The sequence below is a fragment of the Panthera pardus genome, unplaced genomic scaffold (assembly GCF_024362965.1).
Source record: "Panthera pardus isolate Hobbes unplaced genomic scaffold, ASM2436296v1 HiC_scaffold_13, whole genome shotgun sequence".
Classification (NCBI taxonomy): domain Eukaryota; kingdom Metazoa; phylum Chordata; class Mammalia; order Carnivora; family Felidae; genus Panthera; species Panthera pardus.
In genome coordinates, this window is record NW_026526688.1 from 104,215,590 (window position 1) to 104,441,596 (window position 226,007).

Below are 226,007 nucleotides of genomic sequence, written 5' to 3' on the forward strand. Positions count from 1 at the left end.
AATACTGTTGATTGGATATTCAAAATGCTCAGAATATGAACACTTCTTCTCGTCCTCACTGCTCAGTATTGAAGCCTCCACCCTCTGGACCCTGAATTACTGAAAAATCACTGGGGCACCTGGGTGGCTCAGTCAGTTAAGGGTCTGACTCTTGATTTCACCTCAGGTTATGATCTCATGGTTTGTGGGTTGAAGCCCTGCATCACTGACAGCATGGAGCCTGCTTGGGATTCTGTCTCTCCCTCTCTCTCTGTCCCTCCTCCACTTGCTAGAGGGTTTTGTTGTTGTTGTTGTTATTGTTGTTTTTAACTTGCCCTGGAAAAGCCCATTTTTGCCCTAAGGATGAAATGTGTATCTCTCTCTGTCTCTCTCTCTCTCTCAAAATAAATAAACTTTAAAAAAAAGAAAAAGAAAAAGAGCCTAACTAATTTTATTGCTTCTATTTTTACCTAACAGCACCACCACAACCACCCCCATACCCCTCTACTTATACACACAGAATCTACTCTCAACCCATGGGGTAGGGGGAAGAGCTAAAGGTAGAAGCAGTGAAATTAGGATGCTATTGCAATAATCCAGGTTAGAGATAATAATGCTGCTCCTACTCTCCCTTTCACTCAGTCTGCTTCAACCATAATGACCTCATTGCTGTTTTTGAACAAGGTAGATATTCTCTTACATTTCTCTTCTAAACAAGACTTATCCCGAGCATCCTCTTAAATATTGCAATGTGTTACCTATCTTCCCACCCGGAATTTCTAAGTCTTCTTAAACCAATTTCCCTTTTTCTTTGTTTTTAAATTGATGTATAATCAACATATAACATTATATGAGTTTCAGGTGTACAATGTAATGATTTGATATTTGCATATATTGTGATATGAAACAAAATATATAAAATATATAAATATAAATAATATAATAAAATATAAAAATTAAACATATATATAAAATATCATATATATTTAAAATTTTAAAATATGATATAGCAAATAAAATACATAAATATAAATAAGATATAAAATAAAAATATAAAAAATAAAACTACAGTAAGTCTAGTTAACATGCATCACCTAAGGACTTTCAAGATCTACTTTCTTGGGGCACCTCAGTGGCTCTGTCGGTTGAGCATACATGGTTGTAAGTTCAAGCCCCGTGTTGAGCTCTGTGCTGAGCATGGAGCTTCCTTAAAATTCTCTCTCCCTTTCCTCCCCCCTCCCCTGCTTGCACATGTGCTCTCTCCCTCTTTCACTCTCTCTCTCTCTCTCTCTCTCTCTCTCTCTCTCTCTGCTATTGAGTTGTGGAGGGCTTTTTAAAATACTTTTAACATATTAACCCCTTATCAATATATGATTTGCAAATATTTTCTCCTACTCAGTACATTGCCTTTTCACTTTGTTAGTGGTTTCCTTTGCTGTGTAGAAGCTTTCATAGCGATGTGGTCCCACTTGTTTATTTTTGCTTTTGTTTCCTTTGCTTTTGGTGTCAAATCTAAGAAATCATTGCTAATAATGTCAAAGAGTTTACCTGATTTTTCTTTTTTATGTAATATGTAATGCTTTCTAACATACTTTAAAAGTTGCATGAGTTTTATATTCATTGTTTGCCTCTCTTCCAGAATGTAAGCTCCACAAAAGCAGAGATTTCTCTTGTCATGTTTTCCCATTGCTGTCTTTCCAGTGCCTAGAAGAATACCTGGCACATAATAGACAATTTATAAATATTTATTGTACATTGATAGAATTTTTCTAGACATTAGCATATAATTTACAGTTGATGATCCTATAAGTTTTAAGCTTTTCTCAGTCACTACTACATGATAGAGAAGTTTAATCAAAATTCTTAGGACAAACATTGCTTACAGTGTGTTTGATGGAAAATTAATCTCACAAAATACTTTTGCAGATAAGTTTATAAAATATGGCATACCATACCTACTTGTTGGATTTGCAAAGTCTGTTACTATATTATAGTCTCTGAGATACTTTGCTGTACAAAAACCTGTTTGATCTAATCCAGCATTTCCTAAATTTACCTAATGTACCTCTTTTTTCCATAGGGCAGCTATTAGCATCCTATGGAGTTTTTGTTCCATGCTTACACTGGGGAAACATTGTTCTAGACCAGTGGTTTAAAAATAATAATATCCAAATGTGTTTTAACCCAGAAATACAGTTTGACTCAACACGTGAAAATCAATCATTGTAATATAGTATATTAAGTAGATAAAAGATAAAAACCACGTGATTATCTCAATAGATGCAGACAAACATTTGACAAAATTCAAATTTTTTTCATGATAAAAACACTTAACCAAATGAGGAGTAGAAGGGAATTTCTTCAACGTGAGAAAAATAAGAATAACAGCTTACATCATCAGTGGTGAAAAATTGAAAGTTTCCCCCCCTATGGTCAGGAGTCAGAAAATAATGTTCATTCTCACTATTTTTACAGAACATTAAACTGGAGATACTAGCCCAGGCAGTTAGACAAGAAAAAAGAAGTAGAAGCTTCCAGATTGGAAAGGAAGAAGTAAAAACATCTTTATTTATAGGCTACGTGATTTTTATGTTAAACACACACAAACTATTAGAGCTAATGAAATGAATTCAGCACTGCTGGATATAAAAACCAATGTGCAAAAATCAGTTATATTACTGTACTTTAAAAATGAGCAAACCAGAAAACAATTTCATTGATAATAGCATCAAAAAAGAATATAATACTAAGGAATAAATCTAACAAAAGAAGTGCAGTGTACGTATACTGAAAACTACAAAGCATCATTAAGATAAATCAATGAAGACTTACATAAATGGCAAGATATATTCATGGATGGAAAGAATCAATGTTGTTACGATGGAATTACTCTCTAGATTGATCTACAGACTTAACACAATCCCTATCAAAATATCTGTTGACATTTTTTTTTCAGAAATTGACAAGCTGATTTTAAAATCTTATGGAGATTCAAGGGACCCCCAAATAGAAAAACATTCTTGAAAAGGAACAAAGCTAGAAAACACACTTCCCTATTTCAATAGTACATGGTTATAATCAAGGGATATGGAACTAGCTAGCCTAAGGATAGACACATAGATTAAGGAAAATAGTTGAGAATTTTCACAACAAATTAATGATGGAGCTAGGATTCAAAAACAAATCAAACATGAAAATCTATGTTTTTCTTACTATCGCATAAGTTTTCTTGGTTGATTTTCCTGTCTATATTCTCCACAATCCCTACCCCAGGACCATGCACCTAATAAACACTCCATAGTAACCAATGAGTGAATAAATATGCTTCTGGTGATAATAGCTATCCTATGAGGGAGGCAGTGAGTGGCATATAAAGAAGGATAATTATATTTTTAAGCAGTAATTTTGCAGCCAAAGAAGGAAATTAAAAGCTGTAATTGTTTATGTTCTGAGTAAAAAGCACAGATGGAGTTTCTACACTCTAATATTCTTCACCTTTTAGAATGGATTGGTTAAGAATATGAGTTAAATATGAGTAAAATGAGAATATGAGTAAAAATGACCAGTCTGAAATATGACAGACACTACCAAACTTAAGACCAAAACTAAAATTAGAGTAATTAAGAGACATTCACCTCATAGTTCCCCTTTACCTGCCAACTTATCATTTTCAGTGAGATTAAGATAAGTGTTAGCTCTATGGGAGAAAAACTTTCACATAGATACTAATACACGTGACTTTTCCCTGGAAAAGGCCCTGTAACTTTTAAGATCCTTGGAGAATTTTAGTCTTGGAATAGATTCACAAAACAAATCAATCCTAAAGAGTTTAATGTCATCAGTGACTAAGGGGCACCGTCTCAAACTTACCTCCTCCGACACGGAGAAAACAATGCTGCCACAGTCAAGGTCAGAGGCAATAATGTTGGAGCACTAAGTGTCTTTCTAACAAATTTAGACTTGACAGTTATTGTGTCTTTCTCCTGTCCTAGTGGATCAGTCCACAGAAACATGGCACATTTACTGCAAGCTGAGGGAATACATACGAACCTATCTGCCTGCATTCTGGGATGGATGCCCTACACACCAGGTCGTACGGTATCCTTGTGACAGCTGTTTGGCAACACAGGGGAAGGATGTCCAGAGGAGATTGGGTGAATGCTAGGCCAGACCGCTCAACTTTCTATTAGTCTCCTTTTATAGCCTTGAGAGCTAACCACAAGCGGTTGCATGCTTTGATAAAAGTGGATCATAGAAATGGAAATAAATGCCATATCTGGCACGCCCTGTAGACTCGTTTCTTTGAACAGTTGTAAACAGTTGTCTTTTATGGGGTAGTAATGTCTAGCAGGTATTTTTAAAGGATTTATGTTTTATCTTATAATATAAAATTAAGTCATCTTAGGTAAAACAAGTAACATCTGAATATTGGTATTTCATTGTCACTAACCCATAAAATCATCTAGAATAACTTGCTTCATTTTTAGAACCTAAATTTTCCTGCTTATGAAGACAACAATAATAAAAGTCATCCTTTTGTTCCTGTGTTAACAGGAAAGCTATTGCACAGATAATGTAAAATATCACTTTGTTATGAATTTAGCCCTGAATGAATGATGTGGGCCTGGGCTGGAAGAGTACAGGACCTTATAGGGTGCCTTCTTGAGAGCTAAAATTAAAAGGCTAATTTATCTTCCTACCCTTGTTTATCTTTTGCTCTGATTTTAGTATTTAGCTCTCTTAACTTGTTATATTATATTTTATTATATATAATTACATATATGTTTTTTAAATATTATATATATAATAATAATAATTTTGTAAGATATCTGCCCAAAACCCTTTTAGAGAAAAAGTGAGGGTATAATTAATCCAATTTTACTGAAATTGTATAATCAGTTGGATTTTCTTGAGCACGCACAAGTTAGTCATGGGGATGATGAAACAAAGGAACGGTACGAAATCCTAATGCATTGCTTAGGAACACCAACTTGTTAGCCACTTAAAATGCATAAATCATATACAGATAAACAAGGCTCACCTTAACGTTTGGGAGAAACTTTGAAATAAAAAAGTGCTGAAAGTAGAATTAAATATTTATTAATACACTTTTATGCTACATTCTAGGTGCCAGACACTAGCCTGGTTGTTTCACACGTATGATGTGTGTTCTGTTGTTACCACAATCCTCATTTGAAAAACTGAGGATCAGAGTGGCTAAGTGCCTTGCCTAAATTCACATTGGTAAAAAGTGGCAGCCAGGATTTGAAGCCAGGCAGTCTAGCTGTAAGGTCTATTATGCCATTATGTGGCATTAGTTCTCAAGATAGCAGAAAACAATTGTGTGAATAGCTCTGTGATTACCAACCCTGGAAACTCAGTAGCATCGCCTTGGGGAGGGAATATGGGAGGCTAAAAACATATGTGGATGTCTGGGACCCACTCAAACTTCATCATGTATATTTTCTAAAAGACCCATAGGTGATTCTCTTCTTGCAACCCGGGTTAAGAACTACTGAAATGGATGAACCATCAACTTCACTTTATAAACTAAAGAGCAAGAAAGACCTTTTTATTTAATGTATTTAGCTTTGATAGAGAAAACATGAGTTGGAAAAGGGCAGATATAGATGGAGAATCCCAAGCAGGCTCCATGCTGTTAGCACAGAGCCCAATGCAGTGCTCAAACCAGGAACCCTGAGATCATGACCAGAGCTGAAGTCAGAAGTTGGATGCTTAACTGACTGAGCCACCCAGGTGCCCTGCAGCAAAAATTTTGAAGAGATAGTCTGTATTCTGAGCAGTCTCTTCAAAAAATTTGGAATAGAGGAAGGATTAAAACGAGCACAGTGTCATAGTGATAAAACAGTCATGAGAATAATCATGATTTCAAAAAACCAAGTCACATACAGACCCTAAGCTTGTCACTCGTCTTTCAACAAAAGACAACATTTGTAGCCGTGGGGAGTTATTTACCTATATTCAAGAGAATGCAGAAATATAAGTCCAGAAGGAATGAAGGCAGATACCGGTTACACTTTCCATTAACAGAGATGGGAAGAAATGCCATTGTAAAAATGCCACCCTTGCAGTTAAAAGTATAGCTGCCACCTACTCCATTTTCACTGCATAAAAAAGAATGTCCTTTGTAACCTACGCTTTGTGGCCAAAGCAATGCAAAATATCTTTAACAACTTTAGGTTTTGATAGAAGATCACAGAGATTGAAAGTTAATTTACTGTGTCCTCAAAAATGAGACTTTATTTGGAGGAGAGAGAACACGAAAAAAGGAGCAAGAAAAAGATTAAGTGAAAGAAGCTTAGTAAAGTATTACCAAACAATGAATTAAACGAACATGTATTTTTCTTGAGAGGTATTGATTTCACATGCAGACACATACATGATGCAGTGCTTTCGACCCTCCCTTTCAACCTTTTCAATTATTTTAGTTCCTGGAGTTTCCCAGATGGAAAAAGGATTTAGCAAATTACAAAAACCACATATGTGAATTGCTCACTGGATGCCTCATTGTATATCTCATTCACATCAACACTGCTGGGTACAGTCGTGTTAGGTTCCTGAAAAAAAAAAGCCAAGTTCCCCCCCCCCCAAAAAAAAGGTTGTCCATTTCCCAATAATGGTTCAGATGCCTCAGATCCTTTGTGGCAAGTGGATCTAACAAATTAAATTAATATCATACACCCTCAAAGCCTGCTTATGCTTATTCTTGCACTAACATCAAACTGATTTGCTAATGAAGTGACTTCATAAAGTAGTAGTTATAGTTCCTACTTATATTTCACTACCAGGTTCTTAACTTTAGGGAATAAACTGCTGTTTGTGTACAGAAACTCACTCTTTCACCTAATTTTTATCTTGACTGCCATATGGCATATAGTCCTTAGCCCCTGTGTGGCTTATTTTTTTCTATCTCTTTGGGCTTTGTAATTTTATGGAGCTTTTTTACAGTTTGAAACCGTAAAATAGCTCCTCAAGAATTTGGACAACTAACCCCACATGAATTTGAATAAGCAAAAAGGACATCATTCTGTATAGTCTTCTAAGGATTTTCATTTGTGAGATGTTATACTAAGTTGCTTGATGCTAAGGGGAAATCTACCAAACATTATGGAAAGTGATAACAAAAAAAGAATAATAATAATCTGGAATTACAATAATTTGGACAGGTTGTAAGTTGACATCTTCCCCAACATGACACAAGTAGTTCAAAAAAGCAGGCTAAACAAATTAATACTCTGCATAAGGTTACAGAGCAAATTTCTTTAAAATAAATATTTTTCGGCATTTTAAAAGCAGCTGCTGATCTACAGGGGATGCTGCTTTGAGGGAACTGAAGGGTGTGTCTGACAAAAGTCATGCAAAGAAGTCACCAGGGCTCAGCTTTCTCCCTTAAACTGCACTCTGTGGTGTCTGAGCTCGCCAGGCAGACCTGGGGCTGGCAGGTGTACATGGAGTCAGCTTTGCAGAGGGCTCCAAGGTCTCAATTTTGAGACACAGTTTCAGAACACTGCCATTTTAACCTCATTTCCAGTTGGCTTTTCTTTTTTTTTTTTAAGTTTTTTTTTTAATGTTTATTCATTTTTGAGAGAGAGAGAGAGAGAGAGAGAGAGAGAGAGAGAGCACGCGCACAAGCGGGGGAGGGGCAGAAAGACAGGGAGACACAGAACCCAAAGAAGGCTCCCTGCTCCAAGCTGACAGCAAGAGATCCCAATGAGGGACTGGAACCCACAAACCATGAGATCATGACCTGAGCCTAAGTCAGACACTTAACTGACTAAGCCACCCAGGAGCCCCTCCCAGTTGGATTTTCAAATCCAGCTTTACCAGCTATTAATACACTGACTCTCATCGTTTTGTTTTTTGTTTTTTGTTTTTTGTTTTCAGTATGTGTGTCCACTTTCTACCACTTAGAACTCAGAGAAGATTCATTGACTCCTAACTTTCAATGGTCACCTTAGGCAAACTGTTTTGCCTCCCTACATTTTCATATGTAAAATGAGAGATTGCTCAATACTAGAATCGCTTCCAGCTACTGCATTTACAACTTTCCTAGGTAACACATTTTTTAAAATCCAAATTCAACCGGTTATAATCAAAACTGGCCAAATGTGCATTGCTTTAAAAACAAACACTAAAAATGGGGCACCTGAGTGGCTCAGTCGGTTAAGCGTCCGACTTGGCTCAGGTCATGATCTCATGGTTGGTGAGTTCAAGCCCCATGTCAGGCTCTGTGCTGACAGCTCAGAGCCTAGAGCCTGCTTCAGATTCTATGTCTCCCTCTCTCTCTGCCCCCCACTCCCTCTCTATCTCTCTCTGTCTCTCAAAAATAAATAAACATTAAAAAAATTAAAAACAAAACCAAACACTAAAATTATATCCAGGTCTTCAACAGAGATTGTGCAAATTTGTGAGAATTTAAAACTGAGGTTAAAAATAAACTTCTCATTTATACTATTTCTCTCTTCTCCTTTAAGATAGATAGTAGATTGGGGCTCCTGGGTGACTCAATTGGTTTAACATCAGTTAAGCATCTGACTCTTGATATCAGCTCAGTTCATGATTTCACAGTCATGAGATTGAGCCCCGCATCAGGTTCTACACTGACAAGCACAGAGCCTGTTTGGGATTCTCTCTCTCTCTCCTTCTTTCTGTGCCCCTCCCCAACTCATGTGTGTGTGCATGTTCTCTCTCTCTCTCTCTCTCTCTCTCTCTCTCTTAAAATAAATAAATAAACTTAAAAGGAAAAAAATATTTTAAAAAGATAGTAGATCAAATATTTTCTTTCCATTAAAGGAATTTTACTAACATCATTATTACTTTATTATCCCATCTAGCTACAGATTCATCTGGAAAATTCAAAAGGGAAAATTCAAAAAAAGGCTGTATGAAAAGATATGTGGATCCAGTACGTATTCATGAAATAAAAATCCCACAGCCTGTCATGTCCAAAGCTGGATTGCTGTGAATAAAAAACTCAAATATAATTGTACACCCCACCCCAAAATAAAACAGTCTAGTTAAAAAATAGGCAGAATATGTGAACACAAATTTCTCCAAAGAAGACATCCACATGGCCAACAGACACATGAAAAGATGCTCAACATCACTCATTATGAGGGAAATGAAATGCAAACCAAAACCACAATGAAATATCACCTCATACCTGTCAGAATGGCTAAAATCAACAACACAAGAAACAAGTGTTGGTAAGGATGTAGAAAAAAAGGAGCCCTCATACACTGTTGGTGGGAATGCAAACTGGTGCAGCCACTCTGGAAAACAGCAGTGGAGATTCCTCAAAAACTTAAAAATAGAACTACCCTATGTTGTAGTAATTTCACTACTAGGTATTTATCCAAAGGATACAAAAATACTAATTCAAAGGGATACATGCAACCCAATGTTTATAGCAGCATTATCAATAATAGCTAAATTATGGAAGCAGCCCAAGCCCAAGTGTCTATCAACTGATGAATGGATAAAGATGTGGCATATATATATATATATATATATATATATATATATATAGTATATATATAAAATGTATATATAATGGAATATTACTCAGCCATAAAAAAGAATGAAATCTTGCCATTTGCAACAACATGGAGCTAGAGAGTATTATGCTAAGAGAAGTAAATCAGAAAAAGACAAATACCATATGATTTCACTCATGTGGAATTTAAGAAAAAAATGAACAAAAGAAAAAAGAGAGAAAGACAAATAAAGAAACAGACTCTTGACTATAGAGAACAGATCCCCAAGGAGAGGTGGGGGGAGGAGTGGGTGAGATAGGTGATAAGGATTAAAGACCACACTTACTTATCATGATGAGGACTGAGTAATGTATAGAATTGCTGAGTCACTATATTGCACACCTGAAAGTAATGTAACACTGTATGTAATTATACCGGAATTAAAACTTAAAAACTTAATAAACAACAGCAATTGCAACAATCGCAAACTATTCCAACAATATATTTTTGCATAAGAAAGGAAAAGGATATAAAAGAGAAAGTAGTTCATCTTTTGAACACCTAGAGGTGTTAAATATTATGGCAGAGACATTTATACATTCATGCAATTGAAATCCTTTCAACAGTTTTGTGATGTAGACTTTTTATACTCCCATTTTTATAGAGAAGTCACGGAGAGGCTGAATACGTGCTCAAGAATACACTGTTAGTTAAGATCTAGAGTTTGAATCCCGACCTGATGACCTTGGAACCCAAGTCTTTTCCAAACCATTCCTGCCATGTGCTGCCTTGGGCAGCAGTGGGTGGTGGTGGTGGACAGTGCATGATGCTGTCCCCTGCACAGTATGGTGGCGATTTTCCACTTCTGGCAGGATAAAGCGCCTTTATACTCTCATCCTCTGTACTCTTTTTAAAAAAACATCTATTTAGTCATAAGCCTCACATCCTCAGGAAGAAAGTATCCCATCATTCTTAGACTGTTGTTTCCTTAAATGTTAGGTGGAATGAGGTCACACATCAGGCCCATGGCAGCTGCTCTTTGTTTAATGTTTGATAATGCATTTGTCTTAAGGTCAAATGGAATTATTACCAGAACCCTGCTGAAATGTAAAAGACAAATGGAAAAGTGACAAAAATCAGAGGTTTGGGTCAGAACTAAATAATAATAATAATAATAATAATAATAATAATAATAATAATAAATAATACAGAATGGATTTGATGTAGAAAAGGCAAAACCTGTAGACAAAAAAAGCAGTATTAAATGTACAAGAGTCATAAAAATTTGTTTAAAATGGAGATTTCAGTCATGCAAGGCAAAGGAATCAAATTAAGAAAAACTTGTCTTCTTTGCTATAGAGGGAGAAAAACGAGTAAGAGATGACATTAAAAACACAGGGACTAAATAATTTTACTCCTTCGTACACTTTACTTCTTATCAAAAAAATAACATACATGTAGGAAAATATTGTTGAATCACATAATGTATACAACATGTATGCATTGCCCTACATATACATAAATACACATCTCAGTGTTTTTTCATAAACGGAACACACATAGGTAACCACCACCCAGGTCAAGAAATAGTACATCCAGAACTCTGGAGTTCATCTTCCTGCCCTGGCCACTTGCTTCTCCCTCCCCTCAAAAGTCCCCCTTCTAATACCATGTATCAGTTTTGCCTGTTTTTGATCTTCATGTAAACAGAATCATACAATGTGTCCTTGTGTCTTTGTTCAACATTATGTTTATAAGATTTCACCCATATTGTTGCAAGCGTCAATTATTTATTCATGTTCATTGCTAAATAGTATGTCATTGAATGAATAAAACACAATTTGTCTATCCATTTTATGTTTATAGATATTCGGATTGTTCCCAGTTTTGACCACTGGGAAAATGCATATTCATAAACATGACTTTCTGTTGCTTATATATCTGTTACATATATACCTAGAAGTAGAATTGCTTAATCATTGCCTGTGCATCGGCTCAGTTTTAATATTTGTTGCCAAAAGGTTGTCTAAAGTTGCTGTGTTAATTTACATTCCCATTAATAGTATATAAGAGTTCCAGTTGCTCTATGCTTTTTTTGAGTTTGGTATTGACTTTTTTTTTTTAATTTTAGATCTTCTAGAGGGTGTGGAGGTATCTTATTGTGCTTTTAATTTATTTAAATTGCAATTTAATTGTATTTCAAATGAGGTTGAGAACATTTTCATACGTGACTGGCAATTCGGATACACTTTTTTCCGAAGTGCTCTTGTAAGTCTTCTGCAACATTTTCTTATATGCTTTCCATCTGTTTCTTATGATTTATTGGAATGTTTTTGTGTATATTTTTATTCTGAGTCCTCTTTTGTGGCTTGCCTTTCTACTTCCTTAATATACTTTTAACAATGAAAGTGTTAATACAATATTATTTATCAGTAAGTTCCCTTATGATTAATGTTTTCTGTATCCTGCTTAAAAAGACTTTCCCAGGGAGTGCCTGGATGGCTCAGTTGGTTAAGTGCCCGACTTCAGCTCAGGTCATAATCTCACGGTTCCTGAGTTCAAGCCCTGTGTTGTGCTCTGTGCTGACAGCTCAGAGCCTGGAGGCTGCTTCAGATTCTGTGTCTCCCTCGCTCTTTGCCCCTTTTTCCCACTCATGCTCTGTCTCTCTCTTTCTCTCTCCCAAAAACAAATAATCATTAAAATATTAAAAAAAAAAAAAGACTTTCCCTACTCCAGGTTCATGGAGACATTCTCCTGGGTTATATATAAATTTTATTGTTACATCTTTCATTCACACTTAGATCTCAGTATCACTTCAAATTGATTTCTGTGTATGGTAGGAGTTTCCTTTGTCTTTTTTAAAAAAAAATATGAATTATTGTCAATTATCTAGCACAAGAGATAGAAAGATAGGAAATGGCACTAAAATGAGAAAATCTATTTAGTTGTAAAGCAGTCTCAGAATACGATAGACATTTGGAATGGTTGGATTTGAAGGTGGGATCCTTATTTATAAAACAGATTGGCAGCTGTCACTATGAAGTCAAAAGCTTTCTTCTGAAAGGATAAGAAAAAGAAATAGAGTGACTTTTTTTGGACACTCGAGAGTACAAAACCCCTGGTCATTCATAGTGCTGAGGGAGTAGGCACCTTCCTATTCAGAATAGCTCAGTAGCTTTAGCCAGGGCTTTGGAGTCAAAAAGGACTGGGCTTCCATTTCGGTTCTGCCATTACCTGCTGTCACTGCTCCAGGTATTTAACTCACTGTGTGTTCGCAGCTGCACAATTAGAATCACACCCATGCCACGGGCTTAAAGGGTGGAGGCAATTAGATACCATACATATTTCGTTCATCATTGTGTCTCAGCACATCCAACAGCTTGTATCATGTAGTAGGAACTTAATACTGCCTTCTCATCAGTCTTACGCTATCATTATTAGTTATTTACACTCTGATTAGAATAGATTTAGAAGCTTTGCTGAGGAGGAAGCGGCAAGAGATCACGAGGTAACTCGGAAAACCAGAGACTATCTACTTTACGATTTTGTCAAGACAAAATTAGATGAGACAGCTTAATGTTGACACCCAAGAAGAAGTAGAACATCATCATTTTGAAATGTCCTTGAAAGGCCAGAAATAGAGTAAATAGCATGCCTTTGTAAACTCAAATAGTGTTAGAAAGACCACTTTAATTTCCTGATATATGGCAAAGCAAGATTGATAAAGAGAAAACTGCACATTTAACCTCTTTAATCATCAGTGAGGGCTTTCATTTCATCTCACCAAACATTCCTGGGAATACACTAGATTCTTCTTCCTCAAAGTGCGGTTCTTGGCCCTGGACTGGCAGCAGTATCACCCAGGAGCTATTAGAAACAGACTTGGGCCCTTCCCCAGACCTACAGAGTCAGAACCTGCATTTTAGCAAAGTCTCCAGGAGATCCTTATGCATTTTAATTTTAAGAAGCACTGATACAGACAGTTAAAGTGCTTACTGATCTCATAACCCACATTTAAAACATAAATGTAGGAATGGAAGCGAGGAGAGAAAGGTTGGGGTTTGGGGAGTCAGACTGAAGAAATGGCAATCATCCTACATAAGGTTAAAGTTATTTGCTAAGGTCATTCTGACTGCGTATCTTGGGAACTAGGCACTGCGTGCTCTTAGCCAAGGTTATTTATCATTCCATTTATCCCAGTTTTTGTTTATTTTCTCCACTGTCTCAAATAAAAATCACAGTGATTGGATCCCACTTCTGCTTTTGATTTCAATCTTAGCGAAAAGAGAACTGCAGACCAAAGGAAGAAGGAAAGGGAGGAAAGGAGGGAGGCAAAGTGTTTAAAGGAAATCTCACCTGACATACAGTCTTGATTTCTCACTCTGCCACAAATTCAGCCAAAAGTCTTTCGCCTTTTCAGTTTCTGACTTAGAAACCTAAACTCTCTATCTATACTTTCTGTGTCCTCCCTTTGAAGAGAAAAACCAGCATGAATGGATTGGGCTGCTGAGTCTCTAAAAGACTGTGTTTTTTGTTTATTTGTTTTGTCAGTTGGTTTGTGGAAGTAAACTCTGGTGAGTTAAATAAATGGGATGGGTGGTTCTGATCACAGAAGTGATCTGTTAACCTAACAGTTTGGTAATTTCTAGATGGCTAAGTTTATTCTGTTAAGTGGGTATCCCAAAGACTTACCATTTATGATCAACTATCTTCAGTAGAAGATGGTTGTAAAATAATCATATTAGTAACAATCACTAATATGTATGGTTTGATTAATATATGCCAGGCACTGTGCTAAGTGTCTTAGATATATTCCTACATTTTTTTTTAAGTTTATTTATTTTTTTGAGAGAGATGGCAAGGGGAGGAGGGACAGAGAGAGGGCGAAAGAGAGACCAAATCCCAAGCAGGCCCCATGCTGTCAGTGCAGAGACGAATGTGGTGCTCAAACCCATGAACCATGAGATTATGACTTGAGCCGATACTAAGAGTGGAATGCTTAATCAACTGAGCCACTCAGGCACCCCCTACATTTAGATTTCTTAATGATATAATTAGATGAGTTAGGGGGCCCTTATATAAGTGTTCATTTATTGAGTCCAAATATTAAGAGAAAGTAAAAGTCACTATAGTACAAAATATTCACTAATTAGTTGACTACTTATAGAATGAATTGCACACAAATAAAATCATTTCCATTTAATGCCAGCATCCCTATACAAGAGCCAAAGTTTCTGTTCCTCAGTTTCTTGTTAACTATGTCAAACAACCAGAAACATAGTGAAAGCCAACAACAAAGCATAATTGTAAATTTTGGAAAAGATGCAGACTTCATGAAGTCGATAAAAAAATATGTTGGAACACTGAAAATACATTAACAAATGAGGACTTGGCAGAATTTAGAGTAGCTAACAACTGAAAAAGAAAATTAACAAACTGTTGGCAGGTTATGTTTTTATTTTTTTTATTATGAAATTTATTGTCAAATTGATTTCCATACAACACCCAGTGCTCATCCCAACAGGTGCCCTCCTCCATACCCATCACCCACCCACCCCTCCCTCCCACCCCCCATAAACCCTCAGTTTGTTCTCAGTTTTTAGGAGTCTCTTATGTTTTGGCTTCCTCCCTCTCTAACCATTTTTTTTCCTTCCCCTCCCCCATGGGTTTCTGTTAAGTTTCTCAGGATCCACATAGGAGTGAAAACATATGGAATCTGTCCTTCTCTGTATGACTTATTTCACTTAGCATAACACTCTCCAGTTCCATCCATGTTGCTACAAAAGGCCAGATTTCATTCTTTCTCATTGCCAAGTGGTTTTCCATTGTATATATAAACCACAACTTCCTTATCCATTCATCAGTTGATGGACATTTAGGCTCTTTCCATAATTTAGCTATTGTTGAAAGTGCTGCTATAAACATTGGGGTACAGGTGCCCCTATGCATCAGTACTCCTGTATCCCTTGGGTAAATTCTTAGCAGTGCTATTGCTGGGTCATAGGGTAGGTCTATATTTAATTTTTTGAGGAACATCCACACTGTTTTCCAGAGTGGCTGCACCAGTTTGCATTCCCACCAACAGTGCAAGAGGGTTCCCGTTTCTCCACATCCTCTCCAGCATCTATAGTCACCTGATTTGTTCATTTTAGCCACTCCGACTGGCATGAGGTGATATCTGAGTGTGGTTTTGATTTGTATTTCCCTGATGAGGAGGGGCATTGAGCATCTTTTCATGTGCCTGTTGGCCATCTGGATGTCTTCTTTAGAGAAGTGTCTATTCATGTTTTCTGCCCATTTCTTCACTGGATTATTTGTTTTTTGGGTGTGGAGTTTGGTGAGCTCTTTATAGATTTTGGATAGTAGCCCTTTGTCCGATATGTCATTTGCAAATATATTTTCCCATTCTGTCAGTTGCCTTTTAGTTTTGTTGATGTTTCCCTTGCAGTGCAGAAGCTTTTTATCTTCATGAGGTCCCAATAGTTCATTTTTGCTTTTAATTCCCTTGCCTTTGGAGATGTGGCAAGTAAGAAATTGCTGTGGCTGATGTCAGAGAGGTTTTTTTCCTGCTTTCTCCTCTAGGGTTTTGATGGTTTCCTGTCTCACATTCAGGTCATTTATCCATTTTGAGTTTATTTTTGTGAATGGTGTAAGAAAGCGGTCTAGTTTCATTCTTCTGCATGTTGCTGTCCAGTTCTCCCAGCACCATTTGTTAAAGAGACTGTCTTTTTTCCATTGGATATTCTTTCCTGCTTTGTCAAAGATTAGTTGGCCATATGTTTGTAGGTCTAGTTCTGGGGTTTCTATTCTATTCCATTGGTCTATGTGTCTGTTTTTGTGCCAATACCATGCTGTCTTGATGATGACAGCTTTGTAGTAGAGGCTAAAGTCTGGGATTGTGATGCCTCCTGCTTTGGTTCTTCTTCAAAATTACTTTGGCTATTCGGGGCCTTTTGTGGTTCCATATGAATTTTAGGATTGCTTGTTCTAGTTTCAAGAAGAATGCTGATGCAATTTTGATTGGGATTGCATTGAATGTGTAGATAGCTTTGGGTAGTGTTGACATTTTAACAATATTTATTCTTCCAATCCATGAGCATGGAATGTTTTTCCATTTCTTTATATCTTCTTCAATTTCCTTCATAAGCTTTCTATAGTTTTCAGCATACAGATCTTTTACATCTTTGGTTTATTCCTAGGTATTTTATGCTTCTTGGTGCAATTGTGAATGGGATCAGTTTCTTTATTTGTCTTCTGTTGCTTCATTATTAGTGTATAAGAATGCAACCGATTTCTGTACATTGATTTTATATCCTGCAACTTTGCTGAATTCATGTATCAGTTCTAGCAGACTTTTCATGGAGTCTACAGTGTTTTCCATGTATAATATCATGTTATCTGCAAAAAGTGAAAGCTTAACTTCATCTTTGCCAATTTTGATGCCTTTGATTTCCTTTTGTTGTCTGATTGCTGATGCTAGCACTTCCAACACTACGTTAAACCACAGCAGTGAGAGTGGACATCCCTGTCGTGTTCCTGATCTCAGGGAAAAAGCTCTCAGTTTTTCTCCATTGAGGATGATATTAACTGTGGGCCTTTCATAAATGGCTTTTATGATGTTTAAGTATGTTCCTTCTATCCTGACTTTCTCAAGGGTTTTATTAAGAAAGGATACTGAATTTTGTCAAATGCTTTTTCTGCATCGATTGACAGGATCATGTGGTTCTTATCTTTTCTTTTATTAATGTGATGCATCACATTGATTGATTTGCAAATGTTGAACCAGCCCTGCATCCCAGGAATGAATCCCACTTGATCATGGTGAATAATTCTTTTTATATGCTGTTGAATTCGATTTGCTAGTATCTTATTGAGAATTTTTGCATCCATATTCATCAGGGATATTGGCCTGTATTTCTCTTTTTTTACCTGGTCTCTGCCTGGTTTAGGAATCAAAGTGATACTGGCTTCATAGAATGAGTCTGGAAGTTTTCCTTCCCTTTCTATTTCTTGGAATAGCTTGAGAAGGATAGGTATTATCTCTGCTTTAAATGTCTGGTAGAATTCCCCTGGGAAGCCATCTGGTCCCGGACTCTTACTTGTTGGGAGATTTTTGATAACTGATTCAATTTCTTCACTGGTTATGGGTCTGTTCAAGCTTTCTATTTCCTCCTGTTTGAGTTTTGGGAGTGTGTGGGTGTTTAGGAATTTGTCCATTTCTTCCATGTTGTCCAGTTTGTTGGCATATAATTTTTCATAGTATTCCTTGATAATTGCTTGTATTTCTGAGGGATTGGTTGTAATAATTCCATTTTCATTCATGATTTTATCTATTTGCGTCATCTCCCTTTTCTTTTTGAGAAGCCTGGCTAGAGGTTTATCAATTTTGTTTATTTTTTCAAAAAACCAACTCTTGGTTTCATTGATCTGCTCTATAGTTTTTTTAGATTCTATATTGTTTATTTCTGCTCTGATCTTTATTATTTCTCTTCTTCTGCTGGGTTTGGGGTGTCTTTGCTGTTCTGCTTCTATTTCCTTTAGGTGTGCTGTTAGATTTTGTATTTGGGATTTTTCTTGTTTCTTGAGATAGGCCTGGATTGCAATGTATTTTCCTCTCAGGACTGCCTTCACTGCATCCCAAAGCATTTGGATTGTTGTATTTTCATTTTCGTTTGTTTCCATATATTTTTAAATTTCTTCTCTAATTGCCTGGTTGGCCCATTCATTCTTTAGTAGGGTGTTCTTTAAGCTCCATGCTTTTGGAGGTTTTCCAGACTTTTTCCTGTGGTTGATTTCAAGCTTCATAGCATTGTGGTCTGAAAGTATGCATGGTATAATTTCAATTCTTGTAAACTTATGAAGGGCTGTTTTGTGACCCAGTATGTGGTCTATCTTGGAGAAGGTTCCATGTGCACTCGAGAAGAAAGTATATTCTGTTGCTTTGGGATACAGAATTTTAAATATATCTGTCAAGTCCATATGATCCAGTGTATCATTCAGGGCCCTTGTTTCTTTATTGATCCTGTGTCTAGATAATCTATCCAATGTTGTAAGTGGAGTATTAAAGTCCCCCTATATATAGGCCTTCAATTACCACATGCTTATCAATAAGGTTGGTTATGTTTGTGAGTAGTTGTTTTATATATTTGGGGGATTCCATATTCAGTGCCTAGACATTTATAATTGTTAGCTCTTCCTGATGGATAGACCCTGTAATTATGATATAATGCCCTTCTTCATCTCTTGTTACAGCCTTTAATTTAAAGTCTAGTTTGTCTGATATAAGTATGGCTACTCCGGCTTTCTTTTGACTTCCCATAGCATGATAGACAGTTCTCCATCCCCTCACTTTCAATCTGAAGGTGTCCTCAGGTCTAAAATGAGTCTCTTGTATACAACAAATAGATGGATCTTGTTTTTTTACCTATTCTGATACCCTATGTCTTTTGGTTGGAGCATCTAGTCCATTTACATTCAGTGTTATTATTGAAAGATATGGGTTTAGAGTCATTGTGGTGTCTGTAGGTTTCATGCTTGCAGTGATGTCTCTGGTACTTTATCTCACAGGATCCCCCTTAGGATCTCTTGTAGGGCTGGTTTAGTGGTGATGAATTCCTTCAGTTTTTGTTTGTTTGGGAAGACCTTTATCTCTCCTTCTATTCTAAATGACAGATTTGCTGGATAAAGGATTCTCGGCTGCATTTTTTTTTTTCTGTTCATCACACTGAAGATTTCCTGCCATTCTTTTCTGGCCTGCCAAGTGTCAGTAGACAGATCCGTCATGAGTCTTATCGGTCTCCCTTTACATGTTAGAGCATGTTTAACCCTAGCTGCTTTCAGAATTTTCTCTTTATCCTTGTATTTTGCCAGTTTCACTACGATATGTCGTGCAGAAGATCGATTCAAGTTACGTCTAAAGGGAGTTTTCTGTGCCTCTTGGATTTCAATGCCTTCTTCCTTCTCCAGTTTAGGGAAGTTCTCAGTTATGATTTCTTCAAGTACACCTTCAGGACCTTTCCCTCTCTCTTCCTCCTCTGGAATCCCAATTATGCATATATTATTTCGTTTAATTATGTCACTTAGTTCTCTAAGTCTCCCCTCATACTCCTGGAATTTTTTTATCTCTCTTTTCCTCAGCTTCTTCTTTTTCCATAATTTTGTCTTCTAATTCACCTATTCTCTCCTCTGCCTCTTCAATCCGAGCTGTGGTTGCCTCCATTTTATTTTGCAGCTGATTTATAACATTTTTTTTAGCTCCTCCTGAATGTTTCTTAGTCCCTTGATCTCTGTAGTAATAGATTCTCTGCTGTCCTCTATACTTTTTTCAAGCCCAGTGATTAATTTTATGACTATTATTTTAAATTCATTTTCTGCTATATTGCTTAAATCGTTTTTGATCAGTTCACTAGCTGTCGCTACTTCCTGGAGTTTCTTTTGAGGAGAATTCTTCCATTTCGTCATTTTGGATAGTGCCTGGAGTGGGGGGAACTGCAGGGCTCTTTCTCTGTGCTGTCTGGAGTAACTTGCATTGGTGGGTGGGGCCTCAGTCAGACCTGATGTCTGCCCCCAGCCCACTGCTAGGTCCACAGCCAGACTGGTGTGTACCTTATCTTCCCCTCTCCCAGGGGCAGGACTCACTGTGGAGTGGTGTGGCCTCTGTCTGGGCTACTTGCACACTGCCAGTCTTGTGGTACAGCTTGGATGGGATCTGGCGTATTAGCCGGGGTGGACCCACAAGGTGCACAGGGGTGGGAGGGGCAGGCTCAGCTCACTTTGCCTTCGGTGGTCCACTTTGGGAGGGGCCCTGCAGCACCCGGAGGGAGGCAGACCCGTCAGAGGGATGGATTTGCAGAAGCACAGCATTGGGTGTTTGCTCTGTGCAAGCAATTTCAGTGATGGGAACTGGTTTCCTTTGGGATTTTGGCTGGGGGATGGGCGAGGGGGATGGGCAAGGGAGACAGAGCTTCCCAGCGCCTTTGTTCCCTGCCAAGCTGAGCTCTGTCCTCCGGGGCTCAACACCTTTCCCTCCTGTTGTCCTCTAGACTTCCCGCTCTGGGAGCAGAGCTGTTGACTTATAACATTCCAGATGTTAAGTCCTGCTGGCTGTCAGAACTCACACAGTCCGGCCCCTCCACTTTTGCAAGCCAGACTTAGGGGCTCTGCTTTGCGGGAGAGCCGCCCCTCCGCTCTGGCTCCCTCCCGCCTGTCCGTGGAGCGTGCACCACCTCTCTGCCCTTCCTAGCCTCTTCCGTGGGCCTCTTGTCTAATGCTTGGCTCCGGAGACTCCGTTCTGCTCCTCTTCTGGTGGTTTTCTGGGTAAATTAGGCAGATGTGGGTGGAATCTAAGCGATCAGCAGGGCTCAGTGAGCCCAGTGTCCTCCTACACCACCATCTTCCCAGGCACTCCCAGGTTATGTTTTTCAAAACAGAATGATTTAAATATCAAAACATGATTCTGTTTTAAAAGCCAAGTCTGAAGTGAAGATTGTCTATCATGCTATTATCATTTTATCCCTCCAAAATTGTGTCAAAAATTAATACGATTCATTTTTTATTTATGCTAAAAATACCGTATCTTTGCAATGTTAACTATGAATTCATTATCAGATAGTTTAGTTTGAATTTTTAAAGATGAATTTGCAAACTTCTTATAATTTGCTATAAAATTTATGGTATTTGAAGTATATTCATTTTAAGTAGGTTTTTCTTCCAATATCAATTCTGCTTGGGTAAGGAAGCTCTCCTATTTTTTTATAATCCATTTTATATATAGGAAAACTGAGGCTTTACATAACTCTGTAACTTGACCAGTAATGCACCCAAGCATCTAATGTGCAACATCCAGTGTCAGTCCTACAAAGTGTTGGTACTAAAACTAGCTTTCTAAAATCATTCCAGGAAGAAGAATATGACCAACAAAGTTAACAAAATGGAAGAGAGAAATTTTAAATCCTTGACTTTTAAGATTGTTGAAAGTAATGTGATGATAATATAGAATAGGACCCACTAGAATTCAATAAGAATTTATTATTTGGGGATCAAGATGCCTTTTCTTCCTTAGAGAAAATGGAGGCAACTGGCAATGAAAGAAAAAATTCTAAAAAAGATGGATGGATCATTTAGTTCAAAGCAAATTTGAAAGATTTGAAAACATCTGAAACCATAAAATCATGTCATCCAAGCTCAATGCTACACTTTATTCATATTTATGCACTGTGAATATGACTGATTGCACATTCAAATGGGAACAAATGATGTGGTACCTGTGGGAACTCCAGATACACCCTCCATTTACAGACATACCTGTAAGCCCTAGACTTTGCAGGTGCACAAGCTCATTATAGCAGTGATAAATTCCCTCATGATACAAACTTCATGATAAATGGGATATGTTCTGAGCTTCAACTTCTTTTAATTCCAGTTGCTAAAAACATGGCTTTGTCCATCCCTGCTCATGAATCTGCTTCAAATTTTTAGTTATATAAGCATTATATCCTTGGGGGAGGAGGAAGAGAGAACAATTTTTTATGGCCCATCTTCTGAGTTCCCAGTGGTACAGATTAAACGTAATTTTGTTATAGGCACAAACAATAAAAAAAAGAAATTTTACCAGTGAGAAAGATGTACTTGAATAGGGAAAGTGAGTCGCTTGCCAATATCAATCTTATCTTAAGAATCAATGAAAAATGATGGGGCACCTGAGTGACTCAGTCAGTTAAATGTTTGACTCTTGATTTCAGCTAAAGTCATGATTTCACAGTTTGTGGGATCGAGCCCCATGTTAAAGCCTGCGCTGACAGTGCAGACATTAAAAAAAAAAAAAGAATCGATGAAAAATGTTAACCCTCTTCTTAGGAAAAGTCAGTGTAACAAAGAAATTGAAAGACACAAAATAAAGCATTTGATATTCAAAATGCATTAGTAGGTAGAAATGAGACATGACCACCCATTATTGATGAGACATTATTTAAGGTAATGTAACTTTCAAGCATTTATCAGGTGAGAATTATTCTACATAATTTGCTTTGCTTCCTTTTTAAAATCAATGATATTAACAGAAATATGAATGCTTATTACTTTTGACTTCTAGTTTAAAATAAAATAAAGGATTTATACAATTGGTAAGATAAATTATATGGTGATTGATATTTGTTGTGCCTATTTGTGAGTGTGAAGTGATACTATTTAAGTTAAATATTCTGCCAAGCACTCACATGAGAGTGAAGTTAAAATATTTGATCTGGATATTTAAGGTAAGGTTATAAGAAATGGGTAGATGAGGTTATTCACAACCATATAAACACATGGTAGATCAAGAAAAAGTCAGAGAAGTCTTTGAGGAGGTAATGTTTTAGTGATAATATAATGAAAATCACACACTAAGGATCCAGGGTGAATGAATTGTGAATGAATGAAGAAAGCATTTACTCAATGACTAAGCTAAAAGCCTCCAAACAAAATTGAGAAATGCTTAAAGTCCATGAACCAAGATCATTGGATGAATATTTTTATAAGCATTGAAAAAAACAAAGCAACAACCCCATGAGAATATGTTTGGGACATGTCAACAGAAGTCTCTCAAAAGCACTAACACTGCAGAAAATGGCCTGCAGCATCTGGCCACATCTTATGAGCTTGGGAATCTATCTGGGCAAATCATTGTCACTATTTTTTGTATAGTCTCTCTTCAACTAGAGACTGGAATGCTGGCCATAATCACAGTCACCTCATTTGTAAGCCTCAACCAAAGGAATGTGTGTGTAAAGGTACAAACAGCCACTCTGACAAATGTCATTCCACCCCACTACATGTTCAAACAAATTACCTGACTTCTGAAACCCACTATCTATGCTGAATATCATGTTGTGTGGCAGAAAGGAAATTTATAGTACATTTATGAAAAATTTCAAACAATACTAAGTTGAATGGGTTAAATGTAGACAAAAACAAAGTAATTGTTATCCGAAAATCATCGTTAAGAGAAAAATAAGGGAAAAAAGTCTAAAGAGTCACAAGGGAGACATATTAACTGGGCTAAATTTTCAATATCCCTAATTGTCATATAATGCTTACACATAGGATAGATAGGAGCTAGAAAGTGTTTCCCCTCAAAATTAACATGAGTTAAATCTTAATTAACAACATTTGGGGGTCTTATATTGCCAAAAAAATGGCATATCTGCACAATGGAATATTATTCAGTCATGGAAGTATCTTAGGAATAATAAGAAAGAATTTAAAATATGCTAAGTCCTATGAAACATTTTAGGACATTTAAGAAAAATGAATAGTTCCATCTTCTGAGAGGATCACCTCCCATTTATTTCAGAGTAATATAAAATAAAATATTCGTTTATTGGTTTTAAATAGAATGGAAATCTAGATAACCCTTTTACGGGAGGCTGATATCAAACCCTGTATAACTACAATGAGATACCACTTCATATCCACCAAGAGGACTATAATCAAAAAAGATGAACAATGACAAGTGTTGGCAAGGCTGTAGAGAAATTAGAGCTCTTATACATAGCTAATGGGAATGTGAAATAGTACAGTCACTTTGGAAGACATTTTGGGAGTTCCTCAAAGAACATAGAATTATATGACCCAGTTATTCCATCTCTAACATTTACCCAAGAGAATTGAAAACATATGTCCATCCACACAAAAATTTGTACATTAATGTTCATAAAAGCATTATTCCTAATAGCCAAAAAGTAGAAAATCCAAATATCTATCAATCAAAGAATAGATAAACAAAATATGGCATATCTATACAATGGAATATTATTCAGTCATGAAAAGGAAGAAAACATGCTATAATGTATGTAGATGAACCTTAAAAACATTATGCTGCATGAAAGAAGCCAGGCATACAAAGCCACATATTAAATCATTCTATTTATATTAAATGCACAGAATAGGCAAACCTATAGAGGTGGAAAGCAGATTAGTTGGCCCAGAGAGGGAGTAGGGATGGGGAATAACTGCTAATGAGGGACAGAGTTTCTTTTGGGGAGAATGAAAAAGTTCTAGAATTGGGAATTTTCTGGAATCAGATAGTGGTGATAATTTTACAACTTTGTGAATATATTAAAAGCCACTGAATTGTAAACTCTAAAAGGGTGAATTTTGTGGTATGTGGGTTATATTTCAATATTTTTAAAAAACCCTATATGAGTAACTCATATTAGGAAAACAGTTGTTATGTTTTAGAAAAAAAAAGTCTGTCTTATAATGTAAACTTCTGCAGTTTATTCATTATATGAGAATGCGTATCAGCTCTTTCCTGTTTTTTGCAAACGATGAAACAAAAATTTAAAAATTGAAATTATAAGATTAATGATACATGGTCTCTGCCTGCATAGATTTCCCTGTCCATTGAAGTACACAGACATAGAAACAAATAATTACACTATATGAAATACATGGAAAAAATAAAGATATCTACATAAAGTATCATAACACGGAGGAGAGAAGGCCTAATTATGTGGTGTCGGGGCTTAAGGAGCTTCAAAGACAGTATAAGTTGATCTGAGTCTTGATGGAAGATGCATATTCACCAGACACACAGGGTGTGAAAATGTATGCAGAGACCAAAGGTCTAAAAGAGCACGTTCCGTTCATAGATCTGCAAGTCATTTTTGGGGGCCAGAACTTTTGAATTTTTGCAGAAAAGCTGAGGAGGTTCATATGTTTTGTTCTTACAAGGAATAATACTGTGAGCTCTGTTCCATGGGAGATGGAAAGCCATCAAAGATATTATTCGGAGCAGTGAAATATTCAGATTTCAATTTAGGTAGATCATGCTGGCAGCAATGTGGGGCAAGAATTGGAGAAATATAAGAACGGAGGCATAGGGATCCTTAAAGAAAAATGCTAATGGCACAAAGCACTATTAGTAGGAATAGAGATAAGGGGACCAGTTACAGAGATACTTAGAAAGTTACTGTGAGCTAAAGGAAGAAGAAAAATTGAGAATGAGTCATGTCTGACTTAGGTAGGAAGAACATCAGCATGTGTGTTGTTTGCATTTTCTTTAACGATTTTTTAAAAATGGGTTTTACTTATTTTGAGGCGGGGGGCGGGGCAGAGAGAAAGGGAGAGAGAATCCCAAGCAGGGTCCACACTGTCAGTGCAGAGACCGATGAAGTGTTCAATCCCACCAACTGTGAGATGATGACCTGAGCCCAATTAAGCAACTGAGCCACCGAGGCCCCCCTGTTGTTTGTTTGCATTTCTAACACAATTGCATTTAAACTGTATTGTTGAATTTGAAGTGTTTGTTCCAGATATAGAAATCTAGATTCTAGAATTTTGAGTTTGCAGCTTTAGGGAGAAAGTATTTGGGGGCCTGGGGACATGAGTTTGGAGGGGACTTAGAACATATCTGAAGGATGGGAAATGGATAAAATAGAGTAAGAAGGGAAAAAGAAGGCAAGGACCAGAAACCATTAGAAGCCTAGGTTATGGGTAAGTCAGCACAGAGTCTGGCACATGTTGCTCAATAGTATTTATCACATTAATGGACAAATGAACATCATATTTGATCCCAAAAGGTAGCAGGAGGAATGAGGGGACAAATACAGAATGAAGAAAGAGGAATGCCACAGAATCTTCTTTTCCAGTTGTATATCACAACTAGAAATAAAGGCAGTCTTTTTCTGCAGTGATGGGCATATAATTTTGGAAGTTTTCAGCTCAGAAATGAGATGGCTGAAGACAAGAGTGTGAATAAAATGGGGGCTGAAGACTGATTCTAGTTAGGAAGAGGAGGCAGATCCAACAGCTAAGAGAGACAAGCAAGCAGCCAGTAAGAGGGGGTAAGGGGAGATCAGACAGCTGTGTTGAAAACTCAATGAAGAAAATGGAGAAGGGAAGGTCACCTGTGCCAAATGCTGCTGGTAAGTCAGGTCGGATGAAGATTGAGAATTTTATACTGGATATAGCATAGAGGTCATTGGTGACCCCAACAAGCACTCTTTTCTTGAATCGAAACCGAGGAAAGCATAACTGAAATGAGTTCAAGAGACAGTGCCTTGGAAGAGTAAAAGAAGTGGATTTGGGTGAAAGATCCAAGTAGAGAGTGAGGAAATGAAGAAAACAAAAGCAGGGATGGAGCTCCACAAAAGGGAGTAGAGAAATGGACAGAACTACAGTGGGATGTGGAGTCAAGAGAGGGCTTTTTAAATAAAAGTAAGATGGAAGATATTACAGCATGCTTTTATGCTGATGGGAATAATTTCTTGCAGACGGAAAGATGATGCAGAAGAGAGAAAGGATCCACAGGGCCTCGTAGAAGTTAAAGAGGAATAAGATCTGGCACATAAGTGAAGGGGTTGGAGCCATCTTCCTGCAGGAAGAGCAGATGATGTGGGTCCAGATGTAGGAACATTGATAGATTAGGTGGAATTTAATTTAATTTAATTTCGCAGATAAGAGAAAAAGAGTAATAAATAACTTCCCAAGAACCAGGAAGCCAGCATAGTTAATTTAATTTCTGTCTAAAAGTTAATGTGACATGTTAAAGGTTGGCCTAAGTGGGATATAGCATCATTACTTAAAAATAATGCTATTATTTTTGTAAAGTAATTTGTCTCTTAGGAAGTGTAAGAATCAAATGGTATAAATGTTTGAATATAGTTTGTTTTTATATCCTAAATAATATGAAAGCAATTGCATTGGAATCTATGTAAAGGAAACCCTAACACAACCGGAAGACTTCTAGGGTCACTTGACTAGCTTAACATTAAACAGGAAGCCATCAATAGCAATATTTACTTTAGGAATACATATCCAAATCAAACAAGCTCAAAGGGGTACATTTCCTTGCAAAATAAACAGAAAATGAATGGCCTAGTAGCTGTCCTCCTGGTAATGGTATACTTTTCACAAAACACTTTTGAATAATTACAATTTATTTTACATAGGAGGCATTCAAAAATCTTTTGTCATTGAACACACAAATGGATGAACAAACCTTGAAGAAACAGTGAAGAGTTTTCTGGATCCCATGAATAGTTGAATTATTCTTCTGTACACGACTTAACATCCCCTTGCTAGAATATTGCCAGTGTGGGTCCTAAAGCAACAACAAAACAAAACAAAAAAAGTTTTATAAGCTATAAATCAATTAGCTTTTGCGCACACACACAAAAACAATATAAGGGATACATTTATCTGAATAGAGTCAGGTTTAATTAGATATTGTAGAAAGGCTTGAGCAGGCAAGGTTAGAGAGATTTCAAAAGGCATTAGGAAATAGTCTTTTCTAAATTTAACACTTAATGAATGTTTGAGATGATAATCATTATCACTATCCCTGGTTTTTAACTTGTTTTGCAACCAGATTTTTTTATAGTTAGTGATTAGATTTTCTTTACTGTAAATATAAGCAGTTGGGATACTTGTGTCCACCTCATGAGGTGATGATGCGACTGGATTTTTATGTGCAACAGGGAAAATAATAACATTTAAATATAGCACTTTGTACACAGTGGTCATCCATAGTCAATAAATACTAATTTGGCTTAAAGATTGTAACTATTTTATATGAAATAATAAAAATTCAACATAATAAGCTATCGATCCAAGAACCAGTCAGAAAATTGTAACCATAAGATTAATTGGGGACAATACTGTGTTTATATAGAAACAAATTCTGAACAACAAAGCAGATATCCTGCTACTTATTCAATTTTTAAAAAACAATAGAATCACTGTTTTTTTGAAAAATACATAAAGATAAAGCAAATGCAAAATACAAAGAAGAAATCTATCTGAGACTCCAAAAGTCAATCCTCTAGCTTACATAAGAGCTGGATTTGTTTTTACCACTTTACTCCAAATAAATGTGCCATATATACTACTTGGGAAGGTGTAAAACAAGCAAACTTAAAAAATAACTCTTTCATTACATAAAGAGTAAATTTTTTAAAGTTTATAATTTGATCTTAGGCCATAAATAATTACTTAACAAATAAAACCATTTAAATTTTTGTTTTATTTATTTATTTTAATTTTTTTTATTTGAGAGAGAGAGAGAGAGAGAGAGAGAGAGAGGATCTTAAGTAGTCTCAGGATGGAGCCTGACTCAGGGCTGGGTCCCATTACCCTGGGATCATGATTGAGCTGAAATCAAGAGCCAGGCACTCAACCAAATGAGACACCCAGGCACCCCAATCATTTAAAATTTCAAACTAGGGGCACCTGACTGCTAGGAATATGGAACCTGTCTCTCTCTCTCTCTGCTCTTCCACACTTACACTGTGTCTCTCAAAACTGAATAAAAGTTAAAAAAATTAAAATAAATAAAATAAAATAAAATTTCAAAGTAAATTTGGGCTTTATTTTATACTCAAGAGCTTACTTATTCAAGTCACAAACATACTTTTGAAATTTGAGTGTGACTAAAATGATCATTTATACGTTGCTAATTATTCTTTCCTTCTAGGTCTTTAAGCCAAATGGACACATTATTTTAGGTTAATTTTTTGACATAGTATCAGTTTGAAACCCTACATTGATAGTTCTGTGATAATTTAAATTCACAATGGTTCTTAAAACTTATTGGGACGCCTGGGTGGCTCAGTTGGTTAAGTGTCTGGCTTCAGCTCAGCTCATGATCTCCCGGTTGGTGAGTTTGAGCCCCATGTTGGGCTGTGTGCTGACAGCTCAGAGCCTGGAGCCTGCTTTGGACTGTGTGTGTGTGTGTGTGTGTCTCTCTCTCTCTCCTTCTCTCTCTCAAAAATAAATAAACATTAAAAAAAATTGAACTTAAGTATACTGCTATCATCTACTCAAGTGTCAAATGTTCTTTTTAAGATGTAAAGTACCATTACAAACTTGAAACAAATTGTAATGGCTCTTGATTTTAGTGCTTCTCTTTAAATGTGCCTAAAAATTATTTATGGCCTTTTCTTAATTTTTTTGAGTTTTAAAAGCTGTTAAGTTTCTTTTTTTTATTCTAATCAGTTCATGTGGTGTTAAAAATATGCTAAGTTTAGGGGCACCTGGGTGGCTCAGTCAGTTAAGCATCCAACTTCAGCTCAGGTCATGATCTCACGGTTTGTGGGTTTGAGCCCTGCATCAGGCCCTGTGCTGACAGCTGAGAGCCTGGAGCCTGCTTCAGATTCTGTGTCTCCTTCTCTCTCTGCCCCTCCCCCACTCTCACTCTGTCTCTCTCTCTCTCAAAAGTAAATAAATATTAAAAAATTAAAAATAAATAATAAAAATAAAAATATGCCAAGTTTCTACAGCAATCCACAACCACATTATGTACCCATCTTTACTCTTCATTTTTCTTGGCCAGGTAAATTATTATTTGGGTTTCTTGCTATCACAGGAAACATGTAATTTCACAAAACATGCAATGTACAATGTCAGAGAACTGAAACTTGATGACTTCAGATGAACGGGAATACTTGAACTGGCAAGTTTTTTAACTAATGTAGTGTTTAGAGAGTGTGTGTATGGCATGGCAGACCCCTAAGTATAGACCTCTGGGTTTGCGAGAGTCTCGTCATTTTGATCCCCTGAGCAAAGACTGTCTTTCGTACTTCTTCTATTGACTCAAAACCAGAATTTTATTTATAGCACAACTGTGGATTAGAATACAATGCTGATGGTGTATAGGTTCGAATACTTTCAACTATAAATGACAGAAAACTCAAACTAGCTTAAGCAATTAGATACTTATTGGCTCAATCAACTAGAAGAGAAAGAGGTGAGGCCTTCGAGGTGACAGTCCTGTCGCACTAGAGTTCTTTTCCTGGCTCTAAATTGAAGTTTCATCTTCAGAGTACTAGCACAGCAGCAAAATCGCCACAGAAGAATAATGGTAATGTCTGGAGGAGAGCCACTCTGAGCATCTCTCTCCTTGTGATGGTGGGTCTTTCTCTGATGCCCTTGGAGAGACTTTCCTCATGTTAATTGGACCACATGTCGTCTCCTGCACCCATCCCTTGCTCTAGGGACGGAATTAGCCTTAGATGTAACAGAGTCACCTCTGGAGTGAGTAGTGAGTTCAGATTTTCCTGAGGCCCATGTGAGATGTGAGGAAGGGGAAGACATTTGAGTAAGATCTGAGTACTACTGGAAAAAAGAGAAATGAATGCTTGTCAGCAGCAGAAATGTCCATTTCCAAGGGTGATTGGTGAAACACAGACTTCCAAAAATCAAAACCAAATAAAAACATTCAGAGGGCAATACTCTTTCAAATGGAGAGGACTTTTGTTTTGTAGCTTTAGGATTATTCAGTTGGGAGATTTTTTTATAATCCTGTCTTTCAAATTTACGGTATATTTTCAACCATTTTGCCAAAAGGAGTTATATACCAGGTTGGTCATTCTGTAGCCATTATTTTAAAAATCAGTCTGTAACTTTGGAAATTTCCTTTGCCTCTCTTATTTTTACTGTGCATTTCAGATGATGCTTTTGTCAACCTTCTACTCAACTAAACTTTGACGAGCACTTCCTGATTTAAAGTACAATGCTAGGTTCTCTTTATCCATCTTTTATAGGTTATTAGCATATGTATATTTCAGGTAATTGGTGAAAGAGATGAAGTTTAAGGGGGATATACTGGCTAGTTGCTGATGGGATTTGTTTGGAGTGATTAATTGAAACAAAATGCGAGATATGTAAACTTTGTTATATCACAGTTTATAATTTACATCTTGATTTTGTTGCTACACTAAATGTATTTAAGCAGTTTAGTAATATTCATGCCTCACTTGCCACTTGGTTTAGGTATGATCTTAATTAATGCTTATAGAACCATAATAATATGGTTAGACATCCATCTTTTATAACCAGCTAGAAGAAATTCCTAAACCCTATGAACACATTTCTTCATTTATAAAATAGAAAGAAAATCTACCTCACTGAACTGTGGGAAGATTTAAATGAGATGAGCTATATAAAATCATAATGTGTGATATAAAGTAGACCTTCCCCTAAAGGTTAAGCAACTTCTGGAAAATACTTGTGAGGAAGGCACCCAATTAAAGAAGCTGATTATAAGATGAGGCATATAAATGCAACTCCTATAATTTTATAGAATCATAAGATTATTCCATTTTTTTAAATGGAGAGCAAGAGTAAAGAATATAGAAACTGGGGGAAGAAAGAATATAAAAACTCATGTAGTTTAGTTTCAGATTCCCAAAAATACATAAGGAGGAAGCTAGAAATGCTTTTAGTTTTCTAACAGAACACAAACATGTATATCCAGTGTGACCTGCTCCACAAACCTAGAGAATAAAAATGTATGCATATCTGTTATTTTGTCCCAATTAATCCAGTCAAAATAAAACTTATTAGCGGAGAGCCCAGTATATTCCTTTAAACTCCATCCCCTTCTCCCCCACCATATTTACCAAGAACGTAATAGTGATTATTCAGTCCCTATCTGGTCAACCCTTGTATTCTTTCTTCTCTCGTTCTTTCTTTTCTTTCTTTTTTTTTTGTAATATTTGTTTACTTTTGAGAGAGAGAGAGAATGAGAGAGAGAGTGAGCAGGGGAGGGGCAGAGAGAGAGGGAGACACAGAATCTGAACCAGGCTCCAGGCTATGATCTGTCAGCACAGAGCCCGATGTGGGGCTTGAACCCACAAACTATGAGATCAGGACCTTAGCCGAAGTCAGACAGTTAACTGACTGAGCCAGGTGCCCCTGGACAATCCTTGTAGAGAGGCCAGATAGAGACAGAACAGAAGTCCAGTCAGCCTACCAATGTTTCTCACTGCCACACAATGTCACTGTTGAAACTTGGTCCCAAGAGTTCCTCAGATACTTTTTAAGCCTATGAGCTGGTCCAAGCCCATGTCCTGGCTTTAGGGATGCCTCTTACTTGGGTTCCTAGAGTAGAGTTCTCATTGTTTGTCCACAATGACATTGTTTGTCCTCATTGTTTGTCCTTACTCAGCCATTATTCCCTAAAAATGTGGCATCATGTCAGGGGAGCTGGGTCCTAAGGGTCTTATAGACTAAATCATGCCAAACCCATCCTCTCTGCAGTACTTAGGATTTTATGTTAAGTCTGGGTCAGCCAAGACCTTCCCACTTTCCTAAGGAAACTTTGTTTCCAGGCATCCCATTGCTCTTTTATGTGATTATGTCTTGCCCAATACCACCCTACTCTACCTTGACACATCACTCAAACTCCAAATTTCTGGGTGTACGTCTTGGTCCCAATCTCCCTGAGGCTTCTAGACTCTTCATGCAAATTTCATATCTGGGTTTTTAAGGAGTAACAATATGGAGCGCTGGATGCCTCCTCACCCTGTATTCACATAACTAAGGAAACCACTTTTATTAGTTTCCTATGGCTGCTGCAAAAAAATATGACAAATTTAGTGGCTTAAAGCAACACAATTTTATTCTTTTACAATTTTGGGGTTCAGAGGTCTAAATCAAGTCTTATGGGACTAAAATAAATGTGTCTGCAGGGCTGGTTCCTTTTGGAAGAGAATCTATTCCTTGCCTCTTCCAACTTCCAGAGGCTGCCAGCATTTCTTGGTTCATGGCCATATCCCTCCAATCTCTACTTCCATTGTTACATTGCCTTCTCTTAACTGTAAGTCTCTAGCCTTTCTCTTATAAGGGTTCTTGTGTTTACATTGGGTCCACCTGGATAATACAGGATAATCTCCTTATCTTAAATGCTTAAGTTAATCACATCTGGTAAGTCCCCTTTATCATGTAAGGCAACATTTTCACAGGTCTTAGGGATGGGCACCTTTGGGGACTCATTACTCTGTCTGCCATACCACGCAGTAATTGCTTAGACAACAGAGATCTGCTTTAGGGGCTCTTTCTGTTTCCTCTATGTTTAACAGAAGCAGCAAGATTTTTAAATATATATGTTTCAGTAGACATTCCTGGTTTTTTTTTTGTTTTTGTTTTTTTGTTTTTTTTTTTTTTTTAGAAAGAGAGCACAAGCCAGGGAGGAACAGAGAGAGAAAGGGAGACAGAGAATCTGAAGCAGGCTTGGAGCTGTCAGTGCAGAGCTGACACAGGGCTCAAACTCACAAACTGTGAGATCATGACCTAAGCTGAAGTTAGATGCTCAACTGACTGAGACACCCAGGAGGCCTCAGTAGACATTCCTTTCAAGATCCACATTAACCAGCATCTGACCCACATCTTTTTAGTTACATGGCAGTGAGAAAACATATCAAAACACCAGAGTTCCTTTATCCAATAAATTACTAAATAATATGTGATTAGAGGTCAGTATGGTCAAAAGCATGATTTGAAAATGAAACTCAAAACTTGCCATTCCCATGGTCTATCATGAGTTTCTTCTATTTACTGCTGGGCCTCCCTGAAATTCAGGCATCAGAATACCCTTCATAGTTCTCTGCTTGGTTCAAGGCTGTCTGCTACTGAAGGACAAACCACAAGGTAGGTTAAACTACTTCAGTTGGGCACTGAGGTAGAGACTGCCATGACCTATAGTAAGCAACATGCCTACCTCAAAAGTTTTGCTGACTTTATATTTTTATCTTGTCTTACCCCTGAACAACTAAAAAATGTTTGATGCAGTCCAATTAGAACACCTATTCCACTTAAGTTTTTAGGTAGTCCTAACTCAGAAAATAGCCAACAATAAAACAATGAGAAGCAACATTTTCAGTTATCTAATACGAGCATTTTTCCATTAGCAACTTTAACTGGAAAGTACCCAGAATATTGGGTTGAACTGTATGAAATTATCAAATTTTCCAGTTTTTTAACCTACAAAATGGTCATTTCAAACAATACAACATATTATAAAGTCTGTTAATGGTGACATTACAAATTCCAGCAGAATTCACCTCAGGCTCTATAAGGGACAACTGTTGACCTTCCAAAACACATGCATCACTCCCCACATACCAGGAGAAATATTTTGGTGTGTTGGGTATCTCCTGTTTGCCCTTCCAGGCCCATTCTCTACCTTTCTTACTGTCACTCTACTCTGTGGTCCTGAGGGGCTGACCTGTATGAACTGGTCTGGCCATATGTCATCCAGTGGGTTAGATAAGCAGGAGATCAGAGGGCAGGAGGACAATGACACAAAAGTATTTATTCACCCTCTTCCTACTCTACCAACTCATCCTTGGTTATCTGAATTCCTCCTTGAAGGCCACAGCTCTTGTCAGACACTCTACAAATAGCTACCCTCAGAGTTCTGGTAACTTCTCCCCTTCCTTCAGTCCTGGGAGAGATAATGGCTCTCTGCTGTTTCTAGTCCTGGGTTTCTACATAATCCCTTATTTTTTATTTCTTTAAACACTCCTCACACTTTTATAATAATCCTTTTACCCAGATCCAGCTTGCCCTCTGCTTTCTTCAGAAAGCCTGACTGAAACAAAAAATCATTTAAGCTAAGTTTTCCAAAATAGTAACTCCCACACATGAAACCGTATTTCATTTGTGGGTGGCATTTCCTCTAAGCACCCCTGGGACCAGATGGAAGATAATAGTATTCCAGACTGAATACTCAGCTAGGCCCATACAGGACTGAATAAGTCTTCAGATGAGACTCCATGTCTTCTACCTGAGACTCCAGATACAGTGGATTATACATGCTGTTGGACCCTCTCTGAATCCCTGACCTACACTAGCCATGAGACATAAAAACTTATCGTTGCTCTAAGCTACTACATTTTGAGGTAATTTGTTACACAGCAATGCATAACTATTACACTTGTCCTCTCTAGTGTTTATGCTCTCAGGAGCTTCCAACCTGTTTCTCTTTCTCATGCTCCGTCATCTCAGATGCCTTCAAGAAGAGAAGGCCCCCCGCAATCACTGACTGAATCACACGGTAGACCACCCAGTCAACTCATTTCTCCTGTTTTCTAAATCATTCCCGGCAAGACCTAACAGCGAAACACACTGGTAAAGACAGCACTCTGTAGCTGAACATTGTGGCTTCTAGTGCTAGTGCTTCCGCTTCCTAGCTGTGAGCCCTTAGGCCAGTTATGTAACTTCTACATACCTTGATTTCTTTGTCTGTAAAATGGTGATAATAACACAGGGCTGATAGGGTTATTAGGAGGATTAAATGAGTCATTCTGTGTAAAGGTCTTAGAAGAGTGCTGGAATATAGAAAGTATAATATATAATGACTGTTAAATAAAATAATGCAGTATGCTAGAGAATGGCCATTTCTCTCACAAACAAATTAAAAGGATGAGTAAGACTTACTGAATCCAGAAAACTTCAAGGATGGCCTTAAAAGCTTACTGTTTCCTAAAGTATTTCATTAATGGCAACACACTAATTACTTGATATAAGTACTTGATATAAGTATATAAACATACCATTTTGCTAGGCAAATTTTTCTGCAGCTATCTGAAGCATAATTCTGAACCTCTTTACACACTGTAGCTTTCTCCCCTGTTCTTCAATATGTCTTGAGACATGTGTATCAAGTCTGGCATATGAGCCAAGACCCCAAGGAATCCCAGATGACACTCTTAAACTGGGTAATTCAGGAGAGGTTAATTAAGGGACTGTTTTTAAAAGGTGGACAGGATTCAAGAAAGCCAATAACAATGACTAGTACAGCTAGCGAGGGCTGGGTGCCATTACCTCCTATAGGCTAGAAGGCATGAGTAGCTATATGGAGAGGGCTGTGATGAAGAGACTCCGGCAGCAGAACCCAGCCAACCAGAGATGACACAGCTGGGAGATTACCAGGTGTTTGATTATTTACTGCTGTGTAACGGCACACCCCCAAACGTACACAATTATTCTGTAAAACAATAAGTGTGTATTATGCTCACAATTTTGTGGGTCAGGAATCATGGCAGGGCATAGCAGAGATAGATTATTTTTAATGTTTATTTTTGAGAGAATAAACATTATGTTTAATGTTTATTTTTGAGAGAAAATATTTTTAATGTATTTTTGAGAGAAAGAGAGGCAGAGCATGCGTGGGAGAGGGGCAGAGAAAGAGAGGGAGACACAGAATTTGAAGCAGGCTCCAGACTCAGATGTCAGCACAGAGACCAATGTGGGGCTCGAACCCACGAACCATGAGATCATGAGCTGAGCCAAAGTCAGAGGCTTAACCAACTGAGATACCCAGGCACCCCAGAAATAGATTATTTTTACTTCACAAAGCCTGGAGTCTCAGCTGGAGTAGTTTGAACAGCTGGAAATGTCTCAGTTCTGCTATTGGCTGGGTTTCCTGATTCTTCACAATATATCTGCTGGGGTTCCAATGTACTCCAACTCTTCACTCACATATCTGCCTGGAAAAGCTGGAACAGCTGAGCAATGGTGGGCATTGCTCTCTTTCCATGGGATCTCTCCTGACAGCCACTCCAGCAGGGCAACATCAGGGTAATCAGATTTCTTATACATCTCAGACCTCCAAGACTGAGTGCTCCAAGAGACCTGGGCAGATGGGAGCTGCAAGATTTCTTGTAATGACCCAGCCTCAGAAGTCCCAAAATGTCAATTCTACTGCATTCAGTTCTTTAAGCAAATCGCTTAGGCCAGTCTGATGAAAAGGGAGAGAGGAATTAGACTCTGCCTTTCAATGGGAGAGGTCACAAAGAATTTGCCACCATGTTTAGCCCACTGTTTCAGGTTAGTAAAAAATTCTGAGCTCATTCCCCTCCTGCCCCATCATTTCTTACTGATGCAACCACTAGCCAGAGGGCAAAGATGCTTGTTGATGTAGTCTTTATAGGTCAGCCTGCTGGAGAACAGAGTCCCTGGAGGGACAAAGAGAAGATATTCAGCACGTTCAATGACTCTCCTAATCCTCACTGCTGATGTTAGGGTCTTAAGCACTGTGCCAGAGTTATGCAGGGGTATTGTTTTTGAGAACATAGGAACGACTATAAGGAGACAGAACTGTATAATTATCTATTAACTACATTTGTACCTCCCACTCTGGTACATTTTACAATTGTAGTTTTAATGAGTGTTCACAGAAAGTTTTCGCTTGGACCAAAATTTCATTTCCAGAATACACCCTCCATTTCTGGTACATCAATTTTTCAAAACCTATGGATAAAATAGCCTTACCTCTGGTTGGAATCTCCCCATTGAAATATTCTTGCAAGTGATTCTTACACTAAGGCAGCTAGCAACGAGCCAGTCTGTATGTGCTGGTATACTGAGGTTTGGGGTGCTGTGTGCTTGTACTCCAAGAGTCTAGCAACACTACATGCTGTGTTTGTCCTCTTCCAGGACAAAGCTTTGAGGTTTGCTTTTCAAAAAAATTTGAAGGTGGGGCGGTGTAGAGGGCAGAGAATGGTGGAGTCTCAGGTGAAGGCCTTAAAAATCTTACCCCAACATCCTCTTTAGTTTATCTTAGAAATTAAATAGTTAATACCTTCTTCACCAAATACTAGTAAAGTAGGATTTGTCTTATATTTCTTTCAGAATCTTCTGCTAACCAGTGAATATCTGTCCAAAGATTTTCAAACATTTTGTAGTCTCATTTTAAACTAAGTCTTATCACACTTTTCTGGTGATCAGAAATCAGAAAAAAGCTTGTTTCTCCTGAACTAGCTACATACTTCTGATGACAGGTAATTTAGGGCACATTCATGTCATAAGACTTCTGACCCTTCCTGTCCTGAGACCAGGTGATTCTGAAGAGTGAGTGTAAGTCACTTCTATAACAAGGCAGCTAGCAAAAACTTAATGATACACAGAATTGACTTTGACCTATCCCCCTTAAACCAAACTAAATGTTTCCCTAACTCAACTTCTCTTAGTTGGATCCCAGAAACGTCTTCAGCCACTCCAGTGATTTTACTGAAGAAGGCCAAGGAGGAGGTGTTGAGGTGGAAAGAGTCAGTTGTCACAATCATCAGTTAATATGTATGACCATGAGGACACATTGTTAGGAACCCACTCAGAGACTCAGAAAGGGCCCTTTAAATGAAGGATGCTGGAGCTATGTAACTTTGGGGTAAATTCACTTGCCTTTTGGCAGATGATTTTACCTTGAGGTGAGGGAGCTGTTGCTCTTGTCTGTCTCTGTGCCTAGATCAGGGACACCCCAATTCACCCTGACAGACTCGTGCCCACCACATGCTAAATCACAGGGAATAATGACACACATTTAAATTTTTCTCTTCCAGAAGTTCCAGACTCCTTCTGCAAATTCACTTAATTTCATCCTGGAGACATTTGTTTGCTCACAGGGGATCCAGGGGAATGGCAGTCTTTTGTTTCAACTATCATCTCCTGCTTCAAACGGGAAAAACCTTCTTATCCTACATTTACATAAATAAGGGCAGAACTTCACCTGATTCTTAGCAGAACAAAGATCTGCTTCAAAGAAACTTTCTGCCTCCTTTCCCAGAGGTTGGAGAGGCTCACTTAATTTTTAACCCCACCCCCTTCAGTGGGTACCTGTAAGTATCCTCTGCTTCAAGAAGTACCCTGTTACTCAAGCATAAAGTTAACCCCTTTGAAAAGATCCAAAAAAGTAGGTATAAGCTTTTTTAAGTGAGTACAAGCTTGATTTTTTGATTGATTGATTGATTGTAACGTTTTAGGTTAGATGATAGGGAGCATACACAACTTACTGTTCTCAAGGACCTTATAAGTTGGAATTCAATACTTTACTCAACATTAAGTACCCACTATGTGCCAGATGGGATGGTGGAAGCTGGGACTCAGTAATAAAAAACACAAATTCAACCTGATAGAGCTTATGGAGATCAAGTAAATAAATAATTAAATAATAAACATAGCATATAATGTCCAGAATTGACAAGTGCTATGAAGAAAAACAAAGATGTGTTTGCCAGTGAGATGAGTGTGTCCCATTTACTCAGGCGGTCTGAGAAAATCTCTCTGGAATATGTAATTGGAGACACATTAGGTGAAAGGATGAGCTATGTAACTATATGGGGAAAGATACAGGTTTTTCCAAGCAGAGAGGGTAGGCATGAACACCTAAATTTGGGAATTACAACACCAACTCCTAATAACAATAAAAGTTGTTAATGAGTCACAAGAACTCTAAATAAGGCATCAGAAATATCATTCATTCATTTATTCAATGAATAATTACTGAGTCCTGTTACGGTCTGAGGAATCTATGAACATGAGGTCCTAGGAGGGCACAACTAAGATTAGCAGGAATGACACAGTGTATGCCCTCCAAGGAGACATATTCTGATGTAGAAATAAATTTCAAAGAAAGGGGATTACAATACAGTGCAATGAGGGTACAGACACTGTAAATTTACTTAAGGGGGATACATAAATAAGCTGTGGGTAGCAGGTGGGGTTCACACGGGTGCCTGAGAATGTGAGCACTCGGGAGCACCTGATCTCTAAATTAAATCCAGAGGAAACAGTGGGAGTTACCCAAAAGCCAGAGTCACATAGCAAATTTCAGCCACATGCAAAGTCCTGGAAAAGCAAGAGCATGCTAGGTTAAAGAAATGTGGAATTGATGCCTTTGCAATAAACCAGGTTCAGATTGCAAATGGCCTTACAGGTTTTACCAAGATCATCCCATACCCAGACAACAATGGGAGAAGTGGCTCCCCTCAGCCTTATACTTTAGAGAGATCACTCTGCCTGCAACATGAAGGATTCACGGGTTCATGGACTGAAGACAAGAAGTAGGGTGAAGGAAAGGGGATGGATTTAAGAGTCATGATGTAAGGTCAATCTTCAGGACTCCATGACTGGTTGAAAAGAGAGAATTACAAATTAGTAACACTAAAGAGGGAGAGCTGACTTCAAAGGATAGATTTGCAGTAAGTTTGGATAATGTATTAGATTTGAAGAAAGGAGTTTGATGCAGAGTTGAGGCTAAGAGTCCCTTCACATAGCTATTCCTTCAGTAAGAATTATTGAGCTCTCTGTACCGGGCACTCTAATTACTACTGTACATTTATTATATCACTTAATAGTCACAACAAATCTATGTGGGCTATTGTCATTCCTGTTACAGATAAGGAAACTGAGGTATCGAGTAATTGAGTAAATTGTCTTTGGTCACATAGCTAGCAAATGTAAAGATAATACAAACTTCCAATCTAAAGAACAAATATCAGTCCCATTACTTTATAATCATTTCTCATTTTACAAAAAAAGAGAAAAATGTATTTCTCACAAGACCATAGGAGGAGTGACTTTTGGCCATTTGATTTTTTATTTAACATTTGTTCATTTTTGAGAGACAGAGAGGGACACAATGTGAGTGGGGGAGGGGCAGAGAAAGAGGGAGACACGGAATCCAAAGCAGGCTGCAGGCTCCAGGCTCTGAGCTGTCAGCACAGAGCCCAACACGTGGGGCTCGAACCCATACACTGTGAGATCATGACCTGAGTTGAAGTCAGAGGTTTAACCAAATGAGCCACCCAGGCGCCCAGACTTTTGGCTGTTTAAAATATACAAAGAAACTAACTTCCTCTCATCATAAAATAAACAAACCAAAATATTGTCACTAGTGAAGAGACACAAAATGACTAATGCTGGCTCTGAAAGCATTCCAAAGAGAAATTCACCAAAATGTTTTCAGCAATGGCAACACAGTTTATAAAAATATATAGCCTTCCAAGGAAACTATTGCAAAGAGAAAATCACTGGCATTGATAAATTCTTGAATTTTAAAACATTATCGAAATGCTTTTTAAGATTCATAGCCCTAACATAAGAAAGATTATGCAGGCCTTACTCTCAGGCTGGAATAGCTTGTGCAGTGCACAATTATAGAATTAGTAATTCTAATTGATGCACTCAGTGATTTAATCGGCAGAGAAGAACGAAAACAAATGAACTTGAAGAAATTGGGGCCTGTGCTATGGATGTAGTTCCTTCTTTCTATTGATTTATTGATTACACGTCTTGGGACTGCTATCATTTAAAGACAGCATTTTCTATGAGCATAGCTGGAAAATTTTATTCTGGAGCTTCTAAATTTGAATGGCTGCAAGTTAATTCCCTTTCAATATGTTGTTAATTTCCCTATAAGAAAGGAATGGGAAAATGGAATCACTGTGACTGTATCTGTACAGAATGAACTCCTAGTTTAGTCTAGATCTCTATACAACCTTTGTTCATTAAAAAAAATGTAGCATTTTCAAGGCATGGATCGAAGTTGAGTGAAAAATTTTGCACAATTTATACTATACCTAGTTTTGGAGGCTTGCATGAGTTTTGTTAAATTGATTTTATTAAATTGAAAATTTATTAAATTGATTAAAAAAAAAAAAAGAATTAGCTCAAAGACGTTTACCCAAACGCTACTCCTAAAAGATGAAAATTATCACCAGTCATGAGGCTCCTTCTTTTTCTCTGGCTTGATCATTAAATCACACTTTTTCTTAATACTTGGGAGGAGATGGGCTCCACAATGGTGTCTACAAAGATGTCTGAGATTCTTAAAATGAGACTCTCAGCATCGACAAAAAAAAATTTACCTGTAATTTATTTTAGAAAATGACAAGTGATTCTCTAGAAATTCAAGATCAATAAACCTGTTTCTCTAGATTTTCTTTTAAAAATACACGTTTTTGTTCCCTCAACCTTTAAAAAGTCTATTTTAAATGACCTACTTTTAAACTGGTTTTTTAGTTAAGTGTGTCATACCTGGATGTAGTTGACTTAAAAGTGTTTCACTCTTTGCTATTTCTTTCTAAACTAATTATTTTATTTTTAGTCATTCTGACTAGTGTGGGATATTTTCTCTAGAGAAAGGAATCTCTTTCAATAGGAAAGTGGATGGGAAGAGCATAGATTTGTTCTGGGCATGAGTGTTTTATGTTATATGCTCTGCGTCTGTGAGCAGTTAATATTATTTACCAATGAACACCACATAATTGCTCTGTTTAACGCACTGTCCATATGCAGGTGAAAGGGTGGTGAGGAACCGAAAGACCTCCTGAGGTCGATCTGTCTCTGATATAGGACTTCAAAGCATTATCAACAGGTGGTTGTCCACTCCTTTTGTAAAAGTCTCCAGGGAAAAATTCCACAGTTGTTTTTCATCATAAATCCATCTGTATTGCATCCCTCTGTCAGGAAAATGTGTCTAGTATCTGTCCAAAATCCCTCCGGTTTTGATGTAAGTCCATTTGCTCTATGTGTGACCTTCATTGATACAAAAACAAAAAAAACCAAAAAACAAAAAACAGCTGCTCACCATCTTGTATGTAATAATCTTTCCACATGGATCAGCCTTCGTATATCAAGCTAACTTCTTGGCTGCTACAAGAACCTTGGGTAGAAAACTGTATGTTTGATTTGGGAAAGAAAATTCTATGTACTGATTGGAGTGATTGCACTATTACACAGCTTTATTCTTCATAAGTTGGCTCTGTCTTTGAATTGGAGAATTATGATCTAATTTAAATTCACCCATTTAAGAGAATAGGCTGATCCCTGTTCGAGGCTGTGCAACAACTTGAAACATGTACTCCAAAACTGTCCTCAGAAAACTGCTATTTCACATGAGCCTAGCACTAAGAGTAAATGGTGATTTTACTCGGTATGAAAAGACTTCCAAAGACCACTAAAAGAAATAATCCTTATTCAAAGATCAGTTGCTAACATATTTACATACAATGCACAAAAGCGCAGCCAAAGAATTCTAACAAAACTTATTTTTTTCAAATTGCTCCCACAAATATCTACTGAATACATGCTATGTCACAGTCACTATGCTTTATTACACAGTATTATTCTAGAAGGATTCCTGCAGTAGCCTCCATGGATCTCCCTCCTGGTGTTCATACCCTGTTGTGATTCCCCTCCCCTTGTACAAAGGCAGAACCTTGACTTGGTCCCAACAAACAGAAGATGGCAAAAGTAATGGGGTGTATGTGATTATGTGTATGTGATTGTGTGATCACATACATAAGATTATAGTGCCCATCTTGCTAGAGTCTCTCCCTTGCTGGCTCTAGGAAGCAGGCAGGCATGTTGGATAATGAAAGCAAGGAAATGAAGGTGGCTTCTAGAGGCAGAGAGGGGCCTCCGGCCAAGAGCCTATAAGGGTCTCCAGCCAGAACTCAGCAAGAAAAAGAATCTCTCAGTTCTACAATCACAATGAACTGAATTCTGCCAAAGGCCTGAATGTACTTGGAAGCAGATCCTTCTCCTGTTGACCCTCAGACGAGAACGCAGCTCTGGCTGACACCTGATTGCCTGTGAGAACTCCCCTGAGCAGAAGACACGGTTTGGTGGAGCCTACACTCCTTATTCACAAAAACTGGGAGATAACAAATGTGTGTTGCTTCAAGCCACTAATGTTGTGGTAATATTGTTACAAAGTAACAAGTAACTAGGTCCTCTGTCTTTCTCTGTCTTTCTTGACCTTGAAAACTTGGGAGCATGCAGGCCAGTTATTTTGTAAAGTCCCTCAATCTGGGTATGTTTGTTTGGAAATCCCTCAATCTGATCCTCATGATTAGATTCAGATTCAGGAGTAACAGAAGTGATCTTGTATCCTTCTCAGCATATCCTATCAAAAGGTGTATATGCTTTATACATATAAGTGTATTATTGTATACATAAGTGATATTAAATTGATCACGTAGTTAGATCCACAAGTTTTTTCATTGTAAAGATACGATTTTCCCATGATAACTGATAAAAAAAAAAAAAACTTGTGAGGAGATACTTTAAGACTATGTAAACATCCCATTCATCATCAAACTCTCACTTATTAGTTTTAGCAACCACTGATGATTTTCTAACTACATAGTTCCTTTTGTATTTATTAGCTGGCATTCTCTTCTTTCTATTGACTTACTTATCTAGTGATTTATTTATATCAGAGTGAAATCACAGTTTCTTATTTTAGTCAGTGGTTACAATTTGCTATTACTTTATATTTTGATATTCAAATTGATCCAGATTTGTTCATTGGAAGCTCCCTTCAGTTACATCCTCTGTCCTTCTGATATGTTGCCATCATTTTAAGCCTTTCTAATTTTCTAGCACAAGATTTTCCAGGCATATCTTATACGTTTCCTGTCCTAGACCTGGAACTTTTTCTCCAAAGACTCTTGGTTCCTTTTAAAGTGGAGAATGGCATTTAGAAGCCAAAGTCTGGGTACTTAGTGTACTCATTGCTATTGAAATGTTATTGCTGCTAGTACCTCCCAGTGAGAAAGCTGAAGTAGATACAGAGATATATTTAACAAAATATGTGTAAGACCAATGCACTAAAAACTAGAAGATATTACCGGGAAAACTTTTAAAAGACCAGAATAAATGGATAAATATACTATATTCGTGGATTGTAGGACTCATTATTAAGATATCAATTATGAAGATGTCTTCTTAGCATATTAGAAGGTTGCAAGTCTATATATTGGCTGGAATTGTGGTCACATCTGAGGCTTGACTGGGGAAATATCTGCTTTTGTGCTCAAAAAGTTTGGTAGCAGAATTTTCTTTGTTGTATTGTGAAGACTGAGGGATTCATTTTTTTTTTTGCTGACTAGAGCTCCTTGTAGGCTGTCAGCTAGAGGATACCCACAGTTCTCAGAAACTGCCTGTACTTCTTCATCATGTGGGATTTCCCTGCATGATACACAACTACACCCCCCCCATATTTAATTTTTAACCTCCAATTCTATTTCAACACTACAATGTATGTTCTAGTCTTCCCCCTTCAATAGTTAGAAACTTAGATATCATTATAAGTGCAAATATATTAATTTTCTCAAGCCTGGAATATACAGGATTGCTGCAAGGAGACAGAATATACTGTGTGGCACTTGGGGGGGAAAAAGCAAAGCAGGAAAGTTTTTCATGACTTTTATAATTCATATTCTTTTTTTTTTTGAAAGGAACTTGATCATAGATTTATTTTTTTCTGGTTGTATGATCAAAACCTTCAACAGTAGAGGTAGGTAAAAGCCAAATCATGTTGAACTTTGTAAGCCACATTAGAGAGTTTGGGCTTCATTCCAGTATATTGGGAACTGGAGGGCTTTCCGTTAAATCATTGCACATTTATTTGTTGTGAATAACAGTAACAGCATTTTTGAAGTTATTTCCTGGTAATGTTTGTTATTTACTCAATCTTCAACTCATTCTAAAACAAGATTGGAGATGCTTAGTGCAGTCTGTACCAGTAAGTTAAAACATTAAATAATCTAGCAAATAGGGATAAAGAATAAAATGGAGCTGGGGAACAAGAGGTCAGGGTGAGGTCAATGCAAAATATGCTCCCCTTTAAGAACTTTACAATTATAGAGGTTTTGTTACAAATTTTATCTGAGATTTCTGGAGACTAGAACAGTCTGAAATACCTCATCTCCCAATCCCTTGTGATATGCTCACTTCATATAACAGGCCTTCACAGTAACCCCCAATCTACCATGTACATCACAGAGAATTCAGACCCACTGATGGGAGAATCCATAAACTGTTTTATTTTGTTTTGTTTTCAAGTAACTTTTCAGAAAACTTCCTGGTTTCTAATAATTTGACCCTTTCAGGTTAAAAGAAAAAATGGACATTTAGATAGTTTATTTAATCAAGACAACCAACAGAAGCAAATATTTCAAGCCAAAAATTCACTCCATCTTTTGTAGGTAAGCAGAATTTTAAATCATAATTGACCTCCTGTTAGGAGAAATGCGTGGATTTCTACAGGGAAAAACTGAGCACCGAGGGCAGTCTCTAGCTCATGAGCACTGTAATCACACATCAGGATCATAGTAACAAATTAGAGCTCACATTTTAAAATCTGATATAATTTATCATGCATTATGTCACATTCTACTGCTTTGCTTACTTTTTATTGGCTTGTGGTTACTTATATGCAACAGTGAAGTGTCAGAAACTGAAGTTACAGAAAGACAACTATTTAATGCAGGAAGGATAAACCATTGCATTGGGGGGATTGGAAGGCATTTTCTAAAGTTCTTACATTATCAATTTAATCATGCGTTTCTATGTAGTGAGTAATGTCTTACATTCTTGCCAAGAGTATTTTGAAAGGACTTTGTTAAAAGTATGTCAGCTCGATCACTTAGGGTATATCACTGATAATAGTGTCCTTCACACGTAGTGAAACATACAACTCCTGATTTAATTCTACCCCCAAATTAGGTCACTGCAAAATACCATATTAAAACTGCAAATTGCGGGACAAGAAGATGGAGATGAGAACAAAGCAAAAGGAAGACACCAACTTCCTTCTTGTAAAGCATGATTGGGACAGGGCAAAACAGAGTAGGAAGTCTGAGCCCTTTTAAACGGATACTTTTTTTTGTAGTGTGTGTGTGTGTGTGTGTGTGTGTGTGTGCGCGCGCGCGCGCGCGCGCCCGTGTTAATTCCTTTTAAATACGACGAATTAATTTAAACTTGGGCTAATCGGCTGCTGTGCACTGTACTCGCGTAGTGCCTGTGCTCTCAAGTTAACCTCATTGTACAGAGGTGCCCTTGTTCTCTGACTTCATACACAAACCATCATAATTATTTCAGTTTACCTTTTCCTTTTCCTAGGAAATCTTGTTCCAGCCATGAAAAGGGAATGTTTGATGCAGACCCCTAATTTGTAACTATTATTGTCGTTAATATTAACATTTTAAACACGGGAATGGCTTTGTTGGAAGTTACCCACCAGGACCCGCAAATCTGTGGCGCACGCCCCAGCTCTCCTTAACCCGCACGGTTGCTGGGGTGCTTCGAACCCCCGGGGCTGACTGGGCTCCGAGGAAGGTCGATGATCCCCGTTTCTCCCAGACCCAAGCCCTGGGTTGGAGGAAAGCGAGGCCAGACGGTCATTGTTCAGTCAGCCCAGAGGAAAAAGTGCCCAGGGTAGCAGCACCTCTTACTTTGCGTGGAAACTTCCCCTAGCTCCAGCTTTCGGGATTTAGGATGGGCGCACACATCGCCACTCTCCCTTTCTGACAGCGGGGCATCTGCGAACACACCCACAGTCACCTTTGCGCGCTCCCCTGGATCCCGCTCAGCACACAGCGCACCCCAGCGGTGGCGTGGCCTCCTTCCAGCCGTGGCCACTTAGCTTCCGGAGAGCTCGCCAGTTGCCTCCGCCGCCGCCTTGGAATCTGGGGACCTGAGACACTGCGAGACCCGGTTTCCACCAGACCCCAGGGAGGACGCGCGGCTGCAGCGCCTGCCCCACCCGCCACACCTGGGAGCGGTGAGGACCGGGAGAGGAGGGGCGCGGCAAGAGGCTGGCCAGGAGCCCGAGCAGCTTCGCCGAAAGCCAGCCGGACTGGAGCAAGGCGGAGGGGGAGGGTCTCGGGGCAGAGTCCTGCTCCTCCGAGGGAGGGACCCCAGCTGGGGTGGAAAACAGCACAAACCAGCTGCAGAGACTTGGGGCGCGGATCATGGAGCGGGCCAGCCCGGGCCCCGGGGGGTCGCAGTTGCAGCGGGACCAGGATTCGGTGGAAGCGTGGCTGGATGATCACTGGGACTTTACCTTCTCTTACTTTGTTAGGAAAGCCACCAGGTAAGAAGAGGACCCCCTGGAAGACTCAGTCGGGTCGCTGAGAGTGACCTGGGGGCACATCTCTCTCCCCTGTTGAATTTTCCCCTGCCTTCACCATTAAACAACCTCCGTTCCCAGGCCCTTGGCTTTTTAAGTAGGTCCTTGGTCCTGTTAGGGTATAGAGCCCTCGACTTTATGGCAAGTACAGTCGAAAAGCCCAAGCATGGGATTCGATCCAACTTGCTCACAAAGTTCAAATACAAAAATGTACATGGGCCCTCCCCCCCGCCCCCCAGACATACACCCCGGCTGCCCTGGTATTCCCTGAGAGCAAGATTATTTACATAGACCCGCGCTCATGGGCCTTCCTCCAGCCCTTCTCTAGCCTCCTGGTCCCCCAAATCTCCTTAGCGAAACCAAAACAGTTTTTGAGCCCCTTCCCTGCAGCTCCGGAAGCACCATTTCCAACTCGGTCCTAGCGGCTCCGCTCCTCCCCCGTCCCCCCTCGCCCCGGCCCTTGGCGGGGCGGGGAAGCCGGGGTAGGGGCGAGACCACGAGGAGCCCAAAGGCTGCAACATGCCGGAATCTTCCCAGAGTAAGTGCTGTCGCCTTTTGCCCCCTTCCAGTCCTTAGTTTGGCCCGCGCGTTTCCTTTCACTCTCTCCTGCTCCCAAGGCGGCGCCGCTGAAACCTCTCCGCAGAGGGGTTCGCGGCGCGCACACAAAGGGCGCGGGGGAGGCGCGGCGGGAGCGGACAGCTGGGGGCTGGCGGGTCCCGCGCGGCCCCAGCCGACCCCAGAGGCCAGCTCTTTCTGGTCGAGAGCCAAGCGCCGGGCGGCCGCTGCGGAGGGCTGGGAGGAGGGCGCCTGTCCTTTGGGAGGCGGCCGCCCGGGGGCCAGTTGGGCGCGCGTGGGAAACGCTCGCCTTGAGTTAGGAAGGCATTGGGGCTGAAGCCGAGGAAGGAGGAGGTGGAGAGGGGAGTGTGTGGCGGGCGGATCCCTCAAAGCCTGAGGAGTTGGTGGGAAGCCGACTCGGGCTGATTCCAGGACGCACCTCTTCGGAGAAGGGTCCCGTGTCCTCCGCCGCCACATCCAGGCAGCGGCCGTCGGGCAGCCGGCGCTGGCCGCCTCGGCCGCTAGGGAGACGCACTCGAGGCGGTGATGGTGGAGCGGCCAGCCGGGGCACGGCGCTGGGGTCCCACCCGCCCGCGCTCCGTCTCCGCTGTGCCGGGCGCTCCCCGCCAGGGGGCGGCGCAGCGCGGGACGAGCGGGCGGCGGCTGGCAGCGGTGCGGTGGCGGGGTCGGTAGGGGAGCGGGCTTGGAGTCACCGCCTCACCTGGGCACGTCGTCGCCCCCCGGCGCCTTCTGGAATCCAGGGTCTGCGGAGCCCGCATGGTCTGCACTTCGAACTTCCCATGTTTGATATGTTGCCCTTTGGAGACAAAACCAGGTAGTTCCTTCAGCATCCCCTCCCTTCCCACTTTCCCTGGGGGCGCGGGGCCGGGTGCTGGGGTGGTGGCGCCCGGGTCACACCAGCGGAGGAATCTTCATTGAAAATGGACTGTCTGACATTTTTGTTTTCCTTTATTCTCTTGCGGTGTATTACTTTGGTATCTTAGAAGGGACTCTTTTTTTAAGGCTGTTTCTCCTAACGAATTTGTATCGATTTCATTACTTTCGGGGTTTTTTGATAGAGGCTACTGCTTAGGGCAAATCTTAACTCTTCTGTTTAATTACTCCGCCCTCCTTTTAAAGTTGGCTTCCCCATTTTGGCCTTCTTCCTTCAGAATCTTAAATCTGGAGCAAGCGGAGGATAAACCCTGGAAAGAAAGTGGTTTCTTTTCAAAACACACTTTTCTGCGAGTGTAGGGTAAGGCACTAAGGCCATCTAGATCTGGAATTGCTGATTGCTGTGGCCGACAGTTTTCAGCGGTCACCTGCTACTCCGAGGCCATCTGCCCCTCGTTTCCTTTCCCCCTTGCACTCATCCACTGCCCTCGTTGAACGGGGAGTGAGCAGAACTGGGCTGATTTTTTTTTTAAGTGTGTCAAGGTGTTTTTGGGAGGTGGCGTATTATTAACAGTTGAAAGAAAAAAGTGATTTGTCTTATAAATCAACATAAATTGTCCTTTTCTTTTTTTCCCATCTCTCCCTTTAAAATCAGAAATTTGGGATTGTTTGGTGGTTCTTTTTAAGTAGTCATAGGTAAGAACACCTCACTCAGAGCCTGCCAAAACTTTGAAAAACATTTTACTGGAAAATAAATGGAAAGAATTAAATTTATTTTTCTTTTCACATTACTTCTTCTCCCAAGTAGCAAAAGATTAAAATCCCAATTTCTCAAAATTACACTGCTCTGTGTAAAATTTAGATCATCTGAGACTCTATATGAAGATTTTTTAAGTTAGTTTTTGTATTACAGTTTATATTGACATAGGCTGACCACTTTCTCTGATACGTGTGTGTTGTGTATATATATTCTTATGTATTTATAAGAGCTTATGTTGAATAGGAGTTGGAAAACGAAAGTATAAAATGTTTAAGAGTAGTACAGGCCCTCAGTTTTAAGAGTTATGAAGTGCTGAAAGTTGTCAGTTTAAAGAATATAATCTAAGAGCTTGTGTGTAGTCAGAGGTTCCAATTTGGTCTTATATTTGGTGGCATTAACTGGAGATTTAAGATTGCGAGATTAGACAGTAGTTGATTATAAAAATGCCAAACTTCTAAACCCAGTGTGAGTCTTATGGTTGTAGTAAAAATTTATTTGCAGACATTTTAACTTTACAGCTAAGATTTTTTTTTAACTAGAAGCTCACATTACTTTGCTTTTTTCCTTTTGTTACATTTTGTAAGTGTACAGTGAATACTGTCAGTGATTCAGAAAACCCATGAAACAGTTCTGTAGAAACATTTAACATGTTTTAAAATTTAAAAGAAATTTGGATACACTTAGATTGGCCATCTGTGAGTGTAGACAGGCATGTGAATGGAACTGTTTCTACATTATTTGATTTGATTGTTGTCATTTGACATTCATGCATGCCTCTTTATCCTATCTCCAGACTGAATGATCTGTACTCAATAGTAGTCGTCGAACAGAATGAAGGTTCTGGCATTCCTAAATTCTCATTTAAATACCCATGGGTTTGGTTGACCTCGAAAGCAATTCTGCCGCTGTATTAGATTGTTTCCTGTATCTTCAAATACAAAGCTAAGCACCCAGTTAAAAGCTAAAAGCTTGGAGCACAGATGCTTTTTAGTAATCACAGACGGTTGATGTGAATTTGAGAGTGTTGGTTGAACAATCCATAACATAATCTTTTGGCATAAAAAAATAATTTGAGATTAGTAAAAGTACAACATATGGAAAATTTCCACCCTCACTATTCTAGACAACTTCCTCAGTCCTACCTGCCTGAGATACTGTGTTAATCAAGGGCTCTAATCTTCATGTATTTGCAAATGAAGTCTTCTGGGTGCTAATGCCACTTAAACATCTGTTGTTATTCTTGACAGCATATTAAAATAATGTTACTTTTCATTAGTTACTAATCAGCTCTGCCATTGTGGGTGATGTTATAGTTTATTTAGCATGGTAGGGGTAACATGATTGACTTTACTGCTTTGTTTTGTACTAGGCTAAAGCTTGAGAATATTTGGCATATAATGAAAATAGGAGTTACTAAGTGAGGACAAGTTTTTATGATCGCTTGGATCAAAGTCCAGAAACAGAAGTTTTACACTCCCAAGTAGCTTTCTGCGATAGACCTTTTATTTGACACTGCAAAGCTGTGCTGAATTACTTGACATTTTTTTCTTCATAATTTTTTCTCATCTCTAAAAGCTTAACATTTTTATTTGCAAGATATTTATTTTAAAATCAGATGATGGATATAAAATACATATTGCTATCTACTTTTAAAAATTATTGTGTCTGTAATTATATAGGAATATAATTTTCAATTTTCAGACAACTGATTTGTTAAGCATATTTGATTAAGCTGTCGCTAGTGTTGAATATAATAAAACCCTGTGATTGTTGACTCAGTCTGACTTTAATATTATTTATAATATTTTTATGAAGGTAAATCTGATGCAATAACGGCCTTTTCTTTTTGTATTGTTTATAACCAGGGTTCATATAGCCAGCTCTAAACTGCTTTTTAGTGCCCTAAGAGTACTCATATGCATAGAATTCCTTTCTCCTAGAAGAAGCTGTAGGAGCCCCTGAAATGATGTTTCTCAAGGCCCCTTCTATCTCTAGTGTTCTCAAGGTTTCAAAATCAGACCCATTCTAGAGCCTGCAGTACAAGGTCATGATTCCTAAGAATGTGGTAGAATTAATGCAGTGGCAACTAGTCACAGATGGTATCTCAAAATAAATCTATCTGCTTAGCTAACAAAATCTGAAATAGGCATATAGTACAATTCAGTAGCTTTTTTTCAGATCTGTATTTTCCTAGGATCATGTTTTCAACATCTCAAGACGTGCAATATTTAACATTTTGAATATGTTGTGCAACAAAATTTTCTTTTTAAGTAATTCCACCTAAGTATTTAAATATTTAAAATATCTGAAACTGGCTTTCAAGTTGTACAGGTAAAGTTTCATCCTTATCTGATTACAGGGAATGTGTCTTAGTAATATGCTTCCTTTCCTTTAAATTTGAAAACACAAATTAACTTAGAATTTTGAACTTCCCAGTGCATTTTAATAATGCTCAGGAAAGATTTCTTCCGTCGTTGAAAAGGTTACGCAGAACTGGTTGATGTTTATTAGTTTATTCCCAAAACATTTTTCACATTAATAATTTATTAAACCTATAACTGTTAGGTTCAGTTAGATTTGCTCTTTGTTCTCAGAGTTGATTGTAGGATAAAAACCTCTTCCTAGGATGAAAGCCTTTGGTAAAGACTTAAGGGCAATTAAATAAATCACTGAGTTGATTGATAGTGGAGGGTTGAAAAATGACTAATTTCTGAATTTAGGATGCAGACTAGCTACTGACTTTGCAGGACTTCCTATGAAATTAGTTTAGCTGGACAGATGTAGATTCCATTGACCAGTGTTTACAGCTGATTGATGTGGTTTTGGAAATATCTGTTATATCAGGTTCTCAGCAAAAAGTGCCTGGTAGCTATATACCTAGGCATAAAAATTGAAGAAAGTCTTTCCACATGAGTCATTCATCTGATATTTAGCTCTGTAATCTTATTTACTGACTTGGTATTCTCATTTTGTTTGGAATTATATATATTTTTTCATGATGTAAATGTTGTATTCATTTTCTCTAACTGGTGGGAATTTATACTTACGGCCAACCAAATGTTTCAGGCAGGTAAAGCTAACTGAGTGTTAGGTTTTTAAGAATCATTTTGATAAGTATTCTAAAAAGCTTTTTGAGACACTTGGGACACTCAGCTGGTTAAGCATCCAATTCTTGATTTTGACTCAGGTCATGATCTCACAATTTGTGAGATCTAGCCCCGTGTCAGGCTCTGCACTGACAGCGTGGAGCCTACCTGGGATTCTCTCTCTCTCTCTCCCTCTCTGTCTGCCCCCGTTCCCCTCTCTCTCAAAAATAAATAAATAAAAACATTAAAAAAATAAAATAATTAAAAAGCTTTTAAAGATATTTATTTCTCTGGTTTATAGTTTGTACTAAGCATGCTTTTTAAAGTGTCATGTGCCATTATTAGCTTCTGTATCCTTCAAGACTTTCCCCTTGATTCTGAATTCTAAAATCAGCAAATTATATTCTGTGAATAATTTTATTAAATCTAAACTTGGGAGAAAAAAAGATCTCCATCTAATATATCCTTAGTGATAATTATAAAAAAAAATAGCAATCATTATTTCTACTCTCTGTTGAATACCTATGCTGAGGTTGAAAGAAGAGAAAAAAATCCTGACCCTTTAAGCTGATGAAATAATTAAAACACACACACATACACACACGCAGGATTTTTGAACTTTAGATTTAGAAAAGATCTTTAATCCAGTGTTTCTCAAACTTAAGTAATGTTCTCCTGATAAAAAAGACATTCTTATTGATCTGTGGTATGTTAGTTAGAAAACTTCTGGTCATAAGTAGCCCTACTTGAATTTATACAAAATTGTCTTACATAATTAAGTGCCTGGAAATAGATTTGTCTGTGAAATTCATCTGATCAAATATTGTCGGGATTCTGTTTGTATGTAAATCTATTTAATCTGTTTGTCCTTCCTTCAGCCCATCCATCCATCCATCTATCCATCCCATCCTGCCATCCATTTTTTGGCCCTATGCTGTGTTGGCTTTATTCTGTATGCTTTCTTTATGTGCTGGAAGCTTTTTCATGGCAACTTTCTGTGGGTCTTAAAATCCTGATGTTAGAGAACTACCGAGTCATCTGTGTCAGTCCTCTCAAACTTTCTCTGGCCTTGCTTGAGTCATGTGACTGCTCTGGTCCAGTCAATTGTATCCAGAAGAATAGGGTCGTCCGACTACTTTCTTGGGGCAGGTAACCCACAATGTGATATCCCATTGAAGGAGAGGGAATTCCTAAAAGAAAGTGATATAGGCATAGCCAGAAATTCTAGGTATCTACCATACCTAGTGTTGGACTTCCTTTTATTTAATGTTGGTTAAATATGGGATTCCTAAGAGTAGGTATAATTTAATCATAATTTCAGCATTTTTCCAATTGTAATACCAAAATAAATTTATAAGCTAACTATGAATAAAAATGGTAAAACTCCAGCCAGATGCAGATTGACAGTATTTATTACATCACCCTTGCAGACTGCATATGGCCCTGACTGCTCAGTAAAGAGTTTGGTGAGGTCAGTTCACCTTTGCTACAGTTGCCCTAATGATGATTCACTTCTCCCACTGGGTCCGAACAGTCATGAAGCTTTTATTGCTATAGCATAGCTTTTGTGTGGTGGTGGTGTTTTTTTTTTTTTTTTTTTTTTGCTTGGTTTGAAAGCACACTTACAGATTAAATTTGTCTCTTTTTTATTTTTTTCTTTATCCTAGAACAATTGAGCTGTTCGTATGGTTGTAAACACAGATATAAATCTGAGTGTTAAAATTGTAGGCTAGCACTTGGTTTGAAGGTGGTCATCCCAGTATTTTAAAGTGTACTTCTTGCACCTTTTTTAGGGGTTTTAATTGTCATCAGTGTGAAAACACAAAATTAGAACATTTTCATAGAAAAATTACAGATATTTAAAATGTACTTGTTTTGGATTCTCAGGCCTTCTCATACCTCAGATTGAAAAACGGCAATCTAGTGCAGTCTTTCCCATATGCAAAACAAATCAATTTACATATTTACAGCAGAGATGTCAGTTATGATGTGTTCTTTCAGATATAAGTAGGTTTTCCTTTAAGGAACGTTTTTCATACATGTGATTGCAAATGCATGGAAAATTACAAAACCTGTTTCTTTTAACTCTCCATCAAATGTGAATGTGAAACCATATGAAGCGATTCTGCATTTTATTTATATTTGGTCCCAGTCAACTTCTCAGATGTTTTCATAGCTGGAGAAAACTTGGAAATACTAAGTAACTTCAGGCAGAGCGTTCATTTCCTTTTCATACCAGATCCAAGAGAACTGATCACGGTAACATCACAGTAGACATTATGTGAGGATGTCACTTGGAGGTGCTCCAAATCTCCCCAGTTTCATTTAACAGCCTATTATTATAGTATATTCATCTTTTCTTCATCCGAGCCAGTGCTTCTCAAAAGGGATGCTATTGGCATTCAGTGGTGACCTTTTTTTGTTGTTGTGAGAGACTGTTCAACAAATTGCAGATTATTTAACATCCCTGGACCCCAGAAACTAAATGCCAGGAGCACTCCCATCATTGTGACCCACAGTTCCAAATGCCCCCAAGGACTGGTGCTATTACTTGGTTAGGAGCCACTGTTCTGAATTGTTTAGTATTGATTTTTACTGATGTTGGTTAAGGGCCCTAGGTAGGAGCAGTCTAAGCTTCAACCCTAGAACTTTTTCTTTCAAAGAGTATGAACTTAGGTGCTTTATTTGCCTTTTCTGTAAAATGGAAGCAGCATTTACTTCATAGAAATTTAAAGGAAATAATGCATATTTCCTTCCCTTTTGGAGAGTGAATTTCAGTAGTTTACCCTGAGAATCATATAATCACAAACTTTGATAGTCATTTCTTTATTCTGGTAAGTGGGAATTAGAACAATAAAACAGCGATTTTTATAGACTTTAAGAGTCCTTGGGGTGCCTGGGTGCCTCAGTTGGTTGAGTGTCCGAGTCCGACTTCGGCTCAGGTCATGATCTCACAGCTTGTGATTTTGAGCCCTATATCGGGCTCTGTGCTGACAGCTCAGAGCCTGGAGCCTGCTTTGGATTCTGTGTCCCTCTCTCGCTCTGCTCCTCCCCTGCCCATGCTCTGTCTCTCTCGCTCAAGAATAAATAAAATCTTAAAAAAAGTCCTTATATTTTACATGAATATTAATGATTTGAACAGAGCCATTTGTGGATTGTTGTGCTACTGGAAAGGTAATTGGACCGGGAGTCCAGACCTCCCGGGGTGGGTTGTCCCCAGCTTTGGGACTGGCTCAGGTTAATAACCCTGGGTTTTAAAGTGGGAGTGGAGGTGGGGTGGGGAGGAATCAAGGCAGAAAAATTCATTAATGAGCTGAAAAAGCTCTTTCAACCCTAAGCATTCTTTATTTTCACAAGGAGAGCAGATTATCAGATTCTCAGATTGAATAGTTTCCTTCTTTAAGTACTTTCCAGAAATGAGTAGTGGATCCAGGTCAAATTATGCAAACAGTGTAACTAAAACTGTATAAAATCAGGATCAAAGAGCAGGAAAAATATCTAACATTATACTTTATGTGAGTTACTTTTGTGTTTTTCCTATGGATAATTTTAGCAGATTTCCATATAAGTTATCAACCATCGCTTTCCAGACAGGAAATTAGTACACTCTTTGTAATTCTGGTTTTAAAGTGATTAATTCACATGACCTAAGAAATAAAAAAAGCACTGGAGAGAAAGAAAAAGGGATGATGTTTTAATAGTAAACTTAAAAGCATGGGAATGCATTGTTTTTTCTGGATCATTCGGGGCCTGCAGTTTTTTACCCTGTTTCGTTTGAGGCACCCTGCAAATCTCCCCAAATGTTACACTGCTCAAGGACTTGCTGCGTAGCTATGCTTGAGGCCCAGGCTTCAGCCTTCCAGACTTTCCTCAAGCGAGCCCCTTGGGTAGGAGCTAAAACAGACCAACTTTAGTCCCCAAATCTCTAGCAGAGTGTTAAAGCATTTTTTTTGTCTAGTATTAAAACCATTCTCCAGTTTAGAATTATGGTTACTATGAAATATTGCTATAATGTTCATTATAGGTAATTAGTTATGTTTTCTCACATGTGTTGTCAGTTTTATTTTATCTTTCAATTTTTTCAAAAAGAATCATCCCCAAATCTCTAACTTATTTTTGCAAAAAAAAATTTTTTTTAAGTAGTAATGGAGAAACAAACTATGTTCTTGCAATTATTTTTCTCAACTGTTAAGTTCTTTATTTTTATATGTTATTCAAAAAATTACATCATATGTAAGTGTAGTTATTTGTCTAGGGAGTCTTATGTTTTTTCAGTTATAATTTGAGAAAATACTAACATTAAAGCAACTTAATTTTTTTTCATGTGTTTCTGTAGAGATATTAGTGTTTTAAAACTAGGAGCTTCAGAAGAAGCAATGGCTAACATCTAGTTACTCTGTACAAGCCCACTGAATAAATTGTTTTTCCAAAAAAAAAAAAACCACTTTTGAAGATGTACTCCATTATTTAATAATGTTTGATTAACTTAAAAATAATAATTATTGTGTATTAAATACTGTATTAAACATAACATTTGTATGTCCCAGACTCTATGCTGTCACTTTATATGCATTATTTCCTTTAATTTTCTTAACAACCTGAGAAAGGTTATGTCATTATCTTCATTCATTTTATTGAGGGAGTGAATAATATACCTAAGGTTTCACCCTTAGAAAGAAATAGCTGTGGGGTTGAAGCTCAAGTCTGTCCCACTTAGGGCCCTTCCCCACCAGGCTTTACTGAAGTTTAGTGTCAGTGTTAAAGGAAGCAAGGCAAAGGCTCATAGATTTAATATCATGTGGAATCTAACTCAGGAAGAGGTTAAAGTTTCTCCTAGGGCCCCTTAACGTGCATACGCATTACTAAATGATTTGCTTAGAGACTTTGCCCAAGTGGGTTTAGTTTCCATCTATAATTTTAGAGTATTAAAAAGTGGGAACTCTCCAATGACATTTTAAAATAGAGTGGCTGAATATTTAGGTACTAGGCCATCACAATTATATTTTTAGTATTAGAACACAAATACCCTAAATACAATATATTTTCAAAAAATATTCATCCTTTGGTACATTTTTTTAGGCAAGAGTACAAAATGCATTGAACTAGTTGCTCTACAATTAGGTTTCATCTAATTGTATTTTTAACTCATGAGAATTACTGTGTTTATATCACAATTTTACTTTGCCTCGTAAATTTTCCTTTTTTTTCCCCTTAGGTTTCTAGATGCCAAGAAATATTCTATAAAACCCAGACAGAATATTTTAATCATTTTCCCTTTCAAGACATCTGGAATATTAAATATGCATTTTAAAGCATTTCTGTCTTTTTCAAGATTCATTTTGTAAGATGAGTGAGCACTTCAACTTTGGTGGAAAGTAAATATATTGCTGCATGGAGCCCTTATGGACATAGGCATCTGTGTGTGTGTGTGTGTGTGTGTGTGTGTGTGTGTGTGTGTGTCTTTTGCTAACCATATTTGAAATCTCTACAAGAGTTTACATCTGTCTGTCCTGTGAGTAGGTTTTGCATTTCCTATTTAATACTTTTAGATAGAAGGTATTTGGAAGAAGCTGTGTGTGACATGTCTAGATGAGTGGAAAATTTCTAGAACATAAGCTATAAATTGTAGTTTTCTTTTCTGTCATAGGTCTATAATAATCTTGTGTGAAAATGAGAAATTGAAAAAGGAGGAAAGTTTTGATTCCTAACAGAGTATATGCCTTAAGTTACCTTTCATTTTTTCAATGAGGATTGCTAATCAACTTGTAATATTTTTATAAAGAAGATGAGGTGTGCCTAATATATAAACTTAAACCTATTTAAATATCTATAAAAAAGGTATTACTAGATTTGAAACATTAAGTTAAATCATTAACTTAGTTGAGTCTATCATTTTAAGAAGTATACTTTTATCTACTTAAAAAAATAGAAGTACACAGGGTTCTGCCATGTGTATAATTTTGAGGAAATAAACTCTGTTACAACTATCATAAAAAAATGACCATTCATCTTCTATTCTTCCCCCCCCACCCTGAATTTTTTTTATCTTTTTTTTTATCATTCACAAATTAATTTGGTCATCCCTCTGTGTATTACTAAAAATGCAAAATGTTCAACACTGGAAATATGCAGCTCAGCCTTTTCCTGATGCAGCTGCTGGAACCTGGCTTCCTGGCCTTTTGAGTGCATGAACTCATTTAATTTTGTAGGGTGCTCCACCTACTTTGTAACACCATTTTGAAGGGTGTGGTGCTGTCAGTATTGTAAAGAACCCCAGTGAAATCAAAATGCATTAAACAATATTCTTCATGCCACTGATTTTTTATATCAAATTGCCATTGCATGAGCAGTTTGGGCTGCAAGAGTCTTCCCTAAAGTAGGATATGGAGACCGTAAACTCCTAATTGAATTCATTATTTAAAAAGGTTTGAAATTTAAAATTCAGGGCACATGTATGACAGCTCTTGGCAAGTTTTTGGCAGCTGCCATTTGGCTTTATTTCCTATTATCTAATTAATATCAGTCATTTGGGCTCTTTACATGCACAGTGGGGGAAAGGGTCCCTCTGTGCGCCTCAGCAGCATCTATGATGTATACAAGTTTGAAACCACAGATGGTGTTCACATTGTGTTACCTGAGAGGAATAGCTCCCAATGTTGATTTTGGTACCCTCCAGGATCTACTTATTTTAAGACATATTGTAAAAATTAAAAACAAACAAACACAAAATTAAATTTAATCTACCCATTTAAAAATGGTATATAATACAATTCATTTATGAAGTAAGAAATGTTTTGTGTCAAAATAAGGAAGGATATAAGTGACTGGAGGATAACAGATTTTGGTAAGGAGAGAGGGAATGATTTGGATGGGATGTTAAACATCAGGATCTTATCATCAAATATAAACTCTTGGCACCAATTTTCACTGCATTTCCCTGGGCTATGGCTTTACTTCAAGTTTCTGGGCCCTGTTAGCTTTCATTAACAGCCTTGTAAAGTGAAATCAACCAAAAGACTCTAAGAGGGCTGTCCTGCTTTTAAGTGCTCCCAGGTTTGCCAAGCAGTTAGCAAGGACATACTTATCCATGACAGCAAAGTCTCTAAGTTATTAGTGCTTGTAGCACGGGGTAAAACTTGTGGAACTTGTGGAACTTGTGTCTCTTTCCTTTTTGCTCAGATGGTTAGGATGCAACTTGCATAGAATTATGATGTAACTCTTATTCTTGGGGAGGAGGAGGAACTTCATGGGATTCTATAAAGAATGGCATTCTGCAGTATCTGCTTTGGCCAAGGACTTGAGGACTCAAGCAGTCGTCAGGATGCCAGTAGCCAGCCTGTTTCCAGACCCCATTTAGCCCACTTAGCCTTTGATGTTGTACACCAGAAACACCTTTCTCCCCTCATCCTTTTTCTGATTCTCTTGGAGGGACTTTATGAAGAAATGAACAGCCACTGCTCCTTAGCCCAAACCCTGTGTCTCCATTGGAATGAGCATGAAGGGTTCAGGAGATAGCAAAATCTTAAATATATGGAAGAGATTTTGAAATGCTCCTACAAGCATTTTCTAATTTGACTTATGTATCAGCCTTGTGTGGTGAGTGAAGGAGTCATGAGGTCATTCTCCTGTTTAAAAGAAGAGGAAGCTGAGGTGCAGAAAGACATTAAGTGAGTTGACTGACCTAATGATAACCTGTTGACCTGTTGATAAAGTCAGACTTTGTAGGGGGTCTTAGTGGCTTGTTAATACAGCTGCCCATGTTTACACCTGAAAAACTTGAACTCCAGAGAAGTTTTGACTGGTTTGGCATCATATCTGTGTAGTCTTATAGCTGGAACTAGCATTACCTTCTGATTGCCTGTTTGCTATTCTTGATTTCATACCTTGCTGAAGACAGCACCTTGCACTTCACATAAAGTAATCAGAACAGGTGGTGTTTCCCCTGGTTTATAGAAGATGAAATTAAAACTCAGAGGAAGAAAATTGTTTGTCACTGGTCATAAAACTCATTAGTAGCAAGTGCTTAGGTTAGAACTCAAGTCTCCTAAAAACATAGCCCCTTTATGCTTCATAGTCCCAAGAATTTTTAGCAACTAGTCAGTCTCTGTTTTATGAGTCAATTATAATTTGTTTTTTCTCTATGAAAAATACATGGTGTGGTTTTGAGAGTAAACTGAAAGAACTTAGTTTAAAGAGGAATTTTATACTACTAATTATTTATCTCTAAGCTTTCAAAAGGTTCAGTTATTATACGCAGGATCACAGTGCGGTCGTCCTTTGTGTTCTTTTGATGATAAAATTAGTGTTAGTAATTTGATAGTCTGGAGCTCATCAGTATGCTGTATAGAACCCACCTTTTCTTTGTTGTCTATCTGCCAACAATTTCAGTTGGGGAAAAAGAATATAGAGGACTGGCGTGACCACATAAACTACAGGATACTCAATTAAATTTGAATTTCAGATACTACTTACACTAAAAAATTATTCATTGTTTATCTGAAACTCAATTTTAACTGGGTGCTCTGTATTTTTATTTGCTAAATCTAGCAACCGTAAGAATGACTCTTCCCTTGAACACATTCATTATACGGTTTTTCAGTGCACTGTTTTAGATTTATAAAACATGACCTGGTTTCAGAGAAACAGACATGGGATTCAGGCAGATATTTTTCAGGACACTATCCTTAAGAATCTTTATTCTCTGAGTCATTTGAGACAGTTTTTGCCTCAGTGGCTTAATATGCCGTCCTTTTATGATCTGAGTGTAAAAAATTAAGTTAAAGAATGTGTTATCGTAAGTGATTTTTTTTAAGTTTATTTATTTTGAGAGAGAGAGTGCGCATGTGTGCACAAGCCAGGGAAGGACAGAGAATGAGGGAGAGAGAGAATTCTAAACAGGTTCCACACTGTCAGCACAGAGCCCGATTAGGGACGCAAACTCACGAACCATGAGATCATGACCTGAGTCAAAAATCGAGAGTTGGAAACCTAACCGACTGAGCCACGCAGGCACTCCAGTCTTATTCTCTCTATGCCTGTATGTGTGAATTTGAGTTTGACTTTCAAATGCAGCTAGAAGTTAGGGAGTGTTTCCTTCATGATAAGCATTGATGTTCTGGGAACTTTTTTCTTCTTACTGGCCATAAGACTTGGAAAAGGAGACCTGGATTTGACTCTAGATTTTGCCACCAAATAGAATGTCTTTGGTTCAGCCATTTAATTTAGCTTCATAATTTAGAAAGTAGGATTGTTAATGCCTGTCTCACCAGGTTTAAATAAACTGTTGCCCTTTTCATTATGTTTCATATAAATACTTTCAAAATCTTACAAAATCAAAGAAGAGACATGAACACAGAGATCCTATCGTAGGCCACAGAAGTGATTTGCCCAGTCAGAAGTACCATCTAGGTTTCTTGAATTCCATCTGGTACTTTTTACCCTTATATCTGACATATTTACAGGCATCTTTTCCATCTTTATTCATTTTATGCATTTGCATTTAACTTTATAGAACACAAAATCCAGTATGTACAGAAATAAACTCCTGAACACCATATAAACTTCAATTTTGGAGGAGTGGTCACTGAATGATATGTCTAGGGTTGTTCATTACTATATCTCTGGTGCCCGGCCTAGCTGGAATAGTGCCTGACACACTCAGATCTTTACCTTATGAGAATAATTCATTCTATAAAAGGACATGTAAACATGGATCCAATTAAAATGGGGAAATAAATCAGTGAAAAGGTTTTGATTGGAACTTTATCTTGAATATGGAACCACAGATTATAAAAGTAAATTAATCTTAGATTTAATAAAATGTAGATTATAATGAAAATTCCATGCTAAATTTTAGAATGGACTATTTTTGACAAAACTATTTTACAGCCAATTAACTTCACTTTTTCATGTTTGACTTTTACAACAGGAATATAGACTTTCTTTTCAAAAAAACACTTTTTGAAACCGTGAAGGTTTCATCATTTTTCCGAGGACGTTTCTTTTTTTATAATGTTTATTTTTTGTGGGGGGAGAGAGAAGGAGAGTGAGAGAGAGAGAGAGAGAGGTGGGGAGAAGGGCAGAGAGAGAGAGAGAGGGAGAAACAGAATCAGAATCAGAAGCAAGCTCCAGGCTCTGAGCTGTCAGCACAGAGCCTGACATGGGGCTTGAACTAACAGACTGCGAGATGATGACCTGAGCCAAAGTTGGACGCTTAACTGACTGAGCCACTCAGGCACCCTCCAAGGACCTTTCTTAATCTTGAATATAATTATTTAAATAAATTTCTCTTTTCAAGTATCTGTTATATCATTCCCCTTGTTGATTATTTGTTAGTTGGTCTTTAATTGGGCATAGCCCTTAACTGTCAGTGGCTTTGTATAACATTGTAATGGTTCTCCAACATTACTTTGATCTACTTGTAGATTTTCTGTATCTTATGTAAGAATTTTAATTTTGGGGGCACTTGGTGGCTCTGTCGGTTAAGCATCCGACTCCGGCTCAGGTCATTATCTCACGGTTCGGTTTGTGAGTACGCGTCCTGCATTGGGCTGTGTGCTGACAGCTCAGAGCCTGGAGCCTGCTTCGGATTCTATGTCTCCCTCTCTCTCTGCCCCCGCCCCTCATGCTCTGTCTCTCTCTCTCAAAAATAAACATTTAAAAAAATTTTAAAGAATTATCATTTTGATTTGCAGGTGATTTGTATTTGTATAAACTGAAATATTAAAAAATCATTGGGAAAGGATAGATGATTTCAAGAGGAAAGGCCCACTTCATATAGCCACATTGGTCATGCACTGCAGAACTTTAAGGGATGTCTGAAGAGAGAGAGGTGTGAGGAATGATTTAATTTTCTTTGTGGTTGGTTCTTAAGTGAGTGTTTGGATGTTATGATATGATATGATATGTTTTCCTACCTAAGCATATAACTACAGGGACTCAGATAATCAATAATGTGGTCATGAGAAACCCCTTCCCCATCACTCGTGGTTAATAAAAATTGTTGATTGAATGAGTGAATATACTGGATCTGCTTTTCCTGTATAATTTAATATTGTGTTCATCTCTCCAAGAAAATAACTAGAAATAAAACACGTGTGACAAATGTAGTATTAAAAAGCATATGAATAAAGAATTTTTAAGCGCTGACTCTATATGAGACATATCATAAGCCCTGCAGGGTATATGAGGATAACTTAACCATGATCAGTTATGAGGCTTATATCCAAGAGATCATAAATATTGATAGTTAAACCACAATGTTGATTTTCTGTAATGAATATACAAGCATTCAGATATTCAAAAGACTGTTGTCTCTCTTGATGTAGTTAATTTAGGAACCTTATTTATTGATTCATTCACTGCACTCAAGAATTATTTATTGTAGACACACTATGAGACGGGCATTTTCCAAGTATAGGGGATTTATTGAGGACAGAGTATGTAACAGGCATTTTCCGAGTACAGGAACAAGTTGGACAAGTAGTTCTCATGAAATTTACATCTGGTCGGAGGAGACAGACAACAAACAACAGATTAATAAACAAGAAAAATATCCGATAATAAGAATTCAGGTGCTGTGAGGTGAGAACATCATGTATCAGATGCCACTTTAGGTGGCAGATCAGTGAAGACCTGTCTGAGTGATCAGCCAGATGTAGGTGCCGGGAGAGCATTCCAGACTGGGGGCAGTTAGAGCTTGGTTGCTTGAGGAGCCCCAGGGAGGCCAGGTAGGGGATTAAAAGAGCTTGACTTTTATTCTCTATTCACTGAGAAGCCAAGTAGGATAATTAAGATGTTAAGATATACTTTGTTCAAAGATTGCTCAGGCTGCTCTGGGGAGAATGGATTTGAAAGGGGGCAAGTATAATATAGAAAGGCCAGTTAGGTGCAGGTGATCATAGTCCATAGTGAGAGATGGTGGAACTTGGACCAGGGCATAATGCAGGAGATAGAAATGAACAGATTGGGATACAAGATTTGGGAGTCACATTGACAGGACTCGGCCTGGATGTGAGATTTGAAGGAAACAGAAATTTCGAGAAATTCCTCGATGTTGGTTTGAGTTACTAGGGAGGTGATGGTGTTCTTTCTTAATATGAGGAAGACTGGCAGGGAGTGAGATTGGAGCAACACAACAGGTAGGGCGTTAGGAATTGTGTTTTCACCCATTGTAAGTTGTCTGTTTAGATATCCACCTCGAGTTGTCAAGTCAGTATTTTGAATTAAAAAAAAAAGCTGATCACCATTTTCCAGTGAGAAGGTAAGAAATAAATTGTACTAAATTTTAAGTTGGTAGCCGAAATAATTCAAATGCCTATTTTTATATTGATTTAACAATTTAAGTTACCTGTGCATATGTTTAAATCACATAAAATATGTTAATTTAGACATAGTGCTTTTTTTATCTACATTTTACAAAACAATTTTATTCAAAAGCTTCCTATACATTTTTGACAGCTTCACATGCATTTTTGACATCAGTTTCTTTGGCACAACTACTGCAATTCTGGGGGGTTATGTAAGTGTTTCTTCTTAAAGGGATCTTTGAAAGGCTTTTATAATAGTATCCAACACTTGAAATTCTGAGGTCATCCTAGTAATATCTGTGTTATTATTTTTCTTACCCATTCCATTCTAGACTGGCATATTTTACAATAATGTATATTTACCAAATAATACATTGTTGTTCAAAATAAAATAATTAAGGCAATATCTGATAAATGGAAAACAACACAGATTCAGAAATAAGGCAACCTTTTCTTTTTCCCTCCGTGTCCTTCTTTTTTCACTTAATAAATTGTGGAGATTATTCACAGCAGTACATATGACCATTTTTCAATGTCTGCCTAGTAATCCATTATATAAATGTATTTAAACAGCCTTCCAGTGGTGATATAGGTAGCTTATTATCTTTGCTACAACAAACAGTGCCATAGTGAATATGCTGGTACTTCTTTTGTGTAAAATCTCTGGAACAAAGGATAAATGCATTTTAAAATTTGTTAGATATTGCCTATTTACCTTCCAAGGAGGTGGAGGTAACAATCTTTCGACTGCCAAGAAGAATGAAGAGTATATACCAACACTCTCCAAAATAGTGCATTGTCAAACTTTTTTTTTGTCCTGGCCTTAGAGTGAAAATAATACGTCATTGTAGAGTAGGGATTGCATTGTTTTTATTATGGAAAATTCTTTTAAATATCCTCAGAGGTAGTAAGTTTTTGTCTTTTGACAGGGAATTTGAGTTTGGGAAAAGAAAGCCTTATGCGTAAGAGATATTAAGTTAGTTGTTACTTTAAGGTTTTGTTTGGTTTGGTTTTATTTTGTTGGTTTTTCTTCTATTTGTTAGTGTTGAGAAGAGGGCTTAGTGAAAAGCAAGATCTAACTTTTAGAGAAAATTAATATTCTTATTTATCTTATAAATTTTCTTAGAAGCTAAGTTTCAAAAGAAAAGCTCCAAAAATGTCTAAAGTAATGGCACTATCAAATGGTATAAGATTACGTTTTGCCAAGGGGAATCATTTGAATTGAACAATCATTTGGATGTATAGTGTGATCTGAAGTTTGTTTAAAAACAAATCGCCCACTGTGAAGCCTTTAGCTCAAATGGGGTTCTTTCACAGAAAGGTACGTTAAAAACAAATAATTTAAATTTTCATGGGCAGAATTTTTAAAATTAGGTCTTGCATACTTTTTAATTTTCTTCCTTTATACCAGAAGTAGATAATCTAGAAGAAGAGATCATTTTTACCATTGATGAACAAGCATTATTTGGATAATATTTACAGAAGTCTATAATTTTTCTACAAAGCAGGTCAAATTATTTATATTTTTCCCTTCTAAATCTAATCTGTATATAGCAATATGGATAAAATTACCTAAAATTAGACATATTAGCTAGCCAAATTTAGTTAAACATTTGTTTTAAATTTTAAAATGTTTCACTTCAGAACAAGTTATGTTTTAAACAGCGAACTGATTTTTGTACTTATGTTTTCCTCAGACTTTGTCAAATTTAGTGTCTTTTACTCTAACACAAACTGCTTTTGAGAGAAGCAGACTTGAAGCTTGATGCGTTATAAATCAGATATCTGAAAGTCTATGTATATAGGCATCAGACTTTATTAAAATGTTCATTGTGCCAATTGTTCTCTACAGTTTTTCAAAATGAAACTGTCTTAAACAAACCACGTTATTTTTATTTTCTGTGAAAAATTGAATTACTATCTGATCAGTTTGCTGTGAGAGAATTTTTAGCAGTTTTCAGGGATAGCACCTTTCTTTCTTAAATATGTAATATGTCTGCATTCTGTTCTGCAGAGAAATGGTCAATGCCTGGTTTGCTGAGAGAGTCCACACCATCCCTGTGTGCAAAGAAGGTATCAGAAGCCACACAGAATCTTGCTCTTGCCCCTCGCAGCAGAGTCCCCGTGCAGATAGCAGTGCACCTGGAACACCAACCAGGAAAATCTCTGCCTCCGAATTTGACCGGCCTCTCAGACCCATTGTTGTCAAGGATTCTGAGGGAACCGTGAGCTTCCTCTCTGACTCAGAAAAGAAGGAACAGATGCCTCTAACCCCCCCAAGGTTTGATAATGATGAAGGGGACCAGTGCTCAAGACTCTTGGAATTAGTGAAAGATATCTCTAGTCATTTGGATGTCACAGCCTTATGTCACAAAATTTTCTTGCATATTCATGGACTTATCTCTGCCGATCGCTATTCCCTGTTCCTTGTCTGTGAGGACAGCTCCAACGACAAGTTTCTTATCAGCCGCCTGTTTGATGTTGCAGAAGGTTCAACACTGGAAGAAGCTTCAAATAACTGTATCCGCTTAGAATGGAACAAAGGCATTGTGGGACACGTGGCAGCATTTGGTGAGCCCTTAAACATCAAAGATGCTTACGAGGTAAGTGGGGAATCATTGAGATGGGGTAGCAGGATGAGGAGAGGAACATGGATGGAACATTGGACAACTGCTGGGAATGGTAGGGATATTTCAAGCTGAGATGTAACAGGATTACTGAATGTAGTAATTTGCATACTTACTTAAAATTGGTACGTATGGTAAGAACTTTCCCATCTTTTTAAATGCCAGGGTTTCTTTATTTGTGGTTGAGTCGAGGATATGGGCCCTAGAGAAAGCTTGTCTTGTTTTCTTCTTGGTGATAATTTAACATAGCTCATCTCGTAGTTGTATTCTCTTTTTGACTATAATTATCCTTATCTATTTTATCTCCCAAGGATTTTACTGACAATCTAAAATGCTAGGTCCAAAACCTGTCAAAAAACGAAACCAGTAGTCTTTTTTCATTCATTTGTTCATTCATTTATCTATTTATTCGAATTAATTATATTCATTCATTTGAAGTCCCGTTGACACCAAAATCTGACTTTCTTTCTTTCCATATTTTCTTTCATTTATTTTATTAAACAAATGAATTTATGTCTTCAAAAAAATAGAAATTGTTGCTCTAAAATAGTTCAGCAGAAAGATTTGGTATTTCTTCTACTTTGCTTCAATTATATACAGGTCTTTAATTATGGTCTTAAAGATTACACTATATGATTCTTCAAATTTTTCATTTAAAATTATCTTTTTTATTAATAGAATTATGTTTTTTTAAAGATTTATTTATTTTTGAGAGAGAGAGCACAAGCAGGGAAGGGGCAGAGAGAGAAGGCGACAGACGATCTGAAGCAGGCTCCGCGCTGACAGCAGTGAGCCCGATGTGGGGCTTGCACTTACCAACCATGAGATTGTGACCTGAGCCAAAGTTGGACTCTCAATCAACTGAGCCACCCAGGTGCCCCAGAATTATGGTTTTTAAATAAAGCATCTTAGGGACACCCGGGTGGCTCAGTCGGTTAAGTGTCTGACTCTTGATCTTGGCTTAGGTCATAATCTCACAGTTTGTGAGATCCAGCCCCATGTGGGGCTCTGTGCTGACAGTGCAGAGCCTGCTTAGGATTCTCTCTCCTTCTCTGCCCCTCATCCAATTATGTGTGCGCGCTCTCTCTCTCTCTCTTTCTCTCAAAATAAAGAAACTTAAGTAAAAAATATAAATAAATAAAACATCTTAATTGAATGGCACTTTATCAGGTATTTTCAAGCACTGTAATAGAACAATTGTTCTAGCTACCTACCATGTGGTACACTAAATATTCCATGGCAATCCCGGTTTGCAATTCCTCTCTGTAATTTGAAGGGTCATTGCTTTTTTTATTCATCCCTGTATTCATGAGAGCTAATGCAATGCCTGGCACATAGTCAAGTCTTTTTTTTTAACATTTATTTATTTTCGACAGAGACAGAGCATGAGTAGGGGAGGGGCAGAGAGAAAGGAAGACCCAGAATCAGAAGTAAGCTGCAATCTCTGAGCTGTCAGCACAGAGCTAGATGGGGGGCTTGAATCCACCACCCGCGAGATCATGACCTGAGCTGAAGTCAGACGCTTAACTGACTGAGCCACTCAGGTGCCCCAGTAAAGTCTTTTTTTTCTCCAAAAATTTTTAATGTGTATTTATTTTAGAGACAGAGAGACAGAGCACAAGTGGGGGAGGGGCAGAGAGAGAGCCAGAGACAGAATCTGAAGCAGGCTGCAGGCTCTGAGCTGTCAGCACAGAGCCCGATGCGGGGCTCAAACCCACAAACCATGAGATCATGACCTGAGCCAAAGTCAGACACTTAACCGACTGAGCCACCCAGGCATCCTCCCAGTCAAGTCTTAATAAATATTTACTAAATTAAAATTATATAGTAGATAGGATAGGTAAGTAGAATAGAAAGGAGGTCATAATAGATGCCCAGGAAAATGTGGTAGGTTCAGGGAAGCAGGAGATATCATTAGTTGGGGAGATGAAGAAATGTTTCTTTGAGGAAGCACCGCTTGATATGGACCCTAGAAAACAGATAAGATTTGAATAGATTGGTTTGTGTACATGGTGAAATCCAGATGCAAAGAGAAGTTGAAAGAAGCAACAGGGCAGGTGCACCACATGTCATCGTATAGACGTGTGGGTAATAGTGTAGACATTGAGGAGCTATGGGAGCAGAGCCTGGAGATTACTGGGGTCTTGAATGCCAGGCTGAGGGGTGTGTATGTGGACTAGAACCACGAGGGATAATTAAAGGTGGTTTGAAAGGGGGATTGCTATGATTCATACTGTGCTTTAGCAGGATGAATTTTACAGTGGTCATAAAATGAATTAGAAAAATTCTAGAAACTGGGAGGACAGATCATTGAATAGTGTGAGGCAGTGAGTACCTGAACCAGGACACTAGCCTTATGAGTAAAAGAAAGGAGTGGATTTCCGATAAAGAAGTGGAATCCGTTGGAGTTGGTTGCTAATAGGAGTTGAAAGTGAGGGGAAAGGAGGAGTTAGGATGACTGAGGGTTTGAAGATGGGTGAGTAAATATGGTAGCCAGTGAGGAATATTGAGGGCAGGGATTTAGGGAAAGATGTGAAATCCTGAGGTATTTTCCAGAATCCATTCTATACAAGGAGTTTATTCAATTTTGATTCTTCTTGGAGCTCTCTCTGCAACTTCTATGAGCTCTGGAGCAACGTCACACCGTCGCAGACTACAAGCGGGGTATTAAGGACACAGCTGAAGGATTGCTGCCAAATTTGCAGAATTCCCTTCCTGTCTTAGGTGACAGCTGGGTTTCCACTTTTCAATGGCACTATAGTCCCAAGTACAGTAGGACCATAAATATGCTTCAGCTTTGCTGAGAAAGCCTTCATTTGTCTGCGTGGTTCTAAGTTTCTGCAGCCCTGAGAATTTCTTCACCTATATGCATTTTGTTTAATACGCTTACCATTTTTGACAGTGTCAGTTTTATTTTGCAGTTAGTAATGATTCAATTCTTGTACTGCTGTCTCAAAGGGGTCCATGTCCTTGATTTGCAGTGCTTCCAGGGTGAAGCGTCTTAGCCTGTGGATTCTTCATGTTGCTGCATCACCCTTGGCACCCTTGATCCGTGTTTATAGTGGCCCCGCAGAAGTTATTTGTGTCCCAAGGATTTCATTTAGAAGTTGTGGGGTTGATCTGTGACACACAGTTTACATTGCTGTTGACGGTAGAAGTCAGTTGGCTAATGGATAATTCATAATTCAGCCCCACCCATGATTTCTATCAAAATAGTGTCTCATAGCCTTTTGTGAAAGTAGTCAGAATGCATTCTGTTTTCTAAGTCCTACCTCTTTAAACATGCATCTGTGAAAATTACACCCTAAAAGCAGTATTTCTTAAAGCTTATTTGACCATAGAACCCTTGAAAAGTTGTGCAAAACCCCGAGGTGGCCATGAAACATAATCATACTCAGATTGAAGCTAAAAACAAAAAAATAGTCTCATGGATAAGTCCGTTATAAGAAGTGGTCAACATTTGATTCGTTTTTTAAAACTTTGTGACAGAATGATATAAATGTGAGAAGTCATCTTATTTTATTACTAATAAAATAACACATTCATTTATTTAAAATATAAAACAAGATCCATAACTTAAACCAGTGATTCTCAATCAGACCGCAAATACTAATGAGAGGGTATTTGCTGTCTATAGATAGATGTTTAATCACACATCATCTCCTTCTGCATCAGCCCATCATTCGTGTGACTTTCCTGAATGTGGCACAGCATTTATTGATAATAAGATATTAAAACGTAATCATCGGGGCGCCTGGGTGGCTCAGTCGGTTGAGTGGCCGACTTCGGCTCAGGTCATGATCTCGCGGTCTGTGAGTTTGAGCCCCGCGTCGGGCTCTGTGCTGACAGCTCAGAGCCTGGAGCCTGTTTCAGATTCTGTGTCTCCCTCTCTCTGACCCTCCCCCGTTCATGCTCTGTCTCTCTCTGTCTCAAAAATAAATAAACGTTAAAAATAAATAAATAAATAAATAAATAAAACGTAATCATCAGAACAACTCAGGACAACTGTATAAATGCGTTTGGTATTCTTCTATATGAAAACTAGGTATCATCTAGTATCTATATTAGATTGTGTATAGTGAGGGTTTTTCAGAGAAATTGACTCAATAGGATACACATATATATGAGAAGAAGTTTATTACAGAAATTAGCTTACTGGATTATAGAGGCATAGAATTTCCACAATCTGCCCACTGCCTGAAAGCTGGACAGGTAGGAAAGCCGGTGGTGTAATTCAGAGTCTGAAGGCCTGAGAATTGGGCAACCCGTAGTCTAAGTCTGTTGTGGGTTCGAATCCAAAAGCCTGGGAACCAGGAACTTCAGTGGAGAGCAGGTGGGCAGAAGAAGGTAGATGTTTCAACTTAAGTAGAAAGGATGAATTTGTCCTTCCTCTGCCTCTTTGTTCTATTCAGGCCCTCAATGATTTAAATGGTGCCAACCTGCATTGGTGAAGATCTTCTTTGCTCAGTTTATTGATTCAAATGCTAATCTCTTCTAGAGACATCCTTACAGACATATCCAAGAATAATGTTTTACCAGCTATTCGAGCATTCCTTAGCTGAGTCAAGCTGACACTTAAAATTGACCATCACAGATTGCATTGAACACCTAGTGTCATGCCCTACAGAACCCTCAAGATTCCCCAAGATTTCCTGTCAAAGGATTTGTATTGTCAAAACACTCCTTTTTCTCCTAAGTCAACCAGAATGCAAAACTTAGACTCTTCTCCTGTTTCCATAGGACAGCCACTCCAGGTATGCTATGATTTCTAGGAAGAAGACTTGGAGAGTTTTAGGGGAGGGTCTCATTGCCGTTCATATGGCCTTTACCATGTAGCTACTGTTCTTCCCCACCCCGATAACTTTATTCCTCCTTTTGCATTCCTTATCAAGATAAGTAAGTCTTTACCATCTCTCACTTTGCACATCTCACTTTATCAAGAAGTTTTCCTAAAGGGGCGCCTGGGTGGCGCAGTCGGTTAAGCGTCCGACTTCAGCCAGGTCACGATCTCGCGGTCCGTGAGTTCGAGCCCCGCGTCAGGCTCTGGGCTGATGGCTCGGAGCCTGGAGCCTGTTTCCGATTCTGTGTCTCCCTCTCTCTCTGCCCCTCCCCCATTCATGCTCTGTCTCTCTCTCTGTCCCAAAAAAATAAATAAAAAACGTTGGAAAAAAAAAAAAAAGAAGTTTTCCTAAAGAACTATGAGCCCTCTGGGGAGCCTGGGTGGCTCAGTCGGTTGGGCATCTGACTTCGACTCAGGTCATGATCTCACAGTCCGTGAGTTTGAGCCCCGCATCGAGCCCTGTGCTGTCAGTTCAGAGCCTGGAGCCTGCTTAGGATTCTGTGTCTCCCTCTCTCTCTGCCCCTCCCCCACTCATGCTCTGTCTCTCTCTATCAAAAAAATGAATAAACGTTAAAAAAATTTAAAAAAAAAAGAACTATGAGCTCTCTCAAAGAATTTCTAATGAGTAAAATGATTTCCAAAATGAATTTTAGAAGAAAGAAGTAACAATATCAACTGTTTTAATCTTGATAAATCTACCAATCTGTCATGATCTAATTGTACCCCAAGGAACATAGTGTGGGAACCACTATATCTGTCTTTGTTTAATGTTCTAATAAGTTTTAGACATTGTCTTAAAAATGCCACTCTGTAAGAGAAAAATAGCTTATAAATTGGCAAGTCTACTATGTTGTTTTCTGTTATTTTTACTTTTATGTAATTTCAAACTTAAGGGAAAGTTGTAAGTCTAGTAGAAGAAACTTCCATATACATACTACCCAAATTTTCCAGCTGCTTATGTTTTGCCACATTTACTTTATCATTTTTTTCTTTCATATATAATACATGTAAGTAATACGTGTATACTATTTTTCTGAACCACTTAAAAAGTTGGAAATATTTTTACTAAATTTTTCAGTGAATGTTTTCTAACTAGGATGTTCTTTTATATAATTTGAATACATTTGTCCAAATCAGGATTATGATACAATGCTATTACCTAATAGTCCATAGTTCAATTTAGTCTATTGTCCCATTAATGTTCTTCATAGCTATTTTTTCCTCTGATCAAGGGTCTGATCCAGAATTATATAATGAATATGCTTGTCATGTGTCTTTAGTCTTCTTTAAATCTGGAATAGATTCTCTGTTTCTTTATCTATCTGTACATATATTTTGAGAGTACAGGCTAATTATTTTGTCAAATTTTTGAGGAGACTCAAAGTAGGCATTTTGGACAGAACCACAGATATCAATGATGAGACCTTGTTTGGGCTTCCAAACAACAGTCAGTTCTTCACTTTTCCTATACCAGGTGGATATCCTACAACCCAATTCAATTCTGATGCTAACTGCTAGTAGTTAGCACTAACTACCACTCGTAACTAACTGCTGACACTATACTGCTACTAGTTAGCACAGACCCCACAGTCTAAAGACTCAATCCCACTAGATTGTCCACAGTTCCCAGTTCAGATACCAGCCACAAACAGGGCCCCCAAGCTACCCACATTTATGCCAACCTACAAATTAGGTGATTCCTCTTTCAGGTTCAATAATTTGCTGGAATGAATCACATAACTCAAGGAAGCACTATATTTACAATTATAGTTTTATTTTAATGTATACAATTCAGGAACAACTAAATGGAAGAGATGCATTAGGGCAAAGAATAGGAGGTGGGGGAACACAGAAATTCCATTCCTTTTCCAGGAGGTGCACCACAATCCTAGCACGTAGATATCTTCACCAACCTGGACACTCCTCCAAACTTCATTGTTTTGAGGTTTTTTTAAATCAAGGTTTCATTATGTAGGCATGACTGATTAAATCCATTGGCCATGAGATTGAATTCAATCTCCAGCTCCCTCTCCCTTCTCTGGAGGTCAGGGGTGGGGCTCAGAGTTCTAACCCTATAATAAGTTGATTGATTTTTCTGTAGCCAGTCCCCATCTGGAAGCTCTCTGGGGCCCACTCACTTATGACTCATCTCATTAGCATGAACACAGGTACAGTTGAAAGGGGCTTGTGTTGACTATCAAAAGACTTTCCTGTTACTCAGGGAATTACAGGGATTTTAGGAGCTCTGTGCCGGAACCTGGGACAAAGACTAAATATATATTTTATTAAATACCCACAGTCTTCTCAACATATGTTACCAGGAAGCATGTGATTTTGATTTATCCCAGTGTTGATGTTAATTTTGAAAACTTGGTTAGTGGTGTCTACTAGGTTTCTCCACTATAAAGGTACAGTTTTTCTATTGTAATTAATAAATCTTATGATGAAGTACCTTGATATTGTGTAAATATTCTATTCTTCATGAACCTACATGTGGTAATTTTAGTATCCATTGATTCGCTAACTCCATCATAACTTCTGTATTTTTTAGTTCTCATGTAACGAAGAGTTTGCCTTCTTTATTCATACATTCCTTTATTTATTTCACCATGGACTCACAGATTTTTGTTTTGTTTAATGAGTTATGATCTGTTATTATCTTTATTTATTCAAATTCTCAAATTATATCCAATTCGCCAGGCTCTGTATCTTTTTGTTATGTTGCCATCACTCTGGGTTTTCTTGCTTTCTTGTGGTCTGAAAGTTCTAATTGGCTTAACAATATGTTCCAGGCTTATCTTATACTTTCCCTGTCCTAGCCCTAGAATCATTCATTTCCCAAGGAGCTCTGATTCCTTTCATTGGAGGAAATAACCAAGATAGAAGCCAAGATGTGAGCACTAGATGTGTTCATTACTTCTGGTATGTGTTTGTTGCTACCAGTATGTCAGTAGACAGAGCTAGGAAAAAAATATGTAAATATACAACACATGCCTATATTTTATTTATTTTTATATCAAAGAATTCTTAGTGATACCTTCAACACCTCAAGGTGCATTTTGTTTCTCTTCCTCCTTTTTCTATTGGGTGTTTCCTTCTCAAAAAATGAAGACCCAGGCTTCCTTATCTTTACATATTTATGCATGTTCAAACCAAGTCCCAAGCTCTTTACTCCTTTCTGTAGAATCTGGTGTCTCTCCCTTTAGGCTGAACAATTTCCATTAGCACTTCTTATAGTAAAAGTCTGGTGGTGACAAATTGTCTCAGTTTTAGTTTATCTGAAAATGCCTTTATTTTGCCTGTATTCTTGAAAGATATTTTCACTGGATAGACAATACTCAGTTAATAATTATTTTTCTTTCAACATTTTAACAGAATTTTCCCATATTTTTGGTCTTCACTTTTCTCATGAGAAGTCAGCTATCCTTTGTATTTTCATCTTATGTTTCTTATGTATCATTTTCATAATATGTGTGTAAGTTTAAGATTTTCACTAACTTTGGAGAAATTTTGGTCTATGTCTTTAAGTATTTTTCCACTCCATCCTCTTTCTTCTCTTTGGGACTCCAATGATATATATGCTGGACCACTTGATGATGTCCCAGAAAACACCAAGGCTCTGTTAACTTTCTATAGGCTTTTCCCCTCTCAGTCCTTCTGATTGAGTACTTTCTGTTGATTTGTCTTCAGGTTCGCTGACCCTCTCTTATTTTGTTCTTCATCTGCTATTAAATGCATCGATGAACTTTTCATTTTAGACATTGTAGTTTTCAGCTCTAGAGTTTCCATTTGTTGTTTTTTTAAGTTTTTTTTTATAGTTTCCCATCTGTTCATTATTACCATGTTTTCCTTTAAGCCCTTAAGTACATTTATAATAGAAGCTTTTAAGTCCTTGTCTGTTAATTCTAACATCTGAATCATTTTTGAGTCATTGTCTATTGACTACTTTTTCTCCTCCTCACTATGGGTTGCAATTGCAAGTTTTCTTCACATGTGTTGCGATTTTTTATTGTATGCTGGATATTGTGGATGTTTTCTTGCAGGGCATTTGGATCATATCATCCTTCTTTAAAAGAGGGCTGATATTTGTTCTTGTAGGTGGTGAAATTACAAATGATCTTTTTGGTCCTGCCAGACTTGGTGTTATTGTTAAGGTAGATCTATTTTTGTTTGGAATACTGTCTCTACACCCCTTCCCAAATCAAGGGTATGGTCCTTACTCCTAGGGAGTAGCCTTTCTGTGTCTCAGCTGAATGCCTGAGGTGCTTAGTGAGGTCTCTCCTCTGTTTGAGCTGGAGCTCCAGTGCCTCCACATATTTACCTAATTGGTATCACCATTCTGCTTTCAGCCTTCAACACATAATTTTAGCTAGTTCTCTTAGAGCCTTGCTCTATACATGTCTGAAGTGAATAGCCACTCAGTCTTTTGCCACTCCTTTTACCCCTTCCCCTAATTCCCCAGCATAGCTCTCTTATTAGGTACTTTGCCTTGCAAATTTTAGCCACTTTAGAAGCCCTGAATTCCTTTCAATTCCATTTGGAACTGTTACTGCACTTGTGTACCACCTACCTTCTTGCCAGCAGGAAAATGCCCCTGGAAGAAAGCCAGAGTATTGCCTGGTTGTCATGTGTATTCCCCATTTTCATGGTCTGTAGTTTAGCTGTCTCATATATTTGTCTAGTCTTATATTTTTCAGTAGGAGGGCATGTCTGGTACCAGTTGCTTTATTTTAGCAAGTGGATATCCAAGGCTTATTTTTTTTTACACTGTTCTCATAAACAGTCAAAGGAATAATCATGATAATAGTACCGCTCCATTTTTTCTTTGGTGTTGGCTGGAGCTAGAGCAGTTAAAAGTTCTCTATGTGTATTGCCTTTGCCCTGAGTGCATTGTTAGGAAAATTCTTTGAGATGACCAAATTCACCTAAGATGATTTTGAAGCATACATTATTCCCACCTCCTTCAATGAAATGAAATTTAGGCTGCTGTTGATTTTAAGCTCTTAGTATGCCCCCAAAACTGTGAAAGTCCTATTGTCAGTCTGTCAAACTCTATTGCTTTGATTAGATAGTTGAGTTTGGTTCTCTTCTTTATAAATTGGTCTTGTAATTTAAATATTCATTAACAAAAATTGCTGAGGATGCATTTTATTCATATTTTGATTATTAGCTTGTAGAATAACCCACTACATAAGTTAATAATTTTTTACCTCTTTAATTCATCAATATCAGTATCCTGTCTGCCTTTTTAGATACATTCCAATATAGTATGTTATTTAAGAAAGATTTTTTTTAAATATTCAGCCAAAGTTTTCCCTGTGTCTCAGTATAACTTTGAGCATGTTTGCAAAAAAAGGCAAAAATGCAGTACTGTTTATTTATAATCTAAAATATTTATACTGATTTTCCACTATTTTATAACTTCTGTCTTGAAATTCTCTTTAATGTCAAGTTCGACTTTCTTGGGAAATTTGGCCTCATTTCTGACCCCAGTTGATGGAATCTAGTGTAATCATTTACTTCATTCACAGCTTTGGCTTTACATGACTTGACTAATTAAAAAAATAAATAAATGACTTTCAAAGATGAGGATTTTCCAGTGTGGCTATTCCATGTTCTCTGAAGGGAATTCCAAAAACAGAGCTTTTAGAGCAATGTTGCTATAATTAGGTTGAGCATGTAACTTCCCAAGACTATTGCTTTGAGGGGAACAACACTCATTCTGGTATGTTTGTTTCCATTCTAATCTTATCTCATATAGTAGTATCTGTCCATTTCACCTAGTGTGTTTTCCCCCTCACTTACAAGGTTTGTTTTAAACTATAATAACCTAAAAATGATCACATTTGATAACGGTGATATTATTTGTTAATTAAGTCCTTCATTTATTTACCAAATGCTTTGGACTTCTTTTGCTAGTGTTGGGAATACAGTGACAAACCCCCCCAAAAAAATCCCCTCATAGAGTTTATAGCCTAACTTTAATATTCCCAATCTAAAGTTCAACAAAAATAGCCTGTGCCCTTCTTTCATTGACCCACATTTAGAACTTTTACACCTCTCAGAAGTCCTTTGTGGTTATTGGATGTGTATGATGTAATTTGTAAGAAGAAAAAAAAATACAAAGATTAAGGAGTTGTTTACAGTCTGATTGAGGCCCTACAGCTTGTTTTACGTACACATACACATGAAAATATTTAAAATTCCTATGAACACCTGAGATAGAAGAACAGAATACTGAGGTAAAATATAAACACCATTATAGGGGAAGTAAAGTCAATATTAAGCTGGTCACTTTGGAGTTGGTAGGTTTTATAGGAAAAATTTCAGAGCAGAGATGCTTTTCTTTAGGATGGCACAGAAGAATCAGATAGCGAAATGGGAACAGGCAAATTGTATTACAGAGGTGGAGAGTTGCCGCTTTTTTGTGAGTCTAAGGAATGCTATCTAAATCAGTTAATATTTTGAATTTCCATTATTTCTGAACATTTGTTTGAGTCTGTATTTTTTTGGTTCTCATAAACACTAGCTACTAAAAAATATAAATTTATCTTTGTCAAAGATGATATGTACTTAGATGATTTGATGTCTTACCCAATGATAAAATTGTCATTCAGAGCAACAAGGTAAGTTGAAGGTTAGATTTTTCTAATCTTATAAATCAGAAAAATCAAATCTGTCCTTGAACAGGTCAGTCATTAAATTGAATTTCTTTTTCTTTACTAGGATCCTCGGTTCAATGCAGAAGTTGACCAAATTACAGGCTACAGGACACAAAGTATTCTTTGTATGCCGATTAAGAATCATAGGGAAGAGGTAAGCCAATTTTCCGTTTTGTAAAAGGTCATTTGGAAACACTTTTCTTTTTGAAAAAAACTTTTACTTTGCATGTTTATGAAATAATACTGTAGTGACAAGTTAATTACAAAGAGCTTAAATATTCTCCTAGATTTTTTTTATTTAGACTTTAGATAGGGCTGAATCTTGATAGAGACTTTACTTTGACTTAGAAATAGATTTCAGACTTTTTATTTCCTTACCTCACTACCCCACCACCACCCTAGGACCTTATTCTCTTTTACGATACATAATTGTGATTGTGGTTAGAATCAATTTATTTCATATTATATTGGAAGCATCTGAATAATGTTCATTTCATAAATGGTTATCCAATTGTAATGGTCATCAGCTGATTTTGTGGGGAGGCATTCAAAGTGAGGTTTTGAAAACATGAAAATTGTAGCTAATTCCAAGTACATTTCATTGTGAAATTATAACAAGCAAATGAAATGTTTTGGTTTATATTTCATCTGCCTAGAAGGTTTGGATTCTGTTAGCACTAAATTCCCTCTTCACCCATACTTATTTGAAAAAAAAAAGTTAATAAATTAACAGTCAAATTGTATGTTTCAGTTAAACGTTTTCAGTCCTGACTGCACATCACAATCAACTGAGGAACTCTAAAATACTACCAATTAAATCTGACTCTCTAAGGGCAGTGTATAGACACTGATATGTTTTTAAAGCTCTCCAAATCATTCTAAAGTGTTGCCAGGGTTGAAAATCACTACTCGAAGTGAAAACAAATAGATTGGAAGCACCCACACTGGGGCATCTTAAACTTGGCTGCACATTAGAATCACTTGGGAAATATTGAGAAACTTTAATGCCCAGGCTTCACCAGAAATCAGTCTCTGGAGTTGGGGCACAAGCATCAGTATTTTGACATTCCCAGGTGATTACAATATGCAGCTAGATTTGAGAACCACTACCAAAGATACTAAAAACACTTCGATGCTGCTGCTTGATATATATTCAAATTATGACATCTTTCCTTTCTCTCCTCCATCCGGTCCTTCACCAAGTTCCATTGATTTTCACTGTTGGAATTTTTCTCACTTCAGTTCCTTTCCTTTCATACCTATTGCCATAATTCAGATATTGAAGCAGTGCTTGAACTTTTAAAATATTCTCGTAAGAGGCTTCTGTACTTGCATTCAGTTTCCCTTCAGTCCTCCCTGCTATATGCCCTGGGAATTTTCCTAAAACACAGCATTCTAAACCAGTGCTTCTAAGACATGAATGTGCATATGAAATCACATAGGGATTTTGTTAAAATGCAGTTTCTGAATTCTGTAGGCCTAGGTGGGACCTGAGGTTCTTTTCTAATAGGCACCAAGTTGATGCAGACACCCCAAGTCTGCAGATCACAATTTGACTAACAGGATCCTAAACAAGGCTATTTTTCAGTAGTCTAAAATAAGTTCTCAGTGTCTTAGAGTTGCTACCTGGTTTTTTAAAGGGGATAGTTAGAGCCAAAGTCACTAAAAGTACTTGCAGTTAAACCATGAATGTGAAATTAATTAATTAACTACTCAATTGATTAATTAATTCGTTGGTTAATTAATTGGTTAATTATGTGGGTGAATAAATAAAATGGAAAATGCATGGACTAACGATGGGTTGCCATATATAGCAACTAAGAAGTATGTCCCTTGCAATATTTGTGATGTAGTTAAACTAAAAATTAGTTGTCGCTCATCTGAAATTAAATTTGACTAGCTTTCCTGTATTTTATCTGATAGCCGTAGTTGTAAACCAAGAGCTAGGATTCTGTGCGCTTGAGAAGACTGTATTCAGCTTCCAGTTAGTTAAGTATATGGGAAAATTGTGATCCAGAAAACAACTTTGTACTGGCCAAACACTCAGCCTGAATCATTCTCTGATTAACTTCTCTTTCTAAATAGTGTGAACAATCTCACCAACATTGGGGATTGGGGGAACCCATGAGAATGTGCAACAAAACCACCAGGGCAGAGTGAGTGGGACCACAGGATACATGTGTTTCTCTCTTTATGACTACCTGGGAAGATGACTTAAATTAAAACAAGCAAAAGGCTGTATTGAGGTATAATTTAACACAATAAAATTCATCCATTTTAAGTGTATGGCTTGATGAGTTTTGGCAAATGTGTATACAGACATGTAATCATCACTGCGATCCAGATACAGAACATTTCTGTCACCTCAGATATTTCCCTGTACCCCTTGCAGTTGATCCCATCCCCCTCCCTCCCTCAACCGCTAACCCCTAACAATCACTAGTCTGTTTCTTGTCACTATTGTCTTTGCCTTTTCTTAGAATGTCATATAAATGGATTCCTACAGTATATAGTCTTGTGTGCCTGGTTTCTTTCACTTAGTATAATGTTCGTGAGATTCATCCATGTTGTTGCAAGTATCAGTAATTTGTTCCATTTTATTTTATTTTATTTTATTTTATTTTATTTTATTTTATTTTATTTATTTTATTTTATTTTATTTTATTTTATTTTATTTTTTTAATGTTTATTCATGTGTTTTGAGACAGAGTGTGAGTCGGGGAGGGGCAGGGAGAGAGGGAGAGGGAATCCTCAGCAGGCTTTGTGCTCTGTCAGCGCCGAGCCTGACTGTGAGATCATGACCTGAGCCAAAGTCAAGAGTCCTGTGCTCAACTGACTGAGCCATCAAGGCATCCCAATTCCTTTTTATTGATGAGTGATTTATTCCATGGCGTGAATATACTAGTTTGATTATTCATTCATTGGTTGATAGACACTTGAATTGTTTCCAGTTTTATGAAAAAAGCCACTATTATGAAAGAAGCCACTGTGAGTGTTTGCATACAGGTCTTTGTGTGGACATAATGCTTTCATTTCTCCTTGGTAAATATATAGGAGGGGACTTGCTAGGTCATATGGTAGGTGTATGTTTAATTTTATAAGAAACTTCCAGACTCTTTCCCAAAGTGGCGCTACCACATGTGTTCTTACCAACAACATAAGAGTTCCAGCTGCTTCACCTCCTTGGCAACATGTGGTATTATCAGTTTTTAAAACTTAAGCTGTTTTAGTAAGGATGATTTGAATTTGATTACGTGAATATATATATATATATATATTCATATAATATATTCATATAATATATTCATATGATATATACATGAATATATTATATGAATATATATTATACATATATATTATATGAAAAAAAAAAATATATATATATATACATATATACATATATAACCCCACTTTCAACTAGGGCTGTCTGCTTACTTCCAGATCTGATTAAAGTGGGTCCAGCTACAGGTCCCAGATTGTGATTGTCCAGAGCTCTTCCTCAGATTCCTGCTAGGTTCCTGAGCAACCTTAGTCTGCCTGCCTCCATGTCCCTTCATCCTCTCCTGCTGTCTCTGCTTTACCCTGTAATGACTAGATAGGAAGCCAGGGCTCTTCACTGGTCTTCACAAAAGTTCACTCACACCAAGCATTTCATGGAACAAAGAAACCTTCAGTAACTTCACTAGAGACTTAGTAACATTATCAAAAGGAGGGTTTCCAAACACAGCTTTTAAAAGGTCTTGCTGACTGTCCCCACTCTCTACCTTCTCCCACCTGCTCCCTCTCTCCCATACTGGCACCATGCAGTTCAAAATTATTTCCTGTGAGAATCATTTCTTCAGAGAAAAAGGAATGAAGAGAAACAGAATAGAATCCTCTGCTATGCAAAAGAAAGAAAGAAAGAAAGAAAGAAAGAAAAAGAAATTTGGCTGACAGAACCAAGGCCAGTAAGAAGATGCAGTATATGACTTTCAGAATTATCTTCAAATTTATAGCTATGTAGACAAACTCAGGGCAATGTTATTTTTGTGTACATAAAGAAGTACTCTTTTTTCACAAAGTTTTTGAAGTTAAGGTGGAAGGCACAAGTAAAGCTTTTGGAGTAATTGCCTTTTTTTTTTTTTTAAGTTTATTTAGTTATTTTGAGAGAAAGAGTTCGAGAATGCGCCCGTGTGAGTGGGGGAGGGGCAGAGAGAGAGGGAGAGAGAGAATCCCAAGCAGACTGCATGCTGCCAGCACAGAGCCTCATGCAGGGCTCAATCTCATGAACCGTGAAATCGTGACAAGCAAAATCAAGAGTCGGTCCCTTATCCAACTGAGCCACCAAGGTGCTCCTGGGAGTAGTTGTTAAGACTGCTGGCTCTGGGCTTGAATCCCATTACCACTCACTTGATAAGTACCCAGGTTGCAATTAGTTAATCCCTTTGTTTTTCAGTTTTCTCATCTGCAAAATGGTGTTATAAAAGGACCTAACTCCTAGGGTTTCTGTGAAGAACAGATGGGTTCATGCATGCTAAGGGCTTACAGGCACACTGAAAGTGATCAATAAATGTTATGTTTTAAAAGGAGACCTAGAACTAACAGAACTTTTAGGAGAGATAAGGAATGATATAATTATATGAAGAGGTCATTAGCCACATGGTATAACCAGCCAGCTAGGACCAAGTGATAACCAGAGCAGTCCCTGCCTTAACCTGATCTGTTGCCCCCTAACTTTAAGCTTAAAAGAAAAATGCTTTTCACTGTTTGTGCTCATAAATAAGGTGAAATCAATTTGGTGTTTTCCCTTTTGTTAGTCCAACTGTATTGAGTAAGCCAATGCCAATTCCAACTAATTACCAGGGAACCTCAAATGAGGTGTGATTTTATAAACAGTCAGTAAATAGTTTATTTTACTGATTGTTCACAAAACGTCCTGGTACTTGTTAGTGACCAGTGTCTTAAGGCATAGACACTGACGCTGGAAAGCTGCTTGAATGGAGAAGCTGAATATTGAATACTAAAGTCTGAACTATAACAGAATGCAGAAAATTCAGAAAGAGTTTTATGATTCAGAAAAATATTTAATTTCCTTATTTGCCTTGTCTTCCTTTGAAATATTTCAACTAATTAAAAATTTTCTGGAGCTCTTTTCATTAATGATGTAATCTTAATGTGTGATAGAGCAATGCTTTTTTTAGAAATCAGGATCATAGATATTGCTAAACTTCTGTGACAGAAATTTTTGAAAAGAATTGTAGTGGGTAAGTTTTTGCAATCTTCCCCTGTCCTGCTCCCTTCTAAGAGAATGGGGTTAATGCACAAAGTGGCGGGGGGGGGGGGGGGGGGTGTTACTGAAGAAGCTTGAAGAGATTAAAACAATTTATTTTGGAAAGGTCAAAGAGCTGTTGGCTAGAGAAAATAAATGAAGATGAGAAGAGGAAGGGTCAAGGGAGAAAAGATAGCCAGCCCAGGCTGTATATTAGAGTGGTTTGAGGACTGTGGGGTAGGAACTTGGAAATAACTGCCTATCCTGTGGAAACTATTCTAAGGACCTGGCATATATTAATTCATTTAATCTTCCTAGCAGCCATAAAAGGTGGTCATTATTTGTTCCTACTTAACAGATGAGAAAACAGCCATGGAACATTTAGGGAACTTACCCAAAGTCACATAACTAAAAACTGGCAAAGCTGAGATTCAAATCTAGGCAATGTGTAAGTAAAGTAAGTCAGACAGAAAAAGGCAAATACCAGATGATTTCACTTATATGTGGAATCTAGAAAGCAAAATTAAACAAACAAATCAGAAATAGAATCATAAATACAGAGAACAAACTGGTTGTCACCAGAGGGGAGGAAGGTGAAACAGGGGATTAGGAGGTTACAAATCTCCAGTTTGAAAATAAAAAAGACATGGAGGTGAAAAGTATGGCTTAGGGAATATAGTCAGCAATATTGTAATAACTTTGTATGGTGGCAGATGGACTACACTTCTGTGGTCAGCATTTCATAATGTATGTAATTGTCGAATCACTATGCTGTGCACCTGAAACTAATATAATATTGTAAGTCAGCTATGTTGTTGACTGTTCAACAACAACACAAATAGACAATCTGGCTATAGAGTAATAACATGGGAAAGAGGGTTTCTTAAAATTCTGCTGTGAGAATGGGGCATACCTGGCTGGCTCAGTCAGTTAAGCATCCGTGTCTTAGTTTCCGCTTAGATACCGTCAGGATCTCACGGTTCCATGGGTTTGAGCCCTGCGTCAGGCTCTGCACTGGCAGGGTGGAGCCTGCTTGGGAATTTCTCTCTCTCCCCCCTCTCTCTGTCCCTCCCCTACTCACTCTGTCTCTCTCAAAATGAATAAACTTAAAAAAAATAATTCTGCTGTAAGTGATGACTGCATCCACTTTCTTCCACCGCAGTGAAAGGGCTAAGAGAGGGGGATGGGAGGTACACTGGTGTATTTAGTGTCGCTCATGCAGAGGCAGGACTTGAGGGTGAAAACAAGGAGATCTGGCTGTATTCTGATGACTTTTAATGTCAAGTGTTTAAACCACTCTGCAGACAGACTCCAGGAGGAAATTTTCTCCAGGGATAAAAGAGTTACGGGAGCATGTTTCATATTAATCTGGGCCAGCGTGCTCCAGCGGAGAACCATGATGTGCACATGAAGCATAATGAGAAAAATTGCAGCAAACATGAATTTTAAAGACTGCTGTCAGATTTCTTTCAGACGTACTGCAGGATTTTTTTGGACTTGGCACTTGGACCAGTTTTTATTTTTGTCGCTTGGCATTAGTCTTTTCTATGACCAGACAATTCTTTTATGTTTAGTAAAGAAGTGCAGGGGAAATTCAACTCTTTCTATCTCAGATGACCCATTTCTCAAATACTGCCCTTCCCTGAAGTATTGCTCGTTATGACATAGTAGAGATGTCATAGGCATTATGTATTTATACATAATGTATTTATAGGCATTATGGAAGTCATTGTTGTGAAATAATGCAAGTTCTTTGAAAATTTCCTACTGATCTGAGCTGGAGATTATATCCAATATTGTCTTTCAGGCTGGTCTGAAATACCTGTTTTCTCTGTCGACTGTAGTTACTAAATATAAATCTAATTTGGAATCACAAATTTTTTTTCCTCCTTTATTTTTATTTTAGCACACTGATTTTATTTTAACACACTTGATGACGTACTTACTACTCTTCGATGCAAATATAAGTTATGAGAAGATACATGGTAACTTTTTTCCAGTGTGGTAAAGGAACATTTTATTTTAGCTAACTATCTAAATTTATATCTTCTTTTAAAAAAAACTGAAAATTAAAAAAACCTTAATTTTTATGAATGTTTTTATGAGATAAATACTTTGATGAATCAAAGAAATTTCATGCCTGCAGAAATCACAAAATAAAGCATTAATGGAAACAGATGTGTATTCCTGCTGCAAACGTAAAGTTTTCTAGAATTTAGGTTCTATGATCTTATCTGCTTATTTTATTTTTTATTTAAAAAATTTTTTTTAATCTTTATTTATTTTTGAGAGAGAGACAGCGTGTGAGCAGGGGAGGAGCAGAGATAGAGGGAGACACAGAATCTGAAGCAGGCTCCAGGCTCCGAGCTGTCAGCACAGAGCCCGACGTGGGGCTCGAACCCATGAACTGTGAGATCATGACCTGAGCCGAAGTCAGATGCTCAATCAACTGAGCCACCCAGGCGCCCCCTTATCTGTTTATTTTAAAGTAATCTCATTTTTTTCCTCTGAATTATCTTGTTTGGACAAATAACTGTTGAATCCCTAAAATATGCAGAGCACTGGTCTAGGCAGTGAGGATATTTAAACAATGAAGCAAGGAAGGTACTTGCTGGAAATTTTTTTCAATTTCAAGATGTAGATCTTGTACACTAGACGTTGATGTAGATCTTGTACACTAGACGTTAACTATCAGTACGTGGTAACAAGACAGGTGTTAAATGAGTTCAGTATTCAACTCACTAGGTCACAGGAATGACTGAATTTTGAGACCTAGAGAAATTAAAGAGGAAAGAAGTAAGCTGTGGTCTCCTGCAGCAGATTCCTGCTGTTTATATCACAGCCTTACGAGAGAAGCACATACAAGCTTTACATGAGAGGGTGGAGGCAGGGGAGACGCTTGCCAGCCATCTCGTGCTTAGAGTGCCGACTGGGTCTTAAATTTGACAAGTAAGCTTGGAACAGATAAACATTATGGCTTTACGCATAATCCTTCAATTCTAAGTCAGGCTAGATGAAAATACAGCCACAAAAAAAAAGCAGAGTTTAATTGCAGACTGTCCGTTGATCTAGATCTATTTTAGTCTTAAAGAATTGGCTAGTTTTGTGGCCTTTTTAAAAAACGTATAAATTGTTTATTGCACTTGTTCCCCAGTGATACTCTTTCTCGTGGCCTTGCTTTTAGAAACAAAACAAAAGTACTCCACAAAGTTTCCGTTTGTTCTGGACTTGATGTCATGATGGTGATGATCTTTTCTCATTGCTTTTCCATATTGCCTTTTAAATAATAAGCAAGTGTATTTTACAGAGAAGATGGCAAACACTTTCCTAAAGAAAAAAACCACTTGTTAAGAGCAGCAGATGAAAAACACGGTGCTAATAGGTTAAATTCCTGAGGCTACACTGCTTACCCAGGAGAAGAAGAAAGGGTGAATGAAAGCTTGAGACTGATAGGCTGTCTTTCCCCAAATCTCATTTTTAATGCTCAGAAAATCTGGTTCAGACTGAAGACTATGTTTTATTCAATATGAAGTTTATCTTCATTAGTACTTTCAGGATACCCATTCCAGCACTTGTTCAAATGCATTACATTTTAATCTAATAGATCATTTACAAATTTAATTTTGAGAAGTTTTACATAGGCCCTGAAATAATGACTAGTAGAGGTCTGGAACATGTTGCAGATAAGCATAAACAATTCCTTTGTATAATATCTAACCCAGAACTACATAATTAGGATTTTTAATTATTAAATAATTTTCAGTTTTTCATGCACTCTTAACAGATTAAGGTGGTCGTCAATAATATTGCTACTCTCCATAGATATATGTGCAGACATCTGTATTCATTTAGTAAAAGCTACGATTACATAGGTAAAGTGCTTTATAAATTGTTAAATACTCTATATTCTTTCTTATTATACCTCATCTAAAAATCTCTACTTATTTCACTTCTACCAGAGTGGAAGTGAATAATACAGGCTTAAGAAAAAAATTTTTTAATATTTTTTAATATTTAAGATTTAAAAAACAAAGAGTGAGAGATAAAGATCTTTAAAAATTTTTGAACCATATTTTTCTATTTGCATCACTTCATGGTAGTGAAATAAAGTGAAAAGTAACCTGGATTTAGGATTCCAGATCTGTTTGATTATTACACATTATTTGATGGTCATAAGTACTGTATTCATGGTCTTTTTCAGTGTAACAAATTGCCCTAAGCTGAGTGATTTTGAACAACACACATAGATTATGTCACAGTTTCTGTGGTTCAGGGATTGTGGAGCAGCTTAGCAGGCTGAGTGGTTCTGGCCCAGGTTCCCTGCAGGGGGCTGCACTCAGGATACAGGCAGAGGTGTTTGGCTCATGCTTGAGGATCCACTTCCCAGAGAGCTCACTCACATGCTTGCTTGTTGGCAGGAGGCCTCAGTTCCTCACCAAGTGGGGCTGTCCGTAAGTTGCTCAGTTTCCTCACCATGTAGCAGAGGGTGGGCAAGAAGGAATCTCCAGAGCCCTGTCTGGCCGAGTCACCAGAGTTGTGCACCTTGGCTTCAAGGTATTCTCTTCTTTAGAAGCCCGGGCATCAAGTCCAGCCCAGACTCGAGGGGAGAGGAATTACGCTCCACGTCTTGAAGAGAGGCGTATTAAAGAATTTGAGGAGATGGAAACCACCGGAAGTACTAGATCTGCTTTGAGGCTTTTTCTCTTTCCTTAAAAATGGCCAGCTGATAAAAGAGGAATTTTGTTTGTCAGTTAAAATTATTTCTCACCCTTTCACGTACTAAACAATGACACAAATCACCAGAAGCAACATTTAAACAAAGGTGGAGGGTTGGTGTGTATGGCTCAGTTGGCATGGGGGAAAGAGAAAAGAGGAAGCAGAAAACTTAAAAAAAGGAAGACTGAGGAGAAACGAGGAAGATGTCTGCTTCTTCGGGCTGTGGCAAATGATTGAGGCATTAAGAGGCTTCTGAAATGTTATGTCACAAATGCTGGTCTATATGAGATCACTGTTTGCATGTAATGTAAATGTAATGTTCTGCTTCATAATATCCACAGGAAGTGCTCACTGGAATATCCTCGTTATCTCTCTGCACCATTGTTTTCTGCATCCGTTGATGAATCAAAAGCAGAGGGAATGTGTCTAGTCCTTTGGCACATTGTTTGCTTGAGTATAAACTGGAAGGAGGGAAGGGCACAAAGACAAGACTGTGTAGGCAGGCAGAGGCAAGATCATGAAGAGCCATCCAATGCCCTGCAGAGGGGGTGCTGATTTTTTTTTTTAAGGCGGGAAATATTTGCTATTACTTAAAGATCTGTATGGCCACAGCCTTAATGATGGACAGTTTCCTTGTTTAATATATAACCCAGAGCCACGTAAGTTGACGCTTGATAGATCTTGATAAGTAAATAATTTCCGTATTTGTTCATGTACGGATAAAGTTTTGTATCCAGAAGCAGGGAAGTTGGTAAGGAGGCTTTTGCAGTAATCCAAGCTAGAAGTGGACCCAGGCTGAGGCAGAGGAAGCAAGAAGTGGATTTGTTGCACTTCTGTTTGAGAGATAGAGGGATTGATAAAATGGAGGAACAAGCAGAAGAATCTATAATAGATTTAGGTTTTTTAGATAGGATGTAACAGAGGAGAGTTGTGATATTCCCTAAAGAAAAACATGTAACAGAAAGTATTGGTTTGTGGGGATCAAAACGATTAGCTCTCTTTTTTGGGATATGTTATTTTACTGTTGAATAGTTTCTTCTCTCTCCTTGAAACTCAAGGCTGCCTCCCCACCCCACTTTCGGCCGATGGCGTTGCTAAATATTTCAGTGAAAAAAAGCAATTAGAAGCATACTTCTATAAGAGAACTTATTCTGTCTCCCTTTCCCGCCCCTGCATCTGAGTCCACATACTCTGTTTTCCCTTTTACTTCTAGGGACAAACTGTGAAATAGCAAGGGTCAGTCTCACACGTGTGCACCAGATCTCTCTCCATATCGCCCGCTCAAGGACAAATCTTGGCAGTTTCCCCCTTCCCAGTGGCCCATGCCCAGAATCACCAGTTTTTCCCTCTCTACAAAACTGGTTTGTCAGTATGCATATATGCTGTTATTTCCCTCATCTTAAAAGCAAAGCACCTACTGGACATCTCCTTTCAGAGACCACCTCATTCCTCTGATCAGTGTCAGAGCAGGTCTTGGAAAGAGCTGCCCACAACCAGTTGCCATTTCCATTTCCTCCCATTCTCTCCTGAACATACTCCATCCATGCCTTTGCCGTCCCACTCTGTGAAAACCGTGCTTGGCAATGTCCTGTGACTTCCAGAGGGAGCCAGGGATCGTTCCTCAGTCCTCACCTGGCTGTGCCTATCTGCAACATGTGACATGTGACTGGGTGACCAGTCATTCCTCCAGGACAGATTGTTTTCACCTACTTTCTAGGACCTCAGAATCCCTAGTTTTCCTCCTGCCTCTGACTGCCTCTCTGCCCCCTTGGCTGGTGCCTGCTTATCACACTGCTGCTGCTCAGCTCAGCCCTAGACCCTAGTCTCTGCTCTAACTACATGCACTCCTGCAGTGATTTTATCTACGCTCATGGCTTTAAATACCATTTATATGCCAACCAAACAGATGCTGCAACTGTACAGTTTCTTCAGTTTAAATTCATATGTTCCGGTGCCTGCGTGGCTAAGGCGGTTAAGCATCCCACTCTTGGTTTTTCGTTTGGCTCAGGTCAAGATCTCACGGTTCATGACTTCAAGTGCCGCATCAGGCTCTGCATTGACAGCGCAGAGCCTGCTTGAAATTCTGTCTCCCTTTCTCTCTGCCCCTTCCCCACTTGCTCTCTCTCTCTCAAAATAAGTAAGTAAACTTAAAAAAACAATGAAATAAAGTTTTCTGTTCAACTGCTTACTTCTCTGCCTCTGCATGTCTAACAGGCATCTTGAACTTAACATATTGAACACCGAACTCGTGATCCCCCTTCCCACCAAACCTGCTCCATGATCATCCCCACCACACTTAACGACTTCTCTCATTCTGGCTAAATTCCTTGAAGCCATCTCTGCCCTCTTTCTTTCTCGCTCAGTAGACATCTAACTCACCAGTAAACACTGTCGGTTTTCCCTTCCATCACTGTTCTCCACCTGCACCTCCATCACCCTGGTTCAAGGCACTTGATATGTAAGCCCCTGAGTTACTACTGTAACTCCTTAACTAGTGTCCCTGCCTCAAGCCTTTGAGTCCTTACACTCAATTCTGAACACAAACTTTATAAAACTTGTTAGAGCCCATTACTCCCCTCATCAAAACTGTCTCATACCACCTTATCCCAGAAGAAAAGTTCCACATGCCCTGTCTCCTGATGCTCCTCTTATCTCCTCTCCTGTTATTCCACTTCCCATCCTCTCCAACACACTGGCAGTCTTGCTGTGTCTCAGTAATCAGGTAAGCTGCAGCCCCAGAGCCTTTGCACATACTGTTCCCTCTGTCTGGAAGTGTCTCCCCTAGTTGTCCTCATGGTTCACTCTCTCATCTCCTTTGGGCTTTTACTCAAATGACATCTCAGTGAGACTTTCCTTGTCCATCCTTATTGAATTTAAACCATTACTTCCATCCCTGTTCTGTTTTCTCCATAATACTTAAGCACTTAATCACTATCTGACACACTACATATTAACTTACTGGTGTGTTTCTGTTTCTCCTCACTAAACTGTACACTCCACCAGAGCAGGCTTCACAAAGGAGGTGATGTTTAAACTGCGTTTGTGGTATGCAGTAATCTGGTTTACCTAAGAACTTCTTTTGTAGAAGTTTTTCTCTGCTAGCTTGATGCATGGTATCCAAAACAGATTGACAAGTTAAAGGATGGCAAGTAGAAATTTAATCAAGTCTACGTGTTAAATGGCATTATGGCTGGGAGCTTCATGCTGACTCTTAAGAGCTCAGTAATAATACTTTTTGTTGATATTACCATCTCTATTTTAATTTTTTTTTTTTTTAATTTACGTCCAAGTTAGTTAGCATATAGTGCAACAATGATTTCAGGAGTAGATTCCTTAATGCCCCTTACCCATTTAGCCCATCCCCCCTCCCACAACCCCTCCAGCAACCCTCAGTTTGTTCTCCATATTTTTGAGTCTCTTCTGTTTTGTCCCCCTCCCTGTTTTTATATTCTTTTTGCTTCCCTTCCCTTATGTTCACCTGTTTTGTCTCTTAAAGTCCTCATATGAGTGAAGTCATATGATTTTTGTCTTTCTCTGACTAACCAATTTCACTTGCCTAATACCCTCCAGTTCCATCCGCATAGTTGCAAATGGCAAGATTTCATTCTTTTTGATTGCCGAGTAATACTGTATTGTGTATATATACCACATCATCTTTATCCATTCATCCATCGATCGACATTTGGGCTCTTTCCATGCTTTGGCTATTGTTGATAGTGCTGCTATAAACATGGGGGTGCATGTGTCCCTTCGAAACAGCACACCTGTATCCCTTGGATAAATGCGTAGTAGTGCAATTGCTGGGTCGTAGGGTAGTTCTATTTTTAGTTTTTTGAGGAACCTCCATACTGTTTTCCAGAGTGGCTGCACCAGCTTACATTCCCACCAACAATGCAAAAGAGATCCTCTTTCTCCACATCCTCGCCAACATATGTTGTTGCCTGAGTTGTTAATGTTAGCCATTCTGACAGGTGTAAGGTGGTATCTCATTGTGGTTTTGATTTGTATTTCCCTGATGTACCATCTCCATTTTAGATGAGGAAAGGTGGACTTGGTCAAATACAGGAAATTTCCCAATATTACGTGTCTTCTCTGTGGCAGAACTGGAATATAGACCCACATCATCTTTATTCTAAGGCTGCATTTTTCTTACCATGAAGTAATTACCTTCTTTCATCTTTATTAATGGTTGTACCTGAAAAGCTACCACCCAGCTCTTTTCCTATTTTAGTTTTTGAAAATGCAAATTACAGACTGGGATAATATAATAATAAAAGGCAGAGTTGCAAACAATGATTCCAAATACTGTGAACTTCTTTGTATATTATCTGGCACAGCTGTGTGGGGGAGGGCATGTCTTTTTTTGCCAGCAGCACCTACAATTAGGAGTTTTGCTAGTGAGACAGATGTCTGCATATGAACTTTCATGTATGATTACCTTCGCAGGCTCATCTTCCATGTGAAGGAAAAAACACCTAGAAATAAAATTATGTTTTGGCTATGGTGACATAACAGGCTATATTCTCTATGTGAAGGATTTGTTGAATGTAAAAAAAAAATAAAGATCATAAATATGCACATACATTCTTTTTGCCCTGGATCTGGATCTCTTAAGCTAAATGATACGGGTATCTAGCTTCTCATGGCCGGGAGCTGGTTAGCTGGACCGGTACAGATGAGAGCAGGGATGTGAATACTCAGTTCAGCTTTAACAAAGGAGATGGTCTCACAAAATCTTTGATGCCAGCTCTAGTCTATAAATGGGATCCAGCCTATTTTGTGTTTTGATGTATGAAACTTGCTTTTTTTTTTGCCACTTTTGCTGTGTTACTTCTCTTCTGTTTGTGTTTAGTGCACACTATGGGCACACCACTTTACTGTGTAATTATCAGGAAGGTTTATTAGTACAGCATCTTACCAGGCTGTAAAGACGTGGACCTCTTACAAGTGCAGGCAGTGGTGGAACAGACTTGACCCTGGTTTAACAGAGTCCAAATCCAACAACACCATCCAGAGGTAAGCCTGTGCTGTGCAGGCCAGCAGCTGGCAGATTGCAGATTACCACCCTGAAAATAAATCTTAGTTATCAAATAGATCCCAGGCTCTGAAGGCATTTTTGGCAATATCATGTATAAGGGTGGGCACAAACAGTGGTAAATTTATTCTGACACAAAGTACAGTTATATAATATACATCAAATATATAGTATTTTTTGTTATTTTGGACTTGTTCCCAATTAGGGAGAGAGAGTTTGAAAGAGAGAGCTCTGAATTTGTAGCAAAAATGATTTAGTCTTGAGTGCTGGCTTCTGATCAGTGATTCCTTGAGCAAGTTTCTTCACCTCTCTGTGCCTTAGGTGACGCATCTGTAAAGTTTCAACATGAAGTACAAACACAGAGGGTGGTTTTAAAGGTCCTAGTGAGACAAGGAATGTGACAGTGCCCACCACTGAGCTCTTCACCTAGTGAAGGTTCAGAAAAATGTCTGTTTCCTCCCTTTATGAAGGGTGGCCAGGCCAGACAAATGGGGGAATGGAAAGTTAAATAACGGTAAACACTGAACATACCCTGCCATGGGAAAGACGGCAGGCTCTTCTCTGCCATGTAACTTTCGTGTCTCTGGCAATTTTTAAAGGCATGTAAGGAGACTTTGCACAGTGGCCATGTGCTGCTCTGTCTCAGGATTAAGTCTCTGTATCCCAAGGGACAGAAAGGTCTAATAAGAAGGCAAAAGGCTCCTGTGGTTCTAGATTTAAGACTTTTACCTCATTGCTTAAAAGCTAGTGAGGCAGAGAGTTTAGTATTTGGCAGGGGAGAGGGATTTTTTGTGTAAAGGGATGAGAATAAACACTAGGATCAAGAATTATGCCCAGCATCCCCTTGTCTGGAAGGAACCCAGTCTTGGGTTGGCACCACTCCCACTTGATGTTCCTAGGGCAGGACAGCTACTGACCCCCAGAGGCCGGATTTGTTCTGGCCCTATCTGGGGAACATCCATCCTGCCTAATAACACAGAGCAAGTGGTCAGAACCTCTGTCTGCTTCACCATTACCAAGACAGCTGGGAACTCGGTTCAAGGACCATCACTTTCATATACCATCAGCAATTATAAATTTACTTTTAAGGGGCACATGGGTGGCTCAGTCTGTTGGGCTTCCAACTCTTGATTTTGGCTCAGGTCATCCCAAGGTCATGGGATCAAACCTTGCTCAGGCTCCATGCTGAGCATGAAGCCTGCTTAAGATTCTCTCTCTCTCTCTCTCTCTCTGCCCCTGTCCCCAGCTCATACTTTCTCTCTACAATTAAAAAAAATTACTTTAAGACTTTTGAAAACTGAGTTAAGTTTTATATACAGTGAAGTACACAGATCTTAGTGTACAATTTGATGAGTTTGACAAATGTGTATACATCTGTGAAGCTAACACCCCAATTAAGATATCTCACAAACTATGGACAACACTGTGCTGATTTCTGTTACCATAGATTAATTCTGGTTTTTCTTGAAGAATCTACTTATTTTTGAGAGTGTATTATATATCCCTGAAATACAGGACCTTTTTATGTTGCATAAGAGGTTCTTGGATATAAAGATATGACATAAGATTTATAATGGAAGTCAAAACAACTTTCGATTTGTCTGCCATTTTGGATCTTTGTTTCTTAAAGTTATAACTTTGAAATTGTTCCATTCCCTTTGGTGAAAATACACATTAACAAGATAAGCATATGTATAGGATTTGCAGATAGCAAATTTCCAAAATCCTTGGTCTTCACGATTCCTTTGAAGAATAGTACTTAAGAACCTGTATTTTATATTAGTGCAGGTTTCGCTTTCCCTTTGGGAGGAGTAGTAGAAAGAACTAGGTTTGGGATCACACCTGCAGAGCATCTGGGTCTGCACATTCTTGGACTCCTATTTAACTTTTCCGAACATCAGCTACCTCTGTGATAAAATGTGAATAATTGTGTCTACCTGAAAGAGTTGTGGCAAAGGTTAAATGAATTAACAGATACAAAGTGCCTGTCATATAGCAGGCCCTTCCTTCTCCCTTTTTCAAATAGCAGACTTTTTAGGATTATGAATTTTTTTGGCTGGGGATAGATTTATTAACTGTATTAGAGATATTGGCCATTAATCATGTATTTCTCATGTCAGTTATCCTAAGGGCATTGCTGTTTATATCTTGTAACTTTCTCAAAGTTTCTTTTCAACTTGGCTGCCTCTTCCTAGCCTCTCGGGCCGTGAGAATAAAGTAAAAGCGTCCACTTCTCCTGTATTCATACATGTGTTGTCTGCAACCCTGGAAGATCCATAAACGTATTCTTGAGAGAAACAGTAGGTGTAGTGGTGCTTATACGTATAAATGGATAACATGGATCACAAACAAATAAAGTCAGTCTTGCTAGTCATTTAAAAAAAATCAAACCTTGGTTCTCAAATTTATTAATAAAAGCCAAACAACAACAGAATGGTCACAATTCGCAAAATTACACATAGGCAACACAGGAGAGCCAATAGATAATAAAAATTTTAAAGCTGTTCATTCTCTCTAGTAATCAGGAAGATGCAAATTAAAGCAACAGTGAAACACATTTGTATAGCTGTCAGATGGCCAAAAATTTAAAAGCCTGGTAATACTAGGGGCTGGTTAGAATGTAAGGTTTACAAAAATTCTTAAGCATTGCTCGTAAAGGTATAACTTCTGTAATCCCTCTGAAGATTTCAACAAAGAAACTCTTAGGTATGTGCACAAGCAGACCCATATAGAGATGTTCACTGTAGATGTTTTTTAGAATTCTAATAGCAAAAAATTGGAAACAACCCAAACATCCATCATTTGGGGATTAGATGAATAAAATTTGGTATGGAATACAACATTATATATAAAATGAATGAACTAGATCTATATATGAACTGACTGAAAAACAACATTGAATATAATAATAGGTTGCAAAATTATGCATTTCTTATTATTTTATTTGAGTAACCTTTTTGAAAGATGAAAGTACTAGGTCTTGTTATAGATTCATATATTTCTTAGGAATGCAATGTTAGGGGTTGACTCTGGGAAGGAAAGACGGGAGAAAGAAGAATGGCCCTGGAAGGAGAAAGTCCAATTTAATTTTCTTAGATTAATTCAAAAAAGGAAACATCCTCAAATACTAACACCTCGTAGTTCTTTATCAGTGATTCTCAAAGTGTCTTTTATCTTTGGACCAGCAGCATGTGGCATCACCTGAGAGCTCTGAGAAATACAGATTCTCGAGCCCCAACCCAGATCTGCTAATCTGAACCTGTAGAGTGGGGCCCAGCAAGCTGTGTTTAACAAGCCCCACACTGCCTCTGTTCTAGGTGACAGAGATATGGATGTTTACTATCTTATTCTCTGTGATTTTCTGTATTTTTAAAATTAAGTGTTAAAACGAACAATCTTAAGCTTTTCTTTGCCACTCTCCCGAAGTCCTTCTAGGCCCTAAGTTCCTAAGGATTATTAAGAGCATAAACTTCTTACTGCCACATCAGTTCTCAGATGTGGAGAGATCATTTAATATCAAGCAAAAGGCAGAGAAAGAAAATGGGCAGATATAATTAACTATTATTCGAATGTGAATTGTTGAGTAAGTACATCACCCTAACAAGTATTTGATCCCTCTGACACTTTCCCATTATCGTCAACAGCAAATCTCCATCAAGCATTGAGTGCATTCGGGACAAAGCAAAGTACCGATGCTACAATAAGGCATAGATATAAATCATGTCCTTAGAAAACAATCTAGTTGGAGAGCAGGGATGAGAGGAGAGAAAACGAGGTTAAAAATGAGAATACCTCATTGTGAAATGTATGGCATACCCAGCTGCCACACAGAATTTCAAAAGGGTTTCAAGGGAAGCTTTCTGTAGACTCTGCCTCAGTAGAGAAAGGGGAAGGTAATATTTCAAGGAATGATGTGAACAAAGGTCATCATAGCATTCTAATTCAAAGACCCATTTAAGTGATCTTGTTTGAAGCTGAGGGTGTGGAATCCATCGTCAGTTTTCATCCTTTAGATGGATGGAACATTACAATGTTTTGAGTAAAAAGGTGATTTGTATGTGCAGAGCAGTGTCCCAAGAAGATAAATTTGGCATGAGTGTCAAAGGTCGACTAAAGGCAGAAAAACAATTAGCAATGATATGTCAGGGCTCTCAAAGAGAGTGAGGATTTAAATGGTGAAGCACAAGATACAGTATGGAGTGAGGGAAAGTGAAAAAGGAATGGAGAATGATTCTAATGGAATGTGTTAGTTTCTTATTGCCTCTGTAAAAAAAACTACCAGAAATTTAGTGGCTTAAAACAACACACAAGTGTATTATCATACAGTTTTGGATGTCTGAGTCTAAAACAGGTCGCACTGGGCTAACATCAAGGTGTCAGAGTATTGTGTTCCTGTGTGGAGTCTCTAGGGGAAGAATCTGTTCTCTTGCCTTTTCCAGCTTCTACAAGCTGCTTACATCCCTTGGCCTGTGGCCCTTTCTTCTGTCTTCAAAACCTGAAGCGAAGCATCTTCAAATCTCTGACTCCAACTCTTCTGCCTCCTGCTTTCCCTCATAAGGATGCTTGTGATTACAGTTGGAGGACCCACCCAGATGAGTCAGGATAATCTCTCCATCTCTAGATCCTTAAGTTAATTGCATCTGCAAAGTTCCTGTTTGCCATTTAAGGTAACATAATCACAGGTTCTGGGGATTAGAAGGAGAACATCTTTGGGGGACATTATTTTGCCTACCACATGGACTATGGCCATAATTTGATGATTGTCTAGAATTTGGAAGAGAGGTGAGAAAGCCCGGATTGGTCATACCAACTCTGTCACTTTCAGTTTGCTTACTTGTAAAACAGAAGGAGAAGGTGGTATATGGGTGAGATTCTCTTCCAAGCCTAATGCTCTAAGTAGAATGTCACCTCCATGAGGACATGGGTTTCTATCTGTCTTGTGCTCTGCTGGGTCTTCATTGCCCAGAACAATCACTGATATATGAGAGACTCAGAGATTATTTTTTGAATAAAAATATTTTTTGTTGGATGAATGACTGAGTCAAGTAAATTTTTGAAAAGAACACTGGGGAGACTCCTCCACTGGCTCCTGTATGTATTAAATTCGCATTTTCTTGGTGAAATAAGGTTTTGGCTCAGGTTATACCTGGTCTAGGGGCCCTGTCATTATGATAGTGGCATTCCATGGATGGGAGAGAAGGATAGCTAAAAATTGTAGAGTCTGCTCCTTTCTTCCCTTGCATTTTTAGCTTCCATCCTGAGTGTCCCCTGGAATTGAGAATAAGGAAGTGTATTGAGATTGATGTATGGCCTCAGTAAGTGTCTGGGGCAGCTGCTAATTGAAGAAGAAATTGCTCACTGTGGCAATGATCAGTTGCCCCTGAATTGACCAGCTGTCACATTCCACACTGTTCACTCAGTGAGAGTCAAGTCTTGCCCTTTGCATTCCTAAAAGAACACTTGACCCTGTGAGGACATAATATCCATTTATGCTGTGCAAAGTGCCAGTAAAATAGAAAACAGAAGTTTCTTTGTGCTTAAAAAAAAAATAGCATAGAGTACTGCCATTTGAGGATCCAGGTAGCCAGCAGGTAGGCAGAGTGATTGGGGTTTCTGATGTGGAAACTAATACTTTTAAGGGGCTTTGCCTCTCAGATATGAGGTCTGACACACACTTGCCATAAAGGCGATCGTTCGAAACTGACATTTAAAAAGCCTATGGTTAGCAGTTACTTGGCTTGAAGACAATGAGCTAATTTGTTTAAAGGGGCAGTAGATGACCGAAGAAGGAAATCAACACAAGGAGGGCAGAAGGTGCTAGTTTTGCTTAGGATCCTTGAAATTCAGAGAATTAAACTCTTTTTGGTCTTTTACTGAATTATGTGATCTTGGACAAATGCTATGCTTTTTCTCCTATTTTTACCTGTTTTTTTTTTTTTGTTTTTTTTTTTTATCAGTGCTGTTTTTAAAATGTCATCCATCTGGGGATGGAAGCACATGTATGTATTAGATATATGTTCTTGGTCTAATAACTCTTTGAAGAACATGCCTGTGTTTTTAATACAAGTTATATTTAATTAATTGTCTCTTAAATTAACCTTAATATCTGAATCTGTAAAATTATTAGTAAGAGAAGTAATTGGTTACCAGAAAGGTTGAAAAATTCATCATTGGAAATCCTCATTCCATGACATTGCCTAAAAGTAAATATCTTGTCTAATATTAGAGGGGGAAAAAATTGTGGGTCAGGGGAATTCAATATAGTAAAGATCTGGTGTTGAAGGAATACAAAGTAGGTTTTAAAGCCTATAAACAAGACTTCTGGTCTGTTGGTCAGACTGTACAGATGCAGAAGAATACCCCTCCACAATTCTGCAAACAAGTAGAAGATAAAATTTTACCAAAAACAAGTTTACAAATTACAGATGCACTCAAGAAAGGGAAAACCCACAGGTGTCAGACACAGAGGGGAACCCAAGATAAGAAACGTGAGCATGGAGTCCTGACCAGATGGGCTCACGAGGATCTGAGATTCAGGATAGTGACGAATGTCCAGGGGTAGCATCCGCAGGCTATGGAATGCATACACTCTGCAGGAATAGCATGGAAGGGCAGGGAGGGGAAGCCTAGATGAGTGATGGTTTCATTCATGAAAATGGGCCTGGCAAATTCCACCAGCAGACAGGAGAAGCCTCAAGGAAGCTTGTCTCCTGCCTGCTGCTCTGAGAGAAAGAAGAGGCACCTGTGAACCGTGAGAACATGAGCCTGTGCTCTACACAGGTATGGAGTTCACATTCACACTCCCAAGGCAGTGCCAAGACAAACAGGAAGTTACTGGGCACAGATGCTTCATGACTCAGGGAAGGTGGGACTCCTGTGGAAAACAGCCCTTGCTAAAGGTGAACTCTCAGGCAAAGAGATGAAGGACAGCAGGTATTAGTATTTATAAGAGAAGGAGGAGGAGGAGGAATAGACAGATTTGAAAAGTGAATCTGATAGAAATTCCAGCATGGAAAATAGTTATTGAACCGTGTGAACAGTCTTGTGTTGGTTGAAAATTGTGAATAATGACTGATAGTATGGTTTCAAGGACACTGTTGTTTTAACTACCGAGAAAACTTTTCAGCCCATGGTTAGAAAAATGTTTATCATATAAACAGTTCTGAGTATCAAATGTGCAGATTGAAACTGAGGTTGAAATTGGCATACAAATTTTAATACAGGAAGAGCTGAAGGGATCATCTCCAAGTGCACTGAAGAAGCCTTGTTTGAAGTTCTCTTCTACTTAAATGAAGTTGCCGCAGACACACTGGGAACAGGCCATGCTTTGATCCTGCTTCTCTGGTAGAGGTTGATGCTCACTGACCCAATTCGAAAGTATTTACCCCCTGCCCCTCCCAGCTCTCGCCTACTACCCCAGGTCAGTCTGCAGATCACTGACCAGGTTGAGGGTTATCTGTAGCCTGCAGCCTTGGACCATAGTGAGCTCATTAGCCCACACCGGCTTTGTTCTCATTCTCAAGAGACTCTAGTGATCTAAACTGACCAATGTTATCAATTTTACTGGTCTTGATTTCAGAAAATACATTATGCCACTGATTTGCCTCTTTTAAGACTAGGGAATTAACTGTTCTCTCACTGTCAATTTATGGTGACATCATGATCGACTAAAACGTTAATACAGTTTGGTGACCATTTAATAAACAACTAGCTTTTTGTGTCTTTCTATTTTTGAATGAGTGGGAACTTTACTTTCTAGCTTGAGTACATTGCCTCACACAGCTCCACATGCATGTAGTGCATTACTACATCCTTTTTTATACTGTGTAATCACCTGAGAAGGTTTGCCTAAGACTCTTTGTATCTGTTTGTAAACTTCCCTTCCTTAAAATGAAGATTTAAAATTTAAGTCTTTCTTTTATAAAGCCATTTACTAAAGACAAATGAAAACTCAGATGTTATCATGTCTGAGAAACTGCCTCTTTACCCATATTATGTGCCCCCTTCTGTACTCATAGCAGTCTGTGGGCATCTGTATCATTGAGCTGATCACACCGTCCTATGTGCTTTAAGTGTATATTTGTGCATCACCCGTTCTTGACCCAGAGCTCCTTCAGAGTAGTCTTTCTCCCCACTGTTGTCTCTCCTCAGTACAGAGTAGGCACCTCAGTATTTGAAATAACCAGGCTGTACTGATCGCACTGTGTATTAGACCCCAGTGACCCTCAAGTGGCTCCTGTCAGTTACACTCAGGTGAACATGCTAATCTGCAATCCAGACATTTTTGACCATAGACATAAGTTTTTGTATGCATTTAGTCATTGAGATTGGAGCATCTGAACATCTGTTAGCCATTTTCAAGAGCTAAAGGGTACACACAAAAAAAGGGAGAGTTGAACTAAGGACAACAAAAAGGTACAGGACAATTGGAGAATTCTGCTTTTTTTTTTTTTTTTTTTTTTTAACATCCCTTTACTCTGTCATGGGTCATGGAGGGAGGGTGTTGAGAAGATCGGAAAACTACATCAAATAAAAATGCATTTCCCCTTCCTTGTTCTGCTCTCCTAGCCAAGAGTTTTATATCGTTTTTTAGAGCTAAGGGACCAGAAGGAGCTGAGGAAAAAAGGGTGAGCCACACACACAAAACCAAGGGCTTTATATTCCTAAAGTATAACCATTTAGGGGATAATAGCTGTTCCACTGATATTAAATCACACAAGGAAGGAGAAAGTACAATTCATAAGAGGAAGGAGGAAAAAAACAAAAGGTAAGTTTTGAAGGTCTTTAAAAGACTAAAGCAATTATTCAGACTGAATTTGGAACTAAACAGGTAAGTAAAATACACTTTCAAGCAGAAGGAAGAGAAGGTTGCTACACCTTTTATGGAAACTTAAGACATATTCCCAGAGTTTGAGCTCAGTCTTCTTAAGATACAGTTTACCTTTGATTCATTGGAAGTAAGACTCAGCCTGTTAATTCCTGTGTTGGGTTTTCAAGAAAACCTCTTTTCCCAAAAATAAGCCTATTGAGGGTAAAACAATTTTTAAGGTCAGAAGTTTCAAAGGAAGTTGGACTACACCCCTACATTAGAAATTATTTTTCACCCTAATTGGCCACTGGATCCTGTATCATTTTTAGTAAAAGACTGTGTTTAACTAAACCATTTGAAATATTATATTTAAAGCTAATATAACACGTTCATTTTATCACACATTTAATTTGGATGTGACAGAAATTTACAGTTTATTTTTCATCCAAAAATCTTGAAAAATATTCACTTAAAATGTGATGGCCAACAATATTTCCCACAATGCAGAGTGAAGTCACAGAATCAAATATGGTGGGACCCAAAAAGCTGACAACATTTGAATTCTTATTAGAAAAGACAGGGGCACTTGGGTAACTCTGTCAGTTAAGTCTCCGACTCTTGACTTCGGCTCAGGTCATGATCTCATTATTGTGGAATTGAGCCCCACATCGGCTCACTCACGCTGAGCATGGAGCCTGCTTGGGATTCTCTCTCCCTTTCTCTGTGCCACTCTCCCGGCTTGCGTTCTCTCTTCTTTCCCTCTCTCTCTCTCAAAATAAATAAATAAACATTTAAAATATATAAATTAAAAAAAAAGGATGCAGCAAATGATACAGAACTAGTTCAAAGCTGAGGGGTTTTGTTTTGGTTTCAAAGTTTATTGCTATTTTAAAGCACACGTAGGGGCGCTTGGGTGGCTTGGTCGGTTAAGCGTCCGACTTCGGCTCAGGTCATGATCTCACAGTCCGTGAGTTCGAGCTCTGCGTCGGGCTCTGTGCTGACAGCTCAGAGCCTGGAGCCTGTTTCAGATTCTGTGTCTCCCTCTCTCTCTGCCCCTCCCCTGTTCATGCTCTGTCTCTCTCTGTCTCAAAAATAAATAAACGTTAAAAAAAAAAAAAGCACACATAGAATCCCACCATAAACACATTTCGGTGAATTTATACCAGTAATTTCAGTCAGTGAAATTGCCACTTTTTTGTCCTTATACCAGGTTGTTGGTGTAGCCCAGGCCATCAACAAGAGATCGGGAAATGGTGGGACATTCACTGAAAAAGATGAAAAGGTACCAAAACTTATGTCTGCTGTGATGTCAGTGTAGGAAGATGTTTTCTCTTTTTAGTGTATATAGACTTAGCTATTGCTGAAATTGTTGATCACAAAAAAATCACGGTTTAAAATGATCTGAAATGTTCAAAAGTGTCTCTTTCCTACAGCTAACTACAGTGCTTACTTTGAGGTCCTAGGGGTAGTAAGTCCTCAGAAACCCCCAACTACCTCCTCACTGTGTCACCAAGTCCCCTGCCCCCCAAGGGCTGTGTGCATGTTGGGGCCATACAGAGGGCGACATGGTATTTTAACTATCTCATTTACCTTTCATCACTGCTATAAATAAATTCAACGCTGAGTAAAAATCCCTGAAGCTCCAAGTTCAGAACTCCAGGTCAGTTAAAAATTGGAATTGCCTCCTGGGGAAGCAAATTTCAGAATGTTTTATAAGCTTTGCACACAGACGGTGGGGCGCCAAGGTGTGAATTCAGGCTGGATGATGTGAATTTAGCTTCAGAAAGAGCGGCAGTCAGCATTATTTTATTACTCTTCCCATCCAACTCTGAAGGAATACATTCCATGCACCACATCGACATGCTTCCCGTTTAAGGACGGAAGCCCCTAAACCTGTTTATAACTTCATTCTGTCAGTAGGTTTTATTATTTCTCTTCCTGAATATGTAATTATATGTATATCGTGGAGCCTACTGAATTCTTCTTATTCAAGACTGTCGCTATTTATGTCCCTCCCCTGAAAATTAGTAGGAACGTTTGGAAGACATTCAAACAAGACAGAGTTATTTTTGTCTCCATGGTGTAGGCCGTACTGGCACTTATGTTGGTCCCCATGTTTTAATTTCTTCAGAACATAGCAAGTACCTTTTAAAATCAGTGTAATAGACATCTAGTCTCCTATTCTGTTAATGACACCTGAGAATATTTGGTGGGGAACATGGTTCTAGAATGGCTTTATATTTATATTTCATCATTTTCGCATTAAGGTGATCCCTTCTTGAAAGAGTTGCATTTGTAGGCTGTATCATCTCTGGGCAAAATAAGTATAATTGTAAATAAAGTATGCCATGGACAGACTTGTTTTAGTCAATAATTAATATAATTGTGAGCATACCACTATAAAATAGTGTACTGTGGATGACGATCCGTGTTAAAAAACATACTGAAGCTAATATTTTATACAACCTATGGGACTGTTGCTGCCAGTATTCTCCCAATAAGTATGTTAGCTTTCATTAGCCCCAGTAATAAGTTACAGGCTATTTATATAGTCTCAGCACAGATCCAGCTCTTAATATCATTCAGAGACAACACCAAATTTTGCATAGGGTGAATTTCAGTTTCAAATGGCATAAAGAGATCTGTGTCCTACTCCCTCCCGTTTTCTCCTTGGTAATTTGTAACTAGTGTATGACTTTAGGAGATGATGTTAATACTGGTCATCTACTTACTGTACCAGTTAGCTAACACTTGCTCTGCATCAGTTCTTAATTCTGTGCAGAATCAACATGGACCCTTTGGGCTTTCTAATATTTATTTCAGCTATAAATACTTTGGGATGCCTTCTGTGTTTCAGACAATATAACAATACAGTTTTGTAGACAGTTCTTAATTTGGCTGTTGTCTTCCCTGTTTTCTAGGACTTTGCTGCCTATTTGGCATTTTGTGGTATTGTTCTTCATAATGCTCAACTCTATGAGACTTCACTGCTGGAGAACAAGAGAAATCAGGCAAGTCTCATTACTAAAGAGAGTGTATAGGAATTCTTTTTTTAAAAAATTGTTAAATTTTTATCCAGGTAAAATATGTGTATGATTAAAAATCCACTTAATATTTTAGCTGTATCTTCTAATAATTTTTTTCCATTTCCTGTATTCCATGCTCTGTTGCTTTATCACTGTTAGAAAATATTCATTAACTTAAAAGAGGTGGATTTATTTGATTTACATCACTCTATACTTGCCATTATCCTGTTCCACTAGTATCATTACATCTGTTTTATGTTACTGTATGCGTTGCATTCATAATGTTAGATACGGCTTTTAGTTCTTGCCCTATCAACTAGAGACATCATCTGTTGATTCTATGCTTCGTAAAATGAGGATCTTAGCATCCCTCATCTTTCCTTCCCAACTGCCATGACTTGCCTCTGCTTTTCTCATCAAACCTTTTTCTGTTGCCCACATTGATAACATATATGTTGTTCTACAACCATGGTTAACTTTTAGTAAGTTTTAGTTTAATTCTCAAGTTGTGATTTAAAATAAAGTGTTTATAAGTACCGTGACTATGTAAATGTTCATATTACATTTGTTACACAACTTTCAGTTTTTCATGATGTTTCTGAATTCCATTCCTTTTTTTCCCCCTTGAACTTTTCCCCTGAGTATAGAGTAGCCCTCATGTTGTTAGTTTTTCCCCCATATTCCCCATTATTTAGGCATACTGTTGAGTTCTTTTCCTTGGAGATCTCAAAGTTGAGGTTTTCCACCATTTCTCTTCCAAGCTGAACTATATCTCCCCTGCCTGCTGTATAGGTGTCATCATAGAATTTTCCTTCACTGCTTTCTCAGAAGGGCTCCACTGGTTGTCCACTGGATCCGGTAACTCCTTCTTTCTCAGTTTATGCCCTTGTTTTATCGCAACATATTCTCAATTAATTTCTTTAGAAAGAGTATTGATTGGGTAAGTTTTCTGAGTCCTGGCATGTTCGAAAATGCCTATTATATCATCCTACCAGTTTGGCTGGGTATAAAATTATAAACTGAAAAATCACTTTCTCAGAATTTAGGGGTGGTGCTTTTGTCTTCTAACTAGCGTCCCTGTTGTACTGATCCTTGGCTCTGTGTAGGTGTTTTGTTTTGTTTTTTGTCTAAGCTTTTCATATCATTTCTCTATATCTTCTTTTTACAAGTTAATTTTATAATATGACTCTTTTTCATTTGTCATACTGGTACCTGGTCATCCCTTTCCATCTGGAGGCTTAAACCCTTCCTTTCTATGTAATTCTTTTTCATTACTTCTTTGATAATTCCTCTCTCCCACCCTATATTTTCTCTTTTTAGATCTTGTGTTAATAAAGTATTGGATCTTCCATTGCCTTCGCCTACAGTATCTTCCTACCTGGTCTCCCTGCTCTGTTCTTGCCACCCATTAATCTAGTCCCCATTTTTACAAACACAGATACAAGTCTGTTACTTTCTTCCTGCAGTCCATCATAGTCCAAACTGCTTCCAAAAACATACAGGGCTTTTGAGATTCCTTCTCCACTTGAGTCTGCAATCTCATCTCCCCAACTCTCCTCCTCACACTCCATAGCCTCTCTTAAAACTTGATTAAGACCTGTAGTGTATGCTACCCTCTCTCAATTTAGTTGCTTTTGACTGAAATATTTCCCTTTCCCACTTCACCCAAATGATGCCTGCTTATCTCTCAGGGGTCAGCTAGCATAGCATCTCCTCAAATTTTCTTTGACACCCTTTCTTCCTCCTCTATACACAGATATTCCGTGAGATTAGAAGACATTCTATGGAATTCAAAGGAAAGAGAAATTTCCAGGAAAAAACACAAAAGGAGCTCTTCAAATTTTGTCTGTTTTGGACAGTATTAACTGTGCTATGTGAAAATGCTGATAAATGTTGATCTCAGAAGTTTGGAACAACAGCAATGACAGTGTGTTTTATGTATCAGATAGTATTCAAAATGCTTTAGAAATGTTCACTTATTTACTGCTTACAATAATCCTATGATTTGATATTATTATTACTGTTATCCCCATTTTTAAAGAACTGGCCCTACATCACAAAACTCACAGGGAGGGAAAGCAGGATTAAAAACTGATGACTCCTGTTTCAGAGTCTGTGATTGTAATCACTATACTAACTGTACTAACAATCAGTATGGAAGCTCTGCTAGTAAATAGAGACTTACATATTTAATACTTGAATGCAAACTTGGTTGCAACTTGTTAGACTATAAATAAACAACTTATAAATTGTATAAATCATTGTATTGCTTTAATAATTACAAACAATTACTAAATAATAAACTAAATTTTCTTGTCTAGGTGCTGCTTGACCTTGCTAGCTTAATTTTTGAAGAACAGCAATCATTAGAAGTAATTCTAAAGAAAATAGCTGCCACTATTATCTCTTTCATGCAGGTGCAGAAATGCACCATTTTCATAGTGGATGAAGATTGCTCCGTGAGTACAGAGTATGACTTCTTTATTTTTAGAAAGACAGAAACCTATGTTCCTTAAAGCACAGCTTTTAAATCTCATGTTAGCCTTAAATCTCTCGCTAAAACCTAACTGTTTATTGTTTATGCAAAGCCAATCAGAGTATGAGCTGCTCTGGTTGGACAGGGATAGAGGTGAGGTAAGAGGACGCCTTCCATGCACCATTTCACCTTTGTGTCCCTCCACTAAGTGGTTACCATGGGAATATCCGTGTGCTGCTTTTGTCAATGACTACACTACCTTGATGGAGAAATACATTGTCATTATGGTGTGCAGACCTTTTGTGGTCAGGAATAGTGGTGCCCTGGTTGCGATGAACAAGTAGACCCCCATTCTGAGTGGGTTGGGAATAAAATTTTCTTTTTATCAGAAATCGGCTAGAAACCAAAGGGCATGGCCCAATAGAGGCAATATTATTAAAGGTACTTGTTAGTCCTAAATCCTTTACCAGCAATGGAAAACCGCTAAACTGTTCTAATTGGCATATTTCAATCCATTGATGTATAATGTAAAGAAACAGATGTGTGTGGAAAGATGGAGTATTCTCACCGAGTGCTGGTTGCTTCTAGACAGGCCAGTTGAATTCATGGTTAGAATCAGAGCTCCTAGCCTAAAGCAGTTTTCTTCTGTGCAGTTTCTTTCCCTTTTTACCTATGAACCACTACTTCTGGGATATATCTTTTTATGTCATTTATTTTCTTTTTCCTTTAGACCCTGAGAATAGGCTCTTCATTGGTGGGTTAGGAAAGAGAGTGGGGGTCACCACTTGTGTAGTCTGCTGTAATCCATATATGATATCTGAATTGATGGGGTTTTTGGGAAGTAGAATAATAAAAGATATATAATATTTATATTAAAATTTCAAAAATTGTTTTAGATAGTAAGACTGTACTATATGACTCAACATTTTCTGAATCATTTTGTGGTGTATGGGTGTCTAAGTCTCATTAACTGGATATCAAATGAGAATTTACTGTGGTAAGGTAGTCAGCATTCTCTTAGATACTATTTCATAGTTTCAGTCGGTTACAAAGTCCTTAATACGGAGATGATTGTAAGTAGCTATCCTTTTAAAGTTCAGGTCAGAACTCATTAATGCAGTAAGTCAATTTACAATTTTTGCTCCTTGACCTGTTCTTTAGCATTTAATTTTTGAAAGTTATACGTAAAACGCTGCTTTTTTAGACAACTTAAATATCACTTTAATTAACATTCAGCTCATGCGCCTACCGGTTAACATCTGCCATGGCAGCAACTGACTTGGATCATTGATGCTTTGCAGTATAGCTCAGCAATGTGAACATTAATGTATTTTGTTCACTTTTTAAACCAACTTAATCTGTTGAGTTTGGGAATCAAGTGGCTTGATGTCCATTTATACAATAACTTTTTGTTAAAAAGATTTCAACATGAGCAAAAATCCAAATGTAGGGAAGAAAGGATTCAGTTCTTCTCTCCCCAAATTAAACTAATATCATTGTTTTATTTGTGTGTTTCCCTCCAGTTCTTTATTCAGTTGCAAATGTAGCATGGGTATGAATATGTATTCTGTTTTTTAATGTAACTTCCAAAGTATTTCTCTGTGTTGCTAATCTTCACAATGATTTTAATGATCTCATAAAATATGTCTTTTAAAAAGACCTATCAACAGCAATCAATATATGCATAAAAGCTAAAACGTGGATTTTGAATAACTATGGAGAAAATTTGAAGCTACCATATTCATTAACACCTAGTAGAAAAACAAAAAACAAGTAGTACGCAAATGAGCGTTTTGCAAGTGAATATCAGAAACTGGTAAGAATATGGGAAGGCAACTTGAGGCTGTCAGGAACGGAGTACTTGTGTCAGTTTAGTCTAACTTGAAAAATATCACAAGTATTGTCATCTTTCCTCAGTTGCACACACTTACGTGTGTGTATCTAGATAGATTTCATTACATTGTCAAACTTATTTCTCAGTCCATGTTGTCCTCTGTTTTCAGGATTCTTTTTCTAGTGTGTTTCACATGGAGTGTGAAGAATTAGAAAAATCATCAGATACTTTAACAAGGTAAGGTAACTTCTCCTCTGTCTTTATCAAAAGTCCAGCTGGCCCTTGAACAACATGATTGGAACTGTGTGGGTCCACTTATACATGGATTTTTTTCAATAAATACAGTATACTACTATAAATGTATTTTCTCTTCCTTATGATTTCCTTAGTAACATTTTCTTTTCTCTAGCTTATTTTATTGTAAGAATACAGTATAAAGGGGTGCCTGGGTGGCTTCGTTGGTTGAGCATCCCACTCTTGATTTTGGCTCAGGTCACGATTCCAGGGTTGTGGGATTGAGCCCTGCATTAGGCTCTACACTGAGTGTGGAGCCTGCTTGGGATCTCTCTCTCCCTCCCTCTCTCCCTGCCCTTCTCCCACTCATGCTCACTTTCAAGAGAAATAAATAAACATAAAAATGAATACAGTATATAATACATATAACATACAGAATGTGTGTTAATCGATTGTATATGTTACGAGTGAGGCTTCTGGTCAAGAGTAGTCTATTAAGTTTTGGGGGAGTCCAAAGTTATATGTGAATTTTTTATTATGTGGGGTATTGGCACTCCTAACCCCCCCCCCCCATCGTTTAAAGGCTAACTGTATATATAATACTGGCTAAATAGTTATTTTGTGACCTGTTTAAGACATAGAACAATATTTATTTGAATTTTATTTGAAAATTTATTTGAATATTGAAGAATTTTGATAAGGACTTAGAATAAACTACTAAATGTTCTTTCTCAGATTCCCTTTTCCATCCTTAGTAAAAAACTGGTGTTGTTTGCTTAAGTGATAGGCTATTCTGAGGAATACAAGTCTGCAGGGTAAAGTGACTGGAATTCTTAGGTATAGTGTTATTTATCACAGTTTTCATTGTTCATTTGTTTCAAATTATTTCACCCCCTTATATAACTTATCTCAAATATCTCAATATTATTTTATCCCTAATTGTTGATGTTATATATAAAAGCTTCATATGATCATGGAAATAGAACATTGTCCTAACTTTACTATTTGATACTAAAACTTTACTATTTGATATTTGATATTTTTTACTACAGTTAACCTATTAGAGAATTATTTCATGTAGTGAATGGTATTGCTATTAGTAAAAGTAAAATTGTTATTAGTAAAAGTGCTATTAGCTTCACTGACCATGAGTGCTTTGAAGATAACCTCTGTGCAAATCTAAACTATAGAACATTCTGTAAGATAACTGGCCTGGTCTCTTCAAAAAGTCAGTGTCATTGAACAAAATGGAGGGAAGTACTGTCTTGGACGTGATAGCCAAATGCAATGCATGAATTTTGGTTATTTTGATGAAAACAACTATCAAAAGAAAGTTTTTGAGAAAAATTGGAAATCTGAATGTGGATTGGATTGTGGATGTTGATAGGGGGAATAATCGTTACTTTTCTCTGGAATTAGGAAGATATTGGGTTAGCAGGAAACTTTTTATTTTTGTAAGATTCATCCTGGTGTATTTAAGGATGAGGTATTAGAATGTCTGTACCTTCCTTTAAAATGGTTCAACCAAAGATAAATAAGTAACTGTATCTAAATTTAATACATTTAAACAAGTAAATATATTCACACATACATATGTAGATAAAACAAATGTGGCAAACATTATGAATTGTGGAATCCAGAGTAGGATATTCATTTTATTTTCAACTTTTTTGTATTTTTCAAAAAGTTCATTAAAATTGGAAGAAAATGTTTATAATAAAATTTTTTTGTAATAAATGCAATAAAAAAAATTGGAAACGGAAAATCTCTGTAGATCATGTAAAGCAGAATTGCCCGAGTTTACAGCTGTCTTCAAGAACAGAGTACTTCAGTGCACAGCCTGGTTCTGTTCAAACCCTGTTACGACTGACCCCTGGTAGGTCTGAAGACCTGTCTTTCATTCTCTTCTGCCCCTCATGCTCTCTCACGTTTCCTATCCTCTTATGTCTTCCCTCATCAAGATGGAGACACCTTTGACCGTGGTGACTTAAAGTTTAGTTGGTTAAGTGATTATATGTATATCAAAACTGATTAGTTCTAGACTATTACTTTTAACAGTGTGATACAATGAAAGACCTTTTCTCTCATTAAAACAATTCGAGGAATTTGCAAAGAGTCGGATGTAACTTAGGGGCAGTTGGGGAATTCATCTGATTCAGAAGGTACAACTGACTTAAACGTTTATTGCTAACTTGGGCCTGGAGTGCGTAGTCAAAGTAGATAAACCATGGTATCTCTCTCTACCTGAGATTTTTCAGCTACCTGGAGTTTTTGGTTCACAAATATAAAACTGACCTTCACTTCCCTCTTGGCATTGCTGGTCATGACAAGTTTATATCCTATTACCATGTGTATTCTTTTCCTAAGCCCCTCTGTGCGCCATTATATTTTCTGGCATATTTGACATTGTTTTAGTAACTTTTGGGTCCTTTCTGAATGTGTGATAATAAGCCCATGTCTTGGTGAGTATGTGTGTTTCCCTTTTAATAAGTGCTGGTATCTACTGCCTGGATCAGTTATGAAGTTTCTTATTCTTAGGAACAGCATTAATATAATTTTGGTTTTATGATGCTATGACATTTTTGTTGCTTTTTAAAATTTTTTTAATGTTTATTTTTGAGAGAGAAAGAGAGAGAGAGACAGAGCACAAGTAGGGGAGGGACAGAGAGAGAGACACACACAGAATCTGAAGCAGGCCCTGGGCTCCAAGCCTTCGGTACAGAGCCCAACGTGGGACTCAAACTCACGAACTGCGAGATCATGACCTGAGCTGAAGTTGGACATTTAACCAACTGACTGAGCCACCCAGGTGCCTCTTTGCTGCTTTTTATAAAGAATGCTTTAGAAAGCTTCTAGATAAAACACATGTAAATATTTGATTCTTTTACTTTTCAGATTGCATAATGAATTGCTATATATGCAAATATAGACATACATTTAATGTATTTACATATATCCATAGGTATGATACTTTATATTAACAGTATAAAATGATGAAATGATATGATATAAATGATATGAAAATGACATAAATGATATAATGACCATATGTGGAATTTAAGAAACAAACAAAGAGATAAATCAGAAAATAGACTTTTTAATACAGAAAACAAACTGGTGGTTGCCAGAGGGGAGGTGGGTGAAATAGATAAAGGGGGTTAAGAGTTCATTTATCTTGGGGCATGTGGGTCGCTGAGTCAGTTAAGTGTCCAGCCCTTGATTTTGGCTCAGGTCTTGATCTCACAGCTGGTGAGTGCGAGCCCGCATTGGGCTCTGTGCTGACAGTGCATGGCCTGCTTGGGATTCTCTCTATCCCTCTCTCTCTCAAAATAAAAGTTGTTTTTTGTTTTGTTTTTTTTTTTAAAGAGTTCATGGGGCGCCTGGGTGGCTCAGTTGGTTGAGCCACCGACTTTAGCTCGGGTCATGATCTCGCGGTCCATGAGTTCGAGCCCCGCGTCAGGCTCTGTGCTGACAGCTCAGAGCCTGGAGCCTGTTTCAGATTCTGTGTCTCCCTCTCTCTGACCCTCCCCCGTTCATGCTCTGTCTCTCTCTGTCTCAAAAATAAATAAACGTTTAAAAAAAATTTAAAAAGAGTTCACTTATTTGATGAGTACTGAGAAGCATATAGAATTTTTGAATCACTGTATTGTACACCTGAAACTAATATAACACTCTATGTTCATTATACTTGAATAAAAAAAAAGAGTAAAATAAAAAAGAGCATAAAATGATGAGTTATATACATTTATCTTTGAATATATGTACAGCAGCATATGTCTGTATAATCACATTTTATGTATTGGCATTTTGATTTTTATTACAAATTCAGCCTGGTCCTCTAATTTCTAATGAAAGCTCAACAACCCCAGTGATTTGGTATGATAGTGACCTCTACTGGTAAATATGCATTTTAAAAAAGTGTAGTCTTATTTATTTGATTTATTTTGAATAGTGTGTTCCCTCTCTGTAGGCAAAATGGAAGGCATTTTTCCATTTATTTTTGTCATCATTCCAAGATAGTCTTAGTATAAAGATATTTCTATAAAGGATAAATAAATAGGTCAGTGTGATTACCTTAAAAGAGAGTAATTTCATGGATCATTTTAACTGATTCATTAACTAATTGTATAGCATTTGAAAGTATTCACTGATGCCTTATGTCAGCTAAACACTTAAAGTTAGCCTTTTCGCGGTGCCTGGGTGGCTCAGTTGGTTAGGTGTCAGACTCTTGATTTCAGCTCAGGTCCGGATTTTGCTGTTGTGAGATTGAGCCCCGCCTTGGTCTCCATGCTGCCCTTTGCCCTTTCCCACTTCCATGCAGTCTCTCTCTCTCAAAAAAATAAAGTTAGCCTTTAATTAATGATACAGTAAAAGGCCTTTTGGTGATATAACTCGTCTTTATTTTTATAAAAATTAGATATTAGGCCTAATTTTGCCAAAACTCTGAATTAAAAATGATGTGTAGTGACTTCAGCATTTTGAAAAAGGACTAAACCAATATTGACACTTCACCAGCAGACTCTTCATTATGTTTCTAAAGTTGTTTATTGATAGAATGCAGGACTCTCCAATTCTCAGTCTTAAACACTTTGCCAATCCAAACTCTCTCCCATGAGATGAAATGCTAGGCAATTTTATGATGTCAGCTGTAAGCAAATCGTTCTTTTAGGCGTTCATTTCAGTTGAAAAGCATGACTTAGTATTTGTCCAACCAACCTACTAATTATCTTTTATAAATTAAAATAACACATTGAAGACAGTTTTGAAATGTTAAGTGTAAAATGAAAATAAATATCCAGGGTGAACATTATACATAATTATTAGAATCACATCATCAGTGAGATAAAGCACAGTAAAGCTGTTGTGAGTTGGGTTGCCTAAGAATTTTGGAAGGGAAGCTCGTCTCCAGGTGGTGGGAGGTTTTGGAGTTTCTGTGCTTCGTTTCATAAGAGCCATCCAATTAGAAGGGAAAAAATGGTATTTTAGTGCTATAGTTTCATTGTTAGTTAACTTGATGTTAATTTATAAATGCACATTTTTATCATAAAATGAAAAATGGATAGAATTAATTCTTTAAGCTCACTTTCTTGGAATATATATACTAGTTAATACTTGTTATTGATTTTTGTATTAGAAAACAGAATTATAGTAAATACAGTAACACTATAAAAAGTAATAAAAAGGTTTTTACAATTTAAAAACCTGTGGATACTAAGTAGATGAAGAGCATACACTCTGAAGTCAGACTGATTGAAATTTAAGTTCCATCTTTTACTAGCTGTAGGGCTTTTTGTAAATGATTTAACCCCTTAAGCCTCAGTTTCTTCATCTGTAAAATGGGGATACTGATAGCGGGATTATATCAGGACTAGATGAGATAATATACACAAATGCTTCAGAAAATTTTTGGCACGTGTTAAGTACCAAGTCAGTGTTAGCTGTTGTTTCCATGTCTCTGTGATGGATTTTTCTGTCTTTGACTTGTATAGCCTGTGATTCCCATTTAGTTCTAAAGCACAGAAATTTCTCACTGTGTCCAAGCTCCATGTTCCTGTCTTCTCAATAATTTATTCATATACATCCATTGATGCTCACTGTGAAAAAAGCAGTGGATGTCACAGTTAGCCCAAGTTCTCCAAGAAGCAAATGCCAAGACTAGATTAAATGTGCAGGAAATTTATTAGGGGAAACTCCCCGTGAGGCTGAAAGAGGACAGAGCTAGGAGAACTGTGGACCTCCACACAAGTCTAACCTAGAGTGAAAGAGAGGGGAAAGAAGGGATGCGGGGGGATGGGCAAAAGAGGTGAAGGGGTAGGAGGTACAGGCTTCCAGTTATGGAATGAGTAAGTCATGGGGATGAAAGGCACAGCCTAGGGAATATGGTCCATGGTATTGTAAAACCACCTGTGTGGTGACGGATGTGAGCTACACTTGTGGTACACAGCATAACATACAGAATTGCTGAATCCTGGGGCACCTGGGTGGATCAGTCAGCTGAGCATCCAACTTCGGCTCAGGTCATGATCTTGCAGTTCATGAGCTCGAGCCCCACACTGGGTTCTGTAATGACATCTCAGATCCTGGGGCCTCCTTTGAATTCTGTGTGTGTGTGTCTCTCTCTCTCTCTGCCTCTCCCTTGCTTGCACTCTGTCTCTTTCTCAAAAGTAAGTAAATATTTGAAAAAAATTAAAAAAAAAAAAAGAATTGCTGAATCCCGTGTTGTACACCTGAAAGGAATGTTAACATTGTGTGTCAACTATACTTTCAGAAAATTTTTTGAAGAAGATAAATTTTTAATTTAAAAAAGTATCATAAAATATCTCAAAGCAGAAAAAAAGGAAGAGAGAAAAACTTAATAAAATTCTTTCAGGCATGTTTGATTTTCCCCTTGGTTTGAAATGTGTGAACGATTATGGGGGTGGATAAAGCAAATCACTGAGGAAGTAAAACAGACAGGGACTGGACCTCAGTCATTCTATAAGCTGATGAAAAAATAAGACACGGAAGAAAATTTGTATGAATTTTACATAAATGGCACAAAAATCAACCTGCCCATTTAACGGTGGTAATAGCACTACTTATGACATTTTAAAACTTGTTTTAGAAATCTGAATAATTATGGGTCTTTGTCTTTTCAAAACATTTAAATTGTAATAACTACCAAAGTTGTGAATCATCACTTTTAAAGTGCATTTCCAATTAAGACATACACTTTACCCTATAATTTAAGACTAGTGTATATCTCTTATCATTTATTTAACTCTGTTTTACCCATGTTTTTTCACTTCACGGAAAGAACTCATATCTGTTATTTCCACAGGGAGCGTGATGCAAACAGAATCAATTACATGTATGCTCAGTATGTAAAAAATACTATGGAACCACTTAATATCCCAGATGTCAGTAAAGACAAAAGATTTCCCTGGACAGTAAGTAAACCAGTTTTAAACTTGGAGCTCGAACACTGTTTTCCCATCAGATCCACACTTACAAGGACTCTTCAGCTGAAGGTCTTAGAACTGGCTCTTTCAGAGTGATCTGCTGAAGGAAAATAAAATAGTTCATAACATCTCTTAAGGGATGGTTAGCTGTACTCACATATTTTTCCCTCTACTTGGATCAGTTTTTTAATGTGTAATAATGAACTATCAACTAATTTTGAGGCAATTTATTACCTATTTAATGTCAGTGACATTCCTTAGATAGTGTTGCTATAGTTCTTGAGTTTATCCTAAAAAATTAAGTTCCATTTGGCTCAAACTTATATAGCTGGTAATCTACTGCAGTGAGCAGCTCTGTGGAGAAATGAGTATATTTTCTTTGACAGCAAAGCTACAAAGATCAGTAGTATCTCAGACACTGAAAACTTTGAATTGTCATGTTTTCTGTCTCTGGAAAAGCATTGCACTTTGAGGCAGCTGCCTTGATTTTGTTATTTGCAAATCTAGAAGACCCAATATGGGCAATAGAAACAGTGGCAGTCCTAAAGAAACACAAGTTTGTAGCATTGGTATCCCAGATAGTGTAGTGCTTTTTGGATTCTGCCCATCTTGTTAAGTTATTGAGATATCTGCTACACCAGTATAGTAAATAACTGCATAAATATTTGCTTAATATTACCATAAGTTGCTTGGAAAGTTTACAATGAAAAAAAAGAAATATAGGATATTTATTACTTTTAATAATGTAAAGACTAATTGGTTTATATTGCATTTATGTGAACTTCATTGTTATTTGTACATTTTCTGCACTCCAATGTTATCTCAAGCTAATAAAAGATGAATATATTAGTGGTTTCAGATGTCCAGTATAGTTTACATAACACCTAATGGGCAAATCAGTCTCTTCATAATTTGTACCTGTTTTATTTTTGTTTTTGTTTAGAATGAAAACACAGGAAGCGTAAGTCAACAGTTCATTAGAAGTTTGCTTTGTACGCCTATAAAAAATGGAAAGAAGAATAAAGTGATAGGTAAAGCCTTTTACTAACCCATACTCTGGACTTATTAAAGAAAAAAATGTATTTCCAGAAGCTTTTTTCCTTCAAGTGTAAATTTAAGAAATAAAATGTGTGAAAAAAGATAAAAATTGGAATAATGAAAGACGTTTGAAATAATTTTACATTGATAATGTTGATAGACATTGTTAAATATCTTAACTGTAACATATTTTTGTAATTATTATAATGCTATTTCAACAGAATATTTGTTGAAAAATGATGTGTTGAAAGTTTGTAGACTGAGAAACATTAGGTCAACAATGTGTGTTGTTTTAGCTATCACTTCATGGCTCTGATTTTCTGTTAAATATGTGGTTTAGAGTTTAGAAGGTATTCATTTGTTCAAAAATATTTATTGAGCACTCTGCTGTTCTAGTGATCTAGAATAAATCAGCAAGCAATGTGGAAATCCCTGCCCTCAGGGAGCTTACATTCTAAGATTATAGAAAAATGTCTACTTCAGGAATGCTGGAAGAATGCATCCTCAGAACAAAATGGAATGATGTTTCCTATTATTGACACTTTTATTTCTTAGCATTACAAGTTATATTAAGAGTAGTATGGAAAATATGAGGTTTTCTATGTCAGCCGTGCATGACTGACACGTGAAAATAGTCTGAACTGTTAACATTGTCCCAAGAACTTGGAAATAAAGGAAATATGAAGGCTTTCTAAAGGCTAAACTTTTAAATCAAAAGCCTAATGAAGTAAGGCTTAGAAATGTCAATTTACCTTAAAGTAAAAGTCTGAATAGTTTCTAGGTTGCAAGACTTAACTATAATTTTATTGAAAGGGTATCAGAAAGATGGGGGAGGAGAGGTATTATTAATGAAAATAGAAAAAAAAAAAAAAGACAAATACCTATCCAGATTCTGTCCAGCAGTCAGGGAATTTTTGTCCCTCAAGTGCAGATGGATGTAGTAAGTTGTGTCAGTCTGGGTAGAGTATTCTGACCAAGTGGCGAGGCCATCACTTAGGGGGCAGTGGATGTAGCAGGTTGTAGCCATCAGTAATTCCAGGGCCTTTGCTGGTGCACATCCTTCTTGTGAGACAGATACACCAGGGGATACTATGAAGCATCCCACCAATCAGACTTCCCTTGTTCTGATTATTTTTTTCCCAAGGTAGCTTAACTCATAGGAGGAGAATGCATTATTCATATACTTGAAAATATATGGATGGCTTTGACAGCTGTTTCTAGTTATAAATCAGTGAATTGGACTTGAGGCAATGGACTGGAGTTGCAGGTGCACATACTCCTATTCCCTGGGACAGATCTGTTTCTTGCTGTACGTGAATATTCTGCTGTTAGATATCAGTCTTGTGAACTTAGTTACAGTGCCTCTACCCCCAGAGAAATGGCTCTGTCTTCAGTCATGGTAATCTAGTTTCTAAGGCTACAAGGCCAGGAGTCATATCCTGACTGTGGTGTGAATTGCCTAGTAAAGTCTCTATAAAACAGCCTGGGGACTCCCAGCCGAGCTGTTTGGTCACCTGAACTCTTCACAGTTCTCAGAGAGAAAAGTAGAGGCTGCTGAATACATAGTATGGGCATTTTCTTTTCAAGATTATCATCCATGAGTTTGCTAACATAAGCAATAAGGAAACTGACAAGGGTGCCTTACAATATGATACCAAGTAAATGTTATATTATAAAAATTTTATTTGGTCGGGAGCGCAAGGTGAAAACTACATTGTAAATATTACGCTTTTTTAAAAGAATGCTTTTTGATATAAGCTGCCTCTGACCTTTGCAAATGTGAAGTGAAATTCCAGAAGGGATGCATTATTTACTAGCAAGTTTTCATAATGAGGACTGAGTGGCAACTTGCTACATCAGGTCAGATCTTTGCTTTTCCTCAGCAGCATCTCTTTGGAATAATAATTGGGAATGGGGAGTAGCTGGAGGAAGTTCTCCATCAGGCTTTGTCATCACTTGACACAAATGTGAGCTGGTTCAGTGAAGTGCAAACAGCCCCAGGTGGGGAGGGCACTCAGCATCCATTTGGCTCCACTCTTCCTTTAACCATTTAAAACACGAGCACATTATTCACCTCTGCCGAGTTGAACCTTTCAGATCTGTTCACATTCTGTGATTCTGTCACGTTTCCTTCAAGTGAGCAAAAAAAAAAAAAAAAAATCAAAAATACCAGTTGAAGTGATCAGACTTGGCATACATTTTGTGTCACCCTACTTGATAACAGAGCCAAAAGCAAGCAAATGTTATCTTTGGAGAGGAAAAATTCCCTATTAATAAAAAGAAAGAAAAAAATGGGGGTTTTGGTGGGGGCTCAAGTTGATTCCAAGAAAGAGAAGGAACATTTCCAGTGCTCCCTGCTGCTTAAAAGTGTGACAAAACAGAAAATTTGAATTCTTGCCTGTGTTTTGTGCCCACAGATGTGGCATGGAAAATGTCATGGCTGTAGATAATTTTTCTTGCATATCACAGGCCAGATTCCTCTATTATGTAATTCTAATAGAGAATCCCCATAGAGTTTCATGCGGAAAGGCAGACAGGACCATGTGTTTTTTGTAATCTTCCTTCCCCCTCATATTTTTCCGTTACTGACATTTAGATGAAATTATAGACATTAGACCAGTGTGAGGCCTGTTGTATTCCCTGAGGCATTGTTTCATATCAAATGTTTTCTTAGTGCTCTGGCTAATAGAGAGTGTTTCTAGAGTTTTGCTTCCAGTGCTATTAAGGAAATATTTTTCTCATTCAATATTCATTTATTTTAACCAATTATTTCCCCTATTTATTAGGCTAAATATGCCTTTTTCCCAAATCATATTTACCAGGAATTCTTACTGCTATTTTCCATGCCCATTTCAGGACAGATTTTGAAGAAATTAGTCCCATTCCCATTCCCCCCGCCCCCCAAAAAAAATGTTTAGAACATCTCCACTTTAAATAACTTACATTTTCATCTCTTTGTTAATGAAAAATATAATAAATATTGTAGTGTTATATTACACATTCTTGATTGTGAAGTATGGGAAATATGTACAGTTGATTCTTCAAGGGAATTAGGGGGGACTGACACCCCCTCGCATGCAGTCTAAAATCCATGTATGACTTTTAAATCCCGCCAAAGTTAACTACTAATAGCCTACTGTTGACCGGAAGTCTCCCCAGTAACAAAAATAGCTGATTAACACATATTTTATTTATTATAGGTTTTATATACTGTATTCTTACAATAAAGTAAGCTAGGGAAAAGAAAATGCATTAAGAAAATCATAAGAAAGAGAAAATACACTTACAGTTCTGTACTGTATTTCTCAAAAAAAATGCACATATAAGTGGACCTCACCATTCCAATCCGTGCTGTTCAAGGGTCAACTGTATTTCTTAACTGAATGTGTGTTCTAAACGGATTGCTACCCTAACCCTCTGCTCATGTCTGTGTTGCAATTTGATTCTAAGGCATAGATAACTATTCTAAAATTATATGTTTAAATTTGACACTGCTTCACTTTATTTTTCATATGAAGTGTTACCATTTGGCAATATCACTAACTTCTCATTTGCTTATAGAAATATTTGCTAGGATTTTCCTAATGCAAGTATAATGAAACTGTGCAGTGTCATCCATGGTACACATTGCCTATAATGCTTAAAGTTATGTGGTTTTTTTCTCAGAGAATTGTAAATTATGCTTAGTTATAATAAGTTCCAGGCAATGAGACTGTAGGGACAGTAATAATTGGAAGAAAATGAGAAAAAATTAAACTAAGAATGTATGTTAGAATTATAAAAGTGAAAATATATAAAATAAAAATAAATAAATCAAAGGATTATAGTTTTAAGAAATTATTGCAAAAATAGCAAGAAAAACTTTATAGTAGCACTAGAAAACAGAAGATTACCTTTACTGGACTAGAAATAGTGAGGGAATTTCTGGAAGATATGAGGTATATATCATTTGTAAGAACGCATTTTACACAAAATGGGAAAAATTTGAATAGAGATGACAATAATAATATCAGACAAAGTCAAATTTAAGGTAAAAACATACTGTAAAGGGTCACTTCGAAATTTATTAAACTTAAAATCCACAAAGACAGCGTAATTGTCATAAATATTTCTAATAAACTAGCATCATTGATATATAAAAGCCAAAGCTATTAAAAATAGAGGGGGAAATGGACAAAATGGAAGTCTTTAGAACACCACATCTCATAGAAAGTTAAACTCCAGGAAAAAATAAGGAAACATTAGCATTACTATAAAAAAACGAAGTGGATTTAATAGGCAAATATAGATTTACTTTTATATTTCATAATCTAAAAATACAAATTCCTGTCAAATATCCATCAGAAACTTACAAATATTAATGATACACACATATATAACACAAACTCGGTATTTCCAAAACAGAATTGATGACCACTCTCATGAATCACAATGCATTGAAATTGGAAATGCATAATAAAAGGACAAGTGGGAAGGAAAATTCTCACTTGGAAACTGCAAAGTATTCTCCTTTGTGATGATGGAGAAATCAAAAGCCAAAATGAGAGTACCTCATTTTAGAAAATTGATGGTTGTATCAACATAACATAAAAACTCAAGGCATATGGTCAAAGCTATGCTCAGAGGAGAGATACAGCTTTAACTATTTTGTTATTATTAAGAAATAATAAAGTCATTTGAACTAAGAATTCAGTTGAAGAAATTAGAAAAACAGCACCCTCTGTTTCTCACCTTCTATGCTGCCCCCCAATAAAGAAATAAATAGAAAGCAGAGAAAAGTAATTGAAATGATAAATTTATGAAATGGGAAGGGATAATGAAAAAAAGAGATAATGGGGAAACAATAATAATAAGCAAACCTGCAGCACATATAATGAGGATAATAAGAGAAAAACACAAGTAACAATGAATAAAAAATAACAACTATTGCCCAGAGGAAATTCTAGCCAAAGCAGAGGGGAGGAGATGAAACAATGTGAGATACAGAAAAAGAAAAGGCAAAATAAAACAACTTCCAGATGATATGATTGTGAAGTGGAAAACCCAAGAGAATCAGCTGAAAGTATTTCTCTACAGAGAGTTCTAAAACTTCCTGGTTTTAAAATTATTTTAAAAATTTTTTTTAACTTTTTTTTATTTTTGAGAGAAAGAGACAGAGCGTGAGTGGGAGAGGGGCAGAGAGAGAGAGAGGGAGACACAGAATTGGAAGCAGGATCCAGGCTCTGAAATGTCGGCACAGAGCCCAGTGTGGGGCTTGAAGTCACAAACTGTGAGATTATGACCTGAGTCCAAGTCGGACGCTTAACTGTGAGCCACTCAGGCACCCCACCTGGTTTTCAGATTATTAAAGAGAAATAACTTTAATATATCCCAAGACAAATCTGTTCAAAAGTAGTAATGGAAAAAAAATCCCATAGATAATAGTAGCAAAGAATAAATTTAGCCAGAAATATGTAGTAGCGTCTTTATGAGGAAAACTGTAATAGTCTACTGAATAACTTAAAAATCTTTAGTAAGTGAACTGACATAACATTTCCTGATGATAAGAATCTATTTTGTAAGATGTCAACTTTCCCCAGATTAGATTTATATCAATTTTAATACATATCCTCATAGGGTTTTTTTTTTTTTTTTTCAGAGGGAAGGGGAATTCCTGACCAACATTTATAAAACTCATCTGAAAGCATATCATATAAAAAGAATCAAAGAATAAAAAAAAAGATTTGCTCTATCAGAAATTAAAATAATGTTGCAAGGGGTGCCTGGGTGGCTCAGTCGGTTGAGCCTCGAACTTCGGCTCAGGTCATGATCTCACAGTTCATGAGTTTGAGCCCCACATTGGGCTCTGTGCTGACAGCTCAGAGCCTGGAGCCTGCTTCTGATTCTGTGTCTCCCTCTCCCCTCCCCAACTCATGCTCTGTCTTGCTCTCTCTCAAAAATAAATATTAAAAAATAATAATGCTGTAAAAGTAACATAATTAAAAGTATCATATGTGTGCCAGAAAAGATGGCAAGATCAATGGAATGCAATAGAAAGTCTAAATGCACACCCAATCTGTTACATATATATTAGTGTTATTGTATATAGTAGAGTATATTTCATTGTTTCTAAGGTACCATTGGTTGAAAGACTTCATTTTCTATAGTTCCAAGAAAGAAAAAAAAAATAATTTCAATTAAACTATGACAAGCAATTGATTAGGGTGCAAACTGATTTCAAAAATATTAAAATGTGGGGCACCTGGATGGTTCAGTCAGTTAAGCATCTGACTCTTGATTTCAGCTCAGGTCACAAACTCAAGGTTCCTGAGATTGAGCCCCAAGTCAGGCTGAGCCTGCTTGGGATTCTCTCTCTCCCTCTCTCTGGCCCTCCTCTGTTTGCACGTGCCCCCCCCCCCTCACAAATAAATAAATACATATTTTTTAAATTATTAAAATGTGAAAAAAGTACCTAGTAGTTGAAATAAGTATGACTTTAGTGTTTAAGGTGGCAGTTCAAATCATTAGAGAAGGGGTAACTATTCAACTATTATAAAAATCTAGTAGCAATTTGGGAAAAAATTAAGTTGAATTAAAAAATTAAATGTGATACAGTGAATCTACAAAAATACTACAGGAAAATATAGGTTTATATATAATCTTAAAATGGGGAAGTTTCTTTTAAAAGCAAGACACTATTCAGAAAATCTCTTTTGATTAAGATAATTGACAAATGACAAGTACAAAAAAATATATATTTGCAAGATTGGTAATAAGGGCAGGTCTTACATATTAAGCAAGACAGGATGCTAATTTCGGAGTCCACACTATGTGGTAGAGAGTACATGAGACTATAAGCAGGATATAAGAGCTGACATCCTGCTGTGCCAAAAAACCAGGAAGTAAACTGTGGTTAGTGACAACATCTGATTCCTAGAGTTACAGAAAAGGAAATATGATTGTGTGATTTTAGAAACCATCTAGTCCCTACTGACAATGTCAGTACAAGTACTTTGTGAACTCTAATATTATTAAGTAAACTGATACTTTACTAACTGTTCTCCTTCTTGGTTTTCTCCTAATGTTTTTGAATATTTTATGTTATGATTGTATATATTAATTGATTTTTGCTGAATGGTTTTCTTTTCTTTTTGGCTCTGCATTAAGTACTTTGTTTTTATATATAAATGATTCTGATTTCATACAGATTACTGGTAGATGTGGCATCTCAGATGACCAGTTTTAAATTTTATTATTATACTCTTCATCCAGTCTTCCAGTCATTAATGAACTTTTGAAAACCCTAGCTGTAAATGTGTCCGAGCTTTATATTTTCTCCTCAAGAAGGACTCTGTTTGTTATAAACTTTCTTCCTCATAGTTTTTTTTTTTTTAAACTGGGGTATTTTTGTTTGATAGAATTAAATTTTCTGAAGTGTATAAAGGAATCAGCAGGATGATCAAGGATGCTATAAAAATATAACTGTCCATTGTGCTTTCAAAGGGGAATTAGATTATATGCCTAAACGGATAATTTGTCTTTACCCTTTCCTTGCACTGAGTTTAGCCCTGTCTACACATTGTTATCTATAGTGGTGGCTTGTAAAGCAAACACACTTTAGCTGTTCCGCTCTGAGCTGTGGTTGGTACAGCCAGCTTTTGATGTTTGTACATGTGACATTCATTTCTATACCTTTGAATTCCAGATGAATTAATTAATACTTCTTAATGCACATTCATTGACTTCTGACTAAGGCATAGATTTGAACTGACGTCCCGGAGAGTTACTTAGCTAGGTCATAAGCCCAGCAGCTTGCCTGATACCCACATCTCAACCCCTTCCTGTTGTCTTTTCCTTTCCACACATACAGTAATTCTTATAAACTGGTAAAAAGAGAAATCTTGTTTATGGAAAGTGGCCAGCCAAGCAGGAGACAACTTTAGTAGAAATTGAAAGGCAGTTACGTTGTGATGTGAGGATAAAGCGGGAGACATGTGACTCTCAAGAAAATGTGATTTGGGAGACAGCCAGCACCTAGATAAACAGTTCCACATTTATAATTTGGGGATTCACAAAGGTTGGAGGACCAAACCCTTGCATTGTACCATATACGGGACGTGTTCTTTTAAGAGAATGCTATTTTTCTTGCAGTGTTCAAATTCATTATGTTTCACTTAAAGTATTCCTTGATAGTGGAATAAGTGTTAGAGAAGTATTCCCTGCAGTGCTAATAGACAGATAAGGATGTCTTTACTGTCTAAAGTAGAAAAACTCCCACAAACAAACCAGAACGAGCAAAAATGAGAGTACAGTGAATTTGCAGTGCTAAGAATAAATTGCACATCAATGGCGATAACAGGACTTAATGTGCAACCATGGATCATTGTGGACTCTGTGAAATCCTTTTGTGCTCTGGGAAAAGTAACTGATAACACACTCTAGTCTTCATGGGAAAGTAGTTTGGGTGAGAGCTGCAGTCCTGCATTCTTTCATTAACTCAGTAAACATTTTTCGAGTTACTGCTATATGCCAGGCATTTTGCTAACTGAGGAAGTGGATCTGAGAAAATAAAATCTCTAAGGCCAGAAATCTCTACAGCCTAGAAAGAGGGACAGAAATGAAATCGGCTGTGATACACCAAGCAATGGATTAAGGGCATAGAAAAGAGTAGTGCCTGCCTCACCTGGGAGGTGGGAGGCCTCCAGGAGCTACTGTGAAGGAGATGTGAGTGTCAGCTGGCTAATCGGAAGGAAAGCAGTGGGGAGCAGTGGAGGCGGGTGGAAAAGCACAGGCAACGTTGTGAGCAAGAAGATACAGTCAGGGAACCACCAGCAGTGATCTCAAGGAGGTCAAAGAGCACAGAGCAGAGGACTGTGGTAAAAAGTGCTCTTTGGGACTAGGCAGAGCCGGGCTTTGAATTTTAGACGTGAGCATAGAAACTAAGTGGCCTTGAGCAAATGACTTAACTTTTCTGAGACTCAGTTTTTTCATCTGTAAAATGGGGATGGTCATATCTACTTTGCAGTGTAAATTTTAAGGCCCAGAGATTGTGTGTGTACTGAAGCATTTAGCATAGTACGTATCCCATGGTGGGCACACACTGGAACTCTGGTATTAAATATTTAGAGACGGAAGAAATAAGTACTTAACACTTTGTTTTACCCAGAGGTAGGAGGTCACTGAACTCCTCAAAGAGAGGCCACTGGCTCAGAATCCCATTGAAGTAGTTCAGTAAAGACTTACAATGTTGATGTAATTTTCCATTTATATTGACTACATGTTTGACTTCTTTTTCTTTTTTAATTTTTTAAACATACATTTATTTTTGAGGGACAGAGACACAGAGCATGAGTGGGGGAAGGGCAGAGAGAGGAAGACAGAATCCATAGCAGGCTCCAGGCACAGAGCTCGATATAAGGCTCAAACACACGAACCTTGAAATCATAACCTGAGCAAAAGTCGAAGGCTCAGCTGACTGAGCCATCCAGGTGCCCCTATATGTTTGACTTTCTAAGAGAAGCCAGGACTTGGGAGGTTATGATTTTCTTCAAAGATTAGTTCTGCCTTTATTTCTAAATGGTCATTTTTATTTGCATTTATTTGTAGTATCAAAAGTTGTCTGCAAGTATGATTCTCCTGGATACAGAGGTACTTATTTGAAATTTGAGATGGTCTATGTGAATTAACCTGTTTTCTACGTTCTATTTTGTATGTTACTGTAGTTTTTAACTTCTGGTTTCTCAGTAAGGAAAGGCAATCTGTGTGACCCAAAATTCTGATGTGCATTAAAATTGTTCTCTTGGCAAATGTACAAAAATCCAATTAGTTTCCAAAGGACAAATTGTCTTTGGGGACTCAGCTGATCTAAAATTCGTGACCGCGTCTGGAAGAAAATAGTACTCTAGGATTTTTTTGAACGCAGGCAACATACTGTGTGAAACAAGTTCTCATGTAAATTAACTCGGTTTACTTTTCTAGCTTTTATATTTGTGAGGATCCGTTTGCTTCTTTGGAGATAGATTCCAAGCACTCATAAAAGCATAAGATAATCTTTTTTTGCGGGGGCTGGGTGTTCAAGTCAATAAAACGTATAATAATTAATAATAATGTTTACTCAATTTCTTGGATTGTTATAGGGGTTTGCCAACTTGTAAATAAGATGGAGGAGAATACTGGCAAGGTTAAGCCTTTCAACCGAAATGACGAACAGTTTCTGGAGGCTTTTGTCATCTTTTGTGGCTTGGGGATCCAGAACACACAGATGTATGAAGCAGTGGAGAGAGCCATGGCCAAGCAAATGGTCACACTGGAGGTGGGCTGACAACTGTGGGACTCTCGGTCTCTGCAGCCACACTCAGTTTCTGCCTTTCCCGCCAAAACAACTCGTGGGGTCTGTGTGTGATAGCAGCGTCTCCTCACGAGAATCAGACTGAATCCTTAGTTCCTCATGGAAACAGCTAAGGAAACGGAGACCCAGAATATTTTAGAGACTAATCAAAGGTCTCATGACCAAACCAAAACTCAGGCTGTTCGTCCCTTCACTCTTCTGATCTTAAGAATGCATTCACACAGATGTCTGCTGCCCGTGCAGCCTGTCTGTCCGAGCTCCAGTGCCTGAGCATCCCTGTCCCCTGGTGAACAGCTGTACTCATACATTTTGAAAGACAAAAATAGAAACCCTAAGCACTCAGAGAACCAGAAGTGAGGAAAAGGGAAACTCTTTCAGATTACAGATGTATGGATCCCACTTCTGAATACCCTGATTCATAAGTCTTGGGTAGAGCCTGGGAATCTACATTATTCCAGAGCTTCCCCCAGGTGATTCTGAATGTGCAGGCAGCTTGTGACCCACTGGCCTGGGACACTGACCTTCGGCAGGCTCCCTCCCGAGGAGGATTACCCTACCCAAGTGGGGCCAGCCCTTTCCAGGTGTATTTCACTAACTGCCTGAAAATGTTCACTTTGCATAACCCAGAAATTTCTTACATCAGAGACCCAGTTTAAGGAAACAGACTTCAAAAGGGCAAACGTCTCTACTTATTCATACAGTGGCGTGAAGTATGTTTGAATATTTGCCTACTCCTATGTAATTGAGATCAGTGGGAATCCATGTTTAGAAACTGTAACGTTTCCTCCAATCCTCTAATAAGTTCCTAACCTAAATAGCTAGAAAGATATATAAGTAAAAATTTACTAACAACCAAGATAGTATTAGTAATGATGAATATATAACATGAATAGTTTTGCCATGGTATTATATAAGAGACCTTGGATTATAAGCCAGTGGAAATCTTTTTTTGAAATACACACACGTAGATATAGGCGCATATATATATATATATATATATATATACACACAAATATATGTATGTGTGTATATATATATGCACACATATACCTCAAATTACATCTATACACATACATATATGTACATATAGTGTCACACGTATATACATATGTATGTATACATGTGTGCATGTGTGTATATACATATATTTTTAATCAAATTTTTTATAGTTCCCTTGGTTTTGCACTGAATTGAATCTAAGCCAGCTATCAATTAGAAATTATCTCTTCTTGTAAAAATGTTTTATTATGGAAAATTGCAAGCATATACAGAAGTATACTAAGAATAGCTTAGTGAGTGCCTATGTACTCATTAGCCATCTTTAATAATTATTGACCCCTGGCCAATATCATTCCATTCATACACTTGCTCACTGCTCTGCACTCTTCCACTTTAATCCATTGATTATTTTGAAGCAAATCCCAGACATTATATAATTTTGTTCAAAATCTTCGAGTATTTTCCTGATTGAGATTTATTTCTATTTTAACACTATAGTTTTACTTCAGTTAAATATATGAGTAATTAGGCTTTTACTTAGTCTAAACATTTATTTTATTTCAGTTCATTATGGGAAGTCCTATCGATGCTCACAAGTTTAACCTTGAAAAAGATTTTCCTTTCCTTACAAGGCATTGTATAAAAGCTAGGGACACCAATCCCTCAGGTTTTCTTAGGACAGTGAATTATTTTGACCTGGAAGCCATGGTCATTATAATGACCAACAAAACAACAATAATAATAGCTAACCTTTGCCAAATGTTTACTCTGTGTTCTGATGCTCACGTGTATAGACATACCTCATTTTATTGTGCTTTGTTTTATTGCTTGTCACAGATACTGCATTTTTTACAAATTAAAGGTTTGTAGCAACCCTATGTTGAGCAAATCTGTCAGCATCATTTTTCCAACAGCATTTGCCCACTTCATGTCTCTGTGTCACATTTTGATAATTCTTACAATAGTTCAAGCTTTTTCATTATTATTATATTTGTTATGCTAATCTGTGATCAGTCATTAGGGCCTGCTGAAAACTCAGGTGATGGGTTCCATTTTTTTAGCAATAAAGTGTTTTTGAAATAAGGTATCATATATTTTTTTAGAAGCAATGCTATTGCACACTTAATAGACTATAGCATAGTGTCAGCATAACTTTTATGTACACTGGGAAACCAAAAAGTTCATTTGACTCCCTTTATTACAATATTGGCTTTATTGCAATAGTCTGGAAATAAACCCGCTATATCTCAGAGGTAGGCCTGTATTAACAAAATTAATCATTACAACCGTATGAGTAAGGTGTTATTATTATCTCCAGTGTGACAAAATTTATTTTTTAAAACTTAGAATGGTATGTTATTCCTGTATCAATTTAAGTCTGAAAATGGCTTACCTTTTTATCAATCCTGCTAATATCTGTGGGGTTTTTAGTAAATCTATGTTGTCTCTGTCAAAGATGAACTTTAAAAAATATTTTTTAAAAAATACGGTAGATGTTTTATTTTTTTATTTTTTATTTTTTTTTTAATTTTTTTTTTTAAACGTTTATTTATTTTTGAGACAGAGAGAGACAGAGCATGAACAGGGGAGGGTCAGAGAGAGAGGGAGACACAGAATCTGAAGCGGGCTCTGGGCTCTGAGCTGTCAGCACAGAGCCCGACGCGGGGCTCGAACTCACGGACCGCGAGATCATAACCTGAGCCGAAGTCGGACGCTTAACCGACTGAGCCACCCAGGCGCCCCAGACGGTAGATGTTTTAAATATGACCACTGCCCTGATTCAAAAGAATGTCTAAAATATTATCCTATTACTTTGAAGTCATTACTTTTGAATATGGGAATTAATGATTCTTCTGTTGAGTGATGAGAAAATAGTAAGCCTGTCTGTTTAACTCTACTAGGTTAAGAGAAAGTGTACTAGTTAGGTATTGAAAGCAGGGTCCCAGGCCCCACTTGTCCCCTCACTGAGTGCCTCACGTCCCCAGATGTTACTGGATGGATTTATGGGGCAGCGCTGCCTGTCTTGATCTGTGTGACATCATGTTCTAGCCATGCCATTTTTCTTTATGAAATTCTAGAGTAGTTACAGCCCTCCCCTGAGAGCTTCTTCTAGACTCCTTGCTTTCCAAATGTCAATGTTAAGTGTCAGTTTACGCAAAAGATTTTTTCGTAATTCTCACAAGTAAAAATAACTGAAGTCAGTATTTTCTAAAAAGCAGTGCAAAAAGAAAAAAGCACAAAACAAATTTTCTGCCAACTTTGAGCCAGTAGCATCGCTTATCAATAATGTGTTCATTACATCAACAGTGTCAGAATAAAAGTGACAAGACTTTCTCTAAACACAGAGAGAGTATACCTTTTGGTCTTCTGAAACACGCAATTGAGTCAAATCTGGGATTTTTCTTTCTGTTGAAGAAAAGCAGCAAACAAGATTTGACATTCTGAGGTGTCTAGTTCTCTCTCCAGGAAGTTTTAGCAGAATCTCGAGCTTGAGATTGTAGTCTACATTTGGTAGTTTTCTCTTGGGTAACCTGTTTTCTTTGGTTTCTTACCCTATAGGTTCTGTCGTATCACGCTTCAGCAGCAGAGGAAGAAACAAGAGAGCTCCAATCCTTAGCGGTAATTCTCTTTCTTTGTAAAAGTGACTGACTACAGACATTTAATTAATACGTAAACATGCTTCTCTTAGGATAACTACTTCCAATGCAATGGTCCCAATTTTTTTAATTGTATTATTATTATTTACTTTGAGAGACAGAGAGTGAGCAGGGAAGGGGCAAAGAGAGAGAGAGAGAGAGAGAGAGAGAGAGAGAGAGAGAGAGAATCCTAAGCAGGCTCCACACCATCAGCACAGAGCTTAATGCAGAGCTAGAACCCATGAAGATCCCATGAGATCATGACCTGAGCCGAAACCAAGAGTTGGGCATTTAACTGATTGAGCCACCCAGGCACCCCAGCAATGGTCCCATTTAATTAAATGTGGTAAATATTTAGATGGACATTCATAAAAATATTTAATCAGTTCTACTTTATTGTAGGGCTAAAGAGTCACTGATGATCCAAAGCAAAAGATAACATACTGACTTTGTAGTACATTATATGATTCTGAATTTTTTTTTCAATAATGTCACATCTTTCTTAGGCCAAAACTAAATTTACTTTTAAGCTCCTGGGGACAATGTGAACAGGTGACTGACTGTGAGGTGGTTGTTTGGTCAGGGTAACGACAACAAAGATTTTATAATTTGTTATCAATAATCTGCTCTGCATTATTGAGAATTGAGAGTGATTTTGATGTCTGACCACATGGCCTATGGAATGTTACTTGAAATTGGGTTCAAATAAGGTCAGCTCCTGAATTCTTATTACATCGTTATTTAGTATGCTATGAGAGAAAAAGCACACTGATAATGTAAGTAGAATGTTAAATGTTCTAGGTCGTGGTTGAGATTAATGAAAATTTGAGGCACTTACACATTTACAGCAAAGGCTCGCCTGAGTTGAAATTTACTTGAGACAACACGGATGAGGTCTATGTGAGATGTGACAGGAGTCTGTAAAGAATGAGAAGGGTGTGAACGGATCACTGAGATTCTTTTTCATTGTCCTCATCATCATAGCTGGCCAAATGCCAACCCTCTGTGGCCTTACCTACATTTTCTCACGAAAACTGCACAGCTATATTATGAGGGCCACACTGAAGTTAGAGAAGCCAAGTGACTTGCTCAAGGTCACACTGGCAGAAAGAGGGGAAGTCAGGATACACACTCACACGGTCTATCTAGTTCCAGAGCCCATGCATACAACCACTGTGCTGTCCGTTATGAGCTGTTAGGGACAGAGAAGATTAAAGATGATTGAAATGTTTTGACCTCCACCATTAAAAAAATGATGGTGCCATGAATTAACTAAAGTGGAAATATTAAGAAGGAAAACTTGGCAGATTTGACTTAGAACGTGGTAAGTGTGAGGTGCTGGTGGAAGGACTCAATGGACGTCTTCAGTAATCATGAAAGGCAGGACTGGAGTGGGGAGGGGCTGAACAGAGGTGGCGATTTGGAGGTCCAGCCTTGCGGTTTGGGGCAGTCCCATGGGGGTAGAGCGGTTGGGAGAGGGGCCTGAAAGACTGAAGGCAGAACTTTTGGGAATCTGGGTTTCTGTGGAAGGAGTGGGAAAAGAACCTGGCTGAGGTACAGATGTGGTCATTGAACAGGGAGGAAGATTTAGGATGGGGCAGTGGCGCAGAAGGCAGAAGTTTCAAAAAGGAAGGAGGTCCTGTTGGTTGTAGAAGGTTGAGAAGTGGGACTGAGGAAGGCTGCTGCATTCTGTGATCATGTGATTGTTCAGACGGCAGCTTTAGGAGTAAAACCGCGAGAGTTAAGAGTAAATGGTGACAAAACGGAGGAATGAATATAGACTAGTTTTAAAAGATAAGTTTTGTATAAAGCAAGGAGTGGAAAAGTAGTTATTAAGGATGCTGGCTGATGTTTTTGTTTTGGTTTGCTTTGTGTTGTGCACAAGGCTCACTCACAAGGAAGAAAACCAGCATGTTGTTGGATGGAGGGCAAAGGTACGGCAATGAGGGAGTGCAAGGCAGGGAAGAGATCTGGACCTTGGAGCAGCCTAGGCATTGAGCGAGACAAGAGGGAAGCGATGATAGTAATAATAATAAGAATAGCTACATTTATTGAGCACTTACCTCATACATGGCATGTTGGAAGTTCTTTGTGTGTGTTCACTAAGTGTATTTAGTCCACAGCAGCCCCATCAGGTCGGTATGGTTAGCAGGTGGAATGTGAGGAATTTGAGATTGAGAGGCTTTAGGTTGTCCTGCTCGGGATCTCCCCGGTCGTAAGTGATGGTGCCAGTACTAACTCTGGGCAGCCCAGATCCAAAGCCCAGACTCCCCTGTGTGGCACTGGAGAGGTAATGAGCTGGAAAAGGAAGGCTGAGGACTTACAGGTGTTCTCAGTTAAATCAGTGAGTAGAAAGCAGAGTCATTTATTTGCCAAGAACAGTTTAAGGAACTTGGGATGTTTCACCTGAAAGGTTAAGCTTCTTTTGGGGTTAGCCTCATTCGGGATGGACTTTATTTATTTTGTTCATGGTGGTATTTGAAGAAATGAACAGTTCTTCAATTATTTACAGAGGTTTATAGGTTATAAATATCTTTCACATCAGGCTTAATTGGCCTGTTGGTCTCATCCTTCCAGAATGATGAAGTTTTTAACTAAATGCATACTGTGAGTTGGACATTATCACATGGAAAGATACATCTTGAAGTGCTTGCGAGCACTGCAAGAGTATTAAATTAGTTCTAAAATGAGGGCAAGGTTACACTCTGCCATGTGTTGTTTTAGATAAATAAAAACTAGCAAATAGAGCAATTTCTAAAGATAATGCTAAAAACATCACTAGGATATTAAACTTTGCTTTCACTTTGAAAATAGCAATCTGTCAGAAAAAATCTGAAAATTATTTTCTCAATTATTTTTATAATTTTAGCAAGAGAAAAACGCTTTGGAATAACTGAAAATTGCTATATTGCAGTATTGTTCAAAACCATCTGTTGTTTCATTTGGAAAATAGATTTCTGGCAGCTGCACTGGGAAATTTAGGGTTACGTCACTTATAGGTCAGCTAATTTATTTAAATTGGTTGAAATTCAGCAACTGAATTCAATACTGGTTTTCCATCAGCCTAATAAAAATTCCTTTACAGCCCCGACTGCACAGGTGTCTGCATCATCCAGCGACTACCAAAGTTGCTTTGTCGTGTATCTGATTATTTATCTCAATTTAAGACCTAAAATAAATTGAAAAGCTGCCTAATGTTTTCTTCACTTTTATTTTTACAAGTTAGTTCTGGAGAGAATTAAATAATATATTTAAGTATACCAAATATTTATGCCTGTTTCCAGAAAAGTTCTCTAGTTATAACAAAAGTATAACCAAGTTGATAGGAAACTCAAAATCCTTATTTTTTCCCCTTTGTTTTAGTTGAGTTTTTAATCTAATTTCTCTTGACTTAAAATTGGGTATAGCAGAAATAAGGCCTTAAACTAAGCATTTTACCATATATCTTTAATGATCCTTAGTCACAAGTTGTTGAGATAAAAATAATTGAACCCCAGCTACCTGGCAATGGTTATTAGAAAATTATTAGTTAAGATATCAGAATGAAATCAGTATTTATTACCAGTAACTGAGTATTTGATTGACTGGTTTCCTTTTCTGCTTTCCTCTTTTGTTAGAAGAGTAGTGAATAAATATGTATTAGAGTTTAGTTTTTTGAAATAAGCTCAGTTTTGTCGTGGGGTCACTGCTTATTCAGTTTATCTCTATAGCTTCTGCTTTATAGCAATTTCTGAATCATATGTAATGTATATAAAAGCAAACTCACCCTTTTGTGATCCTGAAAGGTTTCTGCATCAAAATAGTGAGATAGGGAGAAGCTGACCTCTCAGGAGGGATTTCCTAGAACAGAATTTACTTCATCTTGACCTTAATCTTTCAGAGCCAGAAACGTCATGTGAACTTTCTTGATCAGGAGTGTGTTCCTGCTGCAGGTGACAGCAGCAAAGGGCAGAGCCATGTTCCTGACTCAAATCCCTGATGCCCAAGTCAGTGGTAGAGTATAGACCTAATTCCTTGTATCAAGATGATCATCACATCCCCCACTTTTTGAGAAAATCTATATATGGATAGTCAAATTATAAATAGAAAATTTTGAGCCAATAATAACAAAGAGTTGATGTTATGATCTTGATAACCAGTGTCGCTGAACTGTAGTAACCTACGGCATCCAGGAAGGCACACTCTTCCTCAAACAGTGCTAGAATGACCCTGAAACCGTCTGGGTCCTTTGGACTTCCTGTATACCATCCGTTGATACATTCGTTTTTATAGATGTCTATAACATTAACTGGGCTGTGTCTTTTCCACATTGGCAAGACTTAGTAAATTCTGTTTGATTCTTCCTGCTTTCCTTCGGCAAGCTAATCTTATCTTTTCTGCTTTGAATTCACTAGTACATTACTTCCAATGGTAATCTTAGCTCCAGAATATAGTGGCACCATTCTTCAGCTTCTTATATACTAAATAGATGTTAACCAGACTAATTCCTCACTTAGTCATAAATTTACCCTGAGAGTTTTACTTATAAGCATATGTACATATTATCAGAATCTTGACATTAGCATGTGCCATCTTTGCATGGTTTTGAAAACTGTATGCTCATTAGTTTTTATATTCTGTGCCTCTTTGCCATTGAGATTTAAAAGATGACATTTAGGGACACCTGGGTGGCTCAGTTCGTTGAGCATCCAACTTTGGCTCAGGTCATGATCTCACAGTTCGTGGAGTTCGAGCCCTGTGTCAGACTCATTGCTCTCTGCAGAGCCCACTTCGGATCCTCCGTCCCCCAATCTCTCCACCCCTCCCCAGTTCATGCTTTCTCTCTCAAAAGTAAATAAAAACATTTGAAAATAAATAAATAAATAAATAGTCACATTTATATAATGTTAGAAAGAAGGAAAAATCATAAAACATGTTGATATCGTTATTGAAGAAAATATGCTAATCCAGCCGTGCTGTGCCTTATTCACTTCTTTATTCTCTGTAAGATTCGGTTCCACATACTAAGTTGGTTATTTACTTCCCTTTGTATAAGTAAGATTTCTTTTTCATATGTATTTGGATTCACTTCCCTCTTAGAGAAAGATAAATTCTAACAGGCTTGTAAGTGGTATGGATTTTTTCTTTAAAAACATGTTTTCTGTGCATGTTAGAAGTAGGGAAGAGAGACATTAGCCTTCTGTAAAGTATAATGTGATGGCTGTCAAACTGGCTTTATTCAAAGATCTAGAAACAAACTGCTCCGCATAAAATGGTGCCCCAATAGGTGGGGGTAGTGATCAGGGACTGATAGGGAGAGCTTAAAACACCTAACTGAGGCTCTCTGCTTGTAGCTACCAATGAACCCATGAGATATCTTACATTAATTTTATGCCTGAAAATAGTTTCCTTCAATAATTGATCATTGAGGAAAACCTCTTTTCATCCTAACATTTATAATGAATAAACGTCAGGAGTAATGTAACAAAATGCCTTTATACAATACTGAAGCTAATAGGAAGAATTTGACATTTTATGGATGGCCAAGTTCAGTGTCTGCTCTTCTTTTCAAACTTATTTTAAGAAATGACTTTCTGAATAAGGGAGCCTTGCAGTAACAGTTGGCAGTTAGGAGTTATTTTGTAATTTTTATTTTAGCTCTTGAGATTTGATACTTCAGACCTAAGGCGGGTAGAATGCCTTTGATAGCAGTGTGACCTTTTTTTGTATTAAGGTTATACAGTCGAGCAAGTTGTGTAGCCATGTGGCCACATGTCTTTATTTTCTTCTGAGGTGACCAGAGACTTTGCCACAGGCTAAATATAAACCTTTTTCATGAGGCATCCACCCAAAATAAGAAACTCAATAATTTTTAAATGATCCTTTTATTTACCTTACCCAAGTATATTATTTTCCATGGACACATGCTTTTTGGGTTTCAAGGAGACTATACACTTTACAAATAGATTATTTCCTATAAAGTTTTATTTCTCTATTAAGTAAACAAAGAGGCACCCACCCTCTACACTTGTGTAGAGGCCTTCATAATGAGAAACAGTTGAATTGAAAAAAAAAAAAAAAAGGTTGTTTGTCTTATATGAAGTTCAGGATAGATTCTCTTTGACTTTATTTATTTATTTTAATATGAAATTTATTGTCAAATTGGTTTCCATACAACACCCAGTGCTCAGCCCAATAGGTGCCCTCCTCAATGTGCATACCCACTTCCCCTCCCTCCCACCCCCCCATCAACCCTCAGTTTATTCTCAGTTTTTAAGAGTCTCATATGGTTTGCCTCCCTCCCTCTCTTTTTTTTTCCCCTTCCCCTCCCCCATGGTCTTCTGTTAAGTTTCTCAGGATCCACATAAGAGTGAAAACATATGGTATCTGTCTTTCTCTGTCTGACTTATTTCACTTAGCCTAACACTGTCCAGTTCCATCCACGTTGCTACAAAAGGCCAGATTTCATTCTTTCTCATTGCCAAGTGGCTTTCCATTGTATATATAAACCACAACTTCTTTATCCATTCATCAGTTGAGGGACATTTAGGCTCTTTCCATAATTTGGCTATTGTTGAGAGTGCTGCTATAAACATTGGGGTACAAGTGCCTCTGTGCCTCAGTACTCCTGTATCCCTTGGGTAAATTCCTAGCAGTGCTACTGCTGGGTCATAGGGTAGGTCTATTTTTAATTTTCTGAGGAACCTCCACACTGTTTTCCAGAGCGGCTGCACCAGTTTGCATTCCCACCAACAGTGCAAGAGGGTTCCTGTTTCTCCACATCCTCACCAGCATCTATAGTCTCCTGATTTGTTCATTTTAGCCACTCGACTGGTGTGAGTGGTTTTGATTTGTATTTCCCTGATGAGGAGTGACGTTGAGCATCTTTTCATGTGCCTGTTGGCCATCTGGATGTTTTCTTTAGAGAAGTGTCTATTCATGTTTTCTGCCCATTTCTTCACTGGATTATTTTTTTTTCAGGTGTGGAGTTTGGTGAGTTCTTTATAGATTTTGCATACTAGCCCTTTGTCCGATATGTCATTTACAAATGTCCTTTCCCATTCCGTTGGTTGTCTTTGACTTTAGAAAAATAGGTGACTATATTCAGGTTCTCCAGGGAAACAGAACTAGTAGGAGAGAGATTTATTCTGAAGAATTGGCTCACACAGTTATGGGGGCTGAGAATTCCAGCAGTGTTATGTCTGCAAGGTTGGAGACCCAGGAAAACCAGTGGTATAATTCAGTTTGAGTCTAAAGGCCTGAGAACAGAGGAGCTGATGCTTGAAATCCAAGTCCAAGGGCCTGAGAAGATAAGATGAGATATTCCAACTTCATAGGAAGCAAAAAAGGCATGTTCTTCCTTCCTCTACCTTTTGTTCTATTCAGGCCCTGGACAGATGCATGATGTCCACCCACAGTGAAGAGGGAAGTCTACTGAGTCCACTGATTCAGTGCTCATCTCATCCAGAAATACAGAAATACTTTCACAGACATACACAGAAATAGTGTTTAGTGTGTCTAGTCAAGTGAGACATAAAATTAACCATCACAAGTGACTAAAAAAAGTAGTTAAGTATGTATTTTCATTATCTATCGTTGTGTTATTAGGGAGCATGTGCAAACTACTAACATCCTTGTGTCATTAAACTTTAAAAACTATGTATTTCAATTATTTATGTGCCTATCCTCTCCATCAGGCTATTAGTTCTTGAGTCGTCATCATCATAGCTACCATCTAGTGATTGCTGAACAAGAACCTGGTTTACATATCTTGTTAAGTGAGTGAATGAATCAATCAGTAGATTCTGGAAAATCTAGAGTTTTAGAGAGCCTATAATCTAGCCTGAAATAACATAACCCAAACTCCTTCAGTATCCAATAAGATTTTGCTTTCTTTCTTCTTAAAATGATTATGAAACTAGAAACAGCTTAATAGTTGATGAAATACATAAAGAAGCATAGGGCTAGAGAGAAACCAGGTTCAACTTCCAGCTCCATGATCTCAGGCAAATCTGTGACTTCTCCGTGTCTCAGATTCTTTATGTATAAAAAGAGGATAATAGAAGAATTTACCCTGCAGAGTAGTGACTGGAGTTCCTGGTACCTATGTGCCCAGGAAGTATTAGTTGTTAGTAGTGCTAACAGTGGGAGGAAAATCAGTTCTCAGTCTAGTAGTAGCAGCATCAAGATTTTGATGTACCTTGTCATGTTCCAAGTCTTTTTGCCTGAGCCCTTCTAATAATTTGCACTTCAATGAAGTATACACTCATTTTTTAAATTAGTCTAGGTGGAAGAGGTAGGTGGACTATCTGGGAGAAAAATGTACCATGTGTTGTAAGAACAAGTGTAAACCTTTGTTTAAAGTTTAACCAGTTTTCTACTCGAGGGCAGTAATCTAGAATTGACCATTTTGAGTAACTTCTTGCCAGAGTTGGTAGGATATTGGTCATCGCTTTCCCATCATGAGTTTCCAGTGTTCTTGGAAGTGAATGAATCAAACTTTAATGAGACTTAAGCTGAAGCTGATTGTTAAAAAACTATAGTAATGAAATATTTATTGTGCAGACAAAAAGAATTCAACTATATTTAAAAATTTTTTAAAGCAAATAAAATTCATAATTGAACTATAGGGTAAGAAAGCATATTCTATAATATATCTGTTGTTTCTGGCACAGCATGGTTCATTATTAATGTTAACATTTGTATTATAACTCTTTGCCAAATTAAATTAAATTAATTAAATATTATGGAGAACTGGTTAGGTGCTTGATCATATCAAAAAGATTTTCATTCACACATTTATATTTACCTCCTACTCTATGTGGGCTCCACATAACAATAAATAAGTCTCTACCCTCTTCGAACTTGAATAGTGAAGGACTGTATGTATAACATAATTATACAATATTATATGATTATAATCAGAAAAAAGGCTATAACTTTAAAGTGTAGGGCATTGTGAGATTATATAATATAGAGACATTCTAGAATATCTAGAATGGTCTGAGGTATATGTAGTAATTCACATAAGAGATGTGGCAAGTCTGTGATTTCATGCTACACTGTAATTCAGCAACCTGCAAGGTAAGATTGAATCTAGGTTTTGGCTACATTAATGCTTCAAGAAATAGAATGTTTAGATTTGCAGTTCAGATCCAGAGCTCACTGCCTCCCATGGACACACCAAAACTACAACTACATATAAAACAACTTATCAGGGTGCCTGGGTGGCTCAGTCGATTAAGCGTCTGACTTCGGCTCAGGTCATGATCTCATGGTTTGTGAGCTCAATCCCCACGTCAGGCTCTGTGCTGACAGCTCAGAGCCAGAAGCCCACTTTGGAATCTGTGACTCCTTCTCTCTGCCCTTCTCCTGCTCACATTCTGTCTCTCAAAAAATAAATGTTAAAAAATTGTTTTTGTTTAAAAACAACTATCTCCAAAAACAACTTGAAGACTAGCAGACCTAAGATTTTACACAACTAAGGATATAAAGAAATAGTCGCATCAAGATGACCAGGAGTGGCAAAGAGGCAGAGACAGTCTACTAAACTCAGGACTCACACCTCCCCAGCATGGCAACAAATGGGAGGATATCATGACTGCAAAGGCCCTCTGACCTTTGGGTTCTCTGACCCAGGAAACCTGCACTGGGAAGATGAGCTCCCATAACATCTGGCTTTGAAAACCAGTGGGGCTTAAGTCCAGGAGAGCCAGAAGACAGCAGGAAATCAAGACTCCACTCATAAAGGGCATGTGCACAGTCTCACTTGCTCTGAGTCCCAGAGCAGAGGCAAGAATTTGAAAAGTACCTGTATTACATGTGAATGAGATTCATTGACTAATTTAATTGACTAAATTTAGGGCACAGAACTAATTTGGGATCTGTTGGAACTTTATCCAGGGATAGAAGTACTGTGAATGCCATTTTCTTTTTCACTCCCCTTCTACCTACTTGTCCTGAGTAGCTGCCCTACCTAGCAAGTGCTGTTTCTGACACTATCCATCTACAGTGCTAGCACTGCTTGCCCTACCCTGGCATTTCCCTGCAAATTGCCTCACCCAACCCACCAGCTCTGGCCAGTGCTCCTCTCAAGTGGCTGTCTGCCCCACCACACCTGATGGGTGGCCTTGGTGACAGTGGCACTGCCCCAGGTAACCTCACCCCACCACAACCAGTGATTGGCCCTCCACCCTGCCACACCCAGAGGGTGGTGTTGGGTGGGATGGGTAACCAGGAGAGTTTCCATGACAGGGCCCCACAGGATAGTTTCTATATAGAGCTACTCCTTTGAGACAAGGAGACATAACTGATCTACTCAATATATAGAAGCAAACACAGAGAGTCAGGGGACAAAATGAAGAGACAGAAAAACATGTTCCAAATGAAAGAACAAGACAAAACTGCAGAGAACAAATAAATGAAATAAACAATCCACCAGATAAAAAGTTCAAAGAAATGGTCATAATGATGCTTATTGATCTTGGGAGAAGAATGGTTGAATACAATGAGAACTTCAACAGAGAGATAGAAAATACAAAAGAGAGCCAATCAGCTGAAGAATACAATAACTGAAATGAAAAGCTAGAATCTACAGCAGATGCAGAAGTACAGATTCTCTAGGGTAGGGGTAGGGGAGAATCTCCCAATGAGAACCAAAAGAAAAGAAAATTTTTAAAAGTGACAATAGTTTAAGGGACATTAAGCATACTAACACTCACATCATAGGGGTTCCAGAAGGCGAAGAGAGAGAGAGAGGGACAGAAAACCTGCTTGAAGAAATAATGCCACAAAACTTCCCTAACCTGGTGAAGGAAGAAAACACTCAACTCCAGGAAGCACAGAGAGCCCCAAAAAGATGAACCCAAAGATACCCATACCAAGACACATTATAATCAAGATGTCAGAAGTTAAAGATAAAGAGATAATTTTAAAAGCAGCAAGAGAAAAACAACTAGTTACATACAAGGGAGCCCATATAAAATTATCAGCTGATATTTCAGCAGAAACTTTATACGCCAGAGGGAGTGGTATGATATATTCAAACTGCTGAAAGGAAAACAACAACAACAATAATATTCTACCTGGCAAGGTTATCACTCAGCATTGAAGGCGAGATAAGGAGATTCCTCAATAAGCAAAAGCTAAAGGAGTTTATCACCACTAAACTGACCTTACAAGAAACTTTAAAAGATACTTCATTAAATGGAAAAGGAAAAGCCATAATTAGCAATAAGAAAATTATTAAAGAAAAAAAATCTCACTGGTATAGGTAAAGATATAGTAAAGGTACTAGGTCAACAACTTATATAACTATTATGGAGTTTAAAAGACAAAAGTAATAAAAATTTTCTATATCTACAATAATTATTCAAAGAATACACAAAATATGTGTAAAATATGATGTCAAAAAATGTATTGGGGAGAGTGAAAATCTAATGCTTTAGAATGTGCTTGAACTTTAGTGACCATCAACTTAATACAGACTGGTATATACCTAGGAAGTTATATATGAACTTTATGGTAACCACAAATGAAATCCCTACAATAGATATACAAAAAATTGAGAGTAAGGAATAAAAACATAACCCTAAAGACAGTCACAAAATCATACAGGAAGAAAGCAAGAGAAAAAGGAACAGAGAACTACAAAAACAACCAGAAAACAATCAACAAAATGGCAATAAGTACATATCTACATATCTGTCAGTAATTAAATGTAAATAGACTAAATGCTCCCATCAAAAGAAATAGGGTGGCTGAATAGGTTAAAAAAAAAAAGACCAACTTATACATTACCTACAGAGACTCACTTGAGATGTAAAAACACACATAGGGGTGCCTGGGTGGCTCAATCAGTTAAGCATTCAAGTCTTGATTTCAGCTCAGGTCACGATCCCAAGGTGGTGAGATTGAGCCCTGCATCAGGCTCTCTGCTGAGCGTGGAGCCTGCTTAAGATTCTCTCTCTGTCCCTCTGCCCCCTCCCCTGCTCTTTCTCTCTAAAAAAATAAAAGCACACATAGACTGAAAATGAAGGAATGGAAAAAGATATTTCATGCAGATAGAAGCAAAAAAAATAAAAAAAGCAAAATAGACTTTAAAACAAAGATTGTAACAAGAAAAAGAAAGGCATGACATAATGATGAAGGGATCACTCCAACAAGAGGGTTATCAAGTGTCTTTTCCAACCACAACTGTATGAACTAGAAATGAATTACAAGAAGAAAAGTGGAAAAAATACAGACACATGGAGACTACACAATATGCTACTAAACAACCAATGGGTCAGTGAACAAATCAAAGAGGAAAGAAAAAAATTCCTAGAGATGAGTGAAAGAGTCGGACGCTTAACTGACTGAGGCACCCAGTCACCTCCAATGGCATTTTTTACAGAACTCAAACAACTAATTCTAACATTTGCATGGTACCACAAAAGCCCCCCAATAACCAAAGCAACCTTGAGAAGGAAGAGCAAAGCTGGAGGAATCACGCTTGCTGTTTTCAGACTATACTACAAAGCTGAGTAATCAGAACAGTTTACTACTGGCACAAAAACAGTCACATAGACCAATGCAACTGACTAAAGAGTGCAGAAATCTGTGGTCAGGAGGTTTGAGGTCAGGAGGTCAATCAATGTATTGACCTATGGTTAATTGGTCTTCAACAAAGAAGGTAAGAATATACAACGGTTAAAAGACAGTCTCTTCAGTAAATGGTGTTGAGAAAACTGGACAGCTACGTGCAAAAGAATGAAAATGGGCCACTTATACTATATACAAAAATAAACTCAAAATGGATTAAAGACTTAAAGGTCATAGTGGAAACCATAAGACTCTTAGAAGAAAACATAGGCAATAAACTCTGACATCATCTGTCTCCTCAGGCAAGGGCAACAAAAGCAAAAATAAACAAATGGGACTATATCAAACAAGAACAGTTTTACATAACAAAACCAAAACAAAAAGGCAGCCTACTGAATGGAAGAAGATATTTGCAAATAACTTGTCTCTAGCTGTGAAAGTCCTAGATGGCATCTTCTTCCAATAGAAGGTGCTTCTTCTCTATTGGAAACCTGTTGTTTAGTGTAGCCACCTTCATTATCTTCACTAGATCTTCTGGAGAACTTCCTGCAGCTTCCACATCAGCACTTGCTGCTTCACCTTGCACTTGATGTTATGAAGAATTTTCTTTCTTTAAACCTCATGAGCCAACCTCTGCCAGCTTCAGACTTTTCTTCTGCAGCTTCTTCACCTCTCTCAGCTTTCACAGATCTGAAGAGAGTTAAGGTCTTGCCCTGGGATTAGGCTTTGATTTAAGGTAATGTTGTGGCTGGTTTGATCTTCCATCCAGACTACTAACGCTTTCTCCATATCAACAAGAAGGCTATTTCACTTTCTTATCATTTGTGCCTTCGCAGGAGTAGCACTTTTACCTTCTTTCAAGAACTTTTCCTTTTCATTCTCAACTTGGCTAACTAGAGCATGAGGCCTAGCTTTTGGCCTACCGTGGCTTTTGACATACCTTGCTCACTAAGCTTAATCATTTCTACCTTTAGATTCAAGTGAGAGATGTGCAGCTCATCCTTTCACTTGAACACTTAGAAGGCACTGCAGGGTTATTAATTGACCTCATTTCAATATTGTTGTGTCTCAGGGAATAGGGAGGCCTGAGGAGACGGAGAGAGAGAGAGATGGTGGAACAGCGGGCTGGTGAAGCAGTCAGAACACCTACCACATTTACCGACTAAGTTTACCATCTTATGTGAGCACAGTTTGTGGTACCCCAAAGCAATTACAGTAGTAATATCAAAGATCACTTATCACAGATCATTATAACACATAGAATAATAATGGGAAAGTTTGAAATATTGTGAAAATTACCAAAATGTGACACAGAGACATGAAGAGAGCAGATGCTGTAGGAAAAAATGGTGCTGACAGATTTCTCGATGCAGGGTTGCCATTAATCTTCAACTGTTTAAAAAAACAGACAAACACAATGTCTGCAAAATGCAGTAAAACAAAGTATGCCTGTAGTTAGTTCACTGAAGAAACCAAAACTAAGCTAGAACCCTGGCCGTAAAGGGAGCAGAGAAGTATATTTTTGAGTTTTCTAAACTCTTCAAAAAAATGAAGGCTCACCAGTAGAAGGTTGAAATAGATGCTGATGGAGTCTGGTATAGTATCTCCCAAAGGGATGTACCAGTGAATGTTTCCCTGGTGCAGCTGGGAAGGATAAGAAAAGAACTAGCTATATGAAAACTTGAGGGGATGCATTCTAAGCGGAGGAAAAACAGTTAAAGAGGCCTGGAAGTGAGAAAGAGTATTAATCAACCTTAAAAACAAATGGCAAAAGTGTAGACCTCCTCCCCCCACCAAAAAAAAAAAAAAAAAAAAAAACAACATGGTGATTTCAGGAAACTCAAATTTTCATTTAGAGCATTACTACAGTAAGTAAAGAGGCTGCCACATACCCAGTCTAATCCTCCTCTACACTCATGCAGAGAGTGGTCCTCTGCATTCCTTTCTCTCATGTGTCAAGAAGCCTGACAGTGACACGAATGTGGAATCGAGCATGAAAAACACAACAGAGGGGCGCCTGGGTGGCTCAGTCGGTTGGGCGGCCGACTTCGGCTCAGGTCATGATCTCACGGTCCGTGAGTTCGAGCCCCGCCTCGGGCTCTGTGCTGACAACTCAGAGCCTGGAGCCTGTTTCAGATTCTGTGTCTCCCTCTCTCTGACCCTCTCCCATTCATGCTCTGTCTCTCTGTCTCAAAAATAAATAAACGTTAAAAAAAAAAATTAAAAAAAAAAAAAGAAAAGAAAAACACAACAGAGCCACAACAGCTACGGTGCATCCATCCGTTTACCTTAAATGATGAGAGGGTCGGAGAGAGAGATTGAGCCTGGTACAGGAAGGTCAGTGGCAAGATTCAGGTGCCCCATACAGGGTGGCTTCTGGTTCCAAAAGAGAAGACAATAAGAGGTCCTGGAGTCCTGTGGCCAGAGAGATAAATATACCATAATTTCAGAATATTAAACCTTAGAGACACTCTAATCCACCTCTGCCCCTTCATTTTACAGGTGAGAATTTGACAGAGTGGTTGAACATCTTGTTGAGGGTGATAAAGTCTGTGGAACATCGGGACTAGAACCCCTTAATAGCAAACATACCGTTTTACCATGTGCTTCACTTAAAAGTCCCGCTTTTCATGGTCATTATATAATGCTGAAATGCAAATGTGGTAGCTAATCTAGGATTTTGTTAGCTGGTGGTCAATTTAACATTTAGCTCCATATCCGTCAAGATGGTGTTCAGAACAACTGCTTTTGAGTAACGATGGCAGAGAAATTAAAGTATTTTAAAAATTCTGAATACTACTACTTCCTTTAACCCAATCCAGCCCTACTCCCAAGGATATGTTTCATTCCACCCTTAGTGAATTTCACTGCCAAAGTTGGTTGTGTTTTTTAAAAATTTTGCAAAAATGGTGAAAAAGAGCCACAGCTTTAGAAAGAGGGTCATAAAAAACAGGAGGTCATAAAAACGTGACTTAAATGAAGAATCCCCTCTAAAGTGTCATGAAAGCTAGCCTAGTTTCTTCATTAGTTTGAGTGGCAGATCCAATTATAGAAGAAAAAAGATATTATACTATTGACCTTTTTACCAGATTAAATCTTTAACCCACTGGGCTTCGTGTACTTTTTGCATTCCATATTTGGTTATTTTTGACACAGATTAAACTCCCAACTCTAGAAGAGCTCAACGATATTTGAATTAAGCAATAAAATATCTAAACACTGTTGCCTAGGGAGTCACAGGCATTATGCTTCCATGTAGAGGAATAACCGGTATTTGTTGGGATTAGATGGTATGATAGTTGAATTGGATTATGCAACCAGAAGACACATACATGTTTATAAAATGTGCTTTATAAAATCTTTTTAAAAATGTTATTTCTGCTAGTCTTCAATACCACAATGCAATAAGTTATATTATCCCCTAAAGTCACTTAACAAAATAAGGTGTCACTAAAAGAAGCGATTGTGAAAATCCAGAATTATATATAACGTAGCCTATCCCAGAAATACCACAAACCCTATTCTCTGCTATTAGTAAACTGTAGAATATCTTGTTTTATAAAATGGGAAGTAATATTGACAGGTAATATGTTTTATCTAAAGTCACCTTTATCCCAAGACCTTTCGAGAAAAACGGAAAGTTGAATTGTCTTATGATGGTCAAAGAAGCAGTTTACAAGGGCTATAAATGACATCCAACTTTCTTATGGCTTGTTAGCAATCAGTTCTGAGAATTCTGAACCCATGTATCACTGACCACCAGGTTCTGAAGGAAAATGTTTATACATCCCCACTGGAACATCTCTGAAAGGTTGAGTCGGTGGTGTGGTGTGATAGAACAAGCAAAAGATTCTTTTCTCTGACTAGAGGGTTTGGGAATTAGAGTGTCAAGGGGAGAGGCACAAGCTGTGTTGGCTGCCTTTGTCCCATAGCTTTTAGAATATCCTTTGTGGAAGGAGAGAAAGAAAACTTCTTCCATAAGAATAATGGTGCCCTAAGGAAAAAACATCTGTTCTCTTGTTGAGTGCAGTCTGTTTAAGGGAAACAGCAGCAATCTGCCTCGAGTTAAAAGGTGGGCTTATTCCCACCTCCACACTTCTGAGCTGCACTCCAGTTGCCTGCTCCAATCTCTGATGTCGGAGGCGGAGGCCGTGTAAACAATGAAGCCCTTTATCTAAACATTTAAATCCTCCTCTCTTCCCCTGTTTCAGCCCACGCAGTAGCCTGTGGAATTGACTTAACAGAAGGCATATTTTCTCGTGAATTTTGGGCTTGGGAAAAAACTCTTAGTTTGGAATATGAAGAGGGGGGCATTAACTTAAAGTTTAAACATGCCTGGTATACATGAGTACAATATAAAGGTCAAGCGAGCAGGAGAATGGGCTAGCACCCCAAGATTGGTTGGGGAAAGCTGTGGATTGCTTCATGAGATTTTATTATTTTGATCTTTTTACTTCCCAAAAGATGGAGGTAAAGTGGAGTAGTGATATCCTAGATACTCATAGGAAAAGTAAGGGGTTTGGAGTGAGATGAGGAAAAGACATTAAGGGGAAGAAATCGGGTTCAGATTTCCTAATTTGTCTTCTCTCTGCCTGGCACCAAGTTAAAGCCTCTTTTCATCAGGTAGATTGCAGTCCAATCTGGCTAAAGCAGTTGAAGTGCTGGGAGGGAATGGTCAAGGGGGTGAAGGAATGGGGTTCCTGCATGTTCTGATGCCCACAGGGGCCTGATAGGAAATCTAAGAGACGAGCCTGAAAGTTCTGCTCAGTCTGAGGGAGCCAGGTGCCCTGGCTTTGGCCAGTGTTGCTTCATGAGAATTGGGGCTCGGAATGGCCTGATTTTTCTGAAGCCAGAAATCCTTTTTTGCTGTCTTGTTAAAATCTCCCAAATTTTTAAATAGTATAACAGATTGGAATGTATTTGCCAGGTCGGCTAGTTTTCCAACTCAAGTTAATGGGCTTCCCCCTCTTTGGAGGTTTTGGGACCTTAAAACTGGAACTTATGACTCATAGAAAGTGAAGGGAATAAAACTTTTCCCTCTCATTCATTTAATAAATGTTCATGTCAACAAATACCAAAGCTGTATCCATCAGTAGTCACAGCGGATACAAAGATGGGTACAAAGATACAGTCCTGCCTATAGATCCCACTGTACTTAGGAGACAGATAAACGGGAAATTACATTATAGTGAACTTCCTGTAATTAAACAGGTATTCCCAAGGTGGGTCCGCTCTGAAGGCCATCCAGTCCTTTTTTGGATGGGAGCTGTGTCTTAAAGGAGTCCATCAGTTAAAGAGAGTGGTACTTTATCGGAGAAGCAGGAGGTACTAAAAGCAGGTGAAAAAGAGCAAGGTATATGTGAAGAATTCAGGGGTGTTTACTACAATTAAATGATAATCGAATCAAAACCAATGATACTAATTAAAAAACAGATCCTCCTTCAAAAAACAAAACTGGCTTCTCAAGACCCATCCCAGATCTCCTGAGTCAGAATCACTGAGGTATTTTTTAGTAGGCACTCTAGGTGACTCATGATCAGGCTTGGGTGACTTCTTCTCAAGTAGAGATGGTGTCAAATCTGAAAATAGGATAGTTCGCCTGGATTCGAAGCTGGGCTCCATTCCTTAACTAGCTGGCTATTATAGGTAAGGCAGTTAGCCTCTCTGTGCTTAAAGCTTCTGTACCTGAAAAATAGTGCTAGAGTGTCAACTTAATAAGATTGTCTTGAGAATTCAATACTTAGAACATTATCGTTATCCTGCTCACCACTTGATTCCCAGCCCATAGTACTGGGACAGGTCCAGAATAATTACTCAGTAAATATCTGCTGAATGACTAAGACTAAGTGGGTATAAACGGGCCAGATCACTGGAGTCCTTAGTTTTGCTTATTATTGTAGGTACAACCTCAGGGTAGTCACCGTCTCTCCTCTACCTAATCTTCCTGGAACCGTATTAGTTACCCACCCCTCCCCCAGTGATTCATTTGAAAAACAAAACCAAAAAACAGAAGTAGCTCCTATACCAAAAGATTTCTAGAGTACACATTAGAAAGAAAAAATAAACAAAATGTACTACTTCCCTGTAGTAAAGTGAGAAAACTTTGTGAATCACTGCTGCTTTATAAAATTAACAGCTTTATTTCATTTTGTTCTTCTCTCTTCACCTAAGGTTGCTGTTGTACCATCTGCTCAGACACTTAAAATTACTGACTTCAGTTTCAGTGACTTTGAGCTGTCTGACCTAGAAACGGCACTGTGTACAATTCGGATGTTCACTGACCTCAACCTTGTGCAGAACTTCCAGATGAAACATGAGGTAGGAATAAGTCATGTCCTTTGGAAAAGTGAAAAGTGTGTGTGTGTGTGTGTGTGTGTGTGTGTGTGTGTGTGTGTTAAGAGAGAATTAGTATGAATAGGGATTTTTAAGTCTCAGCAATTAATATACTGTCACCTAATGCATCCCTGAGATTTTCAAAGAAAAATGATCAACCCTAACAAGACATGTATTGGATTTTTACTATGCATCAAACACCAGGTGGAAGAATAGGGGACATTATCCCCAATAGTGGGAGAAGGATGTACAAAGCCAGGAGGACAGAGTGGGGATGTGCTGGGAGCCTTAGTGGAGGGGGAGTGAGAGTGGCAAGGGAAGCAAGTGGAGAGGAAGGTTACGATGCAAATCATATGTAACCTTGTAAGCTGTTCAGAGGAATTTGGATTTTATTCTGAAAAACAGTGGTGAGTCACTGAAGAATTTTAAACGGAAGTAACTTGATCTCATTGCAGAGGTTATGATCACACAGGCCAGGGAAGGACCAAAACAGAGTGAACTCCTTTGGAAATAAGGGAGTACAGGCGCTTGATGTGAAGCCAAGCTTGTGGTTCGAACAAGAGGGGTTACCTCTGTGGGGTGTGGATGAAAACCGATTTTAACCCCTGTTGATTACTTATTCACCTCTCAGAAAACAGCAAGATTTCAGGCAGAATCTTCTAATACCAGCTGCAGAGTGCAGGGAAAATCTTCATAATGGCTATGTGTATTAGCATCAAAGAATAAGGGAGAATAGAAAGGATTGTTTGAAAACAAAATGTAGTAATTTACCTTTAAAGTTGTTTTTTTTGGTTTGTTTGTTCTTTCCCTGGTCAGTTGAATTTCTAGTCTTCTTATACAGATTTCCTGTCTGGAAATTTAAATACCTTGAAGGCCTCTACTATTTAGCAATCCATTAATTCATAAAATGAAAATTTATTAACATAAACAGTGTACCCAGCACTGTGCTAAGTATTCATTTGAGCGAAGAGCTGTCCTTCTCTCAAAAGCCTCACACAGTTAGGAATGAAAACTCAGGACTAATAGAGCTAACGGTAATATAGTGTCATTTATGGTATTCTTGGGGTATTCTTTCTTAAATTTAGCCAAAGTTTCTATTACTCTTGGATGAAAACAAAGAACTACTATCTGTGAAGTCTAATTAATACTTCACTCTTACTAGAACATGTTGATTAAGGGATATCATGTCATTTGATTATTTCAAGAAGCCCTCAAGAAAGGTTCTCTGGTTGTTATTGTCTCTGTTTTCAAATGAAGAAATTCAGATAGCATGATAAGAGTAAAAAGGTCATGAATTTTGAGTTATAGCCCTACTAGTGAGTAGCTCTTATTTCCTTAAGCACTTAATCTCTCAAGTTCTCGGTTTCACAGTCTGTTAGTTGGGGATAATGGTATGACTTCCTTATGAGGGTCTTGTGAGAATGACACATGCATCGATGTGATTGTCTGTTTGTATGCATGTGGATGTGTGTAGATGGTGTTTTGCTGCTTAACACAGTACCTAAGACAGTTGTAGAGTACATGTCACTTCTTCCTTCCTTCAGCCAAATTTGACAATGGTTGTATCACCCCATCCAATTTCTCTACTATAGGTTATAGGCTCATTTAAAAAAAAATTAATGTTTATTTTTGAGAGAGAGAGAGAGAGAGAGCAGGGGAGGGGCAGAGAGAGAGGGAGACACAGAATCCAAAGCAGGCTCCAAGCCGTCAGCACAGAGCCCGACGCGGAGCTTGAACCCACCAACCATGAGATCATGACTTGAGCCCAAGTCGGACCCTCAACCCACTGAGCCTCCCAGGCGCCCCTTATAGGGCTCATTTTTAATAGCCTTTTCTATTAATGGAATAAAGACCTCATTTAAGGCCAGTTCTAAATGTGAATCTCGGTTCTGCTTCTTACTAGTTACAGGACCTTAAAAAGCAAGATAGCATTTCAAATCCCTTTCCATTCTCAGATTTCCTTACTTTAAACTAGCAATGATGCTGTTTAAAGGGCCTGGCCAGAACAAAGGAATGTGATCCTTTTACCTGTTTATGAAATTCTTATAAGTTGACTTATTTCTTAAAAACCCATACGTTTTCAGGTAGCATTTGAGTGTCGCATATGAAGATAGTCACTCAGAATTTCTTTAGCAATCTTTATTCTTACCTTTCCTTCAATTTTTGACTATGAGGCAGATAATTTTCCTCTGTATCTCATTCATTTACTCTCCTTTTCTGTTTGATTAACTACTATTCTGATTCTGGCAAACATCAATTTGAATAGCAGTCATTCTGATTGACCTTCCTGCCTTAGTGACTCTTCTGTCATGTTTATTTCAGATATTCTTGTCAGTATAGTTTTAGGATGATAAAATTAAAATGTTATTGCTGGTGAGGATGTTAGCATCATGACAAAGAATATTTCCTACTGAAAGATATGTCAAGTCTTCATGTCTCTTCTTGGCTTCCAGATCTTGAGTCACTCTCCTATTAACATCACAACCATTGCTCTTGCTCATCTATGAAATGGACTCTTGACTCAACTTGAACAAATCTGCATGTGCTGTGCTTATTTTCACATTCTGTCTGTTACATGTCATTCCTCCTGAATGGACTGTCCCACTTGAAAGTCTGCCCCACTTCCTGCCACAACATGCTTTTCTCTTCCTCAGAGCCTGATTCAACCTTAGGTTTAACTTCACTCCACTTGGAATACTGTTGAAAATTTGTTTTCTCGATTGGATTTATTTCCTTTATATGTGCACTTTTATTATTTTCACTACCGATTGAGCTTCTTGAAGGCAGGAACTGAGCTATTTTCTGTTTTTTCTCTTTCTCCCAGAGCATTTTGAGTCTGCCACCCAGGACTTAGGAAGCCTCTGTAATTGTTGGAGACTGATTCAGGGTATTGAGCATGCTCCCTAGAGTCATCCAGATTGCACATAATTATTCAGTAGTCCTGTACAAAAGACTGTATTTCAGATTTGAACATGCCAAGCATATCCATCAAGCACTGAGCCGATCTGACCATAATTTTCCTAAATGCTGTTAAGAACATCCTGATAGGCCTATAAATATAGAGAGCAAACTGCTGGTTGCCAAAGGGAAAGGGGTTGGGGGGATGGGCAAAATGGGTGAGGAAGAGTAGGAGCTACAGGCCTCCACTTAATGTATGGAATGAATAAGTCACAGGAATGAATGGCAAATCATAGGGAATACAGTCAGTAATGTTGTAATAGCATTGTGTGGTGACAGGTGGTCGCTACACTTGTGAACATAGCATGACATATAGAGAAGTACTATGTTGTGTACCTGAAACTAATGTAACATTCTATGTTAACTATACTCAAATAAAAAAATGTTTTTAAAAGATCTCCTGATAACAGAATCTAAAACTGTATTTAAATCTAGTTTCTAACTATTATATCCATTGGATGACCCAGTTCTCTTAGGCCCCTCTTGTTAGAAGCATAACTGAATAGTCCATCAGGAATTGTATTTCATAAAGTCATTTTGGTCATTATTTAACATTATATGATATGTGTGCATATTTAGTTGCATCTACAGATTTATGATTAGTAAAGAGATATGTTCATAGGTTAAATTTCTGCGTTTTCCTGCATATTTTCCTTGAGTATTTAATTAATCACCAGTAATTTTCTGTAACACTTTACAGTTTCTAAGCATATGAAAGAAAGTTTAGAGCTCTTACTTAAAGTTCTGCTAATAAGATGAAGCTATCATCTTTCTAGCTGATTTTGTTCAGAAATGGTCACGATGAAAGAAACTGCAATATACTTGGTATTAACACATGTCAGTAGTAGTCACACAGAAATCATCTGCTAAGTATGGTGACTTGGAGGTTCAAGAGCTATGGGACATTCGGGTTGCTTGTTATCAGAATTCCCTGTGAACTGTGTTATAGAACAGGAACAAAAAGACCAAAAAAGAAAAGGAAGGTTATGAGAGCGCAGATTTTCTACCAAATCCCATGTAAGCAATTTCTACCAACAATGAAGAAACCTTGTTTTTGGCCTGCTTCTGCAGCCAGCCATTCTGTGTTGAATATTGTTAAAGCAACATTCTTTTCCCTGGTACTTTTTCCATATCCCAGGGCAATGCTTTTTGTGTTTGAAGTATCTCCAGGGATATACGTAGGAAGAAGTACATATTTATTTTTACGGATCCCCCAAAGTATAGTAAATCATTCAGAATTGAAGAGAGGCAGACTCTGATGCTAACACAAACAAAAAATAACCATGCTCAGGGCCCGTGAGTCCCTGGGGATCTTAATGAATACACTACTTAGAAGTTGAATTAAACCCAGCTTTTGAGATTTCCGAGGTCTGTCCCTTTTTTTCCATCTTTTAAAATATGTCTTTTTCATATGGACCCCAGGGCTTTATTTTACGTATATATTTAAACATTACTTCTTGGTAACCAAGCAGTAACTCTGCCTGAATATTTAAGCGTAGTTTAAAAGGGACAAAAGACTTGCTGATTGCATCAGGACTTGGAGCTCCATTTTGTCCTTGGACGTGTGCTGTATATGTTAGCCCCCAATCCACCCCTGGCAGCCTTGCTCTGAATTGAAATTGCAGAGCAGAATTAAAAATTGTTGCAGAATTAAAAACTGGGAGCATGAAAAGAACTTGAGAGTAGCTGTTTCCATGGCTCTCTAGAAGTGAATTCATACATAACGGACCATTTGGACTCTCCTAATTGATGGCACCTGAACACAATATCTTTTAAAAAGCTAGTCAGTGCCCTCCCTACCCATGCCAAAAATACCTTAGAGCTGTCTTGCATTTTACATCTCATTTAGTTAGCATGGTGGTTAACATGGTGGGCTCTGAAGTCAGATTGCTCAAAATTGAATTTTAGCCCCACCCTTTGCGAGCAATGTGACCTTGGGCAAGTTACCTTTCTGAAAGTCGGATTCCTCACCTGTAAAATGATCAAAGTAGTAGTGCCTCCCTCGGAGTTATGAGGGTTAGATGTAAATGCTTTGGAACATAGTAAATGTGTGATAGATGTTAACAAGTATTGTTACTGCTTATGCTTTATTCCCTAAAGGTTCTTTGCAGGTGGATTTTAAGTGTTAAGAAGAATTACCGGAAGAATGTTGCCTATCATAATTGGAGACACGCCTTTAATACAGCTCAGTGCATGTTTGCTGCTCTAAAAGCAGGCAAGATTCAGGTACTTTTGAGAGCCATTTTTATATTAAAGACCTTTTCTTGCTTTAGTGGTAAAGTTTACAACATATTCTTTCAAGTTTTTTTTTTAATGTGCACTAATGATGATTGGAATATTTATTGCCAGATACAAAATAAATTACATCTTATTAATTGAAGAAGACTAGCGTGGCAAAATACTTAGTTATTAATTTTCTTTCATATGTAACCTACATGGCATATTTTTTTAAATCTTTAAAATTACTTCACATTAAATTTAATGGTCTTCGGGCAAAGAAATACATTCTCCAGAGGAAATTTCTACCGTATAAGAAAAATAACCAGATTTCTCATGTCCACATTCAACCTGTTCCATAGTAGAATTCCTCAAAATCCACCCACGTGACTTCATAGATAGGTCCAGGGTTCTCTATCGCATTTTCTCTGGAGCCCTCAGTTAAATCTTCTAAGTACTATGTCATGGAAAGGGTTTTCATATCATATACATTGACCATAGGCTGTTACAAGGAAGATCAATGCAGGGAACATTCAAGTAATTCATTGCCTTCCAGGCCAAATTTTATCCATATCTCTGTCCTTAGATTCTAACTTCAGTGGGAATTGACTAGTTATTCTAGGTAAGTGATTCCAGGCATCCATCATATCACTGCTTTTAATTCAGAGCTTCCATGCTCTTTTTTTTTAAAGTAAATTCTAAAAATGGTATCCTCTGTCTCTACTTCCCTAGGGTGCACACTGGCTAGAGCTAAGAGAAGGAATTGTTGTCCAAGAAGCCATATGCAATACCATAGTAGTATTTTCCTGCCATAGCAACGTTTGTAAGAAATAGGGTAAACTTCTTTTGAGCTATGGAAAGGTCATCAGGATTATATCACTGAAAACTATCCTTGCTTTTTATGAAGAATAACAAAATCAGGATCTTTTTCTCTGTCATCAACATACAACATGGCGAGTTGAGAGTTTCCAGCAGAGTGGAGCTGATAATTTCAACTTATTTTCTTACTGATGAAGAACAGTAGTGTAAATAATACAAATGGCAGATATTACAAAAATAACCTATGTTTGACTTTAGAATATATTGTTCAACTTTTTAAAGCCAGATTTTCATTCCCAATCCTCTTACTTTCTATTGTTTTGCTTACTGTTCACATTGTCTGTGTTCCTTAGGGATACGACAACTGCTGGCAGAGAGTGAGAGCAGCAGAATCTTCAGGGAACCAGAAGGCAGAGAGACAACAATTATTTAGTTTATTTTGATTATTCCACATACATGTAGATAATTAAGAGTTAATGGTATTTACTAGAGGTGGACAGATTATTGATTGTTGGAGGCATTTCAGCTTCTTCTGGTGAGAATGACATTTGTAATAATCCCATTCGAAAGACAAAGTACCACTTGCTGCCTGCAGACTAGGATTCCAGCATGAGTCCTTTGCAACCATAAATAAGCATATATGAAAAGCTAGTCGGAAACACAAATACATGATTGGTGAGAAGAGGTATTCTAATGAACTCACCAAATTGCCTTTCTCTTTCTTTCCTCTGACGTCTTTGGTCATGTAGAACAAGCTGACCGACCTAGAGACACTCGCCCTGCTGATTGCTGCTCTCAGCCACGACTTGGACCACCGTGGTGTGAATAACTCTTACATACAGCGGTAAGGCGCGTCTTCCCCAGTAAAAGAAGAAAATGTTTCTTTTAAATTGTAGGGATGTCTTTTTTAAAGTAAGAGCAACAGCAAAATTTGATGGTACCACACTTCAATTGATCGGGGTCCTACAACATACTCTGGTTGTATTCGAGTGAAATGGAAAAAAAATAGTGTGAATCCAATGTTGTGTTGGTAACATTTCTGGCCTAAAGCTTAGAAAGTATGTTTGTTGAGAATCTTATTTCATTAGATAATTACCAAGAGTTTTGCTTTAGTGTATGCATACCCAGCTTAGGAGCTTCATTAGAAAACTAAGTCTGGTTCAAAAGAGGTGGAATTTCATCCTGGACTAGAAAAGATAATATCTGAAAAGTGCTTAGCTCAGTCCTAAGTACTTAGTAAGCACTCAGTAGAAGGAGGATTTTGGTGTTAGTGGAGACAGTGCAGCACAATGTTGGCAATTTGGGGCTCTGCATTCAGGCTGGATTCGAATCCTGCCTTTGCCATGCAGTTCCCGTGTGACCTTGGGCAAGGGAACTTATTTCTCTATTTTTCTCTTGTTTTCTCTATTATTCTCTATTCTCTCTTATTTCTCTCTTTGATTTCCTGATTTGTAAAGTGGAGATGATAGCGAACCTACCTCGTAGGGTTGATGTAAGTTTTAAGAGATAACACATATCAATATGAGGCGGAAGGTGCAGTGCATTTTTTTATTTCTTTTAATGTTTATGTATTTTTGAGAGAGAGAGAGAGAGACAGAGTGCGAGCAAGGGAGGGCAGAGAGAGAGGGAGACACAGAATCCAAAGCAGGCTGCAAGCTCTGAGCTGTCAGCACAGAGCCCGATGCGAGGCTCGAACTCACGAACCGCAAGATCATGACCTGAGCCGAAGTCAGATGCTTAAGCGACTGAGCCACCCAGGGGCCCCTGTGTGGTGTATATTTAAGTGTTAAGTCTTAGCAGCAGATGCTAGTGATACTCCTATCACCATCAGAAGCCTGCTTTCTGGCTGGTTTTGAAAGTAGATACTAACCCTTGACGCAAGTGTTTCAGGCTCCCTTATGGGCCATGCTTAAAGTGACATTTGCAATGACAAATGAGATGATAAAGGTGACATCACTTTTCATCAGAGTTTTGAGCCCCTGTGACATGTTTATTTTCTTGTAGCAACTTAGTTGAAAAGCCTACATCTTAATGGCAGGATCTCTTCCTACTTAGCATTTTTCTAAGTATGCAAGTGATTCAACTAATGGATAGATCTCTTAAGGAAATTCCAGATGTCTGATATCTTGAGGGAATTTCAGAGAGCTCTCTAATCACATTCCCTTTATCTAAATAAATGGAAAACTTCATGTAGAAAGAATTGTAGTGATGCAGCAACTGTGTCCTCTGCTGACCTTTGATGGGAAAAGATATCAAGCTCTTGCCTGAGTGTCAGAGACTGGCTGTTTCCTCCTTAAGATCTAACGTTTTGGAGAACAGATTGGATGACATGTCCTTTGTCCTCTGTGCTTTGTCATATGATTGTGTTCCTGAGCCTGACGTTGACATGGGAGTAATTATGAAAGGGAACAATGACATGAAAAGGTGTATAAACACAGACGTAGCAGCCTAAAGATCCAAGCCAGCAGTGCTATGTTCCCTCCATACCTCAAAGCTGAACATATTATTATGGTCGCTCTAAGATGCTATGTTGCATTGCTTTAGAGTGAAAAAAACACTCAGCTATATTTTACTTTGTTTATTTAAAAACAATTACCCGGAAAAACATCTGGAGAAACGTCATCTTCTCTTCAAAAAAAAAAAAAAAAGTCCTGGGAAAAATTCATAGACTGCAGAATCTTGCCTTTACACACACCACAAAGCAGACTTCCACCAAGTAATAATAACTTTAAGAAAAAAAGTTAAAGGAGTTTCAGAGATTTTTATTTCTTCCTACATCTCTGTGGTTTGAGTAGACGAAACCAAGAATTTTCCAGGGATGTTTCTTTTTTTTTCTTTCCTTAGTGGTAAATGAGTTATATCTCAAGGAGGAATTTCTTCACCAGGGGACTCGGGAGATTCAGAGTGCCATAAACATTCCCGTATAGAGAACTAACTTGCAAAAAGGTGTGCAGTGTCCAATTTCATCAGTATTCAAACACTACATAAAGAAAACCACCACAATAAAAGAAGGCACAGAAACAAAACTAATACATCAAAAAGAGGAAAAAAAAGCCCTCATGTGGTAGCAAAGTTAGATGCTAAACTTCCCCTGTCATTCATTCTTCTTGAATGTCTTTTCAGAAAATTAATTTAGAGTAAGATGTAAAGCAGACTATGTTTTGATTCATTATTGGTTATTTTTTGATTCCTTTCTTGATTAGGAAGACTGCCATGATGAGGAGTACGGCTACTATGCCAGTGAAATATTTGGGGAAAGAGTTCACTGCTGTGCTTTCTTCTCCCATGTGGGTGGGTAAAAGAGGGAGTGGTTTCGGATAGATTTTAGATGATTACTTTAAAAACAGGCAAGAATAGGACAAAATGACTGAAGTACAGACATCTACTAAAGAAAGCACAATGTGACACTCGGCTTAAGTAGAGAAACCTCTTGCAATTCAGCCTGCAGTCAGTATAAGAAGACTGTATGAGTGCATTTATTTGGTTAGATTCATTCAAGTTTGGTGTTTTATAAAATAGAGTGAAAGTGTCCTACATTTTGGACAGCTGGCTAATGGGCAATTACTAGGGCCTGGCATTTTGCTAGGCAGAAAGAGAGCTATAAAGTATAAAATGTGGTCCCTGCTATTAAGGAATTTTCATAGCCTCATGAAACAGTGGTGATCAATACAACAAGGTACTTAGTAAGTCCTGAATTGTTTAGTAATGTGGACTGTAAATGTTCAGCAGAGAAGGAGATTGGTTAAGACCAGTGCAATCCCATCTGCACTGTTAATGGAAGAACTGAGACAAAGCAGATCCCAAAGAGTGGTAGGATTTGGAGAGGAGAGAGGATGAAGATATACCAGAAACACAATGAGGTAGGCGGGCATTCTCATGGAACAGTGCTGATGGCTGGCCTGTGCAGAGTCAGAAGGTTCACTGACCAGGGATGAAAAGTAAAAGAGTGAACAAGTAGTTGTAGGGCTCTTTAGAGACAGCTATAAAACCAAGCATATTTGGTGTAGTGAAGAAACAAGGAGCCATTACAGTGAGTAATCAAGACATTGTTTAGGAAAGAAACACCAAAAGGAAGATACAAGGTATAATGGGTAATAAATAGGACCCCAGAGTTCAGCTAGGAAGCTGTTACAGCAAGCTGAGTTTTGGTGAAAAACACATACTGACTACAGAGAGGAAGAGATGGAAGGAGAAATGTTTTTCAATTTAATATTGAACAGGGGGAAGGGATATTGTTCAATATTGTTCAATATTGTTAATATTGAACATGAAGGAAGGGGGAAATCATGACTCCTGGTCCAAGAAACTGCAACACTGATGGAGCCATTGATGACAGTAGAACTGGGAAGTGTGTATGCACTTGTGTGTGTACTTAGGGAAGGAGGGACAAAAAGGACAGGAGGTAGAAGAGAAAATAAATAGGATGGTAGTTAGAAAAGGTAAAATGATCAAAGGAATGTTTTTTTTTCAAGATTAAGGTTCCATAAAATCAGAATAAAAGAAATTTCCTGGTAATCACACTCAGACCATGTGTCTTTGTCCTGGGAAAACTCATTCTGTACCTTGGTCTTCTCTGCTCTCTGTTAGAGGAACAGCTATAGTCATGGGCTGGTGTGGTGGCAACAGAATGTCAGCAGGCACTGAGGGACCCAACAGGGCAGTAAAGACAGCACAGGAATCACAATCTGTGAAGTTCAACTGAGTAGAGTCTGTATTAGCCAAGAATGACATCATCCCTGATAAGTTTGGAGGGCTTGAGAGACTGGAGATCCAAATATGAAAAAAGTACAAGTTCGAGGAGTCCTAAAGTCACTAGCTAGTAATAATAATAATAGAAGTTAACACTTTATATAGCCTTTACCATGTGGCATTGCGAACTCTTTTTAGTACTTCATATACATGAGTTCAACTAGTCCTTTGACCATGCCACAGTGGCTATGATAGTTATGGTGGTTAAGGGCCAACTTGAGTCAGATGCCTGGGTACAAAAGCAAATACTGGCTTCTCCTCTTACCATCTGACCTTGAATGAGTCATTTAACACCACTCTTTCTGTTTTCTTCTCTGTGTAATGGAATAATGACATATTAAATGATATGACATATTAATGACATATTAATGATATATTAAATGCTCTCCAGGTTTTAGCTTTTTCAAAGGGGATCCTATTAAGGACATATAAAGGATATCCTTAACACCCCTTTAACACCCATTTAACACCCCTCTTTCTATTTTCTTCTCTGTGTAATGGAATAATGACATATTAAATGACATATTAATGATATATTAAATGCTCTCCAGGTTTTAGCTTTTTCAAAGGGGATCCTATTAAGGACATATTAAGGATATCCTATTAAGGACTCAAGATCTTGCTTTGTCCCAAGGTGAGATATGGATCAGGGAGTAGCAAAAATGCTGTGCCTGGTAGCACCTAGAAGCTGTGGAACAAAGAAGGGAATATCCATTGTTGACATGAAAAGAGACTATCCGTAGAGGAATATCCATTGTTGACATGAAAAGAGACTATCCATAGGGTCAAGGAGGTTAAGGAAGTAGGGTCAAAAGGCCAAATGAATCATCACCTTGAATACCTGTGGCATCTAATGTGATTACAGAGAATGCAGGGTAAAATAACCCCTGACTGATAGAATACAACAGTGATGATTTGGAGAGAAGTGGTCAAGTGAAGAATCAAATGGGGTTTACATGCTTACAAAGAGTAGTTAAGAGATGTGAACCCAGAGCAATATACATGTATGAGAAGCAAAATCAAGGATGGTTGTTAAGAGTCTGTAAAAGGATTCCTGGGGTGGCAAGAATTGTTTTTCTCAGAGAACTTGCATTTTCTATTGATTTCTAAGCCTTCTTGTCCCTAGAATGTTGTTCTGACCTTGGCACTGACTCCTAACACCACTCTAAGAGATGGACAGACTACTGCAGGACGATAGGAAAATGTAGGGAGGGTGTAAGGTCCATACGAATAGACATCATTGTGGGAATAAGATTCAGTGGAAGCGGTGGTTTAAGTGGGCCCTTCTGACAGGCTCTCATATAAAGAAGCAAGAAATTGCCTTGTGTTTGAAACAGTAAAAAGCAGTAGAATGGAGAACACATTGGTGTCCACTAATATTTCTGCAAACAGGAAACTTGGGGTATTTATGCCCTTTTATGGATTCATAAATCCATATTTTTAGAATGTAAGTAAAGGCAAACACACATAATTTGCATTCATCTCTCTCATAAGCCAAGAAGTTTTTCTAATGGGAAACCGTCCTGTCTGCATTGTCTAAAAATGTAATGTGCGCCTGAAATTTTAAACATGTTTGTGTTGTATGCACCTAATTGCATCTCGGTCCAGCCTCTAACTAGGTCAGTAAGTGGATGCTGTGTGCAAAGTGCTGTGGGGTCAGGAGCCAGTGTGATGCGGTGAGAGGATGTGTTTGAATCCCAGCCCCGCCATTTGTGTTGACCTTGAACAAGTTAGACAGTCTCTCTGAACTCTTGGTTGTCTAAAAAATAAATGCTAAAATGCCAATTTTAGAGAGGTGTCAGCCTGGGTCACTCTGGAGGCACAGCCTGAGACAAACACTGGTGTGCACATAGCCTATTTGTGCATGTGATCCCTGGGAGCAGGAATGGAGGCCTGGGAGTGGGAAACAGGGAAGAAGGGGAAGCCAGGAAGAGGATGAGTTACCAGCAGTCCACCCATCCAGGCACCTGGTGCTCAGTCCTGCCAGGTGATTCAGAGAAGTCTTAGGAAATGAGACCCAGAATTGTACATAAATGGCCAGGGACAAAGTAGGGAGGGGGGCAGAGATCCACAGGTTCCCATTTCCCATTGGTCAAAGATGGCCTCCATGTGCCTTGACTCCTCCATAGCCCAGGCTCAACAAGGGTGAATGCAGCAAGAGAGGTCTTGTTGGCACCAGCAGAGGGCAGAGAGCTGCAGGGCAGACATGGTGGGCCACAGCAAAGTACCTTCTAATTGGGCCCTGCAGGGAGTCTATTAAATTGTGCGTGAAACTGGATGCTGCATCAGTGGCTGGAGTCCGAGGTGGGGCCAAGGATTTTGATGTGGTGAACAGAGATGTCCCATATTAAATAAAAATGAAATATAAACTACTTAGTGCAGTGCCTGACATGTTAGAGGCTCTCAGTAAATGGTAATTATTATCACTGGGGAAAACAAATCTGGCCAAACTCAAGAGGTTTATAGTCTAACAAGGTAATAGACTTATAAACAGCTAACAACTGGCAGAACAACATGGATATTAAACTAATACCATAGGTCCTTGAATTTCTTTTCTTTTTAATGTTTTATTCATTTTTGAGAGACAGAGAGAGAGAGAGAGAGAGAGAGAGAGCAGGGGAGGGGCAGAGAGAGGGAGACACAGAATCCTAAGTAGGCTCCAGGCTCTGAACTGTCAGCTCAGAGCCTGACATGGGGCTCGAACTCATGAGCTGTGAGATCATGACCTGAGCCCAAGTTGGATGCTTAACTAGCTGAGCCACCCAAGCGCCCTGTCCTTGAATTTCTTACGTAAATGAAAATAACAGATACTCTAGATGCTTTTCCTTATCTAAGTGAAGGGAATGAAGAAGGTTGCAATTATCATGTTGAAGTTGACCTTAGCATAGCTAGTCTGAATGGTGAGAAAATGCTGTTGAGAAAATAGAGAATATAGAATGCAAGCCAGAATTCAGAAGGGAGGCCATCATTCTGTTTCCCTGGGCCCTCCATTATCCTGCATCGTCTCATCTGCTCCTGTGGCTTGGAGATAACCAGATATCTGCAAGTTATTGTGTTCTAAGTCTACATCTCCAGCCCAGACCTGATACAAACTTTTATATCCACTTGGTGGACCTCAGTCACTTTAAAATCAACAGATCCAACACTGAATTACACATCTTCGCCTCCTTTATCTCCCATCCTTAATCCTCTCCCTTTCTCCTATGTCAGTAAATGACAAGGCAGAAATGTGGCATTCATACTTTTCCCCTAGGAAAATCCCCACTAGGTCCCAACATCAAGATTCTTTGCCAACTCTTACCTCCTAAACAGCTATGAGGCAACTCTACTTGTCTGTATGTGGGATTCTGTCACCCTGGTCCAGGCTGTCTCGTGCCTACATTACTAGAACTAGGACTATGAGCTTCCCAGTAGTCTCCTAACTACTTTCCAGTATTTTCCATGCATCTCCAGTTTTGATCCAGCAAATTTATCTTTTTTTTTTTTTTTTTTGTAAATCTGCTCATTTTACTCCATCCATTGTTTTCCCATTGTCCAATGAGAAGGACAGTATCTGGTCCATTGTACAACTTACTAAACATGGAGGAGCAAAGAAGACAGGCAGGAGTTAATTTGAGAAAGTTTACAACACAAAGAATGGCCGTTTGGGGGTCAGCAGTTATCAGTGGAAGATTAGACAACTGGAATAGATGAGATTGCCCATTCTCTTACCTTTATTTCCCTTGTTTTATTTTTGTTTTCCCTTAAGCTTCTCTTACTGCACTCATTTTCTTCCCATGTTATGTTCCTCCAGTCTTGGGCAGCTTCTCTAAATTAAATGAAAACTCAATTAATGACTCGTATAGTAGTACAAAGAAATAAGTCAGCTGTGTTATCCACACTTGTATTGTGCTTTACAATTCATAAATCCCTGTCCTACAAATTTTAGGAACAGAGACTTTCAGGAACTCTCACGTTTTCTTTTTCTTTTAAAGAAAAACTAGTGAAAATTGTGCTTTATATTCACATGCGAAGGGTCGTGAGAAATAAGAGGTGGAGGACTGTACTTGACATGCTTTGGACCTTGATCTGTGACTGCCTGTTACATACAGTGAACTGAGTATAACACCCCTTCCATTCCCTTTACTCAGCCAGACAGTCTCCTCTGTTTGTCCCCAAGTTCAAGTTAAAAGAGCTACCAGGACATCCTACGCTGAAATACTCTGGATCCCACATGCATGGGGAACTTTTTCTGACTCAGCTGTCTCCTTCTTCCCTTCAAAGGAGGGTGGGCACCAACTCTGCCCCCTTTCTTTGCCTTTTGTCCCTCCTACCCATTCGCTCTATCGCCGTCCATTCTCCTTGGATATACAGGCACATGTGAATATGCTGGCCCTCAGCCTTATTGCAGAGGAATAGACTAGCATTGCAATTTGTTTCAGATTTTAAACTAATTGCAGTTTTGAAATTGAAAAATATCATTGGTACAAGTATTTCAGAGAATTTTTTTCTCATGGTTAGAGAAATTAGTCCTTTGTGCTTACTCCTACTATTTTATCAATATTAAAACCAATGAAATTGTTCATACTTTGAACAGGCAGTGGTTACCCTGGTATTTGAAAATAATTTGACTGTTTTTTCCCAGAGATCATCTCACTCTTTTCTTCAGCAAAAGGAGAGAAAATTGTTAGTCTGATTAATTTTGTGAAGTAGCCTGTTTTTTCATTGACTAATATGAAGAACAAATTAATGTATTGGGGAAACTAGTAATTTTTAAGCCTTTTTTCTCTCTTCCACAAAATATTTTTCAGAAGTGAACACCCACTTGCTCAGCTCTACTGCCATTCGATCATGGAGCATCATCACTTTGACCAGTGCCTGATGATTCTTAATAGTCCAGTAAGTACCTACTTTATGGTTGTGGAATTTTAAAAGAGAGCTTTATAAATTCAATTTTATTTTTAAGTTTTGGACTTATTCCCAGCATCATAAATTCTTGAGCATGCTTTATTCCTTTTTGGGTAAGGAAGGCAAAGCCAAAACATTTGGGATCTTCCCAGCCTCACTTCTCTGGACAGCCCAAACTGTCTAAATGTTGCCTGATAAAGGATATCTGGTTACACACCTCTATTTGGTTATGGCAAACTGGAAACAAACAAAACTAGTATTTTTTGGCTCTTAGTTAATTCTCCCCCCACCCCCTTTTTTTTTCTTTTGGTCAAATGAAATGGTTTATATAGCGCTCAAAGGTTTGCTTTCACAAGACCATGCCTGTTCCTCTTTTCATGGAAACTTCTGACCATTAACAAACTGCTATGTTAAGAAATAAAGCTATTCAATAGTTTGGTTAAATGAATATTCATCAGTGTAAGAAAACATATGATATGCTATGCTAGACAAATAAATGCTAAGGAAAATAAAATTAAAATAATGTATGCCAAAAGATTAACAAAGGTTTTCTTTGTCCAGTTATGAATACTTTTACATTCTCATTTTGATTTGTTCATTATTCACAGTATATCTGCTATATGCATGTATTACCTTTATAGTAAGAAAAAAGTCAAAGTTGTAACTACTATGTGGAACAAGCACAATGCGTGGTATGTAATCTTAAAGCAATTTTACCCCCATCTTTTTATGTTTGCCCCGTGTGGCTAGTCTTCTCTGAGCTCTAGAAGAAAACTTGGGAGGCCCATGACTTTTCTGGTTATTCTTTTATAAGTAAAAATTACGTCAAGTACTAATTACGTCAAGTCCCAAAATAGACTATGCAATTCTCAATTTAGAAACCAAAATGTCCAGTTCTGTGTAATACTCTGGATTTTGGATTTGGTTTAAAGTTTCACGTTCTCCCCCTACTGCCTGGTTGGCTTCTCTCAACCCTATCTTGTGCTTCTTCTAACTTCTTCCTCATCCCTAACCCCGCATGTAGTTTCCTTCCCCTCCAGACTTGGAGAGTAGGAAGAGAGAATAGCTAAGAAGAGGGGCAAGAAATTTCTCAACACACTGGTACTGTTAAGAGTGTCTCACTCTTGGGGCGCCTGGGTGGCTCAGTTGGTTAAGCGTCCGACTTCGGCTCAGGTCACGGTCTCGCGGTATGTGAGCTCGAGCCCCGCGTCGGGCTCTGTGCTGACTGCTCAGAGCCTGGAGCCTGTTTCAGATTCTGTGTCTCCCTCTCTCTCTGACCCTCCCCCGTTCATGCTCTGTCTCTCTCTCTCTGTCTCAAAAATAAATAAACGTTAAAAAAAAAATTAAAAAAAAAAAAAAGAGTGTCTCACTCTTTGTGCCTGGCAGGTGTTTAAACCAAGTTCTTTTCTTGTGGGTAAGTTCATGATGCCTGCCAAGTGCCCTCATTGTGGGGCTTTTCTACCAGATGTTCCTTTAATGATCATCTCTGCCTGCCTTACTTATGGCTCCTTCCTCTGCTCAGGAAAATCTGATCGTTCACTTTCAGCTCCTTTCTGCTAAGGTTCTTTGGCCTTCTTTGTCATCCCCTTTGAAAAGGACAGGACTGAAATCAATCCCATGCCTCCAAAACTTGGAGAGGGCAAGCCATCCCATATAGTAGGAACTTCCCCATTGGTGCTAAAGTCAGAGTGGCTAGTCAGCCTGTGTCTTGCCTTTTAGATTTTCCAGACAGGAATTAGACATGAGACCACTGTGGCCCTTCCCACTCTCACTACACTACAAGAGACATATGTAGGGACTTCATGCCCCACTCTCTTATTTGAGATGGAGGGGAACACAATCTCACCTCTCCCTAAACATCTCAGTGTGGATGAAGGGTTGAGTTATACAGCCAATTTGGTAACCTCATTATAAATTCTGTACACAGTGGGTGCCTGGGTAGCTTAGTTGGTTAAGTGTATGACTTCAGCTCAGGTCATGATCTCATGGTTCATGGGTTCGGACCCCATGTCGGGCTCTGTGCTGACAGCACAGAGCCTGGAGCCTGCTTCGGATTCTGTGTCCCCTCTCTCTCTGCCCTTCCCCTGCTCACACTCTGTCTCTCCCACTCTCAAAAATAATAAACATTAAAAAAATTTAAGTTCTGCATACTTAAATTGACTTTAGATTGATAAAGTATGCGATTAGTATGAATTAGTTCATGTGTGACTGTAATTGAATGACGTTAGTGTAAGTGTACAAGTTGTATTCTTTCCTCCACAAGTTCTCTTGGGTAAGGTACAAGAATTATGAGAGTTGAATTTTTGACCTTATACAAGAAAGAAAAAAATCCCTCTACTTGGCTTTGCTCAGGCACCCCTTCTGCTCTATTTCAAGAATATTGAAAATGGGCATTTGCTCCCTTGCTTTGGACTGCTTGCTTTAGGCTCCTAGGAGGTTGCTCCTCCTTCGGTGCCCACCTTAATAGCAGCCCCAATGTCTCAGTGATCCAGTCCCATCCACGTTGTCTCTGGGCCCCACAAACCATTGCTTCCACGCCATCGTTTTGTGTGTTGACTGTTCTCAAAGGACCTCCAGACTGGCTAGCCTGAGATGACTGGGTTACCTGCAGATGCACCAGTTTTCAGTTTGGTTTATGCTCTGGTTATAAAGTTTCATGGGCTTTGTGCAATCTGCCCCAGCACTAATTTTTCCCATAAACCATGTCATTTTTAGTGTGTAGTTTTTCAGAACTGAGATTTCTCAGGAATTATATGCTGTTTTGTAGTAGAGAAATCTGTACTTTCCTTGGGATTTACTATCTATATGCCTCATTTAAAACTATAAAACCTTCGGGGCGCCTGGGTGGCGTGGTCGGTTAAGCGTCTGACTTTGGCTCAGGTCATGATCTCGCGGTCCGTGAGTTCGAGCCCCGCGTCAGGCTCTGTGCTGACAGCTCAGAGCCTGGAGCCTGTTTCAGATTCTGTGTCTCCCTCTCTCTCTGCCCCTTCCTCCCCTGTTCATGCTCTGTCTCTCTCTGTCTCAAAAATAAATAAACGTTAAAAAAAATTTTTTAAAAAAAACTATAAAACCTTCATTTTAATATCTTGTTTAGTTTTAAGGAAAGAAAATATGCTAAGCTTTTTCTGAAGCCCATATTTAACAGTATCCCTATCATAGATACCTATGTTATTAAATAACATAACTTACTAAGCAATACATTATTACTTATAAGAAATTTGGTCATATAGATGGTTGGTCTCAAATTATAAGACCATATAAATATTCTGTCTTTGTAAGCACCAAAACATTACTTAGTATTAGCACCAAAACATTTACAGAGAATTTAGTCTCTGTTTTTGAAAGCAAAAATAAAAATATAACACCAAAAGATATTTCCTTTTCTTTTTTTTAAATATTTTTTGAATGTTTATTTATTTTTGAGAGAGAGAGACAGAGCATGAGTGGGAAAGGGGCAGAGAGAGAGGGAGACACAGAATCTGAAGCAGGCTCCAGGCTCCAAGCTGTCAGTACGGAGCCCGACGCAGGGCTCGAACTCATGAGCCATGAGATCATGACCTGAGCCAAAGTCAGACATTCAACCGACTGAGCCACCCAGGCGCCCCAAGATATTTCCTTTTCCATTTGAAATTGTTTTATCTTAAAACACATAGAAGTATCAGTTATTTTCTAAATAGTTTCCTTTCTGGCCCAGAATCTAAAGTGATTACATATTTTAAAACAATGTTCATGGTTGTAATCACAGATTCATTAATTAGATACATGCCACAATTTTGGCATCTAGTTATTCTCTAACCGGTGTTTTGGCACTGGCCTACCACACTCGGCAGTTTCTCTTTGTTCAGAACAAATCCTCTGCCTCCAGATCTCATTCCCACTCCTCTGGGTTTTTCTTGGCCCTGAGATTTAGGAAGCACATCTGATTCAATTTATAGATGTTGTCCTGAGTGTATGCTGAATACCCAAGGAATGTTTTATGTAGCTCAACATCAGAGGGCCACTATGCCTTAAATTACAGACAAATAAAAAACGGTTACATAGCACCTTTTCAATATTTCTTTTTTTTTAATGTTTATTTTTTATTTTTGAGAAAGAGAGAGAGCACGAGCAGGGGAGGTACAGAAAGAGAGGGGGACAGAGGATCTGAAGCAGGCTCTGTGCTGACAGCAGAGAGCATGAACCATGAGATCATGACCTGAGCTGAGATCAAGAGGGGAGGCTTAACCAACTGAGCCACCCAGGCGCCTTCCAATATTCCTTATAGATGTTTCAACCATACTTGCTTTTTTGTGACCAGTAAGTACACCTTTGGCTCATTCCCTACAGGGCCACCATCTACATTCACATGTTCCTAAAGAACACACACTGTCTGCCATATTGATTAAGTTAAATTATAGAAATTTGCACCCAAAAAGTGTTATTAGATTTATGACAGAATCCATAGAGAAATGATTCTTTAAATAATCAATGGTTAAAAGTTTTGCTACTCCATTCTAGATTTCCATTAATATGGCTTTGATTTGGGAGCACTATATATATATATATATATATATATATATATATATATATATAGTTATTAGGTTTTAGGCCTGGACTAAGGCCTAGGGAGTATAAGATGTGGAAAAACATGCATGTGTAGGTAGGTGCACCATTATGAAGCCGTATTTTCTTATAGGACAGGGTGGTGGGAAGTGGAATGTAGAGGGGAAACATCATTTCATGGCATTAAAGTAAGCAGCTGTCCTCTGTATTCACGAGTTTAGAATACTAGACATGTGTTTAAGATATGTCACTTTACCTTCAGATTTTGTTCTTGTCAGCAGCCTCTCCAGGCAGAGTGCTAATGATGGTTTTCTTTTTTATAAAGGGCAATCAGATTCTCAGTGGCCTCTCCATCGAAGAATATAAGACCACGCTGAAAATAATCAAGCAAGCTATTTTAGCTACAGACCTAGCGCTGTATATTAAGTAAGTTTTAAGAAATATTATGAGATCAGTAGGTCTTGGAAATGTTTGCATTGTTTCAAACTTTTCAAATGCACTTTGGGAGGTTTTAAGATTATAAAGACAGATGTCCTGGCAAATCAAATGTCTTGTTTTTCAAACTATGGTGCAGTTTCTTAAAGGAAGCCAGAAAAGTCTACTCCTTTGGCATATGACTTAGTGCTAGAAATTACAGAATACAGAGTCATTTCTGACGTGTGACTACTCCTGTGCCTCTGAAGTTGTGTACAAGGTAAATAACCATGCCAAGGTCATTCCAAGGCTGCGTTGTCCAGCCCAAAGGTTATAGAGCCCATCTGCTTTTCCTTCACCCCCCTCCCCAGCTTCTGACCATATTACAGTCCCTTTATACTATCATCTAAGCCTAAGTGGGCAGGAAAAAGAGCTAAGTGCCAGACACATAAGTCTTGTTTCTTTTTATTTGATTTTGGCAGAAGGGTATTAATATAGAACTTTAATTAGTGAAGTCATTGACTCAGAAATTAGAGTGTGCATTAGAGTAGTGTTTGTTATGCATGTATGCATTTCCCTGTAATTAAACTGCCTTTCTAAAAGAGAGAAAAGACCTTGCTGCATTTGGGCAGGCATTAGTTTCCCACATACAGACCAAGATCTTTTGCTGCACATGTAGGAGTGAGGGGAGTCTGGCGGTCACACTTGTGGGATTTCCCTGAAGCACAGGCCTCTCTCCTTCTGCACAGGGATTCATATGTGTGGCTTTCACCACTCTTATGAGAAGTAAAACCAAGTAGAACGGATATACAAAAACACATACCCCAGGTACCTACTGTTGTACGTCTAAAAATAGCTGCACCTAAAAGTGTCTGGGTCTAAAAGTGCCGTGCCATTGGATTTGGCAGCACTTTAATTAGGATAAAAGAAAACACAGCAAACTTCAGTTTAACTTAAAATGATTACAGAATAAAGATGATCAGATTACCAAGAATTTAAAAATACCTGTAACCACAAAGACTTCCCAGCCTTTCCAGGCCACATGGGTCTCTCCTCTGAACCCTTTTGCAACGTATTTTTCATTTTTGGTACTCAAGTGACATACATTCAGTTTTGTTATATAAGTTTTTCTTATCTTTGGTTTGTGTCTCTGACTAGATTTTAAACATTGTGAAAAGGACTCCTGTCTTATAACTTCCCAAGATGCGTAACAGTATTGGGCACATAGGAGGCATTCACTATGCACTGAGTGAATAATAGTATATACTTTTTACCTTATACCATAATGTATATGAATAAGATATATGAAATTGAACTGAAGCCATATAGATCTCATTATGCCATACACTTAAATTTTCAAGTCATTCTTGGCATCAAATTTTAAATTTGTTTTATTTTCTTAAAATCATGCTTAAGAATTGAAATTACCATTATTTGTGATCTGTAGTTAAAAACTAGGTGAGGTGTTATTGTTTTACCCAAAGAAAATGGCACAAAGGAAAAAAGTGAGGTATTTTTAGCTTTTTAAATGATGGTTTCTATATCGGATTCTAAGATGGGAAAAACCTTTAGAGATTTTTTTTTCCCAAAAATTTACTCCATGGGTCTTTGTTAGCTGAAGAAATAAGAGCCTGGGGACTCATCATAACTACCATATGTTTTTCTTTTACTTTCAAGGAGGCGAGGAGAATTTTTTGAACTTATAAGAAAAAATCAATTCAACTTGGAAGATCCTCATCAAAAAGAGTTGTTTTTGTAAGTAGGTTTTCTGTCCTTAACACTGATGTTTTGCTCTCCAGTTAATTTTATAACTATCAGATTTTATTGCAAGTATTTGTTACAATGTGATGATCTTAGAGGCTGTCAGAATTATCTGGAGTGTTGTATAAAGGGCTGAATATGAATATTTATTTGAAAAGAAATGCATTTGCAAATTCAAGTCAGTAAATTACTCCTTTGTCTTAGAAGGAACTTTAAAATGTGGTGGAATATGAATACAAGGCTCTAGGGTTCCCCCTGCTCATATTCCCAGTACTTTGGAATAGCTGAAAATAGCATCCCAAAGATTGTGGGAGCAAGAAGGTGGTTGGGAAGTGTTTACTTCTCTTGAGTGATGGGAGAGTAACACCATCAGAACCTCAAGATTTCCCTTTTCCTCACCTGTAGGCCTGTCCCTCCTTTCTAGCTGTAGATGCCATCTCTTTGCTGTTACTATTCCTACTTTTACCATGGCTAGAACCTGGATCCATAAAAAAGAACAAGCGGTCAATAATTTTAATAAAAGGATGACACAGAACACCAAGGACAGCACTATTACACTTCTGAAATCAACATTTCTTTAAATGGATTGATACTACTAGCATGCAAACAAAGATGCAGATTATAAGAAAACAGTACACAAATGCCTGGCTGTCTGTTCTGTGTAATAATGCTTTATTTCATAGCCTCAACATGTTTTTCTTAATGGTCCCTTAGAAACGTATAGACAGATAGGGGCACCTGGCTGCCTCAGTGGATGGAGTATGCGACTCTTGACCTCAAGTTCAAGCCCCATGTTGGGTGTCGAGATTACTTAAAAATAAAAATATGAAAGAAGAAAGAAAGAAAGAAAGAAAGAAAGAAAGAAAGAAAGAAAGAAAGAAAGAAAGAAGAAAGAAAGAATAGACAAACTACTGTAGTTAGGGAACAGTTTTTCCCAGTAACAAAAAGGAAATCCAACCTTGGCTCCAAGTCTGCACCAGTTTCCGCTGCTCCATCCATCCTAAGCCATGAACCTCTTGCAGAGAAGTACTCATAGTTCTAGTGCTCAGTGTCGCCACTTGAACTCATGTGTCTGATTTTAATGAAGCTCATTTAGGAGCATTGTCTTCTTTGGGGGAGGCAGTTTATACTGGCAAGCACTGAAATCTTTTATGAAAATGGGCTTAAACAGTGATTAAAAATATCTCTGGTGCACTCACTTTTTCCGAGAGAGTTGGTGTAAGGCGTAGAGTAGGGGCAGGAAACCGTTTTATTTTTGCCTTACGTAGTTACGGAGAACGTGCTTTTAGGTTGGGTTTCCCAGCAGGGACGAGGGTTACCATCCTTTGCTATAAGTGTTTCTATATGACAGTGACTGGACTTTGTTTCTCTAAACAAATTCTTACAAACAGGTATCCAGATCCAACATGGGAAAACACGGTGCTAAATACAGAACTATTTTCATACTGTAGTTGTGGTACCGAGCTATAGAGCACCTTGTCACCGACTCCAGATTCCGTCCTGCATGGTTTTTACTTCTCTGAACAACAGAAAGACTAAAGAGCTCTGTCCTCTCATATCCCTCCCTCCCTTTCTCTGGCACATACTGTGTATAAGTAAGAGCTTTTCACACAGAAGTCACTGCACATGTTGAGTGTATTAGGATGACCCACCTTAATTCTTGCTCTTAGAGGCCTTATATCAATAGAATATCTGATGTTATCCTTTAATGGTTAATTATTAGTAATCAATGCGTTTTCATCTTACTACCACTGAGAATGGAATACCAAGGTGAAAAAAAATAGCAACAGCAGGCAAGTTTTTACCCAGAGGTTAATAATTTCTCTCGTGCCAATCTGGAGCTAAATGAGGCGTTTTTAGGGCAAATTCCAGTAGTTCAGTGGGCAACCAAAACAGTGACACTCTGCTATCCCTGAATCAGCCACACTTCCATATAAGTTGTTTCTGTTTCTTTTGTCTTTATAAACTGCCATCTTCATAGTTTAGGGAGCTTTAATTTAACCTTTTTACCAGTAACTATTTATTGAGAGTTTATGTTCACATAAAAAGTAAACAGTAGTATTGGGCTTCTTTTTCCCTGAACAGAGCGATGCTGATGACAGCTTGTGATCTCTCTGCAATTACAAAACCCTGGCCTATTCAACAACGGGTATGTTGTTTGCTGACAGTAAAAGTAGTAATTAAAAAGTCAAAGTAAGAAAAGTCTGTATTCTTAAAGGTAGCTTCTAAAGTATTTGTGGAAATTTTTATCCAAATTTTAAGTAGCATTAAAAGCAGAATTGGACATAAATAGGTTTTCTTTCTTAGAAGATTCATTAGCATTTGCTAATATTTATAACGTATTAAGAAAGACAGCATCTATAGTAACACAGCAAAACCTAGCTGCTGATAGTCTTTAATTCCAGTACTACTTCTGGCTCACTTAGGAATGCTTTTTAGCACATTTCCTTAATAACCTTGAAAAACAGAAAAAGCGAATTATTTTTCTTCTTATGATTTTTCTTTATGGTTAGCCTACCATGCTATAACTCAGCTCTAAGTAGGCATTAGCGAGTAGAACTTAAACATTTCCTGAGTCTTAAAAATATAGGAAGTGTTGATATAAGGTGTCAGGAAGGATGTAATCAGGACCTGTGGCTAGGAGGCTAGAAATATATCCTTCTCTCTAAATAAGTAACTGCCATAACATTTTGCAGAGGTAGTAAAGGCCCTAGGCTCAGAAAAGAGATGGCTATACATGCAATGATGTGTGTATTGTGCTTTTGTTTTTTGAGACTGCATTTTGAATCCTGAATGCACTACCTGAGACTAATGACAGTCTGCTGTTGGTCAGGGCTCTGATCTGCAGAGTCATGGAGCCCAACGACAGGTTCATCTCATGAAACATACATGCTGAGAAAACAAGATCAGAAGTGTGCTATCCATGTGCCAAAGCTGACATGCCGTAAGCACTCAGGAAAGGTGGTCTTTACAGAGTGTGCTGCTCTGTAATAATAAATGGGACTGTATGCCCATTTCCAAATAGGAAAGGGAATGGAAGAGGGAAGAATTTGTCTTTGCATTTATCCTTTCTTCTTAATCAGATCCCCAAAAGGTTGAGCAATGAGGTGAGAGTCCAGACATAAAAAGCAATACTATAAAGCCTCTATAATTAAAACAGTTTGGTATGGGTGACAGACCAAGGGAACACAATAGAACTTTGAGAATTACATAGAACGTTTAATATATATAATAAAGGTAGCATTTCAAATAACTGGGGGAAAAGAGAGACTTTTTACTGAATAATGTTAGGGTGACTTTCACATCTTCTATAACCAAATGGAAAAAGACACAACTGTATCTATTCCACATACTTAAATTCCAAATGGAACATACAGTTCAGTCTAGAGAATTAAACCATAGAAGTACTAAATAAAAACATTTGTGGATTCTTCTATAACTTAGGAGTGAGAAAACTTTCCTATTGCAGAAAGAAACAATAGAAACAATAGAAACAAACAATAGAAAGAAACAATAGAAAAGACTGGTAAATTTGATTACATGAAAATTAAAAAAAAATAAAACTTTTGCATAGCAAAAGACACCCATAAGCAAAGTAAAAGTCAGTGAGAAACTGGTAAAGATATTTGCAACTTATATTTGGTAGATACCCCAGATATTAAATAACTTGTAAAAAATAGAGAAGGAAAAGGGCAACAACCCTACAGAAAAATGGGCCAGAAATTTGAACAAAAAGTTGATGGAATGTGAATGGCTCTTGCTATTTGCAAAGGTTCTCAGAACCTCATTCATAAGAAAAAATGCAAATTAAAACTACACTGACACACGCAAAAAACTTGTATAGAATCTCATAACAGCTTTAATCCTAATATAGTAGTAATATCTGCAGCAGACACATTCCAAGACCCCCAGTGGTTGCCTGAAACCAGAAACAGTACTGAACCCTTATATGTACTATGATTTTTCCTCTACATGCATAACTACGGTTAAGTTTAATTTATCAATTAGGCACAGTAAGAGATTAACAACAATAACTAATAATAAAATAGAACAACTATAACAATACTGTAATAAAAGGTATGTGAATGTGGGGTCTTTTTCTCAGAACATCTTATTATATTTTACTCACCCTCCTTGTGATGATGGGAGATGATAACGTGAGAGGTAGTGAGGTGAAGGATACAGGCGTTGTGATGTAGTGTTAGGACCTTCTGACCATGTATCAGACGGGGAGGATCACCTGCTTCTGGACCACAGTTAACTCCAGGTAACTGAAACCATGGAAAGCAAAACTCTGCAAAAGGGGGACTACGGTAGTCAGAACTAGAAACAACCCAAACGTCTTGTCAACAGAACAGCTAAACATATTGTGGTCCATTCCTTATTCAGTGGAGCACTGCTCAACAATAAGAAGGAAGTAACCATTGATACCTGTAACCACATGGATGTGTCTCATAAACACTATACAGAGCAAAAGAAGCCACACAAAAGACTACGTTCTGTGATTTCATTTATAGGAAGTTCTGGACTAGGCAAAATTAAAGCACTACAGTGAAAGAAATAAAACAGTGATTGTGAGGAGAGGGAGGAAAGAAGGGGCAGGAATGGACTGAGAAGGGTCATAAGGGCAATAGAAATATTCTATATCTTGGATGTGGTATTTGTCACATGGTTCTATGCATTTGTCAATACACTGAACTCATGATCTATGCAATTCACAGTATATAAATTCTACTTCATTAAAAAAAAAATACCATTTCTCATTTGGCAAAATCCAAAGGTTTTATGATATACTCTATTGGGGAAGTTGAGGGAAAACAAGGAATGAAAAATACTGTAACTCTTTAGAAGTTTATAAATATACATATTCATTATTTACCATTACTTCTAGGAATCTTATCCCAAAGATATACAGGAAAGAATGTAAAAAGATATTTATACAAGGCTACTCATTTTAGTGCTATTTGTAATAGCAAAGACTGGAAGTAACCCAAATACTCATCAGTAGGTTACTGATTGAATAATTTGTAGTACGTTTACACAGTGAGTTCTAGGCAGGTATATAAAGAAATGAAGATTATCTGTATACTACTATGGAGTGATTACAAGGATCTATTTTTAAGTGGAAAAAAAGCAAGGTAGAGAAAATGTATATTGTACTCTACCATTTATCTAAGAAGAGGGTAAGGTCGTGCCTGGGGGGCTCAGTTGGTTAGGCATCTGGCTTCGGCTCAGGTCATGATCTCACAGTGAGTGAGTTTGAGCCGCACATCAAGCCTTGTGCTGTCAGCACAGAGCCTGCTTTGGATCCTGTGTCCCCATCTGTCTCTGCCCCTCTCCCATTCACACGTGCGTGCGCTCTCTCTCAAAAATAAATAAACTTAAAAAAAAAAAGTAAAATATGAATATATGTACATATTTGCTTAATATTTAAAAAAACTAGGATTAACCACAAAAAAGTTAATGATCCCCTATAAGAGAAGGAAGGAACAGAATTTAGTGAACAGAACCATGGAACCATGTAAATAGTTTAAAATCATAAGGTTGAATTCTCAGCATTAAACCTTAAAAATAAAATGAAACAAACCTGATTTCAGTTGCAAAACCATAGTGACAGAGACTATTTCATTCCAAGTGACATTAAAACAGTAATTTGACCATGTATCTCTTAGTGGGATGTACTCTAAAAACAAAAAGGAATTATAAATCCTTTAAAAAAGCCTTTAAAACTGTTTTCAATAATGTTATTATTAGTGGTAACTTTATATAGATATTCAATCACAATTGTAGATGATGTGGGATAAAAGCAAATAAAAAAATTGTATTGGTATCATTGAGGACTGTCAGTGTGAGTGGAAAGATAAAGATCTAAGGTGGATTAGGTTATGCAAAAACACTGTAGTCCTGAATTTGAATTGAAATGTTGTATGAACTTCTGTTGTGTCCTAGCTCCATCCTCTAAAAGGGCTTACAAATACTGGTAGTAATGAACAAACCTAGTGCCCATACTGAGGTTTCTAAGTATCTCATTAAAGGAACAAGGGCTCCAACAAAGAAATGGCTGATAGCAGTTTTAAAGCAGGAAATGTATAAAATGAGCCTAGAGCATCTTATTCTATCAGAAAGCAGGGAAGCTTTCAAAGACTGATAGGATTCTGTCAAAAGAACAGAGATGCCAACTTTATAGCCTCCCAGTGGCCAAAATGGAACAATCTGAGTATCAGTAAGGATTGAAATACATTAAATATGTTTAAATTTAAAAGTTCAAAATAATAATAAAAATAATAAAATAAAACCTTCCCTGGTCATCTTTGATAGTTGCTTGGTAGCCATGTTACTTTTTTAATGGTAATTAAAGTGGAGAAAATAAAACATTTCTCCTGCTTTGCTTTGCTTTGCTTTTTTTTTATCTCCTGCTTTTCTTATACAAATTGTACTTTAGGGTAACTAAATAATTGATGTGGGGAACTTCCTTTTTTATTGTATTTCAACTAATAAAACAAAAAGGAATGACTGCTTTGAATATCACCTTTTTGCAGCCCTTAAGGTAGCGGATCTACTAGACAAAGATCATTAATGGTCTCTAATATCACAAAAAGAGAGGCAGCCGGGCATTGTATAGCTCTTAATGGAAGTACACAGCATTGCCTATGAAGTAGTCAAAAAAAAAAAAAAAAAAAAATTCGGTCAGTCTTATCAAGCCTCTAGATCTCATTACCATTGTGTGTAAATAGGGCACAGAGAAACAGTAATTGTCATCATAGGAATGCAGTCAGCAAAATCCAGATAGTGGGAAACTACAGGATAAACAACCAGTTTATTTAACAACAACAACAAAAAAAAATTATAAGGAAATTTTTTTAAAAGAGAAGAGAATGGACGTGTAGATTAAAATTAATTTAAAAGGCACAGCAATCAATCACAATATATGCAGCTATTTGATAACTGGTTTTCACAGCAGCTGGTATAACAGGTGCTTAATAAATATCATTGCTTATGCATACAGATGGACATACATGGCCTTTTCCCCACTAACTGCTGAAGTTGAAATAACATGTTGCTTTTTTCTGCCTAATTTCAGATTACAAACTCTAGCCTTTGTGATTAGATACATATTTAAAAGCAAATAAAATATAATTTCCATTACTCATTGTTGTTCTATTACAATTTTGCTAATGTGGTTGAAGCTAGATTTGATAGATTTTATTATCTTTACTCAAAGTCTCTATTCTATTCTCTGTTCTAGAGTTATTTGCTTTTAACCGCCAAAACTTAATCGGTCATTTATTTCAGATAGCAGAACTTGTAGCAACTGAATTTTTTGACCAAGGAGACAGAGAGAGAAAAGAACTCAACATAGAGCCTGCTGTAAGTCTGAGACCTTGTTGGTAGGAATTATTTCAATACATCTGTGAGTGTGGACTTCTTAACACTTTTATGAGATCTTTCCTTGAGAATACAATTTCTTTTCATTTTATTTTTTAAAGCATTTTTCTTATTAAAAGAATTTTACGTGTTTATTACAGAAAATATAAGCAAATAAAAGAAGACTCTTTGGTTCATCATATTGTACCTACTTTTTTTGTAATTTGTTTTTTCTATTTAAATTTAAATCATAAGCTACGTTTCATTCTGACAAATGGTCTTATGTATATTATTTCTAGTGATTATCTGAAATAGATGCAGCCATAGTCTATCCACTACCTTTGGGGTAATGTTTGCAGTGTTCACTATTACCAGTAGCACTTTGATAAACATCTATGTTGCTAAGTGTTTCTGTGCCATTTTTCATTATCTTGTTAGGATAAATTCCCAGAATTTCTGTGTTGAAGGGCACAGATTTTAAAGGTTTCTGATACTGCCTTGTTCACATAGAGTTTGGATCTCACAGACAAGAAAAAGACCCTTCTCAAACCATCTCTAGCTTTTGGAATGAGTTTTTCCCGAAAATGAAGCACAGCCATTTTTTTTTTAATTCAAATGGACATTTATTGAGCCCATATTAAATGGGACATGGTTATGACCCCCTTTCTGTGTGTACAGTTTCAGCCACTCTGCTCTTTAGTCTCAGCTGGGCACATCATCTGTCTCACTAGTCTTTCACAATTAGCTCAGTGTCCTATAATGTAATGGTAGGCTCGTTCAGAAGCTCAGAATCTTCTTAGAAAGTCGTGGGTAGCACAGTAATGGTAACAGCTAATGGAGAATTTGCTTCATTTTAAACAAGTACTGTGACAGACTCATTGCTTCCCATGGGAGTGCTGGGCTTGTCTGGTGCTCCAGCCATGACCTCCTGGGAATAAGCAGAATGACATCTGCATAATCGTCACTAAGAAGGCTCTCTGTGTGGATTGAATTGTAATCAGCTGTGGCCTGAGTGGCTTCCCCCACAAAGCTGAGGGTGTTTGATTCCACATCAATAGACAATTCAAAGCCTGTGTGTTCTCCAAATACACGTCAGTGGTCAACTCTAGGGCAGTGGTTGACTCTAGGTCGGTGGTCAGCTCTAGGTCAGTGGTTGACTCTAGAGTAGTGATGAATTCCAAGGGTAGTGTGGGAAAAGTCAGCCAGGATGAACAAGACAGAATCAGGGCCTTTCTGAGCACAGTGCTGGCAGGGAATGCAAGAGGCTGACAAAGGAAGGAGACAAGCAGGTATCAGGCCTTCATCAGCTAACCTGGTGATTCATGTTTTCGGAGCCAACTTGCATTGTGTTCTTTAAGTAAATGCAGATATGTGTGTTATGTGTGTGTGTGTGTTTCTGTGTTTGTGTTTTCAGGATCTGATGAACAGGGAGAAGAAAAACAAAATCCCAAGTATGCAAGTTGGGTTCATAGATGCCATCTGCTTGCAACTATATGAGGTATTTATACAAAAACGCTAGACTTGCTAAACTTAGACCGTGTTATGAATTAAAACCTCAAGTAAATTGAAGCGATTAACACTAGGCCTTTTTCTTTTTTTTCTTTTTTCTTTTTTTTTTTGGCTGGTGAACATGCTGTTTGCATTGAACAAGGAACACATTTTATATTTGATTTTTTTCAAAAACGTTAATTCATCAATGCATAACTATCTGTTGAGTGCCTACTGTGTGCTAGACTAGCAAATTGATGTAGGAACACTTAAAAGAATTATATGCCAGTGCTACCTTAAGGAGGTATACTGTGCATACATTATGTCAGCATATTCTTCTAAGTTTAGGCCTCAATAAAGAAAAAAAGTATCCAACTTTTTCTCATCATATAGTGTAGCTTTCATATTGTCAAGGAAAATTTTATAATGATGAAAAGAAGGTAGCTGGAAGACTATTACAGGGTCCCATTTCCTTGCACCTACTGGCTTAGAATTTTTATTTTTTAGGTAAAGATATTCTCCCTAAAACATCTGGTTTACTAGTTTAGATGTTCTTGCCCAAAATACAGAGAGCAGACACTATCCTTGTTTTTAAAAGTTTGAATAGGAAACTGTCTTCAGTTTTAATTATTTGGGAAGACAGCATTTATCATAAAGTTATCATAGAATGTCAAAACTCAAACCCTAGAATCTTCTAATCCAGACATTTTCACAATTCAGTGATGGTTTAATCTTACATTTCATATGTGTGCAAGGATTTATTTCATTTGAATCTGCTGTTAAATTCTATGTAATATTGATTTGTGCTTTTACTACATTTATTTATAACTATTATATTATAGAAGTAATAATATTCTCACCATAGAAAAGTCAGAGAATTATAATCCTACTACTCAGACACTACTGTTAATATATCACTGTATATGCTTTATGACATTTTCATATTTTTCACTTAAATTTGCCTTTTGTAATTCATATTACATCATAATGTATTTTTTATTTTTTTAACATTTATTTATTTTTGAGGGACAGAGCCTGAGTGGGGGAGAGGCAGAGAGAGAGGGAGACACAGAATCTGAAGCAGGCTCCAGGCTCTGAGCTGTCAACAGAGAGCCCAATGCGGGGCTTGAACTCAGGAACCGTGAGATCACGACCTGAGCTGAAGTCGGACACTTAACTGACTGAGCCACCCAGGTGCCCCTTCATCATAATGTACTTTTAAAGCCTGCAAAATAGTAACATAATATACCTAACCCTGTTGTTGAGTATTTATGTTATTTTCAGAGTTTCTCTATTTCAAAGAAAACTGCAGTGAACATTCTTGTATCTAAATATGTATGGCATTATAGTTGGTAAAGAATAATACCATGCGGAATTATAAATCAATCTTTATTATAATCTTGAATACAAGTCTATTTAAATACATTGTATAAAACTATTTTATAGAAAACACAAAACAGGGTGCCCGAGTGGCTCAGGCTGTGTCCACACACTTGTGAAAACCCCACCAGTGGGTCTGCTTCTGAAATGAGTGTGAGATGTGACTCTTTGAAATAGGCCTGGGGAGAGGGCTTATTTCCTCGCTGCTTTCTAGTTTGTTTTCTTTTTCTTCTTTAGGCCTTGACCCACGTTTCTGAGGACTGTTTCCCTTTGCTGGATGGCTGCAGGAAGAACAGGCAAAAATGGCAGGCTCTTGCAGAACAGCAGGAGAAAATGCTGATTAATGGGGAAAGCAGCCAGGCCAAGCGGAACTGAGTGGCCTATTCAAGCAGAGTTGAAGTTTACAGATGGTGTATTCTGCAGTTTGTCTAGTTTTGCCACATACTGTACAGATTTAGTGTATACTTTGCCACTGCTGTATTTTTATTTTTGCACAACTTTTAAGAACATAGCATGAAATGTTTTTAGGGGACTATTACATATTTTCTGTATATTTGTTTTATGCCACTGATCTGAGATTATCAATGATACCCACTCTTAGCACATGGATAAGAGCGCTGTTTGTGATACTTTGTGTACTGCAAAGTGCAAGTTGAATTCTTGCACTGAGATTGTTTTGTTATTCGTTGTTTTGGGGGTTTTGTTTTCTGTTTTTTGGGGTTTTTTGCTTGGGGATTTTAAATAATTGTTTTTGTGTTTTCTGAATTATCAATCTTGTAAAGAATGTTTGGAATCTTTTTTTTCTCAAAAATAGGCTAGGAGAAAATTGAATGTATTCTGTGACATTTAAAACTTTCAAAAGATAAAGTGTTGTTGGCTGAGTGGATTTTAAGGTGAAAGGATACTATTTGTCAGCAATGTATTGCATTAACAAAAAAAGCTAAAACTCTGAAACAGATGGAAAGTACTAGAAGGCAGTATTGTAAAGAAAAGGTATTGTTTAATTGATTTGCTGTTTTTGTTAGTGAGCAGGAAGCAGGAAGGGGAGAACTCTTTCATTTCACGTACATTTTATCCAGGGACTACCCATAAAATCTGACCCATCTGATGGAAAGCAGGGGAAACCTTAGGAGAAGACACTGATTTCACTGACTTCATGGTCACTGACTTTACTGACGGATGAATGTGATCGAGAAATGGAATGGCCGTATCTGTCAGTGAAGGGAAACATTCTGTTGGAAGACTCTTATGAGTCAGTGAGTGTTTTGAATATTGAACTTCCTTTTTTAAATAACTTATTGTTTTTCTTACAAACCATAGTTTATAAGTGAACAGTTTAAGTCTCAACAGAAAATTGAGAAAAAAAAAGTGATAACTGGAACACTGACCTGAGGTGAGATATGACTGCAGATAAAAGGTAAAATGAACCATTATTTTTCTTTGTCAGAGGAAGTATATAGAATATTTTTAATTATATAAACAGCAAAGGGCCATCCTTGATATTGGGGTCAAAATTAAATTGAGGGAGCACTGTAAGGTAAGAAAGCTTAGGCCTGAATAAACTTAAGAGTATTCAGTTTGCAGTTGAGAAACTGCCCAATTTCAGTTTATAGGACTAGTCAGAATCACAGAAGTTTGGCTATGTATGCTAATTGTTGACACTGAGATTATAGTTGTTGGTATTCACTTCATTTAGCTTTTAGTACATTTAGAAAATGTTAACATTGTCTTAGATTTGAGCCCTTTTGAATGGATTCCCATTGAACACGTGTGCCATAAATACACATCTATTCAGTACTGGAGAAGTAGATAATGAATTGAACTGGTTCAAGAAAGGAAAATCTGTTCCAAATACGTGGAAATGTTTGGACTGGGGCAGAGTAGGAAGAGAAATATTTGTCTGAATTGTTAACCACCCCCCTTCCCAAAAAACAGGTTCTGAGTTTTTAGCTATCACTAAATTGGATAGCAAATCTCTTGGGGCCATGGTTCAGCATTCTGAAACACTTTTTTTTTCTCTAAACTGCCTAAAATTCAACTTATTCATTAAGTTTTGAAAATTCTGAGAGTGTATCTTACATAATGTGACTTACTTCTTACCATTCAGGTAAAAAAAAAGGGCAAAACAAATTGTACTGCCATTACTTTGTAGTGGTAAAGGCTAGTATAGAATGTTATCAGCTGTTTGTTTCCATATGTATTATTGTTGTAATACTTGTATTTTCAGGATGTTATTCGATTTTTATTTGATGTCATACAGGTGAGATCTATAAGATTGCCTCTTGGTGGCACTGGTGTGTAAATTACACAGGCTGTTACTAAAATAACGTATCTATATACTGGTATCCCCCTATGCATGCATACATAATTCCTTAGTGTAGAAAAATTGTTTAAAGAATAGCAGTCTTTAATGACCTTTACATCATACACATTGTGATTTAGCAGTTATGCTAAAATCTGTAATCATATACTTTAGTAGTTTGTTTAGCTCCATCTAATCTATGCCACTGAGATGTATGGAGGTTTTGTATGTGTGTCATTTTAACAAGCAAGAAGATATATTTAGATTAGAAATTGTTTGGTTTACCTTTAGACAGTGGTTTATTTTACTTTACTAGTTTAGCAATTAAAAGAAGTTGGGTAGTACCATGCCTATTTTGTTGTTGGAAGTTTTAGTTCTTATACGAAGAGTACTTCTTTAGGACCAGTTAGTTGGTGCAAATAATTTTTAATTTTTAGGAAAATCATTCCATACATAGATTAATATCTAGTACAGGGGCAAAATCAAAGCTTTAGTTCTTACGTGAGTATTTTTCCCAGTATCTTCTTTCTCTCTCTCTCTCTCTCTCTCTCTCTATATATATATATATACATAGTGGGAATATATATATATACACATAGTGGGAGTATATATATATATATATATATATAGTCCTCCCTCATCCTGCTCTATGTTTCTGTTACCCATAACTAGCAAGAAGTTATTCTTTTTCTGGATTAAAGTAATTTTGTGATAGTTATAACTGAATGACATACCATTTCATTTCAATTTTTAGCTCCAAAAGTCCCCACTATTATACTAAGTTGTTAAAAAATCTCTATAAAATTGTCTGGCCTTCTATTTTTCACAAGACTGGCCCTTGCCAGTCGCAGTCCTGTGTGAACTTGTGTAAGTCACTTAACCTCTGTGTGCCTGAACACATTGGGCTGTTAAAGGAGTTATGTTTGGGTGAAGCCTTTGTCTTCAAGGAGAATGTCACAGAGGGCAGCTACTGTGTAAGCCCTAGTGAGTCTTGGAGACCAGTGTCAGAAGTGGGATATTGGGCTACAGAGCATGGTATCTCATTCCACATGTCATTTCCTGTTTTGAAGATTGAAAACAAGACATTTATTTGGCTTCTCATGTGCATCACCAGTGACTGTGAGATTTTGAGCACCTTGCCTCAAGGTACAAACTCTGGACAGTGGTGTTGTCACCACTGATCTCTTAATCATAAAGAATAGTTTCCTTCAATAAGAGTACTGAGATAAGAAAGTGTATGAAAATATACTCAAAATACTTGGTTCTGGGAGGAAACCGGTCACAGATGTATTCTTGCCTAGCAGTGGAAGTGCCTTTATTTTTAGCATAGAGCACAAATGTTAGACCTACTCCAGTTTGACTTTCAGTTTTCCTGTGTTTTCCACCAGATTTTACTCCTAACACTTTATAGGTCATCACAAGCAGTGCTCTTGTTTTGTTTTGCTTTGTTTTGTTTACAAGAGTGATTTTAAGAAGAGAGGAGGAAAAGGTGTAATTGCTGTCCTCTCCTGTGAACAACTGTAGTTAAAATGAGGTGGTATAATTTAATGTCTCAGTATTAGACATGCAACAGTCCACCTTTTATCGAGTCCCTGCGACATGTCAGGCACTGTGTTCAGCCAAGGAGACAGAGCAGTGACCTCAAGGAGCTCACAGTCTGCAGGAAGTGCTGGATAAGAGACTTACCAGCTTCTGATCCTGCCAATTGAACATGAAAATATAGGGTACGTTATATCACTTTCATTTTCATCTATAAAATACGTATTATACAGTTTTCTGAGGACCTTCTCCCGCCCCGCCCCTGCACCCTCCCCCTCAAGGATCTTCTTTACCTGGAACTTACTAAGAATCTGTCCGTGAACATCCTGCCTTCTAACAAGTATGGATCATTTAGCCCGTTGATAGCTTAAAGAACACCTTAAGTAAGGAGTCATGTATTCTACTATATAGGTTTTTTTCCCATTTGCTAGCCAGGTAGAGCTTACTCAGAGTTCTCTTAGATTGTTAAATTGTGCACAGTTTTGGACCCCTTCTGCTCCACCACAGGGAGCAAGGAAGAAAGTATTAAAGCTCACTTGGCCCTTCCATATGCTTCTCAAAAGCCTGTGTAAACATGTCTTAATAAATGTCATTGAAAGCAGTGTAAATAGTTGAAAATATAAATTTCTATTACGGTTTAAGAAAAGAAAACCTTATGGATCATCACTAGCCACTGTTAATATCTATTTGTATTCTTATACCTTTTTCAATATATTTGAACAAATATATAGTTTCTGGCACTATTTTTGTACTAGGATAAAGGAGTTACTGTGTATATTATGTTTAGCTTTAAAGTCATTTTAAATAATTGTGAGTGTTGATTTCTTGTCTTTCCTCTCCCCCCACCATGAGAACCGTGTCAGATGACTCTTCCATGACAAAATCACTTTAAAGGAACACTTCCCTACCTGTGATCCCTATAAAATCAAGAGATGGTCAGAGTGATCTTCTGTCGTGCAAACTCTTCACCTGTCAGTTGTTTACTCATTTTGCTATGCTTTGTAAGAATAAAAAGAATGAATAAGTAGGTATGACTACTGTGTGATTATTAGGGGAATTTTAGGCAGGGAGGATGGGTCCAGTGCTTTGAGAGACTGTAGGCAAGCTAGCCTTTGGTCATATTAGCTGAGAAAATGTAGTTTAATCAAACCCTTTCCTTAGTCAAGACTCCTCTCAGTAATACTCTTCTTTTTATTAACATCCTTTGCTACCAATTTGAAGGCAACATTTTCCATACTTCCTGTGCTTCAAGTCGGTAACAGCTCTCTGGAGGGTGATGATTACCTGCTTATTGTTGCATAAGGAGCTAAGACTTAGGAGTTAAATACTTGACAAATGGCGTGAGCTGGATTCGAGCCTAGACCTGTCTGGTTTCAAAGCAGGTATTTATTCCATTTAGTTCTTTCTTTGAATTTTAATTGTAAAAGTTCCAAAATCCATTCTTAGTGGATCAAATGGGCTATCTACAAGCTTTAGAGAGAAGATTTACCTCACCCAGCAGGTTTGGTTTTGCTTGGGTTTTTACTGTTAATTTTCCTATAGTTCATCTGAATAGCTAATGTCCCACCTTCACAAAATCCCAGATACCACCCTGTTTCAGTACTGCTAATGTAGAGGTGTGAGGGTATAATTAAATTCAGAATATCTGATTCATTATTTAGTTTTGCTAATATGACAAGCCCTAGACAAGTCCTCTTCATGTGGGACATAATATCTAGGCTATACCTAATTCACAAAACTAAAGACAAAAATAAAATGAAAGCTCATGTAAAATAATAGTTTAGATTTTCCGACCAGTAGGAGGCATGAGAGTTTCCGTTTTATTTAAAGTACTCCTCCCCTACTGGGTACAATGAAAAAAACTGTTTTTTTTTTTTAATTTTTAAAAATGTTTATTTTTGAGAGAGAGAGCATGATCAGGGAGAGGGGCAGAGAGAGAATCCCAAGCAGGCTCTACACTGACAGTGCAGAGCTTGAAATTGGGTGTGAGATCATGACCTTAGCTGAAATCAAGTCAGACACTTAACCGACTGAGCCACCCAGGAGTCCCTAAATTTTTTTATTTTAATGTTTATTTGTGAGAGAGAGAGAGAGAGAAGAGACAGCATGAGCCAAGAAGGGGCAGAGAGATGACACAGAATCTGAAGCAGGCTCTAGGCTCTGAGCTGTCAGCACAGAGCCCAACGTGGGGCTTAAACTCACTCATGAACCGTGAGATCACGACCTGAGCTGAAGTCGAACACTTAACAGACTGAGCCACCCAAACTGCTTTTTAAAATATTTTTACTAGCTAAAGAAAAACAAAATGGAAATAATAGAGAATTAATTCTTGGTTACTGCTCTTTGTTCAGTGATCATTTCATCAAGATGTCCTCCAAACAATAACTGATCATCTGAAGGCTCTGATACTCAATATTCCATCCATGGAGACAGTCATCCCATTTTGCAGAAAACGAAAGCTGTATGACAATTCTCTTCAACTCACATTCTTGCTATTAACTGTGCTGCCTTCTCAGCAAACCGGGATTCCTAGGTTTGATATATGCAAGTGTCACAATATGATTTTTTATTTTTAAGGCACATGACATTAAATTCACAGAAACTCTTTGAACTTGCAGAGAATAATCTCTGATTTTAAGCTATGTTCAGCCTTGGCAAACAAACAAAAACTATGTTTCCTGTTCACAAACCACTTCCTCAAAATAAATATGCACAAAAGGTATGAATGGAATCTAAATAATTATTTGAAACCAAAAGAAATCTGACGAATTAATTGTATGCATGATTTCTTTCTGGCTTGCCTTATTTTAAGTGTATGTGTGTGTGTATGTAAAATATACAGGAACTAAGTTGACTTTCTCAATCACCTAACAGCAATCTCAATGGCACTTTTTAGGATTCTTCTTTCTAAATCACTATGTAAGGGACAAGATTGCATGGCCAGACAGTGGGGGGCAGCAGGGGGGGAAGCAATAAATGTAGACTGCCACAATAGCTTTCAACCTTAATATCCCCAACATTGATTACTTTTAAAGCCATATTTCACTTCATATCACTGTTTCCCCTTACCCAACAGGAGTGTTTTTAGGCTTTATCTGACATATTCCTGTATGTCTATCTAGCATATTACTGTAAGAAATAAGCTTCTCCTTTTACCAATCAGCTCTCTGAAGTTCAGGAATTCTCTGGTCTCACTGATCTGCATAACCCAAGGAAGAAAGGCATAAAACATGGTTAATGACTGCTTCAGCTACAACTGCTTGCTCTGCTCACATGTGCTCATGCTCTCTCTCTCCCCCTCTCTCTCCCCTCATTCACACAAGCCAATAGGAGTAGTTTCTAAGAGTGCTCTACTGAGTCTGTTAGAATAAGTTACAGATTTCTTGGGAGATGAAGGGACGATTATGTCCTACATTATTTCCTCTTTCTTGAAACCTCTCTTTCTCTTTTTTCTATTCTAGCTCCATCCCCTTGGCCTTCAAACATATTTGATTCTCCTGTGCCCTAAGACACCTTGAATCACACAGCCCTCCTAACCTACCAGCATCTCTGCATCTTCCTTGTACTTTGAAGGTACTCAACAAATACTGAGTGAAAGAACAGATTTCCATAATTTTCCATCTGACATAAAATTGATATTTTATAAAGAAACAGGAAGGTAATTCCACTGAAGGGAAACAAAAATCAATATAGTGCTTTTAGACATTCTCAGCTGGACAAGAGCTAAAATTTAACATGAAAAAACAAGCTGAATAAAACAATATCTTAGGAAAAAAACACTTGTTTCCTGCTGTGAAAAATAAGTTAGCTACCAGACTTTCATTAATAAATTGATAACCATTGGTGGCATTACTCCCAGTGGGAATTGTACCATATTGCTACAAAGCTAAAGTCATAAAGGCTAGAGGCCAACGGTCTTATGGAGGAGAAAGGATTTGTACTTAAAAATAAATAAGCAAACAAAAGTCAACCAAAGATGTTCCTTCATTCACTCACAAACATTTCATTTTCAACCCAAGCAGGGGTAAACTAAAAGGCCTGGCCTCACAGAGCTTCTAGTCCAATGGAAGCTACACACAAGGGACAATGATCTCCGGTCTGTGCATTGAGGGTGGGAAGTAGAGGTACTTAATTCAAACTTGAGGGTTCACAGTTGGCTTCCTTCAGAGTATAATATCTGGTTTAGCCAAGTGAAAAGGGAGAAGAACATTCCAGGCAGAAGAAACAGTATGTGTGCAGACCTAGAGGTAGCTGACTAGGGAACTTGAAAGTTTTCCCGTCATTTATTTATTTATTTAAATACTTACTGGTTTTATAGTTATGAATGATGAAGATTAAAACTATTTATAAAGTATTGATATGATGTATAGATCTTTATAAATGTATAAAATAAAGCAAATGTGCTTCAACAAATGTATGTTTGAACTCTTAAGAAAGAGAAATCGCCAGAGGCCAAAATAAAGCCAATTAAAAATCAAATGAGTAAGCATGTGAACTGATACTTTGTCAGACCAAGGAATATTTGCAGATATATATAATGAAGGGTATTTAATGCCCAAGCAAGCAGGAAACAGGGTAAATGGGTAATGGTTCTCCAAGAAAAGCTTAAACTTTTGAAAGAAGTGAATTGAAGCAATTCACAATGCCTGAAGTCAGAAGCCACAAGAGTAGCATCAGATCCCCATGAAATTCAGACAATAGAGTTCTTTGATTGAGCCTGTTGGGAGGAATCAATTTTTTACTCTTGTCTTTCCAAATGAAGGAACACCTCTAAAATGACACTTTTAGCCTCTTGTTCCACCTCTAACTCAACTCAGTGTCAAATACCCGACTGGAGGGTCATAGACATCAGTCCACACCCCTTAAGTGGGTGAAATAAATCTCATAAAAAGCAGTGAATGCTGGAAATTTGTTTCTTTTCCTTACCTTTCGAACCCAATATAATCCAATGTAAGTTGGAAATCCTAGGTAAAAGTGTCTGGTTATGTGGCCTGTTTCAAGATCTAGCTTGCTAAAGGGGTGGGGTTTCAGGCAGGGAATGTAACTTAGCAAACCCATTTAACCAAAACATGTTCTCCAACCTATACGTGTTCTTCAAACACCTTATTTACCTATCTCTGCAAAGCTCCACACCAGCCAGCATCACATTGTTTTCTCAGAGTGCTATGCCTATCTCCTGTAAGGTCTTTCTAGACTGTCATTCTGCAATATCAGTGGGCCACTTCAATCGATGGCCTTTCCTGCTTCTGATCAATGTAAATCTGCGCTTTCCTGAGTCTGTCCATCTGCTGTTTGAGGGACATATTGTACAAGTCAGAGCATTCTTCTTACTTACGTGCTAGTGGCTGTATAGAAGGCAGGAGCGAGCCAACATTGAATGAGATCCCAGGAATGCAGTGATTACGGCCTAAAGACTTGAAGAAAAGCATAGTTGTAAGGTATGTTGTTCTATTTTGTGTTATAAAATTCTGAAAGGTAAATTTAACATGACGAGAAACTATCGTTCATATTTTTCTTCTGCCTATTCTAAGACTTGCATTTATGATGATCATCACCTGATGACCATCAGCTCACTGACAGCCAGTATTCATAGGCAGCACAATGGATGTGGCATCGTCAGAACTAATAATATAACCAATATAAATAAATGGTATTAGGGAACTGCAAAAGCAAGAAGATACTATTTTCACACCAACAGGTTCTAAAGAGCCACAACATTGTGAGTATAACAGAGTTGCTCTTTTTTTCTCTCAGTGGAAATTATGAAATTAGGGAGGAGGAGCACATTTGACAATGAAATATACAAGAAAATTGTTCCTGAACCTGAATAAGAAGAGATGGTACCTAGACACTGCTAGTGTGAACTGATTTTCACATGCGCTGCCTGGACAATGAAAAATGTAAACATCACTTCTGTACCCAATCTTCTAAATTTTTCATTGAAAATTTTAATTGTGTTAGCCTCCTATTGCTGGTGTAAGAAATTACCAGAAATGCATGCACTTAAAACTTATCTTACAGTTCAGGAGATCCGAAGTCTAAAATGTGTTAGCACCGCTGCATTCCTTCTAAAGGCCATTTCTCTGCCCTTTTGAGCTTTTAGAGACTGCATGCATTGCTTACATCGTAGCCTCTTCCTCCATCTTCAAAAAATAATGTAAATTCTGACTCTATTCCTTTTAGGAAAGCAAACATTTATATGATAAAATAGATTTTATGGGGCTTTTGAAAGATGTAAACAAAATGTGTTAAGTGCCTAGCACAAAAAGTACACAAGTGGGAGACTGGGAGACATGGTTATTGTTACTATTTTCATGATGATGATAACGATGAAAGATTTCTATCCCAGAAGTTAAAATCTTAAGAAGAAAAAACTGACTACTGAAAGCACATCCAGAATGAGTTAAACTTAGATTGTACTTTGCCATTTACCAAGCTGTTTCACACACATGATCTTATCTCATCTTACCCGCAATTCTGTGACACAGGCATTATTTTCATTCCTGATTTTATGATGAAACTGAGTCTTGAAAACTCAGTTGCTTCACCGCTTGTAGTCTGCATTTTGCCACTTGAACCCAAGACACCCCCCCCATCAAATCTGCTATACTTTTCATTACAAAATAGTTCTGCTAACAGTTCCAAATTCTCAGGTGTTTATTATGTATATCAGTAATTTTCAAAGCCGGGTTCTGGGCCAGCAGCATCAGCATCAGCATCACCTGTTAAAAATGCAGATGCTCAGGCACCATGCCTGAAGTGCTGAGGGTCAGGATGGGCAAGATGAGTTTTATATTAGCCCTCCAGGTTATTCTGGTGTACTCTAAAGCTTGAGAACCACTGATCTAAAATATTGCTCTCTTCTTCTAACTGCTTACAACCCCGAGATTAAAGCCACACAAACCCATGTAAAAAATGATTCAGTGATTAAACTGACACTTTTATTAGAGAGAATCCTAGAAGTTTGAAGAGCAAACTCATTGAAAACTTTGTTCTAATTATTTGGATTTTTCACCTCAACAAAAGTACAACATATTCTGTCTGTGTATGAAAGAGAAAAGTAAAAACCTGGGGGCTTTAAGATTGAATTTCAATAGGGACAGAAGTAGGATAATAATGATGGCTTCCATTCATTTATTAATCTATTAATGGACAGTTGGGCTGCTTCCATAGTTTGGCTATTGTAAATAATGATGCAATAAACATCAGGGTGCATGTATCCCTTCAAATTAGTGTTTTTGTGTTCTTTGGGTAAATACCCAGTAGTGCAAATTCCTGGATCCTAGGGTAGTTCTATTTTTAACCTTTTGAGGAACCTCCATACTGTCTTCCACAGTGGCTGTACTGGTTTGTGCTCCCAGCAGTGAACAAGGGTTCCTTTTTCTCCACATCCTCACCAACACTTGTTTCTTGAGTTTTTTATTTTAGCCATTCTGACAGGTGTAAGGTGATAATTTGCATTTCCCTGATGATGAGTGATGTTGAGAGCATCTTCTCATGTATCTGTTGGCAATCTGTAGCTCTTCTTTGGAGATATGTTTGTTCATGTCTCTTGATCATTTTTTAATTGGACTATTTGCTTTTTTGGGTGTTGAGTTTTATAAGGTTTTTAGATATTTTGATTACTTCTCCTTTATTGGATATGTCATTTGCAAATATTTTCTCCTATTTCAGTAGGTTGTCTTTTAGTTTAGTTTTTTGTTTCCCTTTGCTGTGCAGAAGCTTTTTATTTTGATGTGGTATATATATATACAATGGAATCTTATTCAACCATAAAAAGAATGAAATCTTGCCATTTGCAAAAACATGGATGGATCTAGAGTATAATGCTAAGCAAAATAAGCCAGTCAGAGAAAGACAAATACCATATGAGTTCACTCATATGTGGAATTTAAGAAACAAAACAAATGAACAAAGGGGAAAAAGAGACAAACCAAAAAAACAGACTCTTAACTGTAGAAGACAAGCAGATGGTTACGAAAGGAGTGTGGTATGAGGGATGAGTCAAATAGGTGAAGGGGATTAAGATACATCGATTTCGATGAGAACTGAGTAATATACAGAACTGCTGAATCACCATACTATACTAATACTGAACCAAATGTAACTCTGTATGTTAACTACACTGGAATTAAAAATTTTTTAAATATGTTGTGGGGTGCATACATAAATACATAAAATGATGGTTTCCAGAATTTCCTCTCCTATATTATCTATGATTGCTTAAGCAGGACCTTGAAAGATTAGTCTATTATCAGTTCTCCTCCTCTTCCTCATTGATCATTTGCTTTGAGAACACTTAATTGCAACAGGCCAGAATGACGAGATTACGTCCTCTCACAGTTGGAACAAAGAAAAATCGTATGTGGCATGCCACAGGCCGAGAAGGGCAAAGGGAGAGCTGACATTTTATATGTTATAAATACTGCTTACTCGTAGTTCATCAAATTGTTTCTAGATCTGGGAGTAAGGGCAAAGGCTCTCATTCTGATTTACCATCTATGTCCTGATGGGTTGAATCAATATCCAGGAGCAATTTGGGAGGGCAAAGATCCCTGCAGGTTGCCACACCAGAGGTTTATTAGCAGAAGCTAGGGATCAATCAAGCTTTGAAAGAGGCCCTGGGGAAGACTTGCAAAAAGCATCCCTCAGGTAAAGCAGTCTGCTCCAAGTCTACCATGGAGAGTAAGCATTTCAAAGGAGATTTAGAAGAGAAGGTGAGGCTAGCAGTGCTTTCATCAGAAGTCCAGATCTAGGGTAAGGTTGGTTCTCTGCTCAGCCTTAGGCTTTCCTTGTCCCTCTAGTTTGGAGCCTCTTCAAAACCTGGGGTATACTCCACATGAGAATGGGGTTATTCCAACTCTTCAGGGAAAGAACTCTACCATGGCCAGGGAAGAGACCCTGGCATCCGTCCTGTCATAGGTACAGTGAAACATCTTTCTGCAGAGCCCTGCACCTTAGTTGGCCCCCAAGAGCCACGAAGCCTGTGTCCTGGGCACAATTGGCAGGTGATTTCATGCCTAAAGAGGACTTTTCTATAGAATCACCAGAGGTCAATTCCCTGCAGCATAGCAAGGCCTTCTAGCAGGGTAGAGGGAAGGAGGCGAACATTTATTGAGCAGTAACTATGTGCTAGACCTTTTCCATACACTAACTCATTTTATTCTTACAACAGTCTCATTTAGTAGATAATTTTATCCCCATTTTTCAGACCAGAAAACAAGGCAGAGGAAGTTAGGTTACTTACTCAAAGTCACACAGCTTGCAGGTGGCACAGCCAGAATATGAACTCGGGTCTGGCTTCAAAGTCCCTGCTCTCCTCACTACAGTGCTATCACAGCAGAAGGAGCCCAATGAGCTCACCACCTGTCTCTGAGCAAAGGGCACTTCAGGCCTTCCCGTGTGGCTGTTTCCAACAGATCAATGGAGGTCACAGTGTAGACATCACCTGTGACATCTTTGTTGGCCCACACACATACATCCTAATTATGTTGTCCTGAGGGAGGATCATTATGCACTTTTCCTACCATCGAACAAGGAGATGGGGATCAAAGGACAGCTGAGTCCTCACGGATGATCCCTATTTATTGTACCTATTCCTCTTTCTCCATCCAAAAACCTCTTTCCTCCATGTTACCCCCATACATCCCGATTAAACAGAAAGCCATCATCAATTTTTTTGCTATCTCTTATAAGAGGAAAAAAAAGGCTAAGAAAAACATTTTATTGCAAAGGCCAAACAGCATTTGCTGCAATCTGCTTATTTCAGCACAATCTTCTAAGTGCTGTTTTATTTGCCCTAAACAAGCTTGATATACAACACAGTCATAACCTTAATGATATTTCAGCCAGTTAATCATTCATTAGGCTAAGTCAGAACAGTCTTCTGCGAAGTTTGTATTCCCATTTTCAGGTTGGCCAAACTGACCTCTTTTAGAACAGACTGCTTTCTTCTTGAAATATATAATGTATTATTCCCAAGTGGAGATTTTAACTATCATGGAATAGTGCGGTATTTACTGATACTTCACTCTGTATTCGCCACCTACAATTATATCCTTCATTTTGCAAGCTGTTTGCCAGGACAATTCCATGACAGAATCCATTCCTCCATACTAGGGCAAGGTTCCTTGGAAGCACTAACTTAGGGGTGCTAATTGCCAGGCAGAGGAAACAATCTGGAATGGAATAGGAGAAAAGCATTTGTAAACAGCCCAGGGTATTTTTGCCATGGCCTAGATAGATGTAGGAAGGAACACTTACTCTCATCTTTGTAAGCTGATTTTACTGTGGCCATTTGGTCAGCACATTTAAATTCGGAAATTCGCCTAAGGAATAAAAATGGGTATACACTGCAAGAGTGAGGCATCAGCCTCCGGGATACAATGTCTACTTACTAAGAACCATCCTATGGCGCTCTGTCTTCAATGAGCAGAATATATGGGTCTGAGAAATAAAGAGTAAAGGTAAAAGTTGCCCTATTGCCACCACTTCCCACTCCAACTCTGGCCTCTATGAGTTAGGAAATTTTATTTCCCAAGAGGCCAATAGGCAAGGAAAGAAGTTACCATCCCGGCAGGAATAATTAACCCTGCCAGTAACAAAAGATAGGGTTGCTCTTACACCGTGGGAGCAGGAAGAAATATGTTTGGTACCCAGATTCATTCACTGGAGCATCTTTTAGTATTTCTTTGCCAAATTTCAGAAGAAAGTGGGTAAGTACAGCCACCACAGTGTGAGCCAGAGTCCTGGGCTTCGCAGGGAAAGCCCTTAAGGCAAGGCAAATCTAGAATGAGAAACAGAAGAGAGAGATTGTAAATTCTTATTTGTGACCCCAAGGATAGCTGCCTTCCTGGGGCTAAAAGTTCATCCCACTAACCTATTTTTCCTCAGAAAAAGAGACCAATCAGAATCCTAGAGGAGCTGGTCCCAGATGAAGTAAACTTATTATATTAAGCAAGTTGACCCAAGCAGTGCAGAGGTGGATTTTAGTGGATACTGTGGTGTACTGACAAGAGTCATCTCCTACCAGAGCCATCTCCACCCGAACCCTATACATGACACACCAAGGCACAAGGCACTCACTGTCCAGGCTGTCCCGACTGTTGACTGCTGACAATGTCAGCTCACAGCTGGGCCAATAAATTGTCCCAGGCTGAAGGTCAAGGTTACACTCTCTCTCCAGGGGCAGCCTGCATCCTATCACTGGACAATGAGGGTTCGAACAAAGACCCAACCCCCTTGTCTGAGTGAGGTACAACTCTGAAGGGCTATTCCAGTTCCAGACTTCCTCAGAGGATTGGCCAAGGACTTTCCTGCTTTTGCATAGCAGACTAAGTTCCTCCCCCACCCCCCACCCCACCCACCCACCCACCCAGTCCTGCTGCCTTCACTCACTCACAGGTGGTTACAGAGCACTCCCCAATAAACTGCACTGAATTATCTGTCTTCAAGTCTGTTTTTCAGGGAACCCAACCTAAAATGAATGTGAATAGTGGCAATTCTTAAATGAAGGGATTATTGAAGTTTACTGCCTCCTTTTTGCATATCTGCACGTTCAGATTTTCAACAGTAAACATAAATTATATCTGTAGTAAGAGTTACATATGCATACATACACACTGCATATATATAAAGTTTCTTAGAGTCTCTAAGTGAAGAGGAAAACAGCCATTTAGGTGTGACCTACAACATACAAAATGAAGAGAAGACATTTGGAGGGAAGAATATTTCATCACATTGTCATTTGAATTTGCAATTTTCTAGTTATTGGTGTGTTTGAATAAATATTTCATGTTCAATGACCAAAATGAAAAAAAAAAAAAAAAGAAGAGGAGACAAAACCAATACAAATAGATTAAATATATTAGTGAAAAAAATCTTGGTAACAGACAAAAGGAAAACACCCTAGAAACAAATAATTCATTGAAACTAATTCAAAATATAAATATGTATAGTATTATAATTAAAGAAATTATAGTATTATATATAATATATACATTACATGATATTACTATATATACTATATGACATTATATTTATACCACTATATTGTATATATTATTATAATTGAAGGAATTAAATTGCTCTTTTAAAATTTTCCCATAAAGAAGAAAAAAAGATCTGTCAGACTTAGATAGGTTTACAATAAGTCTCATCAAATTTTTAGAGAAAAATAATTATTGATGAAAATGAGGTCTACAGCAATCTTATATACACTGGTTTAGGGAGATACACGACTCCAAAAAAAGGTATTTGGTATTATTTTCCCTCATTTTTTAAATCCATTTTAAGGTGTGTGTGTGTGTGTTTTTTAATCTAAGTTTTAGATGCACATTTGGTCCTCCAACAGCTTCTTAGGATGTTTATGAAATAATTTTTTTTTACCAATAACTTTTTATTTATTCATTGGATTTTCCCAGGGTAAAAAGAGAAGGGAAAAGGGTCAGCATGTGTGTTACAAAACAATAGCAAGTGGGAAAGGAAGTACCCGGCACAGCAAAATCAGCCACATAAACACCCCCCAGAGATGTAGTCACTAAAGACCAAGGGGGCTCAGTCTCCTGCAGTTCAGAAATGAGGGGAAGGGATCAGGGAAAGAACAGATAGGTACAAGCTTTCCTACCCCACCCCACCCCCATAAGTTCAAGATTTCACACAAAGCTTTGGTTTCTAGCAGTAAACATGGTGTTCATTAGTTCATCTCCTATTAAACAATCTTGTGGCCACTTTGACATATGTTTCTTGCACCTGCATAAAAGTTCCTGAGTGACTTGGATTATACGTTCATCTTCCCTTCCTTGGCCTCCAGACCCTATTTCTACATGGAAGGCTCCCCTCATTGCTTCTGCTTCTCTTTACCCTAAGATTAGAGATTAAAGTAGGGTTGATCCATCCAAATACAAGTGTATTAGTATAAATCACATCAAGGAATGGTCTTGACACAGGATATTAGGAACGAGAAATGGAGTGTTTACAGCTTTTTCATGGTTTAAAGGTGTCCGGGAGGAGGGCTTTTTGGGGAGGGGGATAGGGTAGGAGTCAAGTTGTTAGGATAGAAGATCTTGCCCCAAATAGGAAATAGGGGAAGGAAACACAAAAGAAAGGATGGTTCAAGACCACCACATTTTAAGACAGGTCACCAAGCTGTGTTCCAGATTCTCTTCCTGTGAAATAAAATTTTTGAGATGTGTATAACAGGAAAACATCTGTAGTTTATCCCAATATTCAGTTGATAGTTTGGATAGGCTAGAATTCAAAATTAGAAAAATAAGCAATAATCTTGTTTATATTTGGAAGGCAATGCTCTTTGATCATCTAACTTCCAGGATACTGTTGAGAAATGTAAACCCATTATGGCTGTGATATGGATGTCACCTGTGCTTGCCATCTCACCCTATCCCCCAAAATCACAGCAATTTAGAAAATTCTTTCTTTTTCCCCACATACATGAAATTTCATTTTGTGCCTGAGTGTTGTCCCATTTTCACCCACTCTACTAAGCACTTGGTGAGCCTGTTCAATGTAGAAAATAATCAGCTTTCAATTTGGGGGATTTTCTTGTGACTTACCTGCCTTATGATTGATTTCCCGTCTTCTGTTTTCCATTTTCACATTCTGAACTTCTGTTTCTCAAATGTCATAACTCCTGGACTACTCCTCTAATTTCCTTATCTTTTCTTTGTATTTTTAATGTTTTCTGGGGTGTTCTTTTACCATCCAACTCTTTTATTAAGTATTTCATTTCCTCCATCATATTTTTAATTTCTAAGAGCTGTTTCTGGTTCTGTTTAATTTTCACGGCATCGTTTTTGTTCCAGAAAAACATATATTCTCTTACATCTCTGAAAATATTAATGATAGGTACAGCTCTATTTTTATTTTTGAGGTTTTATCCCTCCCACATATATATAAAATAATTTCATCCATTTATTTTACTCTTTCTTTCATATTAGAGATTTCTTTTCTCAAATGTCTCCTTGATTAAATGTTCATTTTTAAAGGTCTATGACTAAAGTCCTGGTGAGCTTGTCAACTGTGAACTTCCCTGTAGTGTGACCTAGGTGGGCCATATATTGGGGAAGGTGCAATGTCATTTTCTTTACATCTTTCTACGGACTGGTCAGATCCCCCAGAGAAGACTCTTCCAAAATCTTGTATAGAAAGCAAAGGCCTGGCTTCCAGTGTTCTAAAAAGTGAATAAGGTGGATCTCTCAATATTTAAAAGGCACACATTCAATTAATCTTCCTATTTCTTTACAGTATCTGTGTTCTCAACTGTATCTACTTTTCCTCAGTCAAGTTCTGTTTTAGCTTCTCTGGAGAATAATTCTGCTGGGTGTGAGGGATAATTACTCATGGGTTAGTATAGAGAAGGTGATTTGAGAATTTCACTGCTTTTTAAAACACTTTCAATCAGTTCACCATCTTTCAGCTAGCTCTTTTTATCCCATCTTCCAGAGATACCTATTATGGAGTCTTTTGAAGATTCTGCAGTATACATTAAGTTGGTCTGACCCCTCACCCTATCTTAGGTTTGGCTTTCTCAGTTCTACCAAGTAATTTACCATTCATCCATCTACTTTCCCGATTTAAAAATTTTATTGATACTGTCTCGTCTTCTCTTTTCCCCATCGCTGTGGATTTTTGCCTTCCTAAAAGCTTTAGTGAGATTTTAAAAGGAAATAAAAGTAGACACATGTATTAGGACTACTGTCTTTACTAGGAAATGTGACTTTAAAAAAAATGAAGATGCACAGAGTCTATTACTCAGTAATTTCACTTCTGGGTAAACTCTTGACATGTGTACCAGGAGAGATGTACAGAAATATTCATAGCAGTATTAACATATCAATAAAAAGTAACTCATGGATGAATCTTAAAAACATAATGGCTTGTTGTTTAAAAGTTACAGAAACATATATACAGTATAAATTTGTTCAGTTGAAAAACATTAAAAAATCCTAAAAATGTATTGTCAGTCACTAGTATCTTTAATACAATAAAACCATTTAAAAAAGCAAGGCAATGATAAACATAAAAAAATCAAAGCAGTTACCCTTGGTTGGAGAGAAACAGAGTTAAAGTTGGGAATGAAAATGAGCTTCAACAGTATTGGCAATTGTTAGAGTCCCCACAAGCAAACCCTGATGTGAGAACTTAAGTGTAAGTAGCTTATTTTGGGAGGTTATCCCAGCAAATACTGGTAAGAGAGTAGAGAAGTAAGATGGGAAGGGAAGGAAAGGCAAAGAAAGGAAGTGAACACAGGGTAAGTTATAAGCAGATTCTTACTGTGGACAACTGAGGCTCAGTATCACTGGGGACCTCTTGAAGACTGTATAGAATACAAGTCAAAGTCATCCTACCTACGGGACAAAGAAGTTTAGATATCTAGCTCCCAGCTCCCACCCATTATTAGTTGAGGTATGCTCCTGATGGTCTTAACTCCCCCTATGTCCAGCATGCCCTGCTTCTGGGGCTGAGCATCTTTCTTGACCAGAGGAAAGCCTGCAGGCAAAGCATCTCAGGTGCTTAAAACAGAGAGCCATCAGTGCTTTTTGGGAATAGTGAGCACTGAGGGGATAAGCCTGCCACAGTACTATTCTAGTTTTTCAACTAGGAGTGGCTAAAATGGGATTTATTTGGTTATTCTTCATACTATATATATGAAATGTATTCTTTCATATCAATGCTAATGTTAATTAAGAATATTAAGTAAACTTTTACATATGTCTTGAATTCCCACTTTCTTCTTTGGGCAATGTTTGTTAGAAATGTGAACTTCAAAATATGTTTCATTTTCACTGACCTTCTGCTCATTTGCAGTAATGGGGCCACAGATTCCCTGGTGTCATTGGGCCCTAATTCATTCTCTGAACAAGCTGGTCTTTCACTGAAGGAGGGCCATTGTAATTCAGTGTAAATATGGTCATTTATAAAGCAGCAGGAACTGATTTGCAAGAACTCTTCAGACAGTATATTTTAGGAGAGCAACATGGTGTGAAATTCAATTCAATTCATGTCTCTGTTTTTGTATTATATGGATAATTTTTACATAGTAAGATTTTGGCTTTAGGGGTTTTAGAACTCGTATACCATGGGCTAAGACAAGTTTTTGGATTATAATTAACTCAAATCCCAATTATGCTATTCCAAGCAAGAATGGTTCTTTATAATCATCTTTTCTGGGACCAGAATATTACAGTTTAGTTTCTTGAGCCAGATGCATTTTAGGCTGTGCTTATGGAGCAGGGCCATTTATTTTTTTTTTTAAATGATTTTTTTTAAACGTTTATTTATTTTTGAGACAGAGAGAGACAGAGCATGAACGGGGAGGGTCAGAGAGAGGGAGACACAGAATCTGAAACAGGCTCCAGGCTCTGAGCTGTCAGCACAGAGCCCGACGCGGGGCTCGAACTCACGGACCGCGAGATCATGACCTGAGCCGAAGTCGGCCGCTTAACCAACTGAGCCACCCAGGCGCCCCTGGAGCAGGGGCATTTAACTGACCAAGACAATAACAGCTAACAACTGGATGTTTTATAGAATAATGCATTGCTGTTGGACTCAAGGGGGAAACTTACTAATTTGTATTGGGTTACAGAAATAATCCAAAGGTGCTTAACTGATTTTAGAGAATTATCTCTGACAACTCAAAATCATTGGAGCCAACATCTCTCTATGAAGTCAGTTACAGAGACAACAAAGTATTTATTGACTAAATTACCCTTCTAATACATCAGCTTAAAAAAAAAAACTCTGAAAAGAGGTTTAAAAAAATCTCAGTGCCTACCATGACAGGCATAACTGTATTCTGTGGCACAAAGTTTGACTTAATCCACTAGGTGAAAACAATTTCCTCTAAGGCAGTTGAAGGGTAATAAAAACACTCTTTACAAAGGAAGTGACAATTATTAGCTTGAAGGTCCTTAGTTCTTCTCTGAACAAGACAGTCTCATCAGTCTACCTCTGAAAGCGAGTCTCTATTTACACTGACAACAAACTGATCAGAAATTATGGAATGAGCTGTTTCAGAACAGCTCATAAAAAATGGACTCTATAGAGGTGGGGATGTAAGCAGAAGAGAGCAGTTGGTAACATGACATGTTTTAGGGGACATTTCTAACAGGAAAGTAAAATACACTGTGACTCCCTTTAATTTTACACATCAATCTAGCCTTAAGGCCTACTTGGTGAGGCAGACCAATTTAGTATTCCTTTTGTAACTGTAAATGCATCTCTTAAAATGAATTAGTCATTAGTTTTTGAAAAATTATTTTAAAAAAATTTTTTAATGTTTATTCATCTTTGAGAGACAGAGAGAGACAGAGCATGAGCGGGGAAGGGGCAGAGAGAGGGAGACACAGAATCTGAAGCAGGCTCCAGGCTCTGAGCTGTCAGCACAGAGGCCGACGCGGGGCTTGAACTCATGAACTGTGAGATCATGACCTGAGCCGAAGTCGGACGCTCAACCAACTGAGCCACCCAGGCGCCCCTGTCTTTTTTTTTTTTTTTAAGTTTTATTTATTGAAGTGATCTCTACACCCAACATGGGATGCAAACTCATGACCCTGAGATCAAGAGTCATATGCTCTTCTGACTGAACCAGCCAACCTCCCTGAAGATTGTCTTTATTCTCCTTCATATCCAACCCCAGTAAATAAGTGGATGGATTGATGGGTGGATGGGTAGGTAGATGGACAGATGGATAACTAACTTAAGTTGGAAGGTTTGACCATACAACAGTATACAAAATACATTTCAAAGGGAGTTGTTAGACCCCAGAGCCTAAATTTAAACATAGGTATGAAAGATGATGGCAATGGAGAGATTTTTTGAGGATTATTTCATTGGAAAGAGAGATGTACTGTGGGTGAACAATGATACAAGTTGTTTGCGGTGTACCTCATGACAATCACAGAATTCAGTAAGGATCTCCTGCACTAACCCTGTCTTCATCGAAAACTTTGAGATCTTGCCCATCATATTTTTTGCACTAGTATTTATTTTTTAAGTGTTTCACTAAAATATTGTTTATCTTGATTGCTGAGCTTTTTGGCATCCCCTTTACTTTTGCTCTTAAGGTGAGTGCCTTACTGGCTTCACCCTAGTCCCAGTCCTGATTGAGGGGGACCAGGTGATGATGTCTGACCCTCACCTGTGCCTCTAAAGCAGCCTATTACAGCAGGATAGAGGTTGCTCGCCAAGGAAGGTACCCTCCTCTCAGAGTGGGTCAAAAGTGTGGGAATTCTAGGAACTAGATGAAAACTAATGGTAGGTATAGTAACCTGGGATCGTTTAAAAAAGTATCCTGTCCAAGAGGATAGTCTGAGAGAATTGAGGGCGACCTCAGAGCTGGCAGGGCAGAAGCCGAGGGGCACTAAGAGTGACCCAACTGAAGGTAAGGCACTGCTACATCTGGAGAGTGAGACTGAGGTCTGCCTCTCTACCCTCCACTCTATCCTCTATCCCTAGAGGTGACAAAGCAAGAAGGTTTAAGGCATACTCTCCCCAGAAGACTGCTGGCCTGCCTGCAGCCAAGCCCTAGAACGAAGGCAGGGTGTAGAAGAGAAGCCTTAACTTTGAACGAAGAGTAAAGTATTCTTAATATGTTAGACAAAACATTCCTAAAAACTGAATTAAAACTATAATTTTGATATTAAAGTGGCCTTAGGACTCAAGGCCCTGTTGCAAAACTCCAGGAGCATTATTCCCATTAGAATCTATTGGAGCTAAACTCCAGGAGATTCATTTACAAAAATTACAGTGCCAATGGTGCCCCCTGGAGTTGTGTGACTTGGAGGCTGTGATAGAACATTTTATTACTTGAATAGGCAGGAAAAACAAGGGACTGACTGGGTTTTTAAGCAAGCACAGGAAAAAACTTCTCCCAGTGAAAGATAAAGACAAAAATAAATTTGCATCTTAGTTAAACTCCGCAAATTGTGCTCATTCAACTTATGGTTACAGAAGGATGAATAGAGGAATGAATGGATGAATAAACAAGCAGATTGTAAAAGGCCAATTTAAGTTATTGAAGAACGTGATTCTATTTAAATTAATCTCTTTCTTTAACAGGGAGATGATTTAAGAAGCAAATTCCTATTGAAAAGGGTATAAACATTCATTGGGGGCAAATTTCAATGTCTGACTGCCTGATGTTATTTAGGGACTTTATCTGTATTTCAAAGGTTGGCCTTCCAGATAGATTAGCTCACTGAAAAGAGAAGCCTGTACCCTGATGCCCTTGTGAGATACTATACACATCTGGTACAGCTGGCATCTGCTGTTTGCTCATCAGTCTCTGACAGCCACCTGGGGCGTTCCCACATCACTGTGGTTCTCTTTTTTCCAGGCTCACTTTCCTTATTTTCAGTTCTCATTCCTCAGCAAGGTTACAACAATATTTAATTAGCCTTTTCTCCCAGATGAGCCCCTCAAATCCCTCCTACATTTGGTGCCAGATGAAACCTTCTAAAGTACAAATCTTGATCAAATGAAGATACGTGCATGGGTATCTACACACATAGCAATTTATATGAGTATACACATATCCATGCTTATGTGTACATACACATACATATGTATACTAGAAATGTATAAAAATATATACATACACATATGTATGTGTACAAACATACATATAAACTAAAAACTAGATGAATACATAAATATTACATTAACTATGTACAGTTGGTAGAATTATAAGTCCTTGATCAATATTTTTTCTTTATGCCTTTTTGTATTTTCTAAGTTATCAGCATTCACTGCTCATTAACCTATAATTTAAAATTTTTTTCTTAGGGATGTAGAGAAGTTTTTAAAAATTTTAAAAATATTTATTTTTGAGAGAGAGAGCCTGATCAGGGAAGGGGCGGCGGCGGGGGGGGGGGGGGGGGGGGCGGGGGCGGGGAGAGGATCCGAAGTGGGCTCTGTGCCAACAGCAGCGAGCCTGATGCAGGGCTTGAACTCATGAACCATGAAATCATGACCTGAGCCGAGGTTGGACACTCAACCAACTGAGCCAACCAGCCACCCCTGATGTAAAGGAACATTTAATGAAATTGAAAAATGTTGATAGGGTTGTTAATTTTTAAAGATTTGTATAAGCCCACGTATTTGTGTAAAATGAATATTTCATATGAATGAATGGTGTGTGTGTGCTAGTACTGACTACCGTGGGAGATGAGACCTTGAGTAATTTTTATTTTTCTTTGTTCTTAGCTATATTTTCAAAAATTTCTATAGTGATATATACAGTCATGATAGTTTCCCCAGTAAGTGTGAGTCTCTGTGGCAAGGATGCAAAGCTATGCTAGAAGGTATAGCAAAGCCAACTGATGCTTTTCCTAAAACTGGTAACATTTTCTTGATTTCTAGAGGATTACTTCTGCCACGCCTAAAAAGTAGTGCTTTGGCAACACTATTCTTTCACTCTGAGATAAGTTTGCTTCATTTCATCAAGGAGCCAAAGTCCCTGTAGTATTCTGCCAACCAGAGAGCTTTGAAGCCTATTATCTACAATTAATTTTCCTCTGAAAAGCCTGCAAATGGAGGCTCCTTAATTAGGCTGAAAAACAGGGAGGGAGTCAAAATATTACACTGGGTAAACCCATGACCCTAGTACCAAAATAGAAGGCAGTAGGGTACGGTTCACTATTAAACAACCTGCTAGCTGGTCAAACACTCACATGCTGAACCCAGGCTAGGAAACAAATGACACTTCTAAATAGGCAACAAAGTCTTTAATTAGGATACATATGGTTATTTTGTACATATTTTGTACCCATTTTGTATTGTCTCTGCCCTCAAATCTGAAAATCTCTTAGAAGAAACAAGTTAATATATACTACAATCAGTACAGTAAGTGTAAAGAAAAAGGGTCATTATGATGGCAATACCGAGCACAGGCAAAGAGCCCAGCAGGAAGGAGGAAGGCAAGGCAGCTCGTTAAACAGGTGACACTGAGCTGATTCTTCAATGCTAAGTGGGTGTTAGGCAGAAAGAGTATGGGGTAAGACGTGGGATTTGCATGCAGAGTTAGGAAGATGTACAAAATACAGAGATGTGAGACATCATAGCCCTTTGGATGGGGGAAGAGTAAAGCTGGGTGAACAGAAGTAAGGAATATAGAATTTTATGCTGATGGCAAAACAGAATCACTGAATGGTAATAGGCAAAGACAGGACATGGCCAAATGTGCATTCTATGAAGATAATTCTCTGGACAAAATAAATTCTGAGAGACTGAAGGAGGGCAACACCATTTAGATTATTGTAGTAATCTAGGTGAGAAATAGTGGCTATTGGAAAATACAAAGAGGGGATACATTTAAGTGATAATAGGGAGTAAAAGTTAATTTGTTGATAAAATGTAAAGCCAAGAATAGAGGAGAGGGAAGACTTTAGAATTATCCCTAGGATGGCAGGACCAAGCACTCACGTAGGAAATATAAGAGGAGAAAACAAGGGTGATTGGAAAGTTAAGCTCTTTTCTGGTTGTGTGGAGTTTGAGGTGCTGATAAAGCATGCAGGTAGAGAAACCTTGTCAGGAATAGGTACCCAGTAGGAGAGAGATCTGGGTTGTGGCTCTAAATTTTGGAGTCACATAGATAGAAACTCAAGACATGAAAATGAAAAGAGATCTTAAGATGCAACATTGTTTTTAATTTTTATTTTTTTACATTTATTTATTTTTGAGAGACAGAGATGAGCAGAAACTGGGGAGGGACAGAGAGAGAATGAGACATAGAATCTGAAGCAGGTTCCAGGCTCTGACCTGTCAGCACAGAGCCTGACCCAGGGCTAAAACTCACAGACCATGAGATCATGACCTGAGCTGAATTCAGACGCTTAACCAACTGAGCCACCCGGGTGCCCTAAGATGCAACTATTAATATAAGGTGACAAATGAGGGAGAATTGCCCATGGAAGAGCCTAAAAAGGAGCATTCAGATTAGTAAGATGAATATCAAGAGAGAATAAAGTCAGGAAAAGAAAAGGAGAAATTCCAAAGGCGGAAGAGTCAATGGTCTGGAATGCTGCAGTGACATAAAGGCCAAGATGTGTGCATAGTGTTTGGCAACAAAAAAGTCATCTATAACCTCAGTCAGTAGTTTCAGTGGAGTGGCGAATATGAAAGCTGGTATTGCAGTAGATTGAGGCAGTAACAGAAGAAAATAATGTAGAGACAAGTATAGGTCATTTTCTCAAGAAGCCTGGCTATAAAGGGAAGGAGAAAGACTGATTAGTTTCTAGAAACATCAAAAGAATCTAGAGAGAGTTTTTTCACATCTTAAGATGAGAAAGACTTGACTGCCTTGATGTGGAGAAAAGATTCCACCTCAGCAAAATAAATAAAAGAGAAATAGAGAGGTGCTGGGGCGGGGGGGAGGGGCTGATCTTTGCATGCACCTTACTATTATATTTTCAAGTCTTGCTTCCTCTTGACTGAAACTGTATGTATTCATTCTTCTACTTCTCTACTTTAGCATAGTGCTTAGGTCACAGTAGAAATGCTAGTATCTGTTAAGTGAATAAGTTGGTAAAAGAACTTAGAGGAGTAAAGAAAGTAATAACAGGTAATATTGAAAATAAAAAGGCATAAGTTGAGGGAATTATAATTTGATGGTTTATTTCCTCTGTGGAGTAATATATAGGTCATCTGCTGAAGGCAATGGAAGAAAAACTATAGGAAAATGATTAAACTCAACACCAAAAAAAAAAAAAAAACCCAAAAATAATCTGATTAAAATGGGCAGAGGACCTGAATAGACATTTTTCCAAAAGAAGACATACAGATGGTCACCAGACACATGAAAACATGTTCAACAACACTCATCATCAGGGAAATGCAAATCAAAACCACAGTGAGATACAACCTCACCCATGTCAGAATGGCTAGTATCAAAAAGACAAGGAATAATAAGTGTTAGTGAGGATATGGAGGAAAAAAAAAAAAAAAAAAAAGAACACTTGCACACTGTTGGGGGAATGTAAATTGGTGTGGTCCCTATGGAAAACAGTATGGAGGATCCTCAAAAAATTAAAAATAGAAATACTGTATGATACAGTTAATTCCACTACTGGGTATTTACCCAAAGAAAACAAAAACACTACTTTGGAAAGATCTATGCACCCCTATGTTTACTGCATCATTACATACAGTAGCCAAGATATGGAAGCAGCCCAAGTGTCCACTGAGTGATGAACAGATAAAGAAGATGTGGTGGTGAGGATGGATGGTGGTGATGGTGGGGGGGGGGGGGGCAGCGGTGTGTTTATATATACAATGGAATACTACTCAGCCATAAAAAAGAATGAGATCCTGCAATTAGAGGACATGGAAAAACCTAGGTGGTATTATGCTAAGTGAAATAAGACAGAGAAAGACTAATACCATATGATTTCACCTCTATGTGGAATCTAAAAAAAATACTCTTTCTCTGACCCTCCCCTGTTCATGCTCTCTCTCTCTCTCTGTCTCAAAAATAAATAAATGTTAAAAAAAAAAAAAATGGGCGCCTGGGTGGCTCAGTCGGTTAAGTGTCCAACTTCGGCTCAGGTCATGATCTCGCAGTCCGTGGGTTTGAGCCCCGCGTCGGGCTCTGTGCTGACAGCTCAGAGCCTGGAGCCTGTTTCAGATCCTGCGTCTCCCTCTTTCTCTGACCCTCCCCTGTTCATGCTCTCTCTCTCTCTCTCTCTCTGTCTCAAAAATAAATGTTAAAAAAAAATTAAAAAAAAATAAATAAAATGAAACCAAAAAATAAATAAATGAACAAAGCAGAAACAGACCCATAAACACAAAAACCAAATAGGTGGTTTCCAGAAGGAAGAGGTTAGAAGGATGGGAAAAATGGGTGAAAGGGAGGTATAAGCTTCCAGTTAGAGAATGAATAAATCACATGACTAAAAGGTATAGCATAGGGAATACAGTCAGTGGTATTGTAATAGTGTTGTATGGTGACGGATGGTAGTTATGCTTGTGGTGAGCACAGCATAACATATAGAGTTGCTGAATCACTAGGTGGTACACCTAAAACTAATGTAACTTCGCATTTCAACTATACTTCAATAAAATAATTTTAAGAAAGGATAAAACTCCACTTTTAATAGAAAAAAAAAAGAATGATTAAAGATACAGTTACCATCACGAAATGAGAAGGGAATTGATTGGGATACAGAGAAGTCTTGCCAGGCAGTGCGGAAGATTCAGCTGAGACTAGAAACCATGTGTGTAATAGCACCTGGCCTAGTGCAGGGAAAATGTGCAAGAGTTTTTCTTTTAACTGGTAACAGGATATTGATTAGATAGAGAATGTAAATAAACCAGATAGGGACTCCAATTTGGAGAAAATAAAGAAAACTGCTGTTCCCTCCAAGCCATTTTCTCCCAAGAGATGGGAGAAAATGAAGGAACCGAGAGGACAGAGTTGTGGTCAGAGAGTCGCATGTTAAATTTTACAGAAGGAACAACTCTAGTGAGGACAAAACACAGGTCATAGCCCTGGATGTAAAGAGATAAAGTGCAATCAAAGTAAAGGTTACTAGAGATGACGAAGTTAAGGAACTGTGAGGCCAGAGTGACAAATGGCTTATCTGTGTGGACTTTGAGGTCACTCAGGATGATGGCAGGACACAGGAGATGATGATGAGCCAGGTGCCAAGATCTCCAGTGGTAGATGGTAGACAGCAATGTTACATGGGAACAGATGGTAGATAACGACAGATGGGGTAAACCACAGATAACTGTGGTGAAGTAGGCTGGAAGGTGATAGCCAAAAGGAAATGGTCTCAAAAGAAAAGACAAAAAAAAAAGGCAGAAACATGGTTTAGATGGGGAAGTAGAGAGCTGAGATTAATGCAAACCCATCTTCCAATGTCTGTGGTATGAGGGGCATAATAGATGAATGATCTTCCATTCAAAGTGCTTGAGGGAGACTCATTACTTGGGGGACAGAACTAGATTACAAATAAGTCAGAAAATGTGGGGTGCCTGGGTGGCTGAGTCGGGTAAATGTCCAACTCTTGATTTCAGCTCAGGTCATGTCTCACAGTTTGTGAGTTCGAGTCCTGCATCAGGCTCCTTGCTGACAGTGCGGAGCCTGCTTGGGATTCTCTCTCTCTCTCTCTCTCTCTCTCTGCCTGTCCCCTGCTCACACTGTCTCTCTCAAAATAAATAAACTTAAAAAAAAAAAAAGAAGGCAGACAATTAAGGAGTTGTAAATCCTTCATGCAAGACCATTCAACTGACACATGTAGATCCCATAAAATGGCTGTCCTGGTATTAAGGACAATCAGCAAGCCACACTCACCATTATATGGTAAATGTCTTGCTATGCACTGCTATAATTCTACAGTCTTTGGAAGAAAACCAACCAGCCGTGTCAAGTGCAAAATCTAAGACATAATTTAACAAGTCTTAATTATTTCTAAAATTTAGAAGATTATGGTTAAAACATAATGAAGTAGTCTCTGTAGGCAAACATTAGAATTCTTTCTCATACCCCATTCACTGGTTGGGGCTGGACATAAGTCTTTCCTTTTTTTAATTAATTAATTTATTTTTTGGAGAGAGTGGGCACATGCACAGGAAGGGCTGAGAGAGAGGGGGAGAGAGAATCCCAAGCAGGCTCCACGCTGTCAGTGCAGAGCCCAACATGGAGCTCAATCCCACGAATAGTGAGATCGTGACCTGAGCCAAAATCAGAAGTCAGATGCTTAACTGACTGAGCCACCCAGGTGCCCCAGGATTGGACAGTAATCTTAAAACTTCTTGTTGCTCCTTCCACAGGTCCCTCAAATCCTTCTCTTATATGGGCCTGATAGAGATGACTATTTTTCTCTGACATGTGAAAGTTAAACAAGTTGGGATTGAAATCCTCAGGTGATTAGAAAAGGCCTGAAAATGCTGTTTTCCATAAATGATACATATGTTTTAAATACTCTAGAAAAATGTTCCCTCCTACTATACAATGGGATAAAAGGATTTCTCTGATCTCTAGAAAGCTATTCCTTTGTGATGAGCTTGAAACACTGTACTGCCCTTCCTCATGATGTCTCTGGTCTTCATGATGATACTAATATTTCCTTGGCTATCATGAATCAGCTGTTTTTGTCTGTTATGACTTTTATGGGACCTTTAGAAGATCATTACATTTGGGAGAAGTAGGCTTACCTGACCCACTCTTGGTAGTTCAGGACAGGCTTCTTAGACCTATCCCAGTGGCCAAGCTGGGACCTGAAGCAACAGAAAGCATGCACATCCAGGAGACTGGAGACTGAAAGAGGTTTAGTATGCTTGGACCTTGGAGGAAACAGTAAGGAATGTCAAGAGACTGGAGATATGAGTAGAGGCTTCATAAGCCACAGTAGGAATGCAGTCTGCATAATCCCCTGAAGGAATGGGATAGGGATCAGCAGGAGCTTCTGCTGATTTCCTCTTCTTCCATACCATTCAGTAGCTGTTGTGGACTATGAAACCCAGAAAGAGACAGAGCACAGCTTTACCTCCATAGCATCTGCACCCACATGCAATGCATACCCAATCCACCCACTCTCCCAAGCTGCAAGACCCTAAGTCTTCTGGCATTATCCGAGAAGAAAATAAAGAACTGGGTCTGCAATCAGCTGGGGGGTCCAATTACATCATCAGTAGGAGAAGTCTGTAGGGAACTTGGTCTATAGGTTCTGTATAATCTTTCCTAGGTGGTGTCAGGTAAGTGATAAGAATTGAGAAGCTACAGAGTTGGGAAGCTGGAGAAGGAAAAGTACAACGTTAAAAATTTGATCTAGTCATTTAAAAAATCCAGTGATTCCAATCTATAGACAAGAGACTCCTAACTGACTTTAAATTAGGATACTAACACTGATAAATGGAAGACTGAAAAGTTTAACATGTTCATTCTGTTAGTAGGTTGGCCTGAGTCCAAGTGCTATTTGCTTACCTGATGCTACTCTGCTCCTTCTGGAAAGCTCAAATGTGGCCAGGAGACAAGATCATGTTCCGAAGGCACTGTTAGGTGAACAACGGTAAGAAGCCACTTCTTGCTTTTTCCTGCCTACCTTCCTAACTGGGTCAGACACTTTTATTTCAGCCATGAGAGTACAGAGTAGACAAATGTATTCCTGGAGGGAGCTATATGGCATCATGTTATCGTTAACAGGCAAATCAAAGTCATACCCAATCCCAAGTTAGTCACCAGTGAAGTCACTAAATACTTAAACAACTTTAAGGTGACTTTCTAATAAACAGCAGAAAGACAAGGATTTTATTTACAAAAAATTAAAGTGACTTGAGACCTGGGAAAAATATAAAAGTTTATTAATACTGTTGGAATTTCTTTCTCAGAGAATGAGGAGAGAAAGATTTACTGAGTACTTGATGTCTACCAGTTGCTCAGGTGTATGTTTTATATAATTTGTTCACACAACCCCATGTATTAGGTATTATTATCTTCATTTTATAAATGAAGAAACTGAGGCTTAAACAGATTAAGTAATTTCACCAAGGTCCTATATAGTAATGGGTGTTCTAGGCAGTATTTTTTTTAAATATGAAATTTATTGTCAAATTGGTTTCCATGCAACACCCAGTGTTCATCCCAACAGATGCCCTCCTCAATACCCATCACCCACCCTCCCCTCCCTCCAACCCCCCATCAACTCTCAGATTGTTCTGTTTTTAAGAGTCTTTTATGGTTTGCCTCCCTCCCTAACTTTTTTTTTTCCTTCCCCTCCCCCATGGTCTTCTGTTAACTTTCTCAGGATCCACACAAGAGTGAAAACATATGGTATCTGTCTTTCTCTGTATGGCTTATTTCACTTAGCATAACACTCCCCAGTTCCATCCACGTTGCTACAAAAGGCCAGATTTCATTCTTTCTCTATGCCACGTAGTATTCCCATTGTGTATATAAACCACAATTTCTTTATCCATTCATCAGCTGATGGACATTTAGGCTCTTTCTATAATTTGGCTATTGTTGAAAGTGCTGCTATAAACATTGGGGTACAAGTGCCCCTATGCATCAGCACTCCTGTGTCCCTTGGGTAAATTCCTAGCAGTGCTACTGCTGGGTCATAGGGTAGATCTATTTTTGATTTTTTGAGGAACCTCCACACTGTTTTCCAGAGCAGCTGCACCAGTTTGCATTCCCACCATCAGTGCAAGAGGGTTCCCATTTCTCCACATCCTCTCCAGCATCTATAGTCTCCTGATTTGTTCATTTTAGCCATTCTGACTGGTGTGAGATGGTATGTGAGTGTGGTTTTGATTTGTATTTCCCTGATGAGGAGTGACATTGAGCATCTTTTCATGTGCCTGTTGGCCATCTGGATGTCTTCTTTAGAGAAGTGTCTATTCATGTTTTCTGCCCATTTCTTCACTGGATTATTTGTTTTTCGGGTGTGGAATTTGGTGAATTCTTTATAGATTTTGGATACTAGTCCTTTGTCCAATATGTCATTTGCAAATATCTTTTCCCATTCCATTGGTTGCCTTTTAGTTTTGTTGATTGTTTCCTTTGCAGTGCAGAAGCTTTTTATCTTCATGAGGTCCCAATAGTTCATTTTTGCTTTTAATTCCCTTGCCTTTGGAGATATGTCAAGTAAGAAATTGCTGAGGCTGAGGTCAGAGAGGTGTTTTCCTGCTTTCTACTCTAGGTTTTGATGGTTTCCTATCGCACATTCAGGTCCTTTATCCATTTTGAGTTTATTTTTGTGAATGGTGTAAGAAAGTGGTCTAGTTTCATTCTTCTGCATGTTGCTGCCCAGTTTTCCCAGCACCATTTGTTAAAGAGACTGTCTTTTTTCCATTGGATATTCTTTCCTGCTTTGTCAAAGATTAGTTAACCGTACTTTTGTGGGTCTAATTCTGGAGTCTCTATTCTATTCCATTGGTCTATATGTCTGTTTTTGTGTTAATACCATGCTGTCTTGATGATTACAGCTTTGTAATAGAGGCTAAAGTCTGGGATTTGTAGGCAGTATTGAAACCCAAGTCTTCTTGTTTCTAAAATACATCTTCATTTTACTGTACCACATTTCTATTCCAGTGACCAGATACATCTATTTTTCTAACCTAGAAAGATATATTGGATCCATCATTCATGGCCTTCTAAATTCTCAAATGACCATAAGCAGTGAATTACCTGAGAGACTAGTCCTTGGCTTTAGAACTTTTCTACTGTTCTCAACTTGAAAGTATCCCAAATGATGAGGTTTTCAGTATCTTTGACAAAAGGGAGAAAAACAAAGTTGAGGTAATCAACTTTTTTCCATAAAGCTAGTTACAAATGTAAAAGACTTCTATTATTCTAAAACTACAATCTCTCTCCCCCAACACCCCTCTTCTTCTCCCCGTCTCTATGTTCTGATGTCTTTTTCTCTTTTAATGAAACAATGGAGCTAGTAGAAGGTAGTTTGCTTTTTAACATGCTTACTTGATCAAATAATAAGTGGGCAAGTCCACTGAAGGAGTGTGTCCAATGAATATAATCAAAATTACAAACTTAATTCTGTTCCCCAATTTCCTGTTCAAATGTGTTAGTTATTATGTCCTTCCTCTAACTGTGAATGAAATTTTGGACATGCTCTGTAGCTTCTCTATTGACCTTTAGTTAATAAAATGTTCTCAGATCACATTCACTCACAGTAATAGTCTCTTTTTAGTAAGTGATAAGTTCAGGCTAGTTAATAATCAAAACTCTGATCTTCATAGTAAGTTAATGGGTTTCCTCTACCAGCCCAGTCCTGCTCCAGACTGAAAGCCTACAGTGGGGGAAGGGAGAGATATGGTGACCTCCTTGTCTTTTTTCCTTTTTAGCTGACCTCCATGGCCTCGCCCTACATACATACTGAGTTTTAGCTTCTGATTGCACCAGGATTGGGGATGAGGGGGAATAAAACAAAGATATGGTTTTAATTAATGGCACAGCTAACATCTTGCTTTTGTTTTCTCTGCCCATGGCAGATGTTTGAAACTGATTCTTTCTCTTATAGAAGCTTTCATGTAATCTAGCTACATTTCTACCTCTTAAAATTTTTCTCAGTGGCCTATCACCATTCAAGACCAAAACAAAAACTTAGTGAGTACTTACTCTGTGTCATGCACTGTACCAGGTGCCAGGATATTTACCAACCCAAAAGCACAATGTGAAAGAACATATTAGTAAAATAAATAAATCTTCAGTCTCAATATCATATTAAGTTTAACTTTTTATTTAAATTTGGTCATAAAGTCTTACTTTACAAGTTAATTGCTATTGTAAAAAAGGGATAGGTCATTAATAGTCTCATTTCTCAGATGTTATTTGATATATGTTCTGAATTGTGTTACCTCCAATGCAGTGTGCACTTTGAACTTATAAGCAGAAAATCTATTTTCAAAGAGTATGCATTCGAGTTATTGAAATAAATGTGCTCACAAGTTGTAGTTTAAGACAGAGTAGGCATTGTTTATCATGTTTTACAGTTGACTCCTAAATAACATGGGGGTCAGGACCACCAACCAGCCCCATGCAGTCAGAAATCCTTGTGTAACTTTTGATTCCTCAAAAACTTAACCATTAATAGTCTACTGTTGACTGGAAGTTTTACTGATAACATAAACAGTCGATCACATATTTTGTATGTCACATGTATTATATACTGTATTCTTACACAATTCTTATTTCTCTAGTAAGCTAGAGAAAATACTTTAAAAATACATTTAAAATACTGTGCTGTATTTATCAAAAAAAAAATCCATATATAAGTGGCTCTGTATAGTTCAAACTCATGTTGTTCAAGGGTCAACTGTAATTCAGTTGAATTTCAGGAGAGGAACCAAGAAATTTATAGAAAGATAAACTATGATGGGTTGGCATTAGTGTAGTTAGGTGACCTTTTAAACTTTAAACTTCCACATCACAGTATGAAGTTGGTTCTGAGATAAGAAATAGAATAAATTGTCCCCTAAGGACAGACCTGAATCTCTGACTGCCTAGAGGCTCACTCAACCGGAGATCATGGCTTTTGATGGTACTTGGAAGATAGACCGGAATGAGAACTATGACAAGTTCATGGAAAAAATGGGTAAGGACTTAATTCTTCAGTGGCTTATTTTATTCCTCACAGATACTTTCCTTTCTAATTCTGTCTAAACCTCAGGGTTTAGGGAATGGCTCCTGTTCTGGTGGTAAGGATCCAGAATGTATGATGGTTCAGAGTAGGGAAAATAATATTTTCACTTCTTATATTAGGAAGACTACACTATCTCACTAGTAGAAGCAAAGATTCTTTGAGTTCTCTGGAACAAAAAAGATCCAGGTAGGTTTCATTCACTCTTTAACTAATGATTGTGCTTATACCATTGAAAACTGACTTTTTTTGTTTTGTTTTTTTTTTGTTTGTTTGTTTGTTTTTGCTTAGAGAGTAAAAAAGGGCAGTGTGTAATGAAAAGCTCAAAACTTTGAAACACTGAATTCTAGAGGATGGAAAAACAAAGATCATATAGAAAAGCAATGGGAAAAAAAAAGTTCTATCAAAATTCACAATTCTAAATAACTTAGACTTAATTCTCATTCCTCTGACATGTAAAATTGGGGGAATAATCTCATGATTCCATGTGGTTTCTGTGTGAGTTTTAGCTAACTTTAATATCTATTCCAATACTCTGGAAGTCCATACATTGTACAAGATGTGCAAACAAACTTGTGTCATTCCTCAAAAAATAAAACCTGCATCAATTATGTCTTATAGTTCCAGAATTCCATGTTGAAATTTATGGAATTTGCACATTCTTACACTAATGAATTTGACTGCAATATTTGCCAATTTTCTCATTTTTGTGACAGTCAGAAATGCTACAAAAAGCAAGGAGAATTATGAACTTCAAAATTTGAAAGCTATTATGGAAAGTGAAAAAACGTTTTAAAAACACTGTTTTTGCAGAATTAAAGTTCTTTATAAATATATGAAAATATTTAATCCTTCATTTGACATTTCTGGCATTTAGTTTACTTAACACTGAAACAAAAAGTTTGATAACTGTATTAAAATTATTCAGTTCTAAGATCCTACAATTCTAGTTTTCATTTAATTTTTCTTAAGTTTTGGAAAAATAGATTGAATCACTACTCTTGATCTAAGCTTGAATTTTTTCGGCAAGGGGCATTTTGAATGTTCTTGTGCAAAGACAATGCTATCAGGCTTTCTTCCCCACCCTCAAAACATACATAAACAAATAAGTGAAACAGGACTTGTTAAAATAAACACTTTCAATGGCATTTTGACTTTTTCTCCAACATCTTTTGCTTTGCAGGTGTTAATATGGTGAAAAGGAAGCTTGCAGCTCATGACAATCTGAAACTGACAATCACACAAGAAGGAAATAAATTCACGGTCAAAGAATCCAGCAATTTTCGTAACATTGATATTGTTTTTGAGCTTGGTGTCACTTTTAATTACAGCCTAGCAGATGGAACTGAACTCAGTGTAAGAAACTTTTTATAAGCAATGCATTCTTGATTTTTTTACACAATACTAAAATAATCTGTTTTCTTTCATTGGATGTGGTCTAATTAAGTCTCCTTCATTTATTGAAGCAGCCAATAGTTTATCCACATTGTATCTTGCACAAATTGGCAGAATATTTAACTATAATGTTTTTATTTTCATACACATCTGTAAATAGTCTGGATTGAACAATAAGAATTAGAAAAACATCCTTCAGGTGATTAAGTATAGACCTATTATTCATAAAGAAAATGATAGCTCAGTGTTTTCAACTTATTATATAACTGATAGCAATAAAAACTTTCATATTTCTCTAACTTAAACATAATAGTAATTTAATAAATATACCAAAATAGTAAAATAAGTGAATAAATTAGTTAATGGATAAGTGACAAAATGGGAAAGTCTAATGGTACATTGTAGGTCATTGGGAATATACCTTTTAATGTTTAAGATAAAAAATTTTAGAAAGTTATACTTTCAACTGATTTTTTAAAAACATTTTTGTCCTCAGGATTTTGTAGTTAAATTATATGCTGGTAATGACAAACTGTGAAATATCTTATCACTTATGGTCATTTTTATTTATTATTTATTTTTTAAAGGTTTTATTATCAAACAATCTCTACACCCAGCTTGGGGCTGGAACCCACAACCCAAGATCAAGAGTTGGATGCTCCACTGACTGAGCCAGCCAGGCACCCCTATGACCATTTTAAAATTATTACAACAATTATAAAATTAAAACAAACACAGGGTTGTTAGGTTCTCCATGAAACTAACTTGAACTATGACTAAATTTAGAACACTCGTTGTAACATGAAACATTGAGAAAAATGCTGTTCATCTACCTTAAAGTTTAGCATTTGGAAACAATTGAGTGAGACAAGCATAATGGTTACCAACACATACTCTAGAGCCCCAAAACCTAGGCTGAATCCTGGCTCTGTGACTTTAGGTGAAGTACTATGCCTCAGTTTTCTCAACCATAAAATGGAGATAATAATATCTACTTCACAACGTTATTGTAAAGATTGAAAAAGTAGATCTATAAATTCAGAACAGAGGGCACCTGGGTGTCTCAGTAGGGTAAGCATCCAACTCTTAGGCTCAGGTCATGATCTGTTTATGAGTTTGAGCCCCGTGCAGGGCTCTGTGTTGACAGCACATGGCCTGTTTGGGATTCTCTGCCTCTCTCTCTCTCTCTCTCCCAAAAATAAATAAACATTTAAAAATAAACAATAAACTCCCAAAAAACCCCACCTCAGAACAGTGTTTGACATACTTAAGACCCTAAAAAATATTATCATTATTATTATTTGTTGTGGTTACTATTATTATTATTTTACTTATTATTATTATTATTATTATTATTATTATTATTATTGCTATTTTACATATGTAGGGTGCTTGGAGCCTAGAGGGAAATAAACTTGTTGGAAAATTCAAACGGGTAGACAATGGATGTGAACTGAATGCTATCCGAGAAATTGTAGGTGGTGAACTGGTCCAGGTGAGTTGTAAAAATATTACAGCTATTTCTTAAAGACAAAAATAATTACATAACAATAATTTTATTTTGTGATTCCTGAGTTATAGCTTCAACAAATAAACTAATACTTTTCTCATAAATCTTATTTTAAAAAGATACATATTTTCTGATGCCTATTTATTGAAGAGAGCTTATATATATGCCAAATATATCATTGCCTATTGATAACCAAAAAATGTGTTTTAAAGTGGGCATATCCTGTCTCTGTATAAAATGTTGCTATCAAGACTAAGAAAAAAAAATATTATAATCATTTCAAAGCTATAATAATACTAGTACTTTTCTTAATTTAGCCTTAAATCTTAATGGCAAATTCTTCTATGTTTGTTAACACCTTTCAGACTTACACATATGAAGGAGTAGAAGCCAAGAGGATCTTCAAAAAGGAATGAGCTTCGTTTTTGGAGCACAGCCCAGAACACAAATTGAATAGAAAATCTATATTGTATTAAAACTGTTTTTCTCTCCCTGATTAGTCCTTTTGTAAACATAACCAGCGACTTGTATTTCTAGTCTTGCCAAGGCAAAAGAAGTAAAAGCTAATTAGGATTTAATTTGTTTTACATTCTCTAAGATTTACATTTATTGCTGTATTCCTGTTGGAAAAGAATTTGTGACATGTTTTAAAACAGATGAATAAACTTTGTTCCCACATTGCTTTGTAGGTAGCTTTTCCTTAAAAAAAAAAAAAAAAAAGAAAGAAAGAAAGAAAAAGAAAAAAGAACAAAAAGGAGGGGCACCTGGGTGGCTTAGTTAGTTAAGTATCCAACTCTAGGTTTTGGCCAGGGTCATGATTTTACGGCTCGTGAGTCCAAGCCCCACAGCAAGCCCCACATCTGGCTCTATGCTGACAGTGTGGAGCCTGCTTGGGATTCTCTCACTCTCACTCTCTCTCTCTCTGTCCCTCCCCTGCTCTCTCTCTCTCTGTCTCTCGGTCTCTCTCTCTCAAAATAAATAAATAAAACTTAAAAAAAAATTTTAAATAAAGATTAAAAAATAATTAAATAAATAAAGTTATGCAACATATGCATTGATAGACTATACTTCCCCCGACCCCCACATTTGGTAAACTGAAAACACAGACTGGATTGGGGTCTTTAAAATCTTACCCTGGTTGTGATTTTTCAGCAGAAACTTTGCAGGCCAAAAGGGAGTGGCAGGATATATTTAAAATGCTGAAAGGGAAAAATGTATAACCAAGAATACTCTACCCTGCAAGGTTATCATTCAGAATTAAATGAGAGATATAGTTTCCCAGAGAAGCAAAAACTAAAGGAGATCATCACTAAACCAGCTGTACAGGAACTGTTAAAGGATCTTCTTTAAGTGGAAAAGAAAAGTCCACAACTAGAAATAAAATATATGAAAGAAAAAATCTCCATTGTAAAGCAAATATATGATCAAGGAAGTGCATTTGCTACTTAAAAGTTAGTATGATGGTTAAAAAACAAAAATAGTAAAAACACCTGTAACTACATAAATAGTTTTAAAATACACAAAATAAAAAGATATAAAATATGACATAAAAACAAAACGTGGGGAGGGGGTTAAAATGTAGTGCTTTCAAATGCATTCAAACTTAAGTGACTATCAGCTTAAAATAGACTGCTATATAAATAGATCAATATGGAAAAACCTCACGGTAACCACAAGCCTAAAATCTATAATAGATACACAAAAAATAAAGAGAAAAGAACCCAAACATAACACTAAAGAAAATCATCAAACCACAGGGGAAAAGACAAAGAACGGAAGAAAAAAAAAAAAAAACAGAAAAACTACAAAAACAACCAGAAAACAATTAACAAAATGGCAATAAGTACATACCTATCAATAATTACTTTAATTATAAATGGACTAAATGCTCCAATAAAAAGACACAGATTTGCTGAATGGATAAAAATAGAAGACCATTTATATGATGCCTATAAGAGACTCTATTTTTTTAATGTTTATTTATTTTTGAGAGAGAGAGAGACAGAGAATGAGCGGAGGAGGAACAGAGAGAGAGGGGGACAGAAGATCCAAAGCAGGCTCTGTGCTGATAGTAGATAGCTGAATGCGGGGCTTAAACTGACAAACCCTGAGATCATGACATGAACCGAAGTTGGATGCTTGACTAACTGAGCCACCCAGGTGCCTCAAGAAACGCTCTATCTAAAGACACACACAGGCGGAAAGTGAAGAGATGGAAAAATATTTTACATACGAATGGAAATGAAAAGTAAGTTAGAGTAGCAATACTCATATCAAATAGACTTTAAAACAAATACTGCCACAAAAGACTAAAAAGGACATTACATAATGACAAAGGGGTCAATCCATGAATCAATTAATTTGTAAATATTAATTCATCCAACATTGGAGCACCTAAATATATAAAGCAAATATTAACAGACATAGAGAAATTAACAGTAATACAATAATAGTAGGGGACTTTAACACCCCACTTACATCAAAAGATAGATGGTCCAGGCCAAAACAAAAAACAAAAAACAAAAAATCAGTAGGGAAACAGTGGCCTAAAACAACACACTAGACTAAATGGACTTTACAGATACATATATATAACATTTTATCTAAAAGCTACAGAATACACATTATTTTCAAGTATACATGCAATACTCTCCATGATCAACCACATGTTAGACCACAAAACAAGTCTCAACAAAATCAAGAAGATAAAAATCATATCAAGCATCTTTTCTGGCCATAACATGAAACTAGAAATCAATTACAAGAAGAAAACTAGAAAAACCACAAACATGTGTAGACTAAACAACATGCTACTAAACAATCAATGGGTCAATAAAGAAATTAAAAAGGAACTAAAAAAATACCTTGAAAATGGAAACGCAAGGCTTCAAAATTCATGGGATACAGCAAAAATAGTTCTAAGAAGGAAGTTCATAATGATACAGGCCTACCTCGAGAAACAAACAAAAAATCCCATATAAACAATCTAACTTTACAACCTAAATAAACTAGAAAAAAAATAAAAATAATAAAGCCCAAAGTTCGTAGGAAGAAGGAAATAATAAAGATCAGAGTGGAAATAAATGAAATAGAGACTAAAAAAAAAAAAAAAGAAAAGCAATGAAACTAAAAGCTGATTCTTTGAAAAAATAAGTAAAATCAATAAACCTTTTGTTAGTTCCATCAAGAAAAACGACACAGGACCCAAATAAAATCAAATGAAAGAGAAGTTACAACTGACACCATGGAAATCTAAAGGATCCCAAGAGAATACTATGAACAATTATAAATCAACAAAATGGAAAACCTAGAAGAAATGGATAAATTCCTTGAAACACAGAACCTTCCAAGACCAAATCACAAAGAAATAGAAAACCTGAATGGACTGTTTACAAGTAATGAAATTGAATCAGTAATTTAAAAACTCCCAACAAACAAAAGTCCAGGAGCAAAAACTGTTACAGATGAGTTCTATCAAATATTTAAAAAAGAGTTAATACCTCTTCTTCTCAAATTATTCCAAACACCTGAAGATGAAGGAATGCTTCCAAACTAATTTTACAAGGGTAATATTATTCAATACTGGAACCAGACACCACAAAAGAAGAAAATTACAGGTCCATATTCCTGAATGACACATACGCAAAAATCCTCAACAAAACACTGACAAACTAAATTCAA

General features: G+C 37.8%; 2 protein-coding genes and 3 long non-coding RNA genes across 13 annotated transcripts; 2 read left to right on the top strand and 3 right to left on the bottom strand.

Moving 5' to 3' along the window:
- Nucleotides 1-9,962: 9,962 nt before the first annotated feature.
- On the bottom strand, nt 9,963-49,037 carry LOC128776554 (uncharacterized). Its single transcript, XR_008421710.1, has 3 exons — nt 48,932-49,037; nt 27,457-27,558; nt 9,963-10,382 (listed from the first exon to the last, which is right to left on the bottom strand). It is a non-coding gene; the product is annotated as an uncharacterized LOC128776554 (long non-coding RNA).
- PDE5A (phosphodiesterase 5A) lies at nt 47,429-187,108 on the top strand. 5 transcript variants are annotated; one of them, XM_019418579.2, is made up of 21 exons: nt 47,429-47,589; nt 67,555-68,143; nt 79,734-79,823; nt 104,688-104,759; nt 106,399-106,488; nt 108,825-108,962; nt 110,983-111,050; nt 117,868-117,976; nt 118,932-119,019; nt 129,142-129,317; nt 132,912-132,971; nt 151,721-151,867; nt 156,941-157,066; nt 158,626-158,720; nt 167,416-167,503; nt 172,380-172,480; nt 174,146-174,223; nt 176,315-176,378; nt 181,523-181,597; nt 183,009-183,092; nt 184,700-187,108. In XM_019418579.2, the coding sequence occupies exons 2-21, from the start codon at nt 67,559-67,561 to the stop codon at nt 184,835-184,837; spliced, it is 2,472 nt and encodes an 823-aa protein (XP_019274124.1). In that variant the 5' UTR covers nt 47,429-47,589; nt 67,555-67,558; the 3' UTR covers nt 184,838-187,108. The 5 variants fall into 5 exon arrangements, with proteins under 5 accessions (XP_019274124.1, XP_019274097.1, XP_019274132.1 ...); XM_019418552.2 differs by lacking the exon at nt 47,429-47,589 and adding an exon at nt 47,596-47,901; XM_019418570.2 differs by lacking the exon at nt 47,429-47,589 and adding an exon at nt 48,242-48,475.
- On the bottom strand, nt 129,557-137,584 carry LOC128776553 (uncharacterized). The gene is made up of 5 exons (XR_008421709.1): nt 136,755-137,584; nt 135,052-135,286; nt 133,827-133,906; nt 132,709-132,758; nt 129,557-129,647 (listed from the first exon to the last, which is right to left on the bottom strand). It is a non-coding gene; the product is annotated as an uncharacterized LOC128776553 (long non-coding RNA).
- On the bottom strand, nt 144,462-198,920 carry LOC109248726 (uncharacterized). 5 transcript variants are annotated; one of them, XR_008421706.1, is made up of 6 exons: nt 197,551-198,920; nt 193,639-193,717; nt 178,359-178,500; nt 166,337-166,433; nt 147,838-147,964; nt 144,462-147,193 (listed from the first exon to the last, which is right to left on the bottom strand). It is a non-coding gene; the product is annotated as an uncharacterized LOC109248726 (long non-coding RNA). The 5 variants fall into 5 exon arrangements; XR_008421705.1 differs by lacking the exon at nt 197,551-198,920 and adding an exon at nt 194,323-196,051; XR_008421708.1 differs by lacking the exon at nt 178,359-178,500.
- Nucleotides 198,921-219,263: 20,343 nt separating this feature from the next.
- FABP2 (fatty acid binding protein 2) lies at nt 219,264-223,007 on the top strand. Its single transcript, XM_019418598.2, has 4 exons — nt 219,264-219,376; nt 220,605-220,777; nt 222,204-222,311; nt 222,692-223,007. Exons 1-4 carry the CDS (start codon nt 219,310-219,312, stop codon nt 222,740-222,742), a joined length of 399 nt encoding a protein of 132 aa, XP_019274143.1. The 5' UTR covers nt 219,264-219,309; the 3' UTR covers nt 222,743-223,007.
- Nucleotides 223,008-226,007: the final 3,000 nt, after the last annotated feature.

Bases quoted from the DNA above. Each gene is read 5' to 3' on its own strand.
- FABP2 (XM_019418598.2), top strand. From the start codon at position 219,310: ATGGCTTTTGATGGTACTTGGAAGATAGACCGGAATGAGAACTATGAC. The intron at 220,778-222,203 runs GTAAGAAACTTT...TTACATATGTAG, and splicing joins CAGATGGAACTGAACTCAGT to GGTGCTTGGAGCCTAGAGGG. The intron at 222,312-222,691 runs GTGAGTTGTAAA...AACACCTTTCAG, and splicing joins TAGGTGGTGAACTGGTCCAG to ACTTACACATATGAAGGAGT.
- PDE5A (XM_019418552.2), top strand. From the start codon at position 47,780: ATGGAGCGGGCCAGCCCGGGCCCCGGGGGGTCGCAGTTGCAGCGGGAC. The intron at 108,963-110,982 runs GTGAGTACAGAG...CTCTGTTTTCAG, and splicing joins TAGTGGATGAAGATTGCTCC to GATTCTTTTTCTAGTGTGTT. The intron at 158,721-167,415 runs GTAAGGCGCGTC...AATATTTTTCAG, and splicing joins AATAACTCTTACATACAGCG to AAGTGAACACCCACTTGCTC.